The sequence below is a fragment of the Euprymna scolopes genome, chromosome 36, assembly GCF_053919585.1.
Source record: "Euprymna scolopes isolate OS-2025 chromosome 36, ASM5391958v1, whole genome shotgun sequence".
NCBI classification, from domain to species: domain Eukaryota; kingdom Metazoa; phylum Mollusca; class Cephalopoda; order Sepiida; family Sepiolidae; genus Euprymna; species Euprymna scolopes.
Window position 1 is genome coordinate 5519880 of NC_136517.1, and position 265121 is coordinate 5785000.

Here is a 265121-nt window from a genome sequence, read left to right on the forward strand (position 1 = left end):
ACATACATTAAGAGACATGTACAGGGTCACGGTTACATAGACAAAAGCTATACAACCTAATATGCAATATATACACCCACTAGTCTGCAACTAGAATGCAGCAATTCTTCTCTCTTTGTCAGAAACATCGTTTATAGAATGTGAGAACTAAAGGACAAAATAAAAGAAGCGAGAGTTCTGCAGCTGCTGAAAGTAAGCTTTCTACTTTCATACTTTCAGATTACAAGATTTATTCAAATTAAATAAACGACATTTTCATTTTTTTTTTATTTAAAGAATAAAAATACATAGTTTTTAATTTTATTTAATTAAAATTTTCTGAACATTTTTTCACTTCAAATAAACTTGATAATAAAATCCTAAATAAAAATTAAATAAACTTTAAATTTTCTAGTTTTTTTATTTGGTAGAAAATCTTAACCAACTTTCTATGTATGTGCATTCATCTTGGTGTTTATGATTAGTTTTGTCTGTTATAGCAGCTTCTCAATTTTCAAGGTAATTCCGTTTTTGGCTGCCAACAATGGGCCTTTCCCAAACTCAATTGGATACTGTAATAAAAAAGAAAAGAAATATACAAATTTGTCTTTATTTTTGTCATCTTTAAATTAGAATATAAATAAAAAGCATCATGACAAATAAATTATTCACATCTCCTTGAATTATTTTCTTTGGTTGTGATACTATTAAGAAGTAACTCATAAAATTAGAGGAAAAATTGTTGGAAGTAAATGACCCAGGACAATAGTTAAACATCATTCAGCAAATCACACCAAGAGGGCCGGAAATGAGATGGATCATCAGATAGAACTGTCTGAAAGTTTAAGTCATTTTCTGCTTAGACAAAAGGCAGGACATAAGATTTCCGATTTTGAGTCAATAAATTTAGGTGTCAGAGTTAGTTTTGCAGACAGTTTTCAGTTGGCGACAGTGGATGACAGTGGATGGCAAAGCAGCTCAGGCAGAATTTTTAGTAGATGTTGAGATGAACTTATCAACCGACCAACAAAGATGTCTCGACAGATAGCTATTAAAAGGCAATGTTTAGTGGCTCCTTTATCACATACACTCAGAGCACAACTGATCGATACACAGTTGGAGTTTGTGTTTTCTTTTGTGTGTGTGTGTTTTTTTTTTTTTCGAAATATCATGGTATAAAGAGTTCCCACGTACCCAACACCCCTAATTAATGTATACTCTTATAGTAAATAAATAAATCTATATTTTTATACCTTCATTTTTTCTCTTTATTTACTCATATATATATATATATATATATATATAACTACTTCATTTAATCACATAAAATTAATATACGAAAGTATAAATTAATGCGTAAACTTTACATATTTACTTCAACAGTGCTCAATACGTAGGTAGAGCTAGGTAGTAAGTTATAAAATATATATGGTGATTAAGCTACACAGAATATTCCGCGTTTCATCCTATATATATATACCAGGAAGTGTTGCTTCAAAAGAGGAGAGAACGCCAGAAAAAGAAATATAAATATGTACATATATTTATATCACACATAGAAGCATGGTACTGAACAAGTTCGTCCACATAATCCTGAACACCTCCGACGATACAGCACGACACGATCCCGAATGATACCGTTGACTCAACATGACTCCGAACAACACCGTCGAATTGACACGACATGATTCAGAACAACACTGCCGAATTGACACAACATGATCCTGAACAATACTGTCGAATCGACACAACACAATCCTGAGCAATACTGTCAAATTGACATGCCATGCCACGAACGCAATAACATGTGACACATTACTATACAACTGTGAGGTATTAATGTGTCACTGAAAAGAACAACAAAAAAGCAAAAAGTCTTCATTCTAAGGAATGCAACAAACTTATTCAGGACCGAATGGATTCAGGAATTTGAATTATGGGACTCGCCAATGAGTGATTTTTGTCACAAAGTCAAAACCTAACGGCCAAAGTCAACAAACTCAAAAAGATCTCAAAAAATCTTTCCCAAGTGTTTTCTCTGAAAAGCTTGGATGCTGCACAAAAATAAAGGCGAGATTTGAATTGCTGGATGAAGCAAAACCAATATTCAAAAAGCCACGGAGCGTGACATTCGCTTAGAGGGAAAAAATTGAAAAAGAATCGAATTAACACTGGGATTTTAACCCCTATTAACTATAGTGAGTGGGCAGCTCCCACCATATACATGAAAAAAAAATCCAAAGAGATTAGGGTATGCGTGGACTTTTTGACAGGATTGAATGCGGCGCTCAAAGACCATCACTACCTGCTACCATATCCAGACGAAATATTCGCTAAGTTAAATGACGGAAATATTTTTCCAAAATAGACTTAGCGAGGCGTCCCTACAAATACCAATAGAGGAAGATAGCTCGAAACTTTTGTGTATCTCAACACACAAATGACTTTATAAATTCAATAGATTAGCATTTGGTATAAAAGTAGCACCTGCAATTTTCCAACAGGTAATCGATATTTTGCTAAGCGTTTTGAATTTCGCAATAGGCTATCTGGACGATATCCTTATGCGTAGTCAAAATGTTGAACATAGAGATTATGTATTTCAAGTGTTTGACAGAATAAAAGAATACGGCTTCACATTGAAGGAAGCAAAATGCAAATTTTGGGGGGAACAAATTAAATACCTGGGTCATATCAGATAAGGACGAGAGGAAACCCGATCCAGACAAGTCCACATCTATAAAAGACATGCCAGAACCTCATAATGTAACTACATTGCAGAGTTTTTTAGGGCTCGCGAATTATTATCAAACGTTCATTAAGAACATGCATGAATTTTGTGCGTCATTGAAGGTACTATTAAAAAAGGACAAAAAATGGGACTGGACGCCTGAGTGCAAGGCAGCGTTTAAGAAATTAAAAGATGTATTAACATCAGATTTATCCCTAACTCATTTCAATCCGAAACAAGATATTAGTGTCACAACTGACGCAAGTTCTTATGGGATCGGGGCGTGCATTCTATACAAGATGCTTGACAGGTCCTAAGCCGATCGCCCATGTGTCAAGAACTTTACTTCCTGCCGAAAAGAATTACTCCCAAATCGAAAAGGAAGCACTGGGAATCATATTCGGTGTCACAAAATTCCACCGATTTTTACACGGTCGTAAATTTAAATTACAAACTGACCAAAAGCCGCTTATAACCATTTTTGTCTCTAAAAACGGTCTGCCAACTTACACAGCCAACAGGCTGCAAAGATGGGGGACTATTCTATTGAATTACAATTTCAGTATGGAATTTCTTACATCTGCGAAGTCAAGTCACGCAGACGGATTGTCGTGATTAATCCCAAAATCAAGGGAACTGCTAGTAGACATAGTAATAGCATAACTACAAAGTGAAAAGGACTATACACAAATACTATGTAATACGATCAAGGAACTACAAGTCACTTTGGAAGATATAATAAGGGAGGCTGAAAAAGATAGTTTCATCAAAGAAATGAAACAAAAAATTCAATCAGATTGAATCGGTGGCGGAAGCTTATTCTACGTGCAATGAAGTACTGTTGTACCAAGAAAGAGTAGTAATCCCAGCTACACTACAAAAGAAAATTCTAAAGGATTTTCATACAGGGCACCCTGGGGCTACACGAATAAAGAGCCTCATGAGGTCCTATGTTTACTGGAAGAATATGGCCACTGATATAGAAGACATGGTAAAGTTGTGTAAGGGATGCGCATTGGCTGCAAAGCGCCCCCAATACAATTTAGCCCGTGGCCTAAAGCAGACCACCTATGGCAAAGAATACACGTAGATTACACAGGCCCACTGGATGGAAACTATTATTTAATAGTGGTAGACAATTTTTCAAAATGGCCTGAGGTATTTTGATGTAAAAGTCCAACAACGGATTTTACAATCAGTGTTCTTCATGAATTGTTTGCTTGGTTTGGTGTGGTTGAATGTCTAGTGTCAGACAATGGCACACAATTCACTTCAGCAGATTTTAAAAGCTTTTGCGAGAATTTCCAGGTTAACCACATAACGCCAAACTATCATCCCCGATTGAACGGTCAGCCAGAGAAGTTTGTAGACATTGAAAAGAGCCCTGAAGAAGGCTAAAGGAACGCCCTAAGAAAAAGTGTTACAACAGTTTTTACAAGTTTACCGAATTACACCAAATGAAAGGACTCTATCGAAGATGTCGCTGGCAGAGTTAATGTTCGCGAGAAAATTAGGCCGGTCTTTGAGAAACTTTTACTAAAACAGGTGAAACTGGCAAATACTATATTTCCTAAAAAGGTATTTTTTCAGGTACACAAAAATAATAGCACGATGTGGGAACTAGGAAAGGTCCAGTGGATGGTCTACATTATCGAAGGTCCAAGATTTACGCACTAAAAGCATTTAAACCAAATTCGGAAACATATAACTGATGACGAAAGACAACCGCCTGCTGAACAAGAAGTAGTAATGGACCAGATATATGACACATTCGATTTGGTAACACCCCAAGCAGCCAGACAATGCTGGTCCTCCAGGAAAAAGAAAATGACGGACCCGAGAGAGATCAACCTCAGGAAAAAGAGCTATATGATCATCCCAGAGGAATGAAAGCTCGAGAGGAGGGTGTTGTGGGGTAAAAATCACCTCTATTTCAGAACTAAGTGGAATCAACCAGTCCTATGAATACCACTGGTTTCAGGGACTAAATGGAGACATTCATACCAGGTTTAACCGCATGCTACGAACACGTTCCTCTCATACCACTTTAGTTGCTCCTGTATTATTTATGATAAATACACATTATATTTTATACACTTTACACTACTTGTGGTTTCTTTCATTTGTAACCCCTAGCACGGGTCTACAACAGTTACCTTTAAAACGAGCAACTTTTTGTGCTCCAAAATTCATTTTTTAATAGTCACCATCATTCTCAATGCACTTTTGCCAGGAATTCAATAATGCATCTTTGTTTTGATGCACGTCTATGACAGGAATTTCTTTCTTAGAGTCTCACATCATCAATATCTGCAACAGAGTTGTGAAACTTTCAGGTCATGAATGCATAAGTTCAGCCATTATAACAATGCGATTTGCAATCCTTTCTCATCCATTTGGGCAGAATAAAATATTGGAGGCATTACTTTGGAAAGTAAATATATATATTTATATATATTTATATATATATATATATATATTTTTTTTTTTTTTTTATTAGATCAATAATTAAATATGGTGTTTATTTGTCGAGTGTACAATTTGAATATCTTACCTCGGTTTTTTCACAAGGTACAAATTTGAACTTGCGTAGAATTTGTGTGATGACCATTTTCAGTTCCAACTGAGCCAATCTCAGTCCAATGCAAATACGAGGCCCTCCGCCAAATGGAATGTAAGTGAAGGGAACATGCTTCTTCTGTGCCTCAGGGGAAAACCTGTAGCAGTTTCAAAAAGACAAAACAACAAAAATAAATATCAACCTGTAATTTAATGTCTTTGTTCTTCTATCAATATGACCATTATCGTTGCATTAGATCTGCCAATCTCAGAGGAAGATCTGAGCAAAGCAGGAATCTTTGATGGTATGGTCACATTGAAAGAATGAATGATAGTTTGTGGATGAGCAGATGTAGAATCAGTTCACAAAGGAGGTTCAAGTAAAACATGGCAGTGACAAAGACTTGAGAGTAGGAGGGATAAATGAATACTTGGCCAGAGATATGGTGGTTTGAAAGTCAATTTCTAAAGTGAGGGAGATAGACCAAAATGATTTTTGAGAATTATAGCGAGAAAAACATTGTTAAAAACAAAAATATGGCTGACTTATATTCACATACATTGTTAGCACTATGTGACCCGACGGGGTAAGATAGAGAACCTTGCTGGTGGGTCGAGAGGCAGCCGGTCCCTTGGGTGGTCCTTTTGGCACAAATTCAGGAGATTTCGCATTGCTGAATCTAACAGGATGATGATGATGATGATGAAAGAAAAGGGTAGATATGTTCTTAACAGGTGATCAAATGATTCCCCCACAAAATAGATAGTTGAAAGGTTCAAATAGGCACCATAAATATATATTTCCCAAGCAGTGAGAATTTGCCACTTATGTTTTAATTGAGAGACTTCCAGAGAATCGAGGTAAGTGATAGCCATCAGATAGCCAGTTAAGTTGTAATCGATCGTGAAGACCCTTGGGAAAAGCATTCCACTGTGACGGTGATAAATGAAAGACAAAAGAAAAAATGTTTATTGCAAGATACACTAGTTCTCATAAATTGGGCTTTAAGGAATATGACATCTGATAGTGAAGCCATAAAAGTCGCCAATCCACGGGGCATGGATATTTATTGCTTTTACCAAAATAATAATTCAGTTTTGTCATGGCTGGCCGCTGACGAATTCAAATAGGAGAGGAAGAAGGGGCTCGTTAAAATTGAAAACCTTTTTTTTCTCTTGGATAATTTTAAAGGTCGTTTTTTTTATTTCTTTTTTCTTCTGCGTCAGGGCGTTAAGAGGTTGGTGGGAAATACTCGGACCTCCCCCCACCTTTGGGAAGTGGAAAGTTACTGGACCCAGTGAAGGGGTCGGCTGCGATTGGCTGGTGACAGTTTGGGACCTGTATCAAGAAGGCGGAGTAACAACTAACCGATTCCTATATAACGGAGACATCAGAAGCAGAGAACACACACACACTCCTACCCTCCACCCATTGTAACCTGGTTGAGACATGCCTCTGTTTTCTTTGCTAAGTTGATTTTTTTCTCAAGTGTAAACTGATGATAACAGACGAAGAACTTTGTTAATTTGTACGAGTGATTAACACCTTGTGTACATACTATTCATAACATTTAATGCAATAATTATTTTATGTTATGAAAAAAGTTAATCTTTGACTTCTTTTGTTTGTTTGGAAAACGCTGATTCTTCGCCGTTGCTTGGAAGTGCAGTCTATTTTCAGATCGACCCTGTTGACAGTTTGGAAGCCGGACCAAGATTGGAGACAAGTAAGCGAATCATGGCGACGGGGACAAATCCTACCACCGGACAGAGACAAAAGGTGATGCCACAGAGATTGGAGTCAGTTGCATCTTTCTTTCAAGCCTGTGCATCTGTTCCGGCCCTGTAGGGGTCACACTATGGGTTGAGGGGTTAATTATCCGGAATTAGAAAACCAATTAGGATATAAGGGAGACAATCCAATTCATACAAAGTTTATCTCCAAGTTGTGGAGCTAAAAATAGAAAACTTGTATTCACATACATCTTATATATGGTAGAATTTTAAAAAGAATAAATAAATCACCTTTCAGGATCAAATTTCTCTGGTTCAGGCCAATACTCTGGATTGTGATGAATGGCGTAAATAGGGATGATTACTTCTGCATTCTTTGGAAAATTCCAATTTTTTATTGTAATGTCTCTGCCGGTTTCTCTTACAACCCTGAAACAAAAGAGCAAATATAGAAATTTAGTCTATTTAATTATATATTTGTACATTCGTTTATATGTACATTATCACCTTTCACGCAAATTTTGCATCGTTCATTGGCAATGAATTGTTGAACCGTATCTGGTTAGGGAACAAGATAGTTCTTTTTTAACCAATTATTCCATTTTGATTGTTGACAAAGACGAAGCCATGTGTAAGAGTCTATCAAGAAAAATCTTGCATCTTGAGACATAAGGCATGGGGGGGGGGGGGTGATGCCGACCAAAACAGCAAATTGAATAAAAAAATTAAAAAAATGACTATTGAGTGATGTTTTTCCACTGCCTTATGATCTTTATGAATTTACGGTTTCAATTCCGACGTCAATCTTTGAGAACCACCTTGTACTTATGGCTAACTTTTGAGTTAATAAAATGTTTTCATCCTTCTAATAATCATCGATCATCAAGGAATCTAATCATCTAATCATCAAGTAGATTCCAGATTGTCATCGATCATGGTGAATTGTATCATTAAGCATCAAAATAAATTAATAAAACAAATATGTATTAATATTTCATTATAATCAATAGGAATGCCACCACAATATTAATATTATTTAACCCATAACAAAGCACAATTGATTGCTCTGTAAGGTGCCTGCCTGGGAAGCAAAGCGAACCCCCAAATGAACTTATCTTGAACAGGAATTGCTAAGTCTAATCATAAGGAAGATGATTGGAAACATGGTCGTGATTAGCAGAGAAACACTTATTATGGTTCTTGTAGACTAGATGCGCAGGAAAGGCTTCAGAGTCTTTTCTATTCTACTATTCAATTGACACTGTAGGATATATGGATCCATACTTTTACAATTATTTACAACTAAAACATGACATGAACATTGTGCATACTGTATTCTTTGAATTTCAGTGTCCATGGTGATAGTGGGAGTAGATGTGATGTAAGGGGGTTAAAAACTCATCCGCCCTCCTCTAAATATAACTAAAAAATAAAATATTAATCAGATTTAAATATAAAAATCAATGAAATTAATTGAACATAAATTTTGTTTGACATGAATGATTGATAGAAAAGTTTTATTCTACGTATGTTTGGTCGAGAAAGTTGTTAACATCAATCAGATAGAGGAAAATCTTTAGTTTAGGAAAGATAAAGGCGATTTTTGCATATATACTAGTTGACTTTGCCGACTTCATAAAATTCGCTACTTGAAATACATAAAACATTAATTAAAAATAATAAACATTTCAGTCATAATTTTGTTGTAAATAGGAAAAACATGATTAAAACATTTAAAAACAAAAAAGTCACTGTTGAAAAACCACGTGGACTGTTTTGTTTAGCATAGAATAAATTACACACCATTTATCTCCCTTTGCTGGCCCATCTTGCTTAGGATTTTTTTTTCTGAGGTTTTCCGGTGATCATCGCCGATCTAGTTTAGCATAGTCTTCTATTTCTTTAAATATCTTAGCATTCTTTTACCTTTGTTGATGACCAATAAACTTGTATCAGGTCTCAGAGTTTTGTTTGTCGACAAAAGTTTATACAAACCATCCAATGGTTGTGTACATTCCCACAAAATACATGCATCTCGGAAACAGTATAAGAAAAACGGCACCCTCCTAATGGTCTACATCAACCGTCAAATCTACAGACATTACTCCGACAACATTTGTGTCACAGTTTGCTTTCTGTCTATTCTTTTTGTATAACAAAGCTATTCTTTCGGCCCCTCCCTTGCCACCAGTCACTCTTTCTTTTTTTCCTTTTCGACGATGGCAAAGAACATGTTAAATCGATCAAGGCCTAATGCCTTCCACTACTTCTTTTCTCATAACACTATGCCACAAGGAAGGCAAAAAAAGGCAAAAAAAAAAGAAAGGTTTCTATGCCTAAAGAAAACGTTATATCGACAAAACTATTAGGACTTTAAATAAATAACTCTTTATTTAAACATATATATGTGCATTGTTTTGGCTTCTAAATCTTACAAATTCAAAACATCTATATATTAATAGGATAGCGTGTGTGTAATTTATTTTGTGTGTCACGATTACATCCAAGTGACTGTCGTTTAATTGTTATGGTCTTCCATTTCTTGTAATACATAATTTTATCAAGAATTCTTCATAAGTTTTGGTTTCGGTTTCGATTATAGCTGATGGCACTCAAGTCAATTTTTTTTTATAGATAATTTTACCAAGAATTCTTCATAAGTTTTGCTTACGGTTATAGCTGAAGGAACTTAAGTTATATATATATACATAACTACTTAATTTACTCACATAAAATTAATATACGAAAGTATAGATTTATGCGTAAACTTTAAGTATTTACTTCAAAAGTGCTCAATACGTAGGTAGAGCTAGTTAGTAAGTTATAAAATGTATATGGCGATTAAGCTACACTGAATATTCCGCGTTTCATCTACTCTAAGATTCTTCAGGATTTTTCTTCATAAGTTTTAGTTTCGGTTTCGATTAAAACTGATGCATCCAAGTCATAGGGATATATTTTTTTATTTTTGAAACTATCATAAAAAAAAAAAATCGATAGAACATTAACTCTATAATAATATATACAAAATCTGCATAAATTAAAATATCATTTTTAAACATTTTACGACCAGGCTAGCTCAGGTGTCCCTGCTAGCTTAGATAAATACTTTTGCAGTTTTAACAAAAGAGCTACAATGATATCAAGGCATCTCCATTTATGCTGAACATCCACAGAAAGCCAACATCAATATATTACATATGAAAGAGTCCGCTATGGAATTTTCACAGACCATGCTAGTAGATAATTAATAAAATTCCTCTTTTTAAACCAATTTGCAGTTTAATTAACTTTGCAACCAATATTGCATATACAAACGCATTATATAAAAAAAGATGGTGCGTCTATTGTGTAAAGTTGAGTTAACGTCAAGTTAAGTTGAGTTAAGAAGACGTTTTGACTTTATCGTTAGTGTGAAAAGTGGGACCAACATTCATATTTATTCATTTACATTAATAAATCTTACTTGGTTGCTATCGGATATTTCCTTAAGGTTTCTGAAACGCATTGATCAAGGTAGGTCAGCTTTTGGATATTTTCATAATCAGCAGGTTCCTAAAAAACATGAATAACAGACATTTCTAAGATGTGTGCACTCAATCTGTGCATTCAGCAATAAAAATCCTATTTTAAACTGAAATGCAATGCACCAACAAAACCTCTCTGAAATGCAAAGACGCATTTAAAAATTTGATTTTTTTTGTTTCACATTTATTTCATGATATTTACAGAATTATTCATTCATAATCTGCCTTAGGAATTGAGTATTGTTTGTCAATATCTTTTCGTTTAATCTGATGTACAGACGAGAGGAAACCGAATTTAGGGTCTTGTCTACAAATCTCTGAATTATGAAGTGATACATAATTTAGGGTGTTGACCACCATCTCTGTATTATAAAGTAAAACCTAATTTAGGATATTGGCCACTACTTGAGCAATGCACTTACCACAATTGACTCTCTCTCTCCCCATCACTTTTTCTTTTGCTTAATTTAAGGTATTGATAACTATCTCTAAATTATAAGGCGATACAAAATTTAGGATATTGACCATCATCTTTGAATTATAAGGCAAAATATAATTTAGGGTTTGAACCACCATCTATGAATTATAAGGTGAAACATAATTTAGAATATTGACCACCACTTAAGCAATGCACTTACCACAATTAGAGTATTTATCACCATCTCTAAATTATAAGGTGATACATAATTTAGGGTTTAAACCATCATCTGTGTTATAAGGTGAAACATAGTTTAGGGTATCGATCATCATCTCTGAATTATAAGGTGAAAGTTAATTTAGTTTCTTGATCACGATCCTAGCATCTTCCACCACACCTTCTAATTTGCATATGTGTTTTCTTCGGCTACTGCTGCTAATATCTTACAGCTTCTGCTGATATTTTTCCACACGCTCATACGTGCTCTGTTACATATGGTCAGCTATGAAACATATTTTTTAATGTTCTTATGCAAAGACATGACAAAACCAGGTATTTGCTGATGACACCACACTTTATAATAGACATAAAAGACAAATGAATGTACACATATCCAAGCCAATGGCGGAAATCCTAAAAAAAACAAAAAACAGTCTGTAGTGAAATGTGACCGTAAGTGAATGGTAACATTTAATGCTACTTCTCAATCATTGATTGCCATGACAAATGACACTAGTGGATATACTAGCTAGTACAAAATAGCAATTAAACAAGTGTAATGTAGAAATCCAATATTCTACTAGCATAAATCTTTGAAATAGGTAGTCAAATATGACAAAGCTTTTTAAGGAGTCTTGGAGGAAATACCAAGAATGAAAGACATGATAAATATGGTCTCAGGAGAACTGTAACATAGTGAGCAATGTGCTTACCATAATTGACTCTGACTCTCTCTCTCTCTCCATCTCGTTTTTTCTCTTTTCTCTATATTTTGATTCAGTATATCAAGGGGTCTTTTACATCCAAGTGCAATATGCCTTATTTGGGGTGGAAAAAAAAGCATGAAAGCCATACATCCATGATGATCTCCTTCGATGCATCTAGTAAATGCATTATTGGATGTATGGGGATGAGGAAGCAATTTTTTACCTGAAAATTTTAAATGATTTCAATCTAATTAAATAAATGACCATCACAAAATGAAAATATAAAATAATTCGCAATTAAAATATGTTTTCACATAAATCAATTTTAAGTCGAATATGACAAAGTTTTTCAAGGAATCTTGGAGGAAATACTAAGAATGAAAGAGCCGTGAGGTAGTGAGCCATGCACTTACCATAATCGACTCTCTCTCTCTCTCTCTCTCTCTGTTTATTGAGGGTGTTTTTATTCAAGTGTTGCACTGGAATCTTTGCAAAAAGATATTTTCTGTGGACATGTGTCTATTGTTAACCTTAAGAAGGGGTAACCTTCCTGTAAACTATCCTTTAGGAGTTTGTTGGCCCCATGTTGGGAACCTTTAAAAAAGTCTCATGATAATCTACATATACATATACTTATTGTGAGATTTATTGGCAGATATTTTATTTTTGTTTTTATGCAAATGCACAAGACGACAAATGACATTTTGTAGAGCAAAGCTAACATCCAAGTTTCAGAGACCCCAGACCCCCTGCAAGACCTACTCACCATCACTGCTTAGTTATTATATAAATAACATATCAACAGCAGGAACAATAGTCGAAAGCTAAAAAATAGAAACAATTCTGTTGTTTTTATAAAAAAAAATAGAATGTTACGTACATCTCCTAATACATCCTTGATTTCGTCTTGTATCTTTTTCTGAATATCGGGATTTAAAGCCAGACTGTGGGCCATGAACGATAACGTGGAAGCTGTTGTTTCGTAACCAGCCAAAAAAAAGATTATACATTGGGCAATGATTTCTTCATCAGTAAATTCTGTAAAAAAAAAAAAAAAAAAAATGACAATGCATTTATAGTATTTACAATACAATAGTAATACAATCGTAGCTTGCCCAAACAGCAATTCAAAATGTTAATATTAGGTTGACAAGAAAGTTCTTGCAGTTTTTAACTTTTAAATTCAGATGAATTATATCTCGGTTCCAACAAAAATTTATTGATCAAAATAAGCACCATCAGAATCAACACACTTTTGTAAATGCAAAACAAGTGTATTTATGCCAATAACATAAAAATCTTGTGTTCTGGTGGCGATGGTGGTTGCTGAAGGCATTTTTGATATCATTTAGGTTTTTGAAGCATTTCTCACGCAGAAAGTTGTCGAGATGCTTACAAAAGTGATAATCGGTAGGTGAGAGGTCTGGAAAATATGTCGAATAAGGCAGAGTTTTGTAGTCCAATTTGTTCAACTTCTGCAGAGTTGGTTTAGCAACGAGCAGTCAGGCACTGTCATTGAGGAAAATTAGGGCTGTTCTGTTGATTGTAATTTAAACGATTGTAATTTAAACGATTGTAATTTAAACGATTTTAATTTAAACGATTGTAATTTAAACGATTGTAATTTAAACGATTTTAATTTAAACAATTGTAATTTAAACGATTGTAATTTAAACGATTGTAATTTAAACGATTGTAATTTAAACGATTGTAATTTAAACGATTGTAATTTAAACGATTAGATAAAGCAAAAAAAAAACGCTCTTTAAATGATATATAAAGTAAAGGTGTTATAATGAAAACTTATTTGAAAATAAATAATTTGAAATCAAAATTTAAAATTCTGCTAGAACTTTCTTTCCTACCTAATAGACGTGAGTAGGTTGGCTAGTGATCTACTAACTAATACATGTTAACAATTAAATGTGCTGTAGACGAACGGTCAGTAAAATCCAGTATCATAAGAGCAAAAGTCTTTAAAATTAATAGTTGGCTATGGCAATGTTTTTCAAGAAGTAATGGATGAAATACTAAAGATAAAACGTGATAAATATCGTTGAACAAATGTGGCAATGTGTTTAGCATAATTAACTTTCTCTATATATTTGCCATTCCATCTCTCTTTCTTGTTTATGTTCTGATTCCAACTCTTGAAGGATAACAGCCATAATTAATTGTAACATAATCGATTAGTTTGAATAAAAAAAACCCTTCATTCTCTAAAAAATGGTCTGTGTTGCACATGATTATGTTTTTTAAGGAAGTAAAAAAATTATACGACAGATTTTAGTTACGCACTCATAGGTATTACATGATTGGCTCTAAAATTGCAAAGAATTGTGAAGATTTTGAAGACGTTTATTTTCATGATAATTATTATAGAAATCCAAAGAAATGATTGAAAAAAAAAAAAAAAAAAAAAAAAAAAAAAGATAGAAATCGAATAAGAAAGTGATTGAATTAAAATTGGTAAATTTACTTCTTTTTTTTGGCATTTTCTGATTTGTATTTTCTGCTTCTGTTTCAACTGTGCCATTAGTTTCTTCTGAAGAATTGGGTTCTCGCTGCGTATCGATCATCATTTGGAGCAAATCATTGTACTCCTGATAATTAAAAGAAAATATTTACTTTTATTAATGAAGAAAACACATTGAAGCACAGAAATTAGGAACTCGCGACTGCTTACGATTGGACCATAAAACTCCCTTTGGAATTGTAGTTGTGTTTCAAAAAAGTATAAGCTAATTGCAATACCCATCCAAGGATGGGTACATAATATTTAATCACCCTTGGAGTTTTTAATTACAAAAAGATGGTAGAGTCTCAAATACTTCAAAGAAAAAAAAAACATTGACTGAGATTATTATACTTCTAATAATTAAAATGAAAACACTTTTATCAATGAAAAGAAACTATTGTTCTGTACAATCACACCGACATGACAAAAAATATTTTACCATTTTTTAAAAATACAAATTTTGAAATCACTACTCTAAAAAAATCATGGTAAATTTTGATAATAAATAGTTTTTAATTTGTATTTAAACATTTTTTACTTCAATTAAAAAAAAACCTGGGACTCGATTCTCAGCGACACTCTCTGCTCTAACCAGGTCCCAGTCGGTTCTCGAGAACTCAACGGCTCGACTCTCCCAAATATCTTAACTCCCGGCCTTATATAATCTCATTTATGCAAATTAATGCGCATTGGAACCTACTGATTCGTCGCCTTCTCGTCTTCCATCCCCCAGGTTTCGAGTTCGCACATGCAGCCCACCTCCGTGACTGCAAGCACAATCAATTTTCACTACACCAAACCAAATTTGAAAATATATTTGGTTTAAAAACTATCCCCCCCGTTTCCTTCCCTTGTGTTGTTTAATATTTATTGCATATTTTAAATGTTGTTTAATATTTATTGAAGCTTTTAAATGTTGTTTAATATTTATTGAAGCTTTTAAATGTTGTTTAATATTTATTGCATCTTTTAAATGTTGTTTAATATTTATTGCATATTTTAAATGTTGTTTAATATTTATTGAAGCTTTTAAATGTTGTTTAATATTTATTGCATATTTTAAATGTTGTTTAATATTTATTGCATATTTTAAATGTTGTTTAATATTTATTGAAGCTTTTAAATGTTGTTTAATATTTATTGAAGCTTTTAAATGTTGTTTAATATTTATTGCATATTTTAAATGTTGTTTAATATTTATTGCATATTTTAAATGTTGTTTAATATTTATTGAAGCTTTTAAATGTTGTTTAATATTTATTGCATATTTTAAATGTTGTTTAATATTTATTGAATATTTTAAATGTTGTTTAATATTTATTGAAGCTTTTAAATGTTGTTTAATATTTATTGCATATTTTAAATGTTGTTTAATATTTATTGAAGCTTTTAAATGTTGTTTAATATTTATTGCATATTTTAAATGTTGTTTAATATTTATTGAAGCTTTTAAATGTTGTTTAATATTTATTGAAGCTTTTAAATGTTGTTTAATATTTATTGCATCTTTTAAATGTTGTTTAATATTTATTGCATATTTTAAATGTTGTTTAATATTTATTGAAGCTTTTAAATGTTGTTTAATATTTATTGCATATTTTAAATGTTGTTTAATATTTATTGCATATTTTAAATGTTGTTTAATATTTATTGAAGCTTTTAAATGTTGTTTAATATTTATTGAAGCTTTTAAATGTTGTTTAATATTTATTGAAGCTTTTAAATGTTGTTTAATATTTATTGCATATTTTAAATGTTGTTTAATATTTATTGAAGCTTTTAAATGTTGTTTAATATTTATTGCATATTTTAAATGTTGTTTAATATTTATTGAATATTTTAAATGTTGTTTAATATTTATTGAAGCTTTTAAATGTTGTTTAATATTTATTGCATATTTTAAATGTTGTTTAATATTTATTGCATATTTTAAATGTTGTTTAATATTTATTGCATCTTTTAAATGTTGTTTAATATTTATTGCATCTTTTAAATGTTGTTTAATATTTATTGCATCTTTTAAATGTTGTTTAATATTTATTGCATCTTTTAAATGTTGTTTAATATTTATTGCAGCTTTTAAATGTTGTTTAATATTTATTGCAGCTTTTAAATGTTGTTTAATATTTATTGCATCTTTTAAATGTTGTTTAATATTTATTACATATTTTAAATGTTGTTTAATATTTATTGCATCTTTTAAATGTTGTTTAATATTTATTGCATCTTTTAAATGTTGTTTAATATTTATTGCAGCTTTTAAATGTTGTTTAATATTTATTGCATCTTTTAAATGTTGTTTAATATTTATTGCATCTTTTAAATGTTGTTTAATATTTATTGCATCTTTTAAATGTTGTTTAATATTTATTGCATCTTTTAAATGTTGTTTAATATTTATTGCATCTTTTAAATGTTGTTTAATATTTATTGCATCTTTTAAATGTTGTTTAATATTTATTGCATCTTTTAAATGTTGTTTAATATCTATTGCATCTTTTAAATGTTGTTTAATATTTATTGAAGCTTTTAAATGTTGTTTAATATTTATTGAAGCTTTTAAATGTTGTTCAATATTTATTGCATCTTTTAAATGTTGTTTAATATTTATTGCATCTTTTAAATGTTGTTTAATATTTATTGCATCTTTTAAATGTTGTTTAATATTTATTGCATCTTTTAAGTTTTCACAAAATGATTAATTCAAGTGTTCTGTCTCCCTTCTTCTATTTTCCTTCTTACAATTGGATAATAAATATCGAGTTGCATTCGTTTTTCAAAAGAGTATAAACTAATTGCAATACCTCACAAGATGAGTACATAATATTCAATCACCCTTGGAGTTTTTATTTTTATTTTTTTACTTACATTCACCTCTAACAAGGCATATTGCAACTCGGATGTAAGGGGCTACTATTTGGGACCATACCTAGGAAAGATTTACAAGATGTTGGTTTACATTACATTTAAACTTTTATATATCAGTACAGTAAGGGAAGCAGGTAGTAGGAAGGGAATTCCAAAGTTTAGCTGTTCGAGGGAAGAAACTATTAGAGTAGAAATCTTTCTGGCATTTAGGGACCTCGGCGACCTCAACAGTGAAGGGGTGCGATTTTGTTGCTAAGCAGGTTTGTTAGGGATATGTACGTCGAAGTGGCACAAGTGTAACAAGTTCATGAAAGAACATTCCATTAAAATGCTTGTAAAACAGACACAGAAATGCAACATTGTGGCAATGGGACAGGGGTTGGAGCTTAGTTGACAAAGTGGGCCTATTAGATTGTAAACATTTTTGACCCTATCCAAGAGGGGGAGACTAGTGGTAGATGCACCAGCCCAGATATGGCAACAATACTCCATGCATGGGCGAATGGTGGCTTTGTTGAGGTACAGGATACTGTCAGATGTGAGTAATTGCCTAGCATGATAGGAGGAACCTACCTTCTTTGCGACAGCCTTCGCAATGTCCTCAATGTATTTTTTCCAGTTCATATTGACTGAGAATGTTAAGCCGTGGAGTTTGAAATAAGAATTCTCAGGTAGGGTGTTATTTGCCATGGATATCGGTGGTTTGAGAGGCGTATTGTAATTGTTAAGGGAGAACAGCTAAATTTTATTAGCAATAAATGTTATCCGGTGCATGGTATATGCATTCAAAGATGGCTGTTAGATAAACGACATTGCCTAAATCCATACTGTTTGTCAGAGAAATTAGATTTTGAAAAGTGGTGGACTAGTGCTTGATTAATTAAGGTCTCAAAGATTTTATTGAAGAGGGGGAGGAGACTGATAGGACAATAATCGAGAGGATAAATGTTTTTACCAGAATTCTTGTACACTGGTACCACAGAGGCCATCCTCCAGCTATAAGAGAAGCAAGACTCAACAAGGCATTTATTGTAGAGATTGGAAAGTACGGAGGCTAAATCAGCTGAGCATTTCTTGATAGCAGGGATGAGATCAAACCCACACATCTTGGAAGTTTTTTTTATGATATTACAGACATGGGAAGAGGTGATAATCAAGTCTGCACAGGGAAATTTGGGAGGGTGTTGTGGGTTAGCTCTAAAGTAGAGTTGGAGGTAAATAATAATTAGGCTCCCTTGGAGTTTTTCATGACAGAAAAATGGAGTTCCAAATACTTTAAGGCAAAATAAAAAAAAAAAAAAAACCTTGACTGAAATGGTGAAAACTGTATGAAAATGAAGCTTACATGACTGAAGTTATGGGTTCAGAAAAAAAAATCATTTTTGTAAAAAAAAATGAAGCTTCCATAGATGGGAGGGATTAAAACGATCAACATTTAACCATATTTTAAGAATCATTTTGTATCATTTTGTTATAATGATTTAAATTATTGGAATTTTCTTTTATTGTTAAAAGTAAATTCAAGATTAGGAGAATCTAAAAGCTTGTTAGGATATGGTCTTGTCTGGGATTAGGGCATTTTTGGATTTGATTGATAGGATTTGTAGATTTAAAACTTAAATATCGGAAATTTTTTTGTTCATTTCAATAGCAAATCAGAATGATGATGATGAAGATGATAATGATGATGATAATGATGATGATAATGATGATGACGATGATAATGAAGATGAAGATGATGACGATGATAATGAAGATGATGATGCTAATGTAGATGATGAAGATGATGATGAAGATGATGAAGATGAAGATGAAGATAATGAAGATGATGATAATGAAGATGATGATAATGAAGATGAAGATAATGAAGATGATGATAATGAAGATGAAGATAATGAAGATGAAGATAATGAAGATGAAGATAATGAAGATGAAGATAATGAAGATGACAATGAAGATGAAGATAATGAAGATGACAATGAAGATGATGAAGATGAAGATAATGAAGATGATGAAGATGAAGATGAAGATGATGAAGATGAAGATGATGAAGATGATGATGAAGATGAAGATGAAGATGAAGATGATAATGAAGATGATAATGAAGATGATGATGATAATGAAGATGATGATGATAATGAAGATGAAGATAATGAAGATGATAATGAAGATAATGATGCTAATGAAGATGATTATGAAGATAAAGATGATAATGATGAAGATGATGAAAATAAAAATGATAATGAAGAAGATGAAGATAATGAATATGATGTTGAAGATGATGATACTAATGAAGATGATAATGAAGATGGAGATGATCATGATGATAATCATGATGATGAAAATGATAATGAAAATGATAATGAAAGTGATAATGAAGGTGGTCATGAAAATAATGGAGATGATGATAAAAATTATGATGATGAAGATGATAAAGATTATAATGAAGATAAAGATGATAATGATGAAGATGACGAAGATAAAAATGATAATGAAGGTGATAATGAAGGTGGTCATGAAGATGATGAAGAAGATGATAAAAATTAAGATGGATACTCACATTGTTATTGTCTTTTCTTCTGTCATCCAAAAGAAGCTTACAAAAATTAACAAAGAATTTCCTTTGCGTCACCATCAAGTTTAAAAACAATGAATTTATAAATTTAAAGAGAGGATTGCAAATATCTGGAAAAAAAAATTAATATTATAGAAATCTATTTCCATCATCATCATCACCACCACCATCATCATTATCATATGCAATCACTTGTAAATGTGAAGGAAATGTCTTTTCTGCCAAGTAAGGTCATGACTCACAGGTTGGGAATAATAAGTGTTTAAGAATAATATAAAGGATTGTATAAATAAGTGATTCCCAACTTGTTGGTTTTGACTCCAAATGCCGTTGCGACACTAATGCCATCGAGTCTCCAATTGATTTTGAGCCAAATACGAATATTATATAAAATACGATGAATAACATATTGATAAAAACATTTTTTGTCAAAAATCCCAAAAATTCCCAATAAAATCAGAAATCACAATAACAAACTTGTTGCTGTTCCCAACAACTTATATGAAGCAGCATTCTTCCAACTTTTCATCCTTAAAAGCATCAATTAAATGCAGAAGCCGACTTGAGATGTACTTGTAGTGGACTAGGGTATAGAAGGAAATGCGTGTTCATCTCACGTCAGGTCACCAATTTGTTGTGGTGTGGTGGATATATTATATAATTCCCCAGTCGTACAAAATAGGAAAAATGAATTGTCTTGAGGAAGAAACGAACGACGAGTTAAATTGAATTAAATGAACTAGAATTTATTTCGTGAAGAAACAAATGAAAGAAAAGGGTACAGCACGTGTTTAGTTTGGCGTGCGTCTCTCGCTGTTAACTGGTGAGAGAGAAAGTCTATTGTTGTAGAGAGAGAGAGAGAGAGAGAGAGAGAGAGAGAGAGAGAGAGAGAGAATCAATCCACACCATGGAGATTGAAAGCGTGTAAAGTGTACATACTGTCTGTTGACTCTTGCCCCCACACATAGTAGCAGGTGACGTGGGGCACGCCCCGAAAGGAGCCAGTTGTTCCGTCAACCTCTCAGGTCGGAAGCCGAATTGAAAAAGGGAGGAAGCAGCTTATGTCCCTTGCTTTTATAGTTGTTTCCGGTGGTCTTTTGCGCATGTGTGGATTTCCTTCAAAAAGGAAGTGACGTTGCCCATATGTGAGTACGTGTGTGTGTATGCATGTGAATGTGAGTATGTACGTGAACGTGAATATATCTACATGTGTGTACGTGCGTATGTTTGTGTGCACGGATGCGTATGACAAGAAAAATGGCTTGAGATGTGAACGCATGTTTTTGTGCAAGACTAGAAGGACTCGTACAATCTATATTGACAACAAAGTCCAGGATAAAATTGCTAGCTAAAAAAAATGTAATACCAGCTTTCTCATTAAAGTCAGATTAACAAAGATGCCTAGTAGGCCAGTTGAAAATGTGGTTACACATTATTAAATGTAGAACCTAATTCTGGTCCATATGTATATGATGATATATCACCACTGGTCCTTGGACTGGCTGCCTATAACTGCCATTTCTACTACCTAACCAGCTTAGGTTTTGCAAAGAACTGTGTAAAGTAATGAGAAACTGTTTTGATTACACAAGAAAAGAAAATATCAAGAAGCGAAATGAAATAAATAATTGTAAGAAGGAAATGACCAATAGAAAATATACTGAAACTATCAGAAAACGAATAACTCATTACTTCTGGAAAATCTACAACAGTGTAGTAAATAATGGGCAATCAACAATTCCCCCACTATCCAACAATCTTGAAATTGTTTGCATGGCAACTGAAAACGGTCATCTGATTGTCTTCAACTCTATTTTGGACCCAGCAAACGACTCCTTCCAGATTTTCCTCTGTGGACAGAAATCACACTAGATGACTTTATGTTATAAGGGACATAATTACGGATAGCACCGGATACGAAACGGTGTATAAAAGAGCGTCTTGCATTGTCTTGGAGTCAGTTCAGTGGTACGCACTAGCCCGACCGTCTCGCGTCTTACACTCTCCAAGTGTAGTCAGGATTAACCAAGCTCCCAGGACGAGCGTTCCGCTCACACACGTTAAGTTACTTTTTTCCTTTACCTTCATTTACGCATATATCAACTTCAAGGCGAGCAGCCATTTTGTATTGTGTATTTATTTGAAGTACGAATAAACCTTTTTGTTATGCATTCCACTCGGCGTATTTTGTCATGTTATTATATACCGTCAAAACGGGATATAACACTTGAAAATCATCCCTTCTCAAGTACATATTATAAAAAACCTAGACACTTCAAAAGCATGTGGACCTGATCTCATCCTGGCTGTATTATTAAAAAAAATGCTCCACTGAAGTTGCTCCAGTTCTCTCCAAACTTTTTAACAAATGCCATAACGAATCTTGCTTTCCTTACTGCTGGAAAACTCCTTCTGTGGTACCAGTTTGCAGGAATTCTAGCGAAAGAACTGACCCGTTAAATTATCGCCCTATTAGCCTCCTCCCTCTTTTTGCCAAAATATTTGAGTCCATAATTAATCAAGCTCTAGTCCACCACTTTACAGCTGCTAAACTTCTATCTGACCTACAGTATGGGTTTAGGCAAGCCTGTATCTATATCCTAACTATAATCTCTGAATGTATATACTGGATAAAGGAGGAGAGAGTAGAGCAGTAGCTATAGATATATCTAAGGCCTGTTGCAGGGTGTGGAATGGTGGTCTTCTCGTGAAAATCAGATCCTATGGACGAATATTTAATATAATTAAATCCTTCTTAAATAAGAGGAGAATTCAGGTTTTCTTCAATGGTTGTACATCAAAACAATGTGATATAAATGTGGGTGTACCTCAGGGGGTCGATCCTTGGACCTTTATTATTCCTGATATTCATAAATGACCTCCCTGATAAAACTGTCTCTGAGATTGGTATATTTGCTGATGACACCATGCTCTATAACAGACATGAGGGGGAAAACGTATCGAAGGCAACCCTAGAGGAAGATCTTCAGTCTGTAGTGGAATGAGGACAAAAATAATTGGTAACATTCAATGCTTCCAAGACTAAGCTTCTTTCCTTTAATAAGAAACCTTCTCAACCACAAATAGCCATGATTAATGATACATTACCTGAAAGTACTTCATTCAAACTCCTTGGCTTAACGTTCACGGGGAACAAGAGTTGGAACAGATACAGTGAGGGTATTGCTAAGGCTGCTGCAAAGAAGGTGGGCTCTCTCTACCGTGCTAGCAAGTTACTTTTGCCTGAGAGTATTCGCCCATGTATGGAGTATTGTTGCCACATTTGGGCTGGTGCATCTGCTACTAGTCTCTCCCTTTTAGACAAGGTTTAAAAGAGAGTCGCTAACCTAATAGGTCCCGGACTATCAGCTGGGCTTCAACTGCTGTCCCATTGACGAAATGTTGCATCCCTCTGCCTGTTTTACAAATATTTTAATAGTCGGTACTTCGGCAAATTACAAGCCCTTGTCCCCCCTCACAAACCCGACAAGCAGCAAAATCCCACCCCTACTCAGTAGAAATCTCTGGATGTAAGAAAGCCTTCTATTCTGATAGTTTCTTCTTTAGGACTGTTAGATTAGGAATTTTCTTTCGGGTTCCTGCTTTCCCGAGAGTACTGACATGCAACAGTTCAAGTGTAATGTAAACAGACATCTTGTTTCTCAACTCCCTACATAGTATCCCTGCAAATTATGTCTCGGATAGTAGCCCCCTACATCAAAGTTGCACTGTTCCTTGTTTGGGGTGAAAATGCAAAAAAAAAAAAAAAAAAAAATTTTTTTTAAATAAATAATAAATAAATAAATAACAAATAAATAAAGCAAAACTTACAATTTAAGGCAAAGATAAAATGTAATTGGTTCGTCTCGATGATTTTACGGGCATTTTTGACAAAGATATTGTCTGCATCATTTTGTGAATTAACTTTGATTCCAAACGAAGTTGAAGCAATCACATCCATCGTATAACCTCCAAATAATCTGGAATAAATCAAAAAGATTTGTAATAAAAACAAATAAAAAATAAAAATAAAATAAAAAGATTTGTAATAAAAAACAAATAAAAATAAAAACAAATAAAAAAAATTTTTTAATTATAAAAAAATTTTTTTTAAATAAAAAATTAAATAAAAAAACATCCATCGTATAATCTCCAAATAATCTGAAATAAATCAAAAAGATTTGTAATAAAAAACAAAAAATAAAAAATAAAAACAAATAAAATAAATAAATAAAATTTGTAATAAAAAACAAAAAAATAAAAAAACAAATAAAATAAATAAATAAAAATTTGTAATAAAAAACATGCTCATCATATTCGGTTTAACATCAAGTTTACATGCTGGTATGTGTCTGATGCCTTTTAGAAATTGACTTCCAAATTAATCTATCTCTGGCCAGGTCTTTAGTCATCCATCTTTCTCTCACAACCATTCCTTATCACTTCCTTCCATGTTTCCGTCGATCATCCCCTAACAACTGACTGTTATTTCAACTGTTCTACCTCTCATGGCTTTTGTTTTATGTTGAAAAACAATGGATACCTCCTGTGTTGTACATGTAATTGTGAAGCAAGGGTTGCACAACCCTCAACCATACCTTTCGTGAATCAGCAGTGATTGATTCCAGCGGCAAGGATAAGTCCAGGACTAATGCAAACAGTACTAAGATAAGCTGATAACACATACAGCACCTTGTATTCCCAAATAGTTACCATTTAATATTGGCCAGGTTCAACATTGCTTAACTTCAGTGATCTATCGGAAACTGGTATGTCAACATGTCGTATATGTTCTACATCTACTAACCCAAGCACTCTCATCCATTTTTTCGATGTGACCAAACCAACAAAGTCTTCAGATTTGTATACATCTCTCTATACTGTCCAGATTCGATCTTCCTCTGAGATCATCAGATAAGCTTGTCTTAAAGTCTCTCATTCTCCATCCATCATATCATTTCTCTCCATGCAACGCATATCCTCAACCACCATTGGCCACTGTGCACACAACACCTGGCATTATGGGCAGAATTTTCCCCCAAACTTACTCCATCTGTTGCTAATTTTAGTCATCACATAAGCTCCTTCCAGTCCTTCAAATGCAAGAAATTTATTTACAAGAAAAAAATTCTAAAAGGAAAATATGATTAAACTAACAATTTCTCTGGTAAATTTGACACACTGCTGTCAAAATTTCCAACTTCAAAACTTAGCACTCAAGTTGACTTGCACATGCCTACCTACGTTTTTTTTTTTTTTTTTTTTTTTACACAGTGGTCACCACTTATCAAGGCCCGGAAGCCACTCAGGGATAAGGGTTATTGCAAGTACATTACGTTAGTGTGGAGATTTGATGAAGTGTTTACTTAAGGGGGCGGTTCATTAGGAATTTGTTAACGTTGGACTTGAAGACATCCAAGTTGTAGTCAGGTGGGAAGCAGGTAGACGGAACAGAGTTCCACAGGCATGCAGTTCTAAGAAAGAAGCTTTGTTCATGGAATCCACGTTTTGATTTAGGCACAGATAAAGAGTGGGGGAAATTTTTCACAGTGGATTCAGCTAGACGGGTGTTTTTCGTAGCACACGCACATGCCTACCTACGTGTGTAGCACACGCCTTCTTCCAACTCCTCCCTTGTATATTTCACATCATTTTTTATTCACCTCATTTGCATAGAAACGGCATTGCTCACGTGACCGTTAACGATAAAACCAACTGGGTGTCACCATTTTAGCGTTTTTGTCCTTTTTTTGTTACACAACCAACCTTTGCTAGGTAAGTTATGGTTTTCTCTTCAAACCTCCCCCCCTCTCGATCTCATGATCACAGGGCAAAGGGGAAATACCCATCTTGTCGGATCCTTCTTCAAAGAATCGGAAGCGTCACTTCCTAGTTTTCATCTTCTTCATCACTACCAACATCACCACCAGTATGTTCTATCATCTCCTCGTCTGGTTCTGTAGACAGTGTTTCTATACTCATCTGAAAGGGCAGTAGGGGATCAGGATCATTCGTAAATTATAAGTGATTTTCTTCATCGTCCTCAGAATAGGAAGAGGCATAACAAGGGCGGATATCTTTCACATGACGTCGGACACCATCAATCAACATAGTCTGAGGACTTATTATTTTATCTATTTGTCCAGGCCAAATTATTATAATCAATAAGTGTTGACTTGCGTAGAGAATAATAGAGTACAAAACTAACTTTGCTGCGCTTTTCTCTATTACCTCTTTTGCACAGAATCTCCAACTTATGATGCCCCCCACCTTGCAAAACATTAACAACAAAAACTTGTCTAACTACAACTACTGCCAATATTTTCCATTTTTCTCTCTCTCTTTCTCTACATAATGCTAAACAAAATTCCACCTAGTAAAACTTCTTTCCTGTCGGTGAAACAATACTGTGGGGCTGCTTCCTAACTAACTATAACATGGCCTTCTTCAAGTCTAATGTAAATAAATTTTTGTGCCACCCTTTTAAATAATGCAATTGTTTGCAAATATTAATAATACTCACGAGACTATGTTTACTTCATCACAAGATTCTGCGTAAGCTTCACATCTTTTTTCCAGATTAGAAATTGCAATGTGAATAAGAGGTGTCATCTGTAAATAACATAGTAATGGTATAATTAATGGCATAATTAATGGTATAATTAATTGAAAAATTCCCATTGGAATTTAGACTCGTACATGTGGCAAATTGCATTGTGGGATTGATTTTTGTTCAAAAAGAAAGAAAAATTCTCACCATAGCCAAAATTAATTAATTTTTTTTATTCGTTGGGACACTTCTTTAGGCATAATTGTTGAAGTTCACACGAATTACTTAATTTGATGCATTCTTACTTAAATGCAATTATTTACCATTGCTGCAATTTATAGAGGGACAGTGTTACCTCTAATTATCGGTAATACTTGATATCCTATAAATTCACTTTTCGCTTTGGTTTCACTTGTTACCTATTAGTAATTGAAATCTGGACTATTATATTTATTGCAATCATCAGAAAATGATGGGGAGGTGTGTAGAAGCACATTGTCTGGGACCCAACTTGGCCAGAGACTATAATATAAATATAGTTACATCTAACACTTGTCAATTCATGGCAGCTATGGCTCCAGAAACAGAATGTGTACTTCTGTAACATATTTTTGTTAATAGTATTTTTTTTTCAATTATATCATTGTGTTTGTCTTAATTATTATTGATTAAACAACATCGATTAAACAAGAAATTTGAGACTTACACTGCTATGATTATAGATTCCAATTCTTTTTAAATTTCTAAAATTTGTGATAATGTTATTTTTTTTAATTTCCAGATTACCATAAAAATTACCAATACTGTTCTAAAGCTCTGATTCTGATAAAATTACCGATTTCTATCCCTTTTTTTTTTAATTTCTAGATATTTGGTTATAACATTGTTGCTGTTTTTTTTTGTTCTATTTTTTTTTTAAATTTTCATATTACCATAAAAAATATGTCTAATGTGTGTATATATTTTCACAAAAAGTATAAATATGCGAGCAACTTTCTAACCATTTTTTTCTCAGATGTTTTCATCGTAATTGATTGAAAAACTAAAAATGTATTTCTTTTTTAAAACAAAGCCGATTTGCATTAGCTCGTTGTTAGTTGATAAAATGTTATTTGAATTCTTCCATAAGCAATTGAACATAGAAGACTTAAGGATATTTGTTAGTAAAAAAAAAAAAAAACCCAAAAAAAACCCAAAACCAATAAATCCTAACCTTAACCATAGAAACATGTGTACCGTGTGCATGTATAAATTTGATCATTGTATAAAATGATTGTTTTTGAGGCGGCAAACTTTAAATTAAAATAAATTTCCAAAAAATATTTTATTACGCAAATATATGGTTTACTCAAAAGATTACTTTTTGAAATTTATAATTTAAATACGATTTCGGACATATGACTCCTGCAGCTCCGATATTTATAATTCCTTTACAGGAACTACCTCTCGAGAGACACTAGATAATACTTGATATGTTACCTAAGTGATCAGGAATTTATAGTGAAGCAAAGATTGCACAATCCCAAACCTATACTTATTTATTCAGTGTGTTTTTACTTATATGGAATTATTTATCATTTCTATAATTCATAATGTCATGTTATTGACATAATCATTGCTAATATTTGGTATTCTATTAATTCACTTTTCTCTTTAGTTTAGCGTTTTATATTAGACTAGCAGGCCGCCTGGCATTGCCCAGTCATAAAATATGCTTAAATATGATTTTTTGATTAATACAGATTTCGTATATATCATTACATTGGACTCAATATATAGTAATGATTTAAAAAGTTTTTTAAAAAAATGACTTGTGCGCCACCACTGTTTAGCTTACGATTTACTATTTCCTTTAATGTTAATTAAATTAACTAACTTCTGTTGCACAAACTAAACTTGTCATGCTGAGATCATTCATCTTATTAGAAGCATTGGGCATAAAACTTTGATCGTGAGATGTCATTATAGTTTATTTATAATTAATGAGCTATGAAAGCATGTTTAACATAATTTTGGGTTCGTTACCAAAATCCGTTTTTCATGGTAACAAAAATGAAAGAAAAAAATAATGAAAAAAGCATATAAAGCAAATTTGTTGGAAACTAATAAAAAAACTTAACATTTAAAATAAAAAAAAATAATACAAAAAAGACGACAATTCTTACTTGTAAGAAAGGCTTAAAGAAAAGAACATATAAAAAACAGAAAACAGTTATTTTAAGTCCTTGTTTTAAGTCCTGTTCTTCTTTTAACAAAATGTTTTTTTTCTTTTCTGAAAGGAATCACAAACAAATAAAGTCTCTTTGACCTGAAATGGGAGAAAGAGGTAAACTATTTTTCCTTTGAGTAGGCTCAGATACCTTTAAATTTAAAGGAAAGAAACGAAAACAAAGGTAGGCTTTATGTGTACAAATAAAATAATTCACGGGATAAATTCTGGTATTAATGGAATATTTTTTTTGTGAAGGAAACTTCGGTTGAATAATCTTTCCTGGAGGTCACATGTGCCGATAATCAACTAGTCTTGTCGGCGAAATTAATTTCTGTCTTTTACAGAAAAGAAATCCTCAAAACTCGACCGGTTTCTTCCATTAATCCTTTAGAGACTAATTTCTCAGTCAATAAAACCTTGTTGCTTTTTAATAACTGGTACTAATTTTCCAGTCGATAAAACCTTGTTGCTTTTTAATAACTGGAGCAATATTACGATGAAAGTTTAGTAAGTCTTTTTATAAAGGAGAAAAAACATGTAACAAAATTTCACATCAAAATCTCTTTCACGGAGAAGTAGAACTTCCTCCTCACAGGCAGGGCTATTCAAACTAACGAAAATAGGCAAATGTCGTTTTTTCCTCCCTTCTTCACCCCTCTCCAGAGGGTGGAAGTATAGCAGACTGCTGGAAGGGAATTATAACGATGATGATCATGATGATGATGGAAGTGACCTGCAAAAGGCAGATCAAAGAGTGCATCCCTTTCGCTAAATGTCGAGATGTTGAATGTGTGTGTATAAAAAAAATAAATAAAAATTATTTCTTTATTAAAATTTCAACATGTTTGCTGCAAGGCTAAAAATTAAAACATGAACTAATAGCTATTATGTTATGCATGCATATTCATAATGCTGTCATTCGACCTTCATCTGGCAAATTCCATTTTTTTAATTTTCACACCGATTTTCCCAGGCTAAAATTCGAATATAAAGTTTCATATGGGTTCAGATATCCTATATATTAAGTTTCATGTCTGTAGACCAAAAACTGATAGAGGAGTTTGGTAGGCAAAATTTTTAAAGCAAAATATATATACGCATACATATATATATATATATATATATATATATATATATATATATATATATATATATATAAAGAGGTTTGTGTTTTTTACGAAAATATTTCGCAAGTATAAATCACGTAAAATATCTGCATGAATAGATTAGATGTAATAGTTAACTAAAAATGATCATCCCATAAGAAAACCGAAAAAAACTAATAAATAAAATGAATGTTTAAAAGAATATGCAAATTAGCTAAATCTTTTTTAGCTGAATGCAATTCCACAACCCATATATAACAAAAGTTGTATTTTCTTTTTTTAATAAATAGAAAAAGGTTTTAATATAAATATCAATACACAAAATAAAACCCCAAATTTATAGGAGTATAGATACTGTGTATATAAGGAATGTATATATTTACTTGTATCATACATGTTTGTCTCTAGTGTTTGTGATCATCTACTGCATACATATTTAGAAGTGTCTCTGTTTGTCTCTTGGGTGCGTCAGTGTTGTTTGTTTGTATAATCTTCGACACCAAAACGTGTATGTTATGTACTGCTTATATAACGAATACATATAATGTGTTTACTTGTGCCATCATGTATGTTTGTATCCCATCCATATTTTTTCTAGGGTGTTGAATGTATACTTGTCAATATGTGTGATCGTCTAGTCTTTGTTGTATATGTGTGTGTGTGGGGAGGGGATGTACATTGTTGTTTTTTTTTTTTTTTTTTTTTTTTTATTACATTTTCACCCCAAACAAGGCAAATTGCCACTTTGGTGTAGGGGGCTACTATCAGGGGCAACAACTACTGGGGTACTATGTAGGGATTTGGGCAGCAAGGTGTCGGTTCACGTTACACTTGAACTTCTGCACGTCAGTACTGTTGGGGAAGCAGGGACCTGGAATGGAATTCCAGAGTCTTGCGGTTCTGGGGAAGAAACTATTGGAGTAAAAAGATCTTTTACATCTAGGGACCTCTACAGTGTGGGGGTGGGATCTAGTAGCCTGTCGGGTTTGTCGAGGGTGCTCGCGTCGTGGGGGCACAAGTGATTGCAGTTCATCAGAGCATTCACCACTAAAATACTTGTAGAACAGGCAGAGGGATGCAACATTTCGTCGATGGGACAGAGGCTGAAGCTTAGATGCCAGTTCAGGGCCTATCAGATTTGCGACTCTCTTTTGAACCTTGTCAAGGAGCGAGAGACTAGTAGCAGATGCACCAGCCCAGATGTGGCAGCAATACTCCATACATGGGCGAATGGTGGCCTTATAGAGGTACAGGATACTTTCGGGTGTTAGTAGTTTTCTAGCACGGTAGAGAGAGCCTACCTTTCTTGCAGCGGCCCTGGCAATGCCTTCAATGTAATTGTTCCAACTCGTGTTTCCTGTGAACGTTAGGCCAAGGAGTTTGAAAGATGGACTCTCAGATAAAGGGTCGTTGGCCATTGCTATTGGTGGTAGAGAGGGTTTCTTGTAATTATTGAATGAAACTAGTTTAGTCTTGGCAGCATTGAACGCGACCAACCACTTTTGTCCCCATTCCACTACAGATTGGAGGTCTTCCTCTAGTGTTTCTGCCATTTCTTTAGAAATGTGTTCATTCGTCTTCCTGTCGTGTCTGCCATAGAGTGTAGTGTCAGCAGCATATATACCCATCTCAGAGGCAATGTTGTCGGGGAGGTCATTTATGAATATCAGGAACAATAGAGGTCCAAGGATAGAACCCTGGGGCACTCCCGCATTTATATCATATTGTTTAGATGTGCGACCGTCGAGGACTACCTGGATTTTTCTCTTATCTAAGAAGGATTTAATTATGTTAAGTATTCTACCAGTGATACCGTAAGATCTAATCTTCCTGAGGAGACCCTCATGCCATACCCTGTCAAAAGCCTTAGATATATCTAGAGCTACCGCTCTGCTTTCCCCCGCTTTGTCCAGTGATTGGTATATACGTTCAGAGATCACGGTGAGGATGTCTGCTGTGGAACGGGCTTGTCTAAATCCATATTGTTTGTCAGTCAGTAGTTTAGCATCTGTAAGATGATGAACTAGAGCATGGTTAATTATGGTCTCAAATATTTTGGCAAAAAGTGGGAGGAGGCTAATGGGGCGATAATTTGATGGGTCTGTCCTTTCGCCAGAATTCTTGAATACTGGTACAACAGAAGCAGTTTTCCAACAGCCCGGAAAGCAAGCTTCATTAAGACATTTGTTGTAGAGTTTGGAGAGAACTGGAGCTACTTCGGCTGAGCACTTTTTTAATAGCACAGCTGGGATAAGATCGGGTCCACATGCTTTTGAGGTGTCAAGGTTTTTTATGATAGCATGCACCTGAGCAGGGGTGGTTTTCAGATCGTCTAGTGTGGCGTCTGTCCGCATAGGAAAGTCAGGTAGGGGGTGGTTGGAAGGGTCCAGTGTGGAGTTTGAGGCAAACCGACTGGCAAGCATGTTAGCCTTGTCGGTTGCTGAGGAGACAACCTCGTGATTGTTGGTTAGTGGGGGAATTGTTGATTGCCCATTATTTACTACACTGTTGTAGATTTTCCAGAAGTCTCGAGTTCCTAGTTTTTGTGCTTCGACACATAATAAACAGTTCACCAAACCGGACTATAATATGCAAGGACAGTTCTTTTTAACAAAGAGACGATTAACAACTTTTTTTTGAGAGAGAGGTGGGGAAGCATACTTTATTCTGTAAGTTGATCTTCACCAACAAAAAAAATATGGGCGTAGGGAGAAGGGAAGTTTGTTTTGGGGAAAAATGTTTATGCTCAAGTTTTTTGTAATATCTTTTGTAAACAGTCTGCAAATGATAGACTCTATTTAACTCATAGATTGGAGCAGACAAGTAATGTCATTCTTGAGAGATATTGGATACCACCTGAAAAATGACTCAACCTGATTAGGAGTTTCTTGTGAAGCAAGGGTTGCATAATATCCAGCCGCACTTATTCTAGCCCAGTATTTCTACATCCAGCGGAAAATCCATGATGACAAGAAGCAGTATGATATAAGCAGAGAAATGTTATTTCAGAGTTTTTCTTCTAGATTAGTTTCTTTATCAAGGTTTCAAGGGGAAAAGAAAGATGGGTTCATACCTTTCCCCAGTGTTATTACAAAAATTTACAACCACTTTCTAAATTAAAAAATTTGAGTCATATGTTTGTTCTTCTACGGGGGAGACTCAGAGGCTGGTATTTTTGCAGGTGTGGGAATTAGGCTATTTTTAAATATACTCCTGAACTCTGATTCAAAATGCCATAATGTGATGGAAACTCATTCATATACAATATATGAAGTTTTCTGAACAATATACTGAGAGGTATCGATTTTTGTGCGATATGATGTGTGTATTTCGCAGTACGTCATGTTGCTGTTAAGTACTACAAATCTCGTTCTTTATATATTCTGTTTTTTTTCTAAATACAAATACCTTTTTCGAACCGGCTCACTTTTACACATGATTCAAAAAAAATTATGATAACCTAATAGGTCCCGCACTAGCAATCAAACTTCAACCTCTGTCCCATCGACGAATGTTGCATCTCTGTGCCTATTTTACAAGTATTTTAATGGAATATACTCTGATGAACTCAAAGCACTTTTAACCCTCCGAATTAAATATAAGTACCGCAAACTAACTTAACAAGCAGCAAAATCCCTCCCCTAAATTGTAGAGATCCCTACATACTAGAAGGCTTTCTACTCAAAATAATTTCTTCCCTCGAATTGCTAGACTTTGGAATTCCCTCAGGGGTCTCTGCTTTCCTTACCGTATTCACATGCAGAAGTTCAAGTGTAATATAAACAGTTACTTTGCTGCTCAACTCCCAACATAGTGTCCCTGTAAATTTGGTCCTAAATAGTAGCCCCTTACAAAGTGACACTGTGTCTTATTTGAGATGAAATAATAGTAAAAAGAAAAGAAAAAAAAAACATATCCATATCCTTCTGGGTCCCAACACATACTTACCCCACGCAACTTTTTGGCAGTAAAGTTTGGAGTTAACATAGTTCGCAAAAATTTCCATTTTGCATCCCGAGCATGAAGTACCATTGAGAAAGTTATACGATCTCCCGGTCGGAGTTTCTACAAAGAAAATATTACAATAATGCAGAGTTGGAGTCTGTAACCAAAACCACGTCACATTTATTAATTTTTTTTTTTTTTTTTATTAACTCAAACATTAAATATTATCGTCTTATTACATACAAGGTGTTATATTGATCTCACGTCAGGGTTAATAACAACAAAACACACTTGGAATTTTAATAAGTGCTAGAGATCATTTGCCAGGGTCACTGGAAAAATGGTTGGATCATTCTACTGCTCCAGAAGATATCTTACTCTTGACGCAGTCCTCTACCTGTATAAGAGTCAAATATGCCCCAAGATGGAGTACTGTTGTCACATCTGGGAAGGAGCTGCTTAGAGTATCCTTTTCTGCCTTGACACGGTTCAAAACCGACTTTGAAATCTAGTTAGCAATGTCCTTTTCTTCTTATAATCTAAAACTAAGAGCAAATTCCATGAATAAATTTTCTTTCCTAGAACTGCCAACCTGTTAAACTCTATACCAATGAGCTGCTTTCCAGCTGACTACAACATTGCCGTTTTCAAGTCCAATATAAACAAGTTCTTGTTGAGCCATCCTCTTTAATGACAAAATTCTACCTAATTTTCACCACTCATTACGGTTTTGTCTCACAGACCTCCTGATATTCATTAACCTTATCATTGAGTGGCTTTCGGGCCTTGATAAGCTGCGACTTTTTGTATGAAAAAAAAAAGATGCCATAAAACAAAAGCATTTAAATGGTAAAAAATAAAGATTACACAACTGAAGTTATGGACTGAGAAAAAATGTAATTTTTGTAGTGTTGTGTTTGCACAAATAATTAACAAGAACACAGAAAGTAAAGGTATAACAATAATATATTAGGCAGAAAAGTTATATACATATTTTCATGTCTTCAGATATACTTCAGTTGGAGATATTCCGGCAGGTGGCATGTTGCATGTCTTACTGGAGGCAACATAGGCGTCTTGCCTATTTGGCGATCATTGCAGAACTCTCCCGGTATTGGTGATTGATACCTTTATATATCTCACTCACCCACCTATGTTAATTAGTGGGCGTCTCCACAACATGTAGATTTAGCAAAATTTTCTCTGATCTTTAGAAAAAAAAATTATTTTATACTTGAAACATTTTAAACTGATTAATCACATCTATTGAGAATATAATCGCCTCATAAACCATATAATTTTCAATAATCTCCAAACGCATTCAGTGGTCCTGCATATGACCTTAAACTATATCCAGTGGTGTGGAGCCACCCTTTAATTACCATTGCTCCCAGGTCCACTCTGACCCGGAGTCGTAGTACCTGTTAGGGTTCCAACTATGGGTTAAATAGAAACCGACTTGAAAACAACAAATATATTCTATTAAAAAAATTTTCTTCAAAATCTTTGGATTCGGCATTAAATAACCTGAAAAGGGTTGATATGCCGTAAAACAAAACCAACCAACCAACCAAACGCATTCAGGGCAATTATTACACAGAGCACACAAAATTTGGTAACATCGATACCTTATTTAGTGTTGGTATTTGGTTATACCGTGAACATTGAGAGACAAGGCCTGTTAATCAATCTCTGACGTCACATTTAGATAGCGGTTAGCAGACAATAGATCAGACTTCTGAGATCGCTTTTCTGGTGGATTTCTGAAAAATTAGTTTTTCGTTGTGTTGTCCCAAACTGCCGTGGTGATTATAAAACTGGATCAAAAGTGCACATATTTTCTTTTCTTAAAGAGAAAAACAATTCTCCATTTGGATATGCGCAATTAGGAGAAACAAGTTTAATTTAACAAAAGAGAGCAAAGTTACGTTATTTTTAATAATTAAAAGCATATTTAATTAAAACTGTATTCAAGTAATTTCATGGCATTTGGTAACATTGGTGGTGATGGTTATATGCTAACTCAGCATTTGAAACATTTTCCAAATGTGGGTTTGGTTTATTTAGTCACATCACCACCCACATCTACTTTTCTTGTACTTGGATATTTGAATCAAGCCATGGGTCCCACATCACGCTTAAACAACATGCATTTGATTTAGGAGCCACAAGGATTTTGCATGCAAGGAGATGCATACTTATGAAGATCTGATGATGAATATGATTGGCTGGTTAAGCTATGAATACTGACTGACAGAACTGCCTGAGAGTAATGTCGAAAGGTGCACTAAAAGTCTCACACTAAGGATAGTTGGTTGATTGTTTTTTGTTTTACGGCATACAAATTTTCAAGGTTATTTAATGCCGAATCCAGTTATTTTTAAGAAAATTTTTTAATAGAATATATATTTTTTTCAAATCCGTTTCTATTTAACCCATAGTGTAGACCCTAACAGGTACTACCACTCCAGGTCAGAGTGGACCTGGGAGCAATGGTAATTAAAGGGTGGCTCCACACTCCCCCAAGCCCGCAAGCTGAGGCCTCACCATCGGATATAGTTTAAGGTCATATCCAGAACCACACTAAGGATAGATCATCTCTGGCCACACAAACACTCGTTCAGTAAAGCGACTTACGAGATTATTACTTAAATACTGTAGCAAAGACCACCCAGGTACTTCAAACGAATACATTCTTTCATTTGACATATCAAATGACATGATCAACAATATGGTTAAGAAAACAATATGCATTGATGAGAGTATACTTTGAAACAAACCAATAGAAACACCATTCTGGCATGCACCCTATTATATTATCCATTGTGGAAAAAATAGGGTTGTTTTTTAATGCAAGGAAATTTCTTGTTAGTATATTCGTTACGATGTTTGTCCATCGCTTGCAAAAATGCTTGTGATAAAATAATTCATGAACACTAGAGAAGAAAACAGACTCCTACATATATACAACATTAACATTAACACAGGTACTACGACTTACATCAGAGTGGACCTGTGAGTAATTGAAACCGAGAAGCTTCTCCATTTTCCTCATAAGTATCATTTGAATAAATGTGCTGATTATTAAATTTCTTGTGGAAGTACATACTGTGAAATAAGTATCATTTTATTCTAATCTAACATGGCGTCAGGATAAATTTTACAAAGATTCTGGAATATCGATTATTTTTATGTGTGTGTATGAGGGGGTGTATACTTACTGATCTATTTGTGAATGTAGCAAATTCTTTGGTCATTATTTGTCTTACAATTTCTGGGTCAGCGACAACAATTCCAGGATATCGTCCAATGTAAAAACTGAAATTGAATGCAGAAAATGAACGGGTTAGGACAAAAACAATAAAATATCCAATTATGCCAGATATTTTTTCAATTTAGTCTTGCTATTTGCGATTATTGACTGTATGTAGCCACTAAATTATTTTATTTTCCAGTCTTTAAACCCATCATTCATTTGCCTCTTATCTGAAGATGATTCAATACAGAATCCAAAACGTTTATGACACCTATAGAAGATATTTTAACTTCTTGATTTTCTCAAAAAAAAAAAAAAAAAAAAAAAGGAAAAAGAATGATTAGAAAAATCGAAAACAAAAAAAATGTATATAATGGTCGTTGCCAGCAAGAAATCAATGATACACATCTATTGGGATGACGCAAATTCATTTGCAAAGTTTATCCAAAGACGTGGAGAAATCTGAAGAGATTTGTTGTCACCTAGACTCCAGGGAACACCACAGGTTGTTGGCAAAGAAATAATTGATGATGGCCCGTGTGAAAACTCCTAGGGCATAAACAGTAATAATAAAAGGCATACAGAAACGACATTGAACAAATAACAGCAGAGCAAAAAGTAGAGATATTGAGAGAGAGTAGAATTGGAGATCTTTATTTAACAAAGAGAGATAGCAGGAGAAAAAAAATGGTGACAAGTAAATTGCACGAGATTGCCATTTTTTTTTGTTTCTACTCCAACCACTCATCCTTCACCCAATAAACATTGGTCCTGGATATGACCTAAAACTTTATCCGATGGTGAGGCCCCAACTTGCGGGCCTTGGGGAGTGTGGAGCCACCCTTTAATTGCCATTGCTCCCAGGTCCACTCTGACCCGGAGTGGTAGTACCTGTTAGGGTCCCAACTATGGGTTAAATAGAATCCGACTTATAAAACAAATATACTCCATTAAAAAATTGTTCCTCAAAATCACTAGATTCGGCATTAAATAACCTGAAAAAAGTTGATATGCCGTAAAACAAAAACAACCAACCAACAAACGTCTTAACCTTCTCAGTCTTTCCTTGATTTCATTCGAACATGGGCCTCATTAAGAACATTTTTTTCCTTTTTCACCACAATTTGTGCCAGAGACTGAGTTAAAAACAGGCATTATATTTTGACATTAAATAACACACAAGTATACAAATCTCTTCAGAAACTTAACGTCTTAAAAATTATTAGTGTAAATCTTTTCACAAACAAGCATCGATTTTTCTCTGAATTTTTTTGTGAAAAAAATAATTCATGGGCTCTGTCCAAATTTTGGACATTTGGCCTTTTTTTATTATTATTATTGCATTTACACCCCAGATAAGGCACAGTGTCACTTTGATGTAGGGAGCTACTATCTGGGACATAATTGCAGGGATACTATGTAGGAAGTTGAGCAGCAAGATGTCTGTTTACTTGAACTTCTGCATGTCAGTACAGTCGGGGAAGCAGCAGCCTGAAAGGGAATTCCAAAGTCTAGCACTTCTGGGGAAGAAACTCTACTATATAGGGGTGGGATTTGCTGCTTGTTTGGTTTGTTGGAGGTTTTTACGTCGAGGGGGTACAAGGGCTTGTAGTTTGTCGAAGCATCCACCATCAAAATACTTATAAAATAGGCAGAGGGATGCAACATTTTTGTTCGAGAGGCTGAAGCCTGGTTGACAGTTTGGGACCTATTAGGTTGGCCTTTCTCAAGATGAATAAGTACAAGTTTATCCCACATTTACTTATCTTAATAATAAAGTGATTTTACTTTATATCAGTGACGACTATAGAATTATATGTAAAAGCCGCCTATGCCAATACTTAAAGCAAGTTTTTTCATGCATTAGTTTCATTCATTTTCATCAATTTTTACACTTTTTTCTTTCTCAACAATTTTTCCTAACAACCATCCATACAAAAAATTGGAGAAATTTTCACTCTTATGTTGAAATTTACTATCACTGCCACTCATGTGCACTAGGAATTCTTTTTCATAGAATAACTGTTTTTCATAGTGCCATTATTTCATGTTCTTTTTTTTTTTTTAACTTGTTATTGCCTGTTAGCTACTAAATTTTCTATCTAAATATAGAACATTCCCTTTAACTACATCTTTGGACAGGAAAGTGGAATTGAGTGGCTGTTCCAAATATTTTCTTTCCCATTCTAGATTGACAGAATAAATGTACAGCAGATTGGCATTCAAAGAACACGGAGCAGCTTATGTTATTCATTTCTTTTCATTATATTTCAATGAGCATTTTTCCATAAAAAATTGCTTCCCATATCACGACAATGCAAAAAATTAATTATTTAACATTTTACTTTTTTGTTTTCAAGTATAGATCTTTAGGAGATATACACAAGAGTAACTTTGATTGATTTTACAAACATAAACTTATTTTCTATCATTTTTGTAATTCTTTCATATCTTTCTGATAGTAATATTTTGTATATTGGACAAAACTGATCATATTTTAGGAGTAATCATTATTATCACAGCCTTATCACAAATCTGACAGTAACACTTAAAAAATTTTTTTAGAACAAAAGCTTATGCTTCACAATCAGTTTTTGTTTCCTGTACTATCTGCCTGCCAACTAGTAGTTTCACTGTCTGTTGTCATGGTGATGAAAAATGCGGCAACTGTTTATCTGGCCATACAGTTGAGACGTCTTTCATTTTTTTTCATTTTTTTAAACATTCTATTTCATACTCAAATGCAAACATCACCTAAGCATTCCGACATTTTTACTGCAAATAAATAGTCCACTTTAAAAATTGTAGCAATAGTCACAAAATACCTTCCTCCCAGGCATTACCAGTTCTTTTCAAAGAAGAGATAGGTTTATTACATATCACCTGAGTTGTTTACATCCAAGAGAGAGTGCTGATGGATCTAAGCACAACATTTTGGAGCGAAACTGATTTTTTATTGGTTCCTTTAACAAAATTGACTTTTCATGGTTTTGGTATAACCACTGTGCATATGTAATTTCCACCTTTTTTATTTTTTTATTGATCCCTTTAACAAAATTGACTTTTCATGGTTTTGGTATAACCACTGTGCATATGTAATTTCCACGTTTTTTATTTTTTTATTGGTCCCTTTAACAAAATTGACTTTTCATGGTTTTGGTATAACCACTGTGCATATGTAATTTCCACGTTTTTTATTTTTTTATTGGTTCCTTTAACAAAATTGACTTTTCATGGTTTTGGTATAACCACTGTGCATATGTAATTTCCACCTTTTTTATTTTTTTATTGGTCCCTTTAACAAAATTGACTTTTCATGGTTTTGGTATAACCACTGTGCATATGTAATTTCCACCTTTTTTATTTTTTTATTGGTCCCTTTAACAAAATTGACTTTTCATGGTTTTGGTATAACCACTGTGCATATGTAATTTCCACGTTTTTTATTTTTTTATTTTTCCCCTCGACAAAAGGAGTGTAGACCTGTAAATTCATCTTTGTCTGTTCATCCGTTTTTTTTTTTGTTTTTTTTAAGGTGATGGTCGAAAATTACATTAGTAACAGGTGAATTGAAGCTAAATTAGAACTTTCTATTATGTGAACAATCCTGCGCAACAACTGGCGGCCTTGCCGGCCCAAATTGTTGGTTGGAGATGCAAAATAAAAGAGGAAAAAATAACTTAGTGAACGTTAATAATAATATTGTTTTGTGATGGGAACCATTACATGGTGTCAAATAGTATTGTTTTTTCTGGGATATAACCTTGGGATCAAGGTATTAGGATTTTGCAGTGTGGGAATACTTGGGTGGAAAAATTCAATTTCATTAGCAAAATCGCCTAATTAATATGCACAAGTGATTTGGCCAATTAAGCCAATCAGGGCGAACCCAAGTTAGATGTAATGAATATGGATTGGCTGAATGAGAAACTCAGACTTCTCAGATCTCACACTGTTACCTCCCTATAAAAGGGTGCACAGAGCCTTTCTTGCCAGTCAAGAAGTTGAAAGTCAGGTCTATCCACTCCACCACCTACACTACACTCCCCCTCTCCATTCATGACTGGCAGATAAAGAGAGAGAAGGAAGACAATCAGTTGTTGAAAAAAAGGTTTTGTTTGAACCATTGTTTAGGCAGGCTGCTTGTTGAAAGAAAAAATACATTACATACATATTTTTTTCCTTTTTATAATTGTAAAATAACATTTTTTGTATCCAGAATTTATTTAATAATTAATCTATAAAAAAGAAAACCCAAAGATTTATGTCTGGAGTCAATTATTTATAGCATACGGAATTCGACTAACTCACAAACAAATGATACCAATTAGAGTAATTTCTTTCAGGAGACAGTAAGCAAGAGAAAGGGACAGCCAACCCAGCACCCACAAGCTACAGTCTGCGACACATGTGTTCCTGGAGACTTGACTTGTTCACTTTGTTTTTTTTTTCTTGAATTCCTTATTTCTAAATATTTTTGTTCTTTCCCTGTGAGCTACTGCTTGGCGATAAATACAGTAATCACACATCAACCCTGTCATCGTAGAACTGACCAAGACCACGCTATTGGACTTCCGCATGTGTTCCGAAATCAGTACCACCTAGGACTACACTTATGTACTAGTGAACACAATGGTCTTCACCATGCTATATTGGTGCTTTCATGACCAGAACATGACCCTTGGAGATCCCATAATTGGGCGTCACCGAATTATATTGTTTGCCGTTTAAGCCAGAATTCGACCCTGATGATCCACTGTGTTATATTGGTCCCATTTGGTCAGGAAGTGACCTTTAACTGGGGAGACCGGAGTTTTCGTTGTGGTATTTCTCAATACTAGGACCTATACTTCATTTTTGGAGGCATATAATCAAGGAGCTAACTCTGGGCATCACCAGAACTCTGCATACCACTGTTTCCAATCGAAGAGACATTTACTGACGTGGATCCGGAGACCTGCACACTTGGGCTCATGAAAAATATGAAAGACGATTGGTTGAATTCTGGTAATTTAATTTCATTGCATTCAAGTAATTAATTGAAAGCAATTTTAATTTCATTAAAACAGAATAAATTTCATTTGCTTCAAATAATTTAATATTTTTACCTGAGAACTTTTCCATATTTATTTATCAGTTCGGTATAAAGCTGAGCATGTCCCTACAAAAGAAAAACAATGTTAATGTTATACACATTCAAAACGGAATTTTTACAAAAGAATATGCACTTTGTCGTTATGGATTCCTTTGGAGGAAGCTGTATTCATTGCAGCATGAAAAGAGAAGAAATGAAAGAAGTGATGGGATGATTCCAATATTTTTCCTGATTCTGATACAATTACAGATTCTGTACTAAATTACTGATTCCGATTCCGATTCTTTATAAATCTCTAAACATTAAACTATAAAAGAATTATTTTGTGCCGATTGCTGTACAAACAAAAAACACATCTTATATTTTCTCAAACACAAAAACACACTTGTGAGGGGATGATCTAGAGATTTTAGTCTTACTGGAAGTTTAAAATCAATAAATATTTATTATTTTATTATTACTATAAGCAGTGGAAGATGTTTCTTAAACCAAAGTTAAAAATAATGATAATTTAAGGAATCAGTTTTGTCATCGGAAAATAGTCTCAAATTTTTCCGAGACTGATTCCAATACCCCAAAAAGCTCAGATTTTTCCGAGTCCCAATTCCGATTAATCGTCCAAACACTAGTATGTGCCCTTTGTCTGATTTACCCCCACAAGAAAATGTTATCTGTACTTTTATTTAAAGAACTGTCTCGTAACATTATTGAACTGCTTGTTTAAATATTTGCACATTACAAATTATACAACAAAGAAAAGATAGCCATTAGACACACATGTATGTGTGTATATATATATATATATATATATATATATATATATATATATATATATATGTATGTATATATATATATATAAACATATACACGCTGGTTATATAGATGCAAGTATATAAAATTAGTTTTGACATTTACTGTATACAATCGTCAGAAGTGTAACTGCAGCATAATCGCCTCTATGTTCTTTGTGGTCATCAATGTTGGAGTGTTCAGGAAACATGTGAGAAAGATGCTCTCTCTCCTATTGACGATCTTCGCCAAAGATAACTGCTGGCCAACCTTTGACAGCTCAAATAACTTTCAATTCTTCCTTTTTCTCACTCTGACACTGTACGACTTCCTTCTGCTGAAATAAACCATTTTCATTGTTGTTTTAGAGAGGGTTTTGTCTTTCCTTCTGCGCTACGTTTACTATTAATATAGAGATGTATATCATGTATCTCTAAAAATTTACAGTCTTTTTCAAACCATTATATAGAGAAAGTTATTCTTGCTGACACAATAAAAACATTTTTTTTTAAAATTTTTTGTTTAGTCATTATCATAGTGTTTCGCTCTATTTCGAGATCCATTATCAGTGCAGTGTTTGAGGCATCCATCAGGTCTACCTCGGATCATGCCTCACTAAGAGACAGTCTAAGGACGTGTGCGATAGCTTGCACATCGGCATTGTAGAGACACAGCGCGTCTTGTACGTAGTCTCACTTGTGTAGGTTATCTTGTGTTTTGGCAACATTTGCTCGTACTCGTTTGAGAGTTACCCGCTCTTTCCAGGGCAGTTCTAGTTTTGTCTTTCCTTGTGCACTACATTTCATTTACTATCAATATATAGACGTACACCACGTATATCTAAACATTTACAATTTTCTTTTCATCTTTCTGACGACGATCTAACAGTTTGGAATCATTTTACATCCAATAATTTTATACATAAATATTAAAATAGGATTACTTATAGATTTATAACGATTTGGTTTGAATCAATAATCCCCTTATTGATTAATTAGTTTAGGAGTGAATCCTATGCTTATAAATATATGAATATAACAACATGATTAACTTTATCAAGATATTAGCAGGCCGCCCGTTGTTGCCCAGTCAAAAGATACGCTTAAATATGATATTTTAATTCATGCAGATTACAGATTTATTATTATAAAAAGAATTCTCTATCGATTGTTACATTAAACCTAATATAGTAGTGAGATCAAAACTAAAAATATATTTCATCTTGAAACCAAAAACATACAACTCTCCACCCTCATTACTTAGCCTCTCAGCCACGCCCATATACATATATATGTATATAAATTCATCTGTCATCCTTTTTTTTTTTTTAATGATGGAATCGGCCGATTGTTGAAGCAATCAAGGTTCACAGAGTTTTATAATTATGTAGACATATTTACCTTTTTCTTTAGATCTGGAAGGTTTCCCATAATGGGTGTCGGTTTTGGGCCAGGTATACCGAGATACTTCAGTTGCGTGTAAGGATATGTTGCCCATCTGTAAAGAAGAATAATTATAAACTTATACAAAATGATTATTTGGATTCTTCAGACTACTGTTCTCATCTTGAGTGTTCTTTTCACAACGTTTCGGTCGATGTAACCTCTGACTTTCAGGTGTATATTGTCGAACTTGGGAATCTTTCTGTTGGAGAACCTGCACGGAATTTCAAATGGAACCGTTTGTTTAATCCATGGAGATAGCATGCTCTCATTCTGTCAGCCATAACCGGTTAGAAATTCCAAGTTGTATTTTTGAGTGGTGCCTGCACTGAGGATTGAATCTTCAATCTTCAGAAGAGTATCTAAAAGAGTTGGATTTTACCAAGCACATTAACGACTACGACACGAGTTCCCAGGGATTAAATAAATAGTTCAGTTCGAAATTCCCTAGAGATTATTGAGTTCGGCAAAAAGATTCCCAACTTTGATAAGATACACCTGGAGAAGGTCAAAGGTTACATCGATGGAAACGTTGTGAAAATAACACTCAAGATGAGAACAGTAGTAAAAAAAAAAAATCAAAATAATTCGAATCATCAATCCTCATCTAAGAAATTCAGAAACATGCACCAAATGACCTGTTTAATTCTAGCTCTGTTGAGTGTTTCCGTTTACTGAGTCAAACTTTCTCATTCAAAAAAATCTTTAAAAATTCAATGCTTTTCTATTTAACATTTTAAAAGCTATCAAATTCTTTTCAAATTTTGGAGGGCCACAAAGTAATTTATTCTTTTTTTCAATAATTCATAAAATATTTCATTTGTTTGCAAAGAAACCGAAATGCATTATGGTGGATTTAATTTAGTAATTAAATTATTATTTTTTCAATTTAGTTTCTTTTTAATTTCAATAAATATCTAAATAATTGTAAATAATAATGTGTAAGTGGCGAAAAGCACACAGACATACTACAAGTGGTCGCACCATTTTATTAATATGGAGATAATCCTGCGTTCAAACGTTGACCTTAACTCTCATTCAAATGAAACTAATTAACTTGAAAATGTTTGTTTTCTAGTTTTAATTTTATCGTCCTATTTCTTATCTTCTAAATAAGTTTTATCAATGTTCATGGCGATGAATAAGTTCAAATGACATTATATATTTGTTTTACTATCGGTACGTAAATAAATAAATACGTCCGAATAGAACCAACTCAGGCCAATTTGTGTTATTGGATTCTTTGTCCTCATCTCGAGAGTTATTTTCACGTTTTGGTCGATGTAACCCCTGACCTTTTTCATGTGTATCTTGTTGAATGCGGGAATCTCTCTGTCAAACTCGGGAATCTCCATGGAATTTCGGACGGAACTTTTTATTTAATCCATGGAAATAGCATGCTCTCGTTCTATCAGTCATAACCAAGTAGAAATCCTAAGTAATTCACAATTGCATTTTGAGTCAGCCACACTGAGGATTGAACTTTCAACCTCAAGAAGAGTTTAACTTTTGCAACTGTATTTTACAAAGTACTTTATCCATTACGTCATGAGTTCCTGTGGATTAAATAAATTTGAAACTTCGTGCAGATTCCCAAGTCTGACAGAAAAATCCCCAAGTTTGACAAGATACACCTGAAGATCGGAGGTTACATCAACTGAAATATTGCAAACATAGCACATCAAATAAAAACAAATCAAATAATAAAAGTCATTTTACATACATGCGCGGTCGTTAGTCTTTCATTCTTTTTATTGTCGCTTTTCCATGTGTGGACAGTTTTATCCTCAACAGGGATTAGACCATGTAATGGTCCCTATTGATTGCAGTGTGATGCTAGTTCTGCACAGTTCTCGGAGGTCCACTCTCCTAGGCTTTGCCTTTGCAATAAACTAACCCCTTCTTTGAGAATGGTTAGTTTATTGCTAATCACCTGAGATGCCCTTACCGGGGAATGCAAACGGAACTATACAGGGATATTTTTCAGATCAAAGTGCTCCTCTTCTAAATACCTCCATGTGTGGACCATGATCCTCTTGTGTTTGTGATCACAAAATCATATTAAATCAACCGAAATGTGAAAATAACAATCAAGATGAGAACAGTAGTTCAAAGAATACAAATATTACGAATAATCGATCCTCAGCTTCATCTGAAAAATTCAGAAAAAAATGTACCAAATGACTTCTTTAATCCCACATCTGCTGATTTGTTTCCGGTTGCTGAATCGTGGAATTTAAGATGTGGAAACTTCTCATTGCAACTAATATTTCAAAGGATAAATACTAATTAAATGTCTTTCTATTCAACACTTTAAAGGCTATCAAATTCTTTTCAAATTTCAGAGAGTCACAAAGTAATTCTTTTTCAACCATTAACAAAATATCTGACTCGTTTACGAAGAAACTAAAATGCATTCTGGCTGATTTAATTGAGTCATTAAATTATTTTTTAAAACTTTGTTTAATTTTAAACTGTTAAATTCTTTATTTCAATAAATAACTAAGTAATAGTAAATAATAAAGGGTACTTCTTTGTTATTAAAGCAAAGCTCAAAAGCTGCAAAATTAAATTTCCTTTAAAAAACAATGTCGCAATTAGCTAAATATTACTGCAATGAAGCTTGTATTTTCATGATGGGCGACACATGATCGGCCATATTGTTTTGGGCATGAAACAAAGGAAGTAACTGGAGGTTACCAGACTAAAAATAATGAAAGCAAAAAATTTCAGAAAAATGGGCAAAAAAAGCCAACTGGAAACAGTTATTAATGTTATATAAATTAAAATTTTTTTTTTTTTTTTTTTTTTTTTAAGTCCAAATGCCTGAGGGAGTATCTATACACAGATGATGTTACAGAGTCTTAGCTTTGTACGACAGCTAAGTCTCTCTCTCGGTTCAAAATGTTGAGATCCAGCAACAAGCAAGAGCAAGATAGCCAGCAACAAATCAATACCTATATTAAAGATGTTAACTATATTGAAGACTAGTCTGGGTGCATGGCATTGCCTGGGTGTTTGGAGGTGTGTGTTGAGCAAAAAAATAAAAAGTCGTATTAGACAAGCAGGCTCGAACCCGTACCACGACGGAGGAAAAGAACATAAAAAAAGTGATGTTGCGTCCATCGCAAAACCGGAAGTGGCGAAGGTTTACATTAAGACTAGTCAAATGAAAAGAGGGGATGACTTTCGAAAATATCGGCGAGAAAGGCGACGCCTCTGTTGAAAGTTTTAGGCAGACATACATACATACATACATGATGATTGCAACATCTTGTCAGACGAGTGCCACTCCCTCAGACACTTAAAGTCCATAAGCCCAAATGCCTGAGGGAGTATCTATACACAAATGATGTTAGAGAGTCTTAGCTTTGTACAACAGCTAAGTCTCTCTCTCGGTTCAAAATGTTGAGATCCAGCAACAAGCAAGAGCAAGATAGCCAACAACAAATCAAACTGCAGACCAGCTTAATGCGGGTAATGGTCTTCCGCTTTATGGTTTTTTTAAATCAGAGATTTGCTTCTCCTAGAAAGGTTGCCTCCACCACGACTTATAGGAGCCCTCTCCACCCCAAGACATATATACAACACACAAATATACACGGTGCTAGTTGGCCGTTGACCCCGAAAAAGGGTTCATTCGCCCTTTGAAAGGTCTTGTTTTTAATCCTTCAGGGAGACTAGCCGCCCTCTTCACCAAACAACTCTGGTGGGGGAACCAGTTTAGTTGCCGGTGACTCGACCATGAGGCAGGTAGTACTGGGTTACATGGTACCAGTAGTACATGACATGACCTGACCACAAACATACATACATACATACATACATTTAAACAGACAGGTGAGATTTATACAATAGATGTTAGCTCTCAAACATTTGTTTTTTAAAATTAGTGTTGTATTGTTTTCTTGACAGTGATGACGTAAAGACGTTTCCTATAAAAGTTGAAATCATAGGCTTTTCATGTTTTTGGAGGAAATTAAAATTTCTTAGATAAAAACACTTGCGCTAAGGAATATTAATGATACATTTTACAGTTTTCATATTTTAAAGCGTACCAGAGACCTTTAGAGAATATTTTAAAATGTTATATTTAAATAATCGTTGATAAATTTGTAGACGAGTACTCTCAGCTAAATTCTAGATAAAATAGTAATCGCTAAAAACCGTCAAAAAAAAAAAAAAAAAAAAATGATTTCTTATAGATATTAAAAAATATTTGATCAATTTATGTGATTTTTGGAATATGACATTTTCCATCCGTGACGGGTCCATACATCATAAAGATTTTTCTTTATACTTTTTTTTTTGAAATTAGGTTGTATTCCGGACATGCACCCAATTTTATTAAAAGAATAATCCTGTGTTTATACCTTGAGCTTAACTCTCATTCAAATAAAAATAAATTAACTTGAACGATATCTAATTTATCCTTTGTCTCAGATCAAAATAAAAAACAGTTTGTTATCTATTTTTTTTAAATTTTATCGTCCTATTCCTTATCTTCTAAACAAGTTTTATCAACAGTCATGCTGTTGAACAAATTAAAATAACATTTTCTTTTTACTGATTCAATCAATTTTTTTTTTTTTTTTACTAATTAAATTAACTTTTTTTACTTTGGGACATTCCATGCCAAATCATCCAGTAAAAGATTGAAATTTCACCCACCCACCCCGCATCATGACAGGACTTTTTGGCCACTTGGCCTTATTTTGGCTAGGCTCAAAAACGGGGTTCCCATTGATTGCTGGGTCTGAAATTTGACGGTTCATCATAACTTATGTAAACCTTACAGGGCTCAAAAGGATGAAAAAATTCTGAGGGGGTGGGTGGGTGAAATTTCAATCTTTTACTGGATGATTTGGCATGGAATGTCCCAAAGTAAAAAAAGTTAATTTAATTAGTAAAAAAAAAAATTGATTGAATCAGTAAAAAGAAAATGTTATTTTAATTTGTTCAACAGCATGACTGTTGATAAAACCTGTTTAGAAGATAAGGAATAGGACGATAAAATTTAAAAAAATAGATAACAAACTGTTTTTTATTTTGATCTGAGACAAAGGATAAATTAGATATCGTTCAAGTTAATTTATTTTTTATTTGAATGAGAGTTAAGCTCAAGGTATAAACACTGGATTATTCTTTTAATAAAATTGGGTGCATGTCCGGAATACAACCTAATTTAAAAAAAAAAAAAAAAAAAAAAAAGAAACATAAAGAAAAATCTTTATGATGTATGGACCCGTCACGGATGGAAAATGTCATATTTCAAAAATCACATAAATTGATCAAATATTTTTTAATATCTATGAGAAATCATTTTTTTTTTTTTTTACGGTTTTTAGCGATTACTATTTTATCTAGAATTTAGCTGAGAGTACTCGTCTACAAATTTATCAACGATTATTTAAATATAACATTTTAAAATATTCTCTAAAGGTCTCTGGTACGCTTTAAAAATATGAAAACGCATCGTGACAGGACTATCCATCGTTACAAAATCGTAAATATTTAAAAAAGTATTTAGTTTCTGGCCTAGAAAATTGCACCTAATAGGGGTTTTTGATCGAGGAATCCGAAAATAAACCTTAATAAGTGAGGAGAGTTCATCTTATGGGACTTTTTTGCCCATTTATATGCTGAGACAACTTCCACTGGAACCCCTAAAAGGTCATAACTTTGGAGGTCAAGAAAAGACAACTCTAGGGGTCGGAGGTGATATCTGTTTTAATATTTAGAAAGCCAAAAGATAGAACTGTAAGAATATATATCGTTTCATACTTGGTATTTTATTTCTTCACATTGAAATTTGACGCCGAAAGTTGACAATTTAAAAAAATCATAGTTGAAAACGCTCAATTTTTGTCTAATGTTGATAAATATAAGCACATTTTATAGATGCCTGGGTGTAATTTAGAGGTAAATACGTGTTTAACTTATGATTTTATTTCAGTGGTTAAATCCTCTTACTCTTAGATAAAATTTCAATGTTTTTTCTTTATTTTTATGACTGAATTTGAACGCTCGATTGAAGTTGAACGAGCAAGTTATACGAAGCCTTGTCCAAAAGATACTAAACAGGTCTACTCCATATCTGAAAAAATGTTGTCTTTATTTATTGCTCCTAAGCATTTAATTGGAATATAGAATAAATTTCTGGGGGAGAAAAAAAAGGAGTCATTTCGATAATTTAAAAAATTTTTATGATACTTTGATGTCAGTGAAATCAGTGGAAATTTATGAATTTTTTCTGGACATCGTACATAAGTATAAGTGTACCTTCCTCATAAAAACTGAAAAAAAGTGTCAAAAAATCATTTTATGTTCTCTTTGTCTCTTTTCAGGCTTGTCAATGACAAAAATTAACTTTTTTACTTACAAAATAAGTAATAAACGTGGTGCGTCTACAACATAAAAAGAATATTTTTGGTTCATTTTCGAATAATATTTATCTATCTATCTATATATATATATATATATATATATATATCTATATATATATATATATATATATATATATATATATATATATATTGTTTTTGTCAGTAATTTTACTATAATATGAATATTTGTTTCGATTTTAGCTGCATATAAAAATGGATGAAATTGCCAAAGTGGCGGTTTCACAAAAGCAAATCTTCCCTAAATTCCCAGATTATGGTTCATGTATCAAAAAATGCACACAATAATTCAATGGGGTCCAGTCAAAAACAAAAAAGGATATTTTCTTAATCTTGATATTTTTGTGTAGTAGATTCATCATTATTCTTCCAAAACATTCAAATTGCTAGCACAAACACTAATCCTACTTTCTATTTCCACAAATCAGTGATCTGGGCCCAACGTGTGGTGGATTGGGGGTTCCTGGGTTAACAAATATGACGTTGAATGTGTACGTCCGAGTTTGATGAAAACGCATTGTACAGAAAAAAAAAACGGTTTTGCCCATGTATTTAAAGTTAATGAGTGAACATACTTTTGACTTGACGTCTCTGCTTTAATAGATTAAGTGCCATTATTTTTGTTAAGTGTCTTACAATAAAAACTTTTGATCCTAATGATTTTTGTTCTCTTTTGATTATGATTTAAGGTGGCAAGTTCACTGAAAATGGTTAGAAGCGATGTTGACATGCTGTTTTGAAAAAAAGTCTTAAAGATGAAGGTCACCAGAAAACTGCGGTAGAACTGAAATCATTCGCAGAACTGTCTGAAGATGAACAAACTGTCTATCGTTGGAGAGCTGGTTTAGAACAGAACTGTGATCTGGGTAGTAATATGCAAGTACCACGAGAGAAAATATAGCGATGGTTTGTTCAAGAAAAAAAGTAAGTGCATCGACTCGTTCAAACTCTATACTAAGAAGAAGAAGCCTAATGGGACACACAACATATCACTCGCTATGGCTGCAGGGCTAAGATCCATGGAATTTAGAATCAATGACGAAGCTGTTGTTCCCGGATGGAAAGTCTGTATGAACTGTCATAAACGAGTGAAGGAGCATCTGGCTGGAGACAAGGATTCAGCAGATGCTGATTAATCCTTGGAAGATGAGAGTGCTGAGTGTGAACCTAATGTGCTTGAATTGACATTACATCAGTCAGAACAACGGGATCTCCTAAATGATACTCTTGGAATGATTGGGATATACCGATTGAAACCCCATGCATCGATGTTCTAATTGTGCGATGAGGAGTTCTTTACACGAGTATGTTACAGCAAAATTTTAAGAGTTTGAGATTACAGACGATATAGATTTCGTTCAGTGAGACAGCACTGACTGGACAACATTATGCACATACTCATGTTCTGTAGAGGAGTTTATGTTGGTGGACAAAATCGACCACATCACTAAACATTCGTTGCAAAAAGTCAAGCTCGGTATCTAAAGATGAGGAAGGATGAGCCGGATGATGAAACTTGTTTGTTGCTGCTTTCGCAGAGAATTATCACCTCATTGTCCAGGATGGAGTGCAGGGGTATCACTGGAACAAAAAACAGTGTACCCTGCATCCTGTGCTTCTTTATTACAAGAACTCTGAGAACGAACTTGTTTACAAATGTGTGTGCATAATTTCAGACGATCTGAACCATGATACCAATTTTGTGCATCAACTTCAACAGCTGGTATGTGATTACATTAAAGAGAATCTTCCTCAGATCAAACGTCTCGAGTACTGGAGTGATGTCGACAAAATGAAATGCAAAATGTTTATTTTAACTTGCCATCATATTTCTATTACTTTTACGCATGCGCAAATTCATTCATAATTTTAAATCTTTCTTATCTATCTGTCGATAGTTCAAACGGTAGGGAACACGACTAGAATGCTATGATGTCACTGAAGTCATTCTTTTTTTTTTTTTTTTTTTACTTTTGAGCTCAGTACTATATATAATATATTTTTATAGAGAATTGACTATGTAATGATAAATAATAATTACAATTCAATGATAAATACGAAATTTATGATAATTACAATTTAAAGCGTTTTTACAACCGGGCAAAGCCGGTCGCAACCGCCCCACTAATGGTAAATAATAATGTGTCAGTCACGTAGTCGCGAGAAACACACAAGGTAAACATGGTCATTCAATTTCAGATGTTTACCCAAAATTCAAACTAATTAAACAAAAATATGTGAAAACCTTTATAAAGTATGCACCTTTCACTGAACAAAAATGTCATATTCCAAAAATCACGTAAGTGAATCAAGTAGATTTTTTAACGATGAATTAAAATTCAACAGTGATCCCCCACCAACAACCGAGATCAAAATCAGCCGTGTTATGATCACAATTAATAATAAATCGCTAAAAATCGTTAAAAATGATTTCTTAGATAAAAAATAATACTTGATAAATTTATGTGATTTTGAGAATATGGTATTTTCTATCCGTGATGGGTACGTACATTTTAAAGATTTTTCTATATTTTTATTTATTTATTTATTTTTAATTAGATCGAATTCTGGACAAGGACCCAATTTTATTATAGATATAATCCTGTGTTTAAACTTTGACCTTAACTCTCATTCAAATGAAAATAAATTTAGTTTTTTTTTTTTAATTTTCTTTCCACCTTAACATTAACCTTTAAAATGACGACTTTTACAATTTTTCAGGTATAGTGAAAACGAATATCTCACTTAAATTTGGCGCAGGCAAGTAATTTTCTGGATATTAAGACCTTTATAATGCAATGTAATTCCTTATGTTATCACTGGTGGTCATATTTTTCCCAACTGAAAAGTAATAATGCGCATGTGTGTTACAACCCCCCCCCCATGTTAAAAATGGCGAACGCCATTGATATTTATTAAGATACTGGAAAAAAATATCTTAATATCCAGAAAACTATTTTTGGCGCCAAATTTGAATGTGATATACGTTTTTAGCATACTCAAAAACCTTTAAAAGTTGTCATTTTGAAGGTGAGTGTTAAAGCGGAAAAAAAGTAAAAATTTACTTAAATTAACTTGAACGATATCTTATGTCAAAATCAAAAAAAATTTATTTCAGATTTAATCGTCCTATTTTTTATCTTCTGAAAAAGTTTTATCAGCGTTCATGTTGATGAATGAGTTAAAAGAAAAAAAACTGTTAATGGCATCATTTTTATTTACTATCCATATGGAAATAAATGTAGACCTCCGATCTGGTGTTACCAGATCAGGTTGATTTCAAATGCACCAAACATTGATATTTTTCTCCCTTTCCCTTTGCAAAACTCAATCATGTTCTGCAATGTCAAAACCCAAAAAACAACTTTCCTCTACAAAAAAAAAACCCAAAAAAACAAAACAATTCAAACATCATGAATAAATATTTGAAGATATAAAGAACTTGAAGCATAACCCCCTCCCCAAATTATTGGATTGGGCATTAAATAATTCAGAAAGAGTTGATATGCCGTAAAACAAAAACAATCAAAGAAAACCAATATCTCTTCTACTATAGAAAAGGAACGTTGTCTGTGTGTATGAGTTTGTTCCCTATAGACTCGAAAACGGCTGGTTCAGTTTCTATGAAATTTCACACGAACGTACTTTATGTGCCTGGCAATGTTCTTAGATAGGTTTTCTATCAGAATGTATTCGATAAGTGTCAATAATCAAAATAATCCAATGAAAGGGGAAAGGCGATTTTGATCAAAATTAACACCTTACACAGCCTAACATCACAAGTGCATTTGAGAAGTTTTATTACCACACAAGCAGAAAGGCTCGAAATATTAAATCAACAGTAGGCTCTCTGATATGACAGAGGCGTGTTTGAAATGAATGTTTCTGTTTAGAGCACAATTGAAGCATGATACTTGACTTTTGCATTTTAAACTTTAATTCAAGCAATTATATATGAAAATGAAAAATAATTTTATAAAATCAACAGTAGATTCTCTACAGTGCAATGTACACTACAATGTGTTGTTAATTCGTCACTGTAGGGAGGCATGTGAAACTTCCTCGTGGTGCATCGGAATGGGTCCCCAATTAGAGCAGGCAATCAATCGATTTGATTGAAAAATGGGCGATTTCACCTATTTCAATGACAATAAAAATATGGGGTATGAAATCTTTGTTGATCATTATTCAATTCTGGGCAGCGTCGGGTCTCCCTGTTAATCTCTAACCAATTTTTAAGGGAGGGCAGAGGGACGGACACAAACTACTACTACTGATACCAGTCTTTCATAAAGTGAGGGGAAAATACAATTTAAAAGATGCGTCATATAACAGAATCCCACAAATTGATAATTAATGCAAGAGACTCGCCTCCTTACAGGAGGGCTCGACAAAATTAGATACATGCTAACTTTTTAGGGTGGGAAAAATCTAGCCCGAAAAGGTGGGGTGGGGTGGGGGCTCTGGATTTTGAATTAAAAAAATGCCGGTTCTTATTTAGAATTCAAGCCAATTAAAAAACAAAACAAACACAGAAAAATTTTTATGATGTGCGCAGCCATCACAGAACAATCACATGAAACTAAAACTACTTGATCAATTTAATTAAGAAAATAAAAACTCTACAAGTAAGCAAAAATGAACTGGCGAGCGTCGCCATTTTAATTTAAAAAACAAAAAAAGAAAAGCCCACAATAATTCTACTTGCGACTGGTTTCACGTTAATCACTTTAAATCGTTTAAAAATGATTTTCTTTATAAAAATAAAACTTCTTGATCATTTTTTTTTTTTGTGATTTTAGGAATATGACGTTTCCATTCCATGACATGTTGGATATAGAGACGTGGCGATGCATATTTGAAAGCAAAGGTGTACACACACATACATTCCAAACGGAGTTGATCTACATTTTGTGTCCCATAGAAATTACCAAAATTGTAATTAAATGAAAACAAATAACTGTTTAGATTCCAAGGTCAGACTTTGCGCAATGAAAAATAGAAAAGAAGAATGTAAAATTCTTGATGTTTACAATTCCAGGAATGTCGATTTTGTGACTATATAAGAGAAAAAAAAACAAAAAACAAAAACAAAAAAAAACAGAAAACGGAGGAGAGCAGATCGACAGCGGGAGTGTGATTGACATCTTGAACCACACACCAACCAACCCCTTACAACTAACGTCTCTCTCTCTCTTTATCAATGAACTAGAAGCTTAATTGTAAATAAAACTTATACTTTGAAATTCGTCTCCGTGTTGATTTTGAGAATAGCAATAAAACGATTGTCAGTTTGTATATATTATAGGAATTATATATACATTCAAAAGGACAACACATACATCATAAAGATTTTTTGTTAATTATTAGGCTAAGAAGAAAGTTCTTGCAGAATTTAAAATTTGGATTTCAAATGATGTATTTTCAAATAAGTTTTCGTTATAATATCTTTACTTTATATATCATTTTAAAGAGAATTTTTAGCTCTATCTAATTGTTTAAATTACAATCGTTTTAAAACAATTATGTCTTCTTTTAAGAACGTTGAATACAAGACGGAAAAAAAGCAAATTTGCACAATTTTTCTTATTTCAATTCAAGCTAGGCTTAAAAGCTGCTGAAACGGCTCACAATATTATTGAAGCATTTGTCCCAATAACCATGACTGAACAATGGTGGTTTAAGAAATTTTGTGGCGGCAAAGAGAATCTTAAAGATGATGAGCCTAGCGATTGGCCATCTGATGTTGATAATGATCAATTAAGATCTGATGTTGATAACGATCAATTAAGATCTGATGTTGATAACGATCAATTAAGATCTGATGTTGATAACGATCAATTAAGATCTGATGCTGATAACGATCAATTAAGATCTGATGCTGATAACAATCAATTGAGAACGTTAGTCAAAACCAATCCATGCAAAACTGTTCAAGAACTTGCTTCTGAATTAGCTGCAAAATATTCAATTATTTCCAACCACTTGAGAGATTGGAAAGACAAAAACTTGATAAATTGGTGCCTCACGATTTGAATGACAACCAAAAAGGAATGCCGTTATGAAGTGTCATCTTCCCTTCTTTTATGCAACAAGAACGACCCGTTTCTTGACTGGGTTGTGACTTGCAATGAAAAGTGTGCGTGTGTTTGTGTGGGGGGTTACAACAACTGACGATGCTCGTCCACACAGTGCTCAACCGACTCTGCAGAACTTGAACGAATTGGGCTACGAAACTGCCTCATCTGCTATACTCTCCAGACCGCTCACCTACCGGCTACCACTTTTTCAAGTTCTCAACAAATTTCTGCGTGAGAAACGCTTCAAAAACCTAAGTGATATAAAAAAAAAAAAACACGCCTTCAGCAACTTCATCACCACCAGAATGCAAGATTTTTATGCTACTGGCATAAATATATTTATTTTGCGTTAGCAAAAGTGTAGTGATTCTGATGGTGCTTATTTTGATCAAGAAATTCTAATAAATAGGAAAAAAAAATCAACGTTAATTTCAAAACAACAGATACAAATAAAAATAAGAAGAAATACAAAATAAATAAATAAAAAAATTGATCGAAAGACGTCATATTTTTTATTGACAGACTTGTTGACCCAATTTAGTTCAACTTTTTTCAATAGTTGAAACAATTTAGTTCCACTTTTTTCAATAGTTGAAACACTGACTTGAATTGAATCTTTACTATGCTACCGTCTGTAACCATGAAAACTGTTTTCACTCCTCTTCCATTCCCCCTCCACTGTTTTCACACCCTCTCTATATTATTATATTACCGCCTCTTTCTCTAACTTCTTAAAACTATCCTTTTAACACTTCCTCCTTCTTTTAACAGAAACTTGATTTTTGTAATTAATTTAAACCCACAAGAACTTTAATTTTCGTTTATTGCCAGTCGTGGCATCTTTTCTCTCCTCCAAATTTGAAAAGGTCTGGAACCTTTTTAAGTTTTGTATTTTAATGTTTCTTGCCTGATGAAATCAAATATGATTGAAACGGTTTCCACATCGTAGCAAGATATGACTGTATTTACATAAAGAATAATAAAAATATAATATATATATATATATATATATATATATATATATATATATATATATAACATGTTAAAAACACTTTGAAAAAGAGTTAAAAACATATTTAATCTGAAAAGGAAACACTTGATAAGTGGATAGTCCTTAATCCGCGGAGTTTCGAAGAAATACTTTCCTTCTCATCAAAGAGTAGGAATTAGCAAAATGCGGGATCGGATTTTGCATACAAAAGTATTTGATGAAACAACAAGTAAGTCAAAGATCTTACTTGATAACAAAAAGTGGAGCAGAGGAAATATGGTGAAGAAAAAGGTGATTTCACGTGAATGGATAGTCTGGTGAAAGGTAAATAATCGAATGACGGTATAATCCCAAAATATAACCCCAAGAAAGTTAATTGAGTTTCCATTTTATTTTAAGTATGTATATATATATATATATACACTTGTGCCCGATATTATTCATACCCCCCTTGAAAATTGAGTTTATTAGGTGTAACTTTTGTAAGAATTTATTGTTTACGTCCATATTGATACATATTCTTAATAAACCTCTTCTGATCATTTTCGTCATTTTAAAATCTCGGGATACTTGTAATAAAAGAAATATACAGCTATTTATAAAATCTGCAATGTTCAAAAATAATCATACCCCCTTATTTTTTCAGTATTAATCGAGTTTCTGACTGTTTGTTTTCTGTTTGATTCTTATTTTGAATGCTTTTATACTACCTTTGATTAATTTCATTTCGTTTTTTGCATTTTTCAGAAATTAAAATGATATCCACTGAAAACCAATAAAAGAATAAAATTATTAGAATGGGGAAGAAAAAAGAGCTTAGTAATGATCTTAGGACTAAAATTGTGAATTCACATAAAGATGGTTTAGGTTACAAGTCAATTTCCAAGAAATTTGAGGTCCCTACAGCAACAGTACAGAGCATCATCAAAAAATTCCAGAGCCACCACACAACAAACAACTTGATTGGTAGAGGAAGGAAAAGGAAACTGTCTGCTAGAGCCACCAGGAATATTGTAAGAAGTGTTAATGCAAATCCAACCACCACTAATAAGGACATTTTAGAAAATCTGGAGTCTTCTGGCATAAAAATATCAAGGCAAACATTGCAAAGGACTCTGCATAAAAATGGTCTGAAAGGAAGAAGACCAAGAAGGACTCCATTGCACACCGGAAAACACCTTGCAGCACGTCTAAAGTTTGCTAGGACCCATGTGAATTCTCCAGAGTCCGTTTTCTCAAGTATTTTGTGGACTGACGAAACAAAAATTGAATTGTTTGGCCATATGGATGCTTCTTACGTTTGAAGGAAGAAAGGAGAAGCTTACAACCCAAAGAACACCATACCCACGGTGAAACATGGTGGTGGTAGCCTAATGTTTTGGGGCTCCTTTTCGGCTAGTGGTCCAGGTAGTTTGGTCAAGATAGATGGAACCATGAAGAAGGAGCAATATTTGGAGATACTCCAGAAAAACATTAGACAGGATGCGGAGAAGCTCCATTTAGGACCAAACTGGGTCCTTCAACAGGATAATGATCCAAAACATACTGCCAAAATAGTCAAGAAATGGTTTGAGGATAATCAAATTAATGTTTTGGAATGGCCTAGCCAGAGTCCCGACCTGAACCCTATCGAAAACCTCTGGCACATATTGAAAACTGAGGTTAAAAAGCGGAAACCTAGAAATTTGAGGGATTTGGAGAACTACTGCATTGAAGAATGGTCAAAAATCAGTGTTGATGCTTGTAAAAACCTTGTTGATAAATATCCCAAACGGTTACAGGCAGTTATTAAGAATAAAGGGCATGCTATTGACTATTAGTAAGAGAGGTATGAATAATTTTGAACTAGTGCCATTATTGTTTTTCTTTGTATAATGTTTCAAACTTGCATAATTTATTTATTTGTTGAGTTTAAATTAAATGCTCATGCTTGATTTATTGTTTGAAATCCCTTTAATATTGTCTACCTTCTGGTTTGAGCAATATTCTTATAGAAATCTCAAAGATCCGAGGGGTATGAATAATATCGGGCACAAGTGTATATATATATATATATATATATATATATATATATATATATATATATATATATATATATACACACACAATATAATTGCAAAAAATATTGCTACTTCTTTTTTAGATTACATGTTTCGGATAATTTTATATGTAAGATTCTAATGTTTTCCTTGCTTGAATAAACGTGAAACTTTCGGCGTAGCATAATTTTTTATATAATCTTGAAAAATAAAAAAAGATGTTTTTAATTAAAAAGCAGGAAAATAGAAAAATAATTAAGCTTGGTTTGTGTGTGTCACAACATAGGGAAAACATCAAACAAATCTCCATTTAACACAAAACAAACTATGAGCATTTAAGGTTTGAATAACTTAACAAAAGAGTAGATTGAATGTGCGTGTTCAAAAAGGTTCATTTTTAAGTGTTGTCAGCTTTTAAAATAATACAAAGTTAGGCGTTAGAATAAATGGAGAAAAGAAGGAAGAGAATGTTCATAAAAAGTACTTATTCCGTGTTTCTTTTTGTTGGTCCAGTAGCGCTCACAGAGAGGGGTGTTTGCTGGCTTCAGCCTGACTTCTCGCCTGTCTGCACCTGTTTGTTATCCCCTTAGTGTCTGGTTCCCTTCTCTCTCGTTTACAAAATTCCTGGGGTTTTATCTCTTTTTAGACTCCCACAAACACGTTGCTTATTAAGTTTATTTTTATGAGGCTCCACTCCCATTGGTTAATTAATTTTTTTTTCTTCTTTTTGGCCAGATGGGTGCATCGAGCCTATGTGTAGTAACGTGTTTACACACTTTGTCTGAGACAGCTGACGAGTAAACATCGGGTTGGGAGTTTAGGAATCTCCACAAATTAAAAATTGGTGAAAATTATACAAACGTTCACGATAGGAATGTACGGATGCAGGGCTGGAAAAAATAAACATCCCCCCCCTTAACTAACTGACGTCATTTTCAGACAGCCTTTTGACTTTGACATTTTAGGCTTCATAGAGTCCACACTTGGACGATTTTTCGTTTGTTGTGATTGTGCGAAACCAGAATCTCTTGCTTTTAGGGCTAATTAAGCTATTTTTTGAACAAACAAGGTGTTTTTTTTTTTTAAATTTAATTTAATATCTTAGAACTTTACTAATAATCTTTGAAATAAACCGAGCAAGTTACTATTTATTTTTCTAAAGATTTGTACAATGAACTTATTTAACTTCAAAATTTAATTGAATTTGTCAGCTTCCGAATGTTGCCATGAAAACATTTTTCATTATAACTATTTTTTTTTCACTTGTACAAATGTTTTGTTTGTTTTTTCTTTTGGAAATTAACTGTAGGCTTTAATCTTTCAAATACAATCAAAAAGTAATCGAAAACCTACAAAAAATTATGATAAAGAGGCTTTCAAAATTATGCCCCCTACCCTTTTCCGACATTTTTGCCCGTACTTACTGTTATTTCAAAGAATTGTAAGTAAATTTCCTAAACTGTAATTCTAGCCAAAAAAATGATTTCGAAATGACAGTTTGAACAATTTACGTAATTTTTGGAATATGACATCTTCGTTCCGTGACGAGTACGTACATTATAAAGTTTTTTTCTGTATTTTTGTATGAAATAAGTACCCCCGGACGGGATAAGGGGATACTTCTCAATCGGCACTGATTAGTGGTTGTTGACTGCAAACGCACGAATCATTTGTGAAGAAACATACACAACCGAAGTTGATTTGTTTTATTCGTTGATTTAGGGAAATATTTAAAGAAAAGTGGGGGTAATATTTTTTATGCAGGGCTTGTTTTTTTTTTAAGAGGAGGTGGTGTTTTTTTAACAAGATTTTTCAACAAACAAACGTAGATATAGTGTCTACCAAGTAATTTCTCGTTTTCAAAAATGAGTTCATTCTCTACGCTTATTCATTTTTTTTAGGCATTTAAGAAAAACATTAAATATATATTGTCACGAATGAGAGTTCAATAGAAACGTTGTTTTAATTTGAATAAAATAAAATACGCATCAAGTGCGCAACGTAATATTAGGAAAATAAACAAATATTTTACTTGTTTGAAATTTATCACAAATATATTTCAGAGGTATACTCCATCTTCAGTGTGTTATTTTGTTTCTTTTTTTTTTCTTCCGTTTCTTCTTCCTTGCCATGTAGTAAATTTTTTTAATGTATGCAGAGTTTTTATTTTATTTATTTTTTTCTTGGATCTCATGTACTTTTTGTATCCCTATTTCTACTTTTGTTTTTTCTCGCTCACATGTCCCTATTCCGAATTCGTAGCAGTGGGCAGCCATCAATGGACGCTTTTTTTTTGTACCAAAACGGTCATTAACAATATATATTTTTTGAAGTTTAACCTTATTTCAAACTGATATAAATTATTGCAAACTGATATAAATTATTGTTGTAAAAATAATTAAACTAAAACAAAAATCATATTTATTGCAAATTATTTAATCAAGTAAAACTTCCGTGCAAAGGTCCATGGAAACCTTCAAATTTATTCAAATAACATTTAAATTCAGTAATCAAATAAAAAAATGGAACTTTTCGCAGTGTTTATGTTCATCTGTAATCGCTTTTAAAAAAATCGTATTTTTTATTGGGAGTGATTTGATTTAGTTGAGGGTGTTAATCTACAATAATACCGTTATTCATTTGTGGTCGTAGGAAATTGATTTTGAAGCCTTTAAACTGACAATTCGAAAATAATTTGTTGTTTATCGACCCAGAAAACATTACGTTTTATCGTTCGGTTCTTCTCCCTTTCTCCCTCCTCAATGGTATTTCGAAACACGGTAATTGTTGTACAGAATTACTTTGAATTCTTTGGGGGTGGGACCGCTGGCTAAGTTGTTAACGACGTGAATGGAAAACCTGTGTGTACCAAGTTCGAATCCAGTTTGTTCCAGTGAAACGAAACACTTTCATCGAACTCGCGCCTGATTTTGTCTCTAAAATCTGGAGAAGAAGTAAATGTAATAATTTTGAATTCTTTGAAATAATTACTGTTTTAAAAAATGTTTTATATAATTTTACCCCGCGAAAAGCAGACGAGCAGATACTTGCGAGCAGGCGGAGAGCGAATATAGAATCGAACAAGATCAGAGATTAAGTGTCAAAATACTCTCGAACCCTATATCACATAAAAGGAACCAAATTCCCCACAGTTACAGTTATGTTACTATGCCAACAATAAAACATGAACATTAAACAATAATATCGGTATTATATAATTTAACAGATTTAAATAAGCTCTTCTTTTTCAAAAAATAAACAATATATACGGAACTTTTTTTCAATAGTAAAAACTTTATTTTGAAGCTCAATGTCAAGTTTCTTTCCAACTCCTCCAAAAACTTTAAAAAGACGACTTACATAGGTTTTCGATGGTGCTGAAAACGAATATCACATTTAAATTTGGGGCAGATAAGTAGTTTTCATGATATGAAGAAATTACTTTTCAAAAAGTGGGAATCACTTTCCTATATAAATTTAACGTAAAATGAGCACCCACTTTCTAACCACCTAGTAATTTCTTGATATCATAAAACAAATTTAACTGATATTCGTTTTCAGCACCCCTGGAAACCGCCGCCGTTTTTTTTTACTAAAAGATTCGTTCATTTTTTTTTCATAATTTAGGACAATAATAATGCTGTCAAGTATGTTTACATGAGCGGTTTATAAAAATATACATATGTTTGTCTTTTTTTATTATTTATTTATTTATTTATTTTTTATTAGGTGGGTATTCAATTATAGAACTTGTATAGTTTTTAGCTGGTGCTGGCTGCTCTGCTTCTGTAGTTTAATTAGCCGTTTTTCCATAAGTAACGTGATGACATTAACCGAGCAGAAGAATCGTTTAATATTTCACAGAAATTCTGTTTACATTAGGGGGCAGTGGAGGGGCGGGTGGTTTTGTGAAATATTAAACTGCAGAAGCATTTGTTAACAACTTTACAAGCTCTATAATGAAAAAAAAGAACGAAAAACAAAAGTATGTTTTTGTAAACTTACTAGCAGCATCATTAGCGTCCTAAATTATGAGATGAAAAAAGAGCGAATCTCTTAGTAAAAAAAAATAGGCCCGGTTTTCGGGGGTGCTGAAAACGAATATCACAGTTAAATTTGTTTATGATATGAAGAAATTGCTAGGTGGCCAGAAAGTGGATGCTCATTTTACGTTAAATTTATATAGGAAAGTGATCCCCACATTTTTACAAAGTAATTTCTTCATATCATGAAAACTATCTGTCCCAAATTTAAATGTGATTATTTGTTTTCAGCACTACCGAAAAAACCCTCTAAAAGTCGTCATTTTAAAGTTTTCTGAGGAGTTGGAAAGAAACTTGACATTGACCCATTTTAAAAAATATATACAAATTTTTTAAATTTTAAACAATACAAATGCAACTTATTATAATTTTAAACAATCACGTCAATTGATCAAGTAGTTACTTTTTATATAGAAAATCAGTTCTTTTTTTTTGTATTTTTTTACGATTTTTAATGATTTTAATATAAAAATGTAACCATTAGAAGACTCGGTAGTTCGAATTGAGTTGTCTCCATGTATTTATAAAACATGGCGGATCAAAACAGGTCTCGTTTAATCATAAATTGTTTTTTCTTAGTTAAAAAATAATACTTGATCAATTTACGTGATTTTTGGAATCTGTGACGGGGACGTAAGTCATAAAGTTGTTTTTTTTTAATGTTTCGAATTTGTTTTACAATAAACAGCCGTACGAAAAAGTTCTACCAAAAACTAACAAATGTTATCAAAGGCACGATAAATTACTCTTCAACAATTCTGGATAAGTTTTTACTTGCTTTGGTCAATGTGCACTCATTGGTCAGTTGTCCGACCTGCAAAGGGTGTTTATTCCGAAAGCCGTTCTTAACATGGGAAGGTTTAAAATAAGAAAATGCCTTTCAGAATAAACACCCCGAACCTCCCATGTTAAGAATGGCTTTCCAAATAAGCAGCCCCCAACCTCGCCATATTAAGAACGACTTTCGGAATTTGCAGGTTGAACAACAAAAAACCAGTAGTCCAGTCCAGTACACATTGACCCTTACTTTAAAATGTGTATTCGGTTCGAAAACAAGTAATACGAGCGTGAGAACATGAAAAAAATAAATAAATAAATAAATGGCCGCGAAGTGATTCTTACATCTTTGAAGTCTCGATAATGGCTTAAAAAATTAAAAAAATACTGTGAGAAACTCACACAATAAATGTCACGGCAACATTTGTTATGTATTCGGGTTTTTCTTTTTGTTACCACTTTTTCGCAAGTCTGTCTATTGTAAAACAAACCCGATTTTTGTTTTTTTGGCCTTTAACTCTAAATTAGTATCTTGTTCAACTTACATGTAAACAGCAAGAATACACACGAAAGAAATCCAAATGGAATTAGGTACAGAAAAGACGAGACTCTGAAGAGTTTCAATTTGATCCATTTTTTGACGTCTTCTTTATTTTCACTATTGATACACTTTTCCTTCTCCTTTTATAGGAAGCCGCCTTTTATAAACTTTGCCCTGCGATGCGCGCGATTGGCTGCCTCATCGACCTGTCATGCTTAACTATCATGTCGAATAAGTGTTTCTACAATGAATAATTTTTTTTTATTTTTTTATTGAAAGTAACTTTTGGTTATCCTGATGTCCGCACGTGACGCACGTCTTTGGAAGTGACTTCACACAAATCTTATAATACGGATGGCTACAATTGTAAAAATAATTTGTTTTATTTTTCTTTCATTTTGAGCTCCTTTTTTTCTCCCGTTTAACTTTTTTTTCCCCTCCCATTTCTTATTTTGAGCTGAGAATTTATTTTATTTTCATTTTGAGCTCTTTTTCCGATCCGGCGTTACCTTTTACAGGTACTCCTGCACTTTACGACCCGAGCTATTTTTTAACACTATTATTTAGAAACGTATTATTTAACATGAGGAAGGGAGGGTGTATTGTAACTATTCTGTACTTTCACCTAACAATTCAATTAAAAAAAGGTAAATATACTCCACCCTCGAAAATTCCTTTTAAATTACCACTCAGAAGGTTTTCGGGGTCGCTGAAAACGAAAATAACGTTTAAGATTACGGCAAACGAGTAGTTTCCAAGATATGAAGAAATGTTAGTTTTAAAAAGTGGGGGATCACTTTTCTATAACAATTTAACGTAAAATGAACGTAAACTTTTTAAAACTAACATTTCTTCATCTTTTATATCTGTCTGACTCTTAATCTGATTCGCAATATCATAAAACTACACAAAATCATCTTAAAAAGTAAAACATGCAGAATTTATCTCCCATAGCAAAAAAAAAAAAAAAAAAAAAAAAAGCCAAAACAAAAACTACTTAACAGTCTTGTGTCCTAAACCATAAAAAAGCCCTGGAAATAAGGTGTATGCTGCATCTTAGGAAACGTGGTTCATGATGAGAATTAAATGTAATAATAAACATTGAAAAGATTAGTAAAAAATAAGTAAAATCATGAATGTTGGCTCTGGGGAGGCAAGGAAGTAGGAACAACGCAGTCATTCCATTAAAGTGGAGAATAGTCAACAATCGAGAAATTATAAACAATACATCAACAAGTATCTTACACCAAACACAGTAAAATTCAAGTATCTTTTATACATGTTTTATACTGTGTTTACGTTTTTTTTTTTTCATTTCATTTCTTTTCGCTGTCTTTACAACAAACTGTTTGCTTGTCGCTTAACCATTGAAACCATCTTGAAAAATTGTATATAAAAAAATCTATGACTACCACTAAATTTGGGAGTGCAACTCGAACTTAGGGTTATTGGTAGAATAAGTCATTTGTTTACAACTTTTCAAGAATTAAGTCTCCTCACCCATGAAGTGATAAGCGGCCATTTATTTATTTTTTATTCGGTGCGTAAAAAACACTTTAAACAACATGTTTTGAAATTTACAAAAAGTTAGTTTTAGCATGTTAAAAGTATACATTCTACTGCGTTTGGTATAAGGTTTTTTTTTTGTTGTTTTGTTTGTTTTTTTTTTTTGTTTTGTTTTTTTACAATTTTTGACTTTTACCAAGTGAATAAATACTTTTAAATTGAGGGGAGTGCTTATCTATCTCGGAAAAATAGATTTTATAGCGAGTTTTAAGAATGGTTAACCGAAAAAAAAAATGGTGAAAAAAACTAAAAACTAAATAGTCAATAAATAATTGTTACCAAAGGCAATAAATGCTATTTTTCTACCTACCTAAAGGAGTTTAGTTCATGTTTTAAAGTATTTTTAAATGCTTTTCTTTATCTTTTAATCTAAAATTGCAGGCATGTAGGTGTCAAATATCTCCAAATTTTCTAGAAAAAAAAATATGCTAGCCGCTAGATCAAAATTTTACCCGCTAGATTGCAAACGATATCTCCAGATCTACCGAAAAAGCCGCTAAATTGGCAACACTAAATGGAATACTGTTGCCACATCTTGGCAGGAGCTGCTAAAAACAGCCTATCCTGCCTTGACAGAGTACAAAATAGACTTCGTGGCTTAGTGGGGGATGGCCTTTTCTCTACCCTGCAACCTCTCTTCCACAGAAGAGACGTTGCGAGCCTATCCTTGTTTTATCGTTATTTCCATGGCAGGTGCTCGTCTGAACTCCAATCTCTGGTCCCCCCTCGCCAATCTTTCACGAAAAACACCCGTCTAGCTGAATTCAATGTGAAAAATTTCCCCCACTCTATATCTGCGCCTAAATCAAAATGTGGATTCCATGAACAAAGCTTCTTTCTTAGAACTGCCCGCCTGTGGAACTCTGTTCCATCTGCCTGCTTCCCACCAGATTACAACTTGGATGTCTTCAAGTCCAACATTAACAAATTCCTAATGAACCGCCCCCTTAAGTAAACACTTCATCAAATCTCCACACTAACGTAATGTACTTGTAATAACCCTTATCCCTGAGTGGCTTCCGGGCCTTGATAAGTGGTGATCACTGTGTAAAAAAAAAATAAATAAAAATAAGTCAGTTATCTCCCTTTGATTGAACATTATATATCTCTTGATTTGAGTAAAACATTAGCAGGCCTCATGGCGTTGCCCGGTTATAAGATACACGCCTATACATAAAAATAATTATATATATATATATATATATATATATATATATATAAATGTACTTGTGCGAATGGATTTTACTTGTGTGAATGGAAAATTCAATTAAATTTCTTGGACTTACATTTTGGATTCTACCGTCATTGGATAATTTACCTTTCACCAGACTATCCATTCATGTGTAATCACCTTTTTCTTCACCCTATTCCTTCTGCTTCACTTTTTGTTATCAAGTAAGATCTTTGACTTACTTGCAGTTTCATCAAATACTTTTGTATGCAAAATCCGATCCCGCATTTTGCTAATTTCCTACCCTCTGATGAGAAGGAAAGTATTTCTTTGAAACTCCACAGATTAAGGACTATCCACTTATTTAGTGTTTCCTTTTCAGATTAAATGTTTTTAACCGTTTTTCAAAGTGTTTTTTAACATGTTTTATTAAGTATTTGCTCTCATATATATATATATATATATATATATATATATATATATATATATATATATATATATATATATATAAAATAAAAATTACAATAAGTTTACCAAGGTAATCAAAATGGTAAACTTAAAATATATTATAAATATTAAAGAGTTAATATTTACAAGTAAAATAAACTCAGCCAGATGTAAAAGCTCAATAAAACCTAAAAGGAAATAGAGCTTATAATATGAACAAATGATTAATAAAACATGTTAAAAGACATCTTGAAAAAGAGTTAAAAACATATTTAATTTTAAAAAAGGAAGCACAAGATAAGTGGATAGTCCTTAATCCGCGGAGTTTCGAAGAAATACTCTCCTTCTCATCAGAGGGCAGGAATTAGCAAAATGCAGGATCGGATTTTGCATATAAAAGTATTTAATGAAACTACAAGTAAGTCACAGATCTTACTTGGTTAAAAAAAGGGTGAGGTAAGGGGAATAGGAGGTAAAAGAAAAATAATAAAAAGATTTCACATGAATGGATAGTCTGGTGAAGGGTAAAAATCCAAAAATGGTAAAATCCAAAACGGTCGAATTTAAAATTTCAATCCAATGGGTAAATTCCAAATGGTCCAAAATAATCCAAAAGGCAGAGTTCCTTGGAAAAAAGCGCAAATGGAATGAATTCCAAATCATTAAAAGAAAAGCACTGGAGATAAAATTTAAAACACGTCTGTCAAGGTTGGATGAATAAAAAAAAATTAAGGTTTAAAAAAAAAAAAAAAAAACCAACCGAAAAGCGGTGAAAGTTTAAATTTGAAAAGCAAGGTCAAACTGACCCAGACAAAAAGCGCGAAAGTTAGCGTTAATAATTAGGTCAGCTTAGATATGCACGTGAAAGTCCCAGAATTAAATTAAGAAAACTGATATATATATATATATATATATATATATATATATATATATATATATATATATATATATATATCAACTTGCAAACATATTTCTCTACACATTATTCATCCATCTAAACTAAGATTTTACTTGCTATAAACCATCTTGGGTGTATACGAGTAATTATTATTTATTAATTTATTTTATTGCGGACTATTATCCTCATCTTTCTTAGTTGTTGTTTCACGACGTTTTGGCCAACTATTCCTCTGGCCTTCGTCAGGTGGTAACCACGACGGGATAGAAACTCCGAATCTCCTAACTGCATTCTCAGCAATTACTGCCATCCATAGTTGTTGTCACCACGTTTTTGGCCAAGTAAGCCTCTGGCCGGCTTTGGGTTGGATTGAAACCGCTATCTTCAGACTATTCTCACCTGGAACCGTAGAGATTCAATGTCTCTATCCACTGCCCCAGGGGTCCCGAAACGTCAAAACATCAACTAAGAAAAGATAATAAATAAAATTAATAAATAATACTCATCTCAATAATGAATTCCAATTAAATAATATATATTTTTTATTTCTTGTGAATTTCAGTGTTAGGTGACCAGTAGTGTAAGAGTGTTTCAGTTAAATATTTTCACACAACTGTACACACATACATACATGTACTGCTTTATTTATATCAAAGAAGAAGAAGAAGATTATTATTATTATTATTATTATTATTATTATTATTATTATTATTTCTTCTTCTTCTTCTTCTTCTTCTTCTTCTTCTCTTTGAGAACAACCCGTCCTGGATATGACCTAAAACTATATCCGATGGTGAGGCTTCACCTTGCGGGCTTTGGGGAGTGTGGAGTCACCCTTTAATTGCCATTGCTCCCAGGTCCACTCTGACCCGGAGTGGTAGTACCTGTTAGAGTCCCAACTATGGGTAAAATAGAATCTGACGTAAAAAAAGAATATACTCCATTAAAAATTGTTCCTCAAAATAACTAGATTCGGCATTAAATAACCTGAAAAAGGTTGATATGCCGTAAAACAAAGACAACCAACCCAGATTTCCAGTACTCTCCACTTCTTTCAATAACCTTTGCAAATGAATTTGCATTATCGCAACAGCCTTAATTTCTCGCTTGCAACAATCATTGGTCTTCACTGAAATTTAGGTGGCAATAAGCCTCCCGAATGTCCCAGTCCTCTTTGCACTCATCTAGTGGTTACTGCTTTCTCTCCTTGGTCTTTCCATCCTCCTTGACACTCCACGGCTATTTAGTGTGATGTAAGATGATGCTGACCCTTTTTTTTTAGGGGAAGGGAATTAACTTACAATCATACGGTTAATAGTTTCTTGATTACATGTAGTGTTTTTGTTTTTGTTTTACTTCTATTTCAGTTTCTGTATGTCCAGTTTGTGTCTGTAGCTCATGTGTATCAGTCTCTGCACTCAAGGGTTTTTCTTAATATTTCAGCTGTTTTCATTATTGTTATCCATTGTATCTTATCAGCCATCTCTTTGCTTCTAATTTCTCTCATGCATTTTTTTTTTAATTTTCGGAATTGTTCCTAGTGCTCCTACCATTATTGGTGTTATCGTGACTTTCTTCATATTCCATATCTCTTTCAGCTCTCTGACCAGTTTTGTGTATTTGCTTTGTTTCTCCATCTTCTTGATATTCATCCTGTGGTCTGCTTTCCTTCTTGTTAACTATTATGACACCCAATCTTCTTGCTGGGGTGGGTTTATCTATTTGTACGTCCATGTCCCATACGATTTTGTGATTTCTGTTTTCAAGTACTGCTGCCGATTTATTTTTGTATCATTTATGTGTTTAAAGCCTTCCCCACTTATTGTGCGCTTTCTTGTATTCTTTTTTGGGCTAGTTTGCTGCATTCGCTTATTATGTGGTTTATCATTACGTCTCTTTGTCTATAGAGTCTGCATTTAGTGTTTTCTTGTGTTTTGTCGATCTTTGCTTTGATATAGTTGGTTCTAATCATGTTATCTTGTATGGCTATTATTAGAAATTCAGTTTCTCTGTTTAGGTGTCCTTTTCATGGCCACGTCCAAGTATTTTCATGAGTCTTTTCTTTTGTCATCCTTATGAATCGTCTGTGTAGCTATCTTTTCTTATTTTTCTCTTCTTATCTTATTCCTTGCCTCTCTTTTCTCTGTCTCGTTCATTTTTCCAGTGTATCTTGCTGCAATGATTATTCTTTAGGTGTTCTGCATTATATATTTTTCTAATTCCTTTTTTGTGTCATTCACACAATGTTCTATACAACCAGTCCTCTTCCACCGTCTTTCCTTTTCATATAGAGTCGTCATGTCATCTTTTGGATGTAGTGCATTGACATAAGTTTCCTAGTCTTCTGGTCAAGATGCCTCATTGGTTCAACCTATAAACAGTTCAGAGTATCTTACATGTGTTTATACTTTTTATTAGCTTTCTACTATAGACTTGAGTTTCTAGGAGTTTTATGGTTCTTGTTATGGTATTCCTTTCCAATTTTCTCTTTCATTTCTGTTGCTTTGATAAACAGCAGTGGTGAGAGGGAATCTTTTTGATTAGTTACTCATTGGCACCGACCATTGACCTTCACTGGAATTTAGATGGTAATAAGCCCAGTCCTCTTCGCACTCATCCAGTGTGTAGAGGCGACAGTTATGCTGCTTGGACTAACCAGAAGCAGGCAGGAGTTATCTCCACCTAGGTTTAGAAAATATCTTTCAATGCTAAAAACTCCTACAACTCTAAATAGCTCTACAAACAAGATATGCTCAAAACTACCAAAAACAGCCTATCCTGCCTTGACAGAGTACAAAATAGACTTCCTGGCTTAGTGATGGATGCCTGCAACCTCTCTCCCACAGAAGAGATGTTGTGAGCATGTCTTTGTTTTATCGTTATTTCCATAGCAGGTGCTCATCTGAACTCCAATCTCTGGTCACCCCTCGCCAATCTTTCACAAAAAACACTCATCTAGCTGAAACCACTGTCAAAATTTTTCCCACACTATATCTGTGCCAAAACCAAAACCAAAACGTAGATTCCATGAACAAAGCTTCTTTCTTAGAAGTGCACGCCTGTGGAACTCTCTACTGCTTGCCTGTTTCCCACGTGACTTCAACTTGGATGTCTTCAAGTCCAACATAAACAAATTCCTGATGAACCACCCCCTTAAGTAAGACACTTTATCAAATTTCCAATACTAACGATTACTACGACACTATCCCATTGATTGCTGTACACGCAATAACCCTTATCCCCGAGTGGCTTCTGGGCCTTGATAAATGGTGATCTCCATGTAAAAAAAAAATAATTTTAACTTTGGATGCTGAATTACAAGGGATCACGCCATAGAACAGGAATACCTGAAACTTTTGGTAAAACTCCAACAAGAAAACATTGAATTCAGAAAAGAAATGCTTCGAGGCTTGCTACAAGTTAAAAAACTGGAACGACCTTCAGTAGGGCTAGACGTTACTAAAGGAGAATGTGTAATATTCCTGGATTCATGGGTTTGTTATATGAATGACCCAGTTTCTATATGGAATAAGTTATGAGCAACCCTCACATCCGAGACAAGCAGATTAATATTTGACTTGATGGGACCAGCCATGCACAACTCAGTGAAGGAGATTTTGTGCATTTGATTTTAAATGTAATAACGAAGCACGTTGACAAGAAGTAGACAGTTGGTCACTAGCAAATTTGGAGTACCAGAGTAAGATATTGACAAAAGCAGCTTTTCTTGTCACTCTGGACCAGAAATTTAACCGGTTTGTTTGTCTGGAAGCATCAGACAAATCAACACCTCACCTCCATGGTGCCGTGTTGACCCTTGCGTCATCCCAAGTGCAAAAATCAAACTAGAAACAACTAATACAAATGACTAAGACCCAGTCGGCCCCACAACGTGTCGACCCCAGCAGGGGATATGGAAGGACTTCATACCCGGAGGTGGGGGAGTCAATCAGCTGGAAGGATTGTCCGGTAGTCAAATTAAAATTACTAACCATGAAGAAGGTGTGCCAGAAAATAGCAAAAGATAAAAATGAGGCTTCAAGTAAAATTGTAAGAGGCAAGGAGTTGTTTATGTTTGCCAATGGCTTTTTGAAGGATCGATACACTTGCAAGATCAACAGTGCACAGCCAATAAACGTGTGTCACCTCGAGTGGGATGGGAAACGATTTCAGAGGACCACCCTGAAACTACCTCCCTCAATAGAGGCAGAAATAACCATGATGCCAAGATTCATGTAACCTTCAGAGGTATGCGGAAGAAACCTGTAAGTGCACTCACTCACTCAATCCAAGCACTTGCAGATACAGGGGCCCAGACTTGCTCCGTCGGACCTGAGATTCAGAGTCTTTGGGTACCTGGATAAGTACTTAGTATCAACCAACCGCTGGATAAGGGGCATAACCAATAACCGGCTACACATCAAGGGAGTCCTATTTTAATGCATAAGGGTGGGGTCAAAAGAGACATGGCAAGCAGTATACCTTGATAAGGTTTTTGTGTTTTAATTTATTTTTAAGCGTTTTTCAGGTTTGAAACGCAAGTAGTACTGAATTGCTAAGTTAGAACGAAAACATAAGACGGTTATCTGGAGAGACTCGATAATCGTTCCAAACTCGAAAATGAAACAAAATACTGATAATGTCACCATGATAGTTATTAGGTGGATTTCTATCAGCATTTTGTTTAATTTTCGAGTTTGGAGCTATTGTCGAGTCACCCAGGATAACAATCTGCAAAAGTTACTTTCCTAAAACTACCCGCCCCTGGAACACAGTTCCATTGACTTGCTTCCCGATCAACTACAGTATGGTAGCCTTCAAGTCTAATGTAAACAAGTTCTTGTTGAATCGTCCCCTTAAATAATCAAATTGTACCCGAGTTACACCATTAGCGATTACTACACTACCACATTACATTAATTATCTCCAAGTTGCCTTTGTGCCTTGATAAGTGGGAAATCTCTTGTAAAAAAAAACCCCAAAAGACTCAGACTATTTATGTTTCAAACTTAAAAAAAAACGCTTTAAAATAAGTTAAAACACAAAACTTATCCAGCTAGATATAAGATCAATCCATCTTGCCTTTGGTAACATTTATGTGTTATATATTTATGCGTTTTGTTTATCACTTTTTCGGTTTGTTACCTATAGCTGAAAAATACTTTAAAATGTAAAGGACAATATAGGATTGAAATATCAGAGAGAGAGAGAGAGAGAGAGAGAGAGCTGGCAAAAACGTTTTCCTGATTTTATGCAAAATCTCTGACTTTTATAAATAACTTATTCATTTGCAAAGATACATTTGATGCTTGCCTGAATCCCCCCAAATTTAAAAATCAAAAGTAAAGAATAATCTATGATGGAAAGAAAATATCGTATGCCAAAAAATTACGTAAATTGATCAAATAGTTTTATTTTTAAATAAAATCAAATTTTATAGTGAAACTAACAGAGCTCTTATGATACGATCTTGAAAACAGTCGGAAGGAGGAAGTAGATAACCCCCAAATAATTCGGACTTGCGAGATTTTAGGCCTCCATTTTTAACACGAGGAGGGAGGAGGTATTGGAAAAAAAAATCAAATTCGCTTAAAAATGTTTTTGGATTTGTTTTACAATCCACAGAGATTCGAAAAAGTTGTCAAAATCTCAAATATATAACAAACAAAGGTACGATAAGTTACTCTTCTACCTAGCTGGATAGGTTTGTCGTGTCTTTACTAAATGCAAAATATTTATTCAGCTCGATAAACATAATGGCACATAATAAATACATTGCAGTAAAATGCTTATTCATCTTGAAACGCCAACAACAAACCTATCCAGCTGGGGGTGCCCTGAAAACTCGTCCCCGGAAAACTTGGAAAACTCATCTATTTTTGCTAGGTAAGAGAACTGGTTCATCATTGAATAAATATCGATTGAAAACACATTTTATGACCGTCCTTGAAGGATATATTGTTTTTAAAGGTAACTACGCACTCCATAATATTAAAAAAAAAAAAAAATGTTTTTGCTTGTTTACTTTTGTTAAAAAAAACAAAAAAACTCGATCACAGAGTCAAGATATGAAAATGAAACCATATTTTTATTTTAAAAAAATACTTTAGTTTTAACACTTTTATTACTAAAAAAAAAAAAAAGAAAAGAAAACACTGATATATTATCAAAGAAAACAAATATTTTATTCAGAAGAATTAATAGTTTAAACAATTCTTGTAACTACTCATGCACTTACTGCTGAAATAATAACTTTATTATTTAGAAAGCCATTCTTAACATGGGGATGGGAAGGTATTATGTACTTATTCTGTACTTTCACTTAACAAGTCAATAAAAACAGATATCGTTAAACTTTAGTTAAACTTGAAAATGCTATTTAAAAAAATAGCGCAGATCAATAGGCGCACTAGCACTACAACGTAACTACCCCTGACAAACCCGACAAGCTACTAAGTCTCATCCCTTTACAGTAGAGATCTCTAGGTGCAAGAAAGCCTTTTACTCCAATAGTTTCTTCCCCAGAACTGCGGGTCTTTGGAACTCCCTTCCGGGATTCTGCTTTCCCAACTGCAATGATATGCAGAAGTTCAAGTGTAATGTTAGCAAACATCTTTCTACTCTTCTCCCTTCATAATGACCCCGCTAATTAAATCCCTAATAGTAGCCCCCTGCTTCAAAGTGGCACTGTGCCTTGTTTGGGGTGAAAATTGAATAAAAAAAAAAAGATTTTTTTCCCCGAACAGATGTGAGATATTATCTCGCCTCGGTTTTGCCCTTAGCAGAATGAAAGAAAGCAAACAGAAATCACAACAGGCTCACCTTTAAATGTTAACGTAAATTTTATTAAAGTAAAAAGATCCAAATTGCGAAAGATGTGCCATCTTTAACCTTCTGACGTAACAAAGCTGGTAACACCCGTAAGGGAAGTAGTTCATGGTTTATCTTCGCGTTTGCAGAATTCAAGACTCCACGCTGTTCGAAGATTAGTTGCAACAAGTCAATGAGTTAAGTGATGCCTTCCAACGATGAATGCTGCGAGACCGGTAGTCATCATAGATTTCACTGTGAATAACCATTCGAATGGCAGACAAAGGACAGGTCAAAATGTAGAGCTTGAATTCGTCTCAGATATACATTATGCAAGTAATGAAGAAAGTCAATCAATCGTAGGACACAACAGTGTGCGAAGAATACAATATTTCACCAAACGTAAGAGCAATGGTGTTTGCAAATGATAACATTTCATCCCATGTTAGGGAGACAAAGGGGTTTTCAGGCTACATGCCTTGAGTGAGGTTTTTTTTACATTCATTCGACCTGTTGTCTTTTTGAAAATTGAGCGTCACCTGAAACATAAAAATAGTGCCAAGAATACAACTCGGTAGTTAGTAAACACAATCCATCTAATAGGGCCAAAACAAATTGTCGGCGGTCAAACCAACCAATGAGGAGTCTGCTTATTTCTGCAGAATTTCTTACACGGGAAAATATTGGAAAACCAAAACATTTATTGTATCAAAATATAATTGTAAAAACATTTATTGAAAAGTCTGCATAAGAAAATATAATTTTAATAAAACAATTTTTTAAGGAAAGCAACATTGGATTTTTAGAAAGTAAAATAGCTTCTTTTTTTTTTTTTTTTCGGACAAATAAATAATTTAAATGAAACATTTTCTTTTTTTAATTAAAGCAACTTTGAAAGGTCAACAACAAATTAATAATTTAAATGTTTTTTTACTGAGAAGCACCACCTGGCGACAGTTTAGTGAAACGCACCAAGAAAAGATAGCTACCATCCGCATACTCCTGTGCAGTGCCTTTTGTTGTTTTGTGAACACAAAAAGTGTTAAAACTAAATTAATTTTTCTAAATAATATATTTGTTTTTTTTCTATTTTATTTTTTTTATTACATTTTCACCCCAAACAAGGCACATTGCCACTTTGGTGTAGGGGGCTACTATCAGGGGAAACAACTACTGGGGTACTATGTAGGGATTTGGGCAGCAAGATGTTGGTTCACGTTGCACTTGAACTTCTGCATGTCAGTACAGTTGGGGAAGCAGTGACCTGGAATGGAATTCCAAAGTCTAGCTGTTCTGGGGAAGAAACTACCGGAGTAGAAAGATCTTTTACATCTAAGGATCTCTACAGTGTGAGGGTGGGATTTTGCAGCTTGTCGGGTCTGTCGAGGGTGTTCACGTCGTGGGGGCATAAGTGCTTGCAGTTCATCAGAGCATTCACCATTAAAATACTTGTAGAACAGGCAGAGGGATGCAACGTTTCGTCGATGGGACAGAGGCTGAAGCTTAGATGCCAGTTTAGGGCCTATCAGATTTGCGACTCTCTTTTGAACCCTGTCAAGGAGCGAGAGACTAGTAGCCGATGCACCAGCCCAAATATGACAGCAATACTCCATACATGGGCGAATGGTTGCCTTATAGAGGTACAGGATACTTTCGGGTGTTAGTAGTTTTCTAGCACGGTAGAGAGAGCCCACCTTCCTTGCAGCGGCCTTGGCAATGCCCTCGATGTAATTGTTCCAACTCATGTTTCCTGTGAACGTCAGGCCAAAGAGCTTGAAAGACGTACTCTCAGATAAAGTCGTTGGCCATTGCTATAGATAGTAGAGAAGGTTTCTTGTAATTATTGAATGAAACTAGTTTAGTCTTGGCGGCATTGAACGTCACCATCCATTTTTGTCCCCATTCCACTACTGATTGGAGGTCATCCTCTAGTGTTTCTGCCATTTCTTTAGATATATGTTCATTTGTTTTCCTGTTGTGCCTGCTATAGAGTGTGGTGTCATCACCATATATACCCATCTCAGAGGCAATTTTGTCGGGGAGGTCATTTATGAATATCAGGAACAGTAGAGGTCCAAGGAAAGATCCCTGGGGCACTCCCGCATTTATATCATATTGTTTAGATGTACGACCGTCGAGGACAACCTGGATTTTTCTCTTATCTAAGAAGGATTTAATTATGTTAAGTATTCCACCAGTGATACCGTATGATCTAATCTTCCTGAGGAGACCCTCATGCCATACCCTGTCAAAAGCCTAAGATATATCTAGAGCTACCGCTCTGCCCTCCCCCGCTTTGTCCAGTGAATGGTATATGCGTTCAGAGATTACAGTGAGGATGTCTGCTGTGGAACGGGCTTGTCTAAATCCATATTGTTGGTCGGTCAGAAGTTTAGCATCTGTAAGGTGCTGATAATACAAAAAGTGTTTTCTTTTCTTTTTTGTTTCGTAATAACACAAGCAATGTTAAAAACTAAAGTAATTTGTAAAAAAATAATAAATCGTTTCGTTTTTTGTGTCTTCTGTTCGGTTTCGTGACATAATCAACCGTATCCACTTTCAGTAGCTTGAATTTTTTCCGAGCAGTGCTTGGACATTACCTAAAAAATATACACATTTATTTACTATATCCACCTCAGTATTTTCTTTAATTTTCTATTTTGGAGCGATCATCGAGACTCCAAAGACGTGATTCTATCTTCTCATGTCGGACATTTTTTGTTCAAAAGTAACACTCGACATTACTTGTTTTTGTTTTTTTTAACTAAATAAATTTTTGAAAATAAGTTGAACCACTAAAACTTGCAAAGCTAAGTAGAAAACAAACATTTAAAAAATTATATTTATTTTTTTAAAACAACAGTAAACAAGTAAAAATATTAAAAAAAAAAAAAATGGGATGTGTATTCTCTTTTAAAAACAGTATCTCCTTCAAGAACGGTCGTAAAATGTGTTTTCAATCGATATTTATTCAATACTTGACCAGTTCTCCTACCTAGCAAAAAATGGACGAGTTTTCCGGGGACGAGTTTTCCGCATATGAGTTACCTTGCCTTTGGTAACATTTATTTGTTATATATTTGATTTTTGACCCCTTGTTCGAATCTCCGTGGATTGTAAAAGAAACCCATTTTTTTTTGTTTTTGATAAAAAATTAAATTTTTGATCAATTTAGGTGATTTTTTTTTTTTTTTTTTTGTGTAATACGAAAATTTATTTTCGTCACGGTCTACAAACTGGCCACCCTCTGTCTATTAACTCTTAGCTAGAGACATTGTGCATTGTGATAGTCGCACACCGTGACCTAATTACAAAAGAGGATAGACAATGCCATAGAGGAAATAAGGTCAAATACCTACACACATCACACACACACACACACACACACACACACACACACACCCTAACTAAAAATAAAACGATTTAGTAGCCAATCGAAAGGCATGATGGATGGAACTATAAAACTTGGCTTCCTAAAGCAATAAGACTTTAGTTAAAAAAAAAAAAAAAATATATATATATATATATATATATATATATATATATATATATATATATATATATATATATATACACACGTAAATGCCTCAACAGTGAGAAAGGAAAAAAGTGTCAAAAAATGGATCATGTTGAAACTCTGCAGAGTCTTGTGTTTTCCGTGCCAAATTTCATTTGGATTGCATTCCTGTCTATTGTTGCTGTTTATATGTAAGTTTGAAACAATTATGGTGATGGCGCAAAAGAAAGGCGACAGATAAAAAAAAAAAACATTGTAGAAACATAGGGCATAACTTCGATTGCTTATTTTAGAATTTTAGAAAACATTTTTCACTTTTTGCTTATTGTTCGTTGTTTCTTAATTTATTTATTTATTTATTTTGGTAAAAACCTGTCAAACGCGCTCTGTGTTGGGGTTGGGGTTGTTTTGAAAATGGAACGGAATTTTAAATTTCGTTCCGTTTTTTAATTGTGCATGCGCCGAAAGAATAAAAATCAACAATCGTACTTTTTATAATATAAAATAAATAAATAAATAAATAAAAATAAGGTACTCTTACACTTATTGATCCGTGCTGAAATAATAACGTATTGTTTAAAAAGCCATTCTTAACACGGAAACTTGGAAATACAATTTAAAAAATAGCGCGGATGTAAGCGCATTCGCACAAGTTTTTTAGTTTGATTTCTTTTGCATGGTATTAACCCCTAAACTCTGGCACTATTTTCCATTTCACAGCCTAGCCGGTAAAATCCATTGAGAGCGTACGACGGTGGTTATATGAGAAAATAAAGCTGTGTACGCATTATAAATGTTTCTTTTCTGTGTCTTATGTTATACATTAGTACATTAGAGGTCATTTCGAGTTAAAAGTTTATTTACTGCACCCATCTGAACGAGACAAAATCATGATTTTGCGTATGTCTCGTGTAAATAACTAACGATGAATATCTAATATGGCCGACTAGGCGGGTGATCAAAAAGTCAGATCGAGCGTACCGGAAAACGAAATGAGACCAACTTGATAACTGGCCTTTTTTTCTTTCTTCTTTTTTTTTTTTTTTGCTTGAAATTTTCGCTTTTCGGATTATTTTATGTTTTATTTTCTTGGTGGAAAATTTTTTGGCCGGTTTTTTTTTTAGGGGGGGGCAGAGATTATAGTTATAGGTAAAAACATTAGAAACACTTCAAACATTGGGGAAGGCACTTAAACCATAAAAAATAACGGTAACATCAGTGCATAAGCACCAAAATTGTTTTTGTTTTGTTTGTTAGTTAAATCCGGCTAAAAAAAAACAATAATAAAAATAAAAAATAATCCGAAAACCGCAAAGTTCAAGCCAAATTGAAATTTTTATTTGTTGCGTTTGAATAAAAAATGATTATTAAAGCAAAAACAGTCGTGTTCTCATCGAGTAAGTTTTTGGGGTTTTTTTTTCAAGAAAATAAAAGGTACTTATTTTTGTTTAGAAGTTGTCAATTTCATTTCGTTTTCCGGTAGGCTCGATCTGACTTTTTGATCACCCGTCTGGTCGGCCATATTAGATATTCATCGTTAGTTATTTACACGAGACATACACATTTAAATCATGATTTTCTCTAGTTCAGATGGGTGCAGTAAATAAACTTTTAACTCGAAATGACCCCTAATGTACTAATGTATAACATAAGACACAGAAAAGAAACATTTATAATGCGTACACAGCTTTATTTTCTGGTATTACTACCATACGCTTTCAATGGATATTACCCATTTTAGTTTTATTTATAGTGACGTGTTTACGCTATGCGCGTGCGGTGCAGCCAGCATAAACGACGGCTTCAGCAAGCAAACTGCCTTATCACATGGCGCATCAATCAAAAAATTACGGACTGACATTTTTTAATGACTTACAATTGAAGAAAAGTAAATTGGGGGACCTTTTTTTTTTTGTCTCACATAGTTTTTGATGCGGTTTACAAAAACATAAGCATCAAACATTTTTATGTTTTTCGTTCTTTTCTTTTTTTTTTTGCGGGAGAAGGATTCAATTATAGAACATGTGGCTTAATAGGTGCTTCTGCAGTTTAGTTAACCATTTTTCCGTAAGTAACGCACCGACATTTACCAATTCGAACACCATTTAACATTTTTCGAAGATTTTACTGTTTACATTGGAGGCGCGGGCGGGGGGGGGGATATATCCACCAACAAAATAATCCGAAAAGCGCAAAATTCAAACAAAAAAAAAAAGAAAAAAAAGGCCAGTTGTCAATTTGGTCTCATTTCGGTTTCCGGTAGGCTCGATCTGGTCGGCCATATTAGATATTCATCGTTAGTTATTTACACGAGACATACGCAAAATCATGATTTTCTCTAGTTCAGATGGGTGCAGTAAATAAACTTTTAACTCGAAATGACCCCTAATGTACTAATGTATAACATAAGGCACAGAAAAGAAACATTTATAATGCGTACACAGCTTTATTTTCTCATATAACCACCGTCGTACGCTCTCAATGGATTTTACCATCTTTTTTCCGGTGGAAGCGAAGAATAGTTACAAAACACCCTCCCTATGTTAAGAATGGTTTTCGAAATAGTAACGTTATTATTTCAGCATGTACCATAAATACATAAGTACCGAACTTTTTATAATTTTACATGGTAAATTTTTACTTGGTTTCCATTTTCCTTAAAATTATAACTTTTACAGGTTTTCGGATATGCTGAAAACGAATATTGCATTAAAATTTTCTGCAAATAAGTAGTTTTATGAATATTGAGCAATAAAATTTTTGATTTATTTGTTAAAAGTGGAACTTTTAATTTTACACCACAGAAAGATTATGTTTAAAATAAATAAAAACTGTTTATTTTTTTAAAATAGTTGAAATTTTTTTTTTAAAGTTCTGTATACATTGTTTAAACCAATAAGAGTTTACTTCCTTTTAAAAAAGCTGGGTACTGGTAGCGGTTTTAGTTCCATGCCGAACACCATAAAAAAAAAAACCCTGAGTTCTCCCTTTCCCTACGCATGCGCAAAGAACATGTTTTAGTTGCCATAGTAACTAAATGATCATGAATTTTTATCGACTTTTTTTTATAAGTTTTACTGTTTATGAATATTGAAATAAATGAAATTACTACACATTTATTTGTAATAATTTTTTTTTTATATTTAAATTTTATTTTTAAATGATGACGTTTTACTGTTTATGAATATTAAAAGAAAAAAAATTATGTCTCACTTTTATCGGCTTTGTTTTTTTAATAGCATTTTCTTTTTAAATCACGACGTTTTACTGTTTCTGTCTCACTTTTATCGACTTTTTGTTCTCATTCCGTCAACCATGTAGGGGCAAAAAGTTGTGAGAATATCATCCAAGATGAGAACAATATTTCAGGTGTGAATTTTCTTGGAAATAAAGAGTTGTGCAAATAACGCTTAAGATGAGAACAGCCGTCCAAAAAATTCACACCTGAAATATTGTTCCCATCTTGGATAATATTCTCACAACTTTTTGCTCCTACATGGTTGACGGAATGAGAACAAACCACTCCCGTGGATAAAGCGTTCGGTTTCAAAATTCTGTACACATTTCAAAATTCAGCAAGATACACCTGAAGAAGGTCGAAGTTGATATCGGCCAAAACGTTGTTAGAATAACACCCATCATGAGAATAATTCAAACAATACAATTTTTGTTATTTTAAAATCTCATTTCGTTCAATTGAATGAACATTAGAAGTGCAACTACACTATAATATCGAAATTCGAAATTTTTAATATTGAATTTCAAAGCAAACCAATGGTCTCTACTTAATTGTCATGTCACAGTAATGAACATATCCAAAAATTATGAAAGACAATGAGGTAGAAAAAAATTATCAAAGAAACCATTATTTTGACAAAAATTAATGAAAATTTAATGTTGGACTAAAAAAAAAAAATATTATGTAACTATTGCCAATTATTCAGATCTTTTTAATAAATTGTACATTAAGAATCATAAATATGAGTTATTTGTCTTGCTTTTAACATAACTGAGTTGCTTCCCTTGTTATTATGTCATGCATTTCAAAAGAAATATGGCAAGGGTTTTTACGATAAAGATAAAAAAAACTTGTGCTTTTTTTTTTTTAAATAATGCAGTAATATTTAAGTAATATTTAAGTAATATTTAAGTAATATTTAAGTAATATTTAAGTAATATTTAAGTAATATTTAAGTACTTCTGACATGCCAATTAAGTAGATAGCATTGCTTTCAATTGAATTTAATGCAAAAGTCAGTAGATACTATTGTTTCTTTAATCGATTTTTTATTTGAGTTTCGCTATAGAGTAGGTACACCACATTGGAAATTCTTTTTTGTTTAACTACTATAGTAAGTTAAAAGTTTACGCAGTAGATTTGAGGACATGGTCTTAAAAAGAAAGAAAAAAAGTCCTAAGAAAAAAATTCCCTTTTTTTTTCTTTTTTTTTTTATTTATTATTTTTTTTTTATTATAATTTCACCTCAAACAAGGCAAATTGCCACTTTGGTGTAGGGGGCTACTATCAGGGGCAACAACTACTGGAGTACTATGTAGGGATTTGGGCAGCAAGATGTCGGTTCACGTTACACTTGAACTTCTGCACGTCAGTACTGTTGGAGAAGCAGGGACCTGGAATGGAATTCCAGAGTCTAGCGGTTCTGGGGAAGAAACTATTGGAGTAAAAAGATCTTTTACATCTAGGGATCTCTACAGTGTGGGGATGGGATTTAGCAGCTTAGACCACTCGAGGATAAGGGTTAAAAGTGTACAGTAGTCAATTAGACAATATAGTAATTGTTAGTAATGGAAATTCGGTAAATTTGTTAACTTAAGTGGAACGGCTCATTAAGAACTTGTTTATGTTGGACTTGAAGTCTTGAGTAATTCACAATTGTATTTTTAGTATCACTTGTGCTGAGAATTAAACTGTCAATCGCCAGAGGAGTGTCACTTAGGAGAATAAAAAGTGAGTTTACTATCGGCAGTTCATAGTTCCCTAATTTTGTTCTTTAGTCCTCACAGTCCAGGAGTGATGTTTATAACAAAGAGGGAAAAATCGCTGTTTTCGGAGTCAGAATCTATACCATCTATCACTTATCGTTGGCAAATTTTTGATCTTGAAGTACTATTTATTTATTCATTTTTAGCTCCTTATATAAAATGGTTTCATGCCTTTCTTGGAGCGATTCCTATTCAAAAAAAAAAAAAAAAAATTTTTTTTTTTTTTTTTTTACAAGGAAGTCACCACTTATCAAGGCCCGGAGGCCACTCGGGGATAAGGGTTATTGCGTGTACAGTAATCAATGGGACAATATCGTAGTAATCGTTAGTAATGGAAATCTGATAAATTGTCTTACTTAAGGGGGCGGTTTATCAGGAATTTGTTTATGTTGGACTTGAAGACATCCAAGTTGCAGTCGGGTGAGTCGGAAGAGTTCCACAGGGGTGCACTTCTAAGAAAGAAGCTTAAATTATATAGTGCTTTATCTGCTACGCCAAAGGTAGTTCGGATAATTCAATAATATTTATCACTCTCCATCTCAAAAATTCCAAACCATAAAAACTATCTTAAGTTTTATGCATTTATAGTAGGTGAAAAACTAAATTAGAAACTTGTTTAATAGTTGCCAATAAATAAATGCTACAAATAATTGAACGATAAAAAAATCTTATTACATAAAATAAATCTTAAGACTTTGACAATTAAATACTTTTTTTTGAAGCAGAATAATCTACACTGTGTTACTATTCTAATCGACAATAAAAACATGAAAAGATATAAACACGTTTATAATAAAAATAGAAAAAAAAACCTTGATTAAAATCAAAATGCTTCTCCCTTATCAAAACAAAAGTCGAAATATTGAATTTCAAGTAAAAACAATGGTATCTACGTGTCATGTTCCTATTTACAAGGCCTCCCCACTGGACAGAGTTAGACATCAGGGTCGTTTTTTTTTAAGAAAAGGACCCTGATTTCTAACTCAGAGGGTGGGAAAATGGGCCAGCATTCCAAAAGAAGAAGCCTCTAGCTTAGCAAAAATAAGTCTGAGTATTCCTCTGTGAGGGCACCTTAAATAGCAATAAACTTGCTCCTGCCAAAAGCCAGGAGGCAATGTCTGAGAGGGCAGACCTCCTTGGTCTACACAGAACCAGACAGTTAAAGTGTTACCGAAATAGCCCGGTTTTTGTCAGACTGATTGTCAAGGTTAGAACCTTGACTAGTGTGCTACAAAGTATTTACCTCTCTCCCACCACAAGAGGATGTGACACAAGGTTGGAAGATAGAGAAATTGGTCAACGCTCCAAGAATAGTAGCACTCTGGCCCTGCAAATATAAGTCTGAGTAGCCCCATCGGTATTCCCTGGTGAGGGCGTCTCAGATAATAAGCAATAAAATTGCTCCTCCCAAAAGGAGGCAAGATCTGGGAGAGTGGACCTCCTAGGGCCACCCAGAACATTTGCATCAGTTTAACAGCAAAAAAGGTCATCGAAATGACCCAGTTTCTATCAGACTGCTTCTCAAGGTCAGTACCTCTCGGTGTGTTTATACAGTTCGGAAGAGTTAATATTTTGTGCATGGGTGAGTCTCCAAAACAGTATGTATTGACATCAGTTTGTCAGAAAGCAGTTCTGTGAGAATGTGTTCCATGGATTGGAAATGTTAATAGAAATTTTGCCTGACACTAGGCACATGGAGGAAGAAAGGGATTGGAGCTCAGTCGAACATCTACCATGAAAATAACGACAGAGTAGAAAAAGACGAATAAAACGGAATATACAGAGGACAACAGTCATAGTACTTAACCCCAAGATGGCGTACTACAAAGCATACAAACACCACAAGAGTCAGTTCCTCTTGGTCTATTTATACAGTTTGGACGAGTTCATATTTTGTGCGTGGGTGAGTCCATTACACAATCAATCAGTGACATTAACGACCGGTTTGGTTTAAACTAAAACAAACAAATAAGGAAGATAAGTGTTAATCAAAAGGAACCATATCAGAAACCGAAACTCGAAAAAAAGCAGACAATTTTGATTTAACCAATTTTTTTTTGTTTAGAAAAAAAAAAAAAAGAAAAAAAGCAGATAATTTTGATTCAACCAATTTTTTTGTTTAGAAAAAAAAAAAAGAAAAAAAGAACGTAAATGTAACCAAAAGTTAATAAAGTTTACAAACTTCAAAAATTTAACAGTTGCAGCATCTCTCTCGATAAAAAAAAACATTTATTTACTAAAATAAATTCGATATTTCAATTCATAGCGGAATCTTCATCAGGAAAATGCAGGGTTTTTTTTTTCTCCTTTTTTTTTGTTTTTTTTTAAACTTGCAATGGCGATGCTAAGGGGTGGCACGTCTTCCTTCAGATGTTGCAGTATAAGGTTTAGATTCCGATACAGTAGAAGGCTCCGATCGAGTGCATATGTGTTAATTAATAGAAAGTCCACTATTTATAGTAAGCACTGTTGATAGGGAATACACAATTAAAAAATTTAATAGTTTAAAATCAAACGAGTGCAGAATCTCTTTCAATAAATAAACATTTATTTTTTACAATTAAATATGATATTTTGATTTATAAAATCTTTGTTTTGCTTTAAACTATTAAATTTATGAATTTTTTATTCTATATCAACAGTGCATACTATAAACAGTGGGCTTTCAATTGTTTAAAGAAGTTTATTTTTTTACTAGCTACCGTGTCCCGGCGTTTCCCAGGAAATGAGATTAGCTACAGAATAGTTAACATACTGATAATGGATTTTTTTAAATCCGTGTGTTCCATAAACTACAGGAATATATTGATTTTTAACTGAAATGTGATTTTTGCATATTTATAAAGTCATCATACCTTTTTTTTTCTGTTTCTTATCTTGGTCTTCTTTTTGAGGATGCTATTCTTCCCATCACTGGTCGATGCTGGAAAGGAACATTTGACAAAAACATAACATCAATTTTCTTGCATGGATTTTTTATTTGTCTAATAAGTGAACGAGGGTGGGAAGAAGCATCGCATTGTGACTCAAGCTTTCTTGCATTTTCTTTCTCGACCCATTTTGTGTTCCTTGACACGTCTATCTCGTCCAAAATCGCAAGGCAAACTCTTGCATCTGTTTCGGCCAAAATCAGAAAGCAGACTGCTTGCATGCGAGTCAAAAGATATCTTTCTCTCTTTCTTTCCACGTTTTCTTTTAAACAAACTGAATGACACCCCAGGCAGCACTGCTGAATCTAGCTACAGCGTTTGACATATATCAACCATAACCCTTTGAACTCTTTTTGCACTAACCAACCTGGGAAGCAAGTCACAATTTCCAACATGTCGGCATAATATCACCCTTTCTACGCCACTGTATGGACTGAAAAACTTGATTTAAATCTAGTTTGTTGCAAAGAAATCCTTTCATCAAACCAAGATTTAACTTTGTGTCTAACCTTGTAATACAGTTTCTAATTCCAGTTGCTTCTTTTGAAAAACTGCTTACTGTTTTCTTCCTACCTCCAGTTTTAGTCTTTTGAAGATTTAGATTAATAAGCATCTCTTGTCTTCACGATAATTATCTTTCATTCTTGTTAGCTCCTTACATCAAGTGGATTCATGCCTTGTCTCGAGCAATTTCCATGAAATAACATCTTAGAAAGAGTTAGGTCAAGGAAATTACAGAAAAACAGACAAGTTATCATTTCTATTAACTTATATGATGTCTGTCTGCTTTGGTTTGATATTATTTTTTTATATAATAATAATTTTGGTGGTTGAGTGGTTGATGACATAGACTGAAGATCTGGGTGTAGTAAGTTCAAATCCAGTTTGTTCCACAGAAACTGTTTCATCTAAACTTGAGTCTAACTTGTGTTCTTCTGAAGAGGAGATAAATGAATTTTTCTTCGTCTTAACTTATTCATTAGCATGAGCATTGATAAAGCTCAGATTTTTAATTTCTTGCTATGAAGATAAGAAAATAGGACGATAAAAAAAATGAGTGTTGGCATCAAATGAAAAGAATCAAAATCTACTTATATCAGGTTGACAAGAAAGTTCTTGTAGTTTTTACCTTTTGAATTCAGATGTTCATATCTCGGCTCAAACAAAAATTTATTGATCGAAATAAGCACCATCAGAATCAACACACTTTTTGCCAACTCAAAACAAGTGTATTTATGCGAGTAACGTAAAAATCTTGCATTCTGATGGCGATGATGTCACTAAAAGCGTTTTTAATATCGTTTAGAATTTTTCAAGCATTTCTCACACAGAAAGTTGTCGAGATGGATGAAAAAGTGGTAGTCGGTAGGTGAGAGGTCCGAAGAGTATGGCAGTTGAGACAGTTTCATAGCCCAATTCGTTCAAGTTCTGCAGGGTTGGTTTAGCAACGTGTGATCAGGCATTGCCATGGAGGAGAATTGGGCTTTTTCTGTTGACTAATGCTGGGTGTTGTTGTCGAAGTTTCTGATGCATTTCATCCATTTGTTGACAGTACCTTTTCATCGTAATGGTTTCGCCTGCATTCAAAAAACTAATGGATGAGACTGGTCACAGACCACCAAACAGCATGACCTTTTTTGGTGCAACTCTGGCTTTGGGAAGTGTTGTGGAGCTTTGTCGGCATCTAACCACTGAGCTAAGTCATAAATAACCCAATAATCAATTGAGAACTCGGTTATTTGTGTTGCGTAAAAGAAGGGAAGATGACACTTCATAATGACGTTTCTTTTGGTTGTCATTCAATTCGTGAGGCACTCATCAAGTTTTCTCTTTCTAATCTCTCTCAAGTGGTTGGACAGTGTCGTATACGTTACTTCTAATTCAGAAGCAAGTTCTTTAACAGTTGTGCATGGATTGATTTGACTAAGATTCTTAACATCTGATGGTTGACCACTATGCTCATCATCTTCAAGACTCATCACCACCACAAAATTTCTTAAACCACCATTGTGCTGTGCGTTCAATAGTGGTTACTGGGCCAAATGCTCCGTTGATATAGCGAGCTGTTCTAGCAGCTTTTCAGCCTAGTTTGAATTGAAATAAGGAAATTGTGTGAATTTGCTTTTTACCCATTTTTGTATACAACGTTCTGAAAAGAAGACACAATCGTTTTAAAACGATTGTAATTTAAATGATTTGATAGAGCAAAAAACGCTTTTTAAAATTATATATAAAGTAAAGGTATTAGAATGAAAAGTTATTTGAAAATACATCGTTTGAAATCAAAATTAAAAATTCCACAAGAACTTTCTTCTCAACCTAATATATAAAAGCCACTCCACGTTTGTGTGTGTGTGTTTATTTCCGATAAGAACTAGGACGATGAAAAGAACACACAAGAGTTTGAAAAGTAGATGATGGCATCAATTCAAATAAAACGTTTGGAATATTTGATATAAAACAATGGATAAGGCATGTCACTTGAGTTAATTTAGTTTAATTAAAGATAGAAATTAGGGTTAAGGTTTGGGCATATGATTATTTATAAAATTGTGCGACTCCTAGTGTGTTTGTGTGTTTCTTGTGACTATGTGAGTTACACATTATTTTCATTTATCTAAGCCATTGTTACATCAGTTCTTGTCTATGGGAGTAGCATCTGAAGTTTTACCAACAGTGCTAACAATCGATATACGTGTAAATTGATGAATGAAAAAGTTGGATAAAAACATGAATGGGTCACCAGTTAGCAAGTGCTAACTCAACAGCAGGAATTTTAGAAAGAAAGATAGAAAATATGAATTAACAAACAAAATATATTTATGCCATCAATTTTTCAGGAATGTAAAGTATACTTTAAAAGACTGAAGTTTTTAAAGTTCTTGAATAAATGGATAAAAGTTTGTTTCAAAGTTCTAAGTGTGTGTCTGTCTGCGTATGTGAGAGAGAGAGTTTACCTTCTATGTAGCATGTGTTCACTAGAGAAAGAGCAACAGGCTTAAAAGAATTTCAGCATGGTGCATTCCAGTCTTTTGGGATGGGCATTGGACAGTCAGAGGCATGCCCCCCCCCAACACACACACCCGGAAGAAGTCTGAATTTCTATTCACCAAGTCACTGTTTTATAGTTGAATTTTACACAAGGTTATTAGATTTCGAGTTTGAAACAATTTTTATTGGTTGGAAAATATTTTCAGTTCAGATTCCAGTGAAAATCTCAATGACATAGAAAAAGAAAAAGGTTAGCGATTAAAGCCACTTGCCTTTTAGTATTCATCTGAATCACATCTCAATGTAAAATTCCTATGATAAAAAGAAGTGAAAAGGAAAGAAAAAGAAAGCGTAAACCAAGCAAACAAAGAAAAGAAGCAGCTTATTGCATTTGTTTTTGTCTCTCGCATATTGATTTCCAATCTACTGTTCTTAACATCTACTGAAAGCAACACTCCACTAAAGAACAACCTTATGCTCGCATCTCAGCCCTGGTCAGAATATAAAGACAATGATGATGACTGTTGTTGTGGTTAACCGAGACCCCCCCCCCCAATTTTTTTTCCAAAATATCTTTATTTATATCAAGCTAGGTATGCGTATACGTTTATATATTTGTATTTTCTGTCTTAGTTTTTCCCATGAGTTAGAATACAAACCAAACTGTTTGAGATTGTTCCTGAACCATTTTCGCTGTCCTCCTAAGCTGCAACTCACAAAGGGACTAGAATTGCTGAATCCGCACGCAATGAAGAACACAAGAGAAAAACAGAATTATCACACAGGTGTCCAACGCAGGAAATACTTTAGAGCTCGAATCAGTCCAACAAGCCATTTTCAAATCCACAGAACAATTGCATGAGCACAGTCATCATATTTGTCTGTACAAGATACTCGTAATCTCATTAACATACCATTTCCTGTTAGATTATCAAAGTTAAGCAATGTTGAGCCTGACCAGTACAAAATGGGTGACCATTTGAAAATACTAGGCGCTGTATGACATCTCCCCTAACTGTGATATGCACGCAGATTGGGGACCACATGTAAATATGTTCACTTAAGATAGAGCAGCAAGCTTAAAAGAATTTCAGCATCATGCATTCCAGTCTTCTGAGATGGGCATTGAAGTGTCAGAGGCATGTTTTTCTGGTGTCTCCCCCACCTCCAAAAGAACTTTGAGCTCTAATCTATGGGTTTCCCTTGTCAAACTTTCATGAAAAACATTGATCTAGCTGAAACTACTATCAATAATTTTCCCCACTCTTTATCTGTGCCTGAACCTAAATGTGGATTCTATGAACAAAGCTTCTTTCTTAGAACTGCACGCCTGTGAAACTCTATTCCATTTTACTGCATTCCAGTTGACTACAATATGGTTGTCTTCAAGTCCAATGTAAACAAATTCTTGATGAGTAGTCCCCTTAAATAATCCAATTTACCAAATTTCCACTACTAACAATTACTGTGATACTACCCCATTGACTACGATACACTCATTAATTTTTATCCTTGAGTGGCCTCCAGGTCTTGATAAGTGGTGACTCCTAAAACAAAAAAAAATGTATTCCCCATAAATTTCCACTTTCAGTGGACGGCAAAATGTGTGGTGCTGGACGAATATCACAAAATGGAATTACCAGTCAAGCATACATGTACAAGTCTTCATCCTAAACTAATTAACCGCTCATTATAACAGTTCTGAATTTTTGAGATGAGGTATGAATGAAACTTACTTCCAACTAAATTCAAAACTTTAAAATGCAGAGCTACCCTCCTTCTTTTTTTTTCTTTCTTACCAAAACATGGCGACTTTAACACCTAATGAAGGTCGAAGGTTATACCAACCGAAACGTTCTGCAGATAACACTCAAGATAAGAACAATTGTTCGATTAATCCAAATAATACAAACGATCCTTAGCTGTGCCTCCAAACATTGAACTGTCTGAATTTGCATTTTGAGGGTGCTGGCAATGGTCCTGTTGTCATAACTTGGATCGGTAGAGAGCATGAGTTGTACAGCGGTGCATCTCCAATCTCGCTCATTGAACATTGTGTCACTTTCAGACATGGTAGAAGGCTCCTATCACTCTTGGGATTTGTACACAACTGGCCAACTACTAGATGGCCCCTAACAAAAAAGAAAACCGGTTTTCATCAAACAGAAATGGAATCATGTCGTCTTTTCTAGGGTGACAATTTTATCGTTTCACCCTGTATTTTATCCATAGTGTTTAGACGCTAATAAAGCAAGATTCTCAGAATTTCAGTTTCTTCACAAGATACCTCAAGTTTAAGCTTTAAATTTTGGACATTTCCTAGCATCAAAATCTTGTAATGAATTTTGATCAAAATTTGTATAAGTATTCTAGACATAAGCTTTAGTATCATTATATCTTGATTTTAATCTTTGTAACGAGGCTATATAAACGTGGTGCAAAGCTGTTTTGCTTGTGGAATTCTGCCCGTCCTGCGGGTAGGTATTTACTTCCTTCCCACTCCAGGAAGATGTGACACAAGGGCAGAAAGGTGGGGAGAGTCAAGACAGCAGCCCAAAAATAACAGATGCTACACTTTGCTTCTAGTGAAAAGACTTATCTCTGATTGATTTATGTTGAATCCGTGTATGCAGTTATAATATTGTTTGATAAAAAAGAATTGTTGAAATATTCTTTTTAGCAAAATTTATAAGAACCTGGTTTTTTGGATGTTTATTTTATATTTGCATATTCATTTTATTACCAAATTCTTTATATTTGCATATTTTGTCTTGTAGTTGTGTGCAATTTGTGTGCTTACTTTGTGGACGAACCTTTTTGTTGTGGATTTTAATTTTTTGTGAGGAATTCACATATTTTATTTTTTCAAAGATGAGTTTGAACGAGAAATTTTGAGATCTTAAATTTCATGATGCAGCAGCTGAAAACGGAACTGGAATTAAAGATGTCATTTGGTGGAATGTTATTGTTTCTTTTCTCTGCAGATGGGGAACGTATCCTTACATACAACTAAAGTATCTTGGTGTACCTGGCCCCAAACCAACACCCTTTTTAGGAAATCTTCCAGATCAAAAGAAAAAGGTAAATATCATCATCATCATTACTTTTATCATTTTATCATCCATTTCATCATCATCATCATCATCATCATCATCATCATCATCATCATCATCACTTTTATCATCATCACTTTTTGTCATAGCCCTATTAAAGAGTGACAAAGAAAAACAGAATGTCAAAATACAGTAACATGTATTGCAAAGCATACAATAGGTGAGTTTTCATTATAGCTGACGAATGACCTAGGTCGGTCTACCGGATATTGACTGGTTATTCATTTGTTTCCCACGAAAAAAAATGTGACAAGGTCGGTTTAATGTGGGGGATAACCAGCTCCCCTCAAAAAGGGATTCTGCAAAAAATAAAATTGCCTTAGCACAGTGGGCCCAGAGGTGGAAATAGCCAAAATAAAAAAGTCTCAACAAAGATTTTTACAGGCTATAAACGTCATCTCCATCCAATTTCTGAATCAACAAAAAAAAAAAATTAGGTCTCTAGCACATCATGGAGAGATTCTATCGCAATTTGAAATCATGCCAAATTCGGTCACGCGTCGCGTCGCGGAATGATATGATTACGGCAAAGCTAAAAATTGGTAAAAATTGCTGATCGGTTCAGATTACGAATTTCCTATGGTAGAAGAGGCAAAATACTTATGATTGTATCATCAATTGACTAATATACTTTTAGATATGTGATTTAGGCCATTCAAACTATATTTAATATATAATTTTGGCCAAAAAACTATCCAAAATTAGCAAAAAATGACCGAAAATAGCCATATTTTTTGCAAAAAATGCACGATAATTTATGAATAACCCTGCAATTAGCAAGAAAACCGCTAATAGTGACATACTAAACCATATATGTTTTGAAAAATTTAGGATGAGGTTTAAAAAATGTTCAGTTTGACTTGTCACTATTAGCGGTTTGAATACGATTTATTGTTGAAAAATTACCTTGAAATTCAATTTATCTATATTTGGAGCCAAATTGGCGAAACAAGGTTTTTCGACAATTTTGAAATTCACATTGTTTAAGAACAAAACAAGGTTTTTGAGTTCTGTAAAAAATGGTATCTTTCCTCCATTGAGCTCTTTCCAGTGAATTCCATAGGAAATAGCTAACATTCAATCTTTGTGTTTATGTGTTCTTTGTGTTGATTGTGATAATTTAGTTTAATCAACTTGCCTGCATTTAGAATTAGGATCATAGATCATTAGCAAGAGGAGGTAACGTGGCATTATCTAGTGTTAGTATAATGCTGTTTCATGCTTTATCAATATCATCTTGTAATTGATTATCTGTATATCTCTATCAACAGATCAAAGATGGCATCCATTGTAGATGATGATCGCACAGCTGTTTCTGAGTACCACGTTTTCCAGTCAATCATTGATGTGGCTTCTCAGATCAGCAGAAACAAATCTCCTGAGTATAAAAATGTCTGCAACATTTCATGGACACGCATGGTATTAAGGAGTGTGAAGAAGTGACAACATTCTTTATGACAGGTTGGAAGCGTTTCGGGCATTTGAAAAATGCTAAAGTGGGAACCGCTAAAATCCTCGAGCAGGCTTCAAAATTAACAACCAACTTCGAAAGAAAGTGTCCACCTTCAGTAGAACCACAAAAGAAACGCAGGAAAAGTTTTGTTGATTTGGGCTCCCAGATGCAGAAGGAAAGAACTGAATCTCTTCTTCAACACATCAGTGACTATGTCCAACAAGAATGCCCTGAATTGAGTGTCACCCAGTGACTCATAGAATTAACATTCAGTCTGAGAAGAAGATTGCCAAAGTCGGTCATGAGATCTTTACCTCCAGCATCACGAACGCACGCTCCTTTGAAGTGGACGAGGCTATCGCTATTATGCACTCGCTGACACTTAGCAGGGACCAGATGAGAAAGATGAGAAACTTATTGTCAGAAGGAGTTTGCCTTACTGTCGGTGATCAAGGGTTTGATGTGAAGGTCATCATTCATGACACCATGAAAGATCTGAAGTTCAAAAAGCTCATCTCTGGTCAGGGTGGAGCTGACTGCATCCTGTGCAAGTCAAAACAGGCAGATTGGACAAAGAGAGAGAAAGTTTTGGAAGGTTTCCCGATTAACAGGTCGGCAGAAAACACCCTAAAACTGTACAATCAACTTGTGGAAGAGGACGGTACCATCACAACCAAAAGTGGAGATTTCGAAACACGTGAAGGACTTACCCAACAACCACTAACTACATCTGATCAATCAAGCATCACTGTTACACACTCGTATATCAATGGAACAACATGGTTTCTAAAGGTTCTCTATCGGTGTAACTGTGACTATCAACACTGGGTTGAACATGCTGATCCGCGAGGAGAGCCCATTCGACGTGCAAAAGATCGAGTTCTCGAAGCCATCTACACTGAGACTGGTCTGTATTTTGACAAGGTCAATACTGCAGGAGGTAAAGGAGGCACTTCAACGAATGGACCCCAGGGTAGAAGATTCTTTTCTGAGGAAGTCATTGATGTTATTGAAAATTTGGTTGAAGATAAACACCGGGAAAACCTGATGCTTCTCCACCGACAACTTTCGACTGTTTTGTCCATTGTTTCGTGTACACGTAAAGTTGATGTAATCAAATTCAAAGCTCTCTGCGATGAAACCTCCCTCCATCTATGTGACAATTTCCCATGGGTATTGATTAATCACACTCTATATGGCACCCTTCAGCACTCTGCTGAATTGATAACTCTGAATGATGGCTATGGTCTTGGTGCTCTCTCAGAAGAATGCCTGGAGTCCAACAACAAGGACATTCGGAACTTCTTACAATTTCGGACACGAAAAACTGACCCAATCCAACAATTGACAGATGCCATGGCTCGACTTCTGGAACGTTCAGATCCACGAATAAACAGTATAGCAACACAGTTTCAGCCGAAGAAGTTCTGCACTGAATGTGGCGGTACTGACCACACAATTCGCTCGCACAGTCGACTGTTCAGTCTGCCTAAGAAGTGGTATGCGAGTGTCATCGAAGACATTCTTCTTGATTAGTCTGTTGATCATTGATTTCTTGTTAGTTTATTTGTCATTCAGTTTATACTTATATGCTAGTGTTGGTTACTTGAATGCTTAGAATTGACAAAAAATGGATTGCACTTTGATTGCAATTACAATCATCTCATTAAATCCTATTTAATAACTATTGTTCATTCTGGTCCAGGGAATCTAATCAACAAATAAGCCAAATTTTCATCAATCCTACCCTAAAATTGACAAGAATGCGATCCGCCTAGCTCTTATCTAATAAAAATTTTGGAATCCTCATAAAATTACTGAGAAAACAAAAAAAAAATTAACCCTCTAGCACTTCAGGAAGTCGTTTTATAACAAATTCAAGGTCGGAGAAAAATCTGGTTTTTATCCTCCGTCGTCCGCGACAAGCGTTGGATCGGAAATCCTCATTTTCCCCATGAAAGGGCTCAAATGGTAATATAAATGGATTAAAAATGATTTCAATAGGCCCAATTTACCATCTACATCCCTAAAAACTAATTTAAACCTATTAAAACATAGTCAGAACAACTTCCATTCCTATTTCCAAACTTTGGCCATCTGGGCCCAGTGTGCTTAGTATAGAAGGGTCTCCCCCTCCATTGACTAAGGGCAATTAATTTGAGTGCAGCATCTATGCAGACACCACACTTCAGCCACCAGTCCAGTATGAGTACCGGATATCGACTGACACTTTACAGCTTAGTCTTCTGGTGTTTATTGAGATTGGAATAGTCTATTAGTAGGTAACATAGATTAGCTCTGCCACAACATTCCCCTCCTAAGCTGATAACTCTGGATGGTGTATCAGTATTTTTTCCTTTTAGGGTGGATCATGAACGGCTCAGTAATTTTCCTTTTCCTGCCCGAACATCATGGTTCTGGTGTGACTTGGAGAGGCTCGATATCAAATGTGTTGCAGACGGTCTCAATAGCTTCTACTTCTTTCTAAGGCAACTCTTCTTGGTTCTCAGTCAAACTCACTCGGGTTTTGTATATGCAAGAAAGCTTGAGTCAACAATGCGAGGAGCCCTCTGGTTCACTCATAGACATCAGACAAAATAAAGTGATTCTTGCCAGAAAATCGTGTTTTCCTCTTTACATCTGATAGATCAGTGACAGGAAGAACTGCATCCCAGAAGACCAAGAAAACAGGAAAAAAGTAAGGTGAACTTTATCGCATCCATATATGCTAGGTACGGCTAAAAATAGGCAGCCAAAAATAGGGGGACCCAGTTTTGAAAGCCAATTTATCATAATTTTTTTGTAGGTTTCCGACTACTTTTTGATTGTATTTGAAAGATTAGAGACTAAAGTTAATTTCCTAAAGGAAAAAAAATATTTGTACACGTGAAATATTTTCATGGTAAGCTAACCAATTCAGCTAAATTTTGACGTTAAATAAATTCATTGTAGAAATCTTTTAAAAGATAAATATTAGTTTTCTGGGTCTATTTCAAAGATAATTAGCAAAGTAAAGTCCTAAGATATTGAATTAAATAAAAAAAAAACACCTTGTTTGTGCAAAAATAACTTAATTAGCCCTGAATTTTATTGCATACATATATGCACACACACATGCACAGTTAAGAACTACTAAAGTAGATATGCAACTGTATGAATGTATATAAACTGTATATAAGACTTGTATATAAATGAATGGGAAAGATAGACATGGATGAGCCTTAAATAGACGACTGCGAAAAGGCCATTAGAACACCCACACACATTAGAGCAAGATGCACATAGGGATGGTCGCATAGACACTTATATATATATATATATATATATATATATATATATATATATATATATTCTAGCATTGCTACAAATATAATTTGCTGATTTCTTTATGTCCTCTGATGAGAAGAATAATAAGAATAGCAATATGATACTTGACTTTTGCATTTAAAACTTTAATTCAAGCCATTATCACCATACAAGAAGAAAGGCTTGGCATATAAAACCAACAGTAGGTTCTTTGATATGACAGAGGCGTGTTCGAAATAACTGTTGCTGCTTAGAGCACAATTGAACCATAATACTTGACTTTTGCCTTTAAAACTTTAATTCAAGCCATTATATAAAAATAATTTTATAAAATCAACAGTAAGTTCTCTACTGTGCAATGTGAAGTACATATGTATGTACAATGTATTGTGACCTACGATACTGCAGGAAGCCATGTGAAGCTTCCTCCTCGTGCACCATGATGGGTCCCCACCTCAAGCAATCAATTAATCGATTTGATTGAAAAATGGGTGGTTTCATCAATTTCAATGACAATAAAATATTGGAGGGTGAAATCTTTAATTCTCATTCATTCCTGGACAACATCGAGTCTCCCTGCTAGTGTTACAAGAACAAGTCGCCTGTTCTTGTAAGTAAGTGAAAATGAGATAGGATAGATCGAGAATTGAACCTGGTAATCTAGGTTTAGAAATAGGTTCTGAATTAAGATTCAGGAGAATTCCGATCATGAGTTTAAAATAAATAATACAGATATGTTATTGAAAATTGAATGTAGAATTACCCATTGTTTAGTTTCACATAAAATAGTTTAGATATGTGGCGTAAAAAGGAATTTGATGATGCAATTCTGTTTATGAAAATGAAATGAAATTAAATTGAGGTTATCTAGATCCGAATAATAGAAAATGTTAAACATTATTGTAAAATAGGTTAGTCGGAAATTAGGTTAGAGAATTCTTCTTTGTAAGCATGTGTGAACGATGCACGTGTTTTGGGCATGCAGTGACGTCATGGCTAAGAGATGAGTTCTCAATATAGTTAGAGCTTTAGGAGACAAACAATCAGAATAGTCAGTCAGTCAGAGAGTGGAGAGAGAGTGCCGAGGCAGTGAGGGTTGGATAGAGCTGACAGGAGTCAGAAGGAACCCACCTTTGGAGGCGAAAGGTTGGAAGTTGAAATAATGTAGAAACTTTGAATTCCTTGATGCGAAACCATTGACCGGTCAAGAAATAAAAGGGCGCCATCATCATTTTGTAACAGCTGTCTTGTGTTATGTTATTCTACAGACAAAGTATTGTGAATTTGTATTATAAGAACTTGTGTATAAAATTCATATAAATAATCTGTCTATCATCTTAAGAATGTTTCCCCCCTCACCTATTATAAGTAATGACTGGTTCCTTCTTTATGATAAAAGAACTGAGAATCATTATCTCAAAAATATATGTGTTAAAGAAAGATAATGTTTATAGAAACACTCCCAGAACTGCGAGAGCTGTATAAATGTCAATCTCTCCATCTCTCTTATATATCTCTCTCATCAGAATTGAACTACATATCTCTATTAAAATGTCCCTGTCTCTGTATTAAATATACCTATCTTTCACCAATATGAACAACAACATATATAATACACGTCATCTCTTCTAATATGAACAGTCACAAATATATAACATACGTCATCTTAATAAGACCACTACATAACACTTGTATTTATATAGATCAAGTTAAACACTCATGAACATGCGTTACATAATCACCAGAAAGTGTATATTATGTTGTACTTCCTTCAAGGGGAACACGGCACTAAATTAACTATATGTTAGATAGCAGTGTCTATATATATGTAAAGAGTGTATGTAATGTACGTGGGTATATAATGAGTTTCTTTGTGTCGTCTAGTGTTTCATAATGTTCGTTGTTAATGTGTGTATAACTGTTCATACATATATACATTACACATATAGATACAGTTTAAGCAGGACATATAACATTTTATAAACAAAGAATTCCTTAAAACAAAAAGAACAGAACATCTTTCTGGCGAATTACATTTTACCAAACAGGAAAACATTACCTTCATTCATCCGGGTTTTGGTTGACGAATCTGCAAACAGCTGCAATGAAAATTTCATTCCAAAGAAAGGACCAGGAATCTCCGGTTATATTTTCTGACAACTTTTATTCCAAATATTTTCTCACTGGAAGATTGCACATGTATTAGATCCTGCTCCCCTGCCATACATGTGCTCTGTCTCCAATGCTCTCCGTCCATCTCCTGTCTCTCTGTCCAACTGACCACCAACTAATTCTGTATATATCTCTGCCATTCATTTGCTACGACGTAATTCAACTCACATCTTTCAACATGTGACTTTGAATCCCGCTTTTGATTCGTCATTTTTGAAGCCCATTTTGTTTGAGTATTTTAACATTCAATTCTCAAGGCCACATTCTCTGCTCTTTTGTTCAATTTTTCTTTGTTCATATCAACAAATAATAATGTTCCCTTATCTAACATTTTAACTTTTAATAATAATAGTCGATTTAGGAATATCGACTATCAGTAGGGTAACCTGATGTTGCCCCGGCACAATCTAACATCTGCATTTTTTCGTGCATTGTTGATGAGTCTTTTCTAATAGGTATATCTATTAATGGTTCACTGATTGAGTATTCACTGATTGATAGTGTAGTTGTTATTTACCTGCCACCTCCCTCAGCATATGTCAAACTTTCATCTGTTCACTGATTGGGTTTTTGTATTCAGCTAATCCATACCTGCACCCTCTCGCACGAGATAGAGGAACTGAATATGACACAAAGTCAAGCTTAATGGGTGTGGTCATTTCTGAACATATGCTACGCTTTGATCATAACCTTAGGAACAAATAAAAATGTAATACATATTGCAGTTACAATGAATTTAAAAAAACCTTTGCTTTAAAAAATCACATAAAAAAAAAAATTTATTTGTACACAGGAAATAAATCACATAAGATTCAAGTAATAAACATTTTTGGCGGGTAAAGAGTACTTTTATTTAAAAAAAATTTTTATAATTGATTTGTATTTGTAAAAATTCCTTCCAAAGATGTCAATTATTAATATTTATGTTTTTTCTCTTCCAGGGAAACATTCAGTTGGATATTGAACTGATAAACAAATATGGAAAAGTTTTAAGGTAAATATGAACTTATTTGAATCAAATGTTTTGTTTTCTTTGCTGTTTACTTTTATGGCATATCAACCCTTTCCTGAGTTATTTAATGTTAAATCATGTAATTTTGGGAAAAGTTTTTATGCTTCAAGTTCTTTATATCTTTAAATATTTATTCATGTTGTTTGGTTTGGTGGTTTTGTAGACGACAATTGTTTTGCCTTTGTAAAACATGATTAAGTTTTGCAAAGGGAAACAAAACAATAACATCAATATTTGGTTCATTTTTTTTTTGTCAGAAAGCCAATATCTTCAGACAGCCTGGTCTGATAGAACCAACATTATTTGAATCAAATGAAAATAGTTAATATGATTTCTTGAATAGGAAACTTTGTTGGTTTGACCATGCTGCACGTCACAACAAAAGAGTTCATCCATGAAGAAATACAGTAGAACCCATGATATCGTGGGCGCCTAGGATACATTTTTTTCAGGTTACGATGTGGAATACAATGTTTTTTCAGCCCCTGGTTCCAGTATTGGCCCCGCTTTATGGTGTTATTGATGTTATTTGATTATATTACATGTGTATTATATACTGTACTGTATTTTGTTACTAATTTTTAATATGTACTGTATAAAATTTTAATTTTTAATATGTACTGTATAAAATTTCGCTTAGGCCCTGCCATACGGCGACTTCTTACAATCCCAACCTCGGAACAGATTAATGCTATATCCCGGGGTTCTACTGTAGCTCCAAAAATCACTCTAAGATGATTGTATGAGTGCTGCTATATAAGTATCTACTTTGTAAGATAATGTTTAGTACGAAATGTACACGAAATGCATTAACTTTCATTAAATAAGGCGAAAGTTTGTTAGAAGGTGTTCTTAGGTCAGGAAATAAACATTAACGTTCTCATTAATCATAATATCGTGGATACAAAGATAGAATGAGAGTAATGTATTTGTTTATCGTTTGTAAAATTATTTCACAAGAGAACGGTTCAGTTCTCACTTGTCGAAGTTGGATAATGCCAAAAGAAAAAGGTGCAGAAGACATATGACTCAGATAAAGATAATATATGTATTGAATTATTAAATTAAACATTAATAAAGAAAAGTATTTACAAAACTGATTGTGTTTGCAGTTTAGAAGTTCAATTATAATAAAAAAATTCTTTTGCGTCCAAGAAAATAGACGACCCTTAGCCATTAGAATGTTCAAAGTTAGGTAGTCGCATTCAACTTAAAAATGAGCAGTATCCTTGTTGATTGGACAGCATCCCATTCAAAAAAAAGAGGAAGATTAAGGAGTTTTTGCATTCAGCCCAACAAAATAGTGTCCACTGATTAATCAAGGAGAATTGCTTTGACCAATCAAACAGTTTTATTCTTTATTTTATTTATTTATTTATTTATTTATATAGTTGAAATTATTAACGTTTCATAGACCAATGATTCTAAAATCTTTGTTTCCTCTCAACGCGACAAAGATGACGTCATTCATCATCTCAACTCATAACCCTTTGTTTTTTACTTTGTTTTTATTCTATTTTGACCTCATACCATACCTTACAGGCCATCTTTTTTAAGGTAGGAGTTACCACTTATCAAGACCCTAAAGCTACTTGACGAGAAGAATTTATAGGTCTCAGGTGGCTGGTGAGACAACACAGTGATTATCGATAATGATAGAACTTGGGTAGTGGTTGTTTCTTTAAGAGAACGACTCAATAGATACTCGTTCATGTTGGTCTTGAAAACAACCATCTTATAGTCAGCAGGAAAGAAACTTTGATCATGGAATTTATGTTTAGTTTTAGGAACACAGAAATAATAATGGAAATTTTTAGCAATCGCTGTAACTAGACAAGTGTTCTAAAAGGTGGGGGAACCATAGATAGAAGCTCGAGCACTTGCCATGAAATAATAATAGAGCAGAGGTAGACCTGCTACATCTCTTCTGTGAAAAAGAGGAAATAGGGTGAAGAAGAGGGCGTTGCCCACTAGATTTTGAAGCCAGTTTTGAAGCTTGTCAAGGCAGAAAAGGACAATCTTAGCATTATCTTCCCAGATGTCGCAACAGTGCTCCATCTTAGGACGTATTTGGCTTTTATAGGAGTATAGGATTCTGTCGGAAATGAGATATCATCTGGGGCAGTAGAATGATCCAACTATTTTACCAGCAACATTGGTAATAGATCTGGTGTACGTCTTCTGATTCAGGTCAGGAGTGAAGGTCAAACCCAGAAGTTTGTCAAGGCAGTGTGCTTCCTCAAGATAACAGCCTTTTATTTCAATTGGAGCTGAGTGAGGATCAGAGCACGGATGGTGAAACTATAGAAGCTTGGTTTTGAGTGCATTAGAAATGATCAGTCATCATTTTCCCCATTGTTCAAGGTGGCCCACTTAAAAGTAGCCCGATCTCTCTAATCTTTTTCCTAACAACCAACAGCACAAGACAAAATGCAATTCTTTTTCCAACAAGATGCCACTACATGCCATACATCTCACAAATCACCGACATGAGTTCATGACATGTTTACGGAAGAGAGAACACTAAGCAAAGGATTATGGTCACCACGTTCCCTGGACTTGTCATCATGTAATTTATATCTTTGGGAGACTTTAAAACAAAAAGTTTATGCAAATAATCCTCACAATCTAGACCAACTAAAAAAGAACATTAATAATGCTATCAGGAGAATCACCAGAGAAGATCTACAGGCAGTATCTGCAAACATTGTTAAACGTGCCCAGAAATGCATAGATGTAAACGAGGAGCACTTTCAGCATTTTTTATAACACTACATTTTTTATAACACTACATTTTTTATAACACTACATTTTTTATAACACTACATGTTTTATAACACTACATGTTTTATAACACTACATTTTTTATCACACTACATTTTTTATAACACTACATTTTTTATAACACTACATGTGATTTAAACAATAGAATAATGTCCCTCCTCTCTACTACATTTTCGGGACTACTTTTAAGTGGCTCACTCTGTACTACATGTGTAGCATTGGGAATCCTAGTTTAATTGCTATCTAGGTAGTTGTAGAAATAGAAAGTTATATAAGCATATTTTGATTTCTCATCAGCGATTTAGCAGGGTCAGAAAGGTTAGGCTTGACAGACATCAAACCAAGTCACTTTGAACGACCTGGATAGAATGTACCGAAGATTAAGGGGTGACATGGGAATTGTAGTTGACGACCACATGGGTGGAGTTGGTTTTAGCAGCAGAGAAATGCAGACGGGAAATTCGGGTCCCTCCCGACAACCAGGGTCCGAGATATTAGGCTTTCCTTGAATAAAAAAGATTGAAGCTTCAAATTCCATCTTGTTGTTCATTGATGAATATGTCTGCAGCAGTGCAGCACCCCACTCTCCAGCAAGATGGAAGTCCAGCGACCAAGAAGGCATCATCCGCTGACCAAGGCAATCAGGTATGTTCGCATTATATTGTTGCACATACACATCTCGGAAACTTCCCAAGGCAAAAGAAACTGTAGAAGAATAGCAAACACACACACACACACACACACACACACACACACACACACACACACACACACACACACACACATAACAGTGAACTGCACGTAAGGACACACGTTTATACGTAAGAACATGCACACCCACACGTATATGTAAGAACATGATGAACACACAGACCCGTAACAGAAATCGTAAAAACAAACGTAAAAGTAAACATTTAGAAATAATAAACAGCAATAAATAAGTAATAAGAAGCACACAACTCTCGTTACGGATACACATGCTCAAAGTCAGAAGAGAGAATAACGTCTGGTCGTGCTGTTAACTATTTGCCGACGTCTGGTCGTGCTGTTAACTATCTGCCGACGTCTGGTCGTGCTGTTAACTATCTGCCGACGTCTGGTCGTGCTGTTAACTATCTGCCGACGTCTGGTCGTGCTGTTAACTATCTGCCGACGTCTGGTCGTGCTGTTCTGACGTCTAGCCATGCTTTTTTCTGGCTGCGCTGTTAACTATCTGCCAATGTCTATATCTCTGTCCATTGACGTGTAACATTTTAGAATAATTTGGAAAACTTATAAAAACAAAAACTTGGTATTTTATTGTTTTTGTCCTTGTTTTTTTGTTTTGTTGTTATTTTTTTTTTTTTTTACTAATACGATGTGTGCTGCAATTTACTTTTATTAAATTTCAGTTTTTTTCTTGGACGATATCCTGGCATCATTGTCGCTGACCCAGAAATGCTAAGGCACATATTGGTCAAAGAATTCTCTGTATTCACAAATAGATCAGTAAGTATACCAAATAATCACTACTCCAGCATCTTTATGAAACGTTTCTTTTTCCATAACTTTAGTTGCCCGATTGTAAGATACGCTTAAATATGATACTATAATTCATGCAGATTACGGATTTATTATTATAGACAATTCTCTATTGATTATTACATTGAACAAAATATATAGAAGTGAGATCAAAATTATATATATATATATATATATATATATATATATATATATATATATATATATATAAGAAAGATATCAAAAAATTAAGAATAATTGAATTTCAACAAGGGTCGTTGATAGTGCTCAATCAAAGAGAGCAAATTATATATTTTTTAAATTTTTTATGTAAATACAGCCATATCTTGCTACGATGTGCAGACCGTTTCAATCATATTTGACTTCATCATGCAAGAAAAATTTAAATACAAAAATTAAAACGGTTCAAGACCCTTTTCAAATTTTGAGGAGAGAAAATATGTCATGACTGGCATAAAGCAAAGTTTTATGGGTTTGAATTAATTACAAAAATCGAATTTCCATTAAAGAAGGCGGGGTTTAAAAGGATAGTTTTAGGGAATAGTTAGAGAGAGTGATAAGAAGGGAAGGGTAATATAAAGATATAGGGGGGGGATACACTAAGAGGAAGAAAAGGAGAAGGGGGGTGACAACAGTTGGCATCTAACTAACGAAGATGTCAACGATATTAACAATATTATAATTTCAGGTCATTCAAAAGTGTTTCAACTGTAGAAAAAAGTTTCACTTAATTGGGTCATATTGTCTATCAATAAAACATGGCGTTTTTTGTTCGATTATTTATTTTTTAATTATCTTTTGTTTTGAAATTAACATTGACTTTTTCTAGTTATGTCCGATTGGATATTTATTTATTTAATTTATATCTTAATAAGTTAGAATATTTAAGCTTATCAAATAATAGTTATTTTAGCTTTTATTTCCATACATAGACATATACATATACATAGATACACACGCACATATAGACACGCACACAAATACACATGTATACAGATATACCTGCACGGACACACGCACATAAGCATATGGACATGTAGAAATTGTATTTGAATTTTTTATTAATGTATTATTATTATTATTTTTCAATATATATTAAGTGCAAAATAATTAAAAAAATATGATAGGAGAAAAACTTTCGAGAGTGGGTATTTATTTTATAGAGATTGTTATGTAACTGGTATTTTAGGTATATATAGTTGTTAGTGGTAAAATTAATTAATTAGATGACGAGCTAAACGAGTGTACTAGGTGTGTGGTTCATACACACACAAAAAAAATCGAGTATACATTGTAGTGGGGGTCAGAAATTTAAGCGAGATTAAATTTTCTCGCTGCAAACAAATAATAAAAAAAAAGAGAGGTGAGAATAAAACGAACGTCACCTCCTTCTGATTTAAATGCACTGCATTTATTTTTTAAACAACAAAAGGTAAATAAATGAACAGACAGGGTTGTTTTCTGTGTGAATGGTGACTGAGGTAAATGTTTTTTTTTATGTAAAGAAGAAAAAAGTTCTTTTTAAGGAAGAAAAGTAAAAAGGGTCAAGAGATTCCATTAGGGTAGCAAGTCCGTATCCATGTGGAGGAATTGTCGGGCGTACGCGTGTTTAACGTCCAACGCGGACGGGTCGACGTTGATGTCTACGCCATGCTGCTCAAAAGGTCGACTTACTCATTTTGGGTGCAAAATGCTCTTTTTATAGACCCAGACCGGCTCCAGAGAGCATTAGCTTCTGCTGATATTTTGGCACTTTAAAAATTCGTTAAAAAGATTATATTCTTAATTTTTTCATTGGCTTATTGTGTCACGTGAACTTCTTTCAGCTACGTCCGCCAAATATGTTATTTTCACTTTTGTTGCTTAGAGAAAAGTGTGTGGGCGTATTTGAAATTGTGCCGTTGCTGAGAGAATATATTTGTTTGCAAAATGCGCGGGGAAAATTGCAATGAATAATGGTTCGTTATTTGTGCGCGAGTGTGTGTGTGTGTCTGTAACTGTACAACATATACACAAACCCATATATATAAAACCACAAAGTATACCAATATTCATGCTTACACTTGCATATACATTTTTTTTTTACATAGGCATCACCACTTATCAAGGCCAAGAGGCCACTCGAGAATAAGGCTTAAAGAGTGTACAGTAGACAATTGGACAAAATAGTAATCGTTAGTAATGGAAATTTGGTAAATTTGTAAACTTACATGGAACAGCTCATCAAAAACTTATTTACGTTAGACTTGAACACAACCATATTGTAGTCAGCTGGAAAGCAGGAAAACAGAAGACAAATCCACAGGCGTGCAGTTCTAAGAAAGAAGCTTTGTTCATGGAATCTACGTTTAGGTTTAGGCACAGACAAAGAGTGGGGGTAATTATAGATAGTGTTTTCTGCTAGAAGGATGTTTCTTGTGAAAGTTTGGCGAGGGGGGACCATAGATTGGAGCTCAGTCAAGCACCTGCCATGAAAATAACGATAAAGCAGAGACAAACTATAATTATAAAAATACATATACATCCAAATCTATACATACTAAAACTATATATGCAATTACCCATACAACACATATACATATATATATATAAATATTAAATACATACATGTGTATATACAAATACACATACAAAACACATATATACATATATGCATATATATAAATACTCAATAAGCATATATATGTATATATGTGTTTTGTATGTGTACATGTGTATATATGTATTTGCCTGTGTATTGATGTTTATATATATGTGTATATGTGTTGTATTAATTTAAGTTTCTAAAAATAAAACACTATAGACGTTTTTTTTTTAGAAAAGACTTTCGAATAGTAAAGATTGCAGATGATTTTAAATGTATTTTAAGTTTCTTTAGAAAACCTTTGAAAATAATTTCGATATCAGAATCTGATAAGAATAAACTCTTTTTATGCATTAAAACATTAATAAACAAAAAATAACAAATAATAATAAGTAAATAATAACAATTATGAATAATAATAAAATGATAAAAAATAAAAATATATACATAGATGCTTAGGTAGATAAATGGTGTTCATAACACAAGATATATACGAACATATGGGTGTTTTTGTATATATGTATGTAATCTATATGTGTGTTTGTGTGTATATATCTAAATATACTAAAAGTTATAATAACTATTATTTAATAAACGTTAATGTATTAACTTATTAGGATACAAATTAATAATTGATTTGATACAACCACTAAGTATATTAAAATCCATAACTTTAATAAAACGATAGAATATCTGCATGCAGTATATTTGTATATTTTCGTATATGTGTATGTTTGTCTGCACATGCATATGCTGTTGCATGTGTGTATATGTATGTCGTATGAATTGATTTATATATATATATATATATATATATGTATGTGTATATGATGTTTGGTTGTATGTGGGTATACACATGTATATATACATGTATGTTCGTTTGTCAGGTCATGTCATATGCTGCTGGTACCATGTAACCCAGTACTACCTGCCTCATGGTCGGGTCACCGGCGACTAAACTGGTTCCCCCACTAGACTTGTTTGGTGAGGAGGGCGGCTAGTCTCCCTGAAGGATTAAAAACAAGACCTTCCAAAGGGCGAATGAACTCTTTTTCTGGGTCAACGGCCAACTAGCACCGTGTATATTTGCGTGTGTGTATATGTGTATTGGGGTGGAGAGGGCTCCCGTAAGCCGTGGTGAAGGCAACCTTTCTAGGAGAAGCAAATCTCTGATTTAAAAAACCATAAAGCGGAAGACCATTACCCGCATTAAGGTGGTCTGCAGTTTAATTTGTTGCTGGCTATCTTGCTCTTGCTTGTTGCTGGATCTCAATATTTTGAACCGAGAGAGAGACTTAGCTGTCGTACAAAGCTAAGACTCTGTAACATCATCTTTGTATAGATACTCTCTCAGGTATTTGGGCTCATGGATTTTAAATGTCTGAGGGAGTGGCACTCGTCTGACAAGACGTTGCAATCATCATGTTCGTTTTGTGTCAATATTTCTATGTATGTTTCTATGTATATGCCACGTGGATATACGTATATGTACGAATAATATAACTAATACTCCCATATAATTAAGTATCCCATTTATTTAAATCTACCACTAACAACTATCAAAGGAGTGAATACTGGCTTACAAGTGTGAGAATAAAATAAAACCACGCACACTCACAAGAGAAAACACAGCCCCATACTTCATGTTCAAACCAGTTGTGCTGTGAGTGTATGTGTTAAAGGACCTCCAAACGTTGTTTTCTGATGGCTGTCTGTCACTTCTTTGGTCTGACTTTTATAAAGCAGCATCTTCATTTCTGCTTAACAAATGGTTGGTTTAGAGTGAGATGATTACTGCTCATCAGATAATTTAAAATTCGTTTTTATGAAGTGAAATCTTTGCTTCCACTTAATATCTTGTAACAGACGTCCTCGCTGTTTGAAACGTAATCTCAAACTAACTTGATTTTAATAATCACCATTTGCACATGGCCTTTTACTCCTACGCTCACCCACACACAAAACGAAAAGATTAATTTGATTGGACATCCATCTGTGAGTGGGTTGGCATTCTAAAAATAATTCAGACTCGCGTTGTTGAAGATTGAACTGTGGCGAAATTGATAAAATCGGAGGTGTGCACACATGCACATTCCAGATGGATTTTGATCTACATTCTTGTGTCCCATAAAAATAACCTGAATTGTAATTATCACTGAAAAGAAAGAGAGGCTTACAATCCAGGTTGGAGAGTTAGAATTACGTAACGTAAAATAAAGAAAACTTAAATCTTTATAAGACACGGATAACATAAACAGAGCTGACCGTCGTCCAGTGTGAGTGACAAATTCTGCCGTCGCCTAACACACACACACACACACACACACACACACACACACACACACACACACACACACATCCTTACTACTAAACACAGTTATTATATTCTGTTCCGTCTCTCTCTTGTCAATGGCTAATAGTGAATATGCAAATAAACTTGTATGTTGACAAAATTTGTCTGTTGTTGTCCTCAAAATCAATAACAAAAGAATTGTCAGGTGTACATATAATTTCACAAGCATTTGAAAAGTGCAAACTAGAAAATTATATATACATTCAATAATGCAACAGCGTGATGCAATCACAACATCTTATCAGCAGGTAATTTGGTATATTGTCCAGGATTAGGAACATTACAATAAACAAAATGTCGTCATCTAATGACAGACAACTAACAAGATCGACTTTTTTTCAAAATAAACCTAAACTTCAATGACGATTTGTTTACATTTAAAAACAAAGATTTTACTTCAAATTTTGTACAAGTAGTCATTTTCAGAATAGATTAAAAAGGATGGACGTGCTTCTACAGAAATTGAACCTAACCAGATCTACTTTCTTACAATTGACCTACATAAAAACAAACTTTCGAATAGTTTAATCAAACTAAAAATTCTTATTCAAACTTTTCCTATTTTATTCTACCTTTTATCACATAAATCTATAAATGAAAAAAAAATGCAGATACAAAATCAGTCACGCAACAGCTTTTCATGCTATTCTGTACTTTCACCTAACAACTTGATCATACTGTTTTTTGTGCTTATGCTAAAGAACAAAAATGCTTTTACAGTTTTATTTGGATGGAAACCTTCTGCTGAATAAAACAATGGAATGCATCTAGTCTGGTGCAAAACAGCATCTGCTGTGGCGATATAGTTCAAAGCTGGAATTGGCTCTCTGGATTAAGGCCTGGGCGGATGATAAGGGAACCTAGGTTTGCCCAGTTACCCAGGTCCCCCTTTTGGTGTTGCAGACAAAATCCAACAACAAGCCAATATGATCGGAGTCAGCGCAGTTGCCAGAAAGGTGTTCATGGCTGACTGAGTGAACAACAGTTGTTAAGACACCCAGTGTTTACTGTGAGTAAACGCCAATAATCGCAAGTAACCACATCAAAGCAGCTGTCACCACCTAAACAGCAGTAATCTACTTGAAACCGCAGTACCTGTCATTGCCTGCCAGCACCTGTCAGTGTCATGAAGTCACAGTAGCCAACTTAAAAGAGCAGTGAACACCATGGATAATAGTGCCTGCCATTCAATGGCAATACCCAACAATTGAAGACAGGCAATTTCATTTCAAAGTGAACAGTGAAATGGGGCTCAACACTGGTCATGATTAATAGTGAACAATAATCAAATGCAAGTGACCATTTAAAAACGCCAATGACTGCCAGTGCTTGCGATTGAAGACAGACAATTTAATTACAGAGCAGTCCAATAGAAGCTGATACTGGGCATGGTCAACAGTGAATGCTAGGAAACAACAATGATAGTTGGAAAAGCAGTCAATGTCTACCAGTAAATGCAATTAACCACCTCAAAACAGCATTAACCTCCAGTAACCATCAGTGACCATCAGTGCCCACCACAGGCGTCCATACCCGGAAGATAAAGATAGACGATTTTGGTACAGACCAGTTCAATGGACGCTGACACTGACCAGTGGTTGCTAGTTGTAAAGGCAGTGAGTACCCACCAGTACCTGCAAGTAATCACCCTAAATCAGCTAGTAACCTCCAGTGCTGATAATTGAAGCTAGTGGCTTCTGTCATTACGCTACCACCCATGGGGTCAAATCCTTGTCATGGCTATCAATGTGAAATGACCTTTGACTCGGTCCCGGGACCAAGTGTGATCTGTCCTTGTTATGAAACGAAATGTGACCCTTTCCTTTGGTTCACACACGGTCAGTCTTCAACAGTGGTCCAGTGTTCTCTTACTCACTTCTTGAATAAAGTAGTGCTGGTCGTTCGCTGAAAAGTTAATAACTCAGGCAACAAGAGACAAAAATTGTTGTTTTTTTTTTTCCTAATCTAATTATTCAGTTCAAAAAATTTTTTACAATTTCTTTTTATAAGTTTTTGATAATTCTTTTCACAGTTTCTCGAAATTTCCAATTTTTCCCCAGTTGACAGGCGGTGACAGGCAGCAGGTAGGGGGAAGCATGACAAACTCAGCTTGGCGACTTCAAAAATTCAAAACTGACTGGCAAAATTTGCTTGCACAATGGCTTAAATAGTTGTGGATGTTGTGGGGTGTGAGGGATGTTGGGTCTCTCTTTTGGCCAATCATTTTGCTTCATCTCTCAATGGGGCTTTCTCTGGTTGGTTAATCAGCCAACATATCCCTGCATATTGATTATGGATCTTTCTCAAAAGAATTGTATGAATCATATTGTTCACACGACTTAGAGGTCAATCCCCACATCTGGCCTTAGATGAAGACAAAACATAACTGGTGTTGTTCTCGCAATTTCCTACACCTGCAATCAGCAAGTGATGGGTCATCATTAAATTTTAACTTGCTTTCGTATTTCATATATTAATTCTCGTCAGGTCATCCGCTGCTGTCTGGGAGAACTTTCACACCAAAAGCTTCAATCCAGTGCCAATTTCAGCTTTTAAGGGTGCTGCCCCCCCCAAAAAAAAGGTTGGGTCACATTCTGCTAGCTGCGACTGCTAGATAATGACTGGCAGTGGAAGTCAGATGATTTCATTTTGACCATAGCTGCTAGTGCCCGCTAATATCCAGGGCTGACAGCCGTAGTTTAATTTGTTTTCAGGGATAGGTCCTTTAACGATTCTGTTCTAGCTTTGTGTCATACTTCCAATGGGAACGCTGGTACACAAGTCTTGCTAGTTTACAATAAAGTAATTGAAAGAAAAAGAAAGTGGGGAGGGTGTAACAATGTGTGAAAGATAAATACATGTAATACATAATTAACTGATGATCCTCAAAATTTTGGAGAAATATGACGTAACTCTGCATTATTGTAATATTTTCTTTTCAGAAACTTTTGCCGGGGGATCAGATAACCTCTTTAATGGTACTTAACGCTCGGGATGCACACTGGAAATTCTTGCGGACTATGCTAACCCCAAACTTTACTGCCAAAAGATTGCGTGGGGTAAGTATGTGTTTGGGCCCAGAAGGATCACTAAGAAAGACTTGAATACAGATATGTTTTTTTTTGTTTTACTATTTTTTCATCCCAAACAAGGCACAGTGCTACTTTGTTGTAAGGGGCTACTATTTGGGACCAAATTTACAGGGACACTGTGTAGGGAGTTGAGCAGCGAGATGTCTGTTCACATTACACTTGAATGTCAGTACAGTTAGGGAAACAGAGACCTTGGAGGGAATTCCAAAGTCTAGCAGTTTGAGAGAAGAAACTATGAGAGTAGAAGGCTTACCAGCATCTAGGGATCTCTACAGTGTAGGGGTGAGATTTTGCTGCTTGTCTGGTTAGTTTAGGGTATTTACTTGTTAAGTGTTTTGTGTTCATCAGAGCACATTCCATTAAAATACTTGTAAAACAGGTACAGAGATGCAACATTTCATCGATGGGACAGAGGTTGAAGTTTGATTGCTAGTGCGGGACTTATTAGGTTGGGGGCTCTTTTTGAACCCTGTCTAAGAGTGAGCGGGTTTCGAAAAATTTAGATTTTCCAATCGATTCCCTTCCGTGCCAGATTAACCTCCAAAAAACCCATATCTCTTTCGTGTGGTAGCATTACTGATGCAATTACTAAATTTGCCAACATTTTCTTTCCTTTTTCGTTAAAGATCATAAAACTATGTTAATTACAGATGATACCTCTTATCCGCATGGCAATTTCGAACTTAGAGAAAAAGTGTGAGGCGTATGCAGAATCTGGTGAAGAAGTAAACATAACGTTGTAAGTATCCAATTCTTATCTAATATATAAACTTAAGTCTGTTGGATTTTCAAACTTAGACCTATATAGCAATGCAGTGGACAAATCGATATTTGATTCTGTTTGGCATTTTTCTTTTGTTGAACATTGGTGCATGTTATTAATAGAATTTTTTTTATTCAATTTATTTCTTTGAAAATACTAATATTTTTTGAGTGGAGGCCATGTTCCTTTTCAGTAGCAAATGTGAATTAAAGATGTAAATTACAGAAGTAAATTACAGAAGTGAATTACAGAAATAAATTACAGAAGTAAATTACAGAAGTAAATTACAGAAGTGAATTACAGAAGTAAATTACAGAAGTGAATTACAGAAGTGAATTACAGAAGTAAATTACAGATGCGAATTAGAGAAACAAATTACAGATGTAATTCATCTTTATGCTTCTTAACATAATTGCATCTAAAACCAAACTCCTATCTTTACATCATCAACTGGCCACTTTTAATGCATCTAAAACCAAGCTTCTATCTTTACATCATCAACGCTCTGATCCCCATCTGGCATCAATTGAAATGGATGGCTCCTGTCTAGGAGAAGCCCGATGTTTTGACAAGCTTCTGGGCTTGACCTTTACTCCTGATCTGAAATGGAACACATACATCAAGTCTGTTTCCAAGGTCGCTGGAAAGATGGTGGGATCCTTCTACCACTCCAGAAGATATCTCACTGCTGATGTAATTCTCTATCTATATAAAAGCCAAGTACGTCCAAGAATGGAATACTGCTGCCATATCTGGGCAGGAGCTGCTAAAAACAGCCTATCCTGCCTTGACAGAGTACAAAATAGACTTCGTGGCTTAGTGGGGGATGCCCTTTTTTCTTCCCTGCAACCTCTCTCCCATAGAAGAGACGTTGCGAGACTATCTTTGTTTTATCGTTATTTCCATGGCAGGTGCTCATCTGAGCTCCAATCTCTGGTCCCCCCTTGCCAATCTTTGAAAATACTAATATTTTTTGAGTGGAAGCCATGTTCCTTTTCAGTGGCAAATGTAAATTACAGATGTGAATTACAGATGTAAATTACAGATGTAATTCATCTTTATATAATTGAAAGTAATGTGAGAAGAATATCGAAAAGCCATAATATGACACCACGAAAGGGATATATATCGTTGAAGTAGCTGAGCCGTCTTGCTTCAGTTTGAGTAATAAATTTAGTAAGTCGTCATACAAGTGTCGAAGCGGGTGTTCCTAGCACGAAGCCTGCGTACCTTTCAACATCTCTCTTAAGCCAGTATTTATAGCTAATTCAGCCAATTACAATCATGCAGATGTACTCATATCCATTGCATCAACTGACAACATGATGAGAGAAGGGAAATCATCTATGCGTAGAAGATGAAGCAAAAATTATAGGCAGACGAACAGTGAAGAGTAAAACGACTGAAAGACTGAAAATAACATGATATATGTATGTATGTATGTATGTATGTATGCATGCATGCATACATACATACATACATACATACATGCATGTATGTATGTATGTATGTATGTATGTATGTATGTATGTATGCATGTAAAATAGCAGTGCATATACTATGTAGACATGTAAAATAGCAGTGCATATACTATGTATGTATGTATGCCTAAAACTTTCGACAACGGCAACGGATTTTCACGAGATTGGTATTATTTTGAAGCTCGACCCTTCGGACGACAAATATAAAAAAATTGGCAAAAAACATTAATTCCTTCACCCTCAACTGGGCACTTTTCTACAAGGAGGGGTTGCTGTTTTCGCCAATGTTTTCGAAAGTCATTCCCTCTTTTCGATTGACTAGCCTTAATTTAAACCTTTGCCACTTCCAGTTTGGCGACGGCTACAATGGAAAAGACGTCACTTTATTTTCACGTCCTTTTCCTCTTTTGCGATACGGGTTTGAGCCTGTCTGCCTACTATCACTTTTTTATTTTGCTGAACACATACCTCCAAACACCCGGGAAACACCGGGCACCCAAGCTAGACTTCTATTATATAAAGGGCAAAATGGGCACAAGCGTTTGTGTTTGTCCACGAAAGCCTTTTTGCGTCGATTAGATTCCACAAGACGTTTTCACATACTTCCCAGATTGTAATATCTCGCATTCGCAAATGGACATTGTTTGTTTGTCTTTTTCGTATAAATAAAGCGAAACTTATTGGAACACAACTGCCTGGCCTTCGGGCTGGGTAGTATCTGTTCTGTAATTGGTCCTTGGTCAATGTAGGAAAAACCCTTCATAGTGAGACAATTACTATTTATTTGGATACTGCCGGAGTGCCCCCTTTTGGGGGGGGGGGCTGGTCCCCCCCCCCCCCACATTAAAAATGACCTAGTGTCTAATTTTTTTTTTTGTGAGAGGTTTGGAAGCAATGTCATTTCTGCAAGTCATCTTGACTATATTAAATTTGAATGCTTTAAACTTCCGGTCGTGTCATGGAGTAGCGGTAAGACGTCAGATTTTCTTTCACTTTCTATTCTGCCTTTGCATCATGGGTTCAAGCCTGCCTGCCTACTACCACTTTTTTTTTTTTTTGCTCAGCACACACCTCCAAACACTTGCGCAACGTGGGCGCCTAGGCTAGTTCATTATAAATAATAGTTAATAATAATCATTAAAAAATATATATACATAAGTGAAAATTTGGAATTAAATTCCTTGAAGTAATCTCCTCCAGCTGCAATACACTTGTTGTACCGTTCCAGCAACTTCTGGAAGGCCCTATGGAAATCCTCTTGTATGAGCATGTCAATGACCCTTGTCACAGCCTCTTTCATCTCCTCAATTGTCTCATAACAAGAGCCTCTAAGATTTTCCTTGAACTTAGACAATAATAAAAACCATAGGGAGCAAGGTGTTGACTATAGGGATGTGAGGAATTGTTTTGATATCCATCTTGGTTAAATAGTCTGTGAACTTCTGTGAACAACCTTCGGACAAACTTTGTATAAATCTTCTGAATCTTCAATTCCTTGTGAATAATTATGTACAGTTCCCACGCTGACATCAAACTGTGCACTTATTGTCTCTATAGATGCACGACGGTCCCTATCCATGAAATTCTTTATTTGGCCAATCAATTCTGATCTTCTGACTTTCTTACTCCTCCCATACTTCTCATAATTTCTCACAGACTCTCTGCCTTTCTTGAATCTCTTATGCCACTCACAAACTGATGCTCGATTCATGCAGGATGGTCCAAAAGCAGTCTGAAGCATTCTATACGTTTCTGTTGCATTGTTGCAAGTTTAAAACAGAATTTTATTGCATATCGTTCTTCTAAACGTCCAGATTGCATTTTTGAAATTCACCAGCTGTTATAATCAGGCTTTAGTAGGGTGTATTCCAATTCCTGCTGTAGCTGTTCATTTGGACCTGAAATCATAAAAATTGGTCAGTCATCTCTAAAGATGTATAGCAATAACATACTTAATTATCAAGAGTCTATGATAATTTTAAATGCCTATACAAAAAAGTCCGAAAACTTATTGAAAATACCTCGTATCATGTGAAGGTTGCCAACATCCCAAAGTGAAAGTGTTTCTGTGGAATTAACTGAATTTGAACTTGGCACATCTAAGTTATAAGTCAGTGTTATTAACCACTTAATCACCATCACCTCCCACCTGTTGATATTTGCATCTTTGGCCACTTTGAACGGCTTTTGTTATTTGTATAGAAATGGCATTACAATTTCAGATCTGATTTCAACTAAATGTAAAAGTAAGCTAACGTGCTTCCTAACTTTTGGCTTAGTGCTACCGGAAGCGGTGACAAGGCAAATCAGTTCCTTCACTTTTATTGCTCTTCAGCATTTCTATTGTGAAACGATTTATTGAAATAAAATGTAAGAAACTGACATCACTGAAAAGTATGCAATAAAAATTAACAAAAACACACATAAAAAATAACACAATTAGTTTTTTTTGCACTTTTAATAACAAATAAAAAAGTAAAACATTTTATTTGAAATTTTATAAGAAATATATTTATGAAATTATAAAAATATATTTTTTTAATTTAAAAAATAAGTTTTTATTTGAATTTATATAATATATATATGTTCATGAAAATATAAACATAAAATTATTGAAATCAAAATAACAAATGAAATTATTGACATTAAAATAACAAATGAAATTATTGACATTAAAATAACAAAATTTCAAACATCATATAAAAATGTTTCCAGTTCTGAAAGTTTTAAAAGATTTAAATTTTTTTTTCAATAATTCTTTAAACAAAATAAAACTAATTTCCATAATTCTTAACTAAAATAAGACTGAAAAAACTTTTCAATGATTATCTAATCTAGAAAAGGCAAAATGGGTGCGCACGTTTGTACATGTTCACAAAAGGGTTTTTTCATCGGGGTTCTTGTGTTGGTTACATTCCAGAAGTTTTCTAATACTTCCGAGAGCATAATATCTTAGATTTGCAAACAGACATCGTCTCTATCTATTTTTGATTGAGTTTTAAAAAATTCCCTTGTTTCGAATGTTTGTTTGTCTTTTTTTTATAAATAAAGCAAAACTAATCGAAACAAGCACAAATGCCTGGCCTTCAGGCTGGGTAGTATCTGTTCTGTAATTGGTCTTTGGTCAATGTAGGGGAAACCCTTCATACTGAGACAATTACTATTTATTTGGATACTGTCAGAATGCTCCCTTTTTGGGAGAAGCTATTTTTACCCCCCACATTAAAAACGACCTTCGTGGGAGGTTTAAAAGCAACGCTATTTCTGCAAGTCATCTTTTAGATTGATGACTTTAAATTTGAATGCTATACACTTCCGGTTGCGTCATGGCATAGGGGTAAGACGTCAGGTTTTCTTTAACTTTTTTTCCACCTTCGAGTTTGAGACTGCCTGCCTACTACCACTTTTTTTTTATTTTTGTACTCAACATGCACCTCCAAACACTCGGGCAACGCCGAGCACCCCCCACTAGTTAAATAATGAAAAAGAACAATCGGAAAAACGTTATAAAAAAGAGGAGATATTGGCGTGAGAGAAAAAAGCGAAGGAACTGATTTGCCTTATCATTGCTTCCAGTAGCAGCCACGCCAGAAGTTAGGAAGTATGTGTTAGCCTACTATAATCCAACTAAATTTCCAGAAACTATTAATGCCATCCTTAGGAAGGTTGTTCATCAATTGACATAAGAAATACCAACTTTTGTGGGTGTTTGCTATGTATTTTTCAAGTTTTAGCTGAATAGTAAGCAAAATAACCTAAATGCAATAGGTAAGTAAAAAATAATACAGTGAAAAATAATGTTTCGGTAGGTAACCTTTCTATATTAAAATGTATATACTATTAAAAATGTATGGTGCTTTGAGAGTTTTCTCATGCACAAATAGAAATGTGTGATTTGTTGACAAAGGAATAGTAAGAGTACACATTACTAATTGTGCATTGAATGCATAGTCCAATGCTTTGTTTGCTGTACCTGATTCTAACAAAGGTCCATGCAAAATTTAAGACAGATCAGTCAGATAAACAAACAAAGACAAATATAATATAAATTTGATCGATTATGCAAATTATTCTAAGACAATCGATAATAAGAGAGCAAGAAAGAGAAAAAGAGACACAGAGGGTTAGGGTTAGAAAAAGAGACACAGAGGGTGTAATTTCAATTAGGATGCTACTTGTTTGGGATATCTAACTTTTATATTTCACTGGCTTTGCAAACTCTAGTTTCCTGATTCAAACAGTCTAACCCAAGCCCTATGCTGACATGTGACATTTTTTCTATTGACCTTTCATAGAAATGTTTATACATGCTATCAAATATGCCATAATACTTAATTCGCTGCATCTTATCATCACAAGAGTCCATACAGAATTTCAGCCAAATCGGCTCAGTAGTTTCCATGAAAAGTGGAACTTAAATACTAATCATTATAAATCCCTATTACTCCCTAATGATGTATCGAACTGATACCATAATACTTAGTTTGCTGCACCTTATGTCCATATAAAATTTCAGCCAGATCGACCTTGTAGTTTTATGATGGCAATACCCAAGTTCGAATCTCACGTAAGTTTAAATGATTTTTTTTTTTTAGCTGTATACGTTTTATAAATCGAAAGAAATTAACATAAACATTGCATAAATAATTTTTTCAACTAAGTGATTTTTTTTTTATGATAATCCGTAAAAAAAATGCGCATGATGTTAAACCAAATACGATAATGCTATTGCTATTACAAATCTTTTTAATTTATTTCAGATTATTTGGAGGTTATACGATGGACGTGATTGCTTCAACTTCATTTGGAATCAAAGTTGATTCACAAAATGATTCGGAAAACATCTTTGCCAAAAATGCCAGAAAAATCTTTCAGACGAACAGGCTAAATATTTTGTTTATGGTAAATTGTGAGTTTTACTCTTCTCTCACTCATAACTATTTTTGGTTCTTCTTGACATTTTTTTTTTATTTATTTTTTTTGTTTATTTTATTTTATTTTTTTTTTTGTGCATTCAAAACGTGTTCTTATACAACAGTTTCCATATTACTTTACACAGTCCTTCATATTATTAAATACTTATTATCACAACCTGTGAATCATGACCCCATTTGGGGGCACAACTCACAGGTTGGGAACTACTACTTTAGACATTCTTTCATATTATTAAACTCTGAAATCTTTTAAGCTGCGTTGGGTTAAGGTTAGTAGAAAAGACAGGGTCGCGTTGTATGGTCATTTTCTTCACATTGTTGACTTGTGGTAACATTTGCACATTCGACAACATAAATTAATGAAAATAGATATTGAGTTAATTTATTTACAACTGTAGACTGTATTTAAAATGAATAAAAAATATTTATACATTTTTATACGGACAGTACCTTTTAGTAGAAAATGTATAAGACCAATATGTGTGTACGTGCACGTTTGTTGATCCTTACGATCATGAGTGGACTGAGATTAACATATTTTGTTTAATGTGGTTACAGAGTTAATTCAGTGATTGTACCATTTAGTTGTTCACAATTTTTGCAATATTTAGCTTACTTCTATAAGGCTGTATTGGTCACAGTAGTTCTTTCATTACCGTGTTGGTTTGCATGTGTAACCAAACTCGGAACGCGTGAGGCACATTCATCAGTGTTGTGTGCCACAGGAAAAAGAAAGAGAGAGAGAGAAAGAAAGAGTGAGGGAGAGAGATGGAAGAGGAAGTTAATATCACCACCTGGGCTGAAACAGGCAACTGCTGAAAATAAGGGGCGATAACCGTATATGTCTCACACTGAAAGTATTGTGCATTGTGTGCATGTGTTCGCTATGCAGGAAACTACAGACTAGTATTTAACTACTGTGTCTCTTCAGACTTGATGTGACATTTACCCAGAATGGGTTGAATTGGCTCCTCCCATAGAACACACATCAGCCAGAACATTGTGCAAATAACTCCCAGGATGAGAATAGTAGTCCGAATAATTCAAATAATACAAGTTCTTTAGCTGCAGATAATTCTTTGCAATTTAGAGATACAAGGTGTTGAGACACTTGTAGTCTGTCTAAACTGTACGAACGAACTGACTAAACCAAGATGGCCGACTCCTATTTATATCACCACAAGCAAGGGAGGTAACCATGTAACTGAAGCAAGTGAGGTAACCAATGTCTACATTAACATTGCTGCTGTCCTCAAGTGAATAATTTATTTCTGATTTAACAAGTCCCTTAGAAGCTCAGACGAAGCTCCTGCCTTGGTCAAACAATCAGAGACCTGATCACAACCCTTGATCCATTCTATCTGTATCTCTCCTCTACTCTTCATTTCCTTCAGCCTTGCTACATCTATTCTCAATCGTCGATCGCTTACCAGATTGTTGGAATTCAATGTCTCCACAAGTGATGCATTATCTGTCTTGCAGAGAACGTCTGGCAATTTAGATAACTGAAATACCTCTTGTATCATAACCGCAGTCAAAACACCAGCATCAGCTCCCTCATTCAGAGCAAGAGTCTCTGAGGCCAATGGGCTTTTTGTCACTCTGTCCAATTTCTTTGACGCCCAACACATGGGGGCCATTTTGTCAGTACTTCCTCCAATAAAGACAACAAAACCACCCTGTGAAGATCCATCTTCCAGACTGGCATAAGAGGCATCAGTATAACACAAAATGTGTAAATCTGAGGGCTTTCCCAATTTTGGAAATGTTATAGAACCCTTCTTGGATTTCAATTTTGATAAGGCTTTATTCGCCTCAAATAAGGCTTTTACTTTGGGATGCTTTCCAGTGTTGCTCATTTTACACACATCAAAAGCTATATCAGGGCGTGTTTGAGTTGAAACCCACATCATCTGACCTGCAAGTCTCTTCAACTCATGCTTTTCTTCTTCATTCAGTTCATCATTTTTCCTCAGTATCCTCCCTTTGCTTATTTCTATTGGAGATATGGAAGATACATATAGATCTTGTTCTACAGTGATCCCATTTTCCTGTTGATTAACATTCAGTCCAACATATTTGAATGTTCCACTTTCATGAGATCCCACCTTAAATTTTTCTTTCAATGTTGCAATCACATCCCTTTCAAACTCTGTGTTTCCACAGAAAACAAAATCATCCACGTGCATAGCAAGAATTCCAGTCAAATTTCCTTTAATATCATGCCACAAAAACAATGCATTATCATAAGCACTTGCTACTCCTTTTAATTCAATCAAAGCCTGAGTAACTCTCTTGTACCATGCCCGTGGAGCATCATTCAATCCATAGATGCATCTTTTTAATTTCCACACTTGAGATTTAGGACAAACATCAGATGGTGGCCTCAGGTACACATCTCTCTCTAAAATACCACCTTGCAAAAAGGCTGAGGTAAAATCTATGGTCTGCAGCATCCAATTCTTTATTGATGCGGTTAGCATGACCATTCGCATAGCTTCACGGCTACATGTTGGGGAGTCCGTTTTCAGATTACTATTTTCTTCATAGCCTCGTGCTACAAGGCGAGCTTTCATTGTTTTCTGATTATCCTTGAATTTTTCAGTAATCACCCATCTTGTGGATATTGTTTTTTGACCTGTGTATGGCACACATTCAAATACTTCATAGGTGTTCATGTTTTTTATTTCTTTATGCTTGGCATCCATTACAGCTTTCGACTGCTCTTGTTCAGCGGTGAGCAGGACTACATTTTCCTGTTCAGTATATTGGGGCACTTCTCTCCAATGATCAATATGATTCCAGTTGATACAAACTTGATCCTCGTTTTCATCCTCAGGTTCTATATTGATCCAATGACTATATTTGCCAGTTGATTTAGGCTGTACTGACATAACCTTTCCTTTCTTCCACTCCCCACTTCCATTTATTTTATAAGTTATGGTCTTATTTCGGCCAGGTTTTTCAGTCTTATCTCTTAAACTGGTAGAACTATCAACAACTTCTTCTCTGTCTATATCTTCACTTTCTACCACTTCATTCTGCAACTCCTCCTCCTCAACTGAAAGGTATTCATTCTTCCCTTCTGTAGTGTTTCCCAGCATTTCAGCTTTTTTTGTTCTTTTTTCGTTGTTTTTATTCACTTTCATCAATTGGCACGGATGCATCCTATAAAATGCTCCGCCATGTCTGATTAAGACAAACTGGCCTTCTCTGCCTAACACTTTTGCTGGACCATGCCATCCTTTAAAACCCTGCCTCCGATAATAGATTTGGTCTCCGGTAGCATAATCTTCATCAGCATAAGTTCTGACATTAGACCTGAGAGCTCTCCTAATTCTCTCACTGGACTCAGCTTCCAAAAAGTTTCTCCTTGCACTATGGAGAGCATTTAAATTTTTTCTCACCATGTCACTTGTAGTAGAGGACTCCATAGCAGGTAACTGGTCTGTCAGAATTGAGGGTGTATTTACATTGAAACCGAATACAAGTTCATTTGGACTGTGTCCAGAGTAATTGAGGAGGGCATTTTTTGCACAAATAGCCCATGCCAAGGCAATTTCAGGTTCACACTTCTCATCGTCAATTGTTTTTTTCATTGCCTCAGCAACTATCAAATTATGACGTTCTACAGTACCGTTGCTGAATGGACTTTCTGCGGCAGTAGTACAGGTCTCTATGTTGAGTTTTTCATTCATCTGTCTATAGTGTTCATTGTTGAATTCACCCCCATTATCACTCAGAAAACGAACAGGAGATCCGAAATAGGTAATCCACATCATAAAGATGTTTTTGATGATCTCCTCCTTCTTCTTTGTTTTGATCAATGTTGCCGCTGAATACCTGGTAGCGGCATCAATGAGATGTAGTATCCACACCTCATTGTGGATGAACTCTTTCAAATCCATGCAAACTGTGTGATTAAATCTATTGCCAAGAGGCAATCCCACAACCGGTCGCGGTGGAGCTTTTTTAAATCTAAGGCAAATTTGACAGTTTTCACAAACCTCCTCAATCGCCTTTATAAATTCCTTGTCATTGAATTTGCCACTTTTTTTAACCAAGGAAACAAGTTTTTCCTTCGAGGCATGAGCAAACTGCCGATGAAGTTTTTCTGCTTTTTTTTTTTTTTCTGTGAAAGAACACTGACCAAAATTCTGAACATGTAATACAATGTTCTTAGTACCACTATGATCCAACAACTTATTTGTTAAGGGGAGACAATAGTGCCCTGAAGTTGTGGTCTTTAGTTCAATACATTTATCAAAAATCCAGCACATATCTTTCCGGAAATCTAGCACTATTCCTGCTGTCTTCATTGATTTGTGACTTAATAGAAGAGGCAAGTCGTTTTTCACAATATCTGCTTCGATATAAACTCTTATACCTCCGAGTGTAACCGGAAATTTAGCAACTTTAATTGCTGTGACAGCCACTCCATCACCAAAACAAAAACTCCGGTCTGAGTTCGTATACTTCACTAGTTGCAGGTCACTTTCATTTAAAGTATCTAAATAAACATCAAGCCACACTTCGCCAGCCAGTGTGCGAGTACAAGCAGAATCCAAGACTGCCATTCCAAATGTTTCCTTTACAAGATTTGAGATTTTTTCATTTGTACTGTTCAAATAAATATTTTCTTGAATGAACAATGTAATGTGTATTTGTTCTGTCGCTTCCGTAAACCTGGGCGTATTTCTAGGACACTCTCTAATTAGATGGTTCGGAGACTGACATTTGTAACACAACAACACGTTTCCACTTCGGTCACATGGATTAGATTGTCCTCGACGAAAACGCCTTTTGTTGTTACCCGGTTTAGAATAATTATAGTTGACGATTTCGGGCTCTGATTTCACTGCCGGTACATTTTCATCACGATAAATGTCACCAAATACTTTCTTTATCGATTCCTTCATGTTTTGATACGTCAAAACAGAACACGTTGTCCGCGCTAATTTTTCGTTCTCTTCCGATATGTTAACCGCGTTCAAAACAAGAAAAGCTTGCACTCCTTCCGGTAGAATAATGTAGAATTTTTTTAATCTTTGGTACAAAAACTCATAACGAACAAGAAAGTCATTTATACTGGTACCTGACGATCTTTTATAAGTGTAAAATTCCTTAAAAGTCATGTAAGCGCGCGTGTGTTCATCCTTTAAATATATGTCATCCAGTTTCTTTATTAAGATCTTCAAGCCATCTCGTCCGCCGATGTCACTTGTTGGCAATTCACGGACACATTCTCTAATATTCGGTGGTAGCGTCAAAAACACTGCTGGCCCTTTTTTTTCCTCAGAAAGATCCGTGAACAACGACCACATTTCAACGTCTTGTTTCCAGTTCTCGTAAACATCCTCCCCCTCCAACAATGGAGGTTGTTTGTTCGAAGTTGCCATATCCGATATCCGATCTGTCTAGTGCTACAGACAAGCTGTACAAAAAAAAAAAAAATTTTTTTTTTTTTTTTTTTTTTTTTTTTTTTCGTTTTGTCGCACACAGAGGGATATCTCTGCTACCATTTGTTGAGACACTTGTAGTCTGTCTAAACTGTACGAACGAGCTGACTAAACCAAGATGGCCGACTTCTATTTATATCACCACAAGCAAGGGAGGTAACCATGTAACTGAAGCAAGGGAGGTAACCAATGTCTACATTAACACAAGGTTCTTGAATTGAAAACCATGTTTAATTTCAGAAGAATTTCTGATAGGTAGCCATGTAGAAGTCTTGGAGATAAAGAGTTTTCGGTGGGTAGCTGTTCTGTATGACACTTTAAAATTTTGCAGGCAAAGAGCAAAAGATCTTTCTCTTGTGGACATGAAAAAATTATGTACAGAAATGCTAAAAGATTCAATATTTTTAGAGAGCAATTCTGGTTTCTGATTGGTTGCTAGCAGAATGTGACTCCATTTGATTGGTTAGTTCCTATCACCAGAGTCTATAAGTAGAACCTTCCAACTTTCTTTAACCACAAAAAAAAAATATTGCAACAGAGGCTTATTGAAGGTGGATTCTTTTCACATCGGACAGGTAAAGTCCCGACATTCATTGAGATTCCGAATATTGCTCTCTATTGGCTCAGTTTTAAGTTGGCAAAAGACAAATCTGACAAAATCCTGGTTTATTTCAAAATGGTCGTCTGCCATCTTTGATTCAATATTTCATAAAACTTGAAAATCTTAAATGAAAAAAAAACTACTTTTGTATTTGGATTCTCCTCACCTTCAGTGTTATTTTCACATTTTGTTTGATATATTCAGGTGTATCTTGTCGAACTTGGGAATCTTTCTGTCATCTCAAAAATTCAGAAATATAAAAAAAAAACTACATGTTTTTATTAAAACTCAAAATATGTAATCTAAAATATGAAATCTCAAACAACTGTTCATTCTGAACGTTTCAATCAAAATCTATTCCAAACTCTATGACTGGCCGACAGATTCCAAGATGCGTGCAAGAAAACATAAAAAAGAAAATTTCTTAAACTTTTTACGAAATGAATTTTAACATCTTGATAATCTTTTTTCATTTTTTTCAGATATCTGTTCTCCTCTCTTCAAATTAATGAGTTTTTTCTTCTATAACTACTTGTATATGCCAAGGAAATTCCTTGTTGACTTTTGTTGGCTTCTTTTGGGTGACAGGAAAAAAGACAATGATACCGTGAGTATTCATTATCTTCTATTATTTAAATTGTTTTCACATGACAGAAAATGATGCTGATTATTAAAATATGAATAAATGTTGATGATTTTTATACCCCCCCCCCCTTCCACATAGGAAATTAACTTTAAAAAAACTGGGGTTTGTATTACTGTACACATAGATTCGAAAAAGTTGTCAAAAAACAAATATATAACAAATAAATGTTATCAAAGGCAAGATAAATTACTTTTCTACCAAACTGGATATATTTTTTGTGTTTTTATTCAGTGTAACATGTTTATTCAGTTCGAAAAACATGCAATGTTTACCGATGTATTGGAAAATTCAAAATGGCAGCCGACTGTCTCTCGGAGAGGGTACGTTTGGGAAAAGGTATTATAAATAATAAACTAGACAAAATACTGTTAGAAATTCGCTCAATATATGTTACCGTGACATAAGTTGACATGTATTCGGTTGTTTTCTAACAGTATTTTGTCTAGTTTATTATTTATAATACCTTTTCCCAAACGTACCCTCTCCGAGAGACAGTCGGCTGCCATTTTGAATTTTCCAATACATCGGTAAACATTGCATGTTTTTCGAGCTGAATAAACATGTTACACTGAATAAAAACACAAAAAATATATCCAGTTAGGTAGAAAAGTAACTTATCTTGCCTTTGGTAACATTTATTTGTTATATATTTGTTTTTTGACAACTTTTTCGAATCTATGTGTACAGTAATACAAACCCAAAAACTGAATTATTTTAAATAATGGTTGTAAAAGCAGTTGTTGAGAAGGAGATGGAGATGAGGGAACACAACCAGTGAATTCCGTTGATGAAGTGCATGAACTGTAGAGATTGAAACTTTTGGAATTCTTTTCTGAACCCAAAACTTTAGTCATGTAAGCTTCATTCCTAGGAGACAGTAAACTTAACTGCTGCATCAACACTGAAACACAGAGTGAATTCTGTTGATGAAGTGGACAAACTGTGGAGATTGAGACAAACACAACATGGAGATCAGAAACAACTCCATCATGGTGCACAAATTAATCATTTTGTGGAAACTTAAAACAAAAAACATTTTTTAATTCAAGTATAAAGATTTTAAATACCAAAAATAATTAAAAACATTTAATTGTTATGAGAATGCGTCATGACTTTTAGAGTTTACAAATTACAATTACGAAATGCTTTATAAAAAAACAAATAGATCTCCAAAGCAACTTTTATGGTCCAATTGTAAGAAAGAAGATAGAAACTTGACTGCCATATTGGCACTGAAATACGACCTGTGAATGCCGTCAGTGTAGTGGACGAACTATGGGGATTGAGAAAAATAACAGCCTCTTACATTCAAGTAGCAATGTGCCTTGTTGGTGGTAGACATGTATAAAAAAAAAAAAAATTAAAAAAAAAAATTAAAAACTCCAAGAGGGCCTGAATATCATGTACCCATCTTGTGAGGTATTGCAATAAGTTTATACTTTTTTGAAAAACAAATGCAGCTCCAAAGGAAGATAAAAAACTTGACTGCCACGTCAGCACTGAAACACGACTAGTGAATTCCATCTGTGCAGTGGACGGGAATTGAGAAAAACACAATGTGGGGATCAAACACAATCTCATCATTGTACACACTGGTTAATCATTTTGTGAACACTTAAAAGATGCAATAAATATCAAACAACACAAGGGAAGGAAGTGGGGGAGAGTTTTTAAACCAAATATATTTTAAATTTAGTTTTGGTCAATCAAAAAAGAAGAATTTTTTTAATTCAAGTATAAAGATTTTAAATACAAATAAAAAATCTATTTATATATTTTAAGTTTTGGTTTCAGTCAATCAAAAAAATTTTTGTTTCAATTTAAGTAAAAATAAAAAACCTTTCGTATTTGTTATCAAAATGTACTATGTTTTTTAGATTATAATTAAAAAAAAACATAGTAAACTGCTGTTTTCATTTGTCATGGTGGTGTGATTGTAAAGTACTATTGTTTCTCTTTTTATTTTTCAATTTTCTCATCATTTTGTTTAAGCTGGAGATGAGGCCTCTTACCAGATGCCAAACTTTCACTCGTTATTCCATATATTCCAATCGAGAGATTTTTTTAAGATTCTAACTGTCCCTTTTAGTGCAATTGATTGAATCTTTTTTGCACTTGGTTGACTGAGTATATTTGCCAGGTCGTTTTTGAAATTCTTTTTCATGAATCATGTTGCTCCTATAATTACTAGGATGATAGAGATTTTCTTAAGATTCCAATTTCTTTGCTTTTATTTATTTTTTTTCAAGTAAATATTTTCTTTTAATTATCAGGAGAACACTGATTTGCTCCAAATGATGATCGATACACAGCAAGAACCCAATTCTTCAGAAGAAACTAATGGCACAGTTGAAACAGAAGCAGAAAATACAAATCAGAAAATGCCAATTTTAAAAAAAAGAAGTAAATTTATCAATTTTGATGTAATCACTTTCTTATTCGATTTCTATCTTTTTAAAAAAAATTTTTTTTTAATCTTTTTTTAATTTTCAATCATTTCTTTGGATTTCTATAATAATTATCATGAAAATAAATGTCTTCAAAATCTTCAGAGTCTTTGAAATTTTAGAGCCAATTATGTAATACCCATGAGTGCATAACTAAAATCTGTCGTATAATTTTTTACTTCCTTAAAAACATAATCATTTGCAACACAGACCCTTTTTTTTTTTTTTATAGACAATGAAGGTTTTTTTTTTATTCAAACTACTAATCGATTATGTTACAATTAATTCTGGCTGTCCTCCTTCAAGAGTTGGGATCGCAACATAGACAAGAAAGAGAGATGGAATGGCAAATATATATAGAAAGTTAATTATGCTAAACACATTGCTGTATTCGTTCAACGATATTCATTGCGTTTTTTATCTTTAGTAATTCATCCATGACTTCTTGAGACACTTTGTCATAGCCAACTATTAATTTCAAAGACTTTTGTTCTTATGATACTGGATTTTACTGACCGTTCATCTACAGTGCATTTAATTGCTAACATGTATAAGTTAATATATCACTAGCCAACTTACCCACATCTATTAGGTTGAAAAGAAAGTTTTTTTGGGGTTTTTTTACACAGTGATCACCACTTATCAAGGCCCGGAAGCCACTCAGGGATAAGGGTTATTGCAAGTACATTACGTTAGTGTGGAGATTTGATGAAGTGTTTACTTAAGGAGGCGGTTCATTAGGAATTTGTTAATGTTGGACTTGAAGACATCCAAGTTGTAGTCCGGTGGGAAGCAGGCAGACGGAACAGAGTTCCACAGGCGTGCAGTTCTAAGAAAGAAGCTTTGTTCATGGAATCCGCGTTTTGATTTAGGCACAGATATAGAGTGGGGGAAATTTTTCACAGTGGATTCAGCTAGACGGGTATTTTTCGTGAAAGATTGGCGAGGGGGGACCAGAGATTGGAGTTCAGACGAGCACCTGCCATGGAAACAACAATAAAACAAGGATATGCTCGCAACGTCTCTTCTGTGGGAGAGAGGTTGCAGGGTAGAGAAAAGGGCATCCCCAACTAAGCCACGAAGTCTATTTTGTACTCTGTCAAGGCAGAATAGGCTGTTTTTAGTAGCTCCTGCCCAGATATGGCAACAGTATTCCATCCTTGTTCTAGCGGAATTTTAATTTTGATTTCAAATCATGTATTTTCAAATAAGACCTTTACTTATATATCATTTTAAAGTGTTTGTCGCTCTATTTAATTGTTTAAATTACAGTCGTTTTAAAACAATTATCAACACAGACCACTTTTAGAAAATAAAGTTTTTTTTTCCAAACTATTCACCATGTTACAATTAATTTATTCTGACTACAATATAACATATATTTAATGCATCTACATTTTTCATGGGAGAGCTTGTATTACATTACAAATATATGTATTTTGGAAAAACTTATAAATGTTATCTTCTTTATCTTCCTCAGAACTTACTGACCAAGAAATTGTTGCCCAATGTTTAATTTTCTTTTTGGCTGGTTACGAAACAACAGCTTCCACGTTATCGTTCATGGTCCACAGTCTGGCTTTAAATCCTGATATTCAGAAAAAGATACAAGATGAAATCAAAGATGTATTAGGAGATGTACGTAACATTCTATTTCTTTTTAATAAAAACAACAGAATTGTTTCTATTTTTTAGCTTTCGACTATTGTTCCTGATGTTGATATGTTATTTATATAATAACTATAAGCAGTTATGGTGATAGGGTCTTGCAGTAGGGGTGGGAAGCTCTCCAAAACTTGGATGTTGGCTCCTCTTCACAATGTGACAATTTTTAAAGTTTCCCAACATTAGGGCCACAAATCCTCCAAGGATAATCGAGAGGAAGTGTACCCCTTTTTATAAGTTTCCAATTTTTGCATTTCACATTAGGGTTAACTGTAGACACACTTCCACAAATTATAAAGATTCCAGTGTAACACTTGGAAAAACGCTCTCAACAAAATAAATCAGAAGAAAGATAAAAGAAAATAGAGAGATAGAAAGAGAGAAAGAGTGTCAATTATGGCAAGCACATTGCTCACTATATTACGGTTTTTGTTAAGACCATATTATGATGTCTTTCATTCTTGTTATTTCAATGTAGATATTTATGTTATTTATGAAATAATAATAGGCATTAATGGTGATAGGGTCTTGGGGGCCTCTTCCGAAACTTGGCTATTGGTTCTGCTCTACAATATGCTAATTTTATTGTTTCCCACCTTGGGGGTGGGGGCACAAGTCCTCAAAAGATAACCGAGAAGGTTAACCCTTTTTATAAATTTCTAATTTTTACATTTCACATTAGGATTCATTGTAGACACCCTTCCATAAAAAATATCCTCATTTTTACAAAGATTCCAGTGCAACATCTGAAAAAAAAACCGTCCTTGATAAACTAAACCAAAACAGAGAGATAAAAGAAAACGAGAGAGAGAGAGAGAGAGAAAGAGAGAGAGAGAGAGAGAGAGAGAGAGTCGATTATGGTAAGTGTATTGCTCATTATATTATGGTTTTTGTTGGACCATATTATCACATCTTTCATCCTTGGTATTTCCTAGAAGCTTTGCCATATCTGACTACCCATTTCAAAGACTTTAGTTTTGGAATGACCCTCATATTAATATTATTATCATTTACATTTTTTATCACTAAATGTACAGATTGAATAAATGCGTCTCATGAATGTTTGTTGTTATCCTATTTTCAGGAACCTGCTGATTATGAGAATGTTCAGAAACTGCCCTACCTTGAGCAGTGTATCTCGGAAACTTTAAGGAAATATCCAATAATAACGAGGTAAAATTTATTCATTTTTTATATTAATATCGATAATATTATGACATTTATTTGCTTCCCCACGAAAGCAAAAATGACACAAGGTAATTTTTAATGTGAGTAGAAAAAACCAGCTCCCCAAAAAGGGGCATTCTTGCAAAAATACAAATTGCTTTAGTATAGAAGGGTTTCCCCTACATTGATTAAAGATAAATTAACTTGAGTGTAGTATCAGAACAGATACTACACTTGGATCTTAGCTCGAATGCCAGATACCTTATTTCTTATTTGTTTCCGAATTTTTGAGATGAGGATTGATAATTTGGATTGTTTAAATTATTTAGACTATTATTCATTCTCACAACGTTTTAGCCGACGTAACCTTCTTAAACAAAGGCTTCCCATAGCTGTGCACCATTCTAGTAGTCAATATTTGACCACTTTTCAGATACTAGATATCACATATGAGATGAAACAGAGGTCTGGATACAGTGGTCTAACGAATAAGAATCACATGTCCTCCCCCAGAGACAACTCACATGATCAGCACGCATTGAAACCATTTTTCTTGTTTTTTTCTATTTCAGGATCCTCAGAGAAGCTAATAGAGACATTACAATAAACAACTGGTATTTTCCAAGACAAACAGAAGTAATCATCCCTATTTACGCCATTCATCACAATCCAGAGTATTGGCCTGAACCAGAGAAATTCGATCCTGAAAGGTAATTTATTTCTTCTTTTTAAAATTTTAACATAGTTAAGATGCATATGCAAATACAAAGAACGTTCCAAAAGTTATTTATTTTTTTTTTTACAAGAGAGTCACCACTTATCAAGGCCTGAAAGTCACTCAAGGATATGCGTTAATGTAAGGTGGTAGTTTAGTAATCATTAATGGTGTAAGTTGGGTAGAATTTGATTATTTAAGGGGACGCTTCAACAAGAACTTGTTTATATTAGACTTGAAGGCTACCATGCTGTAGTCGACTAGAAAGCTACTAACGCCTGAAAGTATCCTGTATCCCTATAAGGCCACCATTCGCCCATGTATAGAGTATTGTTGTCATATTTGGGCCGGTGCATCTGCTACTAGTCTCTTACTCCTAGACAAGGTTCAAAAGAGAGTCGCCAACCTGATAGGTCCTGAACTGTCATCCAAGCTTCAGCCTCTGTCCCATTGACGAAATGTAGCATCTCTCTGCCTGTTCTACAAGTATTTTAACGGTGAATGCTGCGAAGAATTGCAAGCACTTGTACCCCCTCGACGTAAATACCCCCGACAAACCCGACAAGCAGTAAAATCCCACCCCTTCACAGTTGAGCTCCCTAGATGTAAGATAGCCTTCTACTCCAGTACTTTCTTCCCCAGAACCGCTAGACTTTGGAATTCCCACCGAGTTCCTGCTTCCCCAACTGTACTGACATGCAGAAGTTCAAGTGTAACGTGAACTGACGTCTTTCTGCCCAACTCCCCACATAGTATCCCTGTAGCTTGTGTCCCTAATAGTAGCCCCCAGATCAAAGTGGCAATGTGTCTTGTTTGGGGTGAAAATGCAATTAAAAAAAAAGCATTAATGACTTTGCCATCAGAGGTTTTCAAATTTTACCTTTAAACATTTGATACAAAATTTTGTTTATATATTTTTTGCCAGAATGTCTTTCATATAATTTAATATATTGACAAAATATTTTATGCTTTTTCCTTTATAAATATCTTTAAATAAAACTATTTTTATTCTCATATTTATTTTAAAATTTTTGGCATGTGTCATGGTAGTTATGTCCCCTTTTTATAACTCTGAATTTGAGAGTTATCGCCCCTAGTTCTTATTGATTTTCTTGTAATGGCGTTTCGTAAATAGAGTATGTGTTTACCTAGCTCTCATCTTATCTGTGGCATGGTGTCAGAAGTGGAGATTATAAGGATACACTTATACCAAAAATGAAACAAACTTGAATAATGAATTAGCTGTAACATTTTTTTTTTCCATAAGGATTATAATAAAACTGAACATGTGCGTATCTACTAAACACTAAGGTTTTCTTTTTTTACAAGGTAGTCATCACTTATCAAGGCCCGGAAGCCACTCGGGGATAAGGGTTATTGCATGTACAGTAATCAATGGGATAGTATCGTAGTAATCATTAGTATTGGAGATTTGATAAAGTGTCTTACTTAAGGGGGTGATTCATCAGGAATTTGTTTATGTTGGACTTGAAGACATCCAAGTTGTAGTCAGGTGAGAAACAGGCAAACAGAAGAGAGTTCCACAGGCGTACCATAAGATATAATAAGATTTAGCATGGCAGCTTCATCTCAAATACGGTCACCAACAATAGATGGGTCTAGTGCTAACCTTAGCAAATCAATGGACAGATTTATTTGGCAAGTCAAGCTCTATTTTGAAAGTCACCTGCGTGATGTTGATGACGATGTAAAGCTTATATATCTTTCATTATGGGCTAGCGTCAAGGGACAAGAAATTTTGGTATCGGGGGAAAAAGGATTGTTGAAACATACATTAAATACTTTAGACAGTATGTAACCCCAAGGTCAGATTTTTGTGTGACACAACATAAACTGCTGCACTGCAAACAAAATTCAGACAAATCGGCACATTCGTTCTTGAAATGGCTTTGCCAAATAGGCAAATTGTGTGAATCGGATCAAATGGTGGAAGACACTATTATTGTTGATTTCTCCATATTCAGCATTTATCTAAAGTCAGCACAGAAATCTTTAATTAAAGAAGGTAATGATCCGACTATTGCAAGAGTACTACGTGTAGTAAAGACAGAGGAGGCAACTAAGAATAATAACAAGTGAAGCATGCATGGTCCCCTGTGAGTGAACAGGCATAAAAAAGATTTAAGTCCATCATTTGCCCCCCCCCCCATTTAGCCCCAAAAGTCCCCAAGGCCTTAACATATTTAAATTTGAGTTCAGCACCATGCAAAACTGCTAAATAGACATACAGAGAAAATTTTGGACAAATATGGTAAAATAGTCCCCAAAATGGAGTTTTTTTTTATTAGCCCTAAAAGAGCCTCTGGGGCACACCCAAGAGTTATCACGAAGTATAGACACACAAAATTATATAGAAATCAGTTAGTTACAACTTTTCAGAAATTCTTATAAAAGTCCAAGTCATCAATTTTTTTAATAAGCTTTGTGCTTATTAAAAAAATTGATGACTTGGACTTTTATAAGAATTTCTGATAAGTTGTAACTAACTGATTTCTATATAATTTTGTGTGTCTATACTTCGTCAATTTTAGCCATTTTAACCCGAAAGGCACCTCTAGGGGGACAACCGGCGTCTTCCTGAAAATCCGTTTTGTCACTTTTTTACACATATCATGTTTAATGTTTGTACAAAATTTTAAAAAATTCCAGAGCGCAGTTATTGAGAAAAATGTGGACAGACAAACGGAAGAACGGACAAGGGTAAATTTACAGGTTTACCTTCTTTTTGTCGGGGGCCAATTATAATGTTATTATTTAGGAAGCCATTCTTAACATGGAGACGGGAGGCAACTAAGAATAATAAAAATAAAATAAAATTTTGTCAAGTACTTAGATGAGTTCATTCTCAATTGAAGAAAGAAGATGTTGTGGTAGTTATGTCCTCTTGTTTTAACTCTGAAGTTGAGAAGAGTTATTGCCCTTAGTTATTGATTTTCTTGTAATGTCGTTTCATAAATAAACATGTTTTACCTACCTCTTATCCATTCATTATCGCAGCCATTCTATCCGATGAACCCCATTACAACATGCCTAGTGGTAGATCCGCAGTCGGTAGCAGAAGTGACAATATTACGAATAGAAAAAGAAACTAAATATTTGGCATCTCTGATTATAGCTTTTCCATGTTAAAAAGGAAGACCATAATTCTATCCAGCCTCTTTCCATTATCCTCATCCAGATCAATGAATTTTTAAATGAAGAGGAAGTTCACACTCTCGAAGTATAATTGCTGAGAGGCATGATATCCATTTGCCATTAATGATAAAATAATTCTATTTGATATGATGTCATATCTATGGACTCATCCATGGACTTTCAATTTCAAAGCATCTGTTTCAGTGGCTGATTCCAGATCTGGCACAACAGATAATAATGGTCATATTAACAGAAGAACAAAGACATTAAATTACAGATTGATATTTATTTTTGTTGTTTTATCTTTTTGAAACTGTTGCAGGTTTTCCCCTGAGGCACAGAAGAAGCACGTTCCCTTCACTTACCTTCCATTTGGCGGAGGGCCTCGCATCTGCATTGGACTGAGATTGGCTCAGTTAGAACTAAAAATGGCCATCATACAAATTCTACGCAAGTTCAAATTTGTACCTTGTGAAAAAACCGAGGTAAGATATTTAAATTGTATGCTGAACAAATAAACATCATATTTAATTACACAAAATTTGTTTGCATTTTTTCAGATGGTTTAGGACAAATCTGATGCGCATAATCCAAATATCACATTGGTTTTGTTCAATCAAGTCAAGTTTTTGGGTTATGGCCACATGTCGTTTTTTTACATTTTTGTTTACATGTATGGAGTATTTTAGAAGAAACTGGTGAGGTAAAATGCCATGTCATGGCAGGTGCTCGTCTGAACTCCAATCCCTGGTCCCCCCTCGCCAATCTTTCACGGAAAACACCCGTCTAGCTGAATCCACTGTGAAAAATTTCCCCCACTCTATATCTGTGCCTAAATCAAAACGCGGATTCCATGAGCAAAGCTTCTTTCTTAGAACTGCACGCCTGTGGAACTCTGTTCCATCTGCCTGCTTCCCTCCGGACTACAACTTGGATGTCTTCAAGTCTAATGTTAACAAATTCCTAATGAACCGCCCCCCTAATTAAACACTTCATAAATCTCCTCACTAACGTGATGTACTTGCAATAACCCTTATCCCTGAGTGGCTTCCGGGCCTTGATAAGTGGTGATCACTGTGTAAAAAAAAAAAAAAAAAAAAAAAATGCCATGTCGAATAATTTTCTCGATTGGAAATGATTATTTTATTTACAAGAAGTATTTGAGTCTGATGTTGAAAAGCAATCAGTTTGAAGTCATAAACCTTGAAATCTTCCAAAAATTGGTGCTCAACATACACAAAGAAGGACTGATCTGTACAGGAGGAATTGGTGCCTTGCAAAGAAAGGAAGGTGATCAACTTCCTGGTGGACAAAGACAAAATACTCTTTGCACCATTGCACATTAAACTCAGATTAATCAAAAAGTTCACCAAGACTCTGAACAAGGATAGTGACTGCTTCACTTACTTGACCATGGAGAAGATAAAAGCTGGTGTCTTTGATGGTCTTCAGATCCAGCAGTTCATTAGAGTTTGAAAACTCAATGAACAACGTGGAACTGGAAGCATGGAAGACATTTGTTCTGATAGTGAAGAACTCTTTTAGCAACAATGAGGCCAGAAACTATGTGGAACTTGTCAATAACATACTAACTGCTTTCAGAAACCTAGATTGCAATATGAGTGTCAAGATGCACTACCTATTGTCACATATGGATCGGTTTCCTGAGAACCTGGGTTCAATGAGTGATGAGCAGAGGCAGAAATTCCACTGGGACCTGAAAGAGATGGAAACCATGTATCAGGGCTCCTGGGATGGCTGACTATTGTTGGAATCTAAAGAGAGACCTCCCTGCCACTGAGCATTCCAAGAAGTTCAAGCCCTGAAGTTTGAACAATGATGAAGCAACACGCAATTTACGTGTAGTTACCTTTATCAATGTCCATCATTCAGTTTACAGTAATCGATATGTTGTTGGCCAAACATTTTTTCTCTTAGAAACATATTTAGGATGATATGTGTTGACAAAAATCAGCTGATAATGACACAAAAATCTAATCACAAGATCTGATTATTTTTTTCAGATCAACTTAGCATAAAAATCTAATCACAAGATCTGATTATTTTTTTCTGATCAACTTAGCACAAAAATCTAATCACAAGATCTGATTATTTTTAGATGATCTGAAAATCACCCCTGCTAAGGTGCATGCTTGACACTTCAAAAGCATGTGGACCCGATCTCATCCCAGCTGTGCTATTAAAAAAGTGCTCAGCCGAAGTAGCTCCAGTTCACTCCAAACTCTACAACAAATGCCTTAATGAATCTTGCTTTCCGGGCTGTTGGAAAACTGCTTCTGTGGTACCAGTATTCAAGAATTCTGGCGAAAGAACTGACCCAGTAAATTATCGTCCCATTAGCCTCCTCCCACTTTTTGCCAAAATATTTGAGACCTTAATTAACCATGCTCTAGTCCATCACCTTACAGATGCTAAGCTTCTGACTGACCAACAATATGGATTTAGACAAGCCCGTTCCACAGCAGACATCCTAACTGTAATCTCTTAATGTATATACCATTCACTGGACAAAGCGGGGGAGGGCAGAGCAGTAGCTCTAGATATATCTAAGGCTTTTGACAGGGTATGGCATGAGGGTCTCCTCAGGAAGATTAGATCATACGGTATCACTGGTAGAATACTTAACGTAATTAAATCCTTCTTAGATAAGAGAAAAATCCAGGTTGTCTTCGACGTTCGTACATCTAAACAATATGATATAAATGCGGGAGTGCCCCAGGGGTCTTCTTGGACCTCTACTGTTCCTGATATTCATAAATGACCTCCCCGACAAAATTTCCTCTGAGATGGGTATATATGCTGATGACACCACACTCTATAACAGGCACGACAGGAAAACAAATGAACACATATCTAAAGAAATGGCAGAAACACTAGAGGATGACATCCAATCTGTAGTGGAATGGGGACAAAAATGGATGGTCATGTTCAATGTCACCAGGACTAAACTAGTTTCATTCAATAATTACATGAAACCTTCTCTACCACCTATAGCAATGGCCAACGACTCTTTATCTGAGAGTACATCTTTCAAGCTCCTTGGCCTAACGTTCACAAGAAACATGAGTTGGAACAATTACATCGAGGGCATTGCCAGGGCTGCTGCAAGGAAGGTGGGCTCTCTCTACTGTGCTAGAAAACTACTAACACCCGAAAGTATCCTATACCTCTATAAGGCAACCATTCGCCCATGTATGGAGTATTACTGTCATATTTGGGATGGTGCATCGGCTACTAGTCTCTCACTCCTTGACAAGGTTCAAAAGAGAGTCGCAAATCTGATGCCCTGAACTGGCATCTAAGCTTCAGCCTCTGCCCCATCGACGAAACGTTGCATCCCACTGCCTGTTCTACAAGTATTTTAATGGTGAATGCTCTGACGAACTGCAAGCACTTGTGCCCCCACGACGTGAACACTCTCGACAAACCCGACAGGCTGCTAAATCCCACCCCCACACTGTAGAGATCCCTAGATGTAAAAGATCTTTCTACTCCAATAGTTTCTTCCCCAGAACCGCTAGACTTTGGAATTCCATTCCAGGTCACTGCTTCCCCAACTGTACTGACGTGCAGAAGTTCAAGTGCAACGTGAACCAACATCTTGCTGCCCAAATCTCTACATAGTACCCCAGTAGTTGTTGCCCTTGATAGTAGCCCCCTACACCAAAGTGGCAATGTGCCTTGTTTGGGGTGAAAATGTAATAAAAAAAAAAAATTTAAAAAAAAAGATCAACTTAGCACAAAAATCTAATCACAAGATCTGATTATATTTTTTCAGATCAACTTAGCACAAAAACCTAATCTGATGGAACGAAGTGTATGCCATTTCGTGATTCAGCAGTGCTAAAATATCCTAAATCAGTTGTAGAAATCTAGAAAACATTAAATATAAAAAATTGTTGCCCAGGGAATCAAATCGAAATATTGGTAAATCCAACGATCAAAGGGACATAACTCCTTATTAACAATAAGCTGCTGATAATCTTTTTTTTTCTTTTCAATAGTTTTGTAAAACATGCATTTTATTGTTTCACCGATGTGATTATTGGCAGTTTGCTAAGGGAGAAACACAAATTTTTATGAATGGAACATGCTAAGTGCAAAGTTGGTGAACAGTAGATGGCTGCACAAACTCTTTTAATGATTGCAAAGAATGAACTAAACAACTTCTATGTGAATAATTTGTGTCACCTAATGATTTTCTTAAAAGGAGACAAAGTGTCACCTATTGACTTTTTTATAAAGGGGACAAAGTGTCACATGATAATTTTTATTATTTTTTATAATTGAAAAAAAGAGAAAAATAACTCATTTTTTTTTTTTTTTTTTTTTTTAATTTCTTTTCTTTTTCTACTGCAGTATCCAATACAGTTCCGGAAAAGTTCATTGTTGGGAGCCATAAATGGAATTACCTTGAAAATTGAGAAGCTGTAACAAACGTATTTTGTAGAAAAAAAAATTTCAAAAGAAATCAACATTATGTAAAAAAAAAAAAAAAAAAGAAAGGAAAGAGGATTTTTGTTATTAAGTTTAATTTGATCATACGCATCGTACGATCGATTTAAAATTTAATATTATAAAAAATTAATTAAAAAAAAAAATTAATTTGGAATAAAAATAAAAAAAAATATTTCATTATTCACAAATGTAAAATTCTCCACAAACTTTTGATGAAATAAAATTGAAAATTATATATTTTTATTCGTTTATTAAAAATACTAGCACAATAACCCAATGTTATCTGGGGAAGGGTATGCACAATAAAAAAAGTAAAGCCTCCTATTTTTTTTTTAGCTATAAAAGTTGAAGAGCTATGAAGACGGGAGTGATACCATTAAAACAAGCAACCTTTTTTTTTTTTTTTTTTATTACACAGTGATCACCACTTATGAAGAACATATGCCGTAATAGCATTTATAGAAAAGATTGAAACTAGCAACATCATGTCTGTGAGAGAAAGAGAGCTTACGGAGAAGATAGGGTGGGGCTAATTAAGTTGCAGATACGTTTCTGCATTTTAATCAAAAACCTTCAAATGGGACACAGATTCACCAGCCCAAATATGACAACAAATCTACTATCAGATGGGTACTCAGAGAGGGTGTTATTTGTCATGGCAATGAGTGGTTGAAAAGGTTTTTTTGTAGTTGTTAAAGGAAAGAAGCTTAGTCTTAGTAGCATTAAATGTTGTCATCCACTTGCATCCCCATTCTACGACTGACTGAAGATTGTTTTCTAGGGTTTCAGTCATTACCTTCAATATGTATACATCCGTTTTCCCCTCATGTCTATAGTGTGGTGTCATCATCAAATGTATCCATCTCGGACACAATTTTATCAGGAGGTTATTTTTGTTTTTGTCAAACCAACTTTGCTATTGGCAATATATCTTTGGAAGTTGTCTCCATCTTCTCTTATCTTGGTGTCATGGTAGCCAACAATGAAGGATGTACAGATGCTATCACAACCACATGGAATAGATTCAAAGAAAGAAAGAAAGAAATACCGTTTGAGCAAACGTCTGCTCCATAAAGGAAGAACGCAAATCTATTTCCATAATCAAACGTTATTTCTTTCTTTCTATATACAGATTTATACATCTTTTTTCTTTCTTTTTTTTTTTTTTTTTTTTTTTTTACACAGTGATCACCACTTATCAAGGCCCGGAAGCCACTCAGGGATAAGGGTTATTGCAAGTACATCACATTAGTGAGGAGATTTTATGAAGTGTTTAATTAGGGGGGGCGGTTCATAAGGAATTTGTTAACATTAGACTTGAAGACATCCAAGTTGTAGACCGGAGGGAAGCAGGCAGACGGAACAGAGTTCCACAGGCGTGCAGTTCTAAGAAAGAAGCTTTGCTCATGAAATCCGCGTTTTGATTTAGGCACAGATATAGAGTGGGGGAAATTTTTCACAGTGGATTCAGCTAGACGGGTGATTTTCGTGAAAGTTTGGCGAGGGGGGACCAGAGATTGGAGTTCAGACGAGCACCTGCCATGAAAATAACGATAAAACAAGGATAGGCTCGCAACGTCTCTTCTGTGGGAGAGGGGTTGCAGGGTAGAGAAAAGGGCATCCCCCACTAAACCACAAAGTCTATTTTGTACTCTGTCAAGGCATGATAGGCTGTTTTTGGCAGCTCCTGCCCAGATATGGCAACAGTATTCCATCCTTGGCCGTACTTGGCTTTTATATAGATAGAGAATTGCATCAGTAGTGAGATATCTTCTGGAGCGGTAGAAGGATCCCACCATCTTTCCTGCGACCTTGGCAACAGACTTGATGTACGTGTTCCATTTCAGATCAGGAGTAAAGGTCAAACCCAGAAGCTTGTCAAAACACGGGGCCTCACCCAGACGAGAGCCATCCATCACAATTGATGCCAGCTGGGGATCAGAGCGTTGATGATGTAAGGATAGGAGTTTGCTTTCTATTTCTTAAATGTTTTTTTTTCTTTTTTTCCACTTTTTTTTAAACGACTCAGGGTGGAATTTTTCTTTCTTTACTTTTCTCTGTGTTCTATACAAATTTATACAAATTTCTTTCTATTTTTAAAAAAAATGTCTGGGTTTTTTTTCTTTTGTTCTTTCTGTTTTTTAAAAACGTCTCGATCTTTCTTTTTTTTCTTTCCTTCTTAATTATTTAATGATTGTATTCTTTCAATTTCATTTCTAAACGCTAACGTCTTTAATGTTATGGTACTTATGTATATATATATATATATATATATATATATATATATATATATATATATATGCATGTATATGTGTGTGTATATATGCATATATATATATATATATATATATATATATATATATATATATATATATATATATAATTCTTAACTTTTATTAAAAACATATTATTATAACCTTATATTTAAACAAAATTCAGATTTATAATTTTATTCTATTTTTTATTCTCAACCCATATTACTTTTCTTATCAAGTAAATATTTTCTTTTTTATTAGAATTTTTTCCAGATATATCTGCCTTACTTAAAAAATGCTAAGTTTATTTATGGTGTCTTTTACATATAAAAAAAACCCACCCAATACTTTTGCTGATGAGGAGACTTTGTTTAAAAAAACTATATGTAAAAATTATTGTCCGTGGCCTAATGTCTACCACAATAAAAACATCGTTTCCGAAACGATCGTACAAATTATTGACTTTGTTGTTGGTCCTTCTTATGAAACAGATTTTTAATTTTAAATTGTCAATCACATTACTAAATATTAAAGAAGCTCTAGGATATTTGCCTATCGAGCTTATTATATATCTGAATTACAACGGGCACTGTTCTTTTCTTGTATTTTAATTAAATTAGTAATTTTACTATCACATTAAAATACATACACTCTGCCTTTAGACTACTGTTCTAACCCCCTTTAAATTTATATATATATATATATATATATATATATATATATATTATTCTTTATGTAAATACAGTCATATCTTGCTGTGATCTGCAGACCGTTTCAATCATAATTGATCTCATCAGGCAAGATTTAAAAATTCAATTTTAGAAGAAAGAAAATATACTTTGTCATAACTGGCGTGAAAATGCCATCGCCTAAAGAGGTTTTTCTTCATTTTCATCTTCGTTATTGATCTGCTGAGTTAATAAAGTTATTTTTTATTCAATTGAATTCTCATCTCTTATTATATATGGATGGATATATAAGGAGGAGGGGTATTTATAAAGTAATGCCTCATAATTTTTATTCCGCCCAAGTGAATTAGAGGGGGATTGCAAATTGCATTGTTATGATGACTGAACTAATGAATTCGTGACCTGAAAGTTTAATCTCTCTGTTGCAGATAGCAACCCCTGTACGTTAGAAGCAGAGATATGTCATTGAATTCCTGGCAAAAGTGCATTGAAAATGGTGATGACTATGTAGAAAAAATTTTTTTCGTTTTAATCTGTCTTCATAGTTCTTCAAATTTTTTAGTTAAAAAAAATAGGAGGCTTTACTTTTTGGAACGACCATTGTATGACAACGCATGCTTCAGGTGCCAATACACAGCTATCGTTCATCGCTAGCAAAATATGCATTGAGAATGCTGGTTATTATGTAGAAAATGAATTCTGGAGCAGAAAATGTTGCTCGTTTTAATGGTATCACTCTCGTTTTGTATCTCTTCAACGTTTTGAGTTAAAAAAAAAAGAAAAAAAAAAAAGGAAGGTTTAACTTATGGTACGACCCTCATACAACAAAATGGCAGACCTAATTGGATCCAGTGGTTACTGTAAAAAAAAAATCCAACCCTGAAAACAGAAAGGAAGCTGTCACGGTTATACTCAGCTAATGTACTTCCTAATTTTCTGCAGAGCACTACCGGAAGTGGTGGCAAGGCAAATCAGTTCCTTCACTTTTATTCTTCAGTATTTCTATTGTGAAGTGATTTATTGAAATATAAGAAAAGGACATTTTTAAAAAGTATACAGTAAAAATGAACAAAATTATAAAAAAAAATACAATTAGTCTTTATTTGCACTTACAAAATGAAAAAAAAAAGTTTTTATTTTATTTGAAATTTTATAAGAAATATATGCTTACTAGCAAAGATATCTGTGCTTTGCGTGGGACTTTGCTGTACACTTGGGTACCCGAACCTACAACAAATCCCGACCTTAAGCTTTGACCTTAACCTTGAAAAATAGTGTGCCCCATCCCCAGCTCAGAGACCATCATCATGTCAGGTTTGGTCATGATCGGTCCACATTATATAATAACTATGTTTATGAAATTATAAAAATAGAAGTTTTTTTTTTTTTAAACTTAAAAAATTAAAGTATTTTCTTTGAATTTATATAATAACTATATATGTTTATGAAATTCTAAAAATGAAATTATTGAAATTATACTAGAAATAATGAAGAACATTATGTAGAGGTGGTGCAAATTAGGAATAATGAATTGTCTCGAGGAAGAAACGAACAATGTGTTAAACTGAATTAAATGAACTAGGATTTATTTCTTGAAGAAACAAGTGAAAGAAAAGGGTACTACACGTGTTTAGTTTCGCGTGCGTCTCTTGCTGTTTACTGGTGAGAAGGAAAGTCTATTATCGTAAAGAGAGAAAGAGAGAAAGTCAATCCAGTTTGGTGTGCATCTCTCGCTGTTAGCTGGTGAGGAGGAAAGTCTATTGTAGTATAGAGAGAGAATGAGAAAAAGTCAATCCAGGCCATGGAGATAGTACGTACACCTTACACGTTTTCTGTCTGTTAACTTTTGCCCCCACACATACAGTAGCAGGGGATGTGACGTGCACGGGCGCGCGCCTCCCGAAAGGGAGATGGCTAGTTCGTCAAACCTCTCAGCACAAGAGCTGGTCCGAAAAGAAAGATGCTGCTTATTGTTTCCGGTGGTCTTTTACGCATGTGTGGATTTCCTTTGAAAGGGGAAGTGATGTTGCCCATGTGTGCGCGTATGTGAGTACATGTGTGTACGTTAGCGTGTGTGTGTATACACGTGAATGTGAGTGTATGTACGCGAACGTGAATATATGTACGTGTGTGGATGTGCGCGCGTATGTTTGTGTGTGCGTATGTATATGACAAGTAATATAGCTTGAGATGTGAACGCGTGTTTTTGTGTGAGACTAGGAAAGGCTCCCACAATTAAAAACGAAGGAACTGATTTGCTTTGCCACTACTTCCGGTAGTGCTCTGCAGAAAATTAGGAAGTACGTTAGCTGACTATAAACGCTGTCACAGATCCTTAGTAAGAACAAGGATCTCCTATCACTGTAGAAATATGCAAAATACACAACCAACCAAGTCCATCCATGCATGATATATCAATTTTATTTACTTGTAGACCAGCAAAAAGAAAAGAGTTAAGAAATATTCAAAGTTGTAGAGAAAGAAAGGGTTGTTAGGGTTAGTGTTTGTTTTTTTATGGAAATCGCTTGAAACAAGGAGTGAAGCCACTTGATGTAAGGAGTTAACAAGAATGAAAGATGATTATCGCAAAAACAGAAAATGCCTATTGACCTTAGTTTTGAAAAGACCAAGGCTACAGGTAGGAGGAAAACAGTCAACATGAAGAGACCTCCACAACCTTGGAATTCTTGGAAAGAAGCTGCTGGAATAAGCTGTATTACAACGAGGCATCAAAACAGTGAACAGATGGAGACCAACAGACCAACAAATCAGTGTTGAAATGATTACTCAGAATCGAAATTGGTAATCAGAAAAATCAAAACTTTAAGGGCATTGGCATCGATATTGAAATTGAAAAAATTGTGTTTATTTTCCGATGCCAAAAACGATTCTTTTTTTTTTTTTTTTTTTTTTTTTGCACTTATGCATTACTATCATGCAACAACGTTTTTTGTTTTCATTTTGAAAATCTCAGATTAGGGAAAGACAATCAAATCTCAGAACAGGAGAAGACAATCAAATCTCAGAACGGAAACAATTGAACATTTATTGAATTAAAATAAAGTTAAGAAAATTCTAATCACACAAAACAAATGTTTTTGTTTTTACAATTTAAAAAAACTTTTTGTAACAAAGTCAACATTCTGAAATGAATGAAAGTTGTCATAATATGAAAATGCATAAGTAATGTAAAGTCACACATTTTAGAAAACATTTTTTTATGAATTTAAACGAGAAAATTAGAAAACCTGAAAATGTTGTGAAATGATAAAGCATTGGACTTTAACAAAAAAAAAAAAGTAAACAAAAATGATTTTATCATTTCACATTTTCAGGTTTTCAAATTTTCTCATTTAAATATGAAAATGTATGTTTTTTTAATTATAGTTTTGAATAGTCATTATTGGAATGCGTGGGACCTGTTTTTTGTTTTGAGAAAACAATTTTTTTTTACAAAATTTACATTTTCATAACAAAGCCAAAATTCTGAGGTTTTGTAACAAATAAAATAAAAAAAAATCATTAGAATTTATAGTTTGAACAGTCATTAATGGAATGCATGTGACTGTTTTGTTTTGACAAATTTTTTCTCTACAGAGAATCCTGTTTTCTTATCAAATTGAACAGTTCTTGTGTGAGATTGGATTATCTCCCCCTGATCTTCAAAATGAAGATAAATATTGTTTCATAACAGTCATGCTCAAGTGCGTTTTTTTTTCCTTTTCGTTTAAAATTTAATTTTCTTTTCCTAGTACTAATGATAAAATGATAAATATTTATTAATTTTAAACCTATTAGTAAAATCTATATGTCAACCCCTAAGATTGCATTTTTATGTTTGTGAAAATATATGCACATTACATAAGTTTTTACGGGAATCCAAAAATTAAAAACAAAACAAAATTACTCTTTAACTAAATATCTAGAGATTTTTTTAAAATTGGTAATTGTATCAGAATCTGGAAAAATATTGGAATTGTCTCTAGTCTGTATGCATGTGTCCTTGTAAGCCTGTGGCAAGCTGTCATTATATGTAGAATTCTGGGACCGTGACTTGTGTTGTTTGAAATAGGGGGGTGGGGGGGGCTATGGCCAGAGTTTATTTACTTGCCAAGAATTTGTGTAGAAGTTAATAACACCATGGTGTGAATGAGATCGGTTCCTGTGGCAAGTTGGGACTCTCACTGTATCATATGCATAGTGCTTGGGCACTCACTTATACAGATAGCACTTCAATTGCAGAGAATGACTCTTTTTGATTGGTTAAAATCTGATATAGACAACCAATTGAGATTGAGTATTTTAATCCAAACACTATTAAGTATTTCAAACCAGGCACCACCAAGAACCCTGCTGAGAGAGGAGGAGGTATGGTTAAGGGGGTTTATGCTGACACTTGTTCAAGTAAAAACAGATGTCCATAAAATTTAATCCATCAGGAAGATTTAGGCGAGCTTTGAGTTGATAAATGTAGAAACGACATCAGTTTGTTTTGGCAACTTGATAATGGAATTTCTTTAAAACAAGAGAAATAAGGGAAGAGATTGGTTTTTCTAGAAAGTTTTTTTTTTTTTTTTTTTGCAAGATAATTAATAAAATCAAAAACAGTTACAAGAACTTGGATTCAGAGGAGCCGGACTCTTGTCACCAAAGTGGTTTGCAAAGGACCATAAACTCCCCGTATTTCCTCCTATAACAGACAAAACGCTATGTAACATACAAATATCTGTGCGTGAGGTCGCCAAGCTAATCAAGAACCTGGATTCTAGTAAAGCAACTGGCCCAGACGGCATTCTAGTTATAGTGCTAAAAAAGCTCCAACCAGAACTTGCCCCCATACTTACTAAACTGTTTAAGCGTTGCCTTAAGGAGAAGTGCTTTCCAACACCCTGGAAAACCTCATCAGTATGCCCTGTATTTAAGAATTCAGGTAAAAAGTCATCTCCCTCTCGGAACAGACCAATAAGTCTCCTGTGTGTCATGAGTAAGTTGTTGGAATCCATATTAAATAAAGTAGTCAACCACCTCAGCAGAAACAACCTTCTTAGTGACATGCAATATGGTTTCCACTCCGCAAGATCTACCGCAGATGTCCTAACGGTTATATCTCATAGGACTAGTGAATCTCTTGACAAAGGCTTCCTTTCAAGGGCAATCGCTCTTGACATATCAAAGGCCTTCGATAAGGTATGGCATAAGGGCCTACTTCACAAGATTTCCAGCTATGGTATCACTAGAAATGTTTTCTCAATCTTAATGATTCTCTCCAATAGGTTCATAAGAGTAATGGTTGATGGGTAGAAATCAGAGGCCCACAGTATTAATGCTGGAGTTCCTCAGGGGTCCATCCTTGGGCCAACTCTCTTCCTGATCTACATCAATGATCTCCCTAAACACATACTTAAAATCATTCGTTGACATCTATGCTGATGACATGACCATCTGTGGCAACACATCAAAGGCCGTAAATGACAAAGTTCTCTCTAATTCTCTTTCCTCTGATCTTGAGCGCGTGGTACAGTAGGGGAAGAGGTGGCTGATTACTTTTAATGCATCTAAAACCAAGCTTCTATCTTTACATCATCAACGCTCTGATCTCCATCTGACATCAATTGAAATGGATGGCTCTCGTCTTGTGGAGGCTCCATGTTTTGACAAGCTACTGGGTTTGACTTTTACTCCTGATCTGAAATGGAACACGTACATCAGGTCTGTTGCCAAGGACGCTGGGAAAATGGTGGGATCCTTCTACCGCTCCAGAAGATATCTCACTACTGATGCAATTCTCTATCTGTATAAAAGCCAAGTACGTCCAAGGATGGAGTACTGCTGCCACATCTGGGCAGGAGCTGCTAACAACAGCCTATCCTGCCTTGACAGAGTACAAAATAGACTTCATAGCTTAGTGGGGGATGCCTTTTTCTCTTCCCTGCAGCCTCTCTCCCACAGAAGAGACATTGCAAGCCTGTCTTTGTTTTATCGTTATTTCCATGGCAGGTGCTCATCTGAGCTCTAATTTCTTGTCCCCCCTCGCCAATCTTTCACGAAAAACACCCGTCTGGCTGAAAGTACTGTTAATAATTTTCCCCACTCTTTATCTGTGCCTAAATCCAAACGTAGATTCCATGAGCAGAGCTTCTTTCTCAAAAGTGCACGCCAGTGGAACTCTCTTCCATTTGCTTATTTCCCATCTGACTACAACTTGAATGTCTTCAAGTCCAACATAAACAAATTCCTGCCAAACCGCCCTCTTATGTAAGACACTCTATCAAATCTCTAATACTAATGATTACTACAATACTATCTCATTGATTACTGTACACGCAATAACCCTTATCCCTGAGTGGCCTTCGGGCCTTGATAAGTGGTGACCTCCATGTAAAAAAACAAAAACAAAAAAACCCAAACCCCCCCCCATAAATCAAAGGAGAGGTGACTTTGATCTTCCAGCTGTTGCGTATCTAGACGATTGGCCACCCAGGCAGTTATGGATGGTGATAAATCCCAATCGGGAAAGAATCGGTATTGATTTCACAAAGAACCTTTAGAATATATAGGGAGATGGATAGACAGATAAATAAATAAATTGACTTACTATATATTTGGAGAGAAAAGAGAGAGAAAGATACAGATTGAGAGAGAGAGAGGGAGAGAATAGAGAGGAAAACAGAATGATCTCAAAAAGATGGGAGGAGAGGGAACCAATTTCATAAAAAACAGATGTTCTGGCCAAATCGAAGTTGTTTTTCATCTGGCCAGCAGAGATACAGTTCCTTAGACTTGTAAGTTAACTTTGAAAGAAAAAGCCCTGAGAACTAGCCCAAAATTGCCAAGTGGAAGAAAGCTATTAGAAAAAACAATCTGGTTGAGATTTTATTTTCATCTTCTTAAAAAAAAAGCACCAGAAACTACATTGCTTAAGTTTAGAAACAAACTCAAAGATCTGAACTCTTTTTTTGTACAAGATATATACTGAATTCTTTTTTTTTTTTTTTTTTTTTGTCAAATAAGTTTGTTATATGAAAATCATCGCCAGCGGTGTTCATTATTGATACCTGTGCTTGTGGAGAAGGACCAATTGATTTTCAGCTCTGCTCTGAACCCTGATATTCCAGCTGCAACTGTGAGAAGCATCCATCTACCAACACCAGTACACCTGCAGGAGAAATTCAACCACAGAGGCTATGTCAGACGACCACCCAACAGTAACACAGGTATTGCGCCCAGACTTGGAGTTGTGCGTGTTGTACACTCTGAGCATCAGAGTGCTATTTTCTAATGGCCAGAGAGTGCCTGGTTGCATTTTGAAGGGTCCAGTACTCGATGGAGTAAAAGTGCTGCCACATGGACTTAGGGTTAGGGCACATTTTCCTGCCTGTGTGTGCAACCTGACCCCTGCTGAGTTACAAACCAAATAAACTTTCATTATTTTAAAGATCATTTCTCTGGTTTTGTTGTTTTTGTTATTATAGTTGGAAGAAAGGTTCCACACCAGCAAAATACAGACAGTTTTTTCATGTAGGTTTTTGATTTAATTAATTTGGCACAAATTAAAAAAAAAGATCATACTTTAAATGCCATGTATGGAAAGGGTGATAGAAATTTATGCAGAAGAGGACACAGTAGTCCAGCATCAGTCCAAATTCTATTATTATTATGTTATGGTAGAAAGACAAGTTCTTGCTGTGAATGCTATACAAAGAGAAACGAGAAATTGGAGCTCAGTTGAGAATCTTCTATTAACTAATATTCGGATGTTTAGTGAAATTCAAAAAAGCAACAATTCAATTCAATTAATTTGACACAAAATAAAACAATCATGTTTCAAATGCCATGTAGTTAAAAGGTAATAGAAATTATCTCAAAAGAGGATACGGTAGCCCAAAACTTGTGCAAATTAACCTTGAATTGTTGGATTATTGATTCCTTTATTACTTATTGCCAAGGTATAGGGATCCTGATTGAGAAAACGGCCCTCCGATTTAATCAAAATCGTCAGTGAAATAGGTTTTTGTAGTTTCTATCTGAGCTCCAATCTATGGTTCCCCCCTTGCCAAACTTTCATGAAAAACACTCGTCTAGCTTAAACCACTATCAATAATTTCCCGCACTCTTTATATGTGCCTAAACCTAAACAGATTTCATGAACAAAGCTTCTTTTTTAGAACTGCATGCCTATGGAACTCTTTTCCATTGGCCTGCTTTCCAGCTGACTACAATTTGGTAGTCTTCAAGTCCAACGTAAAAAAATTCTTGATGAACCGTCCTCTTAAGTAATCCAACTTACCAAATTTCCACTACTAACGATTACTACAATATTATCCCATTGGCTACTGCACATTCATTAACTATTATCCTCGAGTGGCCTCATGGCCTTGATAAGTGGTGATTCCTATGTCCAAAAACAAAAAAAGACCTTTTTCTAATGCAGGAGTAAATAATCAGTTCCCAAGTATAATGACCATTGATTAGATTGTAGGCCAAAATAAGATGACAGTGTAATTGTTGGCGCTCAAGGGAGTAAAGTCTTGAGTCAGCTTTCATGGGGCAGATCCGATAGCCCTTCACCATTCAAGTAGCCTACTGTTGATAGTCACGGTCTGTATCAGACCACTGCTTCCACTCAAACAAAAACGAACAATGGCTAGCTTGTTGGCAGAAACAATCACGTGACTGACACATCATGAGCATGCGTACTGACGGCTTTCTTTCATCTTAACTGCAAGCGAAAGGAAAACTTTTCCAAAATAAACAATAATAGCAGACTTTTGAGTTCAAGCTGAGATTGTAGGTCGTCGGTTCTCAAAGGAGAAAGGTTGAAGCTTCTTGAGTCAGCTTTCATGGGGCAGATCCGATAGCCCTGTCACCATTCGAGTAACCTATTGTTGAACTTTCTCCAGATGATGGAGATCACATATTAGATATGGCTTCAACATCATATACAATCAGTGATCTGATGAAGAAGTATTCCAGGAGTGAGTGGTTGCAGAAAGAACATGGAATGAGATATAGAATGTTCCTTGCTTTGTTAGCAGCTTTAATGCAAGATTCCTAAGTTCGACTATTAATACTATTTGAATTCTTTGGACTAATGTTCTCATCTTGAGTGTTATTTTTACAACGTTTTGGTCGACCTTCTTGTCGAACTCAGGAGGGATTTGCACAGAATTTCGAACGGAACTCTTTATTTAATTCATATTTATTTAATGCTCTCGTTGCATCAGCCATGATAGTGTAGGAGTCCTAAGTAATTCGTAATTGTATTGAGTGTCGCCGGCACTGAGGATTGGACCTTTAACTACTAGAAGAGTGTACCTTAACAACTGAATTTTACTAAATACTTTATCCACCATGCCAACGGGTCCTTGCGCACATTCGTTTATTAGGTTCCAAAGTTCAAAATGATGCACCTAATCAAGGTCGGGATTAACCCAAATAATAGGGATAAAAACGGGGTCTAAGTATGTCTGATTATTAGGAAACCATGGTTGGGCGGGTATTCCAACCGGTATAATGATCACCTCTCCTCCTCCCCCCTCCTTCATTATATACCTCCTACCCTCAGCATCCGGATAATCTCCCTTGCTTTAACTGCACGCAGAAATGGCGTTTACGTTTGCGGCCTTTTGCTACATCCTTGCGCTAATTCTCACCGCCGTGCTTATTTTCTTCGTCATTTTTCACGTAAGTTTTGACATTCGATTACATTAAAACACGTTCGATATTTCTTATGTAAAATTTCGTTATTTCCTTCCGCTTTTTTCTATATTGATCTGATATCGAAATAAAAATTCCTTCCTCAACTACAAAACAACATAAAAAAAAATGTCCACGTTTTTTTTTTTTTTTTTTTTCATTTAGGACGTTTTTACTTAAATTAATCTTAGCATTTTAAACAAATAATTAAATTTAATATTTTATAATGATGAACTTTGTAGCTATTCCTTGTTTCGTGTGGCTTCTTTTTCTTGTGTGTTTATTTTGTAATTACATCACAAGGTTTGACAAATAAAACTATTTTTCATTTATAAAATGCTTTTTTTTTGTATAAAAAAATCCGTTTATTAAAATATAAATTCACATTTTTGTAGATTTTAGTATTAGTTTCAAATATGTTGTTATATGAATTAATTGAAATAAAAATGTTATAGTTTTAATCGTTACGTTTTTTTTTTACCTACACTAAGAATGACATTAATAATTAATTTTTGTTATTAATCCTTCCGATACAATTTTACAAAATTAAATCATTTAAATTCAATTTTTACGGTGTCTTTTTATTAAATGGTTAAGTGAAAGTAAAAATGGTTCCCCCCACCTTCTCATGTTAAGAACTGGTTTCGGTACTCATCCGTGCTGAAATAATAACGTTATTATTTAAAAAGCCATTCTTAACATGGGGAGGGAAGGGTGTTTTGTACCTATTCTGTACTTTAACCTTACAATTGAATAATAAAAAAAACTGGTGCTAATGCACTTACGGATCCGCGCTATTTTTTAAATCGTATTTCCAAGTTTAATTAAAGTTTTATGATATGTTGTTTTATTCAATTGTAAAGTTAAAGTACAGAATAGGTACAAAACACCCTCCCGATGTTAAGAACGGCTTTTTGAATAATAACGTTATTATTTCAGCACGGATCAATAAGTGCATGAGTACCAAGTTAAAAAAAAATAATAGAAATATTATTAAAAAAAAAAAGTGTTTACAAAGTGCCTGCGCACGCTCATGCAGCCAATTTTTCTACGTAATGAAATGAATTGAATTTTACGAGTTAAAATTTTTTTTCAATTTTTCAATTTAAGAATCTATCAAAATTTTTCTATTGGTTCAATTTTTAAGATATTTTGAGGCTTAATGTGAAATTTTATGCTCTTTCCAATAAACCGAATATAATATTCTAGACAAACATTAAAAAGAAAATAATTTTTTCACCTAAGGTTTATATATCACAAATTGAAGATAAAAGATCAATAAATAAATCTAATTGAAAACAAATACAAAAGAATAGTTTGCAAATTTACCTGTAAAGTCAAAAAGTTTAAAGCCTTCAAAAAGCAAAAAAAACAAAAACACGTTGATTTTTTTTTTAAGTGAAACCTCACATTATGAAAATATTGTCCTGTAAAAATTGAACACCTACATCAATTTTTCTATTTCATTCAATGTTTTTTTTTTTTTTTTTTTTTTTTTTTTTTTTTTTTTTTTTGCATAAAGAAGAAATAAAATATTTTAAATCAAAAACTCATGTAGAATAAAAAAAATGGAAAATTTGTCGACGGGTTTTCTTTTTTAAAAAGTAAATTTTGATGAGTGAAATGTGATCATTTTTCAAATACGGTGACCCATAATTGACTAATTTGCTTGTTGACAACAAACACATGTCAGAAATTCAAAGAGAAAATAAAACACATATCAACACTTCAAATGTTTGTTTCTTTATAGTTACTACCGGCAAATATATTTAGTCTAATGTGTTGTTTTTACGTTTTTGAAATAATTAATTATAGCGCTTTTCGACCTCCGTATTTGTCAACTGGAAGAAAGGGAGGCAACTCTGCTCTGTGAACACGTTATTAGATTTTAAAATAGCGGTCTTTTCGGATGCTTGCTTAAAAAATTCTTTTATTTAAAATGTACATGGAATATAAAATATAAATATTGACAAATTCTTATAAATTAAATGTCTTTGGAGCTGAATAAACATGTTACACTGAATAAAAACACAAACAAAATTATCCAGTTAGGTAGAAAAGTAACTTATCTTGCCTTTGATAACATTCATTTGTTATATATGTTCTTTGACGACTTTTTCGAATCTATGTGTATAGTAATACAAACCCTGGACCGTGCTGAAATAATGACGTTATTCGGAAACCCATTCTTAACATGAGGGAAAGGGGTTAACTATTCGTATTTGGATACTTGTTAAGAAAGAGTCGACAGATTGTTTTTAATAAGGTTTTAAGCAAAAACAACCGTACGTCGAAAATAGTAATATTTTTTTTTATTACATTTTCACCCCAAACAAGGCACATTGCCACTTTGTTGTAGGGGGCTACTATTGGGGACATAAGCATCAGGGGTACTGTGTAGGAAGTTGGGCAGCAAGATGTCGGTTCACATTGCACTTGGACTTCTGCATGTCAGTGCAGTCGGGGAAGCAGGGACCCGGAAGGAAATTCCAAAGTCTAGCTGTTCTGTGGAAGAAACTACTGGAGTAGAGGGCTCTCTTGCATCTAGGGATCCCTACTGTGAAGAGGTGGGATTTAGCTGCTTGTCGGGTTTGTCGGGGGTATTTACGTCGTGGGGGCACAAGTGCTTGCAGTTCGTTAGAGCATTCTCAGTTAAAGTACTTGTAGAACAGGCAGAGGGATGTAACATTTCATCGATGGGACAGAGGTTGAAGTTTAGCTGACAGTTCAGGACCTATCAGATTTGCGACTCTCTTTTGAACCTTGTCTAGAAGCAAGAGACTAGAGGCAGATGCACCAGCCCAAATATGACAACAATACTTCATACATGAGCGAATGGTGGCCTTATAGAGGTATAGGATACTTTCAGGCGTTAGTAGCTTTCTAGCACGGTAGAGAGAACCCACCTTCTTCGCAGTGGCCCTGGCAATGTTCTCAATGTAATTGTTCCAACTTGTGTTTCCTGTGAACGTTAGGCCAAGGAGTTTAAAAGATGTACTTTCAGATAGTCTTTGGCCATTGCTATTTGTGGTAGGGAAGGGTTCTTGTAATTATTGAAGGAAACAAGTTTAGTCTTGGCAACATTGAAGGTGACCATCCATTTTGTCCCCATTCCACTACGGATCGGAGGTCATTCTCTAGTGTTTCTGCCATTTCTTTAGATGTGTTCATTTGTTTTCCTGTCGTGTCTGTTATAGAGCGTGGTGTCATCAGCATATATACCCATCTCACAGACAATTTTGTCAGGGAGGTCATTTATGAATATTAGGAATAGCAGAGGTCCAAGGATAGACCCCTGAGGCACTCCCGCATTTATATCATATTGTTTAGATGTACGATCATCAAGGGCAACCTGGATTTTTCTCTTATCCAAAAAGGATCTAATTATGTTATGTATTCTTCCAGTGATACTGTATGATCTAATTTTCTTGAAGACCCTCATGCCATACCCTGTCAAAAGCCTTAGATATATCTAGAGCTACCGCTCTACCCAGTGACTGGTATATACGTTCTGAGATTACAGTTAGGATGTCTGCTGTGGAACGGGCTTGCCTAAATCCATATTGTTTGTCAGTCAGAAGTTCAGCATCTATAAGGTGATGGACTAGAGCTTGGTTAATTATGGTCTCAAATATTTTGGCGAAAAGTTGGAGGAGGCTAATGGGGCGATAATTTAATGGGTCAGTTCTTTCCCAGAATTCTTGAAAACTAGCACTACAGAAGCAGTTTTCCAGCAGGCAGGAAAGCAAGATTCATTAAGGCATTTGTTGTAAAGTTTGGAGAGAACTGGAGCTACTTCGGCGGTGCACTTTTTTAATAGCACAGCCGGGATGAGATCAGGTCCACATGCTTTTGCAGTGTCAAGCTTTCTTATGATAGTATGCACCTGAGAAGGGGTGATTTTCAGATCATCTAGTGTGGCGTCTGTCTGCAAAGGAAAGTCAGGCAGGGGGTGGTTAGCAGAGTCCAGTGTGGAGTTGGAGGCAAACCGTCTGGCAAGCAAGTTAGCCTTCTCAGTTGCTGAGCAAACAACCTCATGATTGTTGGATAGTAGGGAAATTGTTGATTGCCCATTATTTACTACACTGTTGTAGATTTTCCAGAAGTCACGGGTTCCTAATTTCTGTGCTTCGATGTGGTTTTGGGTGGTTTCAGTAAATTCCCTCTTAGCTGTCGCTATTTCTTTCTTACAGTTTTTTCTGGCTTCTATGTACTTCTGTCTGTTCGAACTGGACTTATGTCGGTTAAATCTGCGTATGCATGCTGCCTTTGCGCTATGGCAGCTGCAAACCATTGGGGAGAGTGGGGTTTGCTATAGAATTTGCGTGTGGGAACATGTGCTTCAATTGCCGTTTTGAACCATTCAGTGGTCTCATTAGCGCAATGTTCAGCAGGAAGTGAAAAGATATTTTGCCATGGAGCATCCCTGATGAGGTCCTTGATGGCTTCCCAGTCAGCCTTTTTATAATATCTCGTTGTTTTGAGCAGTGGCTCTTCAGTTTTGGGCGATTTCAACCATTACCACTGCATGATCGGCGTTCCCAAGAGGGCTCTGGGCATTCGTTACACAGTCATCGGGAACTGTGGTCAGAAACAGGTCTAGAATTGATGCATGTTGTTCTTGCTGGTCTGGGAAACTGGTTGGAAACGTAACCATCTGTGATAGAGAATGAGATACGTGTTGTGATACCAGCTGCGTCTGTGTAAGTAGAAAATCCAAGCCAGTTGCTGTGGTGGACATTGAAGTCACCAAATACATGAACTTGTGCACTAGTGTCGAAGGAAAGTGCTGTATCTATGCTATCAGAGATTTTGTTTATTAGGGCACAGTCCTGGGTTGAGGGAGAGCGGTAAAGAAAATAAAAGTAGCTAAATATATCCCAAAATTACAAAAATGCATCGAGTAGAAAATTATATATAGTTAAAAATAATTTGGCTAACGTACACGAGTGAGACCCCCATATCGAAATACGCATCGGCTCCAATGTTGTACGCAGCGCGTTTGACGGAGCATTCATTATTCTGAAAAGGAAAGAATTTTGGCATGTGTGGCCTTTTTATTATTATTATTATTATTTTGGCTTGAACTTTGCACTTTTCAGATTTTTTTTTTTTTTTTTTTTTTTTTTTGCCAGAGATTATAATTATGGATAATTATTAACAGAAAATTGGTGCAAGTTCAGATTAGCGTTTGTGGCTATAAACAAAAACCTTTATCGTGTATCTACCTGTCACGGAATCCCATTGGTGTTTTTTCTGATATCGAAAAACAGTGAAATTTTATTTGGTGCTAGTGCACTTATTGATCCACGCTATTATTTAAGTGTAATTAAAGTTTTACGATATCTGTTTTTATTAAATTGTTAGCTGAAAGTACAGAATAGGTACACAACCATCTCTGGCCAAAAAATATCCATCCAAAAAAAAAATATCCGAAAAGCGCAATGTTTAAGCCAAAATTAAAAAAAAAGAAAAACAGGCTACACACACGAAAATTCTTTCCTTTTCAGAATAATGCGCTGCATACCATATCGGAGCCTATGCATATTTCGTAGGTATGGGTAATTTAATGGCTGCTTTGGTAGGGGGACATGGTTTTCAACGCCGGTTAATCATAATTTTTTAAATTTTCGATTACTTTTTTATTGTATTTGAAAGATTATAGTTTAAAGTTAATTTCTCAAAGAAAAAAGTGTGTGAAATAAAAAATAGATAGAATAATTTTATCTCAAATCTGAAAAACCCTACATTTCACGTAAGAATTCATTATGACAAAAATCGCGTTTACATTTTTCTGGCAAGAAAAATAAAAAATTTTCTGGAATTATTTCCAAGTTAAGTATTAAGTTAAAGCCTTAAGATAATGAATTAATATGATAAATGGACTTAACTTTTGCAAAAAAAAAGTAATAATTATCCAAAAATGTGACACTGGTAGCAACGAGACTTGTTTATCGTATAAAAAAAAAAACTCTTGCAGAATAATTCAAATATGGATGGAAGGACAAATTAGACATAATTTATGTCTTTATTTAACATTATTCTGGCATATCGAGCGACTTTCTTTTTACTTTTTTTTTTTTTTTTTTAGTCGCAGACCCTCCTTCCTTCATTTAAAAATGCATAAAAATTAAATTCATTAATTATATTACTGACAATTCATTAAAAAAAAAAAATGTTCGCACCATTATTATTAATATTAATACAGAATTACTATTGCTTAAGAAAATTTATAATTATTGAAAAAATTACACACTAAAAAAAATACAGACTTATGTTAAAATTTATAATGTTTACGTGAAATTTAAAGTTGATAAACACAAACAGGTGGGTAGTTGAAGAAAGGAGGAGGATGGGCAAAACAGACTGTTTTTTTTTTTTCAACTCTGTACATCCGTACTTATCGACATGGAACGTTTGTATAATTTTTGCCATTTTTTAATTAAATTATTTTTCTATGTTCCTGTTTTTCAATTTAATTTTTTTTACAAGATTATATGAACATTATATTACGTTGATAATTATACGTTCTTGCGTACAATGGAAATATTAGAATCATACATGTAAAGATTGCGTTAAAAATGTAAGCGTAAAAAAAAAAGTAGAAATAATTTTTGCAATTATAATTTTTTTGTGTGAAAATATTAGATAACCAATGCTTAATTTAATGATAATATTAGTAGTTTGAGAAATAAATTTTTCTTAGAGTTATTTTGATTTCGTTATTATGGACTTCAGGGTTTTTTTTTCGTAATATGCCTGTAAAAATTATTTTATTTTTATTTTATTGTTACAAATTACGATGCTTTATTTGCATAAAAAAAGCAAAAATAAATTCTTGCATTTTTTATTTACTACTGAAAACCATAACTTTAGTAAAGGTATTTTTTGTTTAAACAAAATAATAGATTTTCACTCAGATTTAAATAAAAATGATTAATTTATCATATTCCGTGACCATTATTTGATAAATAATGAAAATTTCATTAAAATTAATTAATCCCCTGATTTTTGGTTAATTTTTAAGTAAAGGGAGGGGTCAAAATGTTTATACATTTTGAGCGTCGGCATTCATTTTGCTCGTACCTAGTATTTTGCTATGGGGGCCTCACTCGTGCACGTCCGCCACTAATTTTTACAGAAAATGGGGAGAAATTGCATTTTCCCTAGATGTGAACATCTTGAAGATTGCGAATACAGGGGACATATCTCCCTTTTCACCACTTTAATGACTGACGTACTGTTTCATCCCATATGATTGGCTTTTTTAAATTTTTTTTTTTTTTTTTTTTTACTAAAAACACAATAATAGTTCTACTCGATGGATTTTCCTATTTTTTTGGATATATTACTATTTTCGACATGCATGTGTGTATGTTTATGGATATGTATGTGTATATGCCAAGGACCGTCTTCAATGTCATGTCTGCTTGAGCGTGTGAATTCGCTGGCAGGACTTAAAAAAAAAAAAAAAAAAAAAGGTTATCTTCGGGCTCATGGACTTTTAGTGACTGAGGGAGTGGCACTCGTCTAACAAGACGTTGCAATCATCATCATCATACATGCATTAGTATATAGTTTTATATTATCGTTTTCTTATTTTATTGATATTTTGTATGAGCTCCAAAACAGTTTATTGAGCTTTGCATTATTCTGATATTATCTCTTAAAGAATCAATGTTATTCTTTTAATCCCCCCATATATCATTCAAACCGGTTGTGAATGATATATGGTTGTGGTAGTTTTACTCATTTAGAACTGCTTTAAAGCTTCATCGCTCACTCATTTTGCGACTAAATTTCAAACAATTTTTGCAGTTCATAAGTCAACTCCTCAGATATATTTTAAAATAAAAATTTCCAATTTTCGGTCAGTAAAACAAAAGGTATAAAATTACTGGCGTTCAAAAGTTCTCGGAATATAAAAGGAATGAAGAGACGATTTGGGTTTGTATCACTGTACACATAGATTCGAAAAAGTTGTCAAAAAATAAATATATAACAAATAAATGTTATCAAAGGCAAGATAAGTTACTTTTCTACCTAACTGGATAATTTTGTTTGTGTTTTTATTCAATGTAACATGTTTATTCAGCTCGAAAAACATAGTGTTTACCGATGTATTCGAAAATTCAAGATGGCGTCTCACACCCTCTTTAACACCGTAAGTATGGAAAAAGGTGTTATAAATAAAAAACTATACAAAATACTATTAAAAACCCGCCGAATATATGTCAACCTATGTCACGGTAACATATATTGAGCGAGTTTTTAACAGTATTTTATCCGGTTTTTTATTTATAACACCTTTTCCCACACTTACCGTGTTAAAGAGAGAATAAGACGCCATCTTGAATGTTCCAATACATCGGTAAACACTGTATGTTTTTCGAGCTGAATAAACATGTTACATTGAATAAAAACACAAAAAATATATCCAGTTTGGTAGAAAAGTAACTTATCTTGCCTTTGATAACATTTATTTGTTATATATTTGTTTTTTGACAACTTTTTCGAATCTGTGTACAGTAATACAAACCCAAGGATTTTTTCTGATTGGCTGTTGATTACCATAGCAACTAAATGTTTGCCCTCCTTACAATATTTACATTCGTTACGCACCCGTGTTGTTCACCCAGTTGCCACAATTACGTTGATTCAGCTACTACTGTCGCTAATAATTCACTGCTGTCCTGATCTGCCGCTGATAATTCACCATCGCTATGCTCAATCGCTAACCGACTTTTCTCTTTGGCTCGCCAGCCAAAACTGACTGTTGACTATTTATTTACTTAATTACGTCTTCTGATTTTTTTATTTAGTCAGTTTAAGAAGTTTGTAATAATTTTTTTTTTTTTTTTTTTATGGATTGTTGACAAAGCAGAGCCTGGAAAAATCATGGATTACATCAAAAAATGCAAGCATGAAAAGTAATATGGTTAAGATTAAACTTAGAAAAGTAAAAGGACTAATTGTTAAAACTGAAAAAGACAAGATATTCTAGTAAAAAATGTTGAGAGTTGAGTTGCCCTTACACACCTTCTCAGTTTTTATATATATATATATATATATAATGTGCAAATAAATGTTACCAGAGGCAAGATAAGTTATTCTTATACCTACCATTTAAACCAAACAAACAAAAAAACTTATGACTTAGTAAAATGTTACTTTGTTAAAACATGAAGAAATATATTGTTAAAACATGAAACCCGACATCAACATTCCTTCCCAATTTTAGTAAGTTTTTACTTTCTTTTGCATCTTAATATTCACATGGAAAATGACGACTTTTTTAGGTATGCTGAAAGTAAATATCACATTCAGATTTGTAGCTTTCTGGATATTAAGATATTTTTTCAACATATTACGTAATGGTATTTGTTATTCTCAACATGAGGAGGAGGAGGGGGTGTTTTGTAACACGCATGTGCTTTAGTACTTTTCAGTTGGAAAAAAAACATGGCCTTCAGTACCTATTTACAATGCCTCCCCACGGGACAGAGTTAGACACCAGGGTCGTTTTTTAACGTGGAGAAAAGGTACAAAAATAAAAATTGTCTCAGTCGTGAAAAACAAAGAAAGAGAACAAGAAATGGAAGGGCAGCATCTGAAGAAAGATACTACACTTTGATCTTGGCCAAAAGGCAAAGTCAGTAAAAACAATGGATTACTGGATAGTGCATAATAAAGGTCTTAATAGAAAAGAGGCTTGCCTTTTTTCTATTGTTCTTGGCCTTTTTTTCTTTTTCTTTCCCCCCCCCGCCCTCGACACAAATGAATTATTGTACTATTTTATTATCTTTTTTGTTTTTACACGTCAATAAAAAATGTTTTAAAAACTGGGAGTTAAGTAGGACGTCCCCCAATATGAAAGGGTGAATGCGGTATTATGGTGAAAGAAGATACTAGCTGGGAGAAACCTTTGATTTTGTTTAGTTCTGGAGTGACAAGGATGACCAATGACCCCAAAATCCCCCCTTTTGAGTTGGCCATGTGCCTAAGTTTATTGTTCATCGTTGATTTTGACTATTTTTAACATGAATAAAAGATTTAATATCTCAAAGTGTAGTATCTGTTCCGGCAGATACTGCAAGCAAGACCATATGTTGGGGAAACCCCACATATAAGTCCTTGGTCAATGTAGGGGCAACCAATTGTCACTATCCAGATCCCCTACTCCCCGGGGAGTTGGTCCCCATTTCCCCTTCATTTCTCACTTTAAAAATCGGCCTTGTGCCTAATTTGCTCGGTTTGGGGAGCAAATAAATACCTTGGCCTTCGGGCCGGGATCAAAGTGTAATATCTGTTCTGCAGATGCTGCACTTAAGATAATTTGTACCAGTCAATGGAGGGGAAACCCTCTGTACTGGGACAATTATTTTTGGTAACCAGAGTGCCCCCTTTTTGCCTACTTTTAGGGGAGCTGCTTTTTATCCCACATTAAAAACGGCCTTGCACCTAATTTGCTTTGGTGAGGAAGCAAATAAATGCAATAAAGGTCTTAATATACAGAAAACTACTTGTCTCTGCCAAATGTAAATGTGATATTCGTTTTCAGCATACCCGAAAACATTCAATTTAACGGTGAACTGCTGAGGTGGAAAGAAAGAAAAAAATATCCCAATTTCTTTATTTAGTGACTAACTAGATGTAAAATATTTTGTTTATATCTGTTTATTTTAAGAAAAGGATAATTTGGTGCAACTTAATCTACCTAGACTTGTATTTAATTTAGCTTTTAAGATACTATAATTCAGTTAAAAAGACAAAACGAAACAAAAACAAATCTTTTTAGCTCGGTTTTGACAGTTTATTTTTACAGAATTTAACACAGTAGACAAGAACGATGAACCATCTACCACTGACCCTACCTACTTATCAACGACCTTATAAGCTACTTATTACTAATAATAAAACGGCTTTTGATGTTATCGCACCGTTTTCAGTATTCCAGATCCAGATACAAGAAAAAATAAAGCCTAACCTTTGTGTGTGGGGTTAAAAAAACGGGCACGTTTTACTATAGACAACAAACTGAAAAAGTGGTAAAAAAAATTTTTTTTTACATAAGAGTCACCACTTATCACGGCCTAGAGGCCACTCGAGGATAAGGGTTAATGAGTGTACGTTAGTCAATGTTGTAGTAATCGTTAAGTGGAAATTTAGTAAATTGGATTACCTAAGAGGATGGCTCATCAAGAACTTGTTCACATTGGACTTGAAGATAACCATATTGTAGTCGGTTAGAAAGCAGGGAAACGGAAAAGTTCCGCAGGCGTGCAGTTCTAAGAAAAAAAGCTTTGTTCATGGAATTTATGTTTAGGTTTAGACCCAGATAAAGAGTATGTACGGCACAATCACATTCACACACTGGTTCTCGCCAGATCGTTGAAGTTAAGCAACGTTGAGCCTGGCCAATACCAGATGGGTGACCATTTGGGAAGGCTAGGTGCTGTATATACCTTCTGGGCAGGTTGAGCCAGCACCCTCACCCTGTAAAAATCTCCTCGCTACAAAAACATCTACAAAAGTTGTAGATGGCCTATGCCCTTCCAGGGGCTCAAGGGCTATGGACAGATAAAGAGTGGGGGAAATTATTGATAGTGGTTTCAGCTTGACTAATGTTTTTCATGAAAATTTGGCGAGGGGAAACCGTAGATTGGAGCTCAGATGAACACTTGCCATAAAATTAACGATAAAGCAGAGACACGTTCGCAAGATCTCTTCTGTGGGGAAAGAGGTTGCAAGGAAGAGAAAAAGGCATCCCCCACTAGCCTATGAAGTCTATTTTGAACTTTGTCAAGGCAGGATAAGTTGCTTCTAGCAGATATGGCAACAGTACTCCATCTTTGGACATACTTGGCTCTTATACAGGTAGAGAATGTTACCAATGGCAAGATAAGCTACTCTTCTACCTACCTGGATAAGTTTTTGGTATTTTAACTTATTTTAAAGTATTTTTTTAAAGCTCAAAACACCAGTAATGCTGAACGATAAAGTTAAAATGAAAACAAAGTTAGCAACATGATGCTGTCAACTTTTGCAGTCTCAAGAATCGCTCAAATTTAAAAAAAAAGAAATACACCATTTCTATCGGCATTTCATTTTATTTTAGAGTTTAGAGCGATTCTCAGGACTTCGAAGATAGTAGCTTCATTTTGCTATCTTTGTTTTCATTTTAACTTAAGCGCTCAGCACTAGTTGTGTTTCAAACTTAAAAAAATTTTTTTTTTAAATAAGTTAAAGCACCAAAAACTTGTCCAGGTAGGTAGAAGAGTAACTTTTGTTTTTAGTAACATTTATTTGTTATATATATTTTTTATTTTATTTATTTTTTTACCTTTTTGGTTTGTTTCCTATAGTAAAATATGCCCCAACCTGCCTAACATTTATAATTATGGACCACTTAAAATAAACTATTTCTCGGTCTCTTAGGAGTAGCCCAGATATTAAATCTGCAGTGACAATGCAGATTCAGTTGTAGAATATAAAAAAAAAATGTTAACAATAGCTAATGTTAAAAACTCACTATGAACTCAGCAATCATGTTTTGTCACTGATAATGCTCTTGGGGAAAGGAGGTAAGGTAGGCGAATTTCCTCCACATTAATAATGGACCTTTGCCCTTTCAAGGAGAGGCATGTCAATAAGGCTAGTTCCTCACTAAACACCGATACTTTAACTGCAACTGAACATTCACTGTTAAATTGATGACTTTTATAGGTTTTCGGGTATGCTGAAAACAAATATCACATTTAAATTTGTGCCAGACAAGTAGTTTTCCAGATATTTAGACCTTTATTATCCAATGTAATCCCTTATGTTTTCACTGTCGGCCATGATTTTTTCCCAACTGAACAAGTCCTAATGCGTGTTACAACCCCGACGGCCACTAAAATTCATTAAGTAATACATTGAAAAAAATGTGTTAACATCCAGAAAACTACTTGTTTGCCACAAATTTGAATGTGATACTCGTTTTCAGCATACCTGAAAATCTATAAAAGTTGTCAATTTAAAAGTGAGTGTTAAGTTGCAGTTAAAGTAAAAATTTACCTTAATAAATTTCGAAGCAGAACAGAAAATAATTCTTGATAATCAAGAAATATATATATATATATATATATATATATTGAGGGGTACTTCTGCAGTTTCCGATCTATGCTACTTTTTAGATATGATTTTCAAGTTACTAAATTCAATTTTTACAGTATCTTTTGTGTATTAAATTGATAGTGAAAATACAAAATAGTTAACAACGTCCCCACCTCCCCATGTTAAAAATGGTTTTCTAAATAAGAATATTATTTCAGCACGGTCGTAAATTATCAAGTACCCTTTGTGTACCTGCACCAGAAAGTAAGGATTCATATTTACATTCGATTTGTGCTGTAAACAAAACCTCTAGTATAAAATCATAGCAAATTAGTATTTTTTTCTTTTCGATTCAGACAAATTGGCTAAGAGCAAAGTGTAATATCTGTTTTGGTAGCATACCTTTGTGTCCTGTCATTGAACGAGAAATTCTTCTAAATTGGGACAATTTTAATTTTTGTTTAGATCCAGAGTATCCATTTTTTAATTTTTTATTTCTTTTGGGGGAGGGGAGGCGAATTTTCCCCACATTAAGAATTATGTTTAACTCTGTCCTCCTGGAGAAGTAAGTGAATAGGGTCAGAAAAAACACAGGAAACTCATGGATGTAACACTGAATCAGCTAACCTGAAACTGATTACAGCTTAATAAGATAAGTAATCTCCAGAAATTAATGAAATAGAAAAAAAAAAAAAAACGCTATGACCAGGAATTGAATTTAATTTTTTATTTTTTCATGTCCATCAACCATTTAAAACTTCATGGCAATCCTGACTGGTTTGAAACTACATTTTGGCATTGTAAAACTTCTACTGTAAATAGAACCATTTCATGAAATAACTTGAGTTGCCATCAAAGTGTCTCCGAGGTTCCCACCCCCTATATTTGTTTTGTCCACACCCAATGTGGCAACTATTTCAAAAGACCCCCCCCTCACTTTCTCATGTATTTTGAAGTTCACTCTGTGTATGTTTATATATATATATATATATATATATATATATATATAAGCAGTAATTTGTTGCTTCAGTCATGAGCATATTTCGGTCTTCTAATATTTAGTAACTAGTGACCTCTTCAGACAACAACGCTTATCCGCTTTTGATTATAAACGTTGTTGCCTGAAAAGGTATCTGGTTACTAAATACTAGAAGACTGAAACATGCTCATGACTGTGTAGTAACAAATTACTGCTTATGTAAAGACAAATTGAACATGTAACTTGCTCTACTTCCATATTAAGCACTCTTGTATTAACCTCGTTATATTTTACTGGTTACCTTACTTTTGAAAAATAGCAACCTCAAACTAATATATGTATATGGTGATTCTTTGAAGCTACATTTTGGTGTTGTAAAACTACCATTGCCAATGGAGTTAAATAAATGCCTTCCTACAAGAGACAAGTTAAACAGCAGTCATGCTGCATATAACTACTAGCTTTTGCTGTCATGAAATCTTGACAGATGGGCTCTTCCACAGGAACAATACACACGGTCAGGCTTAAATGTTTCTGGGATGTTAGACTTGTGCTGCTTCTGCAAAATGCATCTCCAGATTGACTGTTTTAATCGCTTTGTGCTTCCACATTCATACTGACGGCCTTAAGGTTGTCTTTATTAACATGCTTGAAACATCTGTTTGGCTTGTGTCTCTCACATTTACCTTATGGAGTAGTGTAGCAAAGCAGTACACTCGGCAGGACACTTGTCTAGGATGGAAGACACTTCCTAAATAGCCGTTCTAGTGTCTGGTTTGAGAGATTGTTAATTAATGTTTAGGATTTTCCTAAAGTCTATTTGTTGAAAATTGTGTTGATAATGTGTGGCCAATGTTTCTGAGGAATACAGGAATATAGACAAGATGTATCATCCATGCTTAACTTTGTTTTGATGCTGATTGAACTGATTGAGCGCACATTTTGTTTTTGCTTTTTCTTAGCCTATCTGACTTTTTTGATCTCCAGTTATTTTAGAGTTGAGGGATGCATCTCGGAATAGTGCTGCCAAGTTTTGTTTGTGTGGATTTTGAGCCCTCTTTTCTGGTTTTTGATTTGTTTTATTAAAAAAAATGTCTGAAATATGAAATTTTCTGAGAGTTCAAATGGAACCTTAAACTGATCTTATATACAAAATCATTTATTAAAAAAAAAAATAAATAAATTTCCTCTAAGATTTGTTTAATTTGGTCACTTGAGAAGGCGATTCAATAATGGTAGTCGACTGTTGATTGAAGTGTCTCCCACCTGTAACTTACCGTGTAATTTAGTGTGGCAGCTGCTGGAGTAATACAATGACTACTGCTAACTAACCGTCGTCGTAGTAATATATCAATCATCTCAAAAGTCCAGCTGTACTAAATAATTTGTTTAGAGGAAACCTGTTTGACAAGATGAGACCTTGACGCAACCCCTAATCAGATTAACCGATTAAAAACAAATGTTTTTTTTTTTTTGCCATCTTTATGATGAAGAGCAAAAATGCTTCCAACCAAGAACATAGTTTTATGCTTTGTACCCCCCCCTTCATTTCTAATTCAGACATCGATGTAATGTATTTCTCTTGTAGTATTGAACTTGAGTTTCTTATATTTTTGTCTTTTATGTACTAATGAGTACATAGGCCACTTGAGAATAAAGGTTAAGCCAACATTTCGTTAGAAAATTGACAGTCATGATTTTTTGCATATTCAAAGGAAAATTAAACAAATTGTAAAAAAAACAAAAACAAAAATTTAGTTTCAAATTCATGATAAAAAAGTGTTTAAATATTTAGATCGCTGTCAGGGACAGATTTTTCAAAAATTATGTATAAACAATATTTTTTTTCTTTTGAGATTATAACATGATGAACATTTTGAAATTAAAATCAATTTAGCATTATGGGAGTTGGGTGTCCCCTCCTGTTCTAACACTTTTTCATCATAAGCGATAACAAAAAAACTATCATTTTGCATACTGCCATCTTGGAAATCTGTTGATTATACTAGCATATTTCCTCATTTCAAAAGTGATTTTTTTCAGATTTCATGCGTAATAGTAAATTATATTTTAACTCCAAAAAGTTTATCATATCATACCTTAAAAAAATCATTTTTATTGCCTATACACAATTTTTTTTTATTTTTTTAATTGCAATCTGTCCTCGATGTGAATTTCTACATTAGCACAAATTTTCCAGTAATTGTCTACGTAAGTTTTTGAAGCCTATGAACGTTCGCTCCGAACCGCTAGACGTCAAAACTGAAATAATTTCCTTTTTATTTAATTTTCATAATCATGTTAGAAAAATTAGATGAAGTTCACGATTTTTAGTGTTGCCTTTATAAGTAATACACCTATAATGCACTTTATAAGTAATACACCTATAATGCACTAAACCTTGATGTTATTTTTTTCTGTTCCTTTTGCAAAACACATTATCCAAAGTCAAAAGCAGAAACAATTTTCTTTGTAAAACAACCAAACCAAACACAGTGAATAAATATTTGAAGGTTTTGAAGTATAAAAATTGTTCCAAAATGACTGGATTTGGCATTAAATAATTGGAAAAAGGTTGATGTGCTATAAAACAACCAAACTATTATACTAGTATACATGGGGTGGGAGTGGGGGATAAATATTTGGTATAAATAAACTTCAATCTCTATCTTGTCCACCAATTTTCAGTTGTGAATTTCCAACAGTCTTTATTTCGTCACTGTTCAATGATCTGCTCCAAATGTGCACCTTTACATTGCAAGCATACCTGTGTACGCGATTGTCAATAATTTTAGCGCATTTCTCTCTTGACACTGAATGAGCGTTTCCATTGCCATTAGTGAGTTTAAGATTTTATGAACCAACTTGTATAAGTTTTGACGCAATATTAATGACCCCAAAATTTTGTCTTGGAGCTTTTTCTGAACTAAGGTTTTTTGCAAATTTCCTTGCAAGAATTCTTCATAAACCTGTAATATTATCGTAATTGCACACAATTATTTTGTGCTCATAGATGGCATTTTTAGGTATTTTTAGAATTTTATGGTTCTTACTTTTGTATGTAACAACTCCCTTTCTGCCTGGAGTGATTTTTAAATTTCACACAAATGTACTTAAATGTGTCTGGGAGTGTTCTTGACTAGGTTTTGTATCAAAATGTCTTTGATAATGTATCGATAATCAAAAAAATCTGATTAAAGAAGGAACAGTCCGATTTCCACTACAGTTAACACCCTTATACAACCTAACATCACAAGTGCATTTGAGAAGTTTTATCATTGCACAAGCAGAATGGTCCAGCATATAAAATCAACAGTAGGTTCTTTGATAAGATAGGAGCACTTTCGAAATATTTGTTTAGAGCACAGTTGAACCATGATTTTTGCATTTCAAACTTTAATTCAAGCCCTTATATATAAAATATATTTTTATAAAATGAACAGTAGGTTCTCTACAGTGCAATCTAAACTACAATGTATTGTGGACTGTCACTGTGGGGATGCATGTGAAGCTTCCTCATGGTGTATCACATAGGTCCTTGACTAGAGCGGGCAACCAATCGATTTGATTGAAAAATGGGCAGTTTCAGTTATTTTGATGAAAATAAAAGTATTGCAAATGTGAAACCTTCATTGGTCCTCATCCAATCCGAACAACATCGGGTTTCCCTGCTAGTGAATAATAAAATCGTTTTATAATAATCACAAACTAAAAATTGCTTTGTAGATACTTGCCTACTCATTCACATGAAAAGTTTTTTGGCTAAATTTGGAATAATAAAACCTATTTTAATGATTGAATAATTTATTGAAGTAAACAAGAAAAGCTACAAAAATTAATAATAAATCAATTAAATATGTTTAATGTGGGCACAAGTCAGAGAGGGGGGGAGCTATGATGAATTAATGAATGGCCCATTAAAATCTACGGCTGTGAAACTATAGTCCGTCATCCCATATATATGTTCCACTTGTAGTTCAACTTTCATATGTGTTCAGCAACGTTTAACATTTCGTTGTTACTAATGCAGTTTCACACACACACGCATACGCACACACACGTGTCTGGTCAGCATTCGTTCAAGTACGGGAAATTTTCTGGATAGAACTGGCCCAACCACTCCAGAGTGAATGCCGAAACACACACATTAATTAAATCTTTTTTTCTTTTTTTTTTTTTTTATTGCATTTTCACTCCAAACAAGGCACAGTGTCATTTTGATATAATTTGAAGCGATACTATGTAGGGAGTTAAGCAGCAAGATGTCTGTTTACGTTACACTTTAACTTCTGCATGTCAATACAGTCAGAAAAGCAGGAACCTGGAAGGGAATTCCAAAGTCTAGCAGTCGTATGGAAGAAACTAATAGTAGAAGGCTTTCTTACATCTGGGGATTTTTACTGTGTAGGGGTGTGATTTTGCTGCTTGTCGAGTTTGTCAGGGGTATTTAAGTCAGGGGTGCATGTAGTTCATCAGTGCACCTACCATTAACATACTTGTAAAACAGGCAGAAAGATGCAACATTTCGTCGATGGGACAGAGGTTGAAGCCTAGCTGATAGTGTGGGACCTATTAGGTTGGCGACTCTCTTTTGAATCTTGTCTAAGAGTGAGAGACTAACAGCAGATGTGCCAGCCCAAGTATAGCAATAATACATACATGGGCGAATGGTGGCCCTTGTAAAGGTATAGGATACTTTCGGGCATAAGTAACTTTCTAGCATGGTAAAGAGAGCCCACCTTCTTTGCAGCAGCCTTGGCAATGCACTCAATGTATCTGTTTTAACTCATATTCCTGTGAACGTTAAACCGAGGAGTTTAAACAAAGTACTTTCAGGTAATATATCATTAGCCATGGCTATTAGTAGTTGAGAAGGTTTCTTGTAATTATTAAAGGAAACAAGCTTAGTCTTGGCAGCATTGAATGTCACCATCCAGTTTTATCCCCATTCCACCACAGAAAGAGGTTTTCAGCATTTGCCTTGGATAAGTGTTCATTTGTTTTTTCCTCATGTCTGTTATTGTCAGCAAATATACCCATCTCAGAGACTATTTTATCAGGGAGGTCATTTATGAATATCAGTAATAATAAAGATCCAAGGATCGACCGGTGAGGCACACCTGCATTTATATCATATTGTTTTGACGTACGACCATCTAGGGCAATTTGGATTCTTCTCTTACGTAAGAAGGATTTAATTATGTTAAATATGTGTCCAGTAATACCATAGGATCTGATTTTCATGAGAAGACCATTGTGTCATACCCTGTCAAAAGCCTTAGATATATCTACGGCAAATACCTAGCTACCCCTGCTTTATCCAGTGCATGATATATACGTTCAGAGATTACAGTTAGAATATCTGCAGTAAAATGGGCTTGTCTAAACCCATACTGTCAGTCGGACAGACGTTTAGCATCTGTGAGGTGATGGACTAGAGCTTGATTAATTATGGACTCAAATATTTTGGTAAAAAGAGGGAGGAGGCTAATGGGGGCGATAATTTGATGGGTTAGTTTTTCTGCCAGAATTCTTGTAAACTGGTACCATAGAAACGGTTTTCCAGCAGTCAGGAAAGCAAGATTCATTAAGGAATTGTTTGGAGAGAACTGGAGCAACCTCAATGGAGCATTTTTTTAATAGTACAGCCGGAATGAGATCAAGTCCACATTTTTGAGGTGTCTAGGTTTTTTATGATATCATGTACTTGAGAAGGAGTGATTTTCAAATCATCTCGTGTGGTTTCTGTCCACAAAGGAAAATCAGGGAGGGTATGGTTTGCTGGGTCCAAAGTAGAGTTGCAGGCAAACTGACGGGCAAGCAGATTAGCCTTCTCGGTTGCTGTGCAAACAACTTCAAGATTGTTGGATAGTAGTGAAATTGTTGATTGCCTATTATTTACTACAATGTGTTTTCTGGTAGTTTGGTATATTCTCTCTTAGCTGTCACTACTTCTTTCTTACAATTACTTCTAACTTCTATAAACTTTTTGTCTATTCTGGATTTATGTTGCATAAATCTGTGATCTGCATGCTGCCTTTGAGCAATGGCAACTGCACAAGTACCTATTTACAATGCCTCGCCACGGGACAGAGTTAGACACCAGGGTCGTTTTTTAACATGGAAAAAAGTACAAAAATAAAAATTGTCTCAGTCGTGAAGGATTTCTTTTCCACTGAAAGGGAACGAGAAATGGAAGTGCCACATCTGAAGAACAGATACTACACTTCGATCTTTACCAAAAGTAGAAGTAAACCATTAGGGAGAGTGGGGTTTGCTATAAAACTTACGTGTGAGAACATGTGCTTCAATTGCTGCTTCAAACCATTAAGTGGTTTCATTTGCGCACTATTCAGCAGGAAAAGAAAAGATATTTCCCCATGGAGCATCTCTGATGTGATCCCCGATAGCATCTCAGTCAGCCTTATTGTAGTTCCTTGCCATTTTGAGCAGTGGCTCTTCAATTTCGGTTGAGAGTTTAGGCTGATGTCTATCATTATCACAGTGTGATCAGCATTTCCAAGAGGGTAATGGACATTTGTTATACAATCCTCAGGAACTGTTGTCAGAAATAGGTCCAGAAGTGAGGCTTGCTGTGTGAATGTAAACGTAGATTCCATGAACAAACGTTACTGTCTGTGTGAATGTAAACGTAGATTCCATGAACAAAGCTTCTTTCTTAGAACTGCACGCCTGTGGAATTGTCTTCCGTTTTCCTGCTTTCCAGCTGACTACAATATGGTTGTGTTCAAGTCTAACGTAAATAAGTTCTTGATGAGCCGTTCTATATAAGTTATCAAATTTACCAAATTTTCATTACTAATGATTACTATGTTGTCCAATTTCTACTGTACACTCTTTAACCCTTATCCTTGAGTGGCTTCTTGGCCTTGAAGTGGTGATGCCTATGTAAAAAAAAAAAAAAAAAAAATATAGACAAGTTACGTGATGCTACCAACTGTGTCAGTGTAGTTAGAGAAGCTAAGCCAATTACTGTGGTGGACATTAAAGTGACCAAGTACTTGTATTTGGGTGCTAGTGTCATAGAAGAGTGCTACATCTATACTGACAGAGACGTGAGTACAGTCTTGGGTCGAGAGAGAGCGATAAAGAAAATATAAGTAGCTAACTCTGTATTGTAAAATTAGTTGAAAGTACATGAAGGCCTGGTCATCTGATTCTAGGTTAGATTCCATAGTGATAGGGCGGGTGTTATGAATATAGGCTCCAAGTCTGTACATGTGTCTATCAGAGCCCTTACGACAAAGTGGAAGATAACCAGACATGTTAAAGTGGTTAGAAGGGATGGAGGAATGGAAGTTAGTTTCACTTAATGCTAAGATATCTGCAAAGTTTGCTAGGAGAAATGATTCTGCCTCATCTAAGTTAATTCTAAGTCATATTTGTAAATGTGAGCCTCAAGGGAGGAGGCGATGCGTTGTTCAAATGTGTGTCTGGTTTGATTGTTATTTTGGATCGAGCTGTCAGGGATGCTAAGCAAAATGGGTGTGCATTGCCACCATCATGCAACCTAAGTAGACCATCAGGCGACTCCTTGTCCTTATATTTATAACTTAAGGGCTCACCTACTTTACCTATAATTTATGCTTTACCTATAATTTATGCTTTACCTATAATTTATGCTTTACCTATAATTTATGCTTTACCTATAAATTATGCTTTACCTATAATTTATGCTTTACCTATAATTTATGCTTTACCTATAATTTATGCTTTACCTATAATTTATGCTTTACCTATAAATTATGCTTTACCTATAATTTATGCTTTACCTATAATTTATGCTTTACCTATAATTTATGCTTTACCTATAATTCTAATTTCCAAACTGCTCATCTACATGTTTCACTACTGACATAACTAACACAAAAAACAGTTTCCTAGACACCTTTTGATAAAGAGACAATGCCTGAAAATATAAGGATTGCGCTGATAAAAAATAAGTGATAAAATAAAATTGTCCAAACACCATATATTGTTGTAATGTTTTATTTCCTTTTATTTACCCCTCCGCCCAACGTCCACATCTTCCACATAGTCACAGTCTTCTAAATTATAAAAATCTCTCGATTTCATTGTGACATTTTAAATCAGTTGTCGTTGATTTTTTTGTTTTTGTTTGTTCAACAGCTGTTCATTTGAAACCATATGTCACTAAATCTGCAATATTGTTTAGCTTTCAAAATAAGTTGTCTTCTCATATTTTTTTTATTGCTTTTTTTATAGTGTGTGTATATATATACACACGCGCACACTAACAGATGTATCTGGCGTTGCCCGGTATTAAATGTAACATTAAATTCCTTAAAAAAAAAAAAAAATGGAAAGAAACTGAGACATGTACATGTAAATATGTTTTTCTAAACAGTTCATTTCTTGTAAGTAAAAAAAAACAAACTTTAGCTGAGATTGAAACTAAAACCTAAAGACTGTGAGTCAAGTATGATAACCATTAGGCTAGCTTGCAATGATCTTAAAACAGTGTTTTAAAACCTACTTATTCTTAACATAGGGAAGCTGTCGTGTGAATAATTCGCACATGCATTGTTGTGAAACAGTTGACCGATAAAACTCTGATGACCACCAAGTAACAATTTTTTAATTTTGACCCCATAGCAGCTCTTTTTTTTTTTTCGGATGAAAACCGATTAAAAAGTTTTCCACACATTTGAATACCCTACATACCAAATTTCAAGTCTTTCAATCAAAAATTCATTGAGTATATAGGTTGAGAAGTGCCCTCATACACACATATTCTCACTTTTCTAGATAGTTAACAGCAAAACCAATCTTGCTATTGTCACATAAAATAGATTTTATCATTGAATAATCCGTGCAATAAATAAGCTGTTTTGTAAAAAACACTTGAAACTATGGAAGTTGTAAACTTGTTCTATGTCGACCATGGAAGGTAAAAAAATGAAAATCTGTTGAATTGTAGAGAGACAAGTAAATAAAGGTATTGTTTACGAAATATTTCAGAGTGACCCCCCCCCCCACATGGGCGGGTTGGGGAAACTTAATAATTAATTCATCTGGTTCTATTATTGACATTGGTTCTCCCTCTCTCTTTCTAGTATGAATTCTTTCTAGAAAGACATTAGGTACTTACAGGAGAGACCACATGAAAGTTGCCAACATCCCAAATGAAAGTTTCAGTGTAATGAACTGGATTTTAACTTCGTACACCCAGGTTGTCAATCTGTGTCGTTAACTATTTAGCCACCATCAAATCTTTATAATAATACTGTAGCATATGACATGTAATCATTGACAAAAAACAACCAAATCTCTTGTTACTAGTAGTTGGCTTATTGAATAGTGATATCTCTGGGGTTTTTTTTCTCTTATTTTCCATTAAGTCATAATCATAGTTGTTGCAAAGAAATAGTTTCTGTCTTCCTCTTTTCTTCAGTTCTGCAATAGGGTAACAAACAATAACAAAAAACATCATCTTCGCTTGATGATATCATGTTATTTGAGGTGTTATTCTTTTAAAACATTGTAAAGTTACATCTTCCCCTTGTCCGCTCCGAGCAAAGACTGCTTCAAATGAAGACCACTTCAAAAAACCAATCAAATTCTACCATCTCGTCTGCCAAAGTGAGTGAAAGAAAGTGAGACCTTTCACTCTTGTTTACAATGTTTCACTTTGAACACGTTGTAGGCTTCATTCAAATCTTTTAACTTCAAATGGAATTTTAAACTTTTCTGCTTAATTTACCCTCACGCAGAAAATTCCGTTTTTAACACCATTTTTACACACACAATTTAAATATCACTACTAAAATATTTAAAAGGCATTGGACCTTAGAATGAAAGCAGCCTACCTTATAGTTTAAAGGTGCCAGAGAGTTACTGAATACATAACAAAAGGACAAAGAGTACAACAGCCAAAATGTTGTGAATGTGACAACCAGAATGAAGGTAAGTTTTAATCTTCTAAGTAAATAAAGCTCTTGGAAATATTGCCAAGTTGTCCATTTTTATTTTTTCAGCTTTTATTACAAAAAAGTGAAAGTAAATATATTTATTAAAAAGTTATTTAACTTTGTAAAGCAAATGCATTGAACGAGAAAAATTCAAATATGTTTATTCAAATAAAAATTGTATATAACCAGAATTTATTTCAAAATTAACTTTTAATTTTGAATGTATATATATATGTATATGTATATATATATATATGTATATATATATATAGTAATTTATAAAATATGTATGGCGATTAAGCTACACTGAGTATTCTGCGTTTCATCCACTATAGGATTCATCAGGCTTATGCCATAATGCATAAGCCTGACGAATCCTATAGTGGATGAAACGCAGAATACTCAGTGTAGCTTAATCGCCATATATATTTTATAAATTACTAACTAGCTTTACCTACGTATTGAGCACTTTTGAAGTAAATACTTAAAGTTTACGCATAAATCTATGCTTTCGTATGTTAGATTTATGTGAGAAATTGAAGTAGTTATATATATATATATATATATATATATATATATATATACTAGCAAAAGTACCCGTCGTTGACTGGGTTCAAAAACAGCCTACAGAAAATGGACTCTGATTTATGAAAGTATGATAAGTTATGAAAAGGAAGGGTTGTAAATTTGGGTTAAATTTGGGGGTATCAAAACCAAAGCAAAATATGATGAAAGTAAAAATAAAATAGATAAACCCCATAATTTATTATACCATACCTGTTCACACTGAAACACTTATCACAATATTCTGTGGATATATATTAAAAAAACCTTGTTAAACTTTGTGACATATTTCCATTCTATAGAGGTCAGGTGCAAACGAACACCCCATAATTTTATTATACCATATTTCTTCAAACAGAAACATAATTATCAAAGTATACATACACAAATAGATATGAAAAGTCTTTATTAAAGTTTGTGCCTATTTCCATTCTATGGAGGCCAGGCACGAACGCAGACCCCACAATTTTATTATACCATCCCTATTTAAGTTAAAACATACTTATCAATATATTCTTATGTACATCTATATCAAAAACACTTGTATACGTTTTTTTTTTTTTTTTAAATTTTTAAATTTTTTATTTCCATACTTTGTGGACCAGGCGCGAATGCAGACCCCACAATTTTAATGAACCACCGTTCTGCCAGATCAAACATACCCATTCCTGTGTCTCGATACATCTTCTATCATATGTAATCAGTTTTTTAAAATAGTCAACCATATAGGAGCCTATTCGTGACCAGACACACACACACACACACACACAGACATTCAGCTTTATATATATATATATATATATATATATATATATATATATATATACACACACACACACACTCACACACAATATGCCAATGGCATTCATTTTAGGTGGATTGAACTGGGTTCCTCCAAAGGAGGAAGTATCAAAGAAATATTAAATTCACAAGCGGTCTCTTGTCTCTTAATTAAAATAAATAATAAATTCATTTTCTTTTTGATATGTTTTATTGAAATATCCTTTCAACCTTTTTCCTTTTGACATTTTGTCAAATTTTCATGCATTTATGATTTTTTTCCCCCAAAGTTTTAATATTCAATTCATGTGCTAATTAGCAAAATTTATAGACTGTATCTGAATTTCATTTTGCTAAATGTTTCCTTTGATGACATAAACCATTTATTGAAACTCCATGGAATAAGGAAACATTTTATTTTCTTTGTACTCTCTTTGATGAAAAATAAATTGTAAAATCTAATTTACTGAATTTAAATCTAATTGTTCTTATATAGCTTGTTTGAAGGGATTGGTCATGCCTTATTTGATCAACCTTTATGAAAGTTTTTTTTTTTTCAAGTTGGCTTGTTTTGAATTAGTTTTTTATTTATTATTTTTATTTATTTTTTGTCAGATCATTGCCTTTGATGAGTTGAAGACGGAATATAAAAATCCTATAGACCAATGTAACAGTTTGAACCCTGTAAGTATTGTTTTAATAATAAGCTGGACCCTTCTAAATTATAGTATTTAAAACTATATTGCTTTTTGAAATTTGTGGGAGGTACTAAAGCCACCCTGAGCCTCCACTATGGTCGCCAGGCAGAACCTGAACCTTAAGCACAAAGCCGTCACTGTCTTTTGAGAGATGTCTGAACACCAGTTTGATCCTGTCAATCAGCTTGTCCTTGATTTTGCAGTTGGTATCTTTCTCAGCTGCACTCCGTACATAATAGACCATGCGAGGTGAGGGTGGGGGGGGGGAAAGATCTTTGCACTGATGAAATCATGGAAGTTTGACATGGAGTTGAATCTTATTGCCACATGTGTGGCCTTTCTACAGCCTTTCTCTCTCTCTCTCTCTACTTAATGCTTGACAACAATGGACATCAACTCAACAGAACTATCTGAATTGAGTTTGAGTCCCTTTTTAAAGATGTGGACTAGCATAATGTGGTCTTCGCTAGAAACATCCCAAAAGATCACCACAGTTTGAGGAAATTTTGTTTTCATCATGGACTATAGGCCAGCCACCTGTTGTTTTATGTGTTTGTGAAAATAGTCCTGAGAATGAACAAAGCATCATCTCGACTGAATGTTTGATCTTGTTGATGAGTTTCTTGGGCTTTAGCAGTGAGTACTTGACCTTTGCAATTCTTGTATAAGGAGTAGTATTTAGCCTGAAATAAAATTACTCTTCAGAAATATTTGTTTACTCCAAAATATTTCACTGATAAAATTAAATTCATTTGAGTACATTTTTTTTTTTTTTTTAACTGATTAAAAAATTTCTGTATCATTAGTATCAGCAATGGAAAATTGAGTTTAACATTTAAAAAACAAAAAAAATGATTATTTTTGGAATTAGAAATTTGACTCGAATCTTTTTGATTCTTTTTTTTCTCTTGTCTAAAAATTCATATTTTTATATTTTTTTCTTGTATTCCAGCTTGTTCTTCCTGAATACCTCCTCCACATTTTCTTTAACATTCTCTTTTTGTTTGCAAGAGAATGGTTTTCAATTCTACTGAATGCTCCGCTTATTGCATATCATGTGCGCAGGTCAGTAACACTCAATTGCAATCACTTTTTCTTGCTTCTTTAGAGACAAAAACGGGTGCTCTTTAGCTGGCATCTCAAATATATGGGCTCTCGTGTGTGTGGCCAGCATAAAAGAATATTGTATTTCATCATTTAATGCAAAAAATTACTGTCTTTATAATTTAAGCAAGATTGTTCACTGGAATGCACTTTTCTTTATTTAGAATTAGCGAGGGGTACCCGGGGTTGCCCGGGTGGTTGGGGGGGGGGGTAAAAAAAAAAAAAGTAAGTATGAGGATCGAACCCGAACCGTTGAGGCAAAGTTGTAAATTAAAGTGTGAAAAGAAAAAAACGTGCGATGTTAACCATTGCCCCACCGTGAGATGCTTACGGAAACACGTTTGAATTTATTTAATTAGTTGGATTTAGCAGGTGCCCGTTTTAATGAGTTAATGAGGTCAACTGCGGGATAGTATTCATTTACTGCTGAATGCTTTTTTTTTTCCCATCCCCAAGATGTTATAGGAAAAAGACTAACCCACATGTGGCGAGCGACAAATATTGAATATTTATCTTCCTGAAATCGAGCAAATTAAATAGACAGGCGAGCTTCGTTGTTAACTGTGAAATATTACGATTTGTATGTGATATAAAAAGTTTTAAAAAGTTGTTAAGCGAGCGACCGCTTCTCTGAAAGAAGCCTTTTGTAGACACACAGAAAAAGCGAACGCACATACATACATTTTCGCTTTTATATTTATAGATGTCTTCTCTTTTATTCTTGCAAACACATTTTTGTTTAAAATTTGTTTCTTTGGTATTTATGTAAAATAAGGCCTATTCTATTGTCAGAATTTTACATAAAATGCTGAAAGGTACTGAATAAAAGTTTTTTTTTTTTTTTTTTAATGCACATGCTGGTTAATTTTTTTAAATGAAATTTCTGTTATAAAAGTAATTCTAAGAAAAATAAATTGAAAAAAAAAAACTAGTTTTGTTATGAAGAAAATACAATGAGTAATTATTGGACAATTTTGACAAAAGAAAATTCAAATTAGAAAACATTTATTGTAAGGTAAGTTTCATGAATAAATAGTTATTTTTTGAATAATAAAAACTGATCGCAAACGAAAGTTTTTAGAATTTTTTTCATTTGATTTTTTTTTTCTTTTACAATTTTTTTCCTATGATCTTTTTTGTTCAAATCAAAATAAATATGTATTTTTGAAAACCAGTGATAGCAAATGTTTTCTTAAATGATGTTGACTATTGCAATTTCATTGACTTAGCATTTAGCCACTTTTCAGTATTTTATGTACACTTCCTTGAAAATTCCAACAATAACACAGACCTTATTTTGCATGATTAATTTTATTAAGCTATTTTGTTACTTTTTTATCCCTGAATTATTTCTTTGTGATTATCGTGTTTCTAATTTTAAGTCACAAAAATATTCCACAATTTTATTAAATGACTTAATTGCGTGTGGCCCTGATAACACAGATGGACCCCTATTGTCCTCGGAGTATCCTGAGTTTGACATACCTTCTGTTGACGCATCCATTCAATGTATGTTTAGAAATTAAACATGTAATTTCAAACTTCGACATGACAGATGGACCAACGGATTAATAAAGCTACGTGAAGGGATTTAAGTGCATTTCGATGAGGAATAAGTTGCATTTCTTCAAATTTTTTTTTTTTGTTTTTCTTAAAATTCTTCTGACAAGAATTTATTCATGCAAATTAGGCTTTTAGTTATAGAAGTCTTGTATAATTTTGTACATTTCTTCTGAACCCTAACCCGATGGTCTAACAATGTGAAACGAATAGTAATAATAGCTTGCTGAACATCCCTAGCATCATAAATTTGAAATATCTTTACAAACGTCAAAAGTTTATTTGGCACTTATCCAATTTTATCCCATTACTAGCATGTTACCTGGTATTACCTGGTTGTGGAAGCTTCTGTTCAGTCTCAAGAGACAATACTGGATAACCCCCCCCCCCCCCCCGTAAGGATAGCTGCATGTGAAATTGTGAGGCAGGGGTTGCGCAATCCTCAACAACACCTCTCCTGAATCAGCAATGCTTGAGTTCAGTGGCAAGGACAGGATGACTGGAAACAATGCTGAGATAAGCGGAGAGCATTCCCAAATGGTCACTCATTTCAGTGCTGACCATGCTCAATGTTGCTTAACTGCGGTGATCTAACAGGAACTAGTGCGTCAATGTGATTATGCCATATACACGGTTGTGAAATATGCTTACTATGATATTTTAATGGATGCAGATTTTGTATTTATTATAGTTCTCTGTCGATTATTATTTTGTGTACCTAATAATAATAGTCATTTCAAAAGTAAAGATCAAAAAAAAAAAAAATGACTTTGGTGCATCAGCTAGAATTGAAACCAAAACATATAGCTCACCAGCCTTATTCGTTACCCTCTGAGCCACGTCCATACTTGTATAAAAAGTTAAAAAAGAATGTTGTTTACCATATAAATCTATATTTGCACATGCGTAGATAAGCACTTTAAGTTGATTTGTGCCTTTCAAGTTCCTATTTTTCTCAATTTTGACTCCTTAGCGGCTATTTTTACCAGCTAAAAACCAAATTGAATTTATTCCACAGGTACAAATCCCCTATATATATATCAAGTTTCAAGTCTATAGACCAGAAATTGACAGAGTAGTTTGGTAGAGATCGTTCCTCAGACAGATAAGCTCACTTATATATAGTAGCAGACTTCCCTGGCATTGCCCGATCATAAAATACACTTAAATATGATATTTTAATTTATGCAGATTTTGTATTATTATAAAGCCAATAATCTATTGATTATTATATTGGACCCAATATGTAATAGTGATTATTTCAAAAGTTAAAAAAAAAAAATGACTTAAATGCCATTAGCTGAAATCAAGGCTGAAACATTCAGTGCTCAGGCCATAGGCATTCAGTGTTTCAGCCTTTATTATTAAGTTGTCACCAGAGAGATAAGAAAAGCTAAAAATGAAGCAAATTCAAGCTAAAAATGTATGTATATGCACACTCAGAAGTTAGTCAATTTACTACTGCCAAGCTCCACTGTTTTTTTTTTCTTTTCCAATTTTGACCCCTTACTAACTATTTTTACAGGCGAAGTAAAAGCCAAATAAAGTGTTCCTGAAACCTCAAATTTGAAATTTGTAAACAAAAGAGAGGAACTTGGTAGACATTTCTCTCACACACACACACACACACACACACCAACAAGGTCATTTATATAAAATAGATATTTTTCTTTATTTTTCAATAAATTGGGGAATTCTAGATAAGAATCGAAAAATCAGTCATATAAAATGCATTTACATTTTATTTGTAGATACATGAACCGTCCATCTTATATGAGTGGCCATGGTTTATATGATCCAACCACGATAATGAATGCGGATGAATTGTCCAGAGCCATGAGGGAAGGATGGGTCAAATTGGCCTTCTATTTGCTCTCTTTTTTCTACTATCTCTACAGGTAAAAGCGACCTTTTCTCTTTCCCTTTTTTTCTCTTTCCCTTTTCTTCTCTTTCCCTTTTCTTCTCTTTCCCTTTTCTTCTCTTTCCCTTTTCTTCTCTTTCCCTTTTCTTCTCTTTCCCTTTTCTTCATTTTTTCCTTTTCTTCTCTTTCCCTTTTCTTCTCTTTCCCTTTTCTTCTCTTTCCCTTTTCTTCATTTTTTCCTTTCTATCTTTTTCTTTGTTTTTTTCTCTTTTTGCTTTCTTTTCTTTTTCCTTTTTCTTTTTTTCCCTTTTTTTTCCTTTTTTTTCCTTTTTTTTCTTTTTTTTTGGTTTTGTGAATTTATATTGAATTTTTGAATACAGGTTTTTTTTACTGATCATTTTATCTGCATTTTTTTTTCAGCAGTAAAGATTGTATTTTGCATTCAATCATTTCATATGGTATTCACCAAATATTTTCAGGTTGCCATTAATATGATAAAAATAAGCCGTCCGATATTCAACTCCAATTTCAAACCATAAAATAAATATTGTTAAGATATGTTATCTTTTCTAATAAAGTTTTCTGTCTGTGTTCACAAATTCTCAGGGTTTTGGAGATAAACCTTCATAACTATATATATCCTGATGAATCCTCACAAAGATGAACCTGAGCAAATTCTGTGTAGCTTAATTGCCATATTGTGTCACTTTCAGACATAATAAAAGGCTCCTATCGCTCTTGGGATTTGTACACAACTGGCCAGCTAGTAGTTTTTATCAAACAGAAATGGAATCATGTCTTTTCTAGAGCAACAGTTATATCGTTCCACTCTTTATATGGTGCCACCAGATTAGTAGCATTACAAGTTGATTTTTTTCTTTTTAGATAATTGTTTTATCAACTTGCATGAAAAGAGCTATGTAAAAGATACTTAAAACCATTTGAATATTCAAATACCATGAGTGGTTCAAAAGTTATGAGAATTTTAAGTGCCAAAATTTATGCTTTTCTGTGGACATTTTTCTTTAGAAAAAATGGGCTAAATTACGGACCTCAACATTTCAAAAAATTCGGTAATTTCGCCACCATTTATTTATTTTTCAAGCTATTCTCATGAAACTTGGCACTTTTATGTAAAATTGTGTGCTCTTTCTGATTATGCAGTCAAATTTGATGTATCTCTTTATCATAAGCCATGAATTATAAATTCAGATGTACAAATTTCAATTTTTTTAAAACTGGCACATGGTATCATACAGTGGGTGTCTATTCATGAATAAAATTAAGTATTATAGTGGTATTTAAATATAGCTTTATTGTGAATAGGAATTTTCCTGCCTCCCCACCAAAGGAGAGCTTAATCTGGGGTGTAGCCATTGAATACCTAAAGAGCATTCATGGCCGGTATTTACTACTCCCCTCAAAGAAAAAAAAATTGAGTAGATATGAATTAATCTTAGAAATATATCAAAGAAAAATTTTCGTATAGATTTTGGATTTCTGTAAAAGATGGAAATTCCCATAGTCGACCAGAATTTATGCATTTTGGGACCAGTCCAATTGTTAATTTTGTTAATCCTCTCTATCTGGCCCAAAATATATACCTATTTTTTGCGATGCAACCCTAAATTGTACTTTACATGAATCCTCAATGTAACTTTCACCGTACCAGAATACCAGGAATCCTGATAAGCAACAACTATATATTCACCAGTTGATGGTAATTTTTGTCATTTCTATTCTGTTGTTTTACTGAAAATTCAATTATCTAAACAAAGAAATAAAATCCTAATTTTTTTACCTTGTTTCTACCTTAACATTTAAAATTACTTCTATAGGTTTTAAGGTATGCTGAAAACGAATATCGCATTTAAATTTCTGCAAATAAATAAGGATATTAAGCAATGTCATTTCTTATGTTATCGCTGGTGGCCATCTTGATACAGGCAAGCGCAACCCGAGAAACTATGCACAAACGCGCATACCAAGATGGCCATCAGCAACAACATAAGAAATGACATTGCTTAATATCCGGAAAGCTACTTATTTGCGGAAAATTTAAATGCGATATTCGTTTTCAGTATACTCGAAAACCTATAAAGGTAGTCATTTTAAAGAAAAATGTTAAGGTGGAAACAAGGTAAAAATTTACAAAATGCATCACAATGAAATTCTTTATCGAACCGCCTAATTATTCGTATTATTATTATTATTAAGATATCCTCAGTTAAAAAAAACTGGGTTGTTTTACAGATTTGAAAAAATAGTATTGACAATGAATTAGAAATAAATTCAAGTTTCACAATATCTTTTTTTATTTAATTGTTAAGTAAAAGTACAGAATAGTTAACAAAAAACACCCTTCCTTCCCAATGTTAAGAATGGGTTTCTAAATAATGTTATTATTTCAGCATGGTAGCATAAGTGCATAAATACCTTTTATTTGTTATGCTTTTTTGTTTTTTTGACCGCTAAAAAACAATTCTACCTGAAGTACAAATAAGTAGTTAAACGCATGTACTTAGTTTTAACGCTTTTAGTGCACGTGTACTGAAAGCGTTAAAAACAACAAAATAGTATTGTTTGGAAATCAAATTTGAAAAACTTGAAAATAATTTTTTTAAATTGACGAACTCAGAATTTTTCATTTTTAACTTGGAGCATAAAAACATTGAACACATAAAAGAAAAATAAATTAACATCATTGGAATGCTTATTTTATTCTCTTTCCATCAATGTAATTCTTTTAAAAACTGACCAACTAATAAAAAAAGATGACTTGTTGAAGCACATTAGGTAATTAGGTATGTAATATTGCCGATGTCCACGAAAATACAGTATCCGCTTGTAATGCTAAGATTAGGCCATCTGGAGATATCGGCTTTCTGATATAAAATGCACTATTATTGTTTTTTTTTGTTTTTTTTCCCCCCTCCATTCTCATTGTAAAACTAAATTATATTCTGCAATGCTTAAATCAACATTTTTTTTTCAAAAACAAACAAAATAATTGGATCTGAAAAGGCTTGATATGCCTCAAACAAAATAATTGGATCTGAAAAGGCTTGATATGCCTCAAACAAAATAATTGGATCTGAAAAGGCTTGATATGTCTCAAACAAAATAATTGGATCTGAAAAGGCTTGATATGTCTCAAACAAAATAATTGGATCTGAAAAGGCTTGATATGTCTCAAACAAAATAATTTGATCTGAAAAGGCTTGATATGCCTCAAACAAAATAATTTGATCTGAAAAGGCTTGATATGCCTCAAACAAAATAATTGGATCTGAAAAGGCTTGATATGCCTCAAACAAAATAATTGGATCTGAAAAGGCTTGATATGCCTCAAACAAAATAATTGGATCTGAAAAGGCTTGATATGTCTCAAACAAAATAATTGGATCTGAAAAGGCTTGATATGTCTCAAACAAAATAATTTGATCTGAAAAGGCTTGATATGCCTCAAACAAAATAATTGGATCTGAAAAGGCTTGATATGTCTCAAACAAAATAATTTGATCTGAAAAGGCTTGATATGTCTCAAACAAAATAATTGGATCTGAAAAGGCTTGATATGTCTCAAACAAAATAATTGGATCTGAAAAGGCTTGATATGTCTCAAACAAAATAATTGGATCTGAAAAGGCTTGATATGTCTCAAACAAAATAATTGGATCTGAAAAGGCTTGATATGTCTCAAACAAAATAATTTGATCTGAAAATGCTTGATATGTCTCAAACAAAATAATTTGATCTGAAAAGGCTTGATATGCCTCAAACAAAATAATTGGATCTGAAAAGGCTTGATATGCCTCAAACAAAATAATTGGATCTGAAAAGGCTTGATATGTCTCAAACAAAATAATTGGATCTGAAAAGGCTTGATATGCCTCAAACAAAATAATTGGATCTGAAAAGGCTTGATATGCCTCAAACAAAATAATTGGATCTGAAAAGGCTTGATATGCCTCAAACAAAATAATTTGATCTGAAAAGGCTTGATATGCCTCAAACAAAATAATTTGATCTGAAAAGGCTTGATATGCCTCAAACAAAATAATTTGATCTGAAAAGGCTTGATATGCCTCAAACAAAATAATTGGATCTGAAAAGGCTTGATATGTCTCAAACAAAATAATTGGATCTGAAAAGGCTTGATATGCCTCAAACAAAATAATTGGATCTGAAAAGGCTTGATATGCCTCAAACAAAATAATTGGATCTGAAAAGGCTTGATATGCCTCAAACAAAATAATTTGATCTGAAAAGGCTTGATATGCCTCAAACAAAATAATTTGATCTGAAAAGGCTTGATATGCCTCAAACAAAATAATTGGATCTGAAAAGGCTTGATATGCCTCAAACAAAATAATTGGATCTGAAAAGGCTTGATATGCCTCAAACAAAATAATTGGATCTGAAAAGGCTTGATATGCCTCAAACAAAATAATTTGATCTGAAAAGGCTTGATATGCCTCAAACAAAATAATTGGATCTGAAAAGGCTTGATATGTCTCAAACAAAATAATTGGATCTGAAAAGGCTTGATATGTCTCAAACAAAATAATTGGATCTGAAAAGGCTTGATATGTCTCAAACAAAATAATTGGATCTGAAAAGGCTTGATATGCCTCAAACAAAATAATTTGATCTGAAAAGGCTTGATATGCCTCAAACAAAATAATTTGATCTGAAAAGGCTTGATATGCCTCAAACAAAATAATTGGATCTGAAAAGGCTTGATATGTCTCAAACAAAATAATTGGATCTGAAAAGGCTTGATATGCCTCAAACAAAATAATTGGATCTGAAAAGGCTTGATATGCCTCAAACAAAATAATTGGATCTGAAAAGGCTTGATATGCCTCAAACAAAATAATTTGATCTGAAAAGGCTTGATATGTCTCAAACAAAATAATTTGATCTGAAAAGGCTTGATATGCCTCAAACAAAATAATTTGATCTGAAAAGGCTTGATATGCCTCAAACAAAATAATTGGATCTGAAAAGGCTTGATATGTCTCAAACAAAATAATTGGATCTGAAAAGGCTTGATATGCCTCAAACAAAATAATTTGATCTGAAAAGGCTTGATATGCCTCAAACAAAATAATTTGATCTGAAAAGGCTTGATATGCCTCAAACAAAATAATTGGATCTGAAAAGGCTTGATATGTCTCAAACAAAATAATTGGATCTGAAAAGGCTTGATATGCCTCAAACAAAATAATTGGATCTGAAAAGGCTTGATATGCCTCAAACAAAATAATTGGATCTGAAAAGGCTTGATATGCCTCAAACAAAATAATTTGATCTGAAAAGGCTTGATATGCCTCAAACAAAATAATTTGATCTGAAAAGGCTTGATATGCCTCAAACAAAATAATTTGATCTGAAAAGGCTTGATATGCCTCAAACAAAATAATTGGATCTGAAAAGGCTTGATATGTCTCAAACAAAATAATTGGATCTGAAAAGGCTTGATATGCCTCAAACAAAATAATTGGATCTGAAAAGGCTTGATATGCCTCAAACAAAATAATTGGATCTGAAAAGGCTTGATATGCCTCAAACAAAATAATTTGATCTGAAAAGGCTTGATATGCCTCAAACAAAATAATTTGATCTGAAAAGGCTTGATATGCCTCAAACAAAATAATTGGATCTGAAAAGGCTTGATATGCCTCAAACAAAATAATTTGATCTGAAAAGGCTTGATATGCCTCAAACAAAATAATTGGATCTGAAAAGGCTTGATATGCCTCAAACAAAATAATTTGATCTGAAAAGGCTTGATATGCCTCAAACAAAATAATTGGATCTGAAAAGGCTTGATATGTCTCAAACAAAATAATTGGATCTGAAAAGGCTTGATATGTCTCAAACAAAATAATTGGATCTGAAAAGGCTTGATATGTCTCAAACAAAATAATTGGATCTGAAAAGGCTTGATATGCCTCAAACAAAATAATTTGATCTGAAAAGGCTTGATATGCCTCAAACAAAATAATTTGATCTGAAAAGGCTTGATATGCCTCAAACAAAATAATTGGATCTGAAAAGGCTTGATATGTCTCAAACAAAATAATTGGATCTGAAAAGGCTTGATATGCCTCAAACAAAATAATTGGATCTGAAAAGGCTTGATATGCCTCAAACAAAATAATTGGATCTGAAAAGGCTTGATATGCCTCAAACAAAATAATTTGATCTGAAAAGGCTTGATATGTCTCAAACAAAATAATTTGATCTGAAAAGGCTTGATATGCCTCAAACAAAATAATTTGATCTGAAAAGGCTTGATATGCCTCAAACAAAATAATTGGATCTGAAAAGGCTTGATATGTCTCAAACAAAATAATTGGATCTGAAAAGGCTTGATATGCCTCAAACAAAATAATTTGATCTGAAAAGGCTTGATATGCCTCAAACAAAATAATTTGATCTGAAAAGGCTTGATATGCCTCAAACAAAATAATTGGATCTGAAAAGGCTTGATATGTCTCAAACAAAATAATTGGATCTGAAAAGGCTTGATATGCCTCAAACAAAATAATTGGATCTGAAAAGGCTTGATATGCCTCAAACAAAATAATTGGATCTGAAAAGGCTTGATATGCCTCAAACAAAATAATTGGATCTGAAAAGGCTTGATATGCCTCAAACAAAATAATTTGATCTGAAAAGGCTTGATATGCCTCAAACAAAATAATTTGATCTGAAAAGGCTTGATATGCCTCAAACAAAATAATTGGATCTGAAAAGGCTTGATATGCCTCAAACAAAATAATTGGATCTGAAAAGGCTTGATATGTCTCAAACAAAATAATTTGATCTGAAAAGGCTTGATATGCCTCAAACAAAATAATTTGATCTGAAAAGGCTTGATATGCCTCAAACAAAATAATTGGATCTGAAAAGGCTTGATATGCCTCAAACAAAATAATTTGATCTGAAAAGGCTTGATATGCCTCAAACAAAATAATTGGATCTGAAAAGGCTTGATATGTCTCAAACAAAATAATTTGATTTGAAAAGGCTTGATATGCCTCAAACAAAATAATTGGATCTGAAAAGGCTTGATATGCCTCAAACAAAATAATTGGATCTGAAAAGGCTTGATATGCCTCAAACAAAATAATTGGATCTGAAAAGGCTTGATATGCCTCAAACAAAATAATTGGATCTGAAAAGGCTTGATATGCCTCAAACAAAATAATTTGATCTGAAAAGGCTTGATATGCCTCAAACAAAATAATTGGATCTGAAAAGGCTTGATATGCCTCAAACAAAATAATTTGATCTGAAAAGGCTTGATATGCCTCAAACAAAATAATTGGATCTTAAAAGGCTTGATATGTCTCAAACAAAATAATTGGATCTGAAAAGGCTTGATATGCCTCAAACAAAATAATTGGATCTGAAAAGGCTTGATATGCCTCAAACAAAATAATTTGATCTGAAAAGGCTTGATATGCCTCAAACAAAATAATTTGATCTGAAAAGGCTTGATATGCCTCAAACAAAATAATTTGATCTGAAAAGGCTTGATATGCCTCAAACAAAATAATTGGATCTGAAAAGGCTTGATATGTCTCAAACAAAATAATTGGATCTGAAAAGGCTTGATATGCCTCAAACAAAATAATTGGATCTGAAAAGGCTTGATATGCCTCAAACAAAATAATTGGATCTGAAAAGGCTTGATATGCCTCAAACAAAATAATTTGATCTGAAAAGGCTTGATATGCCTCAAACAAAATAATTGGATCTGAAAAGGCTTGATATGCCTCAAACAAAATAATTTGATCTGAAAAGGCTTGATATGCCTCAAACAAAATAATTGGATCTGAAAAGGCTTGATATGCCTCAAACAAAATAATTGGATCTGAAAAGGCTTGATATGCCTCAAACAAAATAATTGGATCTGAAAAGGCTTGATATGCCTCAAACAAAATAATTTGATCTGAAAAGGCTTGATATGCCTCAAACAAAATAATTTGATCTGAAAAGGCTTGATATGCCTCAAACAAAATAATTTGATCTGAAAAGGCTTGATATGCCTCAAACAAAATAATTGGATCTGAAAAGGCTTGATATGCCTCAAACAAAATAATTTGATCTGAAAAAGCTTGATATGCCTCAAACAAAATAATTTGATCTGAAAAGGCTTGATATGCCTCAAACAAAATAATTGGATCTGAAAAGGCTTGATATGCCTCAAACAAAATAATTTGATCTGAAAAGGCTTGATATGCCTCAAACAAAATAATTGGATCTGAAAAGGCTTGATATGCCTCAAACAAAATAATTTGATCTGAAAAAGCTTGATATGCCTCAAACAAAATAATTTGATCTGAAAAGGCTTGATATGCCTCAAACAAAATAATTGGATCTGAAAAGGCTTGATATGCCTCAAACAAAATAATTGGATCTGAAAAGGCTTGATATGCCTCAAACAAAATAATTTGATCTGAAAAGGCTTGATATGCCTCAAACAAAATAATTGGATCTGAAAAAGCTTGATATGCCTCAAACAAAATAATTGGATCTGAAAAGGCTTGATATGCCTCAAACAAAATAATTTGATCTGAAAAGGCTTGATATGTCTCCAGCAAAATAATTGGATCTGAAAAGGCTTGATATGCCTCAAACAAAATAATTGGATCTGAAAAGGCTTGATATGCCTCAAACAAAATAATTGGATCTGAAAAGGCTTGATATGCCTCAAACAAAATAATTTGATCTGAAAAGGCTTGATATGCCTCAAACAAAATAATTGGATCTGAAAAGGCTTGATATGCCTCAAACAAAATAATTGGATCTGAAAAGGCTTGATATGCCTCAAACAAAATAATTGGATCTGAAAAGGCTTGATATGCCTCAAACAAAATAATTGGATCTGAAAAGGCTTGATATGCCTCAAACAAAATAATTTGATCTGAAAAGGCTTGATATGCCTCAAACAAAATAATTGGATCTGAAAAGGCTTGATATGCCTCAAACAAAATAATTGGATCTGAAAAAGCTTGATATGCCTCAAACAAAATAATTGGATCTGAAAAGGCTTGATATGCCTCAAACAAAATAATTGGATCTGAAAAGGCTTGATATGCCTCAAACAAAATAATTGGATCTGAAAAGGCTTGATATGCCTCAAACAAAATAATTTGATCTGAAAAGGCTTGATATGCCTCAAACAAAATAATTGGATCTGAAAAGGCTTGATATGCCTCAAACAAAATAATTGGATCTGAAAAGGCTTGATATGCCTCAAACAAAATAATTGGATCTGAAAAGGCTTGATATGCCTCAAACAAAATAATTGGATCTGAAAAGGCTTGATATGCCTCAAACAAAATAATTGGATCTGAAAAGGCTTGATATGCCTCAAACAAAATAATTGGATCTGAAAAGGCTTGATATGCCTCAAACAAAATAATTGGATCTGAAAAGGCTTGATATGTCTCAAACAAAATAATGGGATCTGAAAAGGCTTGATATGGCTCAAACAAAATAATTGGATTTGAAAAGGCTTGATATGTCTTAAACAAAATAATTGGATCTGAAAAGGCTTGATATGCCTCAAAAAAAATAATTGGATCTGAAAAGGCTTGATATGCCTCAAAAAAAATAATTGGATCTGAAAAGGCTTGATATGCCTCAAACAAAATAATTGGATCTGAAAAGGCTTGATATGCCTCAAACAAAATAATTGGATCTGAAAAAGCTTGATATGCCTCAAAAAAAAAAATTGGATCTGAAAAGGCTTGATATGTCTCAAAAAAAACAACCAAACCATTTAAAGGAAGTACAGCATTAACATGGGATCCCTGTTTGTGTTAAAGCAAAACACATTTTACTTTATTTCATTTATAATTTTAATACAATTTAAAAAAAAAAAATGAATTGGAAATTCAGGTCTGTTGGAACAGCAATGCACTGGGATCCCCACTGATTCCTGGGAAATGTTGAGTGTGCTGCATGCGATTTAAAAACTATAAACTTACTGAAATTTATTTCAATTGATAACCTCTTCTCGCATAATGAGAAGTACATCCATGCCCCCCCCCCCCCTTACAAAATACGTCTATATATAAAATATTTAAATAGCTAAACAAAAAATTATGGGAATTTGGCTGTTTCATCGATTAAATAAAGGATTCTTTCCAGATTCTATGCAGAAAACAAGATACACCTGAAGTAGGTTGGAGTTTACATTGACCAAAATATTATGTGAATAGCATTCAAGTTGAGAACAGTAGTTTGAATAATTCAAATAATATCTTTTTTTTTTATTGCTTTTTTAACTTAAAATTATTTTTTTCTTCCAGCATGATTTATGTGTTGGTATCGTCCTGAGCATCGGTTATCGAAATAAAGTCGAACATGAATTCCAAAGATGACAATGACAGCAGCAGCAACAGACACTGTCATTACGAGTGATGTGAAAAAAAGAAAAGAAAAAAAGGGGTGTTCCCCCTTCCCCTCTCTCATCCCCTTTGCCACCCTGAAATCAATTTAAAATGCTTCCTTGCTCCTTCCTTCTTTTTCACACCTCCATTTCTTTTGTAGAAACTAGGATTCTTTGCTTTTTTTCTGCTTTTTTTTTTCTTTAACTCTGGCCATTTTGAACAACTGCCCAATCCACCTGAATGAAACAAAAGCATCTTACATACACCAAAAAAAAAAAAAAAAAAAAAAGCAATAGCTCTTGGGATGCTAAAAATAAAATACTAATCTACTATGCAACCCCACTCTCCCCAGCCCCACATGAACAAAGGAGCATTCATTGTTTGCAACTATCAATTATTACGTCAGCCACGGTTATCTTTTTAACTATATTAGATAAACTTCTTTTCAATTTCCATTTTCTTTTCCTGCAACCTACATTAATGTCTCATTTTTCTACTGGAATAAATTAAACATTGTTTAGTGCATTCGTAAATGTCTAAAGTTATTGAATTATCACTTAATTCGTTTAATAATTTTAGAAATGGACGCTAATTCTGTTAATAATTTTACAAAGTTATTTCATGTCTATATCTAGATTACACTTATATTAAGTACTAAAAAAATAAAAATAAACCCTACTTATGCAAAGTGTGTCTTAAATAGGTTGGTGTTGTTAGTCAGAAAAATCCAGTGAGAGTGCTCGATTTTAAATTAAAGAGCAGAATATTTTAAATTTGATATCAATAAATCTGATGTGACAAGTTATAAGGCTGACCCAAATCATTGGTAAAATATTGTTCTATTTATTTTGCATATAGAAACCCCTGTTTTTCACTACAAATAAAGAATTTTTTTATAAAATGCTTGAAAAGGCTGTTTGTGATAAATTATGTATATTGTATGTATTGAATTCAGAAGTGCTCAATACCACGAAAAGTAGAGCCGTTATAAGATGTGGCTTACATTGACACTGCCAATGTTTCAACCTAGTGGTCTCTTCAGATCCAAATAACCTAAACATAACAAAATAAACCTATTTATTTAAATTGTTCACTTCTCAAAATTTAAATATTTTTTTACAATTAGGTTGCAATAAGCTATCCAATTTATTCTACTTAATAGAAAATAATTTCCCCAAAACTCATCTCAATCTGTATTTAAAATGACATAAAAAGCAAATCACTTGACAAGATCCAAAGGTTCTTGTCCACAATTCCCCTTATATTAAAAAACAAAATAAAGAAAATTCCATGATTTATATACGCATGACAAGATAAAAATATCATATTCTAAATATCGCATACATTTGATCAAGTAGTTTTATTTTTCTAAAGAAAATCATTTTGAAGCAATTAATGGGAATTCGTAGGCATTACAACATAAATCTTGCAAATATTGAATTATTGTTGAATTATGTCCCCTTTTTAGATTTTTTTTTTTCTTTTTAGAATGGCAAGTGAGATAGTCCTGTCTTGGATATACATAAAATTTGATTTGCTTATTTAAAAATTAAACTATTTGATCAATTTATGTCGTTTTTGGAAAATATTTTTGTTTCGTCATGAGTATGTACATCTTACAGATTGTTCTGTATTTTTGTTTTTTTTAATATAGTGAATTTTGGACAAGAACCGGTCATAAGCAGCATTTCATCCTCCCTGAAATAATGGAGTGATGAAAGAGGGTAACAACCAATCTATGACAAGGGATAAATATTTTATATTAAAATTGTTTTTCTCAGTAGAGAACTTGACTTGTAAAAGGATAATGCGTCATTTCTTAATTTCTTATAAAACAAAAAAATGTTGGTTATTTCTTTTTTTCAAACATTTTTGAGGAAAACAAATGCAAGACGAAATGTACAGACATTGGCTTTAAATAAGAATGTAAGAAATATTGAGATTAATCAAAATTCAATTTTTTTAATCTAAGATGGTGTTACAGCAATTAGCCGTCGCTTGTCATCCATCTAGTTTCAAGGTTTCCACTTTTAAGTGCGCATTAATCCAATCAAAGAAGTCAATTTTATTCATTTCAAAATTAGTTGGAAATGTTCCACTAAAAAAAATGATTTTATTTGGATTTTTTTTGTCAAAACTAATTTCATAGATTGTTTATGCAGCCATACACCTATATATATATATATATATATATATATATATATATATATAACAAATGGCAAAATGATTTATGGAAAAATCATTTAGATACCAAGAATTCAACATTACCAACCAATCAATGTATAAGTGTTTCTGAAATGATACGATTTTGTTTTATTTGAATGAAGTCTCATCATCAACACTGAGATCAGACATCAAATAGAAAGCTTAAATATATTGTCAACACCAAAATGAGAAAATAGAAATATTACACAGCAAATAATGGTTATATTCATTAAAAAGATAAAATAATCTACTTAAAGAAATGCTCATATGGACTATATCAGGCAATTATAAATACCATATAAATAGAAGACATTTAAGTAAAGATAGCAAAATATTTGACATCAGATAGAAATCGTTATAAGGACTATATCAGGCAAGTAGGTATATTTAAACAAAGGGTTACAATAAAACTTTTTCCATAAGTATCAAAAAAAATTTTTTCTTTTTATTGGATATACATTAATATATCTTTATTCTACAACAGTTAATATATTTTCTAAATTATGTCGGCTAAAGAGAAATATCAAGTTTAAAACAAGGGATTGAAATATTTTGTCTGAATTATGTTTTTTATTTATGTTTAATTCACTTAAACATGGCTTCAATTTTTGTTTTCACCATCCATTGTTTGTGTCACGAATATTTCTCGTAGTATATTAACATAAGAATTCTTGGCAAAATCTTTTGATTTGGTTCATCCGTTTCAGATATTTTCATACAAACCTGCATTTAAAAAGCAACTTTTTTTTGTTTGTTTTTCTTACTTGACCACACTGAAATTATTTGACCTTAAAACACTTAAAAATAAAATTGAGCACATACTGTGGTACATTCTTCCCTCCCAAAATAATCCCTTCTGCAACACTAAAACTTTTTCTCTATGCAAAATTCATTTGAGATGATTCTTTTCCCCCCACATAATCCCCCCCCCCCAAAAAAAAACTGAATAAAACTTTTTCTTGTATTTTTTTTTCTTTTTTCTTTTTTTGTTTTTCTTTGTTTCTATATCGATTGTCAAAGTCAAGCTGAGGTCATCCAGAGGTGAGAAGATTATGACTTTTTTTTTAGAGATGATATCATCAGTGGTGGTGCAATGGATAACAGTACAGAGTAACAATTCTCTGCTCAAGATGAGAACAGTACCTCGAAGAATCCAAATATGAATAATCATGATCTCAAAAATTACTTATATATTATTACATTTATTTACACGATTCCTCTTATTCACTTATATGGAATGATGAAATTAGTTTAACTAGCAGGGAGACTCGCCGTTACCCAGGATTGAATGATGATCAAATGTTTCACACTCCCATATTTTTATTGTCCTTGAAATCGATGAAATAGGCGATTTTTCAATCAAATCGGTTGATTGTCTGCTCAAATTGGGGACGCATCATGATACACCTAAAGGAAGCTTCACATGCCTCTCGAAGTGACTAAGTTCACAATATATTATAGTTTATATTGCACTGTAGAGAATCTACTGTTGATTTTATAAAATTATTTTTTAGATATAACTAGCTTAGGTGCCCGGCATTACCTGGGTGTGTGTTGAGCAAAAAAAAAAAAAAAAAAGTGGTAGTAGGCAGGCAAACTCGAACCCGTACGCGAAGGAAGAAAAAGAATTTGAAAAGAAAAAGTGACGTCTTTGCTGTTGCGTCCATTGCCAAACCGAAAGTGGCAAAGGTTTAAATTAAAGCTAGTCAATCAAAAAGAGGGGATGACTTTCGAAAATATTGGCGAAAAAAAGCGACCCATTCCCTGTAGAAAAGTGCCCAGTTGAGGGTGAATGAATTAATGTTTTAGCCAATTTTTCGATATTTGTATGAAGGGTCGAGTTTCAAACTAATACTAATCTCGTGAAAATCCGTTGCCTCTGTCGAAAGTTTTAGGCATACATACATACATACATACATTTAAACAGACAGGTGAGATTTATATAATAGATAGCTTGAATTTAAGTTTAAAATGAAAAAGTCAAGTATCATGGTGCAATTGTCCTTTAAACAGAAACCTTCATTTCAAACATGCCCTTGTCATATCAAAGAACTTACTGTTGATTTTATATGTCGAACCTTTCGGCTTGTGTGGTAATAAAACTTCTCAAATGTATTCATGATGTTAGGCTTTGTAAGGTGTTAATTTTCGTCAAAATCACCTGTTCCTTCTTTCATCGGATTTTTTCAATTATCGACACTTATCGAAGATATGTTGACGCAAAACCCGTCTAAGAACACTGCTAGGCACATAAAGTACCTTCGTGTGAAATTTCATAAAAATCGACCCAGCCGTTTTGGATCCCATAGGAAACTAACTCGGACACACAGAAAGTTCCTTTTTATATAATTGTAGAGATTACAAAAAATATCCATTAGACGTACTAGACATATTTTTAACAAAAAACTATTCACAATTACATTCTGTTTAAAAATGGCAGGTACTTTAATCCAGAGATAAGTCGGTTTGTCATACTGAATTGGTTGCATAACTCTTCCACATTAAAACATTTGATAAAACTCAATTTGATAAAGTTTATTTTTACTTGTAATTTTTTTTTTTTTTTTTTTTTTTTTTTTTGCAGGATCATTTTTTCATAATTTTGGAATTTATACAAATTTCAACATCACATTTAAATCTGTAATGATGATTTCACCTGAACTGCGTTTTTTTTTTTTTTTTTTTAATTTTTTATAAATTACCCATGTAACAGCACTGTTGTTGGGTGGTTAACCAATGTCAACAAAGGATGTGTATACTTCAAAAAGTTCTAGTTTTAAAACTTGATTATACTTCTTTACATTGTAGTTCTTTCTGTCTCTAGAGACAATGGATACCTTCTGAAAGGATGTCAGCACAATGTTTAGAATGTGCAATTAGTTACTGCATTTCTGGTTAATTTTATTAAGTTTCTTTACTTTCGTTGGGAACAATTTATGGACATTCTAGAGTTTGTGACAGTTGAGGGTTTTCTAGTTTGACACTATGGAAAGCAGATTATGGCTTGAAGCAGATGTAGACATGAATTGATCAAACAACTGATGAAGACTGCTTCGACAGACAACTAAGATGTGGATAATAATGTTCCAATGGTTGACAGTATTACACGTGTACTTAGGGTACAACGGATATATGTGTTGTCTTTTGTTTTGAGTTTCTAAATTTTTGAGATGATGATTATTCATATTTGGATTCTTCGGGGTACTGTTCTCATCTTGAGTGTTATTTTCACAAAGTTTCGGTCGATGTAACTGCATACTTTCTTCAGCTGTATCTTGTCAAACTCGGGAATTTGGATGGAATTTTGAGCGGAACCCTTTATTTACTTCATGAGGGTAGTATGCTCTTGTTCCGTCAGCCATGACTGAATAGAAGTCCTAAGTAATTAGCAATTGTATTTTTCGGTCGCCCACACTGAGAATTGAATCTTCAACCTTCAGATGAATATAACTAACTATTGCGCCACGAGTCGTTGCGGACTATTTTGAGTTGTTTTCCTATATATGTGAACCCGTGTGCGAAAGATAACACAACCAGAAGAGGAGACCATGGCACACAGTGTTGGGGGCTGGCAATTGTTGTTGAGCAGGGAGAGCATGTGGTTGCACAGTAATTCATTTCTTTAACATTTTCAAATATGTGACTATTTTTCTAAGATCAAATGTGTACAGTTCTATCCAGTTTATAATCAATTGAAATCACCCAATTCATTTATTTTTTTGTATTACTCCGATTACTGTTCTCATTTTAAGTGTTATTTTCATAATGTTTCGGTCAATATAGCCTCAAACCTTCTTTAGGGGTATCTTGTTGAACTTCTATCAAGCTTTTGCAGTGATGGGGCAGAGGTTGGATCTATTAGATTGGAGACCCATTTTTGAAGCCTGTTAGACTAGTAGAAGATGTAGCAGACCAGATGCAGCAACAACATTCTATGCATTTGCTTTTGTAGAGGTACAGTGCACTCAGTAATTTCAGTAGATCATTCGTGGCTATTCAATATATAAAAAGGAAAATGTGTTTGTGTGGTTGACAGACGCATCGAACTGTGACAAAATTGGTATTGTTAGAAAGATTGATTTCTCGGACGACAAATATTGAAAAATTGGCCAAGAAAATTAATTCTTTGACCGTCAACTGGGCTGTTCTTCACAATGAGTGGTCAGTTTTTAGTGTCAACATTTTTGCAAAGTCATGCGCCTACCGATCTTGACGTACATATAAAAAACATTATTTCGAAGGCTGTGACGTTTCAAGTGCGCCGCGGGTCAGACAACTAACGCGTTTGCTTTTTTCACCTGTTCCTCTTTCACTTTTTAGGGTGTTTGTTGCTCAATACCCTTACTATACCACCTCTCCACATCCAGCCAACGCCGGGTACCCCTGGTAGTTTGATATAAAACTTAAAGTACAGGAAGAAATTAATAAAAATTGCAAGTTTACCGAAATAATAACAAAAAGTATTTAGCAGGGAAGATAACTGCATTTAATCAGATTTCAAAATAATCGTGGGTCACTTGATCATGAAATTAAATTTTTCGATTTTCATTTATTCTGAACAAGCACTTAATTTTGTGACAATCATTACATGAATCAACATTTTCTTTTTCTATTTTTTCTGGAAATACTAAGAAAAAAAAACGTCCCATGGTTGCTTGTAGGCAGGCATACATAGGTGAAATATGGCAGTTAAAAATAAATCAAGAAAACTTTTTTTTTATTACACAGTGGTCACCACTTATCAAGGCCCTGAAGCCACTCAGGGATAAGGGTTATTGCAAGTACATTACGTTAGTGTGGAGATTTAATGAAGTGTTTACTTAAGAGGGCGGTTCATCAGGAATTTCTTAACGTTGGACTTGAAGACACCCAAGTTGTAGTCAGGTGGGAAGCAGGCAGACGGAACAGAGTTCCACAGGCGTGCAGTTCTAAGAAAGAAGCTTTGTTCATGGAATCCACGTTTTGATTTAGGCACAGATAAAGAGTGGGGGAAATTTTTCACAGTGGATTCAGCTAGACGGGTGTTTTTCGTGAAAGATTGGCGAGGGATGACCAGAAATTGGAGCTCAGACGAGCACCTGCCATGGAAATAACGATAAAACAAGGATAGGCTCGCAACGTCTCTTCTGTGGGAGAGAGGTTGTAGGGTAGAGAAAAGGGCATCCCCCACTAAGCCTCGAAGTCTATTTTGTACTCTGTCAAGGCATGATAGGCTGTTTTTAGCAGCTCCTGCCCAGATATGGCAGCAGTATTCCATCCTTGGATGTACTTGGCTTTTATATAGATAGAGAATTGCATCAGTAGTGAGATATCTTCTGGAACAGTAGAAGGATTTGCTATACTTATGCATCAGACAACAGGTGCTACACTAAAAATTACGGAAAATCATTGAATAAAATTTAATATAAATATAAATCAGTTTTGTCATATTTTTGTAATTTAGAATAGTTACGTAAAATGGAGAAGAGAGGAGATAAGTCAGTCTGTTATTTCTTATTAAAGATGTAAAATGTGTCTTTGCCAATCGGAATTATACAAACAAATTGCGTGTTATGCCGAAATTAGTATAAATTTTTTAAATTACGAAAAGTGATCTAGTAGATGTGCTAGATGTATTTTTAATAAAAAAAAATCCCTCACAATTGTTCTGACATTTTGTGTTTAAAAAAACCCAAAAAACAAAAAAAACTGGACTCTCGATTCAAGTCAAGGGAGATAAGTCAGTTCGTCATACAAACTGGTCTCACAAAACTTCCACATTAAAACATACAATAAATCTCAATAATTTGATAAATTTTATTTTTACTTGCAATTATTTTTCTACTGGATCATTTTTGTAATTTATACAAATTTTGACATGACACGTAATTACATAATAATGTTTTCACCTGAAATGCGTTAGTTTAAAAGATCACTAATCAACACAAGTACTGGGTGGGGGTTATCTATTATAAAACTAAAATCATTTTGCTTGGGCGTTGATACCGTCCATCCGGTTTACAGGTTCCGGTTTGAAAAATTCTGCGCATGCGTAATTAAATAAAAACAAAGCCATGAAAGCTTTTTTTTTTTTTTTTTTTTTTTAATTGATAATTTTTTTTATGTTTAAAATATGGAAATCCAATTTATAAAACTCACTATGTCTGTCTGTCTCCATATTTTCAAAACTAAAAGTCACACAGCAGTGCTAGGGGGCCTTATTGGATTTTTTAAGGACTATTCTTTTATGGGTCTTTAGTCGGTAAAAATAGTTTTTAAGGCGTCGAAAAGGGTTTAAAATTAAAAAAATGGTTATACATTTTGTACATTCATCTTAGTTTATTTTTAATTTTTTTATTTTTAATCAGTTCATATGCATGTCACGTTGGTATGGTAGTAACGTCACCAGCTTTGAATGTTACAGGTTTGCTTTTAGTTTCGATTCTAGCTGATGGCACCCAAATAATTTTTTTTTTTTTTTTTTTTTTACTTTTGAAATCACAACTCTATTATAATATATATGAAAACTGGAAAAATTAAAATATATTTAAGTGTATTTTATGACCGAGCAATCCCCCCCCCCACCTCCTCCTCGCTAGTATAAACAAAACTAAATCCCTTTTGCTTTTATTCTTGCATTGGCATTTTACGAATTTTATTTATTTTTTCATTGCAAGTTGTAATCATTTTCAGACAAAAACAAAACAAACATGGTTACAATTTAAAGTATTCTGTAATTGACAGTTTAAGACGTTAAAATTAATCAGATCAGCTTGCCCAGTCATTAAAACCATATTAATAAAAATAAAATGCTTAACTATCGACGCATAATAAGTTCTAATTTTTTGTTACAAATCGAGCATAACAAAAAAGTTATACAATAGATAACTGTTACCAAAGGCAATAAAAGTGACATCTCATAGTTAACTGGTTGATTAAGAAAAAACCAAGAAATTAAAACCATTTAACCAGTAAATCCTCTAATCCGACTGTAACTAAACACAATAGCAGTTAATTTTCTTATTTGCTTTAGTTTTTTTATGATTTAAACTATTTTTAAATCTTTTTATTTCATTAGATCCTGTAATTGGCAGTTTAAAGACGTTAAAATTATTTGCAAATGTGCAGTAATACTTTGAAGATTATGCAACCAATAGACTTTTTAGCCTGTTAAAAACAAGCAGAAGTGACCTCAGATAAATTTTAAGGTACGGATGACCAACAATGTATATAATATAACTTTTTTAAAGCAAATATAAAAGTTTTCGGAATTTTTTACTTAGTTTCCACCTTAACATTTTCCTTTAAAATCTTTAAAATGACGGTTTTTATAGGTTTATGGGTATGCTGAAAACAAATATCGCATTTAAATTTTCTGCAAATAAGTAGTTCTTAGGATATTAAGCAATGTTATAAGTGGTGGCCATTGTTGTACATGCAAGTGCGCATATTTTTGGCACCGCTAGCTATACCATATACTGACCAAACTGGTCACGAGTAGAATAGTATAATTATAAAACTCTGCAGACTTTGCTTGCATCTTATCTTTGATCATCAGATGATTCCATCTTTTAAAAAAAGGGGTGACAGGTGAATTTATATATGCGCATGCGCATGGTTCAGGCTAATGAATAAGAGTGGAGAGTTATGTGTTTTGGTTTTGATTCTAGCTGATGGCATCCAAGGCATAATCTATTATATCTATAAAAGCGAACGTGTCTGTCTGTCTTTCTGTCTGTGTGTCTGTCTGTCTGTGTACATTTCCCTACGCAATAACTCTGTCAATTTTTAGTCTATAGACTCGAAATTTGAAATACCGGGTACTGAGATTTGGGAAAATCGATGTGACGGGTGTCAGCCAGAAATTTGGCTGTTAAGGGGTCAAATTTCAACGATTTGACCTTTAAGAACTCTACCAAACTCCTCCGACAATTTTGGGTCTAGACACTTGAAATTTTAGATATAGGTTCCTTGAACATGGATCTAACTTAATAAAGTGATTTGAGCCCGAAACAATAAATTTTAAGGGGTCATAATAGGGGTCAAAGTTTTAAAAAATTAACCATTTTTTTTTGTTTTTTTGCTTTTTTTGCACAGCATACACCTCCAAACACCCGAGCAACGCCGGGCACCCCTACTAGTATATATATATATATATATATATATATATATATATATTAGTTTTGATCTCAGTACTATATTATTAGGTTTAATATAATAATCGATAGAGAGTTATAATAAATATGTAATTTGCATGAATTAAAATTTTATATTTAAGCATATCTTATGACCGGGCAATTCTACTCAGAATTTTTCGTAATTTTTAGTGTAGACACTTTTGTTTGATGCATAGGTATATCAAAATAATTTCCTGCTAATTTATTGTCAAATTTCACCTGTTTATGTATAGGTACCTTACTGTTAAAAAAATATTTATATTGAAAAAAAAAAAAAATGGATTTGTAAATATTTTTTTTTTTTTTGTAAATCTTGAAATAAATTAAATTATTTATTTATTCTGTAAATACTTGAAACGCCATGGATCTTTTTACTAGAGAGGGGGTGCCATCGATTATCAAGGCCGAAAGGCTACTCAAGGATAAAGTTTAATGAGGGCCAAGTGACTGGTGAAATAACACTGATTATCAGTAATGTTGGAATTTGGATAATGTTTGGTTATTTAAGAGAACGGCTCAACAGGAACCTGTTCACATTGGACTTGAAAACGACCATGTTATAGTCAGCTGGGAAGCAGCTCCATCGTATCGTGTTTCACACACGGCTAGTTCTAGGAAAGAAACTTTGCTCATGGAGTTTACATTTAGTCTTAGCCACAGATAGATAATAATGGAAATTGTTAGTTGTTGTAAATAGACGAGTGTCTGCTGCGAATTTTTCCTATGGGGAGGAAGGAACCATAGATAGAAGCTCAGTCAAGCACCTGTCATGGAAATAATTTATAGAGCAAAGATAAACTCGCTACGTCTTTTGTGTGAGGAAGTACAGTGGAGAAGAGGGTTTCTTACACTAGATTTCGAAGTTGGTTTTGAACCGTATCAAGACGGGAAAGGCTACTCTTAGCAGCTCCTCCCCAGATGTGGCAACAGAATTAAAAATTTTTTTTTTTTATGGAAATCGCTGCAGACAAGGCATGAAACTATTTTATGTAAGAAGTGTTAAAAAAAAAAGAGTACTACTTACAGATAAAAAATTAGTCAACTGTAAGTGTAATATGGATGGATTCTCACACACACACACACACACACACACACACACACACACCCCATAATTCTTTCCCCTTTGTCAAAAACATCACTCATGGGGAATAAAGGACAAAATTAAGTTAAGCAAGAATTAAGAGGTCTACTTTCTCTTAGCATCCATTTGACTCTCATACAGGTAGAGAATGGCTGTGTTTGAATGTCTACAAATTATCTTGAAATATGTTTTGGATCTCAAACTATTGAAGTATCTTTAATAGGAAAACAATCTTAGTATTAAAAAAAGCAAAATTGAAATTTAAAAACCGTATTTAATTTATTATTTTTTTGTGTTAGATTATGACACGTTTGTAGAATATTGAAAGGAAAAGTGTTGGCTTTATAGCAGTCTTAAACGCCAGCACACGATTTGTTGTTCATTCCTTAATCTGTGAGTTTGGACTGGAATAAGAATTGCTGGATATTGAACAATAAACAGATAAGCATTTTATTTGCTAAAAGTTTATAGAATAACAAGGGGGATAATCCAACACTATTAAAAAAAGTTATCGCCCTTTGATCATTTCGTCAGCCATCACTAACTAAACATGACATCACACACACACACACACACACACACACACACACACACACACACACACACACACACACACACTCTCTCTCTCTCTCTCTCTCTCTGGTAAATTAATGATTGTAACGGAGTCAGCATTTCTTTTTCGAAATAATTATCAGAAAAATTTTTTTTTCCGAATTTTATAAGAAAATAAAAAGAAACATTATTCGGCACGGATTTTATCTAGGGGAGATAACTGAAAAAAAAAAAAAAAATTCGTTAATTTTCTTCGAAAATTGTTTTCATTAATAATTCATTTTAAGGTATGACACTAATTTTCGACAAACATAACAAAAAGATCAGGGTTTAAATCGTAGAAAAAGCATTCTTTATTTTACACTGAATAAAACGGACGAAATTTGATTTGAACGCCACAAAATAATCAAAACATAAAAAAATGAGAAAGTAGCATTGGCGTACAAACATAAAAAATATTAGGAAAAATAAACAAACTTAGTACAAATATATACGGTATCGTTTTAAAGTTTTTTGTCCAATCATTATTCAAGTGAAATATAACAGTAAAAGTCTTACCTTTGGTTTGAAATATTATGAAAAAGACATATAGGACATCCAGAAAAAAAAAAAAAAAAAAAAATATATATATATATATATATATATATATATATATATTTTTATTACATTTTCACCCCAAACAAGGCAAATTGCCACTTTGGTGTAGGGGGCTACTATCAGGGGCAACAACTACTGGGGTACTATGTTGGGATTTGGGCAGCAAGGTGTCGGTTCACGTTACACTTGAACTTCTGCACGTCAGTACTGTTGGGGAAGCAGGGACCTGGAATGGAATTCCAGAGTCTAGCGGTTCTGGGGAAGAAACTATTATATATATATATATATATATATATATATATTAGAAGGTAGCAACTAAAACAATTAACTTCCGGTTTGATATGGAACCTGTTAACTAACAGAATTTCCTTTAATATTAATTTTCAATATCGTAATTGTTACCCCAAAGAAAGTAATATTTAATTTATTTTTTATTAAATTCCTCTTTATTCTAGAAAATATCAATTTTTAAAGAGTGGAACGATAAATTTGTTGACCTAAAGAAACAACACTGCTTTGTTTTATAACTTTTATTGAAAAAAATCAATTCAAGTCACTTGATTATGTCGTAGAGCTGACATCTTTTTAATGTAGCCGCCCCCAGCTTCAATCACTGCTTTGATACGGAGTTGGAACTGGGAGCATGCCTTTTCTATAAACTCTGGCGGGAGCTTGGCGAATACTCGGCGGATGGCAGTGATCAGGCTGGCTTTGGTGTTTTGGGAGATCATGTTGGTGTTCTCGATGTATGACTAATCAAAGTAATCCAGCGGGTTTAGAGGGCCAGTGAAAGAAGGGTACAAAGTCGTAGTTTTCCTTCTGAACACAAGCCTAGATCTCTTTAAATATGTGGGCCAGTTCCGAATCCTGCTGCCACACCCAGCCACCTGATTGCACCAAGGGATCACCACATTCTTCAGGTACACTTTGGTGTTAACTTTCAAGCCGACTCCGAAACAAACCAAAGGCCATAACCGTGGCTGGAAACTACATTGAACAGTGCCCTCAAGCGTTGAACAATCCGGATTCGCATTTTGTGGGTGCTGGCAATGATCCTATTGTTATAAATTGGATCGGTAAATAGCAAGAGTTGTACAGCAACTCATCTCCGATCTCGCTCGTTGAACATTGTGTCACTTTCAAACATAATAAAAGGCTCCTATCGCTCTTGGGATTTGTACACAATGGGCCAACTAGTAGATGGTGTCGGAATCTTATTTCTTTAGCAGTGCAAAGGGAAGGGGGAGGTCATCATTTTTGGTTAGCCTGTAGCATTCATGTTACCCCCTTCCATTCTCATCTTGGACCCGTTGTCTAGCAGTCGTTTGATCCGAAATGCCTTTTCAACTCTCTCTCTCTCCGTCCCTTCTTTTTGTCATGCAAGTCCTCGCGGACATTTCTTTCTCTTTTTCTCTCTCTTTATTCTCTCTTTATTTAGTGTCTTTCCTTTTTCTTAGTAGTATCCATCATCATCATTGCTTGATGGTGATTGGCTGCCGTGAAAACAGCCCCAGAAGTCCCGTTTTACGATTTTTTTCAAATCAGTTCCACTTAAGACTTCATGAGAGCAAGTCTCTTTTCTGGGATTCCGTCGTATGGAGACCACCGACGTAATTCATTCAACCACTTCACTAAGGTTACAGGGCCTTTATTGGAGCCGTTTGATATTGGTGGTTTAAAATACACCATTTATTGAAGAAAAAGTGTGGCATAGTCTGTCACTATTTTATTCTTCCTTTTCAAGCGGTTGATTGTGAGACTAGTCAACGTAAATTTATTTTCTTCATCTTTTTTCGAATGGATGAAGAAGTAGACAGACAACTCTTTTCAGAGAAAGGAATTTCCATCCGGACTCTGTTCTTGGGCAGAGAGAGAGAGAGAGAGAGAGAGAGAGAGAGAGAGAGACCAACTTTTAAACCTTTTGAAGGTTTCATTTGTTCTGAATAAAGGACGAAAAAGGGACATAGAAAAAAAAAAAGGAAAAAACCTTTAAAAGAACTTCGAGAACCCTTTCTTTCATTTTTTTTTTTCTTTTTCACTTTCAGACCTTTTTTCAAGTAAACCTTCATTTTATTTTTAAGGGAAGGGGGAACGTTTCTCCCTTTTTTTAAGAAGTCTATTTTCGTGACTTCATTGTAAAACCGTTTCTTCTTTGGTAATTTTTTCTTTCAATTGTAATTTGAATGTTTGTTGTTTAAATTATTTTTACTCGATTTGTTAATGGGACAATTTTTATCATTGCTTTTGTGTCACGTGTTTAAATAAACAATTTTTATCATTGCTTTTGTGTAGACGTGTTTAAATAAATTTAAACACGTCTACGCTCTATGTTGCGGTGGCCCAATGGTAACATCGCACGGTTTTTTTTTCACACATTAATTTCCAACTCAAGGGTACGGGTTCGATTCTCATACTCACCTACCAAAACATTTTATTATTATTTAACCCCCCCCCCCGGAGTTTTGATTTACCTCAAGACACCCGGGCATCGCCGAGTACCCCCCGCTAGTCATTAATAAAAATCAAAATATTGAACTTCAAGTAAAACCAATGATATCTACTTAATTGTCATGTCGCGGTAATTAAAATATCCAAAAATTACGAAAAACGATAAGATCGAAAATTAATAGGTATGACCATAATAAAGGCAGAATTGCTGACCCCCATAGCAAATAATAAAAGTAAAATCTTGTAAAATAAAATTGATTCATTAAAATTTTGGCATTATTCTCAAGAAATATTCTAAAAAAAAAAAAAAAAGAAAAAAAAGAACCCTCATATTTTTTTACTCTCTGTAAAACCAGTGAATTAAAAAAAATTTCCCCCAAAAGCTAAAAACGGGAAACTTGGAACCGCATGTTATTTTTACATATTTTGATGTAAAAAATGAAAACGCGATTTTTAAAATTTACTCAGAAATCAAATAATTGATCAATTTCGTTAATTCTTTTTTTTTTTTTACAGACTTGTTTTAAAAAAGCTGAATTATATATAAACTGAAATAATATACGAAAAAAAAAAAAAAAAGTTCTTATATCCCCCCCACCCCGCCCTAACGCGATCTTATCAGATTTTGTTTTTTTTGGTGGGGGGAATTTTACTTCTTATTTTTTTTACATATACTGGAATAATGAAAGAAACTATATTTAATTTTGTGTATCAAACGTTGCCGATTTATACGATTTTTATTGATTTAAAGAAATGGAAAATATATTAAAATTATTTACGTTTTACGAAATAAAAAAAAATATTATTTACATTTGACAGTTTATATCTGTAATTTTAAACGATTTCCGAAATTCTTTTTTTTTTTATGATTGAATTATATGTACTTACTTGGGTGTCATCGGATTTTTATCTGTTTGTCAACTGTTGTGTTTTTAAACGCATTGAAACAATTTTAAAGATCATGACAAGCTGGTCTAATGCTAATCGTAGTTGACTCGCTGTCTTTAGGTTTTGGCTCGAATAATTTTTATTTGACTTACAAGAAGTGAATTATTTAGAAAAATATAATACTTGTATGCACATTTCTTAGTGCTTCTACACTTTATCGCCGAGACTGGAGACGCCATTTTATTTCGCGCACTTGTCGTTAAAATCCAAGGGAGAAATCAGTATTTTAAACTATGGCCGAAGTTAGAAATAAATAACAAAGTTTAAACTAGATAAACTTCCGGAAAGAACTATGAAAACTAAATAAATTGAAAGAACATATCCATAATTGTTTAATTTGGAATGTTTCGATTTAATTAATGAAAATGAGAAAGTTTAAAATCTTTAAATCTTTCGATGTTTGCTTGATTAATATGTTTGTTGGTGATTGGATCAAATACTCAATTTTAATTTGTTGCCTATATTAGACTTTAAGCTACCAGAAAAAAAAGACTTAAAAACTGTGCCGCTAAAAATACCAAGTTCAAACTGCAACCGATAAATTCCTCAATCCTTTACTAATGAAGTTCACACAAACAACAAAAAAAAACGAATATTTTTCCTTGCAAAATTCTTACCTTTTTTTTTGATATGTCTTCAGTCGCGATGTTTTTTCATGAAATATGTTTATAAAGATTTCCCCAGACACGAAAAACCTCCTAGCAAATACATTTTTACAATTTTACAATCACACAAATATTTTTTCACTTGGATTATAATTCTGGACTTTCGTCTTATAAAATGCACATCCCCCAGCTTATTCCATGGACTTTAATCGTTTTAACATTCAAGAATGACTGCAACGTGCACATCTCTCATACCAAAATAAACTATTTCTGGTTAAGTGAAATTTATTATTTTAAGTTTTAGAATTTGTTCTCGAGTTGTTGCTCTTTTTTGGATTTCTTGTTAGAAAAGGAGTTTCAGCCTCTGCTCTTGTTACTGTCATAAATTCGAACGCCGGTTGATGCCCTTTCTAAAACTAATATATATATATATATATGATATTTCCTCAACCCCCTGGCCTTGATGGAAGGGAGACTCAAACTTACTGCTATGGTTTCAAATGGTCTGAAATAACAGCAAGGGGAGACTTGCTTCCAAATATTTCTCATATGCTATATCCCCTCCCTCTTTGTTTTTCATACATAAAATAACTTTCATAGTGTACTGGAGATATTTATAATCGTACTCTATTTCCAAAAGAGAAATTATTTGTATTATTTGGATTCGTCGAACTTCTGTTCTCATCTTATTTTCACAACGTTTCAGTCAATGTATCTTCCTACCGTCTTCAGGAAATTTTGCCGAATTTCAAAATCTTTCTGCCTAATTTCGGAATCTGCCCAGATATTCGAACAGAACACTTTATTTAATCCACAAGGGTAGCATGTAGTATTCTCGTTCCGTCAACCATAACTGGACAGAAATACACAAGTGACCAATAATTGTATTCTGAATTGTTTTTTTCCGGCTTATCAAGTTTGTCGGGGGTGGGGGTATTTATACCAAGGGGGTACAATATATCGAAGCATATACCATTAAAATATTTTAAAACATTTCGTCCGTGGAACAGAGGCTGAAGCCTAGCTGACAGTTCGGGACCTATCAGGTTGGTGACTCTCTTCTGAACCCTGTTCAGGAGTGAGAGACAAATAGCAGATGCACCAGCCCAAATGTGACAACAATGCTCCATACATTGTACTTTCAGGTGTAAGTAACTTTCTAGCATATTAGAGAGAGTCCACCTTCCTCGCGGCAGCCTTGGCAATGCCTTCTATGTATCTATTCCAGCTTATGTTCCCTGTGAACATTAAGCCGAGGCGTTTGGATGAAGTATTTCCAGGTAATGTATCGTTAGTCATAGCTATTAGTGGTTGAGAAGGTTTTTGGCAGAATTAAATGTGATCATCCATTTTTGCTCCATTCCACTACAGACTTGAGGTCTTCCGCTAGGGTTTCCACCATTGCCTTGGATACGTGTTCATTCATTTTCCCTTTGTGCCTACCATAGAGCATGATGTCATCAGCAAATATACCCATTTCAGAGACGTTTCATCAAGGAGTTAATTTATGAATATCAGGAATAATAAAAGTTCAACGACCGATCTCTGAGGCGCACCCGCATTTATATCATATTGTTTTGACATCCATTCACCGAGGACAACCTGGATTATTCTCTTATTTAAAAAGGATTTAATTATATTAAGTATTTGTCTAGTAATACCATATGATCTGATTTTCCTGAGAAGTCCCCCATGCCATACCCTGTCAAAAGCCCGATATATCTAGGGTTACTGCCCTACCTTTCTCTGCTTTATTCAGTGCATGATAAATCTGTTCAGATATTAAAGTTAGGATATTTGCAATAGAACGGGCTTGCCTAAATCCATATTGTTGATTGGACAGAAGTTTAGCAGCTGTAAGCTTGATTGATTATGGAATCAAATATTTTGGAGAAAATAGGGAGGAGGCTAATGGGGCAATGTTATGCAAAGAATACTTATGATAGTAGAAGTCCAAATAAGCTATTAAAAAAAAATAAATAAAAAAAAATTAAAAAAAAATAAAAAAAATAAAAAAAATGCCTAAATTTTCCAAAGACAAAGTTATGAAAATTAATGGTGAAGACAAGAAATTTTATCATGCAAACTATACCCCCACCCCTCTCCGCTATTTGCGACCATGTTTACAGTGACACTATGTAGGGAATTGAGCAGCGAGATGTCTGTTAACATTAGATTTAAACTTGTGCATGTGTAACCAGGTTATGGGGTTGATATGCCGTTGTAGAAAAAGAGCAAAAAGAACAAACAATAGGACGATCAAATGACTGTGGTTAGAACACACAAAGGAAAAAGTATGTCAAGAGATACTTATTGTTGTAACGGTCAGAGTTTGGAGTAAGCTGGCTGTTTATTTTGAAACACAGAATTCGAGATGAAATGACAGGCGGTTGTTTATTTTAGAAAACAAGGTTTGAAAGCTGATGACAGGCAAGTTTTCTTGTTGTAAACAAATATAAACTCGTGATGTTTAAAGGGCATTGATGGATATGTATATATTCCTCGAACACAGTAAACAGAAGAGAAAAAAAGAGGAGAAGAGAAGAAGAGAGAATTCGATTTTGGCGAATTCAGATGGTGTTAAAGTCGGGCAGAGAGGGCTTTTGACTTAAAACACGTATCTCCTATGGCCGAAAAACTTATCCGAACTCGAGTCACAAGCTACCGTTTTAAAATAGCTACAGCCAACTTCCTTCAAACTCTGAAATATTATTAGACCATTATTATTGTGAATAAACCCAGATTAATTGTTTATTCGTGTGTGGAATCATTTTAATTTCCTTTTTCACCACACTAAAATCCACGGCTCTCTTATCGGTGATGTTCGCCGGTAAGTGAGTACACAACGACAGGTCCAGAGTATAAATTTAGACGATCAATTGATAATTCTGTCACTACCCCATATCAGCAACGGCTAAGAATTATCACCAGCAGTGGTCACTGGAAGGACGAAAATAGTGAACTGCAAACCGCCAGAGTCGGGTCGTTTTCAGGCTGCCGTAATTGGAGTGGAAGAGTTCTGAGGTCGACGATCGTCTCAACCGACCGGCTGAAGGGGGTGACATGTAAATACAGCCAGGGAAGGTGTTGACTCTAAATGATATTTATCTTGAACACATGGAATTCTGGATTGTATTTTTGTGGTGTTAACATAAAAAATACCATCCTTTAACTTCAAAGTCAAATCAGGAAAAAAACAGAAAAATTGGGGTGGGGGAAAAAGAGAAAAATGTGGGTGGGGGGAGAAAAAAACGGGGGGAAAAAAAAGAAAAACGGATGAAAAAAAACGGGGGAAAAAAAGAAAAACGGGGAAAAGGAAAGCAAAAACGGGGAAAAGAAAGAGAAAACGCCGAAATAAACAAAAAAAGAAAAAGGAAAAAAGAGAAAAATGGGCAAAAAAGAAAAAGAGGAAAACGGAAGAGAAAAAAAGTAATACGCGGAAAAAAGAAAAGAGAAAAACGGGGGGAAAAAGAAAAGAGAAAAACGGGGGGAAAAAGAAAAGAGAAAAACGGGGGGGGGGGGGGGAAGAGAAAAACGGGGGAAAAAAAAGAGAAAAACGGGGGGAAAAAGAAAAGAGAAAAACGGGGGGAAAAAGAAAAGAGAAAAACGGGGGGAAAAAGAAAAGAGAAAAACGGGGGGGGGGGGGGGGAAGAGAAAAACGGGGGAAAAAAAAGAGAAAAACGGGGGAAAAAAACGGGGGACGGGGGGAAAGAGAAAAACGGGGGGGGGGGGAAGAGAAAAACGGGGGGAAAACAGAGAAAAACGGGGGGGGGGGAGAGAAAAACGGGGGGGGGGGAAAGAAAAAGAGAAAAGGCCGAAAAAAAGAAAAGAGAAAAACGGGGGGGGGGGGGGAAAGAGAAAAACGGGGGAAAAAAAAGAGAAAAACGGGGGGAAAAAGAGAGAAAAACGGGGGGGAAAAAAGAGAAAAACGGGGGGGGAAAAAAGAGAAAAACGGGGGGGAAAAAAGAGAAAAACGGGGGGGAAAACAGAGAAAAACGGGGGGGGGGAAGAGAAAAACGGGGGGGGGGGGGAAAGAAAAAGAGAAAAGGCCGAAAAAAAGAAAATAAAAAGGAAAAAAGAGAAAAATGGGGGAAAAAGAAAAAAGAAAAACAAGAAAAAAAGAAAAACGAGAAAAAAAGAAAAACGAGAAAAAAAGAAAAACGAGAAAAAAAGAAAAACGAGAAAAAAAGAAAAACGAGAAAAAAAGAAAAACGAGAAAAAAAGAAAAACGAGAAAAAAAAGAAGAAAAACGGGGGAGAAAAAAAAGAACGGGGGAAAAAAAAGAGAAAAACGGGGGAAAAAAAAAGAGAAAAACGGGGGGAAAAAAAAGAGAAAAACGGGGGAAAAAAAAAGAGAAAAACGGGGGAAAAAAAGAGAAAAACGGGGGGAAAAAAAGAGAAAAACGGGGGAAAAAAAAGAGAAAAACGGGGGGGGGGAAAAAAAGAGAAAAACGGGGGGAAAAAAGAGAAAAACGGGGGGGGGAAAACAGAGAAAAATGGGGGGGGGAAACAGAGAAAAATGGGGGGGAAAACAGAAAAATGGGGGGAAAACAGAGAAAAATGGGGGGGGAAGAGAAAAACGGGGGGGGGGGAAAGAAAAAGAGAAAAGGCCGAAAAAAAGAAAATAAAAAGGAAAAAAAGAGAAAAATGGGGGAAAAAGAAAAAAGAAAAACGAGAAAAAAAGAAAAACGAGAAAAAAAGAAAAACGAGAAAAAAAGAAAAACGAGAAAAAAAAGAAGAAAAACGGGGGAGAAAAAAAAGAACGGGGGAAAAAAAAGAGAAAAACGGGGGAAAAAAAAAGAGAAAAACGGGGGGAAAAAAAAGAGAAAAACGGGGGAAAAAAAAAGAGAAAAACGGGGGGAAAAAAGAGAAAAACGGGGGGAAAAAAAGAGAAAAACGGGGGAAAAAAAAGAGAAAAACGGGGGGGAAAAAAAGAGAAAAACGGGGGGGGGGGGAAAAAGAGAAAAACGGGGGGAAAAAAGAGAAAAACGGGGGGGGGAAAACAGAGAAAAATGGGGGGGAAAACAGAGAAAAATGGGGGGGAAAACAGAGAAAAATGGGGGGGGGGGAAAACAGAGAAAAATGGGGGGGGGAAAGAAAAAGAGAAAAGGCCGAAAAAAAGAAAATAAAAAGGAAAAAAAGAGAAAAATGGGGGAAAAAGAAAAAAGAAAAACGAGAAAAAAAGAAAAACGAGAAAAAAAGAAAACGAGAAAAAAAGAAAAACGAGAAAAAAAGAAAACGAGAAAAAAAGAAAACGAGAAAAAAAGAAAACGAGAAAAAAAGAAAACGAGAAAAAAAGAAAACGAGAAAAAAAGAAAACGAGAAAAAAAGAAAACGAGAAAAAAAGAAAACGAGAAAAAAAGAAAACGAGAAAAAAAGAAACGAGAAAAAAAGAAAACGAGAAAAAAAGAAAACGAGAAAAAAAGAAAACGAGAAAAAAAGAAAACGAGAAAAAAGAAAACGAGAAAAAAAGAAAACGAGAAAAAAAGAAAACGAGAAAAAAAAGAAAACGAGAAAAAAAGAAAACGAGAAAAAAAGAAAACGAGAGAAAAAAGAAAAACGAGAAAAAAAGAAAAACGAGAAAAAAAGAAAAACGAGAAAAAAAGAAAAACGAGAAAAAAAGAAAAACGAGAAAAAAAGAAAAACGAGAAAAAAAAGAAAAACGAGAAAAAAAAGAAACACGAGAAAAAAAGAAACACGAGAAAAAAAGAAACACGAGAAAAAAAGAAACACGAGAAAAAAAGAAACACGAGAAAAAAAGAAAAACGAGAAAAAAAGAAAAACGAGAAAAAAAGAAAAACGAGAAAAAAAGAAAAACGAGAAAAAAAAAGGAGAAAAAAAAAGAGAAAAACGGGGGAAAAAAAAAGAGAAAAACGGGGGAAAAAAAAAGAGAAAAACGGGGGAAAAAAAAAGAGAAAAACGGGGGAAAAAAAAAGAGAAAAACGGGGGAAAAAAAAGAGAAAAACGGGGGGAAAAAAAAGAGAAAAACGGGGGAAAAAAAAAGAGAAAAACGGGGGAAAAAAAAGAGAAAAACGGGGGAAAAAGAGAAAAACGGGGGAAAAAAAAGAGAAAAACGGGGGGAAAAAAGAGAAAAACGGGGGGAAAAAAGAGAAAAACGGGGGGAAAAAAGAGAAAAACGGGGGGAAAAAAGAGAAAAACGGGGGGAAAAAAAGAGAAACACCGGGGGGAAAAAAAGAGAAAAACGGGGGGGGTGGGGGAAAGAGAAAAACGGGGGAAAAAAGAGACAAATGGGGGGAAAAAGAGAAAAAAAAAGAGAAAAACGGTGGGGGGGGGGGAGAAAAACGGAGGAAAAGAGAAAAACGGGGTAGGGAGAAAAACGAAGGAAAAAGAGAAAAACGGGGTAGGGAGAAAAACGGGTGAGGGAGAAAAACGGAGGAAAAGAGAAAAAAAATAGAAAAAAAGAGTACTGGGGTAAAAAGAGTGGAAAACGATGGAAAAAGAGAAAAGAGAAAAAAAGAGGAGAAAATAAAGGCGAACGAACGAAGGTGAAAAACGGGGAAAAAGTAAAAAAAAAAAGAAAAGAGAAAAACGGGGGGAAAAAAGAGAAAAACGGGGGGAAAAAAGAGAAAAACGGGGGGGGGGGAGAGAAAAACGGGGGGGGGGGAGAGAGAGGGAAAAAAGAGAAAAACGGAGGGAAAAAAAGAGAAAAACGGAGGGAAAAAAAGAGAAAAACGGAGGGAAAAAAAGAGAAAAACGGGGGGGAAAAAAAGAGAAAAACGGGGGGAAAAAGAAAAAGAGAAAAGGCCGAAAAAAAGAAAATAAAAAGGAAAAAGGAGAAAAATGGGGGAAAAAGAAAAAAGAAAAACGAGAAAAAAGAAAAACGAGAAAAAAGAGAAAAACGAGAAAACAAGAGAAAAACGAGGAAAAAAGGGATAAACGAGGAAAAAGGGGAAAAATCAGAATAATGGTAAAAATAATAACGGGGGGGGGGGAGAAAAACGGGGGGAAAAAGAAAAAGAGAAAAACGGGGGGGAAAAAAAGAGAAAAACGGGGGGAAAAAAAGAGAAAAACGGGGGGAAAAAAAAGAGAAAAACGGGGGGAAAAAAAAGAGAAAAACGGGGGAAAAAAAAGAGAAAAACGGGGGAAAAAAAGAGAAAAACGGGGGGAAAAAAAGAGAAAAACGGGGGAAAAAAAAGAGAAAAACGGGGGGGGGGGGAAAGAGAAAAACGGGGGAAAAAAGAGAAAAACGGGGGGAAAAAAGAGAAAAACGGGGGGAAAAAAGAGAAAAACGGGGGAAAAAAAGAGAAAAACGGGGGAAAAAAAGAGAAAAACGGGGGGAAAAAAAGAGAAAAACGGGGGGAAAAAAAGAGAAAAACGGGGGGAAAAAAAAGAGAAAAACGGGGGGAAAAAAGAGAAAAACCGGGGGGAAAAGAGAGAAAAACCGGGGGGAAAAGAGAGAAAAGCCGGGGGGAAAGAGAGAAAAACCGGGGGGAAAGAGAGAAAAACCGGGGGGAAAAGAGAGAAAAACCGGGGGGAAAAGAGAGAAAAACCGGGGGGAAAAGAGAGAAAAACCGGGGGAAAAGAGAGAAAAACCGGGGAGAAAAGAGAGAAAAACCGGGGGGAAAAGAGAGAAAAACGGGGGGGGGGGAAGAGAAAAACGGGGGGTGGGGAAGAGAAAAACGGGGGGAAAAAAAGAGAAAAACGGGGGGGAAAAAGAGAAAAACGGGGGGAAAAAAGAGAAAAACGGGGGGGGGGAAAGAGAAAAACGGGGGGAAAAAAAAGAGAAAAACGGGGGAAAAAAAGAGAAAAACGGGAAAAAAGAGAAAAACGGGGGAAAAAAAGAGAAAAACGGAAAGAAAAAAAAGAGAAAAAACGGGGGAAAAGAGAAAAACGGGGAAAAGAGAAAAAACGGGGGAAAAGAGAAAAACGGGGGAAAAGAGAAAAACGGGGGAAAAGAGAAAAACGGGGAAAAAAAGAGAAAAATGGGGGAAAAAAAGAGAAAAATGGGGGGAAAAAAGAGAAAAATGGGGGGAAAAAAGAGAAAAATGGGGGGAAAAAAGAGAAAAATGGGGGGAAAAAAGAGAAAAATGGGGGAAAAAAGAGAAAAATGGGGGGAAAAAAGAGAAAAAAAAGAGAACAACGGTGGGGGGGGAGAAAAACGGAGGAAAAGAGAAAAACGGGGGAGGGAGAAAAACGGAGGAAAAGAGAAAAAAAATAGAAAAAGAGAGTACTGGGGGGGGGGAAAGAGTGAAAAACGATGGAAAAAGAGAAAAGAGAAAAAAAGAGGAGAAAATAAAGGCGAACGAACGAAGGTGAAAAACGGGGAAAAAGTAGAAAAAAAAGAAAAGAGAAAAACGGGGAAAAAGGAAAAAAAGAGGAAAGCGGAGAAAGAAAAAAGATAAACGTAGAAAAAAAAGGTAAACGTGGGAAAATAAAGAGAAAAACGTGGGAAAATTAAGAGACAAACGGGGGAAAAAGGAAAAACGGGGAAAAAAGAGAAAAGAAAGAAAAAGAACAGAAAAAAGAAAAAGAGAAAAAACGGGCGGAGTGAAAAGAAAAACGGAGGAAAAAGAGAAAACGATGAAAAAGAAAAGAGAAAAACGAGGGTGAAATAGAAAAAATAGAAAAAGAGATAACTGGGGAAAAAGAGTGAAAAACGGGGTAAAAAGAGAGAAAAAAAAGAGGAAACGAAGAAAATAAAGGCGAACGGAGAAAAGAGAAAAACAGGGAAAAAGGAGAAAAACGGAGAACAAAGAAAAACGGGAAAAGAGAACAGAAAAGAGAAAAACGGAAAAGAGGAGAAAAAAGACAAAAATGGAGAAAAAAGAGGAAAATGGGGAAAAAAGAGGAAAATGGGGAAAAATAAGAGAAAAACGGGGGGATAACAGAAAAACGGGGGGAGGGAATAACAGAAAAACGGGGGGAGGGGAATAACAGAAAAACGGGGGGGATAACAGAAAAAAACGGGGGGGGAATAACAGAAAAAACGGGGGGGGGGAGGGAATAACAGAAAAAAACGGGGGGGTATAACAGAAAAAGTAACAGAAAAACGGGGGAAAAGTAACAGAAAAACGGGGGAAAAGTAACAGAAATACAAGGGGGGGAGAGAGAGAAAAACGGAGGAAAAAGAGAAAAACGGTGAAAAAAGAAAAGAAAAACGAGGGGGAAAATAGAAAAAAAATAGAAAAAGAGAGAACTGGGGAAAAAGAGAAAAGAGAGGAAAACGGTGAAAATAAAGGCGAACGGAGAAAAGAGAAAATCGGGGAAAAAGGAGTAAAAGAGAAAAGAGAAAAACGGGGAAAAAGAGAAAAACGGGGGGAAAAGAGAAAAGAATTTTCGTTAAAATGTAATTTTCTTTATAAACATTTTACTTGACTCACTTTTTAACGTACGATATTTTCTTTCCGTCACGGGAACGTACATTATACAATTTTTTTTTATTTTATTTTCATGTGGAGGGTATGCATTGCACACGCCTTTGTAGTGGAATCTTTAACTTCCAGCTCTTAACTTCACATGCTAACTGCTTAATAGTCATCACTAAACATCTATACATTTCTACCTCTAAGACATGCATTAGAGTTCATTCCTATCCAGTTAGGTACTTAACGGCCAAAGTATGTACTCAGAAGCAAAGCGAACTGCATTAAATAACTATATCTCCTAGATAGTTTTACAACGATTAATACGAAACTGAACCGATCTTCCATTACAAACGATAACTATATTGTCCTTTTGACTACTGTAAACTCTTTAACCCTTATCCTTGAGTGGACTCTCGGCCTTAATAAGTGGTGACGCCTATGTAAAAAAAAAAAATACTCCTTGTTATGCAAAATGTCCCATGACTCTTACCTGAAAGCTGAAATTATCTTCCTTTAATAATAGACACATACTTAATACCTACAACTTCAACTTATTCACATCTATTGAAAACCTGCCCATATATCTATTCACCTAATTACACTTGACGCAAAACTTACCTACTGTTTTATCCGTACTGTATTGCACTTACATCTTAACCCTCCTGTCATCTAAAATATACAGAGATTGGGCACAACTCTTAGTTCAGTTTTTAATACCTACTCATACTGTAACGTTATCCTATACCTAAGCTAACATAAATAAAATAAAGGAAAAGCCTCAAACCACATTAACTCCTAACAAGCCTGCTTACAAACTTAGTTGCTTACACTGCATGAGCTCCACTCACCCCCTTTATCCAGTAACAATGAAATAGCAATGTCCCTTAATCATTTTGATGAGTGTAACAATTCAGCAGATATATAACCTTTACAAACTAACCCAGTAACATTAACTAACCACGCGAGGTCGCAGAAATACCTGGATTAGGACCCAGGCGTGGAGCAAACCCTATCAGTGTTGACAGACTTCCCAGATCATCCGTCGAGGAGAAGGAAAACTCAAACTAAACCAAAGGGGAGGGAGGCTCTCTTCAGTCTCGGATGACAACCTTCCTAGAGCTGGTGACTCAAACAAATGACCGGTCTGCAAACCTAAATTGCTTAAGGAGTAGATAGGCTCTGTCTATCGCCGGCTTCCATACTCCTTTGCCTATTAGTCAGGCGCAGAGACACTATCACAGAGAATCGACAGAAGCACAATGGTAGATCTTGTTTCTTGTCTAGGGCAATGAACGCCTTTTTCACCCACTCCCGACACATTCCACCCCTCAAAACTGGGCACTTGGAAGTGCTTGAGTACCACATATGCCTGTGCAATTAGATTAGGTTGACCTTCTTCTGATGGGTTGAGGGTATCGGATTGACAGTTCCTGGCTGTTGTTTCCAACTGGTAGTACAGGAGCCGTAACTCTTTGGTAGCGCTCAGAGCGGCTGATCCATCAACAGTTGTATAATATTGGGATGTTTGTAGTGCCATGTCGTGCATGAAAAGGGACCCTGCACTCATTCCCGGTGGGCTTTCCTGACGCCACAATCTTAGTTGAAGAAAGATCAGCTGATGGTCTACTTGTGTTGCAGGTGTGATAATCTGCATAACCTCCTGTTCAGCTCCCCCTTACCTAACTGAAACTCGTAAAAAAAAAAAAAATATGATGCCAGTTCAATCTAAAAATAAGCTTAAACCAGGCTTAGGATCAAACAAATCCAACTTTCCTCCTCCCTTGAGGCTTGCATTCACAAATATCCGTGGGCTTAGAACTAATTTAGCTGATGTTGAAGCATTTCTCCTAACAAATACCCCGGATATCTTAGCGCTAAGTGAGACTAACCTACACTCCTTCGTCCACTCTAACTACTTTAACATGCCTGGATATCTCCCACTCTACCGTAAGGACTGACAGACACATGTACGGACTTGGAGTTTACATTCGTAATACCCTTCCCTTGACTAGAGAAACAAACCTAGAATCGGACGATCAAGCCTTTATGTGCTTAAGACTAATCATGCAACACAACATTAGCTACTTTTACTTTCTCTACCGCGCTCCCTCGACCCATGACTGCACCATAATAAACAAAGTCTCTGACAGCATAGACACAGCACTCTCCCTCGACACTAGCGCACAAGTACATGTATTTGGTGACTTTAACGTCCACCACAAAAACTGGCTTGGATTTTCTACGTACACAGACGCAGCGGGCAGCACAACTCATAGCTTCTCTATATCTCACTCCCTATCACAAATGGCTACGTTTCCAACCTGTTTCCCAGACGAGCAAGAACAACACGCATCACTTCTAGATCTGTTTTTGACCACAGTTCCCGATGATTGTATAACCAATGCTGATAGCCCACTTGGGAACCCTGATCATGCAGTGAAATTGGTCGAAATCACCCTAAACACTAGAGCCAAAACTGAAGAGCCAGTACTCAAAACAACGAGATATTATAAAAAGGCTGACTGGGAAGCCATCAGAGATCTTATCCGAGATGCCCTATGGGGAAATATTTTTTATCTTCCTGCTGAACAGTGCGTAATAAGAGACCACTGAATGGTTCAAAACTGCAATTGAAGCGCATGTCCCCATGCGGAAATTTTATAGCAAACCCCACTCTCCCCAATGGTTTACTTTAACTTACGCAAGTGCCATTGCTCAAAGGCAGCATGCATACCGCAGAATTAACCAGCATAAGTCCAGTTCGAACAGACAGAAGTGTATAGAAGCTAGAAGTAACGTTAAGAAAGAAATAGCGACAGCTAAGAGAGAATTTACTGAAACCACTAAAAAAACGCATCGAAGCACAAAAATAAGGAACTTGTGACTTTTGGAAAATTTACAACAGTGTAGTAAATAATGGGCAATCAACAATTCCCCACTAACCAAAAATCACGAGGTTGTTTGCTCAGCAACCGAGAAGGCTAACATGCTTGCCAGTCGATTTACCTCAAACTCCACACTGGACCCTCTCAACGACCCCCTACCTTACTTTCCTATGCGGACAGACCCCACATTAGACCATTCGAAAATCACCCCTGCTCAGGTGCATGCTATCATAAAACCATGACACTTCAAAAGCATGTGGACCCGATCTCATCTCAGCTGTGCTATTAAAAAAGTGCTCAGCCGAAGTAGCTCCAGTTCTCTCCAAACTCTACAACAAATACCTTAATGAAGCTTGCTTTCCGGGCTGTTGGAAAACTGCTTGTGCTACCAGTATTCAAGAATTCTGGCGAAAGAACGGACCCATTAAATTATCACTCCATTAGCTTCCTCCCACTTTGCCAAAATATTTGAGACAATAATTAACCACGCTCTAGTCCATCACCTTACAGATGCTAAACTTCTGACTGACCAACAATATAGATTTAGACAAACTCGTTCCACAGCAGACATCCTCACTGTAATCTCTGAACGTATATACCATTCACTGGACAAAGCCGGGGAGGGCAGAGCGGTAGCTCTAGATATATCTAAGGCTTTTGACAGGGTATGGCATGAGGGTCTCCTCAGGAAAATTAGATCATACGGTATCACTGGTAAAATCCCTACATAGTACCCCAGTAGCTGTTGTCCCTGATAGTAGCCCCCTACACCAAAGTGGCAATGTGCCTTGTTTGGGGTGAAAATGTAATAAAAAAATATTTAAAAAAGGTTCTGGACAAGTTTTCCATTTTCTACAATGTTTACAAACAAAATAGGTAAAAAATAAACAAAACAAATAAAGTAGGCATTTTTCTTTTTCAAATTTATGTTTTCAAATATCTGAAATCCATAAAATATAGAATAAAATTCAAGAAAACAGGATTCATTATATTTTTTAAACTACTTGTGCATTTTAGGTTTTGAAGACATTTTTTTGTTTTTATTTTTGAAGATTTTCAACGGGAAACAATTCAAAAAGTTCTTCCACTTTATAACTTTTAATGATTTAGATTTATTACGACCGTTTAATTTGGTAAAATTTCGTTTTATTTTTAAGTTACAATTTTTTTTAATGGCCATTTTGATTCAATTCAGATTTCTGGAGTTCGTTAAAAAAAACAAAAACAAATAAACAAAGCAACAACAAAAAGAACCTTTAATAAAAGTCATAGATTTTCCGAAAGTTTCGGTTCTTCTTCGTTATTGCAACAAAATTCGCAAATTGAATTTCAAGTGAAACCAATGGTATCTATGGAATTATCATGTCACAGTTATGAAAATATCCCAAAGTTATGAAAAACGATGAGAGAAAACAGTTTTCGAAGACAATTAGCGAAAACTAAGTTTTGCTAAATTGGCCAAAGATTTTCAGTTTTCAGAAAATATTTACCTCCTTTTTGTTACAATTAGAACTCTTCGGTTTCTTTTTTTATTTTTTCAAAACTCAATTTTCGCTAATTGTCTTCGAAAATTATTTTGTAATTTTCGAATTTCGATACAATAACGAAGAACCAAAGTTTTTTTTTTAATCGTACATTTTTATATCAATACAAAACCTACATGTTCTAATTTATTTCGAAATTTTAATTGTTTTATAAAACGTATTTTTTAAAGAATTTAATTCAATAAAGTGTTCAATGTTTTTTTTGTCTTATTGTTAATTTACGTTCGTTTTGCTTTTACCAACCAATACGCTACCCGAAACTTGAACTCTTTCAATTGTCTCCCCTTGAAATCCTTCGAAAATGAAGATAAAAAAGTCCTTTAAACTTAACATACACAAGCACCTCTATTTTTTTGTGTGACTCAGAAAAACTACTGAAAAGTAAATCGAAATTCCAATGCAAAGTCGATTAACATTCAAGTCTGTTTCAATTTGAACAATTTCTTCACTGAAGTTCACTTTATGGAGATATAATATAAAACCAAAAAACAAGTCTGTTTGATTCTCAGTTAAAAAAAAAAAAAAAAACTCATTTGAACACAAATGAAACATACTAACTGCTGTTCTCCAATCTCACAAATCTGATCACATAGGATGACAATATGGAATCTCTTCAATTAACCGCTTACCTGGCAACGTTCGCCCGGGGGGTAAAATAAGATACTTTAAAAGTTTAAATTTGTAGAAATTCATAGTCAAAATATTTCTCTTCACGAATAAGCGTTCTTTTAGGATCTTATGTGCAAAACTACTTTTGTTAATAAAAAAAAAATCTATTAGTCATGATTTGTGAACATTTTTCTCACTCATTAGGCCACGCCCTCATTAGCTAACGATTTTTCAGCAATCTTTTAAGTATTCAATTTTATTTGTTTCAGATGTTAATTACTTTTTTTTGTTTAAAAAAGAATTTGGAAATAAAGTCACTCGACCATAAAATGTCAAAAAATTACAAAAAAAAACCAAACAAACAAACAAATTGTGCAATATTTGTTCACAGCTCAACAATATTCCTGACTGGGAACATTCCCTGATTCCAATAATGATTTATGGTATAAGCGGGTTTCTATTATAGCAACAAACAAGGTTCAACATGGTCAGGTAAACGGCTGATTTTTTTTTTTTTGCTGCTGCTCGTTTTAAATTTTAATAGTGAATTATTTTCTTAAACTTTGAAAAAAAAAGATTGGAAAATAATTTCAACAAAAGTATAAATAAATATTAAAAAAAAAAAAAAAAAATTCACGATGTAACTTCACTTAAGAGATAATTGACCATCTCATGTCCTGGGCTATATACGAGCGGATTGAAATACATGGCTACCTCTTCAAGTTCATCAGTCGACATCAAGGGCAGACGGATCACCGTTAAAAAGCAATCGAAATAATCGGCCCTCTCTTCAAATTTATAATTGATCCACTTGACAACGATTTTGAAAAGTTTGAATTCAGACGAAATATTAATCCGTGGATCTTGCGCCAAAGAAAATAGTACCTCGTAAGGGATCTCTCCAAATTTATCCATCTCTGCAGAAATCGTTTCGAAATTATGCAGTAAGAAATTCTGTACTTCGATCCCAAGAACAAATAAGGAATATTTATTAACCAAATCCAGGATTTTCAACCAATGCTCCTTGATTTGCGTGAAGAGAAACTGCAAGCAAAGGTTCACGATGCGCGGAATGATCAAGTATTGGCTGACAAGCAAAAGGTCTTCTACGTTGTCCATTGTTATGTGCAGTTTCTCCTCTCGTACAAAATCGAGGAAAGCACGGAAGCCATTCGACGTAACTTCACTCAACACAATTGGACAAGTAACTCTGCGTTCAGAGTTAGAAAATAAATATCGAAAGTAGTCGCTGTTGGAGATTAAAACATGGCGGTTTACTGCAAACTTTTCCCCATCTTTCACAATTATGTCCTCGGTTTTATCGTTTGAACTCCGACTTGAGCTGACCTTGATTCGAACATCTAAAGGTTGCATAGTTTCATTCCAATTGAAATATCTTGAATTATACATTGCTGTTTGGCTGATAGGAAACATTGTTTTTTCTGTTTTTTTTTTAAATGTTGATAGATATGTTTCTATATTTTAAATATTTTTTTATAAATAATTTCACAGAAGAAAATAGTCCGAACCTTCAAAAAGGCTTATAACGACATTGACTCGGTAGAAATGGAAATACCATCACTTTTTCATCTGATATTTTATTTGGCCATTGTTGGAACTGATGGCGTAAATTCCGGAAACTTCATGGGTAGTCTGCAACTAAAAAATAAAAATTCAAATTAGAAAAAAGAAAACAAAGAAAAAAAAAACAACAACAAAAGCAGAATTGTCCATAAAATTTTTAAATTCAAAATAAATCAAATGTAGGTTTAGCACTTTCAGTTCTGTTTACCTATGAACTGAATGCGTTTATCTTAACACCGGATGTGACGTCATTCAAAACTTAAATGAACATTTCGTTTGTCATTGTTTTCCATCAAGACATCCAAACTTATTTCCTATATATATATATATATATATATATATATATATACACACACACACACACATATATATATGTGTGTGCGTGTGTGTGATCCACATACAGTACTGTTTCGCGGTATCACAGCTCAGTGCGGCTATACTAGCGACTACCTCAAGCCAGGATTGAAAGCCTACCATCCAGGCGAGAGTCAGCGCTTCTCACTGTTGCGCTATATGGCCGACGCTGAGATTGGATTACGAAATTACAATGTTATAAACATTGTCCAAACGCCTAAGCTCTATTTGTTGACACAAAGAAAATTGTTCTCTCTCCCAAAATGCTAGTATGCCGCCTGGTCGTAAAACATGAATAAATATTATATTTTAATTCATGCAGATTTATTATTACAAAATTCTCTTGATTATTATCCAATATAACGACTTCAAAAGTTATGACTTGTGTACCATCCGCTGGAACCGAAAGTAGAACGTTTAGTGCTACAGCCTTCGTCGTTATTTATATTTCCGTCTGAGAGACCGACAGATGGATATGAAAGATTAAATTAATCGACTTTGAACTATGAATGTTTAACTTTGTGTATGTGCACAACTAATAGCGTAAGTAATGTTTTATTGGACTTGCAGCTCAACTGGTTAGTTTTCAATTTTGACCCCTTAGCAGCAATTTTTCCGGCTATAAATCAAATCGAAAATGTATTACAGGTTCAAACACCATAAATATATCACAAAAATGAGGAAACCGTGATTTTTGGAAAATCTACAACAGTGTAGTCAATAATGGGCAGTCAACGATTCCCCCACTAACAAACAATTATGAGGTTGTTTTCACGGCAAACGACAAGACTAACCTGCTTGCCAGTCGGTTTGCCTCAAACTCCACACTGGACCTGGCACATCATCCCTCCTTGATTTTCCTTTGCTGACAGACGCCACACTAGACGATTTGAAAATCACCCCTTCTCAGGTACATGGTATCATAAAAAACCTAGACACCTCCAAAGCAAGTGGACTCGATCTCATCCCAGCTGTACTATTAAAAAATGTTCCGTTGAGGTTGCTCCAGTTCTATCCAAACTTTACAACAAATGCCTTAACGAATCTTGCTTTCCTGGCTGCTGGAAAACCGCTTCTGTGATACCAGTCTTCAAGAATTCTGGTGAAATAACTGACCCATTAAATTATCGTCCCATTAGCCTTCTCCCGCTTTTCGCCAAAATATTTAATCAAGCTCTAGTCCAACACCTTACAGCTTCTAAACTCCTGACCGACAAACAATATGGATTTAGGCAAGCCCGTTTCACAGCAGATATATTAACTAATCTCTGAACATATATATCGTTCACTGGACAAAACAAAGGAGGGTAGAGCGGTAGCCCTCGATATATCTAAGGCTTTTGACAGGGTAGGGCACGATGGACTTCTAAGGAAAATTAGATCATATGGTATCACTGGAAGAATACATAATGTAATTAAATCCTTCCTCAGAGAAAAATCCAAGTTGTCCTCGACGGTCGTACATCTAACAATATATAAATACGGGAGTACCTCAGGGGTCTATCCTTGGACCTTTGTTGTTCCTGATATTCATAAATGACCTCCCTGATAAAATTGTTTCGGAGATGGGTATATTTGCTGATGACACCACTCTCTATAACAGGCAGAAGGGGAAGACAAATGAACACATATCTAAGGAAATGGCAGAAACACTAGAGGATAACCTCCAATCTGTAGTGGAATGGTAACAAAAATGGAGGATGGTCACATTCAATGCTGCCAAGACTAAGCTTTCCTTCAATAATTACAAGAAACTTTCTACCATCAATAGCAATAGCCAAGAACACATTACCTGAAAGTACTTCCTTTAAAATCCTCGGCTTAACGTTTACAGGGAATATGAACTGGAATAGATCCATTGAGAGAATTGCCAAGGCTGATGCAAAGGAGGTGGGCTCTCTCTACCGTGCTAGAAAACTACTTACACCGGAAAGTATCCTGTACCTATTAAAAGCTATGTATGGAGTATTGTTGTCACATATGGGCTGGTGCATCTCCAGCTTGTCTCTCACTCCTGGACAGGGTTCAAAAGAGAGTCGCCAACCTGATGGGTCCTGAACTGTCATCTAGGCTTCAGCCTCTGTCCCTCCAACTAAATGTTGCATCCTTCTGCCTGTTTTACAAGTACTTTAATGACGAATGCTCTGACGAACTACAAGTACTTGTACCTCCTCGACGAGCAAACAGCTGTCCCACCCCTTCACAGTAGAGATCCTTAGGTGTAAGAAAGCCTCTTACTTCAATAGTTTCTTCCCCAGAACTGCTAGACGTTTGAACTCCCTTCCGAGATTCTGCTTTCCCAACTGTACTGACATGCAGAAGTTCAAGTGTAATGTGAACAAACATCTTTCTATTCATCTCCCTTCATAAGGCCCCTGCAACTTATGTCCCCGATAGTAGTCCCCTACTTCAAAGTGGCACTGTGCCTTGTTTGGGGTGAAACTGATATAATTTCAAGTCTGTAGATCAAATATTAAGAAAGGAATTTGGTAGAGACTTTTCGCGCATACCGACAAGGTAACAAATGCGTGCACACACACACGAAAATCTTTGAAAACCAAGAAATGTTTATAAAATATTAAATAAAATCATTTTTATATAATAAAAATGATTTTATCATTTAATAAATATTTTATTTACCATTGCTTGGTTTTCTAAAGATTTCCAATTTTAACATTACGAAATGTTTTCTAAGATGTGAAACATACTAAGAATATATATATATATATATATATATATATATATATATATATATATATATATATATATATATATGAAATGAATAAGTAATTAGTGCTCGTTTTTCAAAGGAATATGCAGATTAGTTAACTTGCAACTAGTCGCTCGTATATCTATGACTGAGTATATTAAGTTCGTTTTAATTTTTAAATAGAAAAGTAGGCTTTTAATATCAATGTCAGAACGAGAAAACTGAACGTGTGTATATATATATATATATATATATATATATACACACGCGCACACACGCACACACACACACACACACACACACACCATCCGGTGTTGCCCGGTCGTAAATACGCTTAAATGATATTTTAATTTATGTAAATGTCATCTTTATTATAACAGAGCCAATTCTCTATTAAATATTATATTGTACCCAATATATAATAGCGATTTCAAAAGTTAAAAAACAACAGCAAAAACAAACAAAAAACTTGGGTGCTATCAACAAGAATCGAAACCAAAGCATTTAGCACTTCAGCGTTATTCGTTACCATCTAAGCTAACGAGAGATAAATATCAAAACTTAAAAAAAAAAAAAAAAAAATCGATTTTAACGTATAAAATCTAAATTTGCGCATGCGTAGAGGAGCACTTTAGGTTGACTTACGTCTGCAAAGTTCTATTTTTCTGGTTGTTGAAATGGATTACTTTTATTTGTTGTTACTTTGTAATTTTATCGACCTTAAAATCGAACAAAATAAACTAAAAAAAAGTTGAAAGAATTTTCTTTTTTGATGAACATTAAAAATATCTTTAATAAAAAAAAAAGGAATTTCGCTTTTAAGCTTATTCTCCCCCCCCCATAGAAAGGATTTCGCATTGTTATGCGTTCCCCGAATCTGTCTTATGTTTTTTTTTATTTTTTTTTTTTATTTTTTTTTTACTCACATTCACCCCCTAACAAGACATATCGCCACTTGGACATAAGGGGCTACTATTTAGGACCATGCCTAGGAAAGATTAACAAGATGTTGGTTTACATTACATTTAAACTTTTGCATGTCAGTACAGTCAGGGAAGCATGCAGCAGAAAGAGAATTCTAAAGTCTAACTGCTCATAGGAAGAAATTATTAGAGCAGAAAGCTTCCTGGCATTTAAGGACCTCAATAGTGAAGAGGTGTGATTTTGTTGCTAAGCGGGGTTGTTACATCGAGAGGGCACAAGTGTAATGAGTTCAGAGCACATTCCATTAAAATATTTTTTAAAACAGACACTTATCCTCAAGTGGCCTATGCGCCTTGATAAGTAGTGATTCCCTTGTAAAATTTAAAATTAAAAAAAAAAAAAAAAAAAAAAAAAATTAAAATAAAACATTGCGGCGATGAGACAGGGGTTGGAGCTTAGTTAAAGTTATAATTTTCCGAGTCCAGAAAGAGGTGATAAATTTGGCGCCCCTTTCGTACACTAGCATCCTCCTCCTTTCCCATAGCAGGTGGTCGTTTAACTCGCCATTTATTAACCACTACGATTTTTGTTTAGAGTCTCTTTTCATTATTAGAAGAATTATCCGATATCAGGTGACATTGATTATTGCAATCTCAACAAGGCGATAAATAAAAAAGAAAAAGAAAATGTTATCTCCCCTGTTTGATTTAGTGCCTCTTTAGTTGGCGGTGATGATTAGTCAATAGAAAACAAAACCCAAATAAAGGTTTTGTCTTAAACTACGGCGCGTCGGTGGTCGACCAATCAGAAAAGCGGAGTGGGAGGAGAAATAATAATTAATGGAGACTCGTGTATGTTCAACAAGAGGGGCGAGGCTTCGTTTCCATAGACAATTTACACAGATACAAAACACGAGTACAAGACGGCGAACTCAGATAAAACGACTAGGTACAACAATGGATGTGTTAACTGTTAAATATCATGGTGACAGGTGGAGATAAAAAACAAAAAAACAAAAAAACAAAAAAAAAAAACCAAAAAAAAGAAAAAAAAAGAAAAAAAAGAAAAAAAAGAAAAAGAAAAAAGAAAAGAAAAAAAAAGAAAAAAGAAACGTGATATTGTTTAAAGAGCGTCTTAAAAAAAGGGAGGGGAGAGGGTGCTGTGTGCTGTGATATTAAACATTTTTTTTTCGGCTAAATTTTAGTATAGGGACATTTAGAATACACTTATGGTTTGTTTTACAATCAACAGAGATACGAAAAAGTGATAAAAAATTGTAAAGCTACAAATGTTAGCAAAGGCAAGATAAATTACCGGTTTGTATTACTGTAGTACACACAGATTCGAAAAAGTTGTCAAAAAACAAATATGAAACAAATAAATGTTATCAAAGGCAAGATAAGTTACTTTTCTACCTAACTGGATATGTTTTAGTATTTTTTATTCAATGTAACATGTTTATTCAGCTCGAAAAATATACAGTGTTTACCGATGTATTGGAAAATTAAAAATGGCACCGACTCTCTTTGACACGGTAAGTTTGAGAAAAGGAGTTATAAATAAAAAAAAACTAGACAAAATACGGTTAAAAACTCGCTCAATATATGTTACCGTGACATAGGCTGATATATATTCGGTGGGGTTTTAACAGTATTTTGCATATTTTTTAAAAATTTTTAACTCCTTTTCCCAAACTTACCGTGTCAAAGAGAGTTGGGTGCCATTTTTTTTATTTTCCAATACATCGGTAAACATATTTTTCGAGCTGAATAAACATGTTACATATTTCGTATATACAGGGTGACCCCCCCCCCCACCAAAACTAAAACGGGCCCCAACTCTTAGGCCCCGTTTCTTATTCAAAACATTACATCAAAACCCTAGGGTCTTTGCCCTTTTTCTCCGTTCTACAGCATATGTTCTAGATGACCTCCATTTAGCTTTTTTTTTGGGGGGGGGGGGTCACCCTGTATAATTATAGTGTTAATGTTCTATCAATTTTTATATATTAGTTAAAAAAAAAAAAAAAAAATCTACATATCTATAAAAGTGAACGTGTCTGTGTGTGTCTGTGTACATTTTCCTACGCAATAACTGTCAATTTTTAGTCTACAGACTCGAAATTTGATATACAGGGTACTGAGATTTGGGAAAATCGAGGTGATCGGTTTTCGGACAGAAATTTCGCTGTTAAGGGGTCAAAGTTCAACGATTTGACCTTTGAAAACTCTACCAAACTCCGACAATTTTGAAATTTTAGATATAGGTTCCTTGGACATGGATCTAACTTAACTTGATTTGAGCCCAAAACAATAAATGTTAAGGGGTCATAATAGGGGTCAAAATTAAAAAATTAACCGCTTTTTTTTTTTTTTTTTGCTCAGCATACACCTCCAAATACCCGGGTAACGCCGGGCTGAAATGCTAGTATATCTATAAAAGTGAAAATTTCTGTGTCTTTTCTCTATGGTAGTAAAGGAAGACTATTATACAGACTATATGATTAAGAAATGCATTACTTTACATATTCACACTTTTTAATATATACATATGCACATAACCTTATGAACAGTACATAGGGCCCGAGCAAAGCCGGGCGGAACTGCTAGCATATCTATATAAATTGGATGCATCAGCTTGAATCGAAACCGGAACCAAAACTTGAAGAATTCTTGATAAAATTATTTAAAAAAAAGAAAAAAAAAAAAATTACAGGAGTGCCATCAGTTATAATCGAAACCGAAACTTATGAAGAATTCTTGGTAAAATTAAAAAAAAAAAAAAAAAATACACACGCGCGTGCTATCCTATTATATATATATATATATATATATATATTAATTTGTTTGGTGTTGTCAGGCTAGGGATAGAAAGAAAATTTAAGGTAATATTCAGAGTGATATAAGCAATTTCATGGGGATTAGATATATGATCACTGGATGTTGAGCTGCTCAGGAGAATTCTTGTATCTATTCAGAAGGATGTCTTGGTGATATAAGATTTGAGAAATTAAGAGTCTGGGGATACAGAAAGTTGTGAGCTGATGAGGATTCAGTACAGGCGATTATATATAGTTAGCAAAGGTGGTTTAGTTTAGTACGCACGTATTGTACATATTAAGTATACTGCTTCAGTGCTTCAGTTCTATCCTCTATTGTAAAGGAATCCCCGTTTGCATTTCGATTGGCAATTTTGTCAAAAGAGGAAATTTAAAACAGCTTATCTAATTTTTGATGATATCAGTTTATAGTTATCGCCTTGGTTTTATTATATTGAATCTTCCTAATTCATCCGAATGCTTCCCTCCCACTGCGGGAAAATGTCACCCGGGTCAGAAAGTGGGATTGACGAGCCAGCGCCTCAGAAGATGAACACTCCGGCCCGTAAAAAATTCCTGTGCAGCTTCGTCAGGATTCTCCAGGAGAGATGCGTTAGCAATGAACTAACCCCTTCCCAAAAGAGAGAAGGAAAAGCCTCGGAAGGAGGACCTCTAGAACTGCACTGGATCAGCAATATACCACAATCAACATACCAACCTACCATTTCAGAAATGGCATAGACTTGATTTTGATGCCGAGAGAAAATATCAACTGGAGCTGTTCTTGGTCTGTCAAACTTCAGTTTGAAATAGTATTTATGCAGATTAAATGGCCGCATACGGTGGCTAAGTGGTTAACAACATGGACTGACAACAGGTGTTTCAAGTTAGAGTCGAGCTCATTTCTGAAAATCACTTTGGCAACCTTCACGTGGTCCGTCCCGTAATTACTTGGTCTTTCTAGAAAAAATTCTTACTAAAAAATATCGTGGGATTCAGTGCCGACAAAAGAATTAGATGATTCACACGATATGAATGAATGAACACACACACACACACACACACACACACACACACACACACACACACACGAAGATGTACTCGGCGTTGCCCGGTAGTAAACGTAGCGTTAAATTCCTCAAATAAAAACTGAGATGTGCATGCGAGTATTGTTTTTTCTAAACAGTTCATGTAAAAAAAAAAAAAAAAAAAAAATACTCGATAGATAAATCCGATAACCCCCAATTACCAATTTTGACCCCTTAGCAGCTCTTTTCCGAATGGAAACCGATTAAACAATTTTCCACGTGTTTGAATACCCTATGTATCAACTTTCAAGTCTGTACACCAAAAATTAAATGAGTATATAGGTTGGGAAGTGTCATCACAGACACATTATTATGAAATATTTCACCAAAACCTCTAGCCTTGATGGAGGCGAGACTAAAACTTGCTGCTATGGTTTCAAATGATCTGAAATAACAGCAGGGGGAGACTTGATTCCAAATATTTCTCATATGTCCCCCCCCTCTTTGGAAATTTCTATTGTAAATAGGGTACGATTATGAACATCTCCAGTATCAAATCCTTATACACTGAAATTTACTTTATGTATGAAAACCAAAGAGGGGGGATAACATATGGAGAAATATTTGGAATCAAGTCTCCCCTTGCTATTTCAGATCATTTGAAAAAGCAACAAGTTTTAGTCTGTCCTCCATCAAGGCCAGAGGTTTTGTCAAATATCAGATATTTTGTAATTCATATGCAAAACCAAGAAAACAAATGACGATGATTGAAACATTTTATGGCTGTAAAAAGTGCCAAAATAGACTCTGGATGATTTCCTTAATGTGCGACCTTAAGGGCAAATGTCACGTAGCCCACTACACGATTCAGGTCATTAGCTTTCCAACGAGCTTTCATTTGTCAAATTCTGATCAATAGATTTGAAACTCATAAAATTGACAAAAAAAGGCGACACACACACACACACACACACACACACACACACACATTGAATATTGAAATACTCATCTGTGGTTCTTTGGGATGAAACTACACGAAAATGTGCAGGCTTTTTGAAGATTATAATAATATTCTATTGTTAAAATTTTATGACAATTGATAAGAAAGAACTTATACTTTAAAACCAATAAAATATGTCGAAATTTGCCTACATTTGTATTATAGTGTCCTGCAGGCCAACTTCAGTTTTAATGCTTTGGTTGTTTTACCTGTAGCCTGGCCAGGCCACTAATATCTTAATGAGCGGTGGATGCGTATTCACGAGTGAGGATGGTGAGGTCAACCTCGATGGAAACGGGTGCGTTCGTATATTCACAAACGGGTGACTAGTAAGTGTACGTATAGGGGTGGAGGTGGGGTAATGAAATGTAAAAAAAAAAAAAAAATGAATGACGAATAAACACGAGAAAATGGGACAATGGCGGTGAGGATATGAACGATTCTAAAAGCAGGTGTCGTCGCAGGTTGTCATGGTAACTGGTTTAAATGCAAGAAAAAAGAAAACCCGGATTGGTGTGGGATATATATGATTTACAAAAAAAAAAAAAAAAAAAAAAAAAATGGGACAGCAAAAAAAAAAAAAAAAAAAAAAAAAAAAAAAATGGGACAGCAAAAAAAAAAAAAAAAAAAAAAAAAAAAAAAAAAAAAATGGGACAGCAAAAAAAAAAAAAATAAAAATAAAAATAAAAATAAATAAAAACTAAAGTGAAACTAATTTTACGGTGGAAATACAAATTGAAGATTATACCATTTCTCTGTACCGAAAGAAAGAAACCCGACCCGAATACTTTGGATGCCTGGAGACGATCCTTAAAAGGTGGGGGTGTGGAGAATTTTCTTTTATAAAATCAGCCCGATAATGATAAGAACCATTGTTCTCGGATGGGATCAACTTACTGATAGCGCACGTCAGTTATACAAACACTCAGTGGCAAGTTCACCTGGTGAAGAGGATGTTTGAATTGCATTTATATCGGCCATGTTTATTACATTATATTAATTTAGTCGCACGGATTTTCTACTTGAGATAAAAAAAAAAAAAATCCCGAACAAAAGTTAATTTAAGAATTATTAATGAACATCTGTCGAAAACGAACAAGAACGAATCAATTCAATTTGTGCGTTTACCTATTTAAATGCCCCTTTTTGGCCTTTTAGGGAGCTGGTTTACCCCCCCCCCCCCCCCATTAAAAACGCCATTGTGTGACATTTTGCTTTCGTGGGGAAGCAAATAAATACCACTACACAAAAACAAAAAACAACACACACACATATATATATATAAGCATCAGAAATCAGTACATGGATTAATCTACTTTTCGACGATATTGATCGTCTTGTTAGAGGTCCAAGATAGTTAATTCAAGATTTTTTTAGTCCATGACAAGACTATTAACATCCTCGAAACTTAGATTAATCCACGTAGGGATTTTCAGATGCTTGTATAATTTTACTTTATGTAACTCATCGCTATCGATACATGCACGATTGAATACGTCAGCTTTTTCTGTTTCAGTTATTTTTTTTTCCATCTTTATCTCGGCTCTGCGAGCTATTTTCCAGGTATCCGTGTTAATTCGTACGATATTTAATTCAGCTATTTCACTCGCTTTCTATCTTCACGCTCGTCCTCAGTCGTTCCCTCCCTTATTGTTGTCATTTATGGCGTTTATTTTGCTCTGTAGTTTTGGTAGAAGGGAAACATCCTTGAATTAATACCAGAGACCCGGAAACTGGATAACCGAGTCGAGACAACGATTAAAATAACGAAAACAGAAAATCCCATCTTTAATCAGATATGTATTCATATGTGAAATGTATTTTAATGGAACGTGCTGCGACGAACGCTAAGCACTTGAATTCCCTAGATGTAAATACTCCTGCTTATCCCTACAATCAACAAAATCCCACATCTACATTGGAGAGATGCCTAGATTCTGGAAATCTTTCTACTTTAATATTTCATACCTTCGAACTGTTAGACTTTGGAATTCCCTTCCAGTTTTCCGACTGTACCGACATGCAGAAGTTAAAGTGTAACATACAGGCATCTCGTTGCTCAACTCCCCACATAGCGTGCCTGTAAATTTGGTCCCAATAGTAACCCCCTTTCGTCCAAGTGGCACTGTGCTTTTGAGGTGAATTATAGTGAAAAGAAAATATTGTATTCAACAGGAACATAAGTTATATTACATTTAAGAAATATATATAGTAATATATGTATTACATTTAAGAAAATTTCATTAAAATACCCGATTTATTCGTTCATAAAAATAATATAGATTTGTCACGGTGGCAGGTTACCGCTTCGTTTGCTTACGTATGTTAGATTCGAACAAACCCTTTTTCGCTATTTCCCCAAAAGTAGTGAGCGTTAAGCAATATACTCAAATCATTGAAGCTTAAAAATGACACGCTGTCCAACTTCTTTACACCCAGTCAAAATACCAGCTCCAGATCCAGTCTACACGGCCCGCACCAACCTGAGGCACGCTATCATACCTTAGAGACGCCCGAACTTCAATCCCGTGAAACGTTCGGCCTCACTCCAAAACGATCCAGATTCACGATTTCCATTGCCTTACGTTTTACCACACAGCAGGCTGTGTACAAGGCTATGTACTGGCACCGACACAGTTTTCCCTCTATCCCGTGGCCATGATATTCGAAGTCCCCCAAAACAACTCCGGGATAGATATCAAGTTCATGTTTGATGAAGGAATTTTCAAACTGGCCAGCTTAAAATCAAGACGAATGACCAACACCATCAAAGTGACGGAACTGCAATATGCAGACGACAATGCCGCTGTCGCCCATTTCCCAGATAAACTCCAGCAGTCTGGACAACTTCCACGCCGTATACTCGATCTTTGGACTAACAGTTAACAAGACAAAGACGAGACAAAATACTGGCCCAACCACCGCCAGGGGAAGTTGTGCGAGACTTCAACCTCATCATGGCACCACCATAGAATGCGTCAAGCACTTCCCATACCTAGGCAGCATTCTTTCCACTCAAGCTAACTGCTCAAAAGAAATCGCAAACCGACTACAGGCAGGCCACATCGCTTTTGGAAGACTGTCCACCAGGGTCTTCAAGAACAAAGATCTAACCATCCAAACGAAGATTACGGTATACAACGACCAAAATTGTCTCCACCCTACTCCACCGAAGAGTTCCACCAGAAAAAAAAACTGGCCCATCATGCGGATTAAGTGGGATGATTACTGTCCCCACAAGAATCAACGTCACCAGCATCGAGGCCTTGATCATAAAACACTGACTGAGATGGTCTGGCTATGTGGCTCGCATGGAAGACTCTAGACTGCTGAAACAAGTGCTCTTCAGTCAACTAAATGCAGGAAATCGACCCCGAGGCGGGCCGCGCGCTACTTAGATTCAAAGACCAGCTGAAGAAATCTCGAGGTGAGGCCAGATATAGATCCAAACATTTTTGAAACCTCGTCGAACAACAGACATGAATAAACAGAGTCAAAGTGGGTACAAGCCAATTCAAAGAAAATAAAAGAGCCAATCTAATAACCAAAGGGCCCTTAGAACCAATCAACCGCATTCCCCCCACAATATAATATGAATAATGCCCCCGACTATTTGGAGCCCAAATTAGTTTTTCAGCCACAAAATGACTCACCCTGATAATGCCTAAAATTCTTTTTAAACTCAAAGCTTTCTCTTCTGCTTCTTTTTTGTATTGGGCATTGAGAACTATGATATTCAGACACAAATGCATGCCGACGACGTTTTACCGTCTTTGCTGTAGTAAATAAAATTCACAATATCCATCGTCTTTAACAATTCATCTGGGTCATCTCTAATGCCGCGACTACCTTGCCCTGTGCATATTTTCTTAGTTGTACGGTTGATTGGTACCACGCCTACCAGCCGCCTGCAATGTAAGCTTTGGACACGGACAATGGCTGGCAAAGAAGAGGACATTCTGACAAAATCTGACCAACTGCGATTGCAAACATCAGCAAACTCAGCCAAGAACCAACACAGAGGTCTTGATTTCATACTGATTGTACAAGTTAAAGTCAAGCGCAGCAAGCATCAACAACACCGTTCAAGGCATACAAACTTTCTCCAGTAACAGACGCGACGATCAAAACCCTCACGGACAATAATCACCATGAAACTTCCAGAAATTCACCAACAACAACTACTGAAGTCGCCTCAATTCAGGATTGGTTGGTTGTTTTACGGCATATCAACCTTTGTCAGGTTATTTAATGCCGAATCTAGTTATTTTGAGGAACGATTTTTAATGGAGTATTTTTTTTTTTTACGTCAGATTCTATTTAACCCATAGTTGGGACCCTAACAGGTACTACCACTCTGGGTCAGAGTGGACCTGGGAGCAATGGCAATTAAAGGGTGGCTCCACACTCCCCAAGGCCCGCAAGGTGGGGCCTCACCATCGGATATAGTTTTAGGTCATATCCAGGACCCCCAATTCAGGAAGAGTTAAGCTGCAATACACACAGGGGGCATAATCACTTAGAACACGCTCTAACACCAGTACAGACATCGCGAAAGAACGAAAACGACACTGGGTGGAAAGCGAAAGAAAAAAAAAAAAAAAAAAAAAAAAAAAAAAAGACAGATACAATGGACGGGAGCGAAAAAAGTAAAAACGAAACTGAGCGAAAGAAAATCAATGTCAAAATCTATAACAATGACAGCAGATAATGGTCACCATAGTGACCAATGAAATGAAAAGCGATAATTGTAAGGAAGTTGAAATTATATTCGTCGCAAATCAATTCTTTTAAGGAAACAAAGCCAACAACAAGAACAGATGGTTAACACCGATTTACTATACAACTCAACAGAAAAGGACTTCAATGGTTTAAACTTGCATCACACACAACATAAATTGTGATAGAGGCGGGGATTTTTTTTTAATATACGAATTCCACAGGCTGGCCAAAATTTAATCAGTAAATTTAATTACTATTATAAGGCATAATTAAAAGGAAAGGCACTTTTCTACGCCGATTTTTTTTCTGCCTCCCATATGAATAGCAGAAATCACCGAATTATAAAGTTCACAAGCCTAACGGAAATGTAATACAAGACTTGTAAAATGGCAAGTACACCTGTAGCCATACTGGCGCAGGTGCGAAAGACAAAGAATGCAATATTGACCTTCACACGTGATACGAACATTGGCAACAGCATGCACGTGCTAATAAATCAAGGGAGTTGAAGGTTATGTCAGCGTCGAAGTAACAAAAGAGAATAGTCGTAGCTCATGGGTGCGGGAAACGTGAAAATATTAAGTCAATTTTACTTTCCCGGCCATGACACACCTTTCGTACTCTGCTGGTGCCTTTTGCCAGACACAAACCTCTAAAGATAGCTTTTAAGGCAAAAAAGGTTTGCTTTCGTAATCCCCATTCCAACATGGACAGATTAGGTTTCATATATCTATTTCAGTGTTCCTCCATTAGCATTGGTGCTAGAAATTGATTTCGTTGTCTTGTTTTACGGCCTATCAACTCGTTAAGTTATTTAGTGCCTCATTTGATCCTTTTGGGGTAAAAAAAAAAAAAAAATTTATTTATTTTTTTTTTTTAAGTTCCAAACATCAATGATCTCCCAAATCACATCTTAAGATCATTCGTAGACATTTATGCTGACGACACAACCATCTATGGCAACACTTCAAAGGTCGTAAATGACCAAGATCTTGGATTCTCTCTCCTCTGATCGCGGTGCAACGGGGAAAGGAGTGACTGGTTAATTTTAATGCATCTAAAAACCAAACTTTTATCTTTCCATCATCAACGCGCTGATCCTCTTCTGGCAGCAACTGAAATGAATGGCTCTTTGGATCTGATCTTTACTCGTGATTTGAAATGGAACAAGTACATCCAATCTGTTGCCAAGGTCGCTGAGAAAATTGTAGGATTATGCTACCGCTCCAGTAGATATCTAACAGCCGATGCAATTCTCTACTTGTATAAGAGCAAAGTGCGCCCAAGGATGGAGTACTGTTACTACATCAAGGCAGAATAAGTTGCTGGAAGCAGCTTATTCTGCCTTGACAGAGCTCAAAATAGACTTCGTAGCCTAATAGGGGATACCGTTTTCTCTTCCCTGCAACTTTTCTAAAAAGAGACGTTGCAAGCTTGTCTCTGCTCTATGATTATTTTCATGGCAAGTGCTCGTCTGAGCTTCAATATATGCCCCTCCTTGCCAATCTTTAATAATAAAAAACAAAAACAACAAATAGTTTAGCTAAAACCACTATCAATAATTTTTCCCACTCTTTATCTGTGCCAAAATCTAAGCGTAGATTTCGTGAAGAAAACTTAAAACTGCACGCCTGTGGAACTATTCCGTTTTTCATGCTTTCCAACTGATTACAATATGGTCGTCTTCAAGTCCAATGTAAACAAGTTCTTGATTAGCTAGCCCCTTGAGTAATCTAATTTACAAAATTTTCACTAACAATTACTACGATATTTTCCCATTGACTAATGTACATTCATTAACCCTTATCCTCGAGTGGCCTTCAGGTCTTGATAAGTGGCAAATCCTTTGTAAAAAATATTTATTCATGGCGTTATGGTTTGCTTATTTTGTAAGGGAAATTTTCCTTTTTTTGCAAATGGAAAGTGAAAAAATAGCATCAATGTTTAGTGCATTTTGTTTGACCTGTCAGGAAGCCGTTATCTTCCGATAGCCTTATCAGGTAGTACCAATGTGCTAGGAGTTGAGAGACCCAATTAGAAAACTACTTTACATATGAATTTTAGTATTTCCGAGATATATATATATATATATATATATATATATATATATATATATATACGCATACAAACCAACTAAATATTAGGTACTAGCGGGGGTACACGGCGTTGCCCGAGTGTTTGTTTCCGGGACGGGGGGGAGGAGTTTTAAAAAATGTTATGGTAGGTAAGGAAGAAGGATCAAACCCGGAGTCATGAGTAAAAGTAGGAAAATAAAGTGTGAAAAAAAAACAAAAAAAAAACAACATCTGCAACGTTAACAGTTCGGCCACCAAGAAAAGTCCATTCCAGTTGTTTAGAAAAAAAAAAAAACGACTACGGTAGGTCAGCGCGAACGTGAAAATATAATGTGAATTGTCCAGCACGCTAACCACTACGCCACAGAGCACTGCAGCTTAGTTTAGTGATTTTAAATAACTTCACATGAAAGAACTACGAAGCCAAACCGGTGTTCTCTTCTCAACTGTTCCTTGTGAACGATCCCCAAACGGTGTTAAGTGGTGGCAGGGGGAGGAGGAATTTATTAGAGAGAAAATATTTTACCACTTCCATTGATCTTAACCGATTTTGGCCGTGACTTCTCAGCAGAAAAAGTATAGAAATCTAAGATTATCGAGGAATTTGAGAAATAATAAGCCTATAACACACCTCAGATATTGTTCTGCCGTTTGTGCATATTATATTTGCATGAAATATCTTGATTTTTAATCCTATTAATGTCAAAATCAGACAGGAAAAAATGAGTTCATTTTATTTATATAGAGAAGAGAAGAGAAGAGATAAGTCAATTTTGAAATACGAAAAATTATTTGATTTTTCATCTAAAGAAAAAGCAATTACAGACTTAAAGGATACTTCATTTTTTCATTTGCAAAATCTTTTAATCATAGAATATATAATATAAATCTTCTATATATATAAAAGCCAAACGTCTGTGTGTATGTATGTATGTTTGTTTGTAACGCTAAGACTTTTGAAAGACGGAACCAAACTTGACAAATTTGGTATCATATCGAAGCCCCATCACCCGGATGACAAATATCGAAATTTCACGTCAAACGGACCACTAGAAGTTGGTCAACTGATCAGTTATCTTCGAGGGGGGCCCCCAAAAAACCTGTCATTATCTATATATATAAAAGACAAATGTTTGTTTGTAACGCTAAAACTTGAGATGAAAGATTCCTCTCCCCTAAGAATAAAACATATGTTCAATATCTGCTTTTGTTTTTTCATTGTTTATACGATCCCGAGCAACGCCGGGTAGCCCTGCTAGTATAATATATAATATAAATATAATATATAATATAAATATAATATATAATATATATAATATAAATATAATATATAATATATATAATATAAATATAATATATAATATATATAATATAAATATAATATATAATATATATAATATAAATATAATATATATGTTTGGAGGTACAGAATTTATATACAGTTTTGAAAATAATAAGCGGAAGTTTCTCAAGAGATCTTTCGGCTATCATCTCATCAGGAGAAAATCGATAGCGTACAAAATAATATGTCGAAAATAAAAAGTTCTAATGGGGAACTTATTGAATGTGCCAAAAGTACGGGGACATTAAAATAAATTTATTAACGTTTAAAAAATATTAAAATATTGGCACAACGAGGGGGGGGGGAACGGGAGAAAAGAACTTTGAATCTTTTCTCCCGTTTTTTTTTCCTGATTTTAATAAACCACCACTCACACAAACATACACGCACAACAATTACACGTAATAACCGCACACACACACACACACACACTATCGTTATTAATTTTGCTCAGACTGTCCCTTCTGTGTCTGAGAGTGTTCTTAGATAGGTTTTGTATCGGAATGCCTCCGCGAAGCATCGAAAAAAAAAAAAAAATTGATTAAAAGAAGGAACAGTTCGATTTTTGACCAAAGTTAACATCATGAATGCATTTGAGCAGTTTTATCTTCGCACAAGCAGAAGGACTCGGCGTATAAAAATCAACGGTAGGTTCTTTGATAAAACCGGTGCGCGTTCAAAATGAATGTTTCCGTTTAGAGCACAATTGAACCATAATACTTGATTTTTATATTTTAAACTTTAATTCATTCAAATTTTATAAAAAATCGATAGTAGGTTCTTCACAATGTATTGTGAACTAAGTGATATATTTCCCCCCAAACCTCTGGCCTTGATGGAGGAGCGACTAAAAATTGCTGCTATGCTTTCAAATGATTAGCAAGGGGAGACTTGATTCCAAATATTTGTTATATCTCCCTTCTTTTGGAAATAGGGTACGATTATGAATATCCACAGTATAAAATAATCCTTATAAACCGAAATTTACTTTATGTATGAAAACAAAGAGGGGAGATATAACATGAGAAATATTTGGAATCAAGTCTCCACTTATTTAAGATCATTTGAAACCATAGCAGCAAGTTTTAGTCTCCCCTCCATCAAGGCCAGAGGATTTGGGGAAATATCAGATATTTTGTAATTCATATGCAAAACTAGGAAAATAAATGACTATGATTGAAACATTTTATGTCTAAAAAAAAAGTGTCAAAAATAGGCTCTGGATGATCCATTTGATGTGCGACCTTAAGGGCAAATGTCACATAGCCGACTACACTGTTCAGTTCATTACCTTTGCAACGAGCCTTCATTTGTTAATTGTGATCAATAGTCGCCGAGATTTGGAACATAAATTTGCCCCCAAAAAGTGGTATATACATGTATATTACACACTGATAGCCAAATTGAATATAGAAATGCTCATATCTTTGGTTCTATGGACGAAACTATTAGGGTGGTGCAAAAAATAATGTTTTTATCATATATATATATATATATATATATATATATATATATGTGCGCGTGCGCGTGTTAAAAAATAAACGACATTTTTGAACCAACCTAATGCATGAAAATTTGCAGACATTTTGAAGATAAAATTTTAACCATAGAATAAAATTATGACAATTGGTAAAAAGAACCTATATTTTCAATCCAATAAAATATGCTCAAATTTGCCTACATTGGTATATATAGTGTCCTGACAGGCCAACTTCAGTTTTGCTGCTTACGTTGTCTCCACCATGGCCTTGCCAGGCCGCTAATAAGTAAATTTTTACTTTGTTTCCACCAACTTATTTAAAATGACAGTTTTTCGAGAAATGAATATCATATTTAAATTTTGCGCAGACAAGTAGTTTTCTAGATATTAAGAAATATTTTCCAATGTATTACTCAATAAATGTCAGTGGTATTCGCCATTCTTAACATGAAAAGGAGGGGCTGTTTTGTAACATGCATGCGCTTTAGTACTTTTCGGTTGGAAAAACATGACCTTCAGTAAAAACTGATTACATTGGATTATAAAGGTCTTAATATACAGAAAACTACTTGTCTGAGCAAAATTTAAATGTGATATTCGTTTTCAGCATACCTGAAAACGTTCAAAAATCATTTTAATAGGAGAGTGTTGAGATGGAAAGAAAGCCTACAAAGCCCGCAATGCCTTAACATATTTAAATTGGAGTTCAGCACCATGCAAAACTGCTAAATAGACATACACAGAAAATTGACAAATATGGTAAAATAGTCCCTTAAATGGAGTGTTTTTATTAGCTGTAAAAGAGCCCCTGGGGCACACCCAAGAATTATCGCGAAGTATAGACAAACAAAATTATATAGAAATCAGTTACAACTTTTCAAAGTTTTATAAAAATCCAAGAGATCAATTTTTTTAATAAGCACGAGAGTGTCAATTTTAGCCATTTCAACCCGAAAGGCAGGCCTGGGGGGGGGGAAACTTAAGTTTTTGCAGAAAATCCGTTCTGTAACTTTTTTCTTTTTTACTCATCATGTTTAATGTTTGTGTAAAATTTCAAAAAATTCCAAGGCATAGTTATTGAGAAAAGTACGAACGGACAAGGGTGAATTTACAAGTCCACCCTCCAAAAAAGGACCAAAAATTGGAACTTAGCAAGCTTAAGTCAACTTATCCGGGAACCAACACGTGTGCTCAGTCGCAAAGGAGACAAATAACTAAGAACTTCAACCTTTTTTTTTAATTTATGTTTACAACGACATTTATATTCTCATTGTTACAGCTGTGATGTCACCCCACGTGATCGTCTTCTCGCACGTCATCCACGCCTCTAACGTGATTTTTTTTTTTTAAGTCTTTATTCTTTTCCCTGCCGGTGACGTAATTTCGCATGCAATTGCATACGCGCGTCCGCGCTATATTGCAGCACTGAGAATTAAATCTAAGTTCTACAACTAAATTTACCAATTTCTTTATCCACTGCGCCACGGGTGCTTGTTCAGAGTTTAATAAAATACACCTGAATATGGTCGGAGGTTACGTCGATGGAAACATTGAAAATAACACTGAAGATGCGAACAGTTATCTGAATAATAATCCAAATTACTAAAAATATCTGCCAAATAAAATAAGGAATTGCATGTTCGTAAAACAAAAATGTGAAACCGACTAAAATATACTTTTTTCACCTTTTGACTAAGATCAAAGTGTATAATCTGTTCTATCCAAACAGGGTACAATAATATCATGCAATCTGCATTCGCGCTGGGCGTCCATAAAATAGAAACGGGTCACAAACGTTTACAAGGTTTTTGGAGATAGAGGTCTATAGTCAAATACATTCTGAAATTACATTAAATTGGATAAGTACGTTTCGTTTTGAACAAAAGTGGTACAATAATCTCGTGGGCCTGCGTTCGCACCTGACGCTTATGGGATGTTGACGAGATTATTATACGAAAGTAGTGTTTGTTTATGTAACGTTCAAGACTCCCGTTGTTTAAAAATATCATTGAATTAACATTCGTTTATCCAAACGATAAAAAAAAAAGGAGAGGGAAATTAAATATATGTCTTCGAATATTTAATTTAACGTCTATAGCCCAGAAATGCTTGTTTCTTTACTAAAGAAAAGGAGAAATTATTTTAAATATTTATATAATATTAAGTTAGGATATAAAGATTTTCATTTTCAGAGTATCAAGTAAGATTTTATTTATTATCAGGGAAAAAACAAACAAACAAAAAAACAAAACAAAACACATGAACCTGGGTTTTGTTCAAGATTCCAAGCAACTTTTTCAATAGAGAATTTTTTTTTCTTCTTTTTTTTAAATTTGTCCCTAGTCGTTCAAGATCTCCAACAAAAAAATCTCTACCAAATTACTCAGCCAATTTCTGGTCTAAACATTTGAAATTTTACATAAAGGGTATTCATACATAGGGCAAGTTTTTTAATCGGTTTGGGTTGAAAATTTTAGCTGCCAAGGGGTCAAAGTTCAAAAGATTTGACCTTTGCGGTCTCTAACAAACTATTCAGCCAATTTTGGGTCTAAACATTTGAAATTTATATATAACAGGTATTCAGACATGGGGGAAAGCATTTTAATCAGTTTTCGGGCGAAAATTTGCTGCCAAAAGGTCAAAGTTCAAAGAGTTGATCTTTGCAGACTACCAAACTCCTCCGCCAGTTTTGGGTCTAAAGACTTGAAATTTTAGAAGTAGATAACTTGAACATGGGTAAAGCTTTGTATTTTGATTTGAGACTAAAATAAATGTTAAGGGGTCAAAATTGGAGTCAAAGGTAAAAAAAATGACCTCTGCGGTCTCTACAAAATTACTCAGACAAATTTTGGTTTAAATATTTGAAATCTTACATAAAGTGTATTCACACGTAGGGCAAGTTATGAACAGTACATAGGGCCCGAGCAAAGCCGGGCTGAACTGCTAGTATATTATAAAGTTATAGGATTTGATGTCTTGTTTATCATATTAGAAAAAATAGTTAAGTGAAAAAGGTTGGAAATATATTAATTAATGACTATTTTAAATAAGCAGACGACGCTAAGAAATTCAATCACTCCATGTATGTGTCGCGCTTTGGAAGTGACTATGCGAGTGACAGTGTACGATTTACGCGAGTTGAGCATTGTAGCGATTAAACGGAGACGTATATGAGCATTGTCTGAAATATTTTGGTTTCAACTGTTTATTGTAAGAAGATCTGGCTTTTTAAAGAATTTAGGTGGATTCCAGAAAGATCATTCCGAATAAATCCAGAAAGTTCTCCAATTAGTCTAAAATATTAGTTTTTCATTCAGGATAGTGTATGCGCAGACGACGTGCGCACAAACGAATTTACGCATTTTGATTTTGGATGCTGAGGTGTAAACATCGAACACTACAATTTTAATAATATGTATTGACCATCAAGTAACAAATATTCCCCAAATTTCAGTTTCCCTTTGGATGTTAACTTATTGACAGCCAAATACAAAATGCTTAAAAACATCGATTCATTACCAGACCGCGCATTCTTCCGGTCAAAAAGGAAAAAAAAAAAAAAAAAAAAAATAGGGTACTTGTACAGTTTAGTCAAGACATAAATGAAAATATCGAAAAAAAAAAAAAAAAAAAAAGGTTATATTGTACGTATCCGTTTTGGACTGAATATCCCCGGAAAAAAAAAAAAAAAAAAAAAAAAAAAATCATTTAATTTGATCGAGTAGTTTTTTATTTTTTTTATTTATTTACAGCGGAAAAACAGGTTCTTATGAGAACGCGTTGAAGTCAGCCATTATGAAATTTGCTGAACACGCCACGGGGAGATAACTCCATGTAAAGCGCCGATACTCCCTCCCCATCTTTAATTCTAGCTTTTCTTCCTAAAAATCGAGACTTTTGCTCGGTATCATAGCAAATTTTTTTTTTTTTTTTTTTTTTTTTTTTTACAGCGAAAAAAAAACTACTTGATGAAATTAAGTGAATTTTTTTTTTCGGAGAACTTCGTTCCATAAGGGATACGTGCAATATAACCTTTTTTTCGATATTTTCATTTTTTAATGTTTTGATTAAACGGTACAAGTACCAAAAATAGTTATAAAATTAATTTCTAGCCAATAAAAAGTTTCCGCGCCAAAATAAGATGAACAGTTAATTCTTTTTCGAGCCTACGGACGGATATAAAAACACTAGCCTTTGTTTTGTGAATTAGAAGGAAAACAAATCGGCAGAGAGAAAAATTCGCTCTCGTTATAAGAACCTGATACACGCATCGAACTTACTCCCCACAAAACAGAAGGAAGATATATAAAAATAAAAGTACATTCATAAACATTTCTATTTAATTCCTTTTTTCCTTTAATTTCCTCAATGAACTATTCAATTTGAACATTCTCCTTCGAAGCTAATATTTTGTTATATATAAAGTTTGCTTTTAAGCTTTGTATTTGTCTGTTTTGACATATCTACATGGAGGTTGATAGATTGCGTGTTTTAATATTTTAATCTTCATATGAAGGCATAAAAGCGGTTCAAAACTTCTATTTTGGGAATTTTAACCGTTCTGTAATGAAAATGGTAATAATTTATTTTTAATGAATTTAAAAATCGCAGACGATCAAAAAATTTTAATTACGAAATTGCTCCATTATAATAATGATAACACCCACAAATCCGACCAATTTTGCTAGTATTTTAATATTAGTGCTTGCTACGCCAGGTGAAACTTAATATATGAAATGTCGGCACTTTTTTTTTGTGTTAAACCCATCGTAATTTACTTCTAAAAATTAGATTCTATTTTTCTTTGGCGATTACATGTAAAATGCTAGAAAAATATTAACAGAAAATGAAATGTAAAAATTAGATTTTAGAGTGTCACTTTCATATATAAATTTAAAGTAAAATGAGCACCTACTTCGCGAACAGTTAGCGGTAAATAGAGACGTGTAACAGTTTGTTTTCAATTTTTCTTTCGAAATTAAAAATTCTGAATTATAACTAGTTAAAAAATCACTTTCTTTTACGACTTTTTGTGTTTAAGATTAGATTAGGTTAGATATACCTACATTTATCTATGGATGACCCCCCCCCACTTCAAAATCTAAAAATGTTACTTCATCACTTAAGGAAAAAAAAAGTTCCACACCTCCATTTTTTATTTTTTTATTTACACGAATATATGCTTAGTTACACCATAAGCTTTTAATTTCTCATGAAAAAAAAAGTTGTTTTCATTCACTACTAACTGGTCAAGAACTGTGTACTCATTTTACTTTGAACTATAGGAAGGTAATTCCACATACTAGAATCTAAGTATTACTTTACTTGTCCGTACGTCCAGTGTCACAAAAAAACCATCATCATCGCAGACATTGATTAATGATAAACGAATTACCTCCCTTTATAGTCGCTCTTTATTAGTTAAAAATCATTTTGTATATATTTTACATTGGGACCACCTCCACAATTTTCTTTAAAATAGCACTTTGAAAGGTCTTCGACTATGCTGAATACGAAAATCTCATTTAAATTTTGCAAAGACAAGTAGTTTTCGAGATATAAAGACCTGTATTATGCACTGTAATTCACCATTTTTGTATACGCGCGCGGTAAACAAATATGTGCACCTCCACAATTTTCTATAAAAATGATAAGAACGACTTTCGGAATAAACATCACCAAGCTCAACATGTTAAAAATTGTGGAGGACCTAATGTAAAAATTTATTAAATCATTAAAACCATTTCTTCTCAAAAAATTAAAAATAAATACGGCAGTCTGTTTGCGGTTTCAATTGGTTATTTTATACTTAAAAAAAAATTGTTGAAAGGAGACTAAGTTTTTTTTTGTTTATTTTAGTTTCTTTTTAAAATAAAAAAAATTGTACAAGTGAATTGACATTTGTTCATTTATATATAATATATAAAATTTATTAAAAAAACAATGTGTTTTGTTGAATTTTCATTGAAGAACTAAATTTTTTAAAATCATTGTAGTTATTTTTATTAATTTTATTTATGCGCTTAAACAATTTCTATGGAATTTCCACGGGTTCTGCTAGTCCATTAACTTTTTAAAAATTTCCATTAACTTTTTAAAAATTCATTCTTTGCGGATATTTCTGCATGCTGTTTATATGTAATCACCATCAAAAAGCATCGTCTAATATTTGTTGTGATTAAACTGTTTAAATTACATCCTGGAAAGGTCCTGGATATGACCTTAAACTATATCCAGTTGTGAGGCCCCAGTTTGCGGGCTTTGGGAAGTGTTGAGCCACCCTTTGATTACCATTGCTCCCAGGTCCACTCTGACTCGGAGTGGTAGTACCTGTTAGGGTCCCAACTATGGGTTAAATAGAAACTGACTTGAAAACAAATATATTTTATTAAAAAAATTTTCTTCAATCTTTGGATTCGGCATTAAATAACCCAAAAAGGGTTGATATGCCGTAAAACAAAAACAATCAACCAACCAACATCCTGGAAAATCTCATCAGTATGCTCTGTATTTAAGAATTCAGGTGATCGGTCATCTCTCTCTCAGTACAGACCAATAAGTCCTGTGCGTCATGAGTAAGTTACTGGAATTTGTTAAATAGAAAAGTAATCAACCACCTCAGCAAAAATAACCTACTTAGTGACATGCAATATGGCTTCTGTTCTGCTAGATCTACAGCAGATGTGCTTACGGTTATATCTCATAATATTAGCGAATCTCTCGACGGAGGCTTCCTTGCTAGGGCAATTGCTATTGACATATCAAAGGCTTTTGATAGAGTATGGCATAGAGGTCTACTTCACAAGATCTCCAGCTACGGTATAGCTGGAAATGTCTTCTCAATTATCAAATCATTTCCCTCTGATAGGTTCATAAGAGTAGTGGTTGATGGACAGAAATCAGATGTTCATAGTATTAATGCTGGAGGGACTCGGGGGTCCATCCTGGGCCCAACTCTCTTCCTGATCTACATCAATGATATTCCAAATCACATTCTTAGATCATTCGTAGACATTTATGCTAACGACACTATCATCGTTGGCAACAATTCAAAGGCCGTAAACGACCAAATTTTCTTTGACTCTTCTGATCTTGAGCATGTGGTACAATGAGGGAAAGAAGTGGCTGGTTACTTTTAACGCATCTAAGACCAAGCTTCTATCTTTACGTCATCAACGCTCTGAACCTCATCTGGCATCAATTAAAATGAATAGCTCTAGTCTTAGGGAGGCTCCATGTTTTGACAAGCTTCTGGGCTTGACATTTACTCCTGATCTGAAATGGAACACATAGACAAGGTCGTTGGAAAAATGGTGGGATCCTCCTACTGGTCCAGTAGATCGATCACCGTTTATGCAATTCTCTATGTAGTTATTGAGAAAAGTACGAACAAACAGGAGTGAATTACTTGGTCCAATCTCTGCTTTGTCGGGGGAAGGGCAACCAAAACATGTTTTGTTATTTTTTAGAAATTTAAAAAACCGTAACCCTTTGTATGCTTAGTGTTGCACCCCCATTTTTTTTTTAAATTAATATAAACATTTTTGTGATGCTTTCAAATCGTAAACTACTTCGGTAATTTCCGAGGTCGACTCTGGATTATCCATCAATACTAGATACCGACTACGTAAGTACTTAAATTGTGTGTGTTCTTATGATTAAAAAACTTAGTCTATCGTGAATTTCAACGTGAACGGCCATTAGCAATTTTTTTTACTGAAGACAATGGTTTTTGGAATTCGCTAAAAATTTACTTTTTATGATTCTGAAGATTATATACTTAAAATTGAACATCAAAATTCAACTTAAAAAAATGTTTTTAATAGACGTGTGTCTAGATTCAATTGTAGCATAGACACCGTTAAAACATACATTTTTTCTTTCTTTTTTGCACAAATTTTAGATAAACGATTATCTAAAAATTGCATTTCTCCCCCTGAACTAAGCTTAGGTTTAAATTTTTTTTTAACGTTTGAAAATTTTAATTTTGAAGATTTTCTTAATGACGGACATGTTTTTGTTAAGCGGGATCAAATTAAGGACTAGTAGGTTTTTTTTTTTTTTTTAAATTTTTGCAATGACGGAACTCTTAAAATGTAAACACAGAATTTGCTTTGAAATGCTACGCTGCATAAGTGCCGAAAGTAAATACCCCCCCCCCCCAATTGTGAGAAAAATAAACAGAATTTGTTTGGAATGCTATTGCTAAACTGCGCAAGAAAAACGCACAAGTTTCCGAGATGTGCACAGAACAAATAAGCTTTAAGAAACCTGGAAAATGCGAATTTCAAAACGAGGCTTCCTTCCTAACATGTCGCCATCTCGATTCAAATCCGCTCGTAAAAACTGAATTTTTGAGATCAAATAAAGAGAATTAAAACTACTTAAAAAGCACCAAAATGAGTCAGGTAGGCTCTGTCAAAACATTGTGAAGAAAGGAACGCATGATCCAGTAACGTCAGACGTGTTAACTATACGAACCATGGAAAAGCAGAAGCGACTCAGTGATTTTTTAAAAACCTTTGTTTATCTTCTTCAAACTGCAATTAATAATTAATTTTTATTATAATTTTGTTAGGTTTTAAGATTTACAGTTTAACGATTAATAATATTATAAACATTTGTATATTAAATATGAAATACTATTTTACTAAACTGTTCATTTGGTTAATTACAGGTTTCCATACTTTTATTTGGTAAAAAGAGACAGACATTATATATGAGAGTGGTTTATAAAATGTTTATTTATGCAATAATATTTTTAAATCGGTTTTAATCTGGCGATAAAATAGCTGGCAAGATCATGATCATTTCTTAATATTGAAAAAAAAAAATTACAATTAATTAAAAATCTATATTGTAACGGAACATTTTTAAATGGAATTTTAATCGTTTTAATCTTAAAAATTAATTAATTTTTAGGAAGTTTCTTTTTCTTGACAATTCAACTGATAATAGTATATATTGATTAGAAAAACGCTATTTAAAAAACAAAAAATATTAAGTTTATATCAATTTTTTAATTACAACTTCAAGGTAAGGTTTTGTTCAATACGTGTATTTGAACTTAAATATTTTTTTTACTCATTTTAACTCTTTATGTTTCATGATAAATAAAAATTTCGATAGATTTAAATATATTTTGTTCAAATTTCAAAAAAATAAATAGGGGGCACGCGCAAAAAAAATATAAATATTTCTCCTCATATATTTTAGGGAAACTGCATTTTATATGTAATTTCATTCTAAAATGGATAAGTATCGAAAATTTCACGAAAATCTGACCATTAGTTGATTTTTGCTAGATTTATTAAACACGAGTATGTTTTCACGTTCGAAATGCTTACTACATGGGAACGTTATTTTAAAGCGCCAATTATGTAAACACGATTTTCGTCTCGCATTTTCATTATTTTCATACGATGAAATTTTTTTTTAAAATTATTACTAGTTTATTTTGCTCTTCTTTTAAATGGTACACAAGTTATACTGATAATATTAACTGATAATAAAGTTACATCGTATTACATATAGGTGGGGGGAATTATGTGGTGAATTTTGGAGGTGCCTACAGATAAGTATAAAAAGTAACTTTTATTGGCTACGGTAACATGTATAGATATTTTTTTTTCGCATGGTCGTTTGTTGGCTTCTCTGTTAAGTCCAAAATAAAAAATATAAAAGTATAAAAAGAAAGTTCGGTAAATATAAAGATAAGCTGTTTAAACAGAATGCGATAAAATGGTTCTGCATTGTTTGTTTTCAATATAATTAAATGGGGAATCATTCAGTTAAAATCACTTTTTTATTATGAACGTAACCTTAAGAAAATACGCTTGAAATGCGTAAATGTGCTTAAAAAAAAAAAAAAAAAAAAAAAAAAAAAATCACAATTTTAACAAAATGAAGTCTTACGGGGCTGAAAGTTTTGCATTATACATGGGACTAAAAGGGTACTTATACACAGAAGATATCATGCAATTTTTAAAATAGTATTTTCAAGTTAAATTAAAGTTCTACGATATCGTTTGTTTATAAAATTGTTAGGTGAAAGTACAAAAGTTACAAAACACTCTCCCCACTTATGTTAAGGAGTTTCTAAATAATAGGGTTATTTCAGCACGATACCTTAACCTTCCCTAGTGGGACGTTTAATCGGAATCGGGAACCGGAAAAATCAGAACTTTTTGGGGTACTGGATTCGGAAAATTTTATGCCTATTTTCCGATGCCAAAAACGATTTTTGTTTGTTTTTTTATTTGATTTTGTTTAAAGCAAAATCTTCCACGGCTGTTAGTAATGATAAATTAATTTTTAACACTAAAATCTATCGATCACCTCCACAAGTGTATCTTTTTACGTTTGAGAAAATATTTGCACATTTAACATGTATTTTTACGATACTCATGCAAATATAACTCTTTCGTTAAATATATAAAGATCTTTAAGAACCGGAATCGGTAATTGTATTGGAATCGTCTCCTCACTATTCTCTGCATCAATATCACTAAAAGTTTTAAAACGGATTTTTTCCCTACTACTACGTAGTGAGTCTTTGATTAAGACTTCAAAATGTTTTTAAATTTCAATCTTTTAAATATATATTTTTTATTGTGGACTGACTAGCCTGGGTATCCGGCGCTGTCCGGGTATTTGGAGGTGTGTGTTGAGAGAAAAAAAGTAGTAGTAGAGAGGCAGGCTCGAAACTGTGACGCGAAGGCGGAAAAGGAAGTGAAAGAAAATCTGACGTCTTACCGCTACTCCATGACGCGACCGGAAGTTCGGAACGTTAAAATTCGGCAAAGTCAATCCAATCGATACGATGACTTGCAAAAATGACTATACAAAAAAAAAAAAAAAAAAAAAAAATATCGACCCGTTGTAGAAACCTGCCCGGTTGAGGGTGAAGGAATTAATGTTTTTGGCCAAGTTTTCGATATTTAGCATCCGAGATTCCGAGCTACAAAATGATACCGATTTCATGAATATCCATTGCCTCTGTCGAAAGTTTTAGGCATGCATGCACACATAAAAAAATGAAATGTATTTCAGTATGTCTTATTTGCTTTTTCTGCCTCTACTTCATATTCTTTTTGTCCGTTCTTTAATGATCCTCTTTATTTCTTAGTGATCCCGGTTTTATTTTTACTATTGCTTACATTTTCATTCCTAGTCACGTATGCTCAGCTCTAGTTATATTTTAATATTTCAAAGTTTTTATTCTTGTATTTTGTATCTTGATATACACTTTATTTCCGATCTAAATGTCTTAAGTCAGTATTTATCTATATTTTACATTTTGTATAACTCTGGCCCCTCTCTTCTGACAGCTTTGAAATGCCATGGCCTAAAGAGATTTTCCTTCATTACGCATTTCTTGTTGATCCGATGATATAAAATTACTTGTAACTTTTATTCCTCAACTTATATTAAATGAATATATAAAACTGAACCGTCCGGACTTGCACGATTTGACGGTAAAAAAGAATCGGCCGATTCAATGTCATAACTATACATAAGTATTGAAATACATTATCTGATAACTGTTTTGGTTTCGATTCTATCTGATAGCACTCAAGTCATTTCTTTTTAAAACTTGAAAGCACTACTATATATTGGGTACAATACGACAATAGAGAACTGGCTCTATAATAAATTTATGCGTATTTTACGACCTGGCAACGCCTTGCGGCGCGCTAGTATATATATATATATATATATATATATATATATATAAACAGACACAAGTTTATTCGAATTTTGGTATTCATGCACTTATTGATCCATGCTGAAATAACGTTATTTAAAAATCCATTCTTAACATGGAGAGGGGAGGGTGTTTTGTATCTATTCTGTACTTACAATTCTGTACCTTACAATTGAATTAGAAAACATCAAAACTTTAATTAAACTTGGAAATACGATTTAAAAAATTGCGCGGATCAGTAAGTGCATTAACACCCGAATTTTTGAAGAAACTGTTTAGACCTTCGATCCTTACATTTACCTAATGCCCAAATTGTAGATTTTTTTTCAAGAGTAAATGCAAGGAGATAAAAGATTATGGCAGTTGCTAAGAATGAAAATAAGGAATGAAAGTTACATTAAAAAATGAATATGTGAACTCGAATTCTATAGAAAAGACAAGATATACCAACATTTGCAGAAGATTAAAATAGTCGAGATATTCCAACGCTTATAAGTATAATTAATACTAGCAAACCATGGCTATCCATAGGATATTAGCATTTTAACGGAGAATCCAGAGTTAGTTCCAAAAATGTCCGAATCAGTTTACGCTTTGAAAGCCACCTTTTCTCTTTTTCGAAAAGTTCTATTTTAAACTTTTTAAAGGGACTAAATTTCTTTAACCGTAAACTTTAGCATGCTTAGTGTCGTCTGCCTTTACTTTTTTTTTATTGTGGGTTTCTAATTGTAAACTACTTTGGCCATTTTTTCGGAGTAACTTGGAATTCTCCGCCAAAGTACCGAAATCCTGTTGATAAATGCAATTAAGAGTCTTAACAGACGAAAGGGCGATCAATGAAAAAGGAGAACAAGGTTCATTTGTTAAAAAGATGATCGAATTATGTCGTCTTTACAATTACATGCTTAACCGAAAGAAAGAAAAAATTATCGGGTAGAGATCTACTTAAATATTATAACCGTTCTAGTGATTTTCCGGGATAGAAAACAAAACCAAAAAGGTTAAAACAAATATACAAATGTTACCAAAAAGATAAGGTAAGTTTCTTTTACCTACCTGGATGGATTTGGTTTTAACTTATTTTAAAGCGTTTTGTTTTAGTAATTAAAAATGCAGATATGTAAAAACGTTTAGTTAGAACGAAAAACAAGATGGCGGTTTCATTCGAGCCTCAATAATCACTCAAAAATCGAAAATTAAAAAAAAAAAAAAATACCGATAGAAACACAAATAAATATCATCAATCGTGCGAAACTAATCTACCAGTATTTTAGTTTATTTTCGATGTTTGAAGGATCATCGAGGTTTGCCTCTGGCTCAAATCAGTCATTTTGTTTTTCGTTTTAACTCGAAGTTTTACACCACTTATATTCTTAACTAAATAATAAAAATACTTTAAAATAAATTAAGGTGCTAATGCAGAGAGTGATCCGCGCTATTTTTTAAAAATCGTATTTCCACGTTTAATTAAAGTTTTATGATGTGTGTGTGTTTTTATTCAATTGTAAGATTAAAGTACAGAATAGGTACAAAACACCTTCCCCTCCCCATGTTAAGAATGGCTTTTTAAATAACGTTATTATTTCAGCACGGCGGATCACTCTCTGCATGAGTACCAAAATTAAATAACTTATCCAAGTAGGTAGAAGAGTAACTTATCGTGCCTTTGGTTATAGTATTTTTTAAATATTTTGGTTTATTTCGTGTTCATCCCTCTTGCTTTGTTAGCTATTCTGAAAAATCACCGACGATTCTCATTTGCTTAGCGCGTCTGGTTTTGGCACACCAAGGATCTGTCTTTGGCATTCTAGCTGACATACCATGGGTTGACTTGATAGCATTAAGCCCCGTTTTGTTAAGATGATATACAACCAAGCTCAGCTTTATGTTGTACTCGCCAGGTATAGCTATATCATTTTAAGGAGCGCTTATTGCCGAATGGCCGCTCTACCAGGGAATACTGACGAATCCGTTAACGGCTATTTTTATACCATAAAGAATGGCTCTTCAGGAGAGCTGATTCCCTCCCCCCATCTTCTTGCCCTGGGAAACGAGTAAATAGCAAATTAAAGTTATCTTTAGAATGTGGAAAGAAAAAAAAATCATCGGTAGAGATCCAGAATAGTTAAACTCTACATGTTAAGAATGGAGGCTGCTTATGCAATTATGTTACCGTACTATTTTTCAAATAGTATTTAAGTTAAAATTTCACGGTATTTAAAAAATTTAATTGTTAGGAAGTACAGAATAGTTACAAAACACACTCCCCCAGGTTAAGAATGGCTTTCAAAATAACGTTATTTCAGTACGGTAACTCAAGTGCATGAATACCGAATAATGGGTTTCTAAATAACATTTGAAAATCTATTCTTAACTAGGTTTTGTTAACTATTTTGTACCTTCAACATAAAACAGGTAGGCTTTGTATTTATGCAGAATACGGACCGTACTGAAATAATACGATTTAGAAACGCAATCCTAACATGGGAAAGGGTAGGGAGTATTCTGGGTACTTATGCACTTATTGGACCGTGCTAAAATAACATTAGAAAACCATTCTTAACATGGGGGAGGGAAAAGCGTTTTATAATTATTCTGTACTTTCAAACAATTTAAAAGATGTAAATTTAGCTTGAAAGAAATACCATTTAAAAATGGCGCGTTGCAATAAGTGAAGGAACACCGTATTCTGTACTTCTAATAATTTAATAAACAAATACCGTAAAACTTGAAAAATCGTATTAAAAAACAAACAAACAAAAAAAAAAACAAGACAAAAGCAACATGATCCGTTCAAGTACCAGAGTTTTATTAAACAATTAAATCCTTTTTTAAAAGTAAAATACTAAACTTAATCTATATTTATTTTTTTATTCTTGAGGAAAAAAAGGGGGTGGGGTGGGGTGGTAACGATCTTTTAAAATCCGATCATTTGTAGGTATTTCCGCGTAATAGGGATTGTTTTTTTTTTTCAAGCTGAATTAAAGTTTTACGGGAGCTTATGAAATTGTAAGGTGAAACTACAGAATAGTTACAAAACGCCCCCTCCCCATGTTAAGAACGGGTTTCTAAATAACTTTATTTCAGCACGGTTCGCATTTTGCAGAAGTGCCCATTTTTTAAAAGTCACATTTGTTTCATAACCCTGAAGCACTACCCAAAACTAATAAAATACGAGTGACCTTCTTTTGACAGAAGGAAACATGGCGTTGATTTCTTTTTCAACAAAGCCAAGACAAAATGGCGCTTTCATGTTTTAAGAAAAACATTAAAAGTGAAAATTTCATTAATCTTACCGATCACAATTAGAAATATAAGAACTTTTACAAGGTACACAAGAAATCTGAACAATGTATATAGAACCTTATTCGGGAGTCTTAATAGCAAAAAATATGTATTCGCCATAACTATACGGACAGGTGCGACAATTTATAAGCAACAGATGAAAGAAGTTGAAAGAAATTAACGGAAAAAGTACATAAAAAAGAAAAATTAAAATAAACCTGGACAAAATATGTTATTAACTTTGTTTGATGTAAAGAAAACCAACACTTGATTTACCTGGATGTTAAGCAGGATTAATCCACTTTCTGGTCAACCTGTTCGGATCTAAAAGTTAACGAACATGAAAAGAAAAAGAAAGTGCGTAAAGTGGTCGAGTCCACTTGCTCAGGTGATTGAGCAAAAGGAGGGGTGGAGAGTAGGAGTTGGGACAGTGGACGAGTATGAATTAGTACAGGACAGTAGCCCACGGGAAAGGTCGGAAATACACACTCTCTCTCACACACACACACACACTCTCTCTCTCTCTCTCTCTCTCTCTGGTGGTTTTGTATGCTTGCGGATTCAAACGGTAAAGTCCCAACCTCTACTTTGAATAATACAAAACAAAAAAAAAACAAAACAAAACAAAAAAAAGATCCAATGATTGTTAAGTGGCGGGAGGGCTTGTCACACAAGTGTGTGGGTGTGTTGTCGCCACCCGTCAATTCATTCAATCTATTCATTCTAGCTTCATCTCGCCTTAACCCCCCACCCCTTCATCCTTAGTCCACTTTCCACCTGTTACAAGGGACGGGGAAGAGAAACAATTAACAAAAGTTGGCCAATCAGAATTAAGGAAGAATCTGAATCTCCCTGGCTTTTCTTCTTCCTCTTCTTGATGGAAACCCTTTGTATTCTTTTGTAAATCGTAAAACCGACTCATCATCCCGACCACTGAGGCGGAGGTAGGAAGGAGGGTATTGTTTCAACAGAGCTCTGGAGGCCTCTTAACTTTATTTTTATTTCATTGATACGTTAAAGCACGGCCACCGAGAGTAAGAAGAAGGCCTGTTAACTGAAAAATGTCTGTAGGCAATGTAGGTAAGATTTATCAGACTGTCAGTACTATATGAAAGCCATTTGAAAAAGAGCAATAAAACATTTTTAAAAAGAAAAAGGAACACAGTTCGATTACTACTTTATCTGAACTTTATTCAATATAAAATATAAATATTATCTATGTAAAATTAAGTAATTTTAAAGCAATATACAATTTAATACTGATAAAACTGAATTATGAATTTAGGGAACAAACAATTAAAGAAACATTAAACAAATATTTTTTGACCTTCGGAACAAGATCAGTGTAGTATCTGTTTTGATGCTACACTTTACCTTTTCTGTCTTCGGTCGGTGGAGGAGAAATCTTTCATGACTGAGATTATTTTTGTTCCTATCCAGAGTGCCCCTTATTGGGAAGCTGGATTTTCCCCACAAGATTATATGTTGAATTATTTAAATAACTATTATTTTAAATACAGAAATTATATTTAAAGTTTTGGTTTTCTGTTCTTCTATGTCCATTTTTTCCCCATATTTTTCATCAAAATGAGTAGCGTGTTAGTTGCCTCACAAGCCATCATCAGTGATTGCTCACTGGCAGTAAACTGTGGTGTTCCCTGGAAACCAAGTGACAAATCTCCCCAGATTTCCAGTGTTCTCCACCGTTTGACCACTTGTACAGATGATTGCATGTTATCGCAACAGCCGTTGTCACTGATTTCTCGTTGGCATCGACCATTGGTGTTTCCTGGTGTTTGGGTGACAAAATGCCTCCCCAAGGTACCAGATTTGAACTGCACACTTCCAGTGGAGATTTGGTCAGTACTCTCTCACCTCGATCTTTCCATCCTCCCTGACCCTTCACAACTAGTTGGTGTGGTGTGGCGCCAGTCGATGTCATCTACACCAGTTTTTTTTTTTTTTATTATTATTACTATTATTATGATAATAAATAAGAGTGCTTGTGCAGTGTACGCACGTGTATTTTAAATATTATTTTCAAGTTAAATTAAATTTTAGGTTTGTATTACTGTACACATAAATTCGAAAAAGTTGTCAAAAAACAAATATATCACAAATAAATGTTATCAAAGGCAAGATAAGTTACTCTTCTACCTATCTGTAAACGTTTTTAGTGGTTTTACTCACTTTAAAACGTGTAATCGCTTCGGAAATTATACAATGTTTATCAATATATTTTAAAAAGAAAAATGTCGGCATGTTTGTAACTTATCTTACCTTTGATAACATTTATTTGTTATATATTTGTTTTTTGACAACTTTTTCGAATCTATGTGTACAGTAAAACAAACTCGTTATGTAAATTATTTACAGTTAAAATGTTATAAAAAACAAAAAAAATTGAAGTTTTAAATATATTTCAAAGAAATGAATTACGCCCCGTGCTAAAATATTGATAATTCATCAATCGTACAAAAAAAAAAAAAAAAAAAAAAAACACTGCCGTGAAAAATGCTTACTTTAAAATATTTGAAAATACTCAGTGAAAAGTTTTATTTATTATTAAAAGAACGGACTGAAAAATATTATATTAAAATTGTTTGTTTTGCAGTAAAAAAATAAATAAATAAAATGAAATATTCGACTTCCTCCAATAAAAATAAAAGTTCAAACACGAATTCACTTACGATATTTTGATTAAAATTATCCCAAATGTGCAATTATAATAATTATTTTCCGAATGGAGAAGTGTTCTTTTTCTTTAGAACATACATGAACAATCGGTAACACATATTGGTAGCCATATTTTTTATGCCTTTTAGCATGACCAAGTGGTTGAATACCGGAAGCTGTCTATACCTACAACTTAATCAGGAAGTGACGTTACGCTGTCATATGCATCGGCCTTCTTTCTCGGTAGCCATGGTTAAAGGCGGGATTCAAAATTCATGCTTTCGATTTCGGTTCAAAAAGCACAAATAGTTTGTAATATTTTTCTGATTTTTTTTTTTAGATGCGGATTGTTCATATTATTGGGATTCTTCGTACTATTGTCTTAAACTTGAGTGTTATTTTCACAATATTTCGGTCGATGTAACCTCCGATCCTCTTCAGATGTACCTTGTCCAATTCGGGAATCTGCACGGGATTCCAAACGGAGACCTTTATTTAATCCACTGGAGTACCATGCTCTCGTTTCGTCAGCCATGACCGGATAGAAGTCCTTAGTAATTCGCAATTGTATTTTTTAACGTCACCCCCCCCCCCCACCGAGGATTGAACCTTTAACCACGAGAAGAGTGTAACCTTTACGAGTGAATTTTAACAAGTACCTTATCCACTACACCACGGGTCCTTGCGCAAGGACGAGACATTGTGAAAATAGCACTCAGGATGAGAACAGTCGTCTGAAGAATCGAACTGTTACGAATCGATTGTGATACTTTTGCCTTTAAACTTTCATTAAAAGCAGACATTGCTTTCAATCCTCTCATTGAAATCTTCGAAATCACTTACGCATGTCCAATATATATATATATATATATATATATATATATATATATATATATATATATATATATATATATATATATATATAAAGTAAAATAATAGTCATGAGAAAGTTTTGAAAGATGTTTTGACTGTCACTTGGATAGTAAGTGGTAGTTTGATTCAAAGTTTATACAGAAAAATCAAGTATTGCATTTTTATTTAGGGCTCTGAGTTTATCGCTAATCGCCTGCAGCGCCTTTACCGGGTAATACCGACAGAGCTGTCCAGACATGTTTTCCGCTTCGGAGTGCTCCTACTCGAGGAGCGCTGACTTTTCAATTTCACTTTCCGACCCTAATGTCATATTTCTAATTGTGGGAGATAAATAAATATTGCGTTTTCGTAGTTGCTGTTCCTTAAAAAAAATAATAAAAAAATAATAAAATAAAATAAAACAAGAAAAAAAAAAACAAACAACAAAAACAGTATTTTAAATTCTGAAATTAAAACATAATTTTTGTTTCTCTCCTTGCTTTTTTTTTTTTAATGGAAATCACTCCAGACAAGGCGTGAATCCATTTGATGCAAGGAACTAATAAGAAAAGATGATTATCGTAAAGGCAGGAGATGCTTATTGAAAAGATC

General features: G+C 34.2%; 4 protein-coding genes across 5 annotated transcripts; 2 read left to right on the plus strand and 2 right to left on the minus strand.

Moving 5' to 3' along the window:
- Window positions 1-248: 248 nt before the first annotated feature.
- On the minus strand, window positions 249-65441 carry LOC145260307 (cytochrome P450 3A8-like). Its single transcript, XM_080118195.1, has 14 exons — window positions 65110-65441; window positions 44189-44285; window positions 42013-42065; window positions 36870-36966; window positions 33652-33768; window positions 26359-26447; window positions 23667-23815; window positions 19821-19945; window positions 14354-14477; window positions 12755-12912; window positions 10470-10558; window positions 7295-7432; window positions 5265-5427; window positions 249-551 (listed from the first exon to the last, which is right to left on the minus strand). The coding sequence occupies exons 1-14, from the start codon at window positions 65196-65198 to the stop codon at window positions 474-476; spliced, it is 1566 nt and encodes a 521-aa protein (XP_079974321.1). The 5' UTR covers window positions 65199-65441; the 3' UTR covers window positions 249-473.
- A 14111-nt stretch (window positions 65442-79552) lies between these two features.
- On the plus strand, window positions 79553-141454 carry LOC145260308 (cytochrome P450 3A8-like). Its single transcript, XM_080118196.1, has 14 exons — window positions 79553-79705; window positions 93424-93520; window positions 101425-101477; window positions 105671-105767; window positions 113680-113796; window positions 114480-114568; window positions 120834-120982; window positions 127550-127674; window positions 129987-130116; window positions 131641-131798; window positions 132910-132998; window positions 133565-133702; window positions 137186-137348; window positions 141244-141454. Exons 1-14 carry the CDS (start codon window positions 79617-79619, stop codon window positions 141316-141318), a joined length of 1569 nt encoding a protein of 522 aa, XP_079974322.1. The 5' UTR covers window positions 79553-79616; the 3' UTR covers window positions 141319-141454.
- A 12384-nt stretch (window positions 141455-153838) lies between these two features.
- LOC145260298 (protein cornichon homolog 1-like) lies at window positions 153839-195908 on the plus strand. Its single transcript, XM_080118150.1, has 5 exons — window positions 153839-153970; window positions 179972-180040; window positions 181007-181119; window positions 184470-184616; window positions 194917-195908. Exons 1-5 carry the CDS (start codon window positions 153890-153892, stop codon window positions 194942-194944), a joined length of 438 nt encoding a protein of 145 aa, XP_079974276.1. The 5' UTR covers window positions 153839-153889; the 3' UTR covers window positions 194945-195908.
- A 28788-nt stretch (window positions 195909-224696) lies between these two features.
- On the minus strand, window positions 224697-261478 carry LOC145260299 (kelch-like protein 6). 2 transcript variants are annotated; one of them, XM_080118151.1, is made up of 3 exons: window positions 261258-261471; window positions 256745-256828; window positions 224697-227611 (listed from the first exon to the last, which is right to left on the minus strand). In XM_080118151.1, exon 3 carries the CDS (start codon window positions 227384-227386, stop codon window positions 226586-226588), a length of 801 nt encoding a protein of 266 aa, XP_079974277.1. In that variant the 5' UTR covers window positions 227387-227611; window positions 256745-256828; window positions 261258-261471; the 3' UTR covers window positions 224697-226585. The 2 variants fall into 2 exon arrangements, with proteins under 2 accessions (XP_079974277.1, XP_079974278.1); XM_080118152.1 differs by lacking the exon at window positions 256745-256828 and having other exon boundaries at window positions 261258-261478.
- Between the last annotated feature and the right edge of the window lie 3643 nt (window positions 261479-265121).

Coding starts and splice junctions, on each gene's coding strand:
- LOC145260308 (XM_080118196.1), top strand. CDS start 79,617: ATGGATCATGTTGAAACTCTGCAGAGTCTTGTGTTTTCCGTGCCAAAT. Junction 79,706..93,423: donor TCTATTGTTGCTGTTTATAT/GTAAGTTTGAAA, acceptor TTTTCTCTGCAG/ATGGGGAACGTATCCTTACA. Junction 120,983..127,549: donor TATTTTGTTTATGGTAAATT/GTGAGTTTTACT, acceptor CATTTTTTTCAG/ATATCTGTTCTCCTCTCTTC.
- LOC145260298 (XM_080118150.1), top strand. CDS start 153,890: ATGGCGTTTACGTTTGCGGCCTTTTGCTACATCCTTGCGCTAATTCTC. Junction 181,120..184,469: donor ATTGCATATCATGTGCGCAG/GTCAGTAACACT, acceptor TTTTATTTGTAG/ATACATGAACCGTCCATCTT. Junction 184,617..194,916: donor TTTTTCTACTATCTCTACAG/GTAAAAGCGACC, acceptor TTTTTCTTCCAG/CATGATTTATGTGTTGGTAT.
- LOC145260299 (XM_080118152.1), bottom strand. CDS start 227,386: ATGTTTCCTATCAGCCAAACAGCAATGTATAATTCAAGATATTTCAAT.
- LOC145260307 (XM_080118195.1), bottom strand. CDS start 65,198: ATGGATCAAATTGAAACTCTTCAGAGTCTCGTCTTTTCTGTACCTAAT. Junction 14,478..19,820: donor GAAGAAAAGACAATAACAAT/GTGAGTATCCAT, acceptor TTTAATTATCAG/GAGTACAATGATTTGCTCCA. Junction 552..5,264: donor TACCTTGTGAAAAAACCGAG/GTAAGATATTCA, acceptor TTTTTATTACAG/TATCCAATTGAGTTTGGGAA.